Genomic DNA, 288,358 nt, shown 5'->3' with positions numbered 1-288,358 from the left:
CCATCTTGTTTCAAATTGTTAGAGGGGGTCAATTTGCATTTCATATGTATCATAGCTCTTTAGCTATCGGGGTATATGGTTGCTAAGTTGAAGATTTCCATCATTTGGTATCAGAGCTCGGCTCAAGTTTGAGGTTTGCGTATCTATTTATTTGCTATCTTTTAGATTTTTTTTCTTTTCTCTTCTTCTTCTGTTTGGCCAATATCTATAATTATTGTTCTTCTTTCATCTTCATTGTTGTGCTTCTTGCATTATTACTATTCTTATTTGTAATTCCATACTTTATGGTATAAAAAAAAAAGATGAAAAAGTCAAAAAAAAAAAAGAAGAGAGAAAATCAAAGGCTAAAAAAAAAGAGAGGGAAAATCAAAGGTAAAAAAAAAAAAAAAGAGACCAGATGAGCTTGCGACGATCCACTTGGCGAGTTCCGATGAGCTTCTTTGGCAAGCTCCTGGACTTCTCGGATTTGTTCCCGCAGAACCTCCGACGACTGTCCGAACTTTCGTAGAACTCTCGAACTCCCAACGTGATCATTGTCTTGACTCCGGCGTAACTCCTGCTGCATGTCTTTCTTCCATCGTAGTTAATCCTGCACACTCAAAACAAAAACTTCGATCGAGACAATTAATCCTAAGCAATTAACCAAGTTGTCCGGCATGTCATTGGTCCCTCGACGCTTCGTCCGATTCTTCGGCGCATCGTCCTTTCCTGCAGCCTATTGCCCAATCGAGCAGTTGACTCCGCAACTCCGATATCCTTGGCACAATACCCGCTCTTCTTGGCCCGATGCCCGAGTCCACGACCCGAAGCCTTCTATCGATACGTCGACCGATCCACCGGCCCGACGTCTAATCTTCTGACATGTTCCTCCGGCACAACATGATTTTCCTGCTTTAATTGTCTCATCCTGATCGAAGCATCTTGCGTCACTCAAAACGCAGATTAAATCATAAACATATATCAAGTAGTTTCATCATCAAAATACCAGATTCAACAAAACCCATTGTTAAGCCTAAAATTGATGAGACTAAAGGTAGAAATGAATTAGGCAGCAAGGGTAAAGGTGAGAATCTACCTAATCAAACTAGAGGTATTAAGTGTTTTAAGTTCCTTAGGCATGGACATGTGGCACGCGAATGTCCTAATAAAAGAGTTATGATCATGAGGGATGGAATTGTAGAATCTGAAAGTGAGAAAGAGGATGATGAAGACATTCTAGAGGATACTAGTGATGTAGAGTATGCTAAAGGTGAAAATCTAGTTGTTCAACGCATACTTAGTTTGCAAAATGAAAATGATGAACATGGTGAACAACGTGAAAATCTGTTTCATACTCATTGTTTGATTGCTAACAAGTTGTGTAATGTGATTGTTGATAGTGGAAGTTGCACAAATGTGGCATTACCTACTATCAAGCATTCAAAACCTTACAAGTTACAATGGTTGAATGATAGTGGTGTAGTAAAGGTAAATCGACAAGTGTTAATTTCCTTTTCAATTGGTAGATATAAGGATGAAGTTTGGTGTGATGTGGTACCTATGTATGCTAGTCATGTGTTATTGGGGAGACCATGGCAATATGATCGAAGGGTAATACATGATGGATTCAAGAACCGTTATTCTTTGATCATAGATGGACAGAAATATCAGCTTGGACCTTTGCCTCCAAAGATAATTTTTGAGGACCAAATGAGCATAAAACAACAATATGAGGAACTTGAGTCTTCATTAACCAAAACTTTGGGGAGAGAAAAAGAAAGAAAGAAAAAAGAAAATGGTGAGTTGAGTGATAAAAATGAGAGTATTGGGAAATACAAGGGGAGAGAAAACAAAGAAAGTTTGAGTGAAAGAAAAATGAGTGTTTATGCCAAAATGAGTGATGTGAAGAAAGCCTTAACCATGAGGCAGCCCTTACTTGTATTTATGGACAAGGATGTTCTGATTGCTTCTAACAAAATTGACAAGAGTTTGCCTAGTGTTATTGTTGATCTTTTGCAGGAAAATGAGGATCTCTTTCCCGAAGAAGTTCATAATGGTTTGCCACCAATTAGAGGAATTGAGCATCAAATTGATTTCATTCTAGGTGCAAGCATACCAAATAAGCCAGCATATAGATGAAACCCCGAAGAGACCAAGGAAATCTAAAAATAAGTAAGTGAGCTTACGAAAAAGGGGTATGTGCGAGAAAGCATGAGTCCATGTGCAGTTCCTGTTCTGTTGGTGCCTAAAAAGGATGGATCATGGAGAATGTGTGTTGATTACCAAGCCATCAACAAAATCAAGGTAAAGTATAGACATCCTATTCCTAGGCTAGATGATATGTTGGATAAATTGCATGGTTCTTATGTGTTTTCAAAAATTGATTTAAAATCTGGATATCATCAAATAAGAATGCATGAAGGTGATGAATGGAAAACCGCTTTCAAAACTAAACATGGTTTATATGAATGGTTGGTTATGCCTTTTGGCCTAACTAATGCACCTAGTACTTTCATGAGATTGATGAATCATATTTTACGTGCTTACATTGGAAAATTTGTAGTGGTTTATTTTGATGATATACTTGTGTATAGCAAAAGTTTAGATGAACATGTAACATATTTAAAAGCTATTTTTGACGTGCTTAGAAAAGAAAAGTTATATGCTAATATAAAGAAATACACTTTTTGCACTAATAAAATTACTTTTCTTGGATATGTTGTTAATAATAAAGGAATACATGTTGATCAAGAAAAAGTGAAAGTAATTAGGGAGTGGCCAAAATCTACTAGTGTTAGTGATGTTAGAAGTTTTCATGGTCTTGCTAGCTTTTATAGAAGATTAATTAAGGATTTTTCTACAATTGCTGCACCATTAACTGAATGCATAAAAAAGAATATGGGATTTAATGGGGTGAAAAACAAGATGATGCTTTTAACTTGCTTAAAGACAAACTCAGTTCAGCACCTTTGCTTGCTTTACCGAACTTTGCTAAAACTTTTGAGATTGAGTGTGATGCAAGTGGAATAGGAATTGGAGGAGTCTTAATGCAAGAAGGCAGACCCATTGCATTATTTAGTGAGAAGCTAAGTGGAGCAACTCTTAACTACCCAACATATGACAAGGAGTTTTATGCTTTGGTAAGAGTGTTAGAGACAACACTATCTTTGGTATAAGGAATTCATTATAAACACCGATCATGAGTCCTTGAAATATCTCAAAAGACAAGGAAAACTAAACCGTAGGCATGCAAAATGGGTGGAGTTTATTGAATCCTTTCCATACATAATTAAGTATAAACAAGGTAAGGAAAATGCGGTTGTCGACGCTCTTTCTAGAAGGTATGCTCTAATTTCTCAACTTGATGCAATATTATTGGGTTTTGAGTATATTAAAAATTTATATAATTCTGATCATGATTTTGCTAATGTTTATGGGGCATCTGAGAAAGGGGGTTTTGATAAGTTCTTCAGGCATGATGATTTTCTTTTCAAAGAAAATAAGTTATGTATTCCTCAATGTTCAATGAGAGAATTACTTGTGAGAGAGGAACATAGTGGAGGTTTAATAGGGCATTTCGGGACTAGAAAAACTTTAGATGTGTTAAGTGATGATTTCCTTTGGCCGCACATGAAAAGAGATGTTGAGAGATTATGTGAGAAATGCATTACTTGTAAACAAGCTAAATCTAAAGTAATGCCTCATGGATTGTATACTCCTCTTCCTATAACTAGTGAGCCTTGGGTTGATATATCCATGGACTTTGTCTTGGGTTTACCAAGGTCAAAAGGAGGGAGAGATTCTATTTTTGTTGTTGTTGACAGGTTTAGCAAGATAGCACATTTCATTCCTTGCCACAAAACAGATGATGCAACACATGTTGCGGGGCTGTTCTTCAAAGAAATTGTAAGATTACATGGCATTCCAAAGACAATTGTGAGTGATAGAGATGTGAAGTTTCTTAGCCACTTTTGGAAAACACTTTGGAGCAAGTTGGGTACAAGGCTATTGTATTCAACCACTTGTCACCCACAAACAGATGGACAAACGGAGGTGGTAAATCGAACTTTATCAACACTTTTGAGAGCCATAATTCAAAAGAATTTAAAAAATTGGGAGGAATGTTTGCCACATGTGGAGTTTGCTTATAACAAAAGTGTGCATGCTACAACAAACCATTCCCTATTTGAAGTTGTGTACGGGTTCAATCCATTAACTCCTATGGATTTGCTACCTTTACCTCTGGAAAAGGCCAATTTGGATGGTAAGCAAAAAGTTGATTTTGTCAAAGCATTGCATGAAAGGGTCCAGACACAAATTGAAAAGAAAACTCTACAATATGAGAAACAACACAACAAAGGCCGAAAGCAAGTAGTATTTGAACCTGGTGATTGGGTTTGGGTACACTTGAGGAAGGAAAGATTTCCTAACCAAAGGAAGTATAAACTAATGCCCAGAGGAGATTGTCCATTTCGAGTCTCTCAAAAAATCAATGACAATGCATACAAGTTGGAACTACCGGGTGAGTATGGTAATGTTAGTGCAACCTTCAATATTTCTGATTTATCTTTGTTTGATGCAGGTGATGAAGACATTGATTCGAGGATGAATCCTTTCAAGGAAAGGGGGAATGATATGAATGAGCAAATTGATTATAATTCTGCCAAAGACCCTTTAACTATTCATCGAGGACCAATTGCTAGTCATAGGTGCCCAACAAGCCAATCACGTGAGTGATGGCACGTGTGACTTGATACAGAATCTTTTTACTTATTATATTTTGGCATATATCAATTTATAACTATTGCATATGTACATATATATATTGTGATGTCCTAGGATTTGTGCAATGGGAATCAGATCATGATAAGATCATGATAATGAGATCGATTCACCTTTAAACACAGATCCGAAATAATCCCGGTCATAGGTTACTCGAGAGGGATATCGTGATAACCGGACAGATTGGTGTGCTGTATACCCATCCATATGATGGATGCAGCTAGTCTCATAGCTGCTCGTGTAGGGACACTAGGGATATAGTACAAGTTCTCATTAGAGAATGAGTTCACTGAATGATCTGCTTACGGAATGCTGGATGGTTGATGATGCCTTATTGTCAGATAGCGATTCCGTAGTCCTAGTGGTGAATTTGGTCCTTAGACTTGAGACACCAAGGATGTCCTATATGACTGGTCCACTCTTTGATACCAGACTTATAGGTTTGGTTGTCCCGGATCTAGTACAGTTGGTCATTGGGAGTGGTAGTCGACCTTACGAGGGCGATTGAGTATCGATAGAGGATCATCCACTCTCAGCATTATGAGAGGAATATCCCATGTGTTCTTGCTCAGACAAATCCCTAGCTAGGGTCATTCGGGTTGAGAGAGAAAGAGTTCTCCGGGAGAATCCGATTAGAGCGAGACTCGAGTAGAAACCGTATGGGTTTGACAGCACTATGCTCGATATACGATCTCTGGGATATTAGAGGGATGAGGCACTATAGGTACACGGTAACTGAGGATAAACAGGTCCAAAGGATTGGATTCCCCTGTATCGTCAAGGGACTACGGCGTAGTGGCCTAGTACGTCCGTAGTCGATGAGTCGAGTGAATTATTATACAGATAATAATTCACTGAGTTAGAAGGAGTTCTGACAGGTATGACTCATGGCCAGCTCGATATTGGGCCTAGAGGGTCACACCCATATGGTAGGGATTACGATGAGTAGAAGTTCGGATATGAGATATCCGACGGAGCCCTTGTCTTATTGGATGCAGATCCAATACCTACTAGGGGAGGACCCATTAGGGTTTGACAAGGGACCTCTATAAATAGGAGGGATTTAGAGCCTCATAGGCTAGAGCATTTGCTTACCTTTTCTATTCTCCTCTCCCTCTCCACCTCAGAGCAGGCTTGGAGTTTTGAGGAGTGTCGTCGCAACCCCGTGTTAGGATCAAGAGCACTAAGAGGGGGGGGTGAATTAGTGCAGCAGAAAATCTTCTACGATAAAAAAAACGTGTTCGTACAATAAAAGTGATTTCAGTAAGAAATTCGATTCGTAAATCACTTTAACTTTTGATTAAGCGAGATGCATCAAAGATATAAATGCAGTTTGCAATTATGGTTCAAATCAGATAGTAGGCGCAAACTGAAATATGATATTCGTACAAAAAAACTGATTTACGTCTAAATGCTGATTTGTAAATCACTTAATTAAGCGAGATGCAGTTAAAGCAAGGATATAAAGGCAGTTTGCAGTTATGATAGAAATCAAAATGTAAGCGTAAACTAAAATATGATGATCGTACGATAAAACCGATTTATGTCTAAATGCCGATTCGGAAAGTGCAAAGCTTGAAACCCAATCGTATATGTGCAGAAAGTAGTAAGCTTTTGAGGAAGTTTGTAGTAAAGATAATATGCTAAAAGTAAATGCAAACTGAGATTTAGAGTGGTTCGGTCAAATCTTGACCTACTCCACTTTTGGCTTCCACCACTGACGAGGTCACCGACGTCAACTAGAGGCCTTCCTTCAATAAGCGAAGGCCAACCACCCTTTTACAGTTTCACTCCTTTTGACGGGCTTAGGAGACAACCCTTACAGAATTTCCTTTCCTCTCTTAATAGATTAGAACTTAGAAGAAAAGAGGAAGAAGAACTTTCAACTCATACAACACTTTTGAGCTCTAAAAATCTCAAAGTAAAATCAGAATTTCGGTGGTTTCTGGGTGCCCTTTCAGTGTTGAAAGGGTGGGGTATATATAGGCCCCAACCCAGTTTGAATTTGGAGCTCAAAACTGTCAATTCCCAGAATTTCGGTATCTGGCGGTTGCACCGCCTGACTGGGGCGGTTGCACCGCTTGGCAGAGCTCGAAGACTAAGTCTCTAGGCGGTGCCACCTCCTGTCCGGGGCGGTTGCACCTCCTGCCAGAGCTCAAAGACCGAGCTCAGATGGTGCCACTGCCTGACTGAGGCGGTTGCATCGCTCAGCCAGAGCTCGGAGACCGAGCCCAAGCGGTGCCACCTCTGTCAGGGGCGGTTGCACCTCCTGCTAGAGCTCGAAGACTGAGCTCCGACGGTGCCACCGCCTGATTGAGGCGGTTGAATCGCCTGGCAGAAATCAGGGTCCGAATGGGTTGATCCATTCGGCTCAATTTGGGTTTTTTAGGGGCCCAATTGTCCCAAGATTAAGTTAATGGGATCACCTCCGGTCCAATTTCCTAAGATATTTACTGTAACTTGCTCCGGTGCGTCAATCGCTTCTTCCGGTGAACTTCCGTCGATCATCCGATGAACCCTCGGTGATGCTCCTGCGGACTTCCGGCAAACTCCTGGACTTGCGACGATCCACTTGGCGAGTTCCGACGAGCTTCTTTGGCAAGCTCATGGACTTCTCGGATTTGTTCCCGTAGAACCTCCGACGACTGTCCGAACTTCCGTCGAACTCTCGAACTCCCAACGTGATCATTGTCTTGACTCCGGCGTAACTACTACTGCATATCTTATTTTCATCATAGTTAATCCTGCACACTTATCTCAACATATAGATTAGATAACAAATGATAATTGACTTCATCATCAAAATCCAAGATTCAACAATCTCCCTCCCCTTTTTGATGATGACAATCAATTGATAATGGAGTTAACCTTAACTCCCCCTATCTATATGCCATACTTGAGATAAGTCATTCTTGAATTCAAAACCTTTGAATTCAAGAGACATATTGATAAGTTAAAATCATTTAAACTTATCAATACTCCCATCATGATTCCCATTATGATTTATCTCTCTGAAGATGATGTCAAGGCTTGACATTCATTTTCAAATTTTACATTACAAGTTTGAATGATGGTAATAGTAGCAATTCATCATATTGTAAGATATCAACATGTAAAACTGCGAAGTAAGATTTTGATATCATTACATGATACAAACAAGGCATAATGCAAATTATAGCAATCATAGCATCAATTCATATATCTCTTGGTGATGCAAGCATGGCATTAATACTCATATATTTCTCCCCCTTTGTCATCAACAAAAAGTGTGGTATTTGTGATACCAAGAGAACAATATAAGTGAATTTTGAGCATAAGTGTGATGCCTTTACTAGGTTCATGTCATTTTCAATAGTGAGTCAATTATGCAACCATGACATGGAGATATCAATTCTGTTTTTACCCCTCATCTCCACCATCTATTTGTGAGTTTACTTTAAATGAAGTTAAAATTGATGAGAGATTAAATCTTGCTTCATTTTCACAAGGATCAAGATATGTATTAGAAACGAATCCTTGTTAGTAAAAACACTATCATTCATATAATCAGGAATCATTTTATTAAATCCATTTCTTTAAAGAATATTCTTCATATGGGTGTATGAGAGATGTATTTCATATGTCAACAATGATGAGAATTAAACTCGTTATGACATATGCTTTATTAAGTCCAAAAGAGGATAATGTATCGAGAAACTCCGATTTTTAAGAGAATCCGAAAACGAAATTAAGACTTTCATGCATTCGGACGAGACTGTGCTATTGATTTTCAAATATGATCATGAAGACAAAACATGCTTATCATCATGAAAATTTTTATATTCATACACATAATTTCTAACATGTAATTGTGTAAAATCATCATAGCAATTAAGTGAAATTGATCAATCAATCAATAAAGTCCGAAAAATAATTTCAACAAGTTTATGTATTCGGACACATCAACATTCCTAATTCTCTTCTTATGAAATCAAATTGTTCTTCACTTAGAGGTTTTGTAAAAATATCAGCTAGTTGATGTTTAGTGTCAATGAACTCTATGATTACATCATGATTAGTAACATGATCTCGTATAAAGTGATGTCTAATATCAATATGTTTTGTTCTTGAGTGTTGTATAGGATTCTTTGTTAAACATATTGCACTTGTGTTATCACATTTAATGGGAATATTTTTAAGATGAACTTTATAATATTCTAAGGTGTTTTTCATCCATGCAACTTGTGCATGTGTTTTTGTATGGTTTTTCAATGATGCAAGCATTAGATTCGAATATGACAATATATCCTTTATCACATAATTGACTAATGCTCAAGAGGTTATGTTTTAAACCATCAACTAACAAAACATCTTCAATAAAGAAGTTGGATTTGTTACCTATGGTTCCTTTGCCAATGATTTTACCCTTGTTGTTATCTCCGAAGGTGACATAGCCTTCGTCTAATCTAGTGAGCTTAGAGAATTGAGAAGTGTTAGGATCAAGAGTACTAAGAGGGGGGGGTGAATTATTGCAGCGGAAAACTTTCTGCGATTAAAATGAAACTGCGTTCGAACGATAAAAACGATTTCTGTGTGAAAGCCGATTCTAAGCAAGATGATGTTAAAGTCAATCTATGAAGGCAGTTTGCAGCTATGATGAAAACCAGAATATAGGCGCAAACTGAAATACGACGTTCGTACGAAGAAACTGATTAACGTCTAAATGCTGATTCGTAAATCACTTGATTAGGCAAGATACAGTTTAAGCAAGAGTATAAAGGCAGTTTGCAGTTATGGTATAGCTCAAAACGTAAACGCAATCTGAAATATGATGATCGTACGAAAAAATAGATTTACGTCTAAACGTTGATTCGGAAAGTGAAAGGCTTGAAACCAGATCGTATATACACAGAAAGCAGTAAGCTTCAGAGGAGGTTTGCAGTAAAGATAATATGCTCAAAGTAAATGCAAACCGAGATTTAGAGTGGTTCGGTCAATCTTGACCTACTCCAATTTTGGCTTCCTCCATCGACGAGGTCACCAACGTCAAATAGTGGCCTTCCTTCAATAGGCGAAGGCCAACCACCCTTTTACAGTTTCACTCATTTTGACGGGCTTAGGAGACAACCCTTACAAAAATTTTGTCTCCTCTCTTTACAACTCAGAATTTGGAAGAACAGAGGGAGAACTTTTGGCCTTTACAACAATTTTGAGCTCTAAGAATCACAGAAAGGATCAAGATTTCGGTGTAAAATTTGCTGCCTATCAGTGCTGAATGGGTGGGGTATTTATAGGCCCCAACCCAGTTCAAATTTGGAGCTCAAAACTGTCAATTCCCGGAATTCCGGGATCAGGCGATTGCACCTCCTGACTAGAGCGGTTGCACCGCCTGGCAGAGCTCGAAGACTGAGCCTCTAGGCGGTGCTGCCTCCTGTCAGGGGCCGTTGCACCTCCTGACAGAGCTCGAAGACCGAGCTCAGGTGGCTGCACCTCCTAACTGAGGCGGTTGCACCGCCTGGCAAGCTCGAAGACTGAGCTCATGCGGTGCTACCTCCTGCCAGGGGAGGTTGCACCGCCCAGTCTCGCTCGGAGACTGAGCCCCAGGCGGTGCCACCGCCTGGCTGGGGCGGTTGCACCTCCCAGTCTGGCTCGGAGACTGAGCCCAGGCGGTGCAACCTCTTGCCTTGGGCGGTTCAACCACTTGGCAAAAATCAGGGTCCGAATGGGTTGATCCATTCGGCCCAATTTGGGTTTTTCAGGGGCCCAATTGCCCCAAGATTAAGTTAATGGGATCACCTCCCATTTCCAACTTAATCAATGTGCTAACTATGATTTTTCCTAAGACATTTACTGCAACTTGCTCCGGTGCGTCAATCTCTTCTTCCGACGAGCTTCCGGCGAACTTCCGTCGATCATCCAATGAACCCTCGGTGATGCTCCTGCGGACTTCTGGCAAACTCCTGGACTTGCGACGATTCACTTGGCGAGTTTCGACGAGCTTCTTTGGCAAGCTTATGGACTTCTCGGATTTGTTCCTGCAGAACCTCCGACGACTGTCCGAACTTCCGTCGAACTTTCGAACTCCCAACGTGATCATTGTCTTGACTCCGGCGTAACTCTTGCTGCATGTCTTACTTTCATCGTAGTTAATCCTACACACTTATCTCAACATATAGATTAGATAACAAATGACAATTGACTTCATCATCAAAATCCGAGATTCAACAATCTCCCCCTTTTTGATGATGACAATCAATTGATAATGGAGTTAACCTTAACTCCCCCTATCTATATGCCATACTTGAGATAAGTCATTCTTGAATTCAAGACATAAGAATTCAAGCGACATATTGATTAGTTAAATCATTTGAACTTATCAATACTCCCATCATGATTCCCATCATGATGTATCTCTCTGAAGATGATGTCAAGGCTTGACATTCATTTTCAAATTTTACATAACAATTTTGAATGATGGTAATTGTAGCAATTTATCATATTGTAAGATATCAACATGTAAGGCTATGAAGTAAGATTTTGATATCATTACATGATGTACACATTTCAAATATTTTAGCAAGTGTTGCATTTCTTCACATGGTAAGATATCAACTCAAGGCATAATGCAAATTAATGCATGGCATCTGTTCATATATCTCTTGGTGATGCAAGCATGGCAGAATCATAGCATCAGTGTTTATAGCATCAATTCATATATTTCTCCCCCTTTGTCATCAACAAAAAACATGGTAGATGTGATACCAGGAGAACAATATAAGCAAGTAATCAAGCATATAAAGGAAGGCATGATACGTAGATTGCTTTGAATACTTCTTCCTTCCTTTTTTTTGTTATAATCCTTTGTGCATGAAGGAGGAAAGCCATTTGTGATTCCAGCTATTTGTGAGTTTACTTTGAGTCAAGATATGTGTTTGAAACAGCTTTTTGCAATTAAAAATACTATCATTCATATTTCAAGATGGAATTCATAAGCAGGAATCATTTCATCAAATCCATTTAAAAAAAATATTTTTCATAAGAGTGTATGAGAAAGTTTGATTTTTAGCATTCCAACTGTTAAGCGAATCCGAAAATGAGATGAATTCTTTCATGTATTCGGACAAAACTATGCTACAGATTTTCAAATACAATCATGAAGACAAAACACATGTTATGTAATGGCAATCAAGTGATTTGATCATTCAATAGAGTCCGAAAAATAATTTTAACTAGTTTATCTATTCGGACACATCAACATTCCTAATTCTCTTCTTATGAAATCAAATTGTTCTTCACTTAGAGGTTTTGTAAAAATGTCAGCTAGTTGATGTTTAGTATCAATGGTAATGACTTATCAACTGCATTGGTATATCGCTTTTTCAAACTATATTTATCATGGAAATCAAGGCACAAGGTTTTCAAAACATTTAGTTTCAATGTAAAATCCGAGATAAACAACGATAGATGTTTACAACTCTGCATATGCTCAAAATATATCAGGTAACCATATCAAGGATCAAGGCAAAGCTCATCATGGTGAGTAACATAAGGAGTTTACAATAACAACAGATGATTGTGTTCATACAAGCTCATTCATGAGGTGGAAAATTAAAGTGCCTAAACAAAGAGTCAAATTGTCGATGAATTTGCTGCAGCTCAGATAGGATTTGATCTTGTCGATATTCAAGCCGTTCTTGTCTTTATTCGAATCGGTCCATCCGAATCCCAATATCTTCGACAGATGATGTATGAGTTTATTCAAATGGATGTGTTTCCTCAAAGGGACAGATCGGAGGATATTGGGTACCCCTAAAGACTGGTGTTTTCGGTTCTGGTTCAGGTTGAGGGGGATCGGTTCTTCTTGGCATTCTAACCCAATTACCGTTTCTATAAAAACATCTTAATCGGTGAAGTAGATTTTTATTTATTATGGTAAATCTATCTACTTTTATTACTTCTTCTTCCGGTGGTATTAGAATATCGTAGGCTTTCATTATTCTAGTGATTATACCACCATATGGGAGCATCATGTCTTTCTTAGATAGTTCTAACATGTTTTGTTGGATAAGATAACCAAGACAGATGTCATGTCCTTTCATGATCAAATACATAGTTCCTAATTCTAATTGGCTTACTTCATCATGGTGGTATTGTTTATGGAGAATGATGCTAGTTAGGATATGATGAAGTACCTTAGTGTTTAGAGGCAGTAGATGTTCATAACTTTTAGGAACAAATGCTAAGTTGGGATTGGCAAAAATTGTTCCTAAGGCTTCAACATATGTTGTTCCAACAGTTTCATCATCCCATGATCCTCTAAAGTAAAGTCCTCTACTTTTCATAGGAATGCCTATCATGTCGCAAATGAATTTGTCTATAATTGAGATGTGTTGTCCTAAAAGATAGGTAGACATTCTTTTTTCTTTATCTATTTGTATGTTGTTGTAAAACATTCTAACAAGTCTTGGATAGAAGGGTTCGTTAATTTGTAAAAATAGGAAGTAGATCTAAGTTTGCAAACCATTGGATTGTCTCTAAGTCTCTTAGTTCATTTAAATCTACATATTTTCCCTTATTGACTCTCCTAAGTTCGAAAGAGGAAAATTTTTCAACATGGTATTTTGAATCGAAAAGGGTGAGATCAAAATTTTCTACTAATCTCCTCTTTCCTTTATCCCTTGAGGATCTTCTAGATCCCATAACTACTGCTGTTTAGAAGAATAGTGATGAGCAAGAGTAAATGAATAAAAAAAAAAAAGAGTTTAAGAGCTTCTTAGAGAATACCTTAGTGAGATCTTCAAGAGAGGGAAGGATTGTTGATGAATTGCTCCGAAATGAGGGGTATTTGGGATGCTATGAGGGGAGAAATGGGGATGGAGGAGGCTTGGAAGAGTAGAGAGGGGAAGGGAGTGAGTTGGGGTCGGTTTCACCGCCGGCCCTAGCTTGGGTTAAAAAGAGCAGATTTGCGGACGGTTGCAACTCTGGCTGGAGCGGTGCAACCGCTTGCAACACGTGACAGCTGGAGGTGCTACCTCTAGCTGGGGCGGTGCCACCGCCTGCAGGCGGTGAGCACTTGTTCTGATCGCAGTGTAATCTGATTTGAGAGTTTTTGTCTTGAGAGGAATTTTCATTCAGAGCAATCAACTTTACTTACGTAATTACATAAGAGTTTTTCATTTTAAGGCAAGAACTTTTGCACGATCAAGATAGATCTTTTAACGTGCATACTCTCAATGTCGTACACATGTTTGCGACAGTTTATTCAAGTTGGTAAGCCTTGCAAGTTCATGACAGACTTAGTCAGTTCATGATACAGAGTTGGATTCGAAAGTTATGAACGGATGAAGTTGATGGGTTCGAAAATCCAGAGGATATGTGAATTGAGAATCATACGTTTCTAATTCTGAAAAGTCAAATAGGATTGTATCTAAATCGCATTTATGATTTTTAAATTTATAATCTCCATCTGTTATTTAGGCTAGAGAGCATTGCGAGTTCCTTTTTGGATCTTGGGTCATGAATATCGAGAATCCAAGGAGCAGAATATTATTTCTTGCTCCAGCTTATTATTATTATTATTATTTTATGTTTTTACAGGAAAGGATGATTTTTTAGGTACCCATTTGCTTTTGGGTGCCTCACAAATAGATCTACATTGTCTATCATGTTGCATAGCATTTATCATAGTTCCTTTAGGAACCCAAATCAATTTGTTTGGACTAATTTTCTTGAATGGACAATAATGCGTCTTGTGTCCAAATTTGCAACAAAAGTTGCATTTGTTTTGGTGTTGAATATGTTGTTAGGATCGAGAGCACTAAGAGGGGGGGGGGGGGGGGGGGGGGTGAATAAGTGCAGCGGAAATCTTACAGCGATTAAAAACGAAAGCTGCGTTCGTTCGATAAAAGATTATTATGATGCAAAAGCCGATTTATGCGTTTGTATCTAAGTGCAGTTTGCGCAGTTTGCATCTAAATGCAGTTTTGCGTCTAAATGCAGTTTGCGTCTAAATGCAGATTGCGTCTAAGCGCAGTTTGCATCTAGGCGCAGTTTGCGTCTAAGCGCAGATTGCGTCTAAGCGCAGTTTGCGTCTAAACACAGTTTGCGTATAAACACTGTTTGCGTCTAAGCGCAGTTTGCGTCTAAACACAGTTTGCGTCTAAGCGCAGTTGGCGTCTAAGCGCAGTTTGCGTCTAAGCGCAGTTTACGTCTAAACGCAGTTTGCGTCTAAACACAGTTTACGTCTAAACACAGTTTACGTCTAAACGCAGTTTGCGTCTAAACGCAGTTGGCGTCTAAGCACAGATGACAGTATGCAGTTATAAATGGAATCAAGACGTAAACGTAAACTGCACAGAGACTCGTTCGTAAAAGCGCAGAAGACAATTTGCAGTTATAAATGGAATCAAGACGTAAACGTAAACTGCACAGAAACTCGTTCGTAAAAGCGCAGAAGATAGTTCGCAGTTATAAACAGATTCAAGACGTAAATGGAAGCTGCAATGTAAAGATCGTATGAAAACACCTTTTCACGTCTGAATGCAGATTCAGAAAGATTAGAACTTAGAAACTTGTTCGTAAAAGCGCAGAGAGCAGTGGCTATGTAGGAGGTTTGCAGTAATGATAAAGTGCTCAAAATAAACGCAAACCAGAGATTTAGAGTGGTTCGGTCAGTCTTGACCTACTCCACTTTTGGCTTCCTCCACCGGCGAGGTCACCGACGTCAACTAGAAGCCTTCCTTCAATGGGCGAAGGCCAACTGCCCTTTTATAGTTTCTCTCCTTTTGACGAGCTCAGGAGACAACCCTTATAGATCTTTTCTCTCCTCTCTTTACAACTCAAGACTTGAAGAACAGAGAAGAGGAGAACTTTAGGACTTTACACAAATTTGAGCTCTTAGAATCACTGAAAAGATCAAGAATTCGGTGTGGATCTATATCTTTTTAGTGCTGAATGGGTGGGGTATTTATAGGCCCCAACCCAATTCAAATTTGGAGCTCAAAACGATCAAATCCCGGAATTCCGGGATCAGGCGGTTGCACCTCTTGACTGGAGAGGTTGCACCGCCTGGCAGAGCTCGAAGACTGAGCTCAGGCGGTGCCACCTCTTGACTGAGGTGGTTGCACCTCTCTGCCAGAGCTCGAAGACCGAGCTCAGGCGGTGCCACCTCTCTGTCAGGGAGGTTGCACCGCCCAGTCTTGCTCGAAGACTGAGCTCAGGCGATGCCACCTCCTGGTTGGGGAGGTTGCACCGCCCAGTCTCGTTGGGAGGCTTAGCCCAGGCGGTGCCACCTCCTGGCCTAGGCGGTTGCACCTCCTGGTGCAATCAGGGTCCGAATGGTTAACTCCATTCGGCCCAATTTCAGTCTTTCAAGGGCCCAATTGCCCCAAGATTAAGCTAATGGGATCACCTCCCATTTTCTAACTTAATCAACGTGCTAACTATGATTAGATCTAAGACAATTTCTGCAGTTTTGCTTCGGTGCGTCAATCGCTTCTTCCGGCGAGTTTCCGGCGAACTTCCGTCGATCATCCGATGAACCCTCGGTGATGCTCCTGCGGACTTCCGGCAAACTCCTGGACTTTGCGATGATCCACTTGGCAAGTTCCGACGAGCTTCACTTGGCAAGCTTTTGGACTTCTCGGATCTGTTCTCGCAGAACCTCCGTCGAACTCTCGAACTCCCAACGTGATCATGAACTTGACTCCGGCGCAACTCCTGCTGCTTGTCTAACTTTCATCGTAGTTAATCCTGCACACTCAAAACAAAAACTTCGATCGAGACAATTAACCCTAAGCAATTAACCAAGTTGTCCGGCATGTCATTGGTCCCTCGACGCTTCGTCCGATTCTTCGGGGCATCGTCCTTTCCTGCAGCCTATTGCCCAATCGGCCAGTTGACTCCGCAACTCCAATATCCTTGGCACAATACCCGCTCTTCTTGGCCCGATGCCCGAGTCCACGGCCCGAAGCCTTCTGTCGATACGTCGACCGATCCACCGGCCCGACGTCCAATCTTCTGACATGTTCCTCCGGCACAACATGATTTTCCTGCTTTAACTGTCTCATCCTGATCGAGGCATCCTGCGTCACTCAAAACGCAGATTAAATCATAAACATATATCAAGTAGTTTCATCATCAAAATACGAGATTCAACAATCTCCCCCTTTTTGATGATGACAACTACTTGATGACGGAGTTAAACTTAACTCCCGGAGTTTAAACAAACTCCCCCTATCAATATGCCATATTGATAGAACCTTGAATTCAAACTGAATTCAAGTCATTGCAATATTCATCATGAATACTTGCAACACGTCAACATGTCATGTCATCAACATATGCATAAACTTATGAATCACATGTCATGTCATCAACATACTTTCATCAACATACTTCTCCCCCTTTGTCATCAACAAAAAGGAGAAGTATCACAATCAAGTGTTTGTGATATTGGTTCAACTCATTGTATGAAAAACATAAGATCAAGTTTAATCATCATGCAGTTTTGAAGCCAGAAAATTTAGCAAATGTTACATCATGCTTAGAACATTCAAGCTATCAAGATTTAGATATGCAAGTTTTACAGCATACAAGATAGCACTTTTATGCAAGCTAGCAATGTTGCAACATTTTAGAACTTGCAAGCTAGCAATTTAGAGATGTTCAAGAAGGCAACTCTTGCTTCTTGAAATATGCAAGTTGTAAGCTAGCAACTTTTTACGATATGCAAGTTTTGCTTCTTGAGATAGGCAAGATAGCACTTTTGCAAATTTTTGTTTTTGCATTTTCTTGACATTTCAAGCTAGCAATTATCGGTGATGTTCAAGATAGCAATTTCTTCTCTTTTGTAATTTTTGCCTTTTTCTTGAATTGTGCTAGCAATCTATCTCCCCCTTAGTCATTGTCAAAAAGAAGGGAAAACCCTTTCTGTCAATTTCTAAATCATGACAAAGGTGAGTAATCATTCTTATCTCAAAATTTCATAATTGAGATAAACCTTGAATTCAAATCAAGGCAATTTTAATCAAGGTTCATATCATATGCAATACATTACGTAGAAAGCATAAGTATTGCATGCATCATTTTAGCAACAAATCGTAGCATTTCATCACATGGCAAGATATCATCAAGTAGAATTACGATGCAAGTTCTTGATATCTTAACATGATGAAAATTCAAATATGGCACTTATAGTATCAATTCATATATTTCTCCCCCTTTATCATCAACAAAAGGAGAAGTAGCTCTAGCTATTTTAAAATATATGCAAGTTTTTATAACATGAAGCTATATTTTCATCACAACATATAAGCACAAAAGCATAGCAAGATTCTTAGGTTTAATCATGGCAATTCAACACTTGCTTCATGTGCAAGATTACACTTGCTTTTCTTTGCATGTTCTAACTAGCAAAAGCTTTCTCCCCTTTGTTTTTGTCGAAAAGAAGGGAGTGATCAATGGCCAAAAATTTTTAATTATTATACAGGCCATATTACAAAATCTTGTCATGATATCAAGAAAGTTCAAAAAGGACATGATCCATTCAACAAATCCTTTTAATAGGGCAAAGGAATTATATAACCAAGAATCATGATTAAAATATTTCAATATCATAGATCAAGTCATGATTCGTGATTCATCATAAAGCAAATTAATTTTCAGTCATCACATAAGGCATTTAAAGAATTTTTGAAACATAGAAGAATGATTAATTTAAGCATGTAATGTTTCAATCAAAATCAAGTCATGAATACCAATACTTTCATATTGTGAGTATCAATTCATGAATACCAAAAGATATTATTTGTGATTTCAATTTTGCAAGATCATGATTATGATTTAGACATAACTTATTCAAATCAAATCGTCAACTTGAAACTCATAATCAAGTCACTAAAATTAATTTCGAAATTCACAAAATATCATGAAATCAAAAGACAAGTTGCATTTCATTTGAAGAACTCCTTTTTGATAAATGTAGGGAGCATAATGAACGATCTTGATTTATAAAGATCTTCATGTTATAATTATCAAGATCATGATTTTAATAATTATTCTCTTTAGCAAAAAATCACAAAAGCACTTTATTTTTGCATAAGAAATCTCATTGTATTATGATTTATAAATTCTTTTTCTGCACATGAATCATAGGAGATATGTATGTGAAACAAATCTTTGCAAGCAAAGACACTATCATTCATATTTCAAGATGGAATTTATAAGCAGGAATCATTTCATCAAATCCATTTTAGAAAAATATTTTTTCAAAAGTGTATGAGAAAATCTAATTGTTAGGATACCAATTGTTAAGTGAATCCGAAAATGAAATTAGTACTTTCATGCATTCGGATAAGATTTTGCTATAGATTTTCAAGTTCAATTATGAAGATAAAACATGCTCATGATCATAGAAATTTATGTATCCAAAACATATAATTTCCAACATGTTATAGTGTAAAATCATCATGGCAATTGAATCAAGAATGTCCGAAAAATAATCTTAACACGTTCATGCATTCGAGCACATTTTTGCCATAGTTTTTCAAATATACTCATGAGAATAACACATGCTTATTATCGGCTTAAAATCTCATGCATAAAATTGTTAATCAAAATATTTAATTTCATCATTATGCATTTCTTCAAATCAAACATGATCTTTAATCAAAATCGAGAAATAACAATGGAAATCAACGTAATACACATTATTACTTCTTAACCATGATTTCATATTTTCGATCAAGATCATTTTATTTGTTTATCATAAAATATGCAATATTATCATTTTCGAAATTACTTAGTATGATCATAATAATTTTTTTAACATGTAATTTTTAAGAAAATTAATTCTAAACTAAAAGAGAAAAATACATCATGAAAGCATCAAGTAATTTCAAAATAAATTAGGGGGATTTCGATTACCTCATCATTGTAGGCTGTTAAGGCGTAGTTTGCCGCCTTGCTTTTGTTGACTTTCTCTTCTTTGGAGGAGCTCGATTCATCCCAATTTTTGTTCTTCTTCTTGCGTTTAAAGCAAGTAGTTTGATTCTTTTTGCTTTTTAATTTTCGTTTCATTTGTAGTTTAAGTTTACCATCACTTGAGCTTATGCTCGAGTGGTCTTCAAATGTTCTATGTCCCAAATCCTTCCCATTCTTTGGAAGGTTGTTTTGTTCATCATTGTCCTCATCACTTGAGTCATCGCTCAAATGGCATTCATTTGTCCAGAGTTCCAAATCCTTCCTGTTCTTTGGAAGGTGGTTCTCAAGTTCTTCACGTGCATTGCACGTCATTTCATATGTGATCAATGAACCAATTAGTTCTTCAAGTGGAAATTGGTTCAAGTTTTTCGATTTTTGAATAGCAGTTACTTTTGAATCCCAAGTTTTAGAAAGTGAGCGCAAAACTTTGTTAACGAGTTCAAAATCCGAAAAGCTTTTACCAAGTGATTTTAAACCATTGACGACATCCGTAAAACGGGTGTACATGTCAACAACGGTTTCGCTTGGTTTCATATGAAAAAGCTCGAAATCATGTAGTAAAATATTAACTTTCGAGTCTTTGACTCTACTAGTTCCCTCATGCGTGATTTCAAGAGTGCGCCAAATATCGAAAGCCGTTTCGCACAAAGAAACCCGATTGAACTCATTTTTGTCCAAAGCGCAAAATAAGGCATTCATAGCCTTTGCGTTTAAAGAAAAATACTTCTTCTCTAAATCTGACCATTCGTTCATCGGTTTAGAGCGAAGTTGAAAACAGTTTTCAACGATATTCCATAAATCCAGATTCAGAGAAATCAAGAAAACTCTCATTCGAGTTTTCCAATAAGTGTAGTCCAATCCGTTAAAGAACGATGGACGAAAGATCGAAAAGCCCTCTTGAAGAGCCATTTCTCTCGGGTGTAAATCCGAAATGAGAAATACCCCGCTCTGATACCAATTGTTAGGATCGAGAGCACTAAGAGGGGGGGGGGTGAATTAGTACAGCGGAAATCTTACAGCGATTAAAAACGAAAGCTGCGTTCGTTCGATAAAAGATTATTATGATACAAAAGCCGATTTACAGTTTGTATCTAAGTGCAGTTTGCCCAGTTTGCATCTAAATGCAGTTTTGCGCCTAAATGCAGTTTGCGTCTAAATGCAGATTGCGTCTAAGCGCAGTTTGCATCTAGGCGCAGTTTGCGTCTAAGCGCAGATTGCGTCTAAGCGCAGTTTGCGTCTAAACACAGTTTGCGTCTAAACACTGTTTGCGTCTAAGCGCAATTTGCGTCTAAACACAGTTTGCGTCTAAGCGCAGTTGGCGTCTAAGCGCAGTTTGCGTCTAAGCGCAGTTTACGTCTAAACGCAGTTTGCGTCTAAACACAGTTTACGTCTAAACACAGTTTACGTCTAAACGCAGTTTGCGTCTAAACGCAGTTGGCGTCTAAGCACATATGACAGTTTGCAGTTATAAATGGAATCAAGACGTAAACGTAAACTGCATAGAGACTCGTTCGTAAAAGCGCAGAAGACAGTTTGCAGTTATAAATGGAATCAAGACGTAAACGTAAACTGCACAGAAACTCGTTCGTAAAAGCGCAGAAGATAGTTCGCAGTTATAAACAGATTCAAGACGTAAATGTAAGCTGCAATGTAAAGATCGTACGAAAACACCTTTTCACGTCTGAATGCAGATTCGGAAAGATTAGAACTTAGAAACTTGTTCATAAAAGCGCAGAGAGCAGTGGCTATGTAGGAGGTTTGCATTAATGATAAAGTGCTCAAAATAAACGCAAACCAGAGATTTAGAGTGGTTCGGTCAGTCTTGACCTACTCCACTTTTGGCTTCCTCCACCGGCGAGGTCACCAACGTCAACTAGAAGCCTTTTATAGTTTCTCTCCTTTTGACGGGCTCAGGAGACAACCCTTACAGATCCTTTCTCTCCTCTCTTTACAACTCAAGATTTGAAGAACAGAGAAGAGGAGAACTTTAGGACTTTACACAAATTTGAGCTCTTAGAATCACTGAAAAGATCAAGAATTCGGTGTGGATCTATATCTTTTCAGTGCTGAATGGGTGGGGTATTTATAGGCCCCAACCCAATTCAAATTTGGAGCTCAAAACAATCAAATCCCGGAATTCCGGGATCAAGCAGTTGCACCTCTTGACTGGAGAGGTTGCACCGCCTGGCAGAGCTCGAAGACTGAGCTCAGGCGGTGCCACCTCTTGACTGAGGCGGTTGCACCTCTCTGCCAGAGCTCGAAGACCGAGCTCAGGCGGTGCCACCTCTCTATCAGGGAGGTTGCACCGCCCAATCTTGCTCGAAGACTGAGCTCAGGCGGTGCCACCTCCTGGCTGGGGAGGTTGCACCGCCCAGTCTCGCTGGGAGGCTTAGCCCAGGCGGTGCCACCTCCTGGCCTAGGCGGTTGTACCTCCTAGTGCAATCAGGGTCCGAATGGTTAACTCCATTCGGCCCAATTTCAGTCTTTCAGGGGCCCAATTGCCCCAAGATTAAGCTAATGGGATCACCTCCCATTTTCCAACTTAATCAACGTGCTAACTACGATTAGGTCTAAGACAATTTCTGCAGCTTTGCTTCGGTGCATCAATCGCTTCTTCCGGCGAGTTTCCGGCGAACTTCCGTCGATCATCCGATGAACCCTCGGTGATGCTCCTGCGGACTTCCGGCAAACTCCTAGATTTTGCGATGATCCACTTGGCAAGTTCCGACGAGCTTCGCTTGGCAAGCTTCTGGACTTCTCGGATCTGTTCTCGCAGAACCTCCGACGACCGTCCGAACTTCCGTCGAACTCTCGAACTCCCAACGTGATCATGAACTTGACTCCGGTGCAACTCCTGCTGCTTGTCTAACTTTCATCGTAGTTAATCCTGCACACTCAAAACAAAAACTTCGATCGAGACAATTAATCCTAAGCAATTAACCAAGTTGTCCGGCATGTCATTGGTCCCTCGACGCTTCGTCCGATTCTTCGACGCATCGTCCTTTCCTGCAGCCTATTGCCCAATCGGCCAATTGACTCCGCAACTCCGATATCCTTTGCACAATACCCGCTCTTCTTGGCCCGATGCCCGAGTCCACGGCCCGAAGCCTTCTGTCGATACGTCGACCGATCCACCGGCCCGACGTCCAATCTTCTGACATGTTCCTCCGGCACAACATGATTTTCCTGCTTTAACTGTCTCATCCTGATCGAGGCATCCTGCGTCACTCAAAACGTAGATTAAATCATAAACATATATCAAGTAGTTTCATCATCAAAATACGAGATTCAACATATGTAAGATGGGGCCTTTCATGAAGGTGGTTGGATTTTGGTGAGGACTTCTCACAAATCCAATTCAACTTCTTTTGGGAACGTGACCCTTGTTTGCAAGGATCATGTTCAATGACTTGCTACCAACCTCGAATTTCTTCAAGGTATCCTTAAGTAGCAAGTTTTCCTTTTGGAGAGTTTCTAGATCATGGCATTTTATGCATGAACTTAAACTATCATGATATTCAGTTTTTAACTTATCAAAATTACAAGTAAAACTATCATGCTCCTTTTTTAGCAATTTGTATTTTCTATTAATAATCTTGCATTCATCAAATAAGTCATGGAAGGCATTTAATAATTCATCAAATGATAAATCTGCATCTATTAAATTTGTTACCTCATCTCCGATGGCCATTAAGGCGTAATGAGCAACTTGCTCGGTGTTGGACTCCTCTTCTTCGGACGCGCTCGAGTCATCCCATGTTGCTTTGAGCGCCTTCTTCTTTGATGTTCTCTTTTTGACTTGGGGACAATCATTCTTGTAGTGTCCCGGCTTTTTGCATTCATAGCAAATAACTTGGTCCTTCTTGGGTTCAAGTTTATTTTTTACGTCATTCTTAAACTTGTTTCTTTTAAAGAATTTTTTAAATTTTCTTGTTAGAAGTGCCAAGTCATCATCACAGTCCCCATCACTTGAGTTTTCTCTCAAGTGGTCTTCTGAAGTTTTAAGTGCCATATCCTTCCTGTTCTTTGGCAGGATGTCTTCTTGCTCTTCATGAGCTTTACAAGTCATCTCGTAGGTCATTAATGACCCGATTAGTTCTTCAAGAGGGAAGTTGCGTAGATCTTTTGCCTCTTGAATAGCAGTGACTTTAGGATCCCAACTCTTAGGAAGGGATCTTAGAATCTTATTTACGAGCTCAAAATCCGAAAAACTTTTTCCGAGTCCTTTTAAACCGTTGACGACATTCGTGAAACGGGTAAACATGTCGCTAATGGTTTCACTCGGTTTCATCCGGAAAAGTTTGAAAGAATATAACAAAAGATTGATTTTTGACTCTTTCACTCTACTTGTGCCTTCGTGAGTCATTTTGAGTATATGCCAAATATCAAATGCGGTTTCACAAGTTGAAACACGGTTAAACTCGTTTTTATCAAGTGCACAAAATAAGGCATTTATAGCCTTTGCATTAAGAGCGAAAGCCTTCTTCTCCAATTCATTCCAATCAATCATTGGAAGAGAAGTCTTCGAAAATCCATTTTCGACAAGATTCCAAAGTTCAAAATCCATAGAAATAAGAAATATCCTCATTCGGGTCTTCCAATAGGTGTAGTCCATCCCACTGAACATGGGTGGACGTGTAATAGAGTGGCCCTCTTGGTTTCCGGCGTATGCCATCTCTCTTGGGTTTTAATCCGTTAGAGAGTTAACCCAACTCTAATACCAATTGTTAGGATCAAGAGCACTAAGAGGGGGGGGGGGGTGAATTAGTGCAGCGGAAAACTTTCTGCGATTAAAACGAAACTGCGTTCGAACGATAAAAACAATTTCTGTGTGAAAGCTGATTCTAAGCAAGATGATGTTAAAGTCAATCTATGAAGGCAGTTTGCAACTATGATGAAAACCAGAATATAGGCGCAAACTGAAATATGACGTTCGTACGAAGAAACTGATTTACGTCTAAATGCTGATTCATAAATCACTTGATTAGGCAAGATGCAGTTTAAGCAAGAGTATAAAGGCAGTTTGCAGTTATGGTAGAGCTCAAAACGTAAACGCAATCTGAAATATGATGATCGTACGAAAAAACAGATTTACGTCTAAACGCTGATTCGGAAAGTGAAAGGCTTGAAACTCGATCGTATATGAGCAGAAAGCAGTAAGCTTCATATGAGGTTTGCAGTAAAGATAATATGCTCAAAATAAATGCAAACCGAGATTTAGAGTGGTTTGGTCAATCTTGACCTACTCCACTTTTGGCTTCCTCCACCGACGAGGTCACCGACGTCAACTAGAGGCATTCCTTCAATAGGCGAAGGCTAGCCACCCTTTATAGTTTCACTCCTTTTGACGGGCTTAGGAGACAACCCTTACAGAAATTTTCTCTCCTCTCTTTACAACTCAGAACTTGGAAGAACAGAGGGAGAAGAACTTTTGGCCTTTACAACAATTTTGAGCTCTAAGAATCACAGAAAGGATCAAGATTTCGGTGTAAAATTTGTTGCCTATCAGTGCTGAAAGGGTGGGGTATTTATAGGCCCCAACCCAGTTCAAATTTGGAGCTCAAAACTGTCAATTCCCGAAATTCCGGGATCAGGCGGTTGCACCTCCTGACTGGAGCGGTTGCACCGCCTGGCAGAGCTCGAAGACTGAGCCTCTAGGTGGTGCTACCTCCTGTCAGGGGCGGTTGCACCTCCTGATAAAGCTCAAAGACCGAGCTCAGGCGGTTGCACCTCCTGACTGAGGCGGTTGCACCGCCTAGTAGAGCTCGAAGACTGAGCTCAAGCGGTGCTACCTCCTGTCAGGGGAGGTTGCACCGCCCAGTCTCGCTCGGAGACTGAGCCCCAGGCGGTGCCACCGCCTGGCTGGGGCGGTTGCACCTCCCAGTCTCACTCGGAGACTGAGCCCAGGTGGTGCAACCTCCTGCCTTGGGCGGTTCAACCGCTTGGCAGAAATCTGGGTCCGAATGGGTTGATCCATTCGGCCCAATTTGGGTTTTTCAGGGTCCCAATTGCCCCAAGATTAAGTTAATGGGATCAACTCCCATTTCCAACTTAATCAATGTGCTAAATACGATTTTTCCTAAGACATTTACTGCAACTTGCTCTGGTGCGTCAATCGCTTCTTCCGGCGAGCTTCCGGGGAACTTTCGTCGATCATCCGATGAACCCTCGATGATGCTCCTACGGACTTCCGGCAAACTCCTGGACTTGCGACGATTTACTTGGCGAGTTCCGACGAGCTTCTTTGGCAAGCTTATGGACTTCACGGATTTGTTCCCGCAGAACCTCCGACGACTGTCCGAACTTCCGTCGAACTCTCGAACTCCCAACGTGATCATTGTCTTGACTCCGGCGTAACTCCTGCTGCAAGTCTTACTTTCATCGTAATTAATCCTGCACACTTATCTCAACATATAGATTAGATAACAAATGACAATTGACTTCATCATCAAAATCTGAGATTCAACAAGATGGATCTCCGGTCATATGCCTTGAGCATCCACTATCAAGGTACCATCTCTTGCTCCTAGCTTGCGATGGTATAGGTTTCTATAAGAAAGGATGATCTTTAGGTACCCATTTGCTTTTGGGTGCCTCAAAAATAGATCTACATCTTTTATCATGTTGCATAGAATTTATCATGGTTCCTTTAGGAACCCAAATTAATCTGTTCGGACTAATTTTCTTGAATGGACAATAATGCGTTTTGTTTCCAAGTTTGCAACAAAAGTTGCATTTGCTTTGGTGTCGAACATGTAAGATGAGACCTTTTATGAAGGTGGTTGGATTTTGGTGAGAAATTCTCACAAATCCGATTCCACTTCTTTTAGGAATGTGACCCTTGTTTGCAAGGATCATGTTCAAGGACTTGCTACCAACCTCGAATTTCTTCAAGATGTCCTTCAGTAGCTAGTTTTTCTTTTGGAGAGTTTCTAGATCATGGCATTTTATGCATGAACCTAAACTATCATGATATTCAGTTTTTAACTTATCGAAATAACAAGTAAGACTATCATGCTCCTTTTTTAGTAATTTGTATTTTCTATTAATAATCTTGCATTCATCAAATAAGTCATGGAAGGCACTTAATAATTCATCAAATGATAAATCTGCATCTATTAAATTTGTTACCTCATCTCCGATGGCCATTAAGGCGTAATGAGCAACTTGCTCGTTGTTGGACTCCTCTTCTTCGGATGCGCTCGAGTCATCCCACGTTGCTTTGAGCGCCTTCTTCTTTAATGTTCTCTTTTTGACTTGGGGACAATCACGTTTATAGTGTCTCGGCTTTTTTCATTCGTAGCAAATAACTTGGTCCTTCTTGGGTTCAAGTTTATTTTATGTGTCATTCTTAAACTTGTTTCTTTTAAAGAATTTTTTAAATTTTCTTGTTAGAAGTGCCAAGTCATCGTCACTGTCCTCATCACTTAAGTTTTCTCTCAAGTGGTCTTCTGAAGTTCTGAGTGCCATATCCTTCCTATTCTTTGGAAGGATCTCTTCTTGCTCTTCATGAGCTTTGCAAGTCATCTCGTAGGTCATTAATGACCCAATTAGTTCTTCAAGAGGGAAGTTGTTTAGATCTTTCGCCTCTTGAAGAGCAGTGACTTTAGGATCTCAACTCTTAGGAAGGGATCGTAGAATCTTATTTACGAGCTCAAAATTCGAAAAACTTTTTTCGAGTCCTTTTAGACCATTGACAACATCCGTGAAGTGGGTAAACATGTCGCCAATAGTCTCACTCGGTTTCATCCGGAAAAGTTCGAAAGAATGTAACAAAAGATTGATTTTTGACTCTTTCACTCTACTTGTGCCTTCGTGAGTCACTTCGAGTGTGTGCCAAATATCAAATGCGGTTTTACAAACCGAAACACGGTTGAACTCGTTTTTATCAAGTGTACAAAATAAGGCATTCATAGCCTTTGCATTAAGAGCGAAAGCCTTTTTCTCCAATTCATTCCAATCGATCATTGGAAGAGAAGACTTCAAAATTCCATTTTCGACAAGATTCCAAAGTTCAAAATCCATAGAAATAAGAAAGATCCTCACTCGGGTCTTCCAATAGGTGTAGTCCGTCCCATTGAACATGGGTGGACGTGTAATAGAATGGCCCTCTTGGTTTCCGGCATATGCCATCTCTCTTGGGTTTTAATCCGTTTGAAAGTTAACCCCGCTCTGATACCAATTGTTAAGATCAAGAGCACTAAGAGGGGGGGTGAATTAGTGCAGCGGAAAATCTTCTACGATAAAAAAAACGTGTTCGTACGATAAAAGTGATTTCAGTAAGAAAGTCGATTCGTAAATCACTTTAACTTTTGATTAAGCGAGTTGCAGCAAAGATATAAATGTAGTTTGCAGTTATGGTTCAAATCAGATAGTAGGCGCAAACTGAAATATGATATTCGTACGAAAAAACCGATTTACGTATAAATGCTGATTCGTAAATCACTTGATTAAGCGAGATGCAGTTAAAGCAAAGATATAAAGGCAGTTTGCAGTTATGATAGAAATCAAAACGTAAGCGCAAACTGAAATATGATGATCATACGATAAAACTGATTTACGTCTGTTAGAACCCTTGCAGATTCTAAACTTGGGGTTGATCTCTTTAGGGGATCGGCCTCCTTGGAACTCTATAGGGGTTCCTCCCACCAAGTGCTGCTCAAAGGCTGTAGAAAAGTTTCATCTATTGCTTAAGAAAAGAGAAGGAATACATGGCTATTTATAGGGCTTCTAAACCCTAACTCCTAATAGGACTCCTACTTAAGACTCTTACTTCTAACCAACTCCTAATATGACTCATACTCAAGACTCCTATTCCCTTACAACTCCTAATTCTTCTCTAAGAAAAAACCTCCTAACAGAATGTCCCTTTCAATTAGGACTCTCCTAGTTAGTCCTAACAGAGTGTCCCTCTCAATTAGGACTCTCCTAGCTAGAGTCCTAACAGAATGTCCCTCTCAATTAGGACTCTCCTAGCTAGAGTCCTAACAGAATGTCCCTCTCAATTAGGACTCTCCTAGCTAGAGTCCTAACAGACCCGCCCTCTTCAAATCAGCCTTGTCCTCAAGGCTGAGATTCCATGAACTCAGGGAAGCGGGTCTTCATCTCCTCATATGGTTCCCATGTGGCGTCTTCAAGTGGTAGATTATTCTAATGCACTAGTACTTCAGTAGAGGGATGTCGGCGACGCATCACGATCCTGCGATCGAGGATGGCCTGTGGTTGGGCTTGAATAACTCCATCCTCAGTTGTGTTGGGCAATTGGATCTGGGGTGACTCGTGTTCTCCCAACTTGGGCTTTAGGCATGATACGTGGAAGACAGGGTGGATTTTGGCATCTTCGGATAATTTAAGGCTGTATGCCACGGCTCCAATACGCTCTGTGATCTGATAGGGCCCATAAAAATGTGGGGATAGCTTCATGGAGGCTCGAGTGTTGATAGAGAGTTGCTTGTATGGTTGTAGGCGAAGATAAACCCAATCTCCCACTGAAAATTCTCTTTCACTTCGTCGTGTGTCGGCTTGCTGCTTCATTCTGGCTTGAGCGGTAGAGAGATTATCTTTTAACAGTTGTAAGAGTTTGTCCCTATCAATCAATTCTTGGTCAACCTGATCTACCTTGGCCGAGCCAATTACATACTTTGGAATCACAGGTGCTGGTCGACCATACAATGCTTCATAAGGGGCACATTTTGTAGATGAATGATATGTAGTATTATACCACCATTCGGCCCAAGAAAGCCATTTTGCCCACTCTTTTGGTCGGTCGCTAGCGAAACACCGGAGGTACGTCTCTAAGCACCTATTTACCACCTCTATTTGGCCGTCAGTTTGTGGTTGATATGCTGTGCTCATCTTGAGTTTGGTGCCTTGTAACTGAAATAACTCGGTCCAAAATTTACTAGTGAAGATCCTGTCATGATCACTTACGATGGACCTTGGCATCCCATGTAGTTTAACAATATTTTCTATGAAAATCTGGGCAATACTAGCAGCAGTGTAGGGATTTCTCATAGCATAAAAATGAGCATATTTCGTAAGTCGATCAACCACCACGAGAATCGTGCTTTTACCTTTGGAAGATGGTAGCCCTTCAATGAAGTCCATGGAGATGTCAGTCCACACTGAGTCTGGTATGGGTAGTGGTTGTAGCTTCCCTGGATTTGCCATAGTTTCACCCTTGTTCTGTTGACATATATCACATTGTGCCACATATTCAGCAATAATTTTTTTCATCCCTCTCCAATAAAAATTTTGCTTCACTCTTTTGTAGGTTCTTAGGAATCCAAAGTGCCCTGCTGAAGGTATAGAGTACATTTCATGCAAGATGATTGCGATGCAAGGCGAGTCAGGTATAAGCACAATGCGACCTTTGTAGTGTAAATCTCTCGAATCCCAAGTGTAGTGGGCTATTACACTTGGATCCTCCTCCAATTTTTTTATGATCTTGTTGATCTCTGGATCCTTTTTCCATTCTTCCCTAATGTCCTCGAGGAGACTGGTGGTAGGAAGGGAGATGGCTGAAACCTTAGCTTGTTCAAGTAGCCGTGAGAGTGCATCTGCAACAACGTTTTCTTTCCCCTTTTTGTAAATAATTTCATAATCAAATCCAAGAAGTTTGGTTACCCATTTTTGCTGCTCAGGGGATGATATCTTTTGCTCCAAAAAGTACTTGAGGCTTTTATGGTCAGTTTTAATTTGAAATCGCCGGCCGATCAGGTAGGGTCTCCACCTCGTTACTGCGTGTACAATGGCAAGCATCTCCTTATCATATACTAATATGTTTTGATGGGAGGGAGATAATGCCTTGCTAGTGTATGCAAGTGGTCGACCATTTTGCATGAGAACGGCTCCAATTCCGACTCCAGATGCGTCGGCCTCAATGATGAAGGGTCTATTGAAATCTGGTAGCGCAAGCACCGGCGTCGTTGTCATGGCTGCTTTAAGTTTGTCGAAGGCAACAGAGGCTTTGTCCGACCATTGGAAAACATCTTTTTTCAGTAAAGAAGTGAGTGGTGCACTGATCTTCCCATAGTCCTTAACAAATTTTCGGTAGTAGCCCGTTAGTCCAAGGAACCCCCGTAGTAATTTCACGTTTGTAGGTTTCGGCCAGCCTTGCATTGCCTCAATTTTTGTTGGGTCTACCGCCACTCCTTCTTCTGATATTATATGCCCAAGGTACTCTACTTTTTGCTGGAGAAAGCTGCACTTTGGTTGCTTAACAAAAAGAGTATTCTCCCGAAGGATCGTCAAAACAATCCGTAAATGCTGAAAGTGAGTCTCAAGAGAAGGGTTGTAAACGAGAATATCATCGAAAAATACCAGCACAAATTTACGAAGAAAGCTCCGAAATATATCATTCATAAGACTTTGAAAGGTTGAAAGAGCATTAGTGAGTCCAAAAGGCATTACCAAGAATTCATAATGGCCATCATGTGTGCGAAATGCAGTTTTTGGAATGTCATCGTCACATACCCGAATTTGGTGGTAACTGGATCGAAGGTCCAACTTCGTGAAGACTCGAGCTCCTTTCAATTCATCAAGAAGTTCATCCACCACTGGTATTGGGTATTTGTCCTTGACGGTGATGCCATTTAAAGCTCGGTAGTCGATGCACATTCGCCAAGTTCCGTCCTTCTTGCGTACAAGTAGCACCGGTGAGGAATAGGGGTTGCAACTTGGTTGAATCACCCCTGTTTCAAGCATCTCCTTTACGATCTTTTCAATTTCATCTTTCTAGAGGTAAGGATATCGGTATGGTCGAGTGTTCGCTGGTGGCTTGCCCGGAAGGATTGGAATTCGATGGTCATGTTGCCGAGAAGGAGGAAGACCGTGCGGTTCAGCAAATATGTCGACAAATTCAGTAAGCAATTGGGCAAGATTTTGATCTTCAAATTCTATTTTCTTCCCCTCTGGTTGCTGCTGGAGGTGTATCAAAAAAGCACCATTTACCTTGTGTAAAACTTTCTCCATTCGTTGGGTCGAAACAATGGTAACGTTGCTTCCGCGCTTCCCGCGTAGAATGATCTGTTTGCCCTTACAGTAGAATTTCATAATTAATTTAGAAAAGTTCCAAGAGACATCACCTAGTGTAGTCAGCCATTCGATACCAAGCACTGCCTCATAGTCATCGATTGGTAGGAGGAAGAAATCGGTGATAATTTCTTGGTCTTGCAGTAATAGTTTCACCTGCGGGCATCTTTGGTCGCACTTTAGGATTCTGCCGTTGGTAACCTTTACATCGAACTTGCTGCAACCTTCAATATGTAGTGCCATCCGAGCAGCAACCTTACTATTCAGGAAGTTATTAGTGCTACCCGTGTCGATGAGAACAGTGATCGGCTGTTGTTTGAGAAGGCCTCCAACTTTCATCGTTTGCGGATTTGAGTAGCCGGCTAGTGCGTGTACCATAATGTCGGTCGGCTGTGGCTCTTCTTCCATATCTTCTTCTTCATGTTCAAGGCTCTCTTCTAGATGTTCAATGACCTCTTCTTCTACTGGTTCAATCATAAGAAGTCTACCTTTTTTACAGCGATGCTCGCGGCTCCACGGCTCGTCGCAATGCCAACATAACCCCTTTGCAGATCGCTCCCGAAGTTCTTCTCTTGTTAACCTTTTCAGTGCGGGGACTCGGTTGATAGTAGGGGGGGCTGAGGGCTTTAGTATTGTAGGTCGTGGAGTGATCCTTGTCCTCCGGGCTTCATGGTTCAATCGCTCCTCTTGAAGTCGTGCAAAAGAGATGGCTGCCATAAGCGTGTATGGTTGTCGCGCCTTAACTTCTCCCCGGATCTCCGGCTTTAAGCTCTCAATAAAAGTCCCCAATAACTATTTTTCAGACCAATCACGAGTTTGATTAGATAATCTTTCAAACCTGGTTTGGTACTCCTGAATGGTGGAGGTTTGTCGGATCTTTGCTAGTTGTCCGTCAATGTTCTCGTAATAAGTTGGTCCGAAGCGGATCAGTAGTCCTTCTTTGAATTGTCGCCATGAAAGGGCTCCATAAGTGTGTTCAAACCAGTCAAACCATTGTATGGCATCCCCTTCAAGATGTATAGCTGCAATTTCCACCATGGTTGCATCCGCTGTTTTATGGTACCGAAAATATCACTCAGCGCGCGAGATCCAACAAATTGGGTCTCCTTCTTCCCATCTAGGGAAATCCACTCTCATGTGCGAATAGTTGGGGTCGGTCATAGAGCCTCCCCTCTCTTGGAAGTCATCTCTTTGGGCATGATGTGATTGGTTAGAGCTCTCTCCTTGATGTGATTTCTTCGGGCTTGGTGGTCGGCCCAAACTGAATTCGGTAAGGAGAGTCCGAATCCTATTCTCCATTCGTGCCTCAAAGGCTTCAAATTTAGCATTGATTGCCTCCTCAGATGCCATAGTATATGACTCCAAATCTGTGATGTTAAGATCTCTCTTTTGTTGACGAGTTAAAGGCATGTATAGGTTTAATAGAAATCAGTGAAAGTTTGCTGAAGAATTGTGTTGCTTGTAAGAGCAGAATTATCGTCGAAGAAACAGCGGTTTCTCGACGAAATCTTCACAAAAAATTTGAGAGATTTGAGGAGAGAGTTGACAGTAATATCTCAGTTTATATGATAGCAAGGATGTCCATCAAGAAAATTTCGACATTAACAGCAAGAAAATTGGTGTAAGTTGCGATAGCAGAATTCTCGTCGAAAAATTTCAGCAACTTACGATGAAAATTTGTAGCAATATAAGAACGAATTTTTTTTTTTTTTTGGATTTTCGGATAGGGATAAATAAATTGCAGCAGCAGTAAGGTAGGAAACCAGAACCTGTTGCAATTCACGGGGAGATCAAAGGTTGATCTGCGGTGGTGGAGATGATGGTGGAATTCGGTGACGATCTTTTAAGCAATTATGGGAATTGCTTTGGATGGTTGTAGAGGGTTGATGGATGGCAATGGAAGGGCAGCGAGATGCCAAGAACGCTGCTCTGATACCAGGTGTTAGAACCCTTGCAGATTCTAAACTTGGGGTTGATCTCTTTAGGGGATCGGCCTCCTTGGAACTCTATAGGGGTTCCTCCCTCCAAGTGCTGCTCAAAGGCTGCAGAAAAGTTTCATCTATTGCTTAAGAAAAGAGAAGGAATACATGGCTATTTATAGGGCTTCTAAACCCTAACTACTAATAGGACTCCTACTTAAGACTCTTACTTCTAACCAACTCCTAATATGACTCATACTCAAGACTCCTATTCCCTTACAACTCCTAATTCTTCTCTAAGAAAAAACCTCCTAACAGAATGTCCCTTTCAATTAGGACTCTCCTAGTTAGTCCTAACAGAGTGTCCCTCTCAATTAGGACTCTCCTAGCTAGAGTCCTAAGAGAATGTCCCTCTCAATTAGGACTCTCCTAGCTAGAGTCCTAACAACGTCTAAACGCCGATTCGGAAAGTGCAAAGCTTGAAACCCAATCGTATATGCGCAGAAAGCAGTAAGCTTTTGAGGAGGTTTGCAGTAAAGATAATATGCTCAAAGTAAATGCAAACCTAGATTTAGAGTGGTTCGGTCAATCTTGACCTACTCCACTTTTGGCTTCCTCCACCGACGAGGTTGTTAGGATCGAGAGCACTAAGAGGGGGGGGTGAATTAGTGCAGCGGAAATCTTACAGCGATTAAAACCAAAAGCTGCGTTCGTTCAATAAAAACTATTATGATGCAAAAGCTAATTCTTCATTTTGTATCTAAGTGCAGTTTGCGTCTAAGCGCAGATTGCGTCTAAGCGCAGTTTGCGTCTAAACACAGTTTGCGTCTAAGCGCAGTTTGCGTCTAAGCGCAGATTTACGTCTAAACGCAGATTTACGTCTAAACGCAGTTTTACGTCTAAACGTAGATTTATGTCTAAACTCAGATTTACGTCTAAACGTAGTTTTACGTCTAAACGCAGATTTACGTCTAAACGCAGTTTTACGTCTAAACGCAGATTTACGTCTAAACGCAGTTTTACGTCTAAACGCAGATTTACGTCTAAACTCAGTTTACGCCTAAAACGTCTTTACACAGTTTGAGCAGTTTTACGTCTAATGCAATTTTACGTCTAGACGCAGTTTCAAAGGGATCTGAACTTTAGAAACTCGTTCGTAAAAGCGCAGAAGACAGTTTTGCAGAATCAAGGCGTAAACGTAAACTGCGATGTAAATATCGTACGAAAACGCTGGTTTACGTCTGAAAGCAGATTCGGACAGATCAGCACTTAAAAACTTGTTCGTGAAGGCGTAGAAGACAGTTTTGCAGAATCAAAACGTAAACGTAAATTGTAATGTACGAAAACACCGATTTACGTCTGAATGCAGATTCGGAAAGAACAGCACTTAGAACTTGTTCGTAAAAGCGCAGAATGCAGTAGTTATGAAGGAGGTTTGCAGTAATGATAAAGTGCTCAAAATAAACGCAAACCAGAGATTTAGAGTGGTTCGGTCAGTCTTGACCTACTCCACTTTTGGCTTCCTCCACCGACGAGGTCACCGACGTCAACTAGAGGCCTTCCTTCAATTAGGCGAAGGCCAACTGCCCTTTTTACAGTTTCTCTCCTTTTGGCAGGCTCAGGAGACAACCTTTACAGACCTTTCTCTCCTCACTTTACAACTCAAAACTTGAAGAACAGAAGGAGGAAACTCAAAGGCTTTACAACACTTTTGAGCTCTTAGAATCACAGAAAAGATCAAGATTTCGATATAGGTCTGTATCTTTTCAGTGCTGAATGGGTGGGGTATTTATAGGCCCCAACCCAGTTCAAATTTGGAGCTCAAAACGATCAAATCCCGGAATTCCGGGATCAGGCGGTTGCACCTCTTGACTGGAGAGGTTGCACCGCCCAGTCTTGCTCGAAGACTGAGCTCAAGCGGTGCCACCTCTCTGTCAGGGAGGTTGCACCGCCCAGTCTTGCTCGAAGACTGAGCTCAGGCGGTGCCACCTCCCGGCTGGGGAGGTTGCACCGCCCAGTCTCGCTAGGAGGCTTAGCCCAGGCGGTGCCACCTCCTGGCCTAGGCGGTTGCACCTCCTGGTGCAATCAGGGTCCGAATGGTTAGCTCCATTCGGCTCAATTTCAGTCTTTCAGGGGCCCAATTGCCCCAAGATTAAGCTAATGGGATCACCTCCCATTTTCCAACTTAATCAACGTGCTAACTACGATTAGATCTAAGACCATTTCTGCAGCTTTGCTTCGGTGCGTCAATCGCTTCTTCCGGCGAGTTTCCGGCGAACTTCCGTCGATCATCCGATGAACCCTTGGTGATGCTCCTGCGGACTTCCGGCAAACTCCTAGACTTTGCGACGATCCACTTGGCAAGTTTCGACGAGCTTCGCTTGGCAAGCTTCTGGACTTCTCGGATCTGTTCTCGCAGAACCTCCGACGACCGTCCGAACTTCCGTCGAACTCTCGAACTCCCAACGTGATCATGAACTTGACTCCGGCGCAACTCCTGCTGCTTGTCTAACTTTCATCGTAGTTAATCCTGCACACTTATCTCAACACATAGATTAGACAACAAATGACAATTGACTTCATCATCAAAATCCGAGATTCAACAATCTCCCCCTTTTTGATGATGACAATCAATTGATAATGGAGTTATCCTTAACTCCCCCTGTCTATATGCCATAGTTGAGATAAGTCAACCTTGAATTCAAGACCTGAGAATTTAAGTGACGTATTGATAAGTTAGATCAGTTAAACTCATCAATACTCCCATCATGATACTCATCATGATGTATCTCTTCAAGGATGATGTCAAAGCTTGACATACATCATCAAGTTTGTATGATTGTGTTTGTGACTATTCATCATGTAGTTTGAACATTATCATATAAAGCTGTGAAGCACTATTACATGATGCACACATTTGAAATATTCTAACAAGTTTTGCATTTTCTTCACATGATAAGATATCAACTTAAGGCATAATGCAAACTTTAGCACATATTCATATATCTCTTGGTGATGCAAGGATGGTATAATCATAGCAGTGTGTTTATAGCATCACTCATAGTATTTCTAATCATGGCAGTGTTTATCAATTCATATATCTATTCATATATCTCCCCCTTTGTCATCAACAAAAAGCATAGTAATTATGATACCAGGAAAATAATAATAGCAAGCTTATAGAGGAATTTTACATAGATTGCTTTAAATACTTCTTCCCCTTTTTGTTATAATCCATTGTCTATGTAAAGATTTTGCAGGATGGAATACATACACATGAATCACTTCATCAAATCTATTTCAGAAACTTATTTTTCATGAAAGTGTACGAGAAAATCTGGTGTATAGCATTCAAAAAATAAGATGCATTCGGACAAGATTTTGTTGCAGATTTTCACATATAATCATAGAAACATGGCAATCAAGTGGTTTGATCATTCAATATAGTTCGAAAAATAATTTTAACAAATTTATCTATTCGGACACATCAACATTCCTAATTCTCTTCGAATGAAATCAAATTGTTCTTCACTTAGAGGTTTTGTAAAGATATCAGCTAGTTGATGTTTAGTATCAATGAACTCTATGATTATATCATGATTCGCAACATGATCTCGTATAAAGTGATGTCTGATATCAATATGTTTTGTTCTTTAGTGTTGTATAGGATTCTTGGTTAAGCATATTGCACTCGTGTTATCACATTTAATGGGAATATCTTTAAGATTAATTTTGTAATCTTCTAAAGTGTTTTTCATCCATACAACTTGTGCACAGCATGCACTTGCTGCAATATATTCAGTTTCGGTTGTTGATAGAGCAACCGAGCTTTATTTCTTAGATGACCAGGAAACAAGAGCATGTCCTAAAAATTGACATGTTCCTGATGTGCTTTTTCTATCTAATCTACAACCAGCAAAGTCCGCATCAGCATAAGCAATTAACTCAAGATTCTCTGATTTTGGGTACCATAATCCTAGATTTGTGGTACCATTAAGGTATCTGAGTATTCTTTTAACTGCTTTGAGATGAGATATCTTAGGGTTTGATTGAAATCTAGCACAAAGTCCTACACTGAACATGATGTCTGGTCTTGTTGCAGTGAGGTAAAGTAAACTTCCTATCATACCCCTATAAGTTTTTTTATCAAAGCTTTCTCCACTTTCATCAATTTCTAATTTAGTGGAGGTGCTCATAGGAGTGTTAATGGCTTTTGAGTTCTCCATATTAAACTTCTTGAGTAAATTCATGGCATATTTAGTTTGACTAATAAAGATGCCATTGCTTAGTTGTTTGATTTGTAAACCTAAGAAGAATGTTAACTATCCCATTAAACTCATTTCGAATTCAAGACTCATAGTTTTAGCAAAAGATTCACAAAGAGATTCATTCGTAGAACCAAAGATAATATCATCAACATAAATTTGAACAATGAGAAAATTATTTTCAAAATTCTTGATGAATAATGTAGTATCAACCTTGCCTTTTATGAAATTATTTTCAATGAGAAAAGAACTAAGTCTCTCATACCAAGCCCTTGGAGCTTGTTTTAAACCATAGAGAGCTTTAGTTAATCTAAACACATAATTAGGGAGACTATTATTTTCAAATCCAGGAGGTTGTTCAACATAGACTTCTTCGGAAATAAAGCCATTTAGAAAAGCGCTTTTAACATCCATTTGAAATAACTTAAAATTATTACAACTAGCATAGGCAAGGAGCATCCTTATGGCTTCCAATCGAGCCACAGGTGCGAAGGTTTCTTCGTAATCGATACCTTCTTCTTGGTTGAAACCTTTGGCCACTAATCTAGCCTTGTTTCTAACCACGATACCATTTTCATCTTGCTTGTTTCTAAAGACCCATTTAGTACCAATAACTAAATGGTCATTTGGCCTAGGAACAAGTGTCCACACCTCATTTCTCTCAAATTGATTCAATTCATCTTGCATTGCGATAATCCATGAATCATCTTTCATGGCTTCGTCAACGCATTTGGGTTCAATTTGGGAGAGAAAGGCGGCGTTTGCACAAAAAGTTTTAAGAGAAGATCGTGTTTGAACCCCCTTTGACGTGTCTCCTAAGATTAGCTCCTTAGGATGAGCATCTACATACTTCCAATCCTTGGGTAAGGAAGTGGATGCATCCAAGTTGCTAGTTGGAGACGGGGTTTCGTTTAAATTCAAAGAATCAAAGTTAACATCATCATCAAGATCATTTTTCTTAATTTCGGAAATCTCATTGAAAACAACATGGATGGATTCTTCAATAATTAAAGTTCTTTTATTGAAAATACGAAAAGCTTTAGAAACCGAAGAATAACCAAGAAAGATTCCTTCATCAGATTTAGCATCGAATTTTCCTAAGTTATCCTTTTCATTCAAGATAAAACACTTACACCCAAAGACTTTAAAATATGAGACATTGGGTTTTTTGTTATTCCATAACTCATAAGGAGTTTTGGTGAGTAAGGGTCTTACTAGAACTCTATTCAAAATATAGCATGCAGTGTTTACAGCTTCGGCCCAAAAATATTTGGGTAGGCTATGTTCATTCAACATGGTTCTTGCCATTTCTTGTAGATTTCGATTTTTTCTTTCTACTACCCCATTTTGTTGAGGATTTCTTGGAGTAGAGAAATTATGGTTGTATTCAGTGAGTTCACAGAATTCTTGGAAATCATGGTTTTGAAATTCTCCACCATGATCACTTCTAATTGACGAAATCATAGATCCCTTCTCATTTTGAACAAGTTTACAAAACTTGGTAAAATATCTAAAGCATTCATTTTTCTGTTTTAAGAAGTAGGTCCATGTATATCTGCTATAGTCATCAACAATGATAAATGCGTATTTGCTACCTCCTAGACTCGATGTAGAGATTGGTCCGAACAAGTCCCTATGGATCAATTGTAAGGGCCTAGAGGTGCTTATTTGATTCTTAGCTTTGAAACTACCCTTAATTTGTTTACCTAATTGGCAAGCATCGCATACATTATCTTTGATGAACTTGATATGAGGAATTCCTCTTACAAGTTCTCTAGATGATACTTGAGTGATTAGTTTCATACTAGCATGACCTAATCTTCTATGTCATAGCCAAGCATCCTCATTCATAACCGCAAAACACATTTCATCACATAAGTCATTGATGTCAATAGTGTATACGTTATTATGTTTTAATGCAATCATAGACATATTTTTATGTGGTTTTTCAATGATGCAAGCATTAGATTCGAATTTGACAGTATATCCTTTATCACATAATTGACTAATACTCAAGAGGTTATGTTTTAAACCATCAACTAACATAACATCTTCAATAAAGAGGTTGGATTTGTTACCTATGGTTCCTTTGCCAATGATTTTACCCTTGTTGTTGTCTCCGAAGGTGACATAGCCTTCGTCTATGCTAGCGAGCTTAGAGAATTGAGATGGATCTCCGGTCATATGCCTTGAGCATCCACTATCAAGGTACCATCTCTTGCTCCTAGCTTGCGATGGTTTAGTTTTCTACAAGAAAGGATGATGTTTAGGTACCCATTTGCTTTTGGGTGCCTCATAAATAGATCTACATTTCTTATCATGTTGCATAGAATTTGTCATGGTTCCTTTAGGAACCCAAATCAATTTGTTTGGACTTATTTTCTTGAATGGACAACAATGTGTCTTGTGTCCAGATTTGCAACAGAAGTTGCACTTGGTTTGGTGTTGAACATGTAAGATGGAGCCTTTTATGAAGGTGGTTGGATTTTGGTGAGGACTTCTCACAAATCCAATTCCACTCCTTTTGGGAACGTGACCCTTGTTTGTAAGGATCATGTTCAATGACTTGCTACCAACCTCGAATTTCTTCAAGGTGTCCTTAAGTAGCAAGTTTTCTTTTTGGAGAGTTTCTATATTATGGCATTTTATGCATGGGCTTAAACTATCATGATGTTCAGCATTTAACTTATCGAAATTACAAATAAGACTATCATGCTCCTTTTTTAGCAATTTGTATTTACTACTGATAATCTTATACTCATCAAACAATTCATGGAAAGCATTTAATAATTCATCGAAAGATAAATCTGTATCTATTGAATTTGTTACCTCATCTTCGATGGCCATTAAGGCGTAATGAGCAACTTGCTCGGTGTTGGACTCTTCTTCTTCGGATGCGCTTGAGTCATCCCATGTTGCTTGAAGCGCTTTTTTCTTTGATGTTCTCTTCTTGACTTGGGGACAATCACTCTTGTAGTGTCCCGGCTTTTTGCATTCATAGCAGATTACTTGGTCCTTCTTGGGTTCAAGTTTATTTTTTACATCATTCTTAAACTTGTTTCTTTTAAAGAACTTTTTAAACTTTCTTGTTAAAAGTGCCAAGTCATCATCACAGTCCTCATCACATGAGTTTTCTCTCAAGTGGCATTCAAAAGTTTTGAGTGCCATATCCTTCCTGTTCTTTAGAAGGATGTCTTCTTGCTCTTCATGAGCTTTACAAGTCATTTCGTAGGTCATTAATGACCCGATTAGTTCTTCAAGAGGGAAATTTCGTAAATCTTTTGCCTCTTGAATAGCAGTGACTTTAGGATCCCAACTCTTAGGAAGGGATCTTAGTATTTTGTTAACCAGCTCAAAATCCGAAAAGCTCTTTCCGAGTCCTTTTAGACCGTTGACGACATCCGTGAAACGGGTAAACATGTCGCCAATGGTTTCACTCGGTTTCATGCGGAAAAGTTCAAAAGAATGTAACAACAAATTGATTTTTGACTCTTTTACTCTACTTGTGCCCTCATGGGTCACTTCGAGTGTGTGCCAAATATCAAATGCAGTTTCACAAGTTGAAACACGATTAAACTCGTTTTTATCAAGTGCACAAAATAAGGCATTCATAGCCTTTGCATTAAGAGCGAAAGCCTTCTTCTCCAAATCATTCCAATCGATCATTGGAAGAGAAGACTTCGAAAATCCGTTTTCGACAAGATTCCACAGTTCAAAATCCATAGAAATAAGAAAGATCCTCATTCGGGTCTTCTAGTAGGTGTAGTCCGTCCCACTGAACATGGGTGGACGCGTAATAGAATGCCCCTCTTGGTTTCCGGCGTATGCCATTTCTCTTTGGGTTTTAATCCGTTAGAGAGTTAACCTCGCTCTGATACCAATTGTTAGGATCGAGAGCACTAAGAGGGGGGGGGGTGAATTAGTGCAGCGGAAATCTTACAGCGATTAAAACCAAAAGTTGCGTTCGTTCAATAAAAACTATTATGATGCAAAAGCTAATTCTTCATTTTGTATCTAAGTGCAGTTTGCGTCTAAGCGCAGATTGCGTCTAAGCGCAGTTTGCGTCTAAACACAGTTTGCGTCTAAGCGCAGTTTGCTTCTAAGCGCAGTTTACGTCTAAACGCAGATTTACGTCTAAACGCAGATTTACGTCTAAACGCAGTTTTACGTCTAAACGTAGATTTACGTCTAAACTCAGATTTACGTCTAAACGTAGATTTACGTCTAAACTCAGATTTACGTCTAAACGTAGTTTTACGTCTAAACGCAGATTTACGTCTAAACGCAATTTTACGTCTAAACGCAGATTTACGTCTAAACTCAGTTTACGCCTAAAACGTCTTTACACAGTTTGAGCAGTTTTACGTCTAAACGCAATTTTACGTCTAGACGCAGTTTCAAAGGGATCTGAACTTAAGAAACTCGTTCGTAAAAGCGTAGAAGACAGTTTTGCAGAATCAAGGCGTAAAAGTAAACTGCGATGTAAATATCATACGAAAACGCTGGTTTACGTCTGAAAGCAGATTCAGACAGATCAGCACTTAAAAACTTGTTCGTGAAGGCGTAGAAGACAGTTTTGCAGAATCAAAACGTAAACGTAAACTGTAATGTACGAAAACACCGATTTACGTCTGAATGTAGATTCGGAAAGAACAGCACTTAGAACTTGTTTGTAAAAGCGCAGAATGCAGTAGTTATGAAGTAGGTTTGCAGTAATGATAAAGTGCTCAAAATAAACGCAAACCAGAGATTTAGAGTGGTTCGGTCAGTCTTGACCTACTCCACTTTTGGCTTCCTCCACCGACGAGGTCACCGACGTCAACTAGAGGCCTTCCCTCAATTAGGCGAAGGCCAACTGCCCTTTTTACAGTTTCTCTCCTTTTGGCAGGCTCAGGAGACAACCTTTACAGACCTTTCTCTCCTCACTTTACAACTCAAAACTTGAAGAACAGAAAGATGAGACTTAAAGGCTTTACAACACTTTTGAGCTCTTAGAATCACAGAAAAGATCAAGATTTCGGTATAGGTCTGTATCTTTTCAGTGCTGAATGGGTGGAGTATTTATAGGCCCCAACCCAGTTCAAATTTGGAGCTCAAAACGATCAAATCCCGGAATTCCAGGATCAGGCGGTTGCACCTCTTGACTGGAGAGGTTGCACCGCCTGGCAGAGCTCGAAGACCGAGCTCAGGCGGTGCCACCTCTCTGTCAGGGAGGTTGCACCGCCCAGTCTTGCTCGAAGACTGAGCTCAGGCGGTGCCACCTCCCGGCTGGGGAGGTTGCACCGCCCATTCTCGCTGGGAGGCTTAGCCCAGGCGGTGCCACCTCCTGGTGCAATCAGGGTCCGAATGGTTAGCTCCATTCAGCCCAATTTCAGTCTTTCAGGGGCCCAATTGCCCCAAGATTAAGCTAATGGGATCACCTCCCATTTTCCAACTTAATCAACGTGCTAACTACGATTAGATCTAAGACAATTTCTGCAGCTTTGCTTCGGTGCGTCAATCGCTTCTTCCGGCGAGTTTCCGGCGAACTTCCGTCGATCATCCGATGAACCCTCGGTGATGCTCCTGCGGACTTCCGGCAAACTCCTGGACTTTGCGACGATCCACTTGGCAAGTTTCGACGAGTTTCGCTTGGCAAGCTTCTGGACTTCTCGGATCTGTTCTCGCAGAACCTCCGACGACCGTCCGAACTTCCGTCGAACTCTCGAACTCCCAACGTGATCATGAACTTGACTCCGGCGCAACTCCTGCTGCTTGTCTAACTTTCATCGTAGTTAATCCTGCACACTTATCTCAACACATAGATTAGACAACAAATGACAATTGACTTCATCATCAAAATCCGAGATTCAACAGAGGTCACCGACCTCAACTAGAGGCCTTCCTTCAATAAGCGAAGGCCAACCACCCTTTTACAGTTTCACTCCTTTTGACGGGCTTAGGAGACAACCCTTACAGAATTTTCTTTCCTCTCTTAACAGATTAGAACTTGGAAGAAATGAGGAAGAAGAACTTTCAACTCATACAACACTTTTGAGCTCGAAGACCGAGCTCAGGCAGTGCCACCGCTTGATTGAGGCGGTTGCACCGCTCAGCCAGAGCTCGGAGACCGAGCCTAGATGGTGCCACCTTTGTCAGGGGCAGTTGCACCTCCTGCCAGAGCTCGAAGACTGAGCTCAGGCTGTGCCACCGCCTAACTGAGGCGATTGAACCGCCTAGCAGAAATCAAGGTCCGAATGGGTTGATCCATTCGACCCAATTTGGGTTTTTCAAGGGCCCAATTGCCCCAAGATTAAGTTAATGGGATCACCTCCCATTTCCAACTTAATCATTGTGCTAACTATGATATTTCCTAAGATATTTATTGCGACTTGCTCCGGTGCGTCAATCGCTTCTTCCGGCGAGCTTCCGACGAACTTCCGTCGATCATCCGATGAACCCTCGGTGATGTTCCTACGGACTTCCGGCAAACTCCTGGACTTGCGATGATCTACTTTGCGAATTCCGATGAGCTTCTTTGGCAAGCTCATGGACTTCTCGGATTTGTTCCCGCAGAACCTCCGACGACTGTCCGAACTTCCGTCGAACTCTCGAACTCCAAACGTGATCATTGTCTTGACTCCGGCGCAACTCCTGCTGCATATCTTATTTTCATCATAGTTAATCCTGCACACTTATCGCAATATATAGATTAGATAACAAATGACAATTGACTTCATCATCAAAATCCGAGATTCAACACCCTACTGTGTGGATCACCGCTATAGAGGAGGACGCTTGACCTCCTTCACCCTCTCCTAAGGATCTGCAAGGAAACAGGGATATACGATCTCCCTAGGTAACACAATCTACTCTATACGCAGTTTTAAGTTTCACGGATTTTGCGTACCAATCTTCGCACGACGACGAACATCTCTTTGGGAATCGGGGATTTTGTTTTCTTGTTCTTCCGTTGCGCATATGATGTCGCCCCCAAGATTTTCCAACAGTGGTATCAGAGCCAGGTTGTTCGTGCGAATGATTGGTTTTGAACTGCGTGTGTTGTGTTTAGGAAAAACTTTTGACGTCAAAATCGTTGACGCAAAAACAAGGAAGGGCAGCAATAGTTGCTGCCCTCGATCTGCATGCGTGCAGCGCAGCCGAAGGCGGGCAGCACAGGGGCTGCGTTTGTAGCAGCCGACTGGCAGCCTGCTTGCAGCAGGCTTGCATCCGGCGGGGCTGGCAGCCCGTGGGCAAAGGCGCATGCGGCCGCTTCTCCCGCGGGGTAAGGCGCTGCTGCTCCCGCGGGCGAAACCCCCCCCCTATAGGGGCGGCCGCCCGGCGGGACAGCACCGCCTGCGGGTGTTTCCCCACCGACAGAACTGCCCGTGGAGGCGCCCACCAGTAGCGACAACACTGCCAGCGGGCGTGCCACATGCAGGGGAGGGCAGCGCCCTCGCCCCACCGCACAGCCCGCCGCCAATAGGGTGGCGGCGGCGGCAGCAGCAAAGGGGAGTAGGGAATTAGGGTTTTCTGGGCAAAAGATAGTTTTGCCCCTCGAAATTTGAGAAATTTAAATTTCTATCTTTTTTCTAAATTACGAAAATACCCCTATGAATTCATAAATTCCTCATATGTCTCTGATTTCATAAAATACTAATTAATTAAAAGGTTTAGTTGATTATTATTTTTTATCATTATCTAGTAGTCCTACATGATGATGATTATTTATACATGTGATGTATGATGTGTGGACGGATGATCATGGACCGTGTGATGTGTGTACTTGTGATTATTATTATTGAGGTCTGCGAGCCTCCATTATATTTCTCGTTTATTGTCGGACCTGCGTGTAACATCCCCCATTTAAAAAAAAAAATTAGTAAAAGGTTTATTTGTAAAAATAAGGATTATTTAATAATTATTTTATATTCAATGATATTATATTAAAAGTTTATGGCTAGGGACCTAAGAGTAAATATTAGAAGTTTGATATAATTTATGAAAGATTCAGATTTAAGTTAAAAATATATATATATAGTGGACATGTGTCACTAGCTAACCTAAGGTTGGTGCCACTTATCTTTGCTCTAAAGATGACACCTAGCCCCTTTCATGCATGCATGACACCTTGTAACTTTTGCATTAGCCAAAACCTAAATAATTAGATGAAAGGTTAAAGAAAACAAACCTGAAGAGTTGCAGCCAACGTGAGTTTGAGAGAAGAAGAAGAAGAAGAAGAAGAAGAAGAGCTTGAGGTTTTTCATCAATTTTCTCACATTTGGGATTCAAATAATTTTAAGGCAAGTGTTCTAACCCCATCCCACAGTAACCTTAATCTCTGTTTCTATTTTTATTCTGCAAAATTTGAAAGATTTCAACTGAGAACCAGACCTCCTTTGGTTTTGATATAAAGCTATGAATTTGTAATTTTTCGGTAATCTGACCTCTCTGCAATGTTTCGGTCATAACATTTTGTAATAAACTCTGATTTAGACAAGACCTGTTCCATTTGAAAGTAGAAAAAAAAAATCTTTATTTTGATACTAAGATCGAATGATTTGGAGTTTAAATATCTACTAAGACTTCTGTTTAAATTAACCCTACAGATTCTGTAAAACAGGGACCGAAATTTCTGACCTCTTGTTGCTTAACTACTTATAATTTTCTGCTGTGAACTCTGATTCATACAAAGTATGATTTATTCGAAGCAAGACTCAAAATTATTTCTATATATACCTGATTTGAAATTTTTGGAGTACAATTGCTAACTAAAACATCTGCTTTCATCGACCCTATGGATTCAGTAAAACAGAGCTAATATTTTCAGACCTTTCGCTACGAAATTATCTGTAACTCCCTATTATAAATTCCAATTCTTGTTAAACATGATTTGCCTAAAACTAGATTGATAAAGCTTTCTAATGACACCTATTTTGTATAAATTGGAGCATAATTGCTTATCCAAATAGTTCATACAATGTTCCTATCAAATTCTGCCAGAATCGAGCTTTGGTCGATTTCGGCAAAAAAACTCTTACTTCAGTTAAGCTTTACATTATTACATTAAATTCCTGTATACTTTTGTCCTCTATTTATTTGTACATCTGCAGCTATCATCTAAAGATCATGTTTGCATCGTAATGATTCGGCAGATGCATCCCATTGTTCCGTATTTGCTTTCGATATGTGCCTCTTCCAGTTTCATTTCTTTGGACATTGAATTTATCTAACTTTCTTATTTCAATTGAGCTATATATGATTTCTTGAAAATCCTTGTATGCTCTTGCTTTTGTTTTCTTTCAAATCTGAATACATTTATGAAAGATTATGTTTGTATCGTATTGACTCGAAAGGCATATGTACATTTCGTTGTTCCGCATGTGCTTCCGATATGTCCCAATTCATTATTCACAATACCCTTTTGTACTATGGTGTTTGTGGGATTATTTGGACCTTTGCCAGAAATGGTAAAGAGTATGTGCTTAGAGCCCGCTGTGCTCTAGATTATGTTCGGTGGTCATTCAGAAATGGATGGACCATATTATGTTTGGAATCCCACTTCACCTTCTATCTGTTTGATATGAAATTCAGAGCCGACCTAGCACTTGGGTAGGGTGAGAGGGCTCGAGTAGGAAAGGGCTACCCGTGGATGGAGTCGAGAACTTATCACGGCGTGGAGCCACCATTGAGTTAAACCTCACATGCACTATGCTAGAGTACGACGTATGAGCTTCTATTTCGTATTTGTTCTTTGATATGTTCTGAAATGCTTCTTATGCTTCCAAAATATTTTCATATGCCATTGATACGTTCTGAAGCATTTCATTCACCATTGATATGTTCCGAACTATTTCATATGCCATTGATATCCAAAATGCTCCTTACGTCTTTGTTATGCCTTGAAATTACCATATGTCATCGGTATGCTCCTTATGTCAATGATATGCTCCAATTACCTTTCCTCGATTGTATGAACAAAAAGTGATTCAAACGAAATGACATCGTAATTCTGCATTCATGACATCCAAAATGCTCCTTACGTCTTTGTTATGCCTTGAAATTACCATATGTCATCGATATACTCCTTATGCCAATGATATGCTCCAATTACCTTTTCTCGATTGTATGAACAAGACGTGCTTCGAACGATATGACATTGTAATTCTGCATTCAAACAAAACATGCTACTGTTTCATCTTGTATCTCTGCTTTGTATTTTGATACCTTATTTGTTTGAAACCTGTCTCTTTGCTATGGATATGTTAGTCACTTGCTGAGCTTTATATGCTCACCCCGTTGCTATATAAATTTTTCAGGATAGCTTATTGCTCACTAAAATGTGTAAATTGGGTTGAGGCAGTGGAAGACTAGAAGATTTTGGGGCAAATATTTTATACTTGATAGGTTGATGTTGTATAAGTTCTTTTTGGGAGTAATGAAATATCAATGACAAATCTAGATTGATGTATCTTGTAAATATTTAAAAAGTACCTCTTATGTTAGGATTTTGGAAATGTTAAGTCTAAACTGTGTACTGATATAAACATGTAGTACATGTTGGTTTTGTGATTGCATTAATTACCGCGCTTATGGATTTATGATATAGTTATGGTTTAGTTAAGTTGCTTTTGGAATTTAAGAATCTTCTAGTGACATGATGTATGATTATAAACTGCACAGGTTTTGTGAATTGTGGATTGTAGAGATGAATGACTTGAATGTTTTTCGTAGTGACCTCAAATGTGTGATTGGATCCTAGATTATTTGTTGAATTATAATATTATCAATCTTGAGTTAGGTTCATACCTACTGAATGAGAATTATATTCGGGGGGGGCGTGACACTGCGTGCCTATGATTAAGTTGTAATCACATGAGGAGGCACAGCGGGAGCGTGGATGCGATAGCGGGACCCACGAGACGGATGATCGCGATGCATGAAGATGCATCAAGATGTCGACGGAACCGACGAGGATGAGATGGACGATCACAGGGCATGGAGATGCACCGTTGCACACATAGATCTTGATGTGAATTATTAGGCCTACTGACTCGGGCCTAATCACATTAGGTTGTGGTCCATGATCATCTGGTGTGATTGCTTATACACATACTAGATATGTATATATATTTGCATGCGATGTAGATATATATTAAATATGTATATATGTGACATGTAATATTAGAAGACCAAATCATAGAAACATCTCTCGATAATATTAAGTCGGTAAACGTTAGGCAATTAGATTGACCCACGTGGCCTTCCATCGTTATGAGTAGGAATCGATTCCCGATGTAGGTTGAGTTGGTCGAGTCCCTCGAGACTCACCTATATCGTGATTCGCTATCTTGCTTATGACATAGAGATGTCACCGGTGACCTGAGGGCATATTATGCTTGGTCGAGTCCCTCGAGGGTACATCATTAAATCAGACTCATCTTGTAACGAAGGTTTTGACTTAACCGAGCATCATAGTTGGTCGAGTCCCTCGAGGCCATGGTGATTCGGAGGCCGAACAGGACGGGAATCACAAGGAGTTGTGATCGGCAAGAGTTGCCTACCTTTTAGGCTTAGTGTGATTAGTCGAGTCCCTCGAGGTTACACTAAGACGCTGATTGGATCTTGATCCCCACTAGAAGTTTGCCGGAGACTTCCGTTTCACGTGCTAAGGGTGTCGCGTGACTCGTTAGTAAAATAGTGGGAGCATATTAAGATAGAAGTCCATATCTTGATAGTTTATTTCATGCAAAATCTGCATGTTATTCATTTATGCTGTATCTTTATTTTCAGAAAATGTCGCTTTCAAATCCCTTACGTGGCATACTTGATGTCAACCGCCTTACTGGTCCAAATTATAAGGATTAGCTCCATAACTTGAGAATTATTCTCACAGTGAAGAAAATCATGTACGTCCTTGATATAGTGATGCCTACGCCCGAAGAAGGGGCAAGCGAGGTTGAGATCGCTCGCTACGTGAAGTACATTGATGACTCCACTCTTGCTCAGTGCTATATGTTGGGCTCTATGACTCCTGAGTTACAAAGACAATATGAAAAGATGGATGCCAGATCCATTCTCCTACATGTCCGTAAATTATTTGAGGAACAGGAAAGGACTCAACGATAAAAGATATCCAAGAGCCTCTTCCGTGCTAGGATGACTGAGGGGACACCGGTTCAGAACCATGTCCTAAAGATGATTGAGTGGATAGAGAAACTCACAGGACTAGGAATGGTCCTAGAGGATAACTTGTGTGTGGACATTGTGCTTCAATCCCTACCAGATTTCTTTTCGCAGTTCATAATGAATTTTAATATGAACAAGCTTGAGGTGACTCTCCCAGAGCTCCTCAATATGTTGAGGGAGGCAGAGAGTACTATTAAGAAAGAGAAGCCAGTTCTCAACACTGGTGAGACCAAAAAGAAAAGGAAAGCAGAAAGGTCCCTTAAGAAGGGAAAGGGCAAGGGCAGACCAGGTAAAGCAAAGGTTGCTAAGAAAGACCCAGCAAAGGACAAAGGCCAGTGCTTCCACTATGGTAAAGATGGGCACTGGAAGAGAAACTACAAAGAGTACCTTGCAGAAAGGGCGAAACAAAAGCTTGATGAAGCTTCAGGTACATTAATGATCAATCTCCATTTGTTAGACTCTTAGGATAACACATGGGTATTGGATACCAGTAGTGCTTGTCATATATGTAATTCGTTGCAGGTTCTAGCAAGGCCTAGGAGACTAAAGAGAGGCGAGATGGACCTCAAGATGGGTAATGGAGCAAAAGTTACCATAGTAGCTGTGTTAGGATCGGAGCGGCACTAAGAGGGGGGGGTTGAATTAGTGCAGCGGATTAAAACTTCGATTTTAATCAAAATCTTTCGTACGTTAAGAACGAAACTTGAGAAATTTAACTTGAAGGCGTATTCTTAAAGTTGCGCAGCAAGAGTAATGAGGAACTAAAGCAGTAAGAAGATTTGCAGTAATGTAAATGACAATAATAAAAAGCAAACCAGAGATTACGCCGATTTTTAGAGTGGTTCGGTCAAATGACCTACTCCACTTGCGAGGCCCCTCTTCGATGAGGCTCCCACCTTCCACTAGCAAGTCTCTTGAAATGGAAGGGTAAACACCCCTCTTACAACCTTTTACAAGCAGCTCAACCTCTTACAAATTTTCAATAAGAAAGGAGGAGGAGAACTCTCTAGCAAATTGAAAACAAGACTTGCTAAGACTTTCTAAGACTTTTCTCTCAATCAAAAATGCTTCTCAAAAGTTGTAACCTCAACTGAGATTTGAGGGGTATTTATAGGCCTCAAGAGGATTCAAATTTTGGGCTCCAAAATTTGAATTTTCTTAGGGTTTCCGGTGCTGGAGGTTCCACCGCCCAGCCAGGCGGTGCCACCGCCCAGCGCTCGGGTGCTGGACGGTGCAACCGCCCAGCCAAGGAGGTGTCACCGCCCAGCTCGCGGGTGCTGGGCGGTGCCACCGCCCAGCTAGGCGGTGCCACCGCCTACAGTGTTTTCAGCCCGACTACAGTGTTTTCAGCCACTAGTTGGGCTTCAATCTTGGCTCTCTAGTTCGCTGGTTTAGCTTAATTTTTAGCCTAAACCAACTCTGACTTTGGGCCCAGTTGGCCCCTAACCAGGATATAGGATTATCTCTTAATCCTAATCCTAATTACAGGTGAACTACATAACACAAAAAAAATATCCTAAGCAAGTTTTTTAACCGCGAACATCGAGTCTTGTTCCGGCGAGCTTTCCGACGAACTTCTTCCGACGGACTCCCTGCAAGCTCCCAATCTTTGTGATGACTTTAACGAGTAGCCGAGCCTTCTCGGTGATCTCCGCGAGCCTCCGACGATTTCTTCGGCGAACTTCCGACACGTTCCCGATTTCTTCTCGGATGGTTCCGGCAGCATCTCCGATGATTCTTCGGTCTCTTAAACGTCCATCGAGCTCGACTCCGGTATCCTTGCTTTATGTTTTCTGGTTATCGTAGTTAATCCTGCACACTTAACTCAATAATATGGATTATATCAATTAACCCACCAATTGATTATATCATCAAAATCCGAGATTCAACAATCTCCCCCTTTTTGATGATGACAATCAATTGATGACAGAGTTAAACATAACTCCCCCTATCTATATGCCATATTATGAGAAGATAAAAAAAAACACTTGAATTCCATCCCATTGGATTCAAGCATAACCCGATAAGTTCTAATCGTAGAACTCTATCGTTATCCTCATTAAACAATAGTAAGTACGAAACTTTGATGAAAATCTTTTTCAAGTCGAAAGATAAGAGACAAATTTTACTATGACAAGAGATAAAGATTTTCAACTTGAATTGCATGATTATACATTTTAGACATGCATTCAATATGATCAATCAATCTTACGATATTTTCAAGGATTTTGCAAGGCATATAAGATAATCATCGATCGATCACTTTTCTCAAGAATTTTGCAATTCATATTTTGTCATGCTATTAAGAATGATATAAGTCATCACTTTTCTCCCCCTTTGTCATCAACAAAAAGGAAAATGAGACTTGAAGCACATATTTTGTCATACAACGATTTTATCATTGAAAATTAAGTATGCAAAAATATTTACGCAGAGTTCATTTTAGAGAAAAATTCAGCATGCATTCATATTATCTAATATCTTCTTTCTATGAATAATAGAAATTGTAGATGTATAAGAGAGAGATTGGGATAAAAAATTCAAGTAGTAATTTCACGAAGTCAAGATCATAATTCGAATACAAACTCATTCAAATCGTCAAATTCATGAAAATCTCAACATTACTTTTTAATCATCACATAAGGCATTTAAAGAATTTTTGAAACATAGGAGAATGATGAATTTAAGCATACAATGTTTCAATCAAATTCAAGTCATGAATGCCAATACTTTCATATTTGTAAGTATCAATTCATGAATGCCAAAAGATATTATTTGTGATTCCAATTTTGCAAGATCAAGATTATGATTTAGATAAAACTTATTTAAATCAAATCGCTAACATGAAATTCATAATCAAGTCATCAAAGTCGATTTCGAGATTTCACAACATGTCATATGGAATTTGAAGGAGAATGAGAGATGGAAAGAAGATGAAAAACTTTACGGAAAATCCAATCAAACAAGTTTATTGTTTAGGGACAATTTAACATACCTAATTCTCTTCTAATGAATTCAAATTGGTCTTCATTCAAGGCTTTTGTGAATATATCTGCTAATTGATGCTTTGTGTCAATGAATTCTAGAACAACATTATTGTTAAGGACATGATCGCGTATGAAATGATGCCTAACGTCGATGTGCTTAGTTCTAGAATGCTGAATTGGATTTTTAGTAAGGCATATGGCACTAGTATTATCGCATTTTATGGGAATATTTTCAAGGTGAATTCCATAGTCTTCTAATGTATTTTTCATCCAAATTACTTGTGCACAACATGCACTTGCAGCAATGTATTCGGCTTCCGCCGTAGATAGTGCAACTGAATTTTGTTTCTTGGAAGTCCAAGAAACAAGTGCATGTCCTAAAAATTGGCATGTTCCGGATGTACTTTTTCTATCTATCCTGCATCCGCCAAAATCGGCATCTGCATAAGCTATTAGATCAAATTTTTCAGATTTTATATACCACAATCCTAAATTTGGAGTTCCTTTAAGATACCTAAATATTCTTTTAACACTCTTAAGATGAGATAATTTAGGATTAGATTGAAACCTAGCGCAAAGTCCTACACTAAACATAATATCCGGTCTAGTCGTAGTGAGGTAGAGTAGACTACCTATCATTCCCCTATATGTTTTTTGATCGAAACTTTCACCATTTTCATCCATATCTAACTTAGTCGCAGTACTCATAGGGGTGTTTATTGCTTTTGAATTATCAATGTTAAATCGTTTTAACAATTCTAATGTATATTTGGATTGGTTAAGAAATATACCATCACTAAGTTGTTTGATTTGTAATCCCAAAAAGAAAGTTAATTCACCCATTAAACTCATTTCAAATTCAAGACTCATACATTTGGCAAATGATTCACATAGTGATTCATCCGAAGAGCCAAACACAATATCGTCAACATAAATTTGCACAATAAGAAAATTATTTTCAAAATGTTTAATAAACAATGTAGTATCAACCTTGCCTTTGGTAAAATTATTTAAAATAAGAAAGGAACTAAGCCTTTCATACCAAGCTCTAGGAGCTTGTTTTAAGCCATAGAGAGCTTTAGTCAATTTGAATACATGATTAGGAAGAAGAGAATTTTCAAATCCGGGAGGTTGTTCGACAAATACTTCTTCGGAAATAAAACCATTCAAGAAAGCACTTTTAACATCCATTTGAAATAGTTTAAAATTATTACTACTAGCATAGGCAAGGAGCATCCTTATGGCTTCTAATCGAGCCACGGGAGCGAAGGTTTCTTCATAATCGATACATTCTTCTTGGTTGAAACCTTTGGCCACTAATCTAGCCTTGTTTCTAACCACGATACCATTTTCGTCTTGCTTGTTTCTAAAGACCCACTTAGTACCTATGACTAAGTGGTCACTTGGTCTAGGAATAAGCTTCCATACCTCATTCCTCTCAAATTGGTTCAATTCTTCTTGCATTGCAATGATCCAAAAATCATCTTTTAAGGCTTCGTCAATGCATTTAGGTTCAATTTGAGAAAGGAAAGCGGCGTTAGCACAGAAATTTTTGAAAGAAGAACGAGTTTGAACCCCTTTTGATGTATCTCCTATAATTTGCTCTTTTGGATGAGCATCTACATACTTCCATTCTTTTGGTAAAAAAATTTCGGAAGAAGATGCATTCAAAAGGCTATTTTGAGAAGAGGGTTCATTTAAATTCAAATTATCAAAACCAAGATCATTATCAAAATCATTTTTCTTTAAATCGGAAATTTCATTAAAAACTACATGAATAGACTCTTCAATTACTAAAGTTCTTTTATTAAAAACCCGAAAAGCTTTAGAAACGGAAGAGTAACCAAGAAAGATGCCTTCATCGGATTTAGCATCAAATTTTCCTAAAGCATCCCTTTCATTTAAAATAAAGCATTTACAACCAAAAACTTTAAAATAGGAGATGTTTGGTTTTTTGTTATTCCATAATTCATAGGGAGTTTTGGATAAGGATGGTCTTATTAGGACTCTATTCATGATGTAGCAAGCCGTATTTACGGCTTCGGCCCAAAAGTACTTAGGTAAACTATGTTCATTCAACATAGTTCTTGCCATTTCTTGTAGGTTTCTATTTTTCCTTTCAACTACTCCATTTTGTTGAGGATTTCTTGGAGTTGAGAAGTTGTGATTGTACCCATTACTTTCGCAAAAATTTTGAAAGTCACGGTTTTGGAATTCACCACCGTGATCACTCCGAATTGATGAAATCATGAAGTCTTTTTCGTTTTGAGTAAGTTTACAAAATTTAGAGAAACACTTGAAGCAATCACTTTTGTGAGCTAAGAAATAGGTCCAAGTGTATCTAGAGTAGTCATCCACAATCACAAAGGCATATTTGCTTCCACCTAGACTTGTTGTATCAATTGGTCCAAATAAGTCCAAATGGATCAATTGTAATGGTCTAGTAGTGCTAATTTGATTTTTTGGTTTGAAGCTTGTTTTTATTTGTTTGCCTAGTTGACATGCATCGCATACTTTGTCCTTAATAAACTTTATATTTGGAATTCCTCGTACTAATTCTTGAGATGAGATCTTAGATATTGTTTTCATGCTTGCATGGCCTAATCTCCTATGCCAAAGCCAAGCATCATCATTTACGACGGAGAAGCATATTTTATTACTTAGTTCATCAAGATTGATGGTATAGACATTATTTTGTTTTAAAGCAATCATAGTCATGTTATGATTTGGTTTTTCAAAAATGCACATATTTGATTCAAATCTAACGATGTAACCTTTATCGCATAGTTGACTAATACTCAAGAGATTATGTTTCAATCCATCAACTAGTAAGACATCATCAATGGAAAAATTAAATTTGTTACCAATAGTTCCCTTGCCAATAATTTTGCCCTTGTTGTTGTCTCCGAAGGTAACGTACCCTTCTTCTTTGCTAGTGAGCATAGAGAAATGAGATGGATCTCTAGTCATATGTCTTGAGCATCCACTATCGAGATACCATCTCTTGCTCCTAGCTTGTGGGTTTGTCTACAAAAGAGCATGATTTTTAGGTACCCATTTGATTTTGGGTGCCTCAAAAATTGACCCACTAACTTTGTTATTTATTATTGAATTCTTTATAGTTCCTTTAGGAACCCATATTAATTTTTGTGAACTAATTTTCCTAAATGGGCATTTGTAGGCAATATGTCCGGATTTGCAACAAAAGTTACATTTCATATAAGAGGAAACATGTAATGTAGGTCCTTTTATGAAAGTGGTAGGATTTTGATGTAATCCTTTTACAAATCCAATTCCATTTCTATTTGCGATGTGACCCTTGTGTGCAAGGATCATATCTAATCCTTTGCTACCAACCTTAAACTTGTTTAAGGTTTCCTTAAGAAGCAAGTTTTCATTTTTTATTACTTCTAAGTGCTCACACTTCAGGTCATATTCTTAGAGAGATGAATTGCACTTTTATTTCTTTAATTCTGAAGAATGCAGGGGCTGATTCACTAGAGAACTATCGACCCATATCATTATGCAACTTTATTTACAAGATCATCTCCAAAGTATTGGCAAATAGAATGCAAAAGGTAATACACAAGATCATTAGTCCAAATCAAGCTGCTTTCATCAAAGGGAGAAGTATACATCATAACATTTTGCTTGCTAATGACTTGGTCAAAGATTTGCATTCAAAAGCAAGAGGGACAAAAATATGTTTTAAAGCTGATTTACGGAAAGCCTTTGATTCAGTTAATAGGAAATTTATCTATAAGATGCTCCTCGATATGAACTTCCCACAGCAATGGGTTAATTGGATTCAATCTTGCCTGGAAACTCCAAAGTTTTCGATACTCTTTAATGGCTCACCTATTGGTTTTTTTGGGAGCACGAATGGCATCCGACAAGGTGATCCACTCTCTCCGTATCTCTTTACTATTGCGATGGAAGGACTTAGCTGTATGTTGGAACATGCAGTCTTAAATGGCAGCATTAAGGTACCCAATGCTGGCTCTATTCATATATCACATATAACATTTGCAGATGATTTACTTATCTTTCTCCAAAATGATCCAACTTCAGTAAAGAACCTGGCTACTATTATGAATGACTTTGGTATGGTTTCTGGACTTCAATTAAATCATGCGAAAAGTAAAGTATATATGAGCCCTTACGTTGAGGATAAGGTCTTTATTGCACAAACTTTGGGGGTTAGTGAGGGAAGCCTGCCAGTTCCTTATTTGGGTCTCCCGCTCATATCCACAGGCATTCACAAAACCCACTGTCAGCCTATCCTGCAAAAAATAAAGAATAGAATTTCTTCTTGGAAAAATAGGCTTCTATCAAAAGCAGGACGACTCGAACTCATCCGTTCTGTATTGCACTCCTACTCTATATATTGGTGTAATGCATTTCTTCTGCCTGCTGGACTTCTCCAAGATATTGAACGGTTATTAATGAACTTCTTCTGGAATGGCACAAATGATAAGGCAATGCATATGGTAAATTGGGATAGCATTTGCAAACCGAAAGATGAAGGGGGGCTAAACTTGAGAAATACTAGAGATTGGAATCAAGCATGCCTGGTACAACAATTGTGGGATCTTTTGCAAAACAAATGTTCCTTATGGTCACAATGGGTTTCTGCTAGGTATCTTTCAAAGGAATCAATCTGGGAAATTTCAACAAAAACATACCACTCTGCAGCTTGGAAAGGAATTTTAAAGGCAAGGAATTGGCTAATCAAACACATCTCTTATGCAATCTCTTCTGGAACTAGTACTAATATGTGGTACGATCCTTGGGTGAGTGGGAAGAGTATATTTCAATTATATGGCGACAGAATACGAAAAGATCTTGGGGCTCCCAAAGATTGGAAGGTTTTCGAGTTCATTGCTAACGGTACCTGGTGTCTCCCTAATCCTATTTCTCCCGAAATGTTATCACTTTGGCCGACTATCATAGCTATTCCAATCAGGAACAACTCTTCAGATATACTTATTTGGCCTCATGACAATGGCAAATTTAGTGCCACATCCGCATGGAATCAAATTAGGCAAAGAAATAACAAGTGGGTCCCAAGCAGTTGGACATGGGATCGACCGGGATCACAAAGACACTGCTTATGTACATGGCAAGCCCTTCTCAATAAACTACCTACAATAGACAATATGAAAAGAAGAGGTATCTATTATGTTAACCGATGCTCCCTTTGTTTGCAACAAGAAGAAACTGTTGACCACCTCTATTTTGCTTGTGATTATACAAAATGGATATGGAAGGAGATTCTCCAACGATTTGAACTCAATAGACTGCCGCAACCAAACTTGCACCAAAAACTAGGCGACCTTATGCAATGTTTCTCAAGAAAAGGGCCTCTAACACAACTGGCAAAGGTTACTTTCAGATGCGCTATTTGGTGGATGTGGAAGGAGAGATGTAATAGAATCTTTGAATGTCAACACACAAACAATGCTCAGCTCTTGAAAGAGATTATTAGAGACTCAAGATCCTGTTTGGAGCAAGATCTAAAAACCGAGCACTTCACCCGAAGAGAAAAAGATATTTTTATCAAATTTAATTTTGCTATTAGCAAAATATCTTGGGAATGATGCCAAATAATGTACCCACAGGTAGTTATAGTCTACAGCATGTGTAGTCATAACTATCGCATTCGCACTCTATGAGTAACTTGGCTTTGTCTATGACTTGTATAGATAAAGCTATTTGTAGAAACTTTACACATAATAAATTTACTTTTACTTACCAAAAAAAAAAAAAAAGTGCTCACATTAGAGCATGGAGGAGTTTGAAGACTATCAAACTTATCTTGTAGCAAAGCATGCTCTTTCTTTAAGATACTTAACTTCTTGCTAACAGTTCTACATTCATCAAATAATTCATGAAAAGCGATAGATAGTTCTTCAAAAGATAAATCTTCATTAAATAAATCACATACCTCTTCTCCTAACGCCATTAGCGCGTAATGAGCAACTTGCTCGGTGTTGGACTCCTCTTCTTCGGATGCGCTTGAATCATCCCACGTTGCCTTGAACGCCTTCTTCTTTGATGTCCTCTTTTTGGCTTGAGGACAATCGTTCTTGTAGTGTCCCGGTTTTTTGCATTCATAGCAAATCACTTGGTCCTTCTTTTGTTCAAATTTATTTTTTACATTATTTTTAAGTTTGTTCTTTCTTAAATATTTTTTAAATTTTTGAGTCAAAAGTACAATGTCATTGTCACTGTCGTCATCACTTGATGTTCCTTTCAAGTGGTCTTCTTGTGATTTGAGTGCAATATCCTTCCTGTTCTTTGGAAGGGGATTCTCGAGCTCGTCATGAGCTTGACATGTCATTTCGTAGGTCATTAGAGACCCAATGAGTTCTTCAAGAGGGAATGCTTTAAGGTCTTTGGCCTCTTGAATGGCCGTAACTTTTGGATCCCAACTTTTAGGGAGGGATCTTAAGATTTTAGTTACTAGTTCAAAGTTAGTAAAATCTTTACCAAGAGCTTTGAGTCCATTGATGACATCCGTAAACCGGGTGTACATGTCTCCGATGGACTCACTTGGTTTCATTCGGAAAAGTTCGTAAGAGTGCACAAGGATGTTGATTTTGGACTCTTTCACTCGGCTAGTGCCTTCATGAGTGACCTCAAGAGTTCTCCAAATATCAAAAGCCGAATCACACATTGAAACACGATTAAATTCGTTTTTGTCTAATGCACAAAACAAGGCATTCATAGCCTTTGCATTTAAAGCAAAAACCTTCTTCTCCGATTCATTCCATTCGCTCATCGGAAGACAAGATTTTTGAAATCCATTCTCGACAATAGACCAAAGCTCAAAGTCCATAGAAATGAGGAAGATTCTCATGCGAGTCTTCCAATATATGTAATCCGACCCATTAAACAAAGGTGGTCGTGCAATAGAATGGCCCTCTTGCATGCCGGAGTAAGCCATCTCTCTTGGGTATTAAACCAAATATGAGAGATAACCTTGCTCTGATACCACTTGTTAGGATCGGAGCGGCACTAAGAGGGGGGGGTGAATTAGTGCAGCGGATTAAAACTTCGATTTTAATCAAAATCTTTCGTACGTTAAGAACGAAACTTGAGAAATTTAACTTGAAGGCGTATTCTTAAAGTTGCGCAGCAAGAGTAATGAGGAACTAAAGCAGTAAGAAGATTTGCAGTAATGTAAATGACAATAATAAAAGCAAACCAGAGATTACGCCGATTTTTAGAGTGGTTCGGTCAAATGACCTACTCCACTTGCGAGTCCCCTCTTCGATGAGGCTCCCACCTTCCACTAGCAAGTCTCTTGAAATGGAAGGGTAAACACCCCTCTTACAACCTTTTACAAGCAGCTCAACCTCTTACAAATTTTCAATAAGAAAGGAGGAGGAGAACTCTCTAGCAAATTGAAAACAAGACTTGCTAAGACTTTCTAAGACTTTTCTCTCAATCAAAAATGCTTCTCAAAAGTTGTAACCTCAGCTGAGATTTGAGGGGTATTTATAGGCCTCAAGAGGATTCAAATTTTGGGCTCCAAAATTTGAATTTTCTTAGGGTTTCCGGTGCTGGAGGTTCCACCGCCCAGCCAGGCGGTGCCACCGCCCAGTGCTCGGGTGTTGGACGGTGCAACCGCCCAGCCAAGGAGGTGTCACCGCCCAGCTCTTGGGTGCTGGGCGGTGCCACCGCCTACAGTGTTTTCAGCCCGACTACAGTGTTTTCAGCCACTAGTTGGGCTTCAATCTTGGCTCTCTAGTTCGCTGGTTTAGCTTAATTTTTAGCCTAAACCAACTCTGACTTTGGGCCCAGTTGGCCCCTAACCCTGATATAGGATTATCTCTTAATCCTAATCCTAATTACAGGTGAACTACATAACACAAAAAAAACATCCTAAGCAAGTTTTTTAACCGCGAACGTCGAGTCTTGTTCCGGCGAGCTTTCCGACGAACTTCTTCCGACGGACTCCCTGCAAGCTCCCAATCTTTGTGATGACTTTAACGAGTAGCCGAGCCTTCTCGGTGATCTCCGCGAGCCTCCGACGATTTATTCGGCGAACTTCCGACACGTTCCCGATTTCTTCTCGGATGGTTCCGGCAGCATCTCCGATGATTCTTCGGTCTCTTAAACGTCCATCGAGCTCGACTCCGGTATCCTTGCTTTATGTTTTCTGGTTATCGTAGTTAATCCTGCACACTTAACTCAATAATATGGATTAGATCAATTAACCCACCAATTGATTATATCATCAAAATCCGAGATTCAACAAGCTGTTGGCGAGGTCGCCCTACATCTGCCTAGTGGAGCTTTTATTACATTAGATGCATGTTATTTTGTTCCTTCCATTATCAAATACATTATCTCCATTTCATGTTTAATAGTTAGTGGATATAAATTTGTTTTTGAGAATAATGGTTATTCGATATTATTAGATGATAAGAACATCACGAAAGGAACATTGCATAATGGTTTATTTAAGTTAGACACTACACATATCATGAATGTAAATGTGTCCAAAAGGAAACGAGATGAGATGAACAGTGCATACCTGTGGCATTGTAGGCTAGGTCACATCCATGAAAGAAGGATTCAAAAGTTGCTAAATGATGGATATCTAGATCCATTCGACTATGTGTCATATGCAACTTGTGAGCCTTACATTCGTGGAAAACTGACCAACTCTCTATTTAGTGGAATTGGAGAGAGAGCCATTGAGCTGTTGGAACTCATACATAGTGATGTATGTGGACCCATGTCAACTCATGCCATTGGAGGTTACTACTACTTCATTACATTTACTGATGATTTCTCAAGGTATGGATATGTGTACTTAATAAAGTACAAGTACGAGGCCTTTGAGAAATTCAGATAGTATAAGAATGAGGTGGAGAACCAGACTGGAAAGAGTATCAAAACTCTTCGATCAGATCGAGGAGGTGAGTACTTAAGTACAGAGTTTACTCAGTTCCTCAAGGACCATGGGATATTATCCCAATGGACACCTCCTTATACACCTCAGCTCAATGGTGTCTCTAAAAGGAGAAATCGTACGTTATTAGACATGGTACGGTCCATGATGAGTTTCGCTGACCTACCCATCTCATTCTGGGGATATGCCCTAGAAACCGCAGCTTACCTTCTGAACAGAGTTCCAACTAAGTCGGTAGTGTCTACACCATATGAGATATGGAAAGGGAAGAAGCCTGATCTTAAGGTTGTTAAGATTTGGGGCTGCCCTGCCCACGTTAAAAGACACAACCCCGATAAGTTAGAATCAAGGATAAAGCGATGGAAATTTGTCGGATACCCCAAGGAAACTTGTGGGTATTATTTCTATCATCTCGAGGACCAAAAGGTCTTTGTAGCTAAGAGAGAGCAGTGTTCCTTGAGAAGGAACACATTCTTGGCGGAGATAGTGGGAGAATGATAGAGTTGAGCAAGGTTGGAGAACCAAGCTCAAGCACCACTCTACAGCCCGAGTCTGTTCAAGTACCTAATACACAAGTTTCAACTTTCCGCAGGTCTGATAGAGTATCCCATCCTCCTGAGAGATATATGGACATATTAGAGGAGAGGATGTTGAGGATATTGATCCTCAAACCTACGAGGAGGCTATTATGAGTATAGACTCCGGGAAGTGGCAAGAAGCCATGAATTCTGAGATGGATTCTATGTACTCCAATAAGGTTTGGAACCTAGTTGATGCGCCCGAAGGTATTGTACCCATCGGTTGCAAGTGGATCTTTAAGAAAAAGATCGGAGTAGATGGAAAGGTAGAGACCTATAAAGCAAGGCTAGTGGCTAAGGGGTATCGTCAAAGGTAAGGTGTTGACTACGACGAAACCTTCTCACCCATAGCAATGCTAAAATCCATTAGAATTCTATTGGCTATTGCAGCACACTATGATTATGAGATCTGGCAAATGACTGTGAAAACCACATTCCTCAATGGGAACCTCGAGGAGGAGGTGTATGTGATGCAACTTGAGGGATTCGTGTCCAAGAACTGGCCTGATAAGGTGTGTAGGTTGCTTAGATCCATTTATGGACTAAAGCAAGCTTCCCGAAGTTGGAACATAAGATTTGATAAGGCAATCAGATCTTATGACTTCGTTAAGAACGAAGATGAGCCTTGTGTGTACAGGAAGGTAAGTGGGAGCGCTATCACCTTTTTAGTGTTATATGTGGATGACATCCTCATCGTTGGGAACGACGTAGGAATGCTATCCACAGTAAAGGCTTGGTTATCTAGACACTTCTCCATGAAGGACTTAGGGGAAGCATCCTATATCTTGGGGATTAGAATCTATAGAGATAGATCCAAGAGGATGCTTGGTTTGTCCCAGTCCAGGTACATAGAAACCATTGTCAAAAGGTTTGGCAAGGAAATTTCCAAGAGAGGTCTCATACAGATGAGACATGGGATATCGCTTTCTACGAGTATGTCCCCAAAGACTCCAAAAGAAAGGGCGAACATGGATATGATACCTTATGCCTTAGCAATAGGGTCTATCATGTATACCATGCTATGTACTAGGCCTGATATAGCGCATGCTCTTAGTGTCACGAGCAGGTATTAGGCGGATCCAGGCTTGGAGTACTGGAAAGCAGTAAAGTATATCCTTAAGTACTTGAGAAGGACTATGAATCTTTTACTAGTATATGGAGGTAATAGCCTTAAGGTTGAAGGCTACACTGACTCAAGTTTTCAGTCTGATGTCGATGATAGCAAGTCGAATTCAGGATATGTGTACACCTTGAATGGAGGAGCAGTGTGCTGGAAGAGTTCCAAGCAAGATACCACTGCTGACTCGACCACAGAGGCGGAGTACATTGCTGCATCAGATGCAGCAAAGGAGGGAGTCTGGGTGAAGAAGTTCATCACAGATTTGGGAGTTGTGCCGGGTAGCGAGGAGCTGATCTCCTTATATTGCGACAACAACGGGGTGATTACTAAAATAAGGGAACTCGGGTCTCAACAGAAGTGTTCTGAGGAGGTTCCAACTAATTAGAGAGATCGTAATCCGAGAAGATGTAGCAGTGGAAAGAGTTCCATCCAAAGATAACATTGCAGATCCACTGACAATGCCGTTGTCTCATTTTGTCTTTGAGCATCACAGGGGTCTGATGGGGATCAGACACATAAGTGATTGGCTTTAGGTCAAGTGGGAGATTGCTATTCATAGGTGCCCAGCAAGCCAATCACGTGAGTGATGGCACGTGTGACTTGATACAGAATCTTTTTGCTTATTATATTTTAGCGTATATCACTTTATAACTATTGCATATGTGCATATATATATTGTGATGTCCTTGGATTTGTGCAATGGGAATCGGATCGTGATGAGATCCCGATAATGAGATTGATTCACCTTTAAACACATATCCTAAATAATCCTGGTCATAGGTTACTCGAGAGGGACATCGTGATAACCGGATAGACTAGTGTGCTGTATACCCATCCATATGATGGATGCAGCTGGTTTCATAGCTGCTCGTGTAGGGACACTAGGGATACAGTACAGGTGCGCATTGGAGAATGAGTTCACTGATTGATCCGCTTACGGAATATTGGATGGTTGATGATGCCTTCTTGTCAGACAGCGATTCAGTAGTCCTAGTGGTGTATTTGGTCCTTAGACTTGAGACACCAAGGATGTCCTGTATGAGTGCTCCACTCTTTGATACCATACTTATAGGTTTGGCTGTCCCAGATCTAGTACAACTGGTCATTGGGAGTGGTAGTCGACCTTACGAGGGCTATTGAGTGTCGATAGAAGATCATCCACTCTCGGCGTCATGAGAAGAATATCCCGTGTGTTCTTGCTCAGACAAATCCCTGGCCAGGGTCATTCGGGTTGAGAGAGAAAGAGTTCTCCGGGAGAATCCGATTAGAGCGAGACTCGAGTAGAAACCGTATGGGTCTGACAGCACCATGCTCGATATACGGTCTCTGGGATATTAGATGGATGAGGGACTATATGTACACGGTAACTGAGGACAGATAGGTCCAATGGATTGGATTCCCCTGTATCGTCTAGGGACTACGGCGTAGTGGCCTAGTACGTCCGTAGTCGATGAGTCAAGTGAATTATTACTAAGATAATAATTCACTGAGTTAGAAGGAGTTCTGATAGGTATGACTCATGGCCAGTTCGATATTGGGCCTAGAGGGTCACACACATATGGTAGGCATTGCAATGAGTAGAGGTTCGGATATGAGATATCCGACGGAGCCCTTGTCTTATTGGATGCAGATCCAATACCCACTAGGGGAGGACCCATTAGGGTTTGACAGGGGACCTCTATAAATAGGAGGGATTCAGAACCTCATAGGCTAGAGCCTTTGCTTGCCTCTCCTATTCTCCTTCCCCTCTCCACCTCAAATCAGGCTTGGAGTTTTGAGAAGCGTCGTCGCAATCCTGCTGTGTGGATCACCGCTAGAGAGGAGGACGCTTGACCTCCTTCACCCTCTCCTAAGGATCTGCAAGGAAACAGGGATATACGATCTCCCTAGGTAACATAATATACTCTATATGCAGTTTTAAGTTTCGCGGATTTTACGCACCAATCTTCGCACGATGACGAACATCTCTTTGGGAATCGGGGATTTTATTTTCTTATTCTTCCGCTGCGCATATGATGTCGCCCCCTAGATTTCCCAACATATATGATGCAACCTGAGGGATTCTTGTCCAAGAACTGCCCAGATAAAGTGTGCAGGTTTCTTAGATCCATTTATGGACTAAAGCAAGCTTCCCGAAGTTGTAACATAAGATTTGATGAGGCACTCAGATCTTATGACTTCGTTAAGAACGAAGATGAGCCTTGTGTGTACAGGAAGGTAAGTGGGAGCACTATCACCTTTTTGGTGTTATATGTGGATAACATTCTCATAATTGGGAATGACGTAGGAATGCTATCCACAGTAAATACTTGGTTATCTAAACACTTCTCCATGAAGGACTTAGGGGAAGCATCCTATATCTTGAGGATTAGAATCTATAGAGATAGATCCAAGAGGATGCTTGGCTTGTCCTAGTCCAGGTACATAGAAACCATTGTCAAATGGTTTGGCATGAAAAATTCTAAGAGATGTCTCATACCAATGAGATATGGGATATCATTTTCTACGAGTATGTCCCCATAGACTCCAAAAGAAAGGGCGAACATGGATATGATACCTTATGCCTCAGCAATAGGGTCTATCATGTATGCCATGCTATGTACTAGGCTTGATATAGCGCATGCTCTGAGTGTCACGAGCAGGTATCAGGCGGATCCAGGCTTGGAGCACTGGAAAGCAGTAAAGTGTATCCTTAAGTACTTGAGAAGGACCAAGGATCTTTTACTAGTATATGGAGGTAATAGCCTTAAGGTTGAAGGCTACACGGACTCAAGTTTTCAATCTGATGTCGATAATAGCAAGTCAAATTCAGGGTATGTGTACACCTTGAATGAAGGAGCAGTGTGCTGGAAGAGTTCCAAGCAAGATACTACTACTGACTCGATCACAGAGGCGGAGTACATTGCTGCATCGGATGCAGCAAAGGAGGGAGTCTGGGTGAAGAAGTTCATCACAGATTTTGGAGTCGTGCCGAGTAGCGAGGAGCCGACTTCCTTATATTGCGATAATTATGGGGTGATTACTCAAATAAGGGAACCCGGGTCTCATCAGAAGTGTTTTGAGGAGGTTCCAACTTATATCAAAGAGATCGTAACCCGAGAAGATGTAGTAGTGGAAAGAGTTCCATCCGAAGATAACATTGCATATCTATTAACAAAACCGTTGTCTCAGATTGTCTTTGAGCGTCACAGGGGTCTGATAGGGATCAGACACATAGGTGATTGACTTTAGATCAAGTGGGAGATTGCTAGTCATAGGTGCCTAACAAGCCAATCACGTGAGTGATGGCACATGTGACTTGATACAGAATCTTTTTGCTTATTATATTTTGGCGAATATCACTTTATAACTGTTGCATATGTGCATATATATATTTGATGTCCTTGGATTTGTGCAATGGGAATCGGATTGTGATGAGATCACGATAATGAGATCGATTCACCTTTAAACACAGATGCTAAATAATCCCGGTCATAGGTTACTCGAGAGGGACATCGTGATTACCAGACATACTAGTGTGTTGTATACCCGTCCATATGATGGATGCAGCTAGTCTTATAGCTGCTTGTGTAGGGACACTAGGGATACAGTATAGGTGCTCATTGGAGAATGAGTTCACTAATTGATCCGCTTACGAAATGCTGGATGGTTGTTGATGCCTTATTGTCAGACAGCGATTCTGTAGTCCTAGTGGTGTATTGGTCCTTAGACTTGAGACACCAAGGATGTCCTATATAAGTGGTCCACTCTTTGATACCAGACTTAGAGGTTTGGTTGTCCTAGATCTAGTACAACTGGTCATTGGGAGTGGTAGTCGACCTTACGAGGGCTATTGAGTGTCGATAGAGGATCATCCACTCTCGACGTCATGAGAGGAATATCCCATGTGTTTTTGCTCAGACAAATACCTGGCTAGGGTCATTCGGGTTGAGAGAGAAAGAGTTCTCCGGGAGAATCCGATTAGAGCGAGACTCGAGTAGAAACCGTATGGGTCTGACAGCACCATGCTCAATATACGGTCTCTGGGATATTAGAGGGATGAGGGACTATAGGTTAAACGGTAACTGAGGATAGACAGGTCCAATGGATTGGATTCCTCTGTATCGTCTGGGGACTACGGCGTAGTGGCTTAGTACGTCCGTAGTCGATGAGTCGAGTGAATTATTACAAAGATAATAATTCACTGAGTTAGAAGGAGTTCTGATAGGTATGACTCACGGCCAGTTCGATATTGGGCCTAGAGGGTCACACACATATGGTAGGCATTGCGATGAGTAGAGGTTCGGATATGAGATATCCGACGGAGTCTTTGTCTTATTGGATGCAGATCCAATACCCACTAGGGGAGGACCCATTAGGGTTTGACAAGGGACCTCTATAAATAGGAGGGATTCAGAGCCTCATAGGCTAGAGCCTTTGCTTGCCTTTCCTATTCTCCTCTCCCTCTCCACCTCAGAGCAGGCCTGGAGTTTTGAGGAGCGTCGTCGTAACCCTGCTGTGTGGATCACTACTAGAGAAGAGGACGCTTGACCTCCTTCACCCTCTCCTAAGGATCTGCAAGGAAATAGGGATATACGATCTCCCTAGGTAACACAATCTACTCTATACGTAGTTTTAAGTTTCGTAGATTTTGCGTACCAATCTTCGCACGACGATGAACATCTCTTTGGGAATCGGGGATTTTGTTTTCTTATTCTTCCGCTGCGCATATGATGTCGCCCCCAAGATTTCCCAACACCAATGACAAGAGCGAAAACTAAAAGGATGAAAGAAGCCTTAACTTGTTTATTAGAAGGCATTTGGAAGGAGCAAGCTAGTCAAAACTTGGTCAAGGTTCTATGGATACAAGAAGAGCCTAAAATAATCAACTTGATTCAAATAAGTCAACATCATGAAGAGAAAGTCTAACCTTGAGAGAAGGATGAATTTTTAGCCATCTTTGAAGAATAAAGGTCATTCAGCCATATTGGACCATATTAGGAATTGTGGGCTTATTCATGAATAATTATTCAAAACAATTCAATGTAGATTTATGAGTAATCTACATTCATGTATTAGGAATATGAATATCATTTAATATGTTCATTCTCTTTGTACTTGGCCTTTGTACTATATAAACAAGGCTGACTCTCTTTGTAAGGGGATTGGAGAAGCATATTTAACTTACAACACCGGTGAGTGTTTTGTTTTTAAGTACTTGCATGAACTTTGGACTTATCAAGCATTTCTGTTTGTGGCGTTCAAAACCCAAGAATAATCTTTGTTTTTCCTTTCAACTTATTAAGCTTCTTAGTTTGTGGCGTTTTAAGGGAATCAAAGTACTATTCTAATTACTTTATCAAATTTTCATTGATTATGTGATTAAAATAGTTTTCCTAACTTCAATCTTGAACGATCCATCTTGTTTCAAATTGTTGGAGGGGGTCAATTTGTATTCCATGTATCATAGCTCTTTAGCTATCGGGGTACATGGTTGCTAAGTTAAAGATTTCCATCAGCAAGACTAGCTTTGATCATGAGAGGTAAATTGATTGAAGCAGGAGGAATTGAATGTTGGGCTAAAGTGAAATATGTCTGAAAATTAGACGTCAAGCCGGAGGATCGGTCAACGTGTTTGCAGAAGGCTTCGTGCCATGAGTTCGCGCATCGGGCCTAGAATAACGGACATTGCGCTAAGAAAATCGAAGTTACAGAGGTCAACATGCCAATTGGGCAAAAGGTCGCAAAAGAGGACGATGCGTCGAAGGATTGGACGAAGCATCGATAAACCAATGATATGACGAACAATTTAGTATTCTTGCTTGTAATAATTTGTCTAAATCAAGTTAGTTTAGGTCGTAATTGGGTTGGTTTAGAATGTAATTAAGCCAACATAATTAGGGGCCAATTGGGCCCAAAGTGGGGTTATTTTGGGTCAAGAAAAAGGCCTAAATAGTGACCTGAAAGTTGGGTCAAGTGGTGGCACTACCGGTCTAGGTGTTGGTACTGCTAGTGGCTCTATCTATGAGATAATCTTCAAGATTGTGTCAAGCGGTAGTACCGCCAAACTAGGCGATGGTACTGCCAGTCTAGGTAGTAATACCGACCAGACATAGTCTCCTAAACTATATCAAGCGGTGGTACCGCCCAATGTCAGTGCTACAGGCGGTGGTACCGCTAGTACCCCGAAAATCGAGGATGAGACACTTTTTGGCTCCAAGTTTCAATCCACTTATGGCCTATAAATATCCCTCTCATCCTTGCTCAGAATACATAATAATTGAGAGCAAACAAGGAAGAAAAACTCTATTATAATATTATGAGAATCCCTCTTAAACTCTAAGTGTTGGTGAAGTTTAAGAGAGGAGGTAGTGGGGGTGCAAAGGTTCTCTCTTGAACCTGCCAAAAGGAGAATTGAGTTGTAAAGGTAGTTGATCTTCACCTATTGAAAGAAGACCGTTAGTAGATGCCGGTGGCCTCGACGAAAGAGGAATCGAGAGTGGATGTAGGTCATGACAATCAAACCACTATAAAACTTAGTTTACATTTCTATTCTTATTATTTACCTTTACTGCAAACTGCCTTACTTGCTTACTGCTTTTACTACGCTTTCGTATGCTTTCAAAGTTAAGCATTTCCGATATCGATTTTTATCGAAACAAAGATTTTTTAAACCGATGTTATTTTTATCGTAAGCACTAATTCACCCCACTCTTAGTACCGACTCGATCCTAACAGTTAGTATTAGAATAAGGTCACTCTCATTTTGGTTTGAAACTCAAGAGATGGTGTTTGCCAGCAACCAAGAGGGTCACTCAATCACACGTCCACCCATATTCAATGGGACGGATTACACCTATTGAAAAACTAGAATGAGGTTTTTTCTAATTTTTATGGATTTTGAGTTATAGAACATTGTGGAAAACGACTTTCAAAAGTCTTCTCTTCCAATGAATGAATGGAATGAGTTGGAGAAGAAGATTTTCTCTTTAAATGCCAAGGCTATAAATGTCTTATTTTGCACTTTAAATAAAAATGAGTTCAATCGAGTGTCTGAAACGACTTTCAATTTTGCATACTCTTGAAATCATACACGAAGGCACTAATAGAGTTAAAGATTCAAAAATTAATCTGTTGATACATGATTTTGAATTGTTTCATATGAAGCTAAGCGAAACTATTATTGATATGTATACTTATTTTACGGATGTCGTCAATAGTTTAAAAGCTCTTGGCAAATATTTTTTAAATTTTAAACTTGTTAATAAGATATTAAAATCCCTTCCAACGAGTTGGGATCCAAAGTAACTATAATACTAGAGGCAAAGAACTTAAATAATTTTTCACTCGAAGAACTAATTGGTTCATTGATGACATGAAATGACGTGCAAGGCACATGATGAACTTAAGAATAACCTTCCAAAGAATAGGAAAGATTTGGCACTTCGAACAATAGAATACCACTCAAGTGAAAGCTCAAGTGATGATGACTTTGAACTCTTAACAATAAAGCTTAAAACTTTTATGAAACAAGAATCAAAGAATAAAAACAAACTTAAAAAGAATACAACTACTTGCTATGAACACAAGAAGCCGGGTCACTCCAAAGATTGTAACACCCCTCATTTTTAAAAAATTTATAAGGTTTTATTTGTAATATAGGGACCTAAATATAAATATTAGAAATTAGATATGATTTGTGAAAAATTCATATTAAGTTTTAACAAAACAAAATTGTAGGATATGTGTCACTAGCTAACCTAAGGAGGGTGCCACCTATGTTTGTTATAAGAATGACACATGGGCTTCTTTCATGCATGCTTGCTACGTAGGAAATTCTTATATTACCTAAACCTAAGTAATTAAAGGAGAAACTAAATGAAAACTCAAAAGCTGCAGCACAAGTTTGAGAAGAGAAAGAAGAGGAATTGAAGTAGAGGAAGAAAAAACTTTGCCTTGGCTTGACATTTTGAATCAATTCCACACTTTTGGGACTCAAATTTGTTGAAGACAAGTGTTCGAACCCTTTCCTACAAAACTCTTGATCTTTGATTTCATCTTAATCCTAAAAATTTTGAAAGATTTTGGCTTCATACCTGATATTTCTTTCATTTGAGAACAAAACTATGAATTTAAAATTTTTTAAAGATTTAACCTTTCTATATTGTTCTAGTCATAACTTACTATACCAATTTTAGATTTAGGCAGACTTAGTTTAGCTAAAAATAGACTCATAGTTCTTTCTTTTGATATATAGAAAGGTAAATTTAGAGTCTATTTGCCTATCCAAACTATTATTTCATTTGACCATATAAAATATGTAAGACAAAGACTGTCGGTTTTGACCTTTCAGGACTCTATTACTTATAACTCTCTATTGAAAACTCTGATCTATGCAAAATATAATTTATTAGAAGCTAGACTCATAGATCTTTCTATTAATATCTGATTTGAATGATTTAGATCATAAATGTATATTGAATCATTTATTCAAATCAACTCTATAAATTCTGCAAAACAGAGATAATATTCTTTGACCTTTGGTTACATAAAAAACTTGATTTATCCAAATCTAAATTGATACATCTTTTGAATGATCCCTATTTTGGATAAATTGGAGTATAATTGGTTATCCAAATAATTGATGCAATATGCCTCTCAGATTCTGTCAAAATCGAGCTTTGATCGATTCCGCCTATTCTTATTTCATCTCTTTAGAAATTGATTTCAGCCAACATCCTTACTTCAGTTGAGCTTTACATTATTTTTTTAAATCCCTATATACTCTTGTCATTTAATTATTTATATATCTGAATATGTTATGTAAACTTTATGTTTGTATCGCACTATTTCATATAGGCATATGCATTCCATTATTCCGCATGTGTTTTTGATATATCACAATTTATTGTTTACAATACCCTTTTATACTCTAGTGTTTGTAGGATAATATGAAACTTTGTCAGAAATGATAAAGGGATTTTTTGGACCTTTGCTAGAAATGGTAAAGAGTACGTGCTTAGAGCCCGTGATGCTGTAGATTATGTTTGGTGGTCATTCAGAAATAGATGGACCATATTATGTTATGATCCCACTTCACCTTCTATCTATTTGATATGGTATCTAGAGATTTGGTTATATGATACTATATATGCTTTCGATAAGAATGAAATGTGTGCAACGTCAAATGCGATGTTTGAGCTTCTATTTTGTATTCGTTCTTTGATATGCTTCGAAATGCTTCATATACCATTGATATATTCCAAAGCATTTCATCTGCCATTGATATGTTCTGAAATATTTCATCTACCATTGATATGCTCCAAAATGCTTCATATGGCATTGATATGTTCCGAAACATTTCATCCGTCATTGATATGTTCCGAAATATTTTATTTGTTATTGATATACTCCGAAACATTTCATACATCCTTGATATGCTCTAAAATGCTTCATATGCCATTAATATATTTCGAAGCATTTTATCTGCCATTGATATATTCTGAAATATTTCATCTGTCATTGATTTGCTCTATAACATTTCATATGTCATTGATATGCTCTAAAATACTTCCTATGTCATTGATATACTTCGAAATGCTTCATATGCCATTGATATGTTTCGAAGCATTTCATCCATCATTGATATATTCTGAAATGCTTCATATGCCATTGATATGTTTCAAAGCATTTCATACGTCCTTGTTATGCTCCGAAATGCTTCATATGCCATTGATATACTCCGTAACATTTCATATGCCATTGATATGCTCCGAAATGCTTCCTATGCCATTGATATACTCTGAAATGCTTCATATGCCATTGATATGTTCTGAAGCATTTCATCTATCATTGATATATTCTCAAATGTTTCATTTGTTATTGGTGTACTCTAAAACATTTCATACGTCCTTGATATGCTCCGAAATGTCTCATATGCCATTAATATGCTTCGTAAAATTTTATATGTCATTGATATGCTCCGAAATGCTTCCTATGCCATTAGTATACTCTAAAATGCTTCATATGCCATTGATATGTTCCGAAGCATTTCATTTGCCATTGATATGTTCCGAAATGTTTCATTACGTCAATGATTTACTCCAATGAGTCTTTACTCCCTTGTTATGAACAAAACATGCTTCGAATGAAATGACATTGTAATTTTGCATTCGTTTAGTGGTTATCTATGAACTCTTGTATCCCTGTCTTGTATTTGGTACCTTATTTGCTTTAAAATTATCCTTTTTCACCATTGATATGTTAGTCGTTTGCTGAGCTGTATATGCTCACCTCGTTACTATATAAATTTTTCAAGATAGTTTGTTGCTAGCTAGAATGTTTAAATTGAGCTACGATAGTGGAAAGCTAAAAGACTTTGGGCAAACCTTTAGTAGATGATATGTTTTTGTTGTTTAAGTACACTTGGTGTCTAATGGAATGTTAATGGTAAATCTAAACTTATGAGTTTTGTAAAAGTTTAATGGACCTCTCATGTTAGGATTTTGGAGTATTAAGTTAATTTGTGTATTGATATGAACATGTGGTAAATATCGATTTTTGTGATTATATAGAATCCCACACTTGTGGATTTATGAGGTGGTTCTTGTCTTGGTGAGTTAGTTTTAGATTTTATAATTCATCGAGTTATGTGGTATATGAATTTAAACTGCATAGGTTTTATGAACTGAGAAATTATAAATATGAATGACTTAAATGTTTTCTCAGTGTCCTCAAATGTGTGTTTGAATCCTAGAATATATTGTTGAATATAATATTATCGATCCGGGGAGGGGGGGGGGCACAGTGACAAAGATGAGTATATAAAACTGAAAAAGAAGTTTCCAAAGGACAAATCAAGTACATCTAAAGATAAGGAGAAAACCAACAAAGACGAGATGGCCTTTCACAATGAGGTATGTAACTCATCCGAAATGTATTTACCTTATTTTGAAATAACTTGATGCATTTCTTGAGTTATTTTTAAATTAGTTTAGAAAAATTATATATATAAAAATAAAATTGATTATAAAAATTCTATATTTTATGATAAAGGAACAAAATATTAGATTTAAATCTAATGCTTGTACATCTAATAAGATTAATCCTATATATATTTTTAAGAAGCAATAATGTGTGTCTTGATGATTTCAGTATTGCTTTTCGATTTTGATTAAAAATGCTTTGTGTTTAATGAAATCATGCTTGATGATTTAATTATGCCCAAAGTAATGATGATTTTTATGATTTATGGTATATCGATCTTGATGATTTCTATGATAAAAATTGCTCTTTCGGTTTTAAACGATGATGCATGTTTGGATTTGGCGTAAAAAGATTACAGCATGCTTTTATAAAATTAAATTACTTAAATTGAAACAAAAAGGGGAGAATGCATGTTTCTTGAAAATATGTCTAAAGCTTTTTGGTTTTTTTTCAACAAGTGATTCTTAGTAATGAATCTATTTTATGTTATCTCTTAAATTATGAAAAATAAGTTTTATGATTTGTTAATTTAAATATTTTGAAAATAAATATTTGTATCATATTTGATGATTTTATATTTTAAAACTATACATGATAAGTTGAAGTAATAATGGTTTGAATGCACAAATCGATAATCTTTTTATCACACGAATCATGATTCCTTCACTTGATACTCTAAATTTTTTATGATTCATGATGAATTGAGATATTATGCATAAATCAAGTTCTCATATGAATCTATTTGTGTTGCCTTTATTAAATTTTTTGAAAAGTGATTTTGATGATGATTTTGGATCTATTTTCATATGACTCATTTTACTAATGAGATGATATATCCAACTAAATCATTTATCTTATTTATGACTTGTGATATATTCAACATGAAACATCTTTCTTTATGCACGTATGATTCACTCTTTTAAGAGAAATTTATCAAATTGTGATAAGTTAATATTTTCTTTATATGAATCAAGATTTTTCATTATTCTCCTATGATTCTACTTGCTATAATATTAAAAAGAAGCATTAGTGAAATCATGATCTTGAATTTCGGAATCAAAACTTGATATTTTCCTTATGTGAATCAAGATCCCTCACTTTTCATTCTTGAATGATTTCTTACATTTTATTAAAGAAAATATTTATCAAAATGAATCATGTCTTTTGGTATTCAGATGATCTTATCTTTCATGATATGATTTTTTTGTATAATTTTTTATATTCATGAAGTATACCTCATTACCAAATTTTTCTTGATATCTTCCAAGTGATGACTTGAATATTTACACATTTGTGCTATTCCCCTCGGTTTACCTATGACAAAGGGGGATAAAGAATTGCTAGTGTACACATCTCAAGAAAAGCATATTGCTAGCTTGCAAAGAAAGGCAAAACTTACAATCTTGCACATCTTAAGAGAGATAGTCTTACTTGCTTGTGCATCACAAAAATTAGTAAAAAAGTGCTAGCTTGCACATTGTAAAGAGAAGCTAAAAGTTGCTATCTCAAGAGAAGCAAAAACTTTGCTAAACTTCACATCTCAAAAAACTTGCTAGCTTGTATGTTCTAAAATCATGTAAAATTTTCTAGCTTGTACACTCTAAAATGATATAAAATTTGCTAGCTTGCATGTTCTAAATGTTAGGATCGAGAGCACTAAGAGGGGGGGGGGGTGAATTAGTGCAGCGGAAATCTTACAGCGATTAAAAACGAAAGCTGCGTTCGTTCGATAAAAGATTATTATGATGCAAAAGCCGATTTACAGTTTGTATCTAAGTGCAGTTTGCGCAGTTTGCATCTAAATGCAGTTTTACGTCTAAATGCAGTTTGCGTCTAAATGCAGATTGCGTCTAAGCGCAGTTTGCATCTAGGCGCAGTTTGCGTCTAAGCGCAGATTGCGTCTAAGCGCAGTTTGCGTCTAAAACCAGTTTGCGTCTAAACACTGTTTGCGTCTAAGCGCAGTTTGCATCTAAACACAGTTTGCATCTAAGCGCAGTTGGCGTCTAAGCGCAGTTTGCGTCTAAGCGCAGTTTACGTCTAAACGCAGTTTGCGTCTAAACACAGTTTACAGTTATAAATGGAATCAAGACGTAAACGTAAACTGCACAGAAACTCGTTCGTAAAAGCACAGAAGACAGTTCGCAGTTATAAACAGATTCAAGACGTAAATGTAAGCTGCAATGTAAAGATCGTACGAAAACACCTTTTTACGTCTGAATGCAGATTCGGAAAGATTAGAACTTAGAAACTTGTTCGTAAAAGCGCAGAGAGTAGTGGCTATGTAGGAGGTTTGCAGTAATGATAAAGTGCTCAAAATAAACGCAAACCAGAGATTTAGAGTGGTTCGGTCAGTCTTGACCTACTCCACTTTTGGCTTCCTCCACCGGCGAGGTCACCGACGTCAACTAGGGGCCTTCCTTCAATAGGCGAAGGCCAACTGCCCTTTTACAGTTTCTCTCCTTTTGACAGGCTCAGGAGACAACCTTTACAGACCTTTCTCTCCTCACTTTACAACTCAAAACTTGAAGAACAGAAGGAGGAGACTTAAAGGATTTACAACACTTTTGAGCTCTTAGAATCACAGAAAAGATCAAGATTTCGGTGTAGGTCTGTATCTTTTCAGTGCTGAATGGGTGGGGTATTTATAGGCCCTAATCCAATTCAAATTTGGAGCTCAAAACGATCAAATCCCGGAATTTCGGGATCAGGCGGTTGCACCTCTTGACTGGAGAGGTTGCACCGCCTGGCAGAGCTCGAAGACCGAGCTCAGGCGGTGCCACCTCTCTGTCAGGGAGGTTGCACCGCCCAGTCTTGCTCGAAGACTGAGCTCAGGCGGTGCCACCTCTCTGTCACGGAGGTTGCACCGCCCAGTCTTGCTCGAAGAGTGAGCTCAAGCGGTGCCACCTCCCGGCTGGGGAGGTTGCACCGCCCAATCTCGCTGGGAGGCTTAGCCTAGGCGGTGCCACCTCCTGGCCTAGGCGGTTGCACCTCCTGGTGCAATCAGGGTCCGAATGGTTAGCTCCATTCGGCCCAATTTCAGTCTTTCAGGGACCCAATTGCCCCAAGATTAAGTTAATGGGATCACCTCCCATTTTCCAACTTAATCAACGTGCTAACTACGATTAGATCTAAGACAATTTCTGCAGCTTTGCTTCGGTGCGTCAATCGCTTCTTCCGGCGAGTTTCCGGCGAACTTCCATCGATCATCCGATGAACCCTCGGTGATGCTCCTGCGGACTTCCGGCAAACTCCTGGACTTTGCGACGATCCACTTGGCAAGTTCCGACGAGCTTCGCTTGGCAAGCTTCTGGACTTCTCGGATCTGTTCTCGCAGAACCTCCGACGACCGTCCGAACTTCCGTCGAACTCTCGAACTCCCAACGTGATCATGAACTTGACTCCGGCGCAACTCCTGCTGCTTGTCTATCTTCAATCGTAGTTAATCCTGCACAGTCAAAACAAAAACTTCGATCGAGACAATTAATCCTAAGCAATTAACCAAGTTGTCCGGCATGTCATTGGTCCCTCGACGCTTCGTCCGATTCTTCGGCGCATCGTCCTTTCCTGCAGCCTATTGCCCAATCGGCCAGTTGACTCCGCAACTCCGATATCCTTGGCACAATACCCGCTCTTCTTGGCCCGATGCCCGAGTCCACAACCCGAAGCCTTCTGTCGATACGTCGACCGATCCACCGGCCCGACGTCCAATCTTCTGACATGTTCCTCCAACACAACATGATGTTCCTGCTTTAATTGTCTCATCCTGATCGAAGCACCCTGCGTCACTCAAAACGCAGATTAAATCATAAACATTTATCAAGTAGTTTCATCATCAAAATACGAGATTCAACACTAAAATGATGTAAAACTTGTTAAATTTGCTAGTTTACAAATTACAAGGAGAAAAACTTTCTAGGAAGCAAAATTGCTAGCTTGCACTTCTTAAAAGAGAAGAAAGAACTTGCTATCTTGAACATCACCAAGAATTGCTAGTTTGCAATCTCAAGAGAAGCAAAAGTACTATCATGCCTATCGCAAGAAGCAAAACTTGCAAACTTATATATCTAAAAAAAGAAGCTAAATTTGCAAACTTGCATAACTTAAAATTGTTGCTAGCTTTTATGTTGTAAAATTTGCATATCTTAAAAACTTGCTAGATGCACTTCTCCATTTTATTGATGACAAAGGGGGAGAAGTAATGATGATGATTTGAATCATGTGTGATATGATATATTTTTATATTTTGAAATATTGTATGATTTTCTTAATTTAAAGGTTCTATCAATATGACATATTGATAGGGGGAGTTAAGGTTAACTCCGTCATCAATTGGTTGTCATCATAAAAAATGGAGAAATTATTGAATCTCAGATTTTGATAATAAAATCAATTAATAATGTTATGATCTAATCTACATTTTGAGTGACACAGGACTAGCTTCAATCAGGAAAGGCAAATTGATTGAAGTAGGAGGAATCGAATGTTGTGCTGGAGTGAAACATGTCAAAAGATTGGACGTCGAGCCGGAGGATCGGTCAACGTGTTGGTAAAAGGTTTCGTGCCATGAGTTCGGGCATCGGGCCTAGAAGAGCGGACATTGTGCTAAGAAGATCGAAGTTATGGAGGTCAACATGCCGATTGGGCAAAATGCTACAAAAGAGAACGTTGCACCGAAGGATTGGATGAAGCGCCACCAATAACACGCTGGACAACTTAGTATTCTTGCTTGTAATAATTTGTCTAGATCGAGTTAGTTTATGTCGTAATTGGGTTGGTTTAGAATGTAATTAAGCCAATAAAATTAGGGCCCAATTGGGCCCAAAGTGAGGCTGTTTTGGGCCAAACTAAAGTCCCATTCTATGACCCAAAAGTTGGGTCAAGCGGTGGCACCACCTGTGGCTCAGCCTACGAGACATAGTTTCCAAGACTATGTCAGGTGGTAGTACCGCCAGACTGAGCGGTAGTATTGCCTAATGTTAGTGCTGTAGGTAGTGGTACTATTGGAAAATCTGGGGGCGACATCACATGCATAGCGGAAAAACAGAAAAAATAAAATCTCTAATTTCTCAAAAGATGTGCTCGTTGTCCTGTGAAGATTGGTGTGAAAAACCTATAAAACTTAAAACTATGTATATGAAAGATTGTGTTACCTAAGGAGATCACATATCCCTGAATCTCTGTAGATCTCTAAGATAGGGTGAAGAAGGTCAAGCGTCCTCTCTCTAGTGGTGATCCACACAGCAAGTTTATGACGATGCTCCTTAAAACTCCAAGCCTGCTATGTGAGGAGGAGAATGGGAGGAGAATAGGAGAGGCAACCTAAAAAGGCTCTAGCTTATGAACCATTGGTTCCCTCCTATTTATAGAGATCCCTTATCAACTTAACCCTAATGGATCCTCCTCTAATGGGTATTAGATCTCCATCCAATTATCCAAGCCTCTTAGATTAATGGATCTATATCCAATAAGCTCTCATTGGCTCTTATTGGATCTCATCCATAGGATCCAATAATTCAGGGGCTTATTGGATATCCAATACGATAGGAGCTCTAACGGATATCTCATATTTGAACCTCTACTCATCACAATATCTACCATATGTGTGTGACCCTCTAGGCCCAATATCGAGCTGGTCGTGAGTCATACCTGTTAAAACTCCTTCTGACTTAGTGAATTATTATCTCCATAATAATTCACTCGACTCATCAACTACGAATGTACTATGCCACTACGCCGTAGTCCCTAAACGATATAGGGGAATCCAATCCATTGGACCTGTCTATTCTCAATTATCATATACCTATAGTCTCTCATCTATTTAATATCCCAGAGACCGTATACCGGGCATCGTGCTGTCAGACCTATACGGTTTCTACTCGGGTCTCGCTCTAATCGAATTCTCTCGAAGAACTCTTTCTCCCTCAATCCGAATGACCCTAGCCATGGATTTGTTTGAGCAAGAATATATGGGATATTCCTCTCATGACACCGAAAGTGGATGATCCTCTATCGACACTCAATAGTCCTCGTAAGGTTGGCTACTACTTCTGATGACCGACTATACAAGATCTGAAACCTCTAAACCTATAAGTCTGGTATTAAAGAGTAGAGTACTCATACAGGACATCCTTGGCATCTCAAGTCTAAGGGCCAGATATACCATTAGGACTACGAAATCGTTGTTTGACAATAAGGCTGTTGAATCTCAGATTTTGATGATAAAATCAATTGTAAATTGTTTGATATAATCCATATGTTGAGAAAAGTATGCAGGATTAACTACGATAGCATTAAGACATAGAGAGCAAGTGTTGTGCCATAGTCAAGATCGGGACTTCGTTGGGAGTTCGAGAGTTCTTTGGAAGTCCGGACATTCATCGGAAATTCTGCCAGAACTGACCGAGAAGTCCAAGAGCTTGCCAAAGAGGCTCATCAGAACTCGCCAAGAAGATTATCCTAAAGTCCAGAAGCTTGCCGAGAGTCCGTCGGAACTTTGCCGAAGAGATCGTCAGAAGTTCGCCGGAAGATCGTCGAAAGCTCACCACAAGAACAATTGGCGTATCGGAACAAGAGTGCCTTGCTAAATATCTTAGTTATTATAGTTAGACCGTAAGTTGAGTTATGATTAGGGGATAATCCCACTAACTCAGTTAGGGGTCAACTAGGCCCTTAATAGGGTTGATTTGGGCCGGATTAAACAACCCATTCAACACCTGAAACCATGGTCGGCAATGACACCGCCAAGGTCGGTAGTGGCACCACCTGGTGACCCAGTCTACCAGGTAGTCTCGGCGATGGTACCACAGGCAGTTAATGCTGCCAGCGGTGGTACCACCCTTGTCAAGCGGTGGTACCACTAGAGCTCGGTCTTCGAGCTTTGTCAAGCAGTCGTACTGCCTAGACTAGATGATGGTACCGCCCAATGTCAGACTATAGGCGATAGTACCACCCAGTAATGGTGGTGGTACCACTAGTATCCCGAAATTCGGGAATGTGATACTTTTTTGCTCCAATTTTGAAGCCATTGTGGTCTATGGCGATTGTTGGCTATGTGGTAGGTCTCAAAACATCTTATTTCCCACTATCCTCATTTATCAAAACTTGATGGGGAATATCGTCATTTGATCTTCATATGCTGGAGAACGGATTCTTTGTTTGCAAGCTATACTCTGAAGAAGATTTACAACGAGTCCTCGAAGGATTCTGGACTATTCGCGGCCATCCAATGATTCTACGACGCTGGTCTCCTGATGTCCGTTTGGAGTTAGATAGCCTACAGTCTATTCCATTATGGGTATCCTTTCAAGGTCTTCCTCTACATCTTTGGAGTCGACGTTTTATTGTTTCTTCTGACGAAGATCTTCCAAATGAGGTTTTCTATCGTGATCTTGACGGGAACACTCGGAAGGTACATGTCTCATATTCTTGGAAGCCACAACGATGTCAGCATTGCTTATCTTTTGGTCATGCAAATGGAGCTTGTCAGCAAACTCCAAAACAAATCACAAAGGTCTATCGACCACGTCAAGCGCCTCCGCAACAAAGCGAGTCTTCTCTAATGGCAGTAGCACCGATGGTGGCGAAGACTATTGAGCATTCCGACTCACAAGGACAGCACCGCGGACAGAAGGACAAATCCAAAATTATATCTCTTCCTACAATGTCGGAGCCTTCCATAACAGAGGTTTCCCTTGGTACTAGTGGACAGGAGAAACATAAGTCAGGAACTTCATCTCTTCCAATATCATTGGATCCGTCCACAATAACTCAACAAACTCAGGCCCAAACAAATCTCGCCAGCAAGGATATTCTTCCTCAACAAACTCAAGCCACAACAAACATCGCCAACAAGGATATTCTGTCTCAACAAACTCATGCACCAACAAACCTCTCTAGCCAAGCTACTCCAACAAGTACTATCCAGGAAATTGTGCTGCAACAATCTTATCGTGCTTCAACAAACCCTGCCAATCAAGACCACATGATTCAAGGTATTTTAAAGTTTAAAAATCTGCAAGCTGTAGATGAAGTAGATAAATATAGAAATAAAGTCATAAGAGGTAAGGATATTGTGCGGGAGGAAAATACAAAACCGAAGGATAAGAAAAAGGATGGTACAGTCCATCCAAAGTCGTAGGATGAATACCTTACCACCTTTTCATTTCTTTATTACTGATGAAGATAACATGTTGGAATGTTCGCGGACTTAATAAGCCGGAAAAATGTCGGGAGCTCAATAGAATAATCAAGTCTGCCGCATATGATATTGTTATTCTAGTAGAAACGAAAATTAAACAATCGCGCGTTCAAGCTCAAAAGAATTTAATATGGCCGGACGCAGAACTGTTTACCAATGACTCAAATGAAACTTTTGGTAGAATATGGGTCTTATGGCATCCTAACTCTATTAATGCTTGGTTTATTTCTGCTACTGATCAATTCATTCAACTTAAGGTAGAGGGCAAAAAGAATGGCTGTCAATTCAATTTCATTGGTATATATGCTTCAAATAGTATGCAAGAAAGAAATACTCTTTGGTCTGACCTGACTAATATTGCAAATGGCTGTCTCAATGTACCTTGGATTGTTCTTGGAGACTTTAATACTGTTCGGTATACAAATGAAAAAGAGGGGGGTAGACAACTTTCAGAAAGCCAGCTTCAAAGTTTTAATGATTACATTGACACTGCAGCTTTGTTTGATATGAAATCTGTGGGTAATTGGCTCTCCTGGAGTAATCAAGGTGCTGCTAACAGAAAAATAATGGCTCGACTTGATAGGTGTTTGATTAATCATGAATGGTTAACAGTTTACCCAGATTCACTTCTTGAGTATGGTGCTCCTTTGTTTTCTGACCATTCTTTAATGTATATACACGCAGACAAAGCGACACCAAGAGGCAAGAAACCGTTTAGATTCTTTAACATGTGGAGTACTCATCCTCAATTTCTTGATGTTATCAGATCTGCTTGGAATGTTAATGTGCATGGATCTCCCCCTTACATCTTATGTCAAAAGCTCAAAGCCTGTAAAGAAGCACTAAAGGAGTGGAATACAAATACCTTTGGCAATATTACCACCACAGTTCAATTTTGCAGGAAGGAACTAATGTCATTGCAACATGAGCTGCAACTTCAGCCAAATGATGAGAATATTATCTACAAAGAGACAGAAGCCAGAAATAACTTCATGCAAGCCTTAAAACAGGAGGAAAGTTTTGTAAAGCAGAAGTCTCGACAGCATTGGCTTACACTAGGAGATTCCAATACTAAATTTTTCTATGCTTCAATTGCTACTCGAAGGGCTGTTAACCGTATCAGCAAATGCAGAGACAAAGATGATAATCTTATTGAGAATTTAGAAGAGGTTAAAGCACACACAGAGCAATTTTTTTATTCCTTACTCAATCAAGCTGGGAAAACTAATAACATTCATGTGGAGCCGACTAGAAAACTTGATTCGGAAGCTATTTTAATCCTCAATGCCCCAATTACTGACGACGAAATTGTATGTGTTGTCTTTAAGTCACCAAAGCACAAAAGCCCAGGTCCAGATGGATTTCCAACTGAATTTTACCAAACTGCTTGGTCTATTATTGGAAATGATGTGATCAAGGCTTGCCAACATTTTTTCTCTTCAGGTCATATTCTTAGAGAGATGAATTGCACCTTTATTTCTTTAATTCCGAAGAATGCTGGGGCTGATTCACTAGAGAACTATCGACCCATATCATTATGCAACTTTATTTACAAGATCATCTCCAAAATATTAGCAAATAGAATGCAAAAGGTAATACACAAGATCATTAGCCCAAATCAAGCTGCTTTCATCAAAGGGAGAAGTATACATCATAACATTTTGCTTGCTAATGACTTGGTCAAAGATTTGCATTCAAAAGCAAGAGGGACAAAAATATGTTTTAAAGCTGATTTACGGAAAGCCTTTGATTCAGTTAATAGGAAATTTATCTATAAGATGCTCCTCGATATGAACTTCCCACAGCAATGGGTTAATTGGATTCAATCTTGCCTGGAAACTCCAAAGTTTTCGATACTCTTTAATGGCTCGCCTATTGGTTTTTTTGGGAGCACGAATGGCATCCGACAAGGTGATCCACTCTCTCCGTATCTCTTTACTATTGCGATGGAAGGACTTAGCTGTATGTTGGAACATGCAGTCTTAAATGGCAGCATAAAGGTACCCAATGCTGGCTCTATTCATATATCACATATAACATTTGCAGATGATTTACTTATCTTTCTCCAAAATGATCCAACTTCAGTAAAGAACCTGGCTACTATTATGAATGACTTTGGTATGGTTTCTGGACTTCAGTTAAATCATGCGAAAAGTAAAGTATATATGAACCCTCACGTTGAGAATAAGGTCTTTATTGCACAAACTTTGGGGGTTAGTGAGGGAAGCCTGCCAGTTCCTTATTTGGGTCTCCCGCTCATATCCACAGGCATTCACAAAACCCACTGTCAGCCTATCCTACAAAAAATAAAGAATAGAATTTCTTCTTGGAAAAATAGGCTTCTATCAAAAGCAGGACGACTCGAACTCATCCGTTCTGTATTGCACTCCTACTCTATATATTGGTGTAATGCATTTCTTCTGCCTGCTGGACTTCTCCAAGATATTGAACGGTTATTAATGAACTTCTTCTGGAATGGCATAAATGATAAGGCAATGCATATGGTAAATTGGGATAGCATTTGCAAACCGAAAGATAAAGGGGGGCTAAATTTGAGAAATACTAGAGATTGGAATCAAGCATGCCTGGTACAACAATTGTGGGATCTTTTGCAAAACAAATGTTCCTTATGGTCACAATGGGTTTCTGCTAGGTATCTTTCAAAGGAATCAATCTGGGAAATTTCAACAAGAACATACCACTCTTCAGCTTGGAAAGGAATTTTAAAGGCAAGGAATTGGCTAATCAAACACATTTCTTATGCAATCTCTTCTGGAACTAGTACTAATATGTGGTACGATCCTTGGGTGAATGGGAAGAGTATATTTCAATTATATGGCGACAGAATACGAAAAGATCTTGGGGCTCCCAAAGATTGGAAGGTTTCCGAGTTCATTGCTAATGGTACCTGGTGTCTCCCTAATCCTATTTCTCCCGAAATGTTATCACTTTGGCCGACTATCATAGCTATTCCAATCAGGAACAACTCTTCAGATATACTTATTTGGCCTCATGACAATGGCAAATTTAGTGCCACATCCGTATGGAATCAAATTAGACAAAGAAATAACAAGTGGGTCCCAAGCAGTTGGACATGGGATCGACCGGGATCACAAAGACACTCCTTATGTACATGGCAGACTCTTCTCAATAAACTACCTACAATAGACAATATGAAAAGAAGAGGTATCTATCATGTTAACCGATGCTCCCTTTGTTTTCAACAAGAAGAAACTGTTGACCACCTTTATTTTGCTTGTAATTATACAAAATGGATATGGAAGGAGATTCTCCAGCGATTTGAACTCAATAGACTGCCGCAACCAAACTTGCACCAAGAACTAGGTGACCTTATGCAATGTTTCTCAAGAAAAGGGCCACTTACACAATTGGCAAAGGTTACTTTCAGATGCGCTATTTGGTGGATGTGGAAGGAGAGATGTAATAGAATCTTTGAATGTCAACACACAAACAATGCTCAGCTCTTGAAAGAGATTATTAGAGACTCAAGATCCTGTATGGAGCATGATCTCAAAATCGAGCACTTCACCCGAAGAGAAAAAGATATTTTTATCAAATTTAATTTTGCTATTAGCTAAAGATCTTGGGAATGATGTCAAATAATGTACCCATAGGTAGTTATAGTCTACAGCATGTGTAGTCATAACTATCGCATTCGCACTCTATGAGTTAATTGGCTTTGTCTATGACTTGTATAGATAAAGCTATTTGTAGAATCTTTACACATAATCAATTTACTTTTACTTACCAAAAATAAAAATAAATACCCCACCCTTTTCTGCATGAAAGAGCACTAAAATGTTAACATAATCTTGAATTCTTGGGGTGTTAAAGTATTATAAAAGTGAGAAGAGTCCTCCCATCCCTCTCTTAGCTTTGTAACCATCCAAGAAAAAGGAGTGAGACTTATAAGAGTTATCTCCTAAACACAGTAAAAGGAGAAAGAGCTGTAAAAGGTGGTTGGTCTTCGTCTATTGAAGGAAGACCATTAGTGGACACCGGTGACATCGACGGAGGAGGAATCGGAAGTGGATGTAGGTCACAATGACTGAACCACTCTAAATTCTAGTTTGCGTTTTTATTTAAGCAATTTACATTATTGCAATCTTCCTTAACTTTCGCTTTACACTCTTACAAACGCCTTCAAGTTTAATATATTTCCAAAATAGATTTAATCGAAACGAATATTTTTTGAAATCATCGATTTTTTCACTGCACTAATTCACCTTGCCGCTCTTGATCCTAACAATTGGTATCAGAGCAAGGTCACTCTCATTTGGTTTGAAACCTAAGAGAGATGGCATTTACCGACAACCAAGAGGGTCACTCAATTAAACGTCTGCCTATGTTCAATGGAACAAATTACACCTATTGGAAGACTAGAAGGAGGATTTTTCTAATTTTTATGGATTTCAAATTATGAAATATTGTAGAAAATGGGTTTCAAAAGTCTTCTCTTCCAATAAATGATTGGAATGAGTTGGAGAAGAAGACTTTCACAATGCCAAGTCTTTGAATGTCTTGTTTTGTGCTTTAGATAAAAATGAGTTTAATTGAGTGTCCATTTGTGAAATTGCTTTTAATATTTGACAGACACTAGAAGTTACTCACAAATGCACTAGCAGAGTAAAAGAGTCAAAAATTAATCTTTTAGTCCATACTTATGAGTTGTTTCGGATGAAACTGAGTGAGACCATTAGAGACATGTACACCCGATCTATATATTTCGGCAATGGTCTAAAAGGACTTAGTAAAACTGTAATTTCTAAATTTTGGTAACTCGGAATTGGCTTGTAAGATTCTCAAAATTATGGAAAGATGTGACCAAAAACTCATAATATTTTGATTTACATAATATTGAATCAAATGCCCCAACAATTTCTAGCAAATTGTGGGCGCCAATGACATTCTACCTCAAAAATTATTTTTGGTTATGTTGTTTTATGATCAAATCTATTCAAAATAATAGTTTTATAAATTTTAATTTTATAATTATTTTTTATTTAGTTACAAATATTAGCATAACACAAAGATAAAACAAAACAATAGTCTCATATTCTTAGGATATCAATATTCAAAAGGGAAGATTATATATTGATAAAAATATTAAATAATGAACTCAAAAATTATTTTTGGTTATGTTGTTTTATGATCAAATCTATTCAAAATAATAGTTTTATTAATTTTAATTTTATAATTATATTTTATTTAGTTATATATATTAGCATAACACGAAGACAAAACAAAATGATAACCTCATATTCTTACAATATTACTATTCAAAACTGAAGATTATATATCGATAAAAGCATTAAATAATGAACTCGACATAAAGATCATGTTGACGAGGTTAGCCCCGACATCCTCAAGGTAAACACAAATCATCGAGTCTTAGACGGAGTGTTTTTTGTCTTCTTCCTCATCCATGAATCTCTTCCAGAACCAATGTTGCTTCCAAACCTTCTCGGTCATTTCATCGATCGGCACGTTCTTGGTCTCGGGCAATAAGAAGATGACGAACAGACCCATCACCACAATCCATGCACCAAAGAAGAAGAAGATCCCGGCACGTAGATGACACATCATAGATAGGAAAGCTTGGGCAATGACAAAGGTGAAAAGCATGTTGGAGCTGACGGCAAAGGCATAGCCGGCGGTCCTCGTCGCCAGGGGGAAAGTTTCACTAGGAATCAACCAGCCAAGTGGACCCCAAGACCAAGCAAAGCTCGAAACGAATAGGCACACGAGCACCACCACCCAAACTGCCACTCCGTGTCCCAGCTCATTGGTTGCTTTCAAATTCACAAGCAAAATGCCTCCAATAGCCACCTGCATGCAAATCACCCCCCACTTGAGTTAGAATCTCATATTTCAAACGATTCCTCGTAATCTATAATTTACATGTTTAATATGCCCATGGCTTGTGTCCCTAACCTGTGTGATCAACATCTGGCCACAAGCTTCAAGAAGCAGGAATCTCCTCCCGACTTTGTCCACTAAGACCACTGATACGACGGTAGACAGAACATTGACGATCCCCGTGATGACCGCAGAAAGAAGTGAAGCATCATTCTTAAATCCGATGGTCTGAAAGAGGACTGGTGCATAGAACATGATGGCGTTGATCCCAGTGAACTGCTGGAAGACTTGCATCACGATGGCAATAACCAATTGCGGTCGGCTACTTCTCTTCATGAGATTCTTGAAAGGTTGCTTCACCTGTCGTGCCATCTCGCAGGCGTGTAGTATTTCCTCGTACTCTGCATCGACATTGTCGGTCCCCCGGATCTTCTTCAACATGGCCAAGCCTTCCATAAGCATCTCACGCTCGATGAGGCTCGTCGGGGTCTCCGCAATCACCATGGAGCCCAAGCAAAGCATCATCGCCGGCACTCCAGCCAAGCCAAGCGCAAGTCTCCACCCCCAGGGGTGGATATTGGATACCAAGTAGTTTACAATGTTCGCCACAAAGATCCCGATGGTCACGTCAAGTTGGAAGAGGATGTTTAAGGCTCCACGGACGTGAACTGGTGCGATCTCCGACAAGAATAGAGGAACTGCCTACAGGATGAATAATAGTGGCAAACATATGACACGGAAAGTGAGTTTAACAAAAGATACATCTTCCAGGAGAAATTGGAAGTTAATAGGGAAATTGAGACGGAAACTGAAGAGAAGAGAAACTCTAGAATGAAAAATTGTATGAAAAGAAAGTAGAGCAAACCTGATTGGCAAATCCAACACCAACTCCGAGGAGAATCCTTCCGATGATCAGCATGGCAATGTTCACAGCAGCTGCGTTCAGGATGACACCAACCAAGAAGAATATTGATGCTGCTTGCATAGTGAGCTTCCGGCCATGTTTCGTGCAAATCTTCGAAGCTACGAAGCTGGCTACCAAGGCAGCAAGGTACAATGATGAAGTGAAAAGCTGAAGGTTTTGGTTATCAAACTTGCAATAGTTGTCTTCCTTGGCTTTGTGCTTCCTCTCAAAGACCGCAGGGAAGAACTCCTCCAAGAAGTCATCCATAGATGTCACTCCCCCTGCAGATTGACCGTACAGATACGATTGATTAGCTCCATGATCAGAAATAGATTGGAGCTGAATGAGGAAGGCTTTAGGCAAAAGCAACATATATGAGGCAGTTGATGACAAAGAGAAAGAACCATCACACAACCAAGTGGAAAATCCAAGCAAGATCTGCAAGCAACCATCTCTTATCTTGTATGATAGAGCATCTCTCTCACCGTATTATCAATACCATCAAATGGGCTAATGTCAACTAAAGAAAATAAACAATCATCTTCCTGTTGTACCTCAATAACAAGTTGTTCCTTTTGTTTTTTTCTTTTATAATAAGTAGGTCTAATTATCTGATTTAACCTATGACGACAACGTAAGACAAACCTGGCCATACTTTCGATGCTAGATAATAAAACAAATAAATCTAGGGAAGGATTTAGGCAAAAGCAACATATGAGGCAGTTGATGACAAAGAGAAACAACCATCACACAACCAAGTGGAAAATCCATGCATGGAATCCCAAGCAAAGTTATTACAAGATCTGCAAGCAACCAACGCCTATCTTGTATGATAGACCATCTATCTCTCTGCAATGGAGGTGGAGATTGGATTATTAATACCATCCAATGGGCTTATGTCAAGTAAAGAAAATAAACAATCATCTTCCTGTTGTAGTTAAAACCTCAATAACAAGTTGTTCCCTTTCTTTTTGTAAAAAGTGCGTCTAATTATCTTATTTAACCTATGACGACAAACCAAGACAAACCTGGCCATACTTCCGATGCTAGATAATATAACAAATAAATCTACTACTGAATTAATACAAAATGGAATTTACCTGATATCCCAATGTCATAACCAAACATGAGGCCTCCCGTGGCTGCAATTATTCCACAGATTATAACATATATTGTGATCCTTCCCTCAAATTTCTTTGCACCACCAGGCCCCGCATTTGACATCACCATCGCCGGCATCTTGTCCTTCCTCTCTCGGCTGCAATATTGCACCTGGTTTACACAAAAGACCAAGTGCAAGATTGTCCGAAGAGGTGAAGAAAAAAGGAAAACAGAAGATGGGGATGCCAACTTGAAAGGAGACAAGAAAAAGGGTGTATATATAGAGGTCTTCGAGGGACAATAATTAAGCATAATTTTGATTTTAACCAAAGAAATGCCAATAATAGTGAAAATGCTCGCAGAAGGCCAACACAGCTTTGTCAAGAATAGGGCCTTATCTAACATTAAGTTAAAAACTAAAGCTAAATGGAAGGATTAAAAACTTTGGAATTTGTTGAAGTGGAGTAGCAATTGAAAGGCATGCTGCCTATCCGTATGGTCATCTTACTTGGATTGCACAATCAAAGTGTTATCTTCCTCCTTAAATCAAACTTGGACCAACTATCCCTCTTTAACATAGACTTCTTGCACTGTTAAAGAAGATGGATAACACTTTCTGATGTCAAACCCATAAACCAATATTGTAGATATCTGACAGCACAGATCATGATCAATTAGTGTAACTATCTATCGCATTGAAACAGCACCTTGCTCTGAAAGGGTTGCAAAAACAGGATGGGCTAACTCTGAGATCCCATATGATATAAGCCCCAATATTGTAATGTAGCTGCCTTGGATCTGCAAGCATAAATGATACTAGTCATATAAGTATGGCAAGCAGGTAAAACAAATACTAATAATAAAAAGAAATATAATGATTTCTTGTATCGAGATGCTCACAACAATGCAGCATAATGGTAAAAACCGATCATATAGTAGAAAATCCAAGGGTTCCATGTTCCTATACATTTTTGAATCACTGGATACCAATTATATAGATATCAGAAAAATATTAAATTCAATAACCTTATTTGTCAAAAAAAAAGAAAAAGGATAAGGATTCAGATGGATGGATTTTAGCTGGAGGAATATATTTACATTACATGAATTGCGGTCTGTCATGGACTTAGCTAGTTTTGCCTAAGTCGTGCAGCACCATTGCGTATCCGTCCGCAAAGATCAGCCTTCCCGAAGCCTCCCATGGTCCCTTAGCACCCACAAAAGAGAAAACGGGTTAGAGAAAACGCCTCACTCGGGATCCACAAACAAACATTTCCGAAAACACTTCATAGACAATGCAAATTACAAACAAACTTTACAAGCTCTAAATAGTTGCACAATAAAGGGTCAAAATAGTCCATTACAGATCGAAAGTCTCTCACAAGTGTCCACATGACACAACCTTTATTTACAAACCTAAAGCGACCACCAACCCAATTAAAATGGGACTATTAAGCCTTCGGTTGTCCCTCTACATGCTATACAAAGCATGAACAAAACAAAAGATACGGACAAATATAAGCATTACATCAAACATCTTGTTTTGAAGTTTGTCCGTGACATTCTCCCCCACTTATTCCTTCGACGTCCTCATCAAAGCCTTTGTGAACACTGCAACTCCTGGCCTTTACTGAGTCTTCAAACTTCTGCTCTAGCTGCAATGCGTCTCTTGGCTCCCAGTTGCTCTTCGCTGCTGTTTTTGAGTAGTCGAACCTTTGATCCGCCATGCTGCTTCAACTCAACAATGACTCTGACTCTGGTGTGGGGTTGGCTGAGTTGTGTTGATCCTTGTTGATTCCTATGGATCCTCCAAATGAAGGAAAATACCATCCTTACTATGCACCAGTCTCTCAAATGCCTCATGCTGGTTGAACTGAGTGGATGCTTGTTGGAGCTTTAGCGAGCATCATCTCATAAACTTATGAAGTTTTGGGTCATTCCTCCACAAAATTTGCCCATTCACTCTTCTTTCACTTAGTTGTCACTTCCAAGTAGGTTCGCATCACTTCCACTTTCGATTGGCATTTCGTTGGGAAATGAAGCGGACAATCTACTCTCAGTAGCACTGATCACCGTTGGTGAGGATTTGACAACTATTGTCTTCCATTATCTTCAAAGGGTCTTTGAACTTGTGCAGAGTTCTTCTGCTGGATAGATAAGAGAATTGGGGTACTCGGTTTCACCCATTCTCTTAAGGGTTGAGAAGGCAAAGGTTACTTGACTTCGCCCGCCTCCTCGAGGTTGTACTCCATGCATCGAGCTGGTTACTAGCCTTCACCTGGTCTTTGATCACACTTCTGAAGCACTTGAAGTGTTTGCACTCCTTGCATTGAGTTAGCTACTATGATTCACCTTCTTAATGTCATCAAACTTCTGGAATGTAAGAAGTTTTCACCCCAACTTGGAGTAATTCTCTAATATATTTGGTCACCTCTGGAATTGTACCATCTTCTCCATCAACCCTGTCGCCTACTCCTTTGAGTAGCAAAGGTACAACATCGTGTACTGCCTATTTTGTTCCTTGGTCATGCACTCTTGCATGACCCGAAGTCCTTCACTTTCGGCTATCTTGATGAGAAGCTCGTTGACACTGGTCTTACGAAGTTCCTTGGCCTCTGCCCTTCAGCCTTGTCTTGGTACTTGGAGTTTGCCTCTGCATGCTCCGCCTCCTCGGCCCCTTTCATGACCAAGCGCTCTCCCTCCATGAGAGCAAGGGATCAATGCCTTTTGCGGAAGTCCTGCCTCTACGGTACCATGGCGTTGCCATGCCCATGGCCCTACTATCCGTCGCCTCGCATCTGCATCCCTTTTTGTCACAATCAGTAGATATATCTCTGTGGCATTCCTCCGAGTCCACCTCCATTCTAACTGATGCTTGATTTTGAGTAGCTAAGTCCCTTTGGACTCGTGGTCGCTTCCTCGCCCCTTTCGACCCCATGCTTCAACACTTCTGTGTTCTCAAAGCAGCTCCTTTTGGTCGATGGAAAGACAGACTGCAACTCCCATGCATGGCCTCTACCATCGTATTATAGGGTTTGCACCGATTCTGTTCTCCTTAGCTTCCTTGGTAACAACGTTCGCTTACTCGACCTGGTCCTTTGACTTGTTGGGCTCTCTTAAGCGAATATGGGCTCTGGAGTAGTCCAACTCTCCAGCTGCTTCGATTATACCTCTGCATGATCAAGTCCCTCCCATGGGACTCACTAGTACTTGCATTCGAACTTTTCCCTATTGAATCTCAGATTTTGATGATAAAATCAATTGATGGATTAATTGATCTAATCCATATTATTGAGTTAAGTGTGCAAGATTAACTACGGTAACTAGAAAACACAAAGCAAGAATACCGGAGTCAAGTTCGATGGACGTTTAAGAGTCCGAAGAATCGTCGGAGATGCTATCGGAACCAACCGAGAAGAAATCGGGAACCTATCGGAATTTTCAGAAATTCACCGAAGAGATCGTCGGAGGTTCACAGAGATCACTGAGAAGGCTCGGCTACTCGTTAAAGTCATCACAAGATCGGGAGCTTGTTGGGAGTCCGTCGGAAGAAGTTCGTCGGAAAGCTCGCCAAAAAAAGACTCGATGTTCGCGGTTGAAAACTTGCTTAGGATGTTTTTAGTTATGTAGTTCACTTGTAATTAGGATTAGGATTAAGAAATAATCCTATATCCTGGTTAGGGGCCAACTGGGCCCAAAATTAGATTTGGTTTGGGCTAAATTTAAAGCCCAACCAATGAACCGGAGAGCCAGGAGGTGGCACCACCCAGCACCCGAGAGCTGGGCGGTGGCACTGCTAGTCCACTATCAGTGTCAGACACTGAGAGGCGGTGGCACCGCCACTGACAGGCGGTGGCACCGCCAGCATCAGGAAACCAAAGAGAATTCAAATTTTGGAGCCCAAATTTAAATCCTCTTGAGGCCTATAAATACCCCTCAAATCTCAGCTGAGATTACAACTTTTTTGAGAAGTAATTGATTGAGAGAAAGGTCTTAGAAAAGTCTTTGCTAGTCTTGTTTTCAATTTGCTTGTGTTCACCTCCTTCTTTCTTACTGAAAATCTGTAAGAGAGTGAACCTCTTGTAAAAAGTTGTAAGAGGGGTATTTACCCTTCCCCTTCAAGAGATTTGCTAGTGGAAGGTGGGAGCCTCATCGAAGAGGGGCCTCGCAACTGGATGTAGGTCATTTGACCGAACCACTTTAAAATCGGCGTAATCTCTGGTTTACATTTCATCACTGCTATTTACATTACTGCAAACCTTCTTACTTGCCTTATTTCCTCATTACCTTTGCTGCACAACTTTGTGAATACGCTTTCAAGTTAAGCACTTCTGAGTTCGATTTTTATCGTACAAAAGATTTGTCAAAACCGACGTTTTAATTCGCTGCACTAATTCACCCCCCCCCCCCCTCTTAGTGCCGCTCCAATCCTAACAATTGGTATCAGAGCTAAGCTCACTCTCATATTTGGTTTGATACCCAAGAGAGATAGCTTACTCCGGCATACATGAGGGTCATTCTATCACATGTCCATCCTTGTTTAATGGGTCAGATTATACTTATTGGAAGACTCGTATGAGGATCTTCCTCATTTCCATGGATTCCGAGCTTTAGACTATTGTTGAAAACGGATTTCAAAAATCTTCTCTTCCGATGAGCGAATGGAACGAATCGGAGAAGAAGGTTTTTGCTTTAAACGCAAAGGCTATGAATGCCTTGTTTTGTGCACTAGACAAAAATGAATTTAATCGTGTTTCAATTTGTAATTCGGCTTTTGATATTTGGAGAACTCTTGAGGTCACTCATGAAGGCACTAGCTGAGTGAAAGAGTCTAAAATCAACATCCTTGTGCACTCTTACGAACTTTTTCGAATGAAACCAAGTGAGTCCATCGGAGACATGTACACCCAGTTCACGGATGTCATCAATGGACTCAAAGCTCTTGGTAAAGATTTTACTAACTTTGAACTAGTAACTAAAATCTTAAGATCCCTCCCTAAAAGTTGGGATCCAAAAGTTACGACCATTCAAGAGGCCAAAGACCTTAAAACGTTCCCTCTTGAAGAACTCATTGGGTCTCTAATGACTTACGAAATGACATGTCAAGCTCATGACGAACTCAAGAACCCCCTTCCAAAGAACAGGAAGGATATGACACCCACATCACAAGAAGACCACTTGAAAGGAACATCAAGTGATGAGGACAGTGACAATGACATTACACTTTTGACTCAAAAATTTAAAAAATATTTAAGAAAGAATAAATTTAAAAATAATATAAAAAATAAATTCGAACACAAGAAGGACCAAGTAATTTTCTATGAGTGTAAAAAATCGGGACACTACAAGAACGATTGTCCTCAAGCCAAACAGAGAATATCAAAGAAGAAGGCGCTCAAGGCAACGTGGGATGATTCAAGCGCGTTCGAAGAAGAGGAGTCCAACACCGAGCAAGTTGCTCATTACGCCCTAATGGCCATCGGAGAAGAGGTAACAGATTTAATTGATGCAGATTTACCTTATCATGAATTATTAAATGCTTTCCATGAGTTATTTGATGAATGTAAGATAATTAGTAGAAAATATAAATTGCTAAAAAAGGAGCATGATAGTCTCACTTGTGATATTGATAAATTAAAAACTGAATATCATGATAGTTTAGCTCCATGTATAAAATGCCATGATCTAGAATCTCTCCAAAAGGAGAACTTGCTACTTAAGGACACCTTGAAGAAATTCGAGGTTGGTAGCAAATCTTTGAACATGATCCTTACAAATAAGGGTCACGTTCCTAAAAGAAGTGGAATTGGATTTGTGAGAAGTCCTTACCAAAATCCAACCACCTTCATTAAAGGCTCAATCTTACATGTTCGGCACCAAAGCAATTGCAACTTTTGTTGCAAATATGGACATAAAACTTATAAATGTCCATTCAAGAAAATTGGTCTGAACAAACTAATTTGGGTTCCTAAAGTAACCATGATCAATTCTATGCAATATGATGAACAAGTTAAATCAGTTTTTAAGGCACCCAAAAGAAAATGGATACCTAAAAATAATCCCTTCTTGTAGAAACATACACCATCACAAGCTAGAAGCAAGATATGGTATCTAGATAGTGGATGCTCAAGACATATGACTGGAGATCCATCTCATTTCTCTATGCTCACTAGCAAAGAAGAAGGGTACGTCACCTTCGGAGACAACAACCAAGGCAAAATCATTGGCAAGGGAACCATAGGTAATAAATTAAAAATTTCTATTGATGATGTCTTACTAGTTGATGGATTGAAACATAATCTCTTGAGTGTTAGTCAATTATGCGATAAAGGTTATATCATTAGATTTCAATCAAATGTGTGTATTATTGAAAAACCAAACCACAACATAACTATGATTGCATTAAAACAAAATAATGTCTACACCATCAACCTTGATTAACTAAGTAATGAAATGTGCTTCTCCGCTTTAAATAATGATGCTTAGCTTTGGTATAGGAGACTAGGCCATGCAAGCATGAAACTAATATCTAAGATCTCATCTAGAGAATTAGTCCGAGGAATTCCAAATATAAAGTTTGTTAAGGACAAAGTATGCGATGCATGTCAACTAGGTAAATAAATAAAAATTAGTTTCAAACCAAAAACTCAAATTAGCACCACTAGACCATTACAATTGATTCATTTAGACTTATTTGGACCAATTGACATGATAAGTCTAGGAGGAAGCAAATATGCGTTTGTAATTGTAGATGACTATACTAGATACACTTGGACCTATTTCTTAGCTCACAAAAGTGATTGTTTCAAGTATTTCTCTAAATTTTGTAAACTCACTCAAAACGAAAAAGGTTTCATGATTTCATCAATTCGGAGTGATCACGGTGGCGAATTTCAAAACCGTGACTTTCAATTTTTTTGTGAAATTAATGGATACAATCACAACTTCTCCACTCCGAGGAATCCCCAACAAAATGGAGTAGTTGAAAGAAAAAATAGAAACCTACAAGAAATGGCAAGAACGATGTTAAATGAACATAGTCTACCCAAGTATTTTTGGGCCGAAGCCGTAAATACGGCTTGCTACATCATGAATAGGGTCTTAATAAGACCATCCCTATCAAAAATTCCCTATAAATTATGGAATAACAAAAAACCAAATATTTCCTATTTTAAAGTTTTCGGTTGTAAATGCTTTATTTTGAATGAAAGGGGATGCCTTAGGAAAATTTGATGCTAAATCCGATGAAGGCATCTTTCTTGGTTACTCTTCCATTTCTAAGGCTTTCATCTAATTTAAAGAAAAATGATGTTGATGATGATCTTGGTTTTGATAATTTGAATTTAAATGAACCCCCTCCTCAAAATAGCAACTTGGATGCACCTTCTTCCGAAATTTCCTTACCCAAGGAATGGAAGTATATAGATGCTCATCCAAATGAGCTAATTATAGGAGATACATCAAACGGGGTTTAAACTCGTTCATCTTTCAAGAATTTTTGTGCTAACGCCGCTTTCCTTTCTCAAATCGAACCTAAATGTATTGACGAGGCCATAAAAGATGATTTTTGGGTTTTTGCAATGCAAGAGGAATTGAATCAATTTGAGAGGAATAAGGTATCGAAGCTTGTTCCTAGACCTAGTGACCATTTAGTCATTGGTACTAAATGGGTCTTTAGAAATAAGCAAGACGAAAATGGTATCGTGGTTAGAAACAAGGCTAGATTAGTGGCCAAATGTTTCAACCAAGAAGAAGGTATCGATTACGAAGAAACCTTCGCTCCCGTGGCTCGATTAGAAGCCATAAGGATGCTCCTTGCCTATGCTAGTAGTAATAATTTTAAACTGTTTCAAATGGATGTCAAAAGTGCTTTCTTGAATGGTTTTATTTCCGAGAAAGTATATGTCAAACAACCTCCCGGATTTGAAAATTCTCTTCTTCCTAATCATGTATTCAAATTGACTAAGGCTCTCTATGGCTTGAAATAAGCTCATAGAGCTTGGTATGAAAGGCTTAGTTCCTTTCTTATTTTAAATAATTTTACCAAAGGAAGGTTGATACTACATTGTTTATTAAACATTTTGAAAATAATTTTCTTATTGTATAAATTTATGTTGACGATATTATTTTTGGCTCCTCGGATGAATTACTATGTGAATCATTTGCAAAATGTATGAGTCATAAATTTAAAATGAGTTTAATGGGTGAATTAACTTTATTTTTAGGATAAAAATCAAACAACTTAGTGATGGCATATTTCTTAACCAATCTAAATATACATTAGAATTGTTAAAATGATTTAACATGGATAATTCAAAAGCAATAAGCACCCCTATGAGTACTTCGACTAAGTTAGATATGGATGAAAATAGTGAAAATTTCGATCAAAAAACATATAGGGGAATGATAGGTAGTTTACTTTACCTCACCGCGACTAGACCGGATATTATGTTTAGTGTAGGACTTTGCGCTAGGTTTCAATCTAATCCTAAATTATCTTATCTTAAGAGTGTTAAAAGAATATTTAGGTATCTTAAAGGAACTCCAAATTTAGGATTGTGGTATCCAAAATCTGAAAATTTTGATTTAATAGCTTATGCAGACGCCGATTTTGGCGGATGCAGGATAGATAGAAAAAGTACATCCGGAACATACCAGTTTTTAGGACATGCACTTGTTTCTTGGACTTCCAAGAAACAAAATTCAGTTGCACTATCTACGGCGGAAGCCGAATACATTACTACAAGTGCATGCTGTGCACAAGTTGTTTGGATGAAAAACACATTAGAAGACTATGGAATTCACTTTAAAAACGTTCCCATAAAATGTGATAATACTGGTGTCGTATGTCTTACTAAAAATCCAATTCAGCACTCTAGAACTAAGCACATCGACATTAGGCATCATTTCATACGCGATCATGTCCTTAACAATAATGTTGTTCTAGAATTCATTGACACAAAGCATCAATTAGCAGATATATTTACAAAAGCTTTAAATGAAGACCAATTTGAATTCATTAGAAGGGAATTAGGTATGTTAAATTGTCCCTAAGAATAAACTTGTTTGAATGGATTTTCCGTAAAGTTTTTCATCCTCTCTTCGTTCCTCGGTGAATTTGATCCTTCTCTTTCGATTCTAAATGACACGTTAAATTACCTTATCTTGAGTCAAACACCGCTTCCATCTGATCAAGATTAATGATTTTATGATATTTTGTGAATCTCGAAATTGATTTTGATGGCTTGATTATGAGTTCCAAGTTGACGATTTGAATTTGATTAAGTTTGTATTCGAATTATGATCTTGACTTATTGGAGTTACTACTTGAAATTTTTTTTTTTTTTTTCACAATCTCTTCCTTGTACACCTACAATTTTTGTTATTTATAAAAAGAAGAGATTTGATAAAATGGATGAATGCTGAATTTTCCTTTAAGATGAACTCTGCATAAATATTTTAGCATACTTAATTTTGAATAATGAATTTTTGTATGAACAATGCTGAATTCCCGATGTTATAATTGTTGAATCTCGGATTTTGATGATGAAGTCAATTGGCATTTGTTGTCTAACCTATATGTTGAGATAAGTGTGCAGGATTAACTACGATGAAAGTAAGACGTGCAGTAGGAGTTGCGCCGGAGTCATGACAATGATCACGTTGGGAGTTCGAGAGCTCGACGGAAGTTCGGACAGTCGTCGGAGGTTCTGCGGGAACAAATCCGAGAAGTCCATAAGCTTGCCAAAGAAGCTCGTCGGAACTCGCCAAGTGGATCGTCGCAAGTCCAGGAGTTTGCCGGAAGTCCGCAGGAGAATCACCGAGGGTTCATCGGATGATCGACGGAAGTTCGCCGGAAACTCGCCGGAAGAAGCGATTGACGCACCGGAGCAAGCTGCAGAAATTGTCTTAGGATTTATCGTAGTTAGCACAATGATTAAGTTGGTAATGGGAGGTGATCCCATTAGCTTAATCTTGGGGCAATTGGGCCCCTGAAAAACTCAAATTGGGCCGAATGGATATACCCATTCGAACCCTGATTGCTGTGGGAGGTGCAACCGCCCAAGCCAGGAGGTAGCACCGCCTGGGCTAAGTCTCCCAGGGAGACTGGGCGGTGCAACCACCCCAGCCAGGAGGTGCAACCGCCTGGGCTCAGTCTCCAAGCGAAACTGGGCGGTGCAACCTCTCCTGACAGGAGGTAGCACCGCCTGAGCTCGGTCTTCGAGCTTTGGCAGGCGGTGCAACCGCCCCAGTCAGGAGGTGCAACCGCCTGAGCTCGATCTTCGAGCTCTAGCAGAGTGGTGCAACCGCCCCTGACAGAGGTGGCACCGCCTAGAGGCTCAGTCTTCGAGCTCTGCCAAGCGGTGCAACCGCCCCAGTCAGGAGGTGCAACCGCTTGATCCCGGAATTCCGGGAATTGACAGTTTTGAGCTCCAAATTTGAATTGGGTTGGGGCCTATAAATACCCCACCCATTCAGCACTGATAGGTAGCAACTTACACTCGAAATCTTGATATCTTTCTGTGATTCTTAGAGCTCAAAATTGTTGTAAAGGCCAAAAGTTCTCCTCCCTCTGTTCTTCAAAGTTTTGAGTTGTAAAGAGAGGAGAGAAAATTTCTGTAAGGGTTGTCTCCTAAGCCCGTCAAAAGGAGTGAAACTGTAAAAGGGTGGTTGGCCTTCGCCTATTGAAGGAAGGCCTCTAGTTGACGTCGGTGACCTCGTCGGTGGAGGAAGCCAAAAGTGGAGTAGGTCAAGATTGAACGAACCACTCTAAATCTCGGTTTGCATTTACTTTGAGCCATTTAACTTTACTGCAAACCTCCTAAATAGCTACTGCCTTCTGCGCTTTTACGAACGAATTTCTAAGTTCAGAACTTTCCGAATCTGCGTTTAGACGTAAATCGGCCTTTTCGTACGATCATTACATTTCAGTTTACGTTTACATCTTGATTTCAATCATAACTGCAAACTGCCTTCTGTGCATGTATAAAACATATCTCAAAGTTCAGTATCTTCAAAATTGTCATTTAGACGTAAACTGGTTTTATCGTACGAACGTCGCATTTCAGTTTGCGCTTGCATTCTGATTTTCATCATAAACTGCAAACTGCCTTTGTAGATTTATTTTAATGTCATCTCGCTTAATCTTAAGTAATCTTAGAATCGGCTTTTACATTGAAATCATTTTTTTGTCAAACGAACGCAGCTTTCGGTTTTAATCGCTGAAAAATTTCCGCTGCACTAATTCACCCCCCCCCCCCCCCCTCTTAGTGCTCTTGATCCTAACAATTGGTATCAGAGCGGGGTTAACTCTCAAACGGATTAAAACCCTAGAGAGATGGCTTACGCCGGAAACCAAGAGTGTCATTCTATTACATGTCCACCGATGTTCAATGGGACGGACTACACCTATTGGAAGACCCGAATGAGGATCTTTCTTATTTCTATGGATTTTGAACTTTGAAATCTTGTCGAAAACGGTTTTTTGAAGTCTTCTCTTCCAATGATCGATTGGAATGATTTGGAGAAGAAGGCTTTCGCTCTTAATGCAAAGGCTATGAATGCCTTATTTTGTGCACTTGATAAAAATGAGTTTAATCGTGTTTCGATTTGTGAAACCACATTTGATATTTGGCACACACTCGAAGTGACTCATGAAGGCACAAGTAGAGTGAAAGAGTCAAAAATCAATCTTTTGTTACACTCTTTTGAACTTTTCCGGATGAAACCGAGTGAGACTATTGGCGACATGTTTACCCGTTTCACAGATGTCGTCAACGGTCTAAAAGGACTCGGAAAAAGTTTTTTGGATTTTGAGCTCGTAAATAAGATTCTAAGATCCCTTCCTAAGAGTTGGGATCCTAAAGTCATTGTTATTCAAGAGGCGAAAGATCTAAACAACTTCCCTCTTGAAGAACTAATTGGGTTATTAATGACCTACGAGATGACTTGCAAAGCTCATGAAGAGCAAGAAGACATCCTTCCAAAGAACAGGAAGGATATGGCACTTAGAACTTTGGAAGACCACTTGAAAGAAAACTCAAGTGATGAGGACTGTGACGATGACTTGGCACTTCTAACAAGAAAATTTTAAAAATTCATTAAAAGAAACAAGTTTAAGAATGACACTAAAAATAAACTTGAACCCAAGAAGGACCAAGTTATTTGCTATGAATGCAAAAAGCCGGGACACTACAAGAGTGATTGTCCCCAAGTCAAAAAGAGAACAACAAAGAAGAAGGCGCTCAAAGCAACATGGGATGATTCGAGCGCGTCCGAAGAAGAGGAGTCCAACACCGAGCAAGTTGCTCATTACGCCTTAATGGCCATCGGAGAAGAGGTAACGAATTTAATAGATGTAGATATATCTTTCGATGAATTATTAAATGCCTTCAATGACTTATTTGATGAATGCAAAATTATTGATAGAAAATACAAATTGCTAAAAAAGGAGCATGATAGTCTTACTTATGATTTTGATAAGTTAAAAACTGAATATCATGATAGTTTAAATTCATGCATCAAATGCCATGATCTAGAAACTTTCCAAATGGAAAACTTGCTACTAAAGGACACCTTAAAGAAATTTGAGGTTGGTAGCAAGTCACTGAACATGATCCTTGCAAACAAGGGTCACGTTCCCAAAAGAAGTGGAATTGGATTTGTGAGAAGTCCTTACCAAAATCCAACCACCTTCATAAAAGGCCCCATCCTACATGTTCGACACCAAAACAAATGTAACTTTTGTTGCAAATTTGGACACAAGACGCATTATTGTCCATTCAAGAAAATTAGTCCAAACAAATTGATTTGGGTTCCTAAAGGAACCATGATAAACTCTATGTAACATGATAGACAATGTAGATCTATCTTTGAGGCACCCAAAAGCAAATGGGTACCTAAAAATTATCCCTTCCTGTAAAAACATTAAAAATATAAAAATTTTAGACTGGAGCAAGAAATAATATTCTGCTCCTTGATTCTCAATATTCATAACCCAAGATCCAAAAAGGAACTCGTAATGCTCTCTAGCCTAAATTACAGACGGAGATTATAAATTTAAAATCACAAATGCGACTTAGATACAACCTTATTTGACTTTTCAGAATTAGAAATGTATGATTCCCAAAATTCACCTATCCCCTAGATTTTCGAACCCATCAATTTCATCCGTTCATAACCTTCGAATCTAACTCTGTATCATGAAGTGACTAAGTCTGTCATGAACTTGCAAGACTTACCAACTTGAAGAAACTATCACAAACATGTGTACGATATTGAGAGTATGCACGTTAAAAATCTATCTTGGTCGTGCAAAAGTCCTTGTCTTAAAATGAAAATTCTTACGTAATTACGTAAGTAAAATTGATTGCTCAGAATGAAAATTCTCCTCAAGACAGAAAAACTCTCAGATCAGATCACACTGATCAGAACAAGTGCTCACCGCCTGCAGGCGGTGGCACCGCCCTAGCTGGAGGTAGCACCTCCAGCTGTCACGTGTTGCAAGCGGTTGCACCGCTCCAGCCAGAGGTGCAACCGCCCGCAACTCTGCCCCTTTTTAACCCAAGCTAGGGCCGACGGTGAAACCGACCCTAACTCACTCCCTTCCCTCCTCTGCTCTTCCAAGCCTCCTCCATCCCCATTTCTCCCATCTTAGCATCCCAAATACCCCTCATTTCGAAGCAAAGCATCAACAATCATTCCCTCTCTTGAAGATCTCACTAAGGTACTCTCTAAGAAGCCCTTAAACTCTTTTTTTGATTCATTTACTCTTGCTCATCACTATTGTTCTAAACAGCAGTAGTTATGGGATCTAGAAGATCCTCAAGGGACAAAGGAAAGAGGAGATTAGTAGAAGATTTTGATCTCACCCTTTTTGATTCAAAATACCATGCTGAAAAATTTTCCTCTTTCGAACTTAGGAGTGTCAATAAGGGAAAATACGTAGACTTAAATGAACTAAGAGACTTAGAGACAATCCAATGGTTTGCAAACTTAGATCTACTTCCAATTTTGCAAATTAACGAACCCATCTATCCAAGACTTGTTAGATTGTTTTACAACAACATATAAGTAGATGAAGAAGAAAGAATGTCCACCTATCTTTTAGGACAACACATCTCAATTACGGATAGATTCATTTGCGACATGATAGGCATTTCCATGAAAAGTAGAGGACTTTACTTTAGAGGATCATGGGATGATGAAACTGTTGGAACAACATACGTTGAAGCCCTAGGAACAATTTTTGCCAATCCCAACTTAGCATTTGTTCCTAAAAGTTATGAACATCTACTGCCTCTAAACACTAAGGTACTTCATCATATCCTAACTAGCATCATTCTCCCTAAACAATACCATCATGATGAAGTAAGCCAATTAGAATTAGGAACTATGTATTTGATCATGAAAGGACATGACATCTGTCTTGGTTATCTTATCCAACAAAACATGTTAGAACTATCTAAGAAAGACATGATGCTTCCATATGTTGGTATAATAACTAGAATAATGAAAGCTTACGATATTCTAATACCATCGGAAGAAGAAATAATAAAAGTAGATAGATTTAGCATAATTAATAAAAATCTACTTCATCGATTAAGATGTTTCTATAGAAACAGTAACTGGGTTAGAATGTCAAGAAGAACTGATCCCCCTCAACCTGAACCAGAACCGGAAACACCAGTATTTAGGGGTACCCAATCTCCTCCGATCTGTCCCTTTGAGGAAACACATCCATTTGAGCAAACTCATACAACATTTGTCGAAGATATTGGGATTCGGATGGACCGATTCGAACAAAGACAAGAATGGCTTGAACAACGACAAGATCAAATCCTATCTGAGCTGTAGCAAATTCATCGTCAATTTGACTCCTTGTTTAGGCACTTTAATTTTCCACCTCATGAATGAGCTTGTATGAATACAATCTTTTTTTTGGTAAGTAAAAGTAAATTGATTATGTGTAAAGATTCTACAAATAGCTTTATGAATACAATCATCTATTCTTATTGTAAACTCCTTATGATACTCACCATGATGTGCTTTGACTTGATCCTTGATATGGTTACCTGATTTATTTTGAGCATATGTAGAGTTGTAAACATCTATCGTGGTAAATATATGCCCTGTGCCTTGTGGTAAATATAAACTAAATGTTTATCTCGGATTTTATATTGAAACTAAAAGTTTTGAAAACCTTGTGCTTTGATTTCCATGATAAATATAGTTTGAAAAAGTGATATACCAATGCAGTTGATAAGTCATTGTCATTGATACTAAAATCAACAGGCCGATATTTTTACAAAACCTCTAAGTGAAGCACAATTTGATTTTATAAGAAGAGAATTAGGAATGTTGATGTGTCCGAATACTTAAACTAGTTAAAATTATTTTTTGGACTTTATTGAATAATCAAATCACTTGATTGTCATGTGTTGAAATGTTTTGATTTTTGAAAAACTATAGCATAATCTTGTCCTAATGCATGAAAGAATTCATTTCATTTTCGGACTCGCTTAATAGTTGGAATGACAAAAATCAAATACACTCTTATGAAAAATATTTTTTTTCGAAATGGATTTGATAAAATGACTTTCCTCCTTCGTGCACAAAGAATTATAACATACAAGGCGAAGAAGTATTCAAAGCATTATACGTATCATGCCTTCCTTTATATGCTTGATAACTTGCTTATATTGTTCTCCTGGTATCACATCTATCATGCTTTTTGTTGATGACAAAGGGGGAGAAATATATGAATTGATTTGATGCTATAAACACTGATGCTATGATTATGCCATGCCTGCATCATCAAGAGATATATGAACAGATGCCATATATAGAAATGCAACACTTGCTAAAATATTTGAAATGTGTACATCATGTAATGATATCAAAATCTTACTTCACAGCTTTACATGTTGATATCTTACAATATGATGAATTGCTTTAATTACCATCATTCAAAATTATTATGTAAGAATGAATGTCAAGCCTTGACATCATCTTCAGAAATGTCACTTGAATTCTTAGGTCTTGAATTCAAGAATGACTTATCTCAAGTATGGCATGTAGACAGGGGGAGTTAAGGTTAACTCCATTATCAATTGATTGTCATCATAAAAAAGGGGGAGATTGTTGAATCTCGGATTTTGATGATGAAGTCAATTGTCATTTGTTGTCTAACCTATATGTTGAGAAAAGTGTGCAGGATTAACTACGATGAAAGTAAGACATGCGGTAGGAGTTGCGCCGGAGTCATGAAAATGATCACGTTTGGAGTTCGAGAGCTCGACGGAAGTTCGGATAGACGTCGGAGGTTCTACGGGAACAAATCCGAGAAGTCCATAAGCTTGCCAAAGAAGCTCGTCGGAACTCGCCAAGTGGATCGTCGCAAGTCCAGGAGTTTGCCGGAAGTTCGCAGGAGAATCACCGAGGGTTCATCAGATGATCGACGGAAGTTCGCCGGAAACTCGCCGGAAGAAGCGATTGATGCACCGGAGCAAGCTGCAGAAATTGTCTTAGGATTTATCGTAGTTAGCACAATGATTAAGTTGGTAATGGGAGGTGATCCCATTAGCTTAATCTTGGGGTAATTGGGCCCCTGAAAAACTCAAATTGGGCCAAATAGATCTACCAATTCGGACCCTGATTGCTGTGGGAGGTGCAACCGCCCAAGCCAGGAGGTAGCACCGCTTGGGCTAAGTCTCCCAGGGAGACTGGGCGGTGCAACCACCCCAGACAGGAGGTGCAACCGCTTGGGCTCAGTCTCCAAGTGAGACTGGGCAGTGCAACCTCTCCTGACAGGAGGTAGCACCGCTTGAGCTCGGTCTTCGAGCTCTGGCAGGCGGTGCAACCGCCCTAGTCAGGAGGTGCAACCGCCTTAGCTCGGTCTTCGAGCTCTGGCAGAGAGGTGCAACCGCCCCTGACAGAGGTGGCACCGCCTAGAGGCTCAGTCTTCGAGCTCTGCCAAGCGGTGCAACCGCCCCAGTCAGGAGGTGCAACCGCCTGATCCCGGAATTCCGGGAATTGACAGTTTTGAGCTCCAAATTTGAACTGGGTTGGAGCCTATAAATACCCCACCCATTCAGCACTGAAAGGTAACAACTTACACTCGAAATCTTGATATCTTTCTGTGATTCTTAGAGCTCAAAATTGTTGTAAAGGCCAAAAGTTCTCCTCCCTCTGTTCTTCAAAGTTTTTAGTTGTAAAGAGAGGAGAGAAAATTTCTGTAAGGGTTGTCTCCTAAGCCCATCAAAAGGAGTGAAACTGTAAAAGGGTGGTTGGCCTTCGCCTATTGAAGGAAGGCTTCTAGTTGACGTCGGTGACCTCGTCGGTGGAGGAAGCCAAAAGTGGAGTAGGTCAAGATTGACCGAACCACTCTAAATCTCTGTTTGCATTTACTTTGAGCATTTTAACTTTACTGCAAACCTCCTAAATAGCTACTGCCTTCTACGCTTTTACAAACGAATTTCTAAGTTCAGAACTTTCTGAATCTACGTTTAGACGTAAATCGGCTTTTTCGTACGATCATTACATTTCAGTTTACGTTTACGTCTTGATTTCAATCATAACTGCAAACTACCTTCTGTGCATGTATAAAACATATCTCAAAGTTCAGTATCTTCAAAATTGTCATTTAGACGTAAACTGGTTTTATCGTATGAACGTCACATTTCAGTTTGCGCTTGCATTCTGATTTTCATCATAAACTACAAACTGCCTTTGTAGATTTACTTTAACGTCTTCTCGCTTAATCTTAAGTAATCTTAGAATCGGCTTTTACATTGAAATCGTTTTTTTGTCAAACGAACGCAGCTTTCGGTTTTAATCGCTGAAAAATTTTCGCTGCACTAATTCACCCCCCCCCCCCTCTTAGTGCTCTTGATCCTAACAATAATCACAAATTATATGCTTCAAGTCTCATTCCCTTTTTGTTGATGACAAAGGGGGAGAAGTGATGACTAAGTGATGACTTATACCATTTCGATAGCATGACTTAATGAAAATGTCTTATGCGCATCGATAACATGACTTATATAAATTGCAAAAGCTTGTGTGATATGAATGTCTTATATGCCTTACAAAATCTTTGAGAATATCGTAAGATTGATTGATCATATTGAAAGCATGCCTTACATTTATATCATGAAATTCATGTTGAAAATCTTTATCTCCTGTCGTAGTAAAAATTGTCTCTTATCATTCGACTTAAAAATGATTTTCATCGAAGTTTCATATTTACTTATGCTTAATGAGAATAACGATAAGTTCTACGATTAGAACTTACAGGTTTATGCTTGAATTCAATGGGATGGAATTCAAGTATTTTTATCTTCTCGTAATATGGCATATAGATAGGGGGAGTTATGTTTAACTCCGTCATCAATTGATTGTCATCATCAAAAAGGGGGAGATTGTTGAATCTCGGATTTTGATGATAAAATCAATTGATGGGTTAATTGATCTAATCCATATTATTGAGTTAAGTGTGTAGGATTAACTACGATAACCAGAAAACACAAAGCAAGAATACCGGAGTCAAGTTCGATGGACGTTTAAGAGTCCGAAGAATCGTCGGAGATGCTGCCGGAACCAACTGAGAAGAAATCGGGAACCTGTCGGAATTTTCGGAAGTTCGCCGAAGAGATCGTCGGAGGTTCACGGAGAACACCGAGAAGGCTCGGCTACTCGTTAAAGTCATCACAAGATCGGGAGCTTGCTGGGAGTCCGTCGGAAGAAGTTCGTCGGAAAGCTCGCCGAAACAAGACTCGACGTTCGCGGTTGAAAACTTGCTTAGGATGTTTTTATTTATGTAGTTCACTTGTAATTAGGATTAGGATTAAGAGATAATCCTATATCCTGGTTAGGGGCCAACTGGGCCCAAAATTAGATTTGGTTTGGGCTAAATTTAAAGCCCAACCAATGAACCGGAGAGCCAGGCGGTGGCACCGCCCAGCACCCGAGAGCTGGGCGGTGGCACCGCTAGTCCACTGTCAGTGTCATACACTGACAAGCGGTGGCACCGCCAGCATCAGGAAACCAAAGAGAATTCAAATTTTGGAGCACAAATTTGAATCCTCTTGAGGCCTATAAATACCCCTCAAATCTCAGCTGAGATTACAACTTTTTTGAGAAGCAATTGATTGAGAGAATGGTCTTAGAAAAGTCTTTGCTAGTCTTGTTTTCAATTTGCTAGTGTTCACCTCCTTCTTTCTTGTTGAAAATCTGTAAGAGAGTGAACCGCTTGTAAAAAGTTGTAAGAGGGGTATTTACCCTTCCCCTTCAAGAGATTTGCTAGTGGAAGGTGGGAGCCTCATCGAAGAGGGGCCTCGCAAGTGGATGTAGATCATTTGACCGAACCACTTTAAAATCGGCGTAATCTCTGGTTTGCATTTCATTACTACTATTTACATTACTGCAAACCTTCGTACTTGCCTTATTTCCTCATTACCTTTGCTGCACAACTTTGCGAATACGCTTTGAAGTTAAGCACTTCCGAGTTCGATTTTTATCGTACAAAAGATTTGTCAAAACCGACGTTTTAATTCGCTGCACTAATTCCCCCCCTCTTAGTGCCGCTCCGATCCTAACATTCCCTTGGTGGAACATAGCCCCCATATGCTGATGACCAAGGTTTTTATTCGATGCAAAATTCGATGCACGCACGGAAGACCCGCCTCTGCGATACCATGGCCTTCACTCCTTGAATCCATAGCCCTTTTTGCCGTCGTGTTATTCACCGAAGTGGAGCTTCCAGTAGCTCCCGATCATACCTCCGTATGATCTAGTCCCTCACAAGACTAGCTGTCGTGTGTATCGCATTACCACAAACTGTTCCACCTCGATCCGCTGCACCATGTCGCCTCCTGGTGACATCTCTATTGCATTCTGAACCTTGTGGGATGAACTCGAATTGTGATCCCTCCATGTGTGGCCTCTGCCAATTCATCGCAGGGTCTCTTCCACCTTCGATTTTGTTCGCTCCTTTGGCAATCGACCTTCATCCACCCACTCTTGGGTCACACCTAGATGAAACACCGCTCTAGGACAGTCCGTCGCCTAGTTGCTCCCGAAGTCCCCTGACTTCGCTACAATTAGTGCACCATTGTCTGGATCCTGGGCCTCTACCCCTACCAGCACAATCTCCGCTGCGCATCGCTTCCTTCATGGCAACTTGAATGGCAACACTATGGCATATTCTTCAAGAGTACCCGCCTCTCTGTCCTCTTGCCCCGTGCCAAGGCCTTCTAAACCCAACTTCACCTCCGCAAATTGAGTCGCCTTAGTTCCTCTATCAAATGCTTCTCCGAGATAAGGTGCATGTGCCCAGAAGCTCCCTTCATCTTTGGCACCATGCAAGATGAGTCCGCTCCATCAGAATGAAGGACCCATGGAACAACATGATTCTACTCTTGCCTCTACAAGAGTTTATGTCCTTGACCTCTGTCCAAGGAAAGCACTGTGCCTCCACTCCATATTCCATCTTCTATGCTGGCTCCCTTCATGCGGCTTGGGTACTTCACCAAGTTACACCCAAGTTGCTCCGCTCCTCATTTTGCATTGAGTTGATGGTGGCCCTCGTGCCCACCATTCCATGGGTCAGCCCTCCCTTGAGGCCGATCTCCATATCGACTCCAAGTGTTCATTCATTTGTGTTGCTTAGGGTCGCTCTCCCACTTGATCTCGCAATGCATCCACCAATGCATTCTATCAAGCGAGATCATGCGGCGACTCCTCGCCGCTTGCTCAGTCCATTGAGCTTCGTGGAGTTGTTTGTTGAGGTACTCCTCAACATGTGAGGTACGTCCTACATGATTCTCCCTCTGGAGAGTTGGGGCTTATCCCTCCTGGATAACTGTCCTGTTGGAGCAACATCTCTCTTCATTTCATAGACCACCATCCCCTTGGACTATTCTGATTTGCTAAACAAACTATGCATTGTTCTGCCTCCTGCAAACACACTTGCTAGATTACGACTCAATGTCAATGCCGCCCCCGCTGCACCAATTAAGGCCTAGCAACATGCTGAAAAGTTGCACACTTCAGCCTCCTACGGACGTATCCTTCACATGCCGAAGGGAAAGTTTCAATGCTCCATGGCGCCGAGTTTCGATCGCCTTGGGATGGCCGCGAACATTCCATCGTCCGCATACAAGCCGCCCATGCATGAGTACCGAATTCTTTGAGTTAGCAATTCCCCTGACCTCCGTGAGCTTTGCACAACTCTTTCGGTCGTTGAGCAACTCATTCCACCTTGGATGGTCTCATCCTTTATCAAGCGCCTTGCTTGCCTTGAGAACCATCAAGTATAGTTGTCAACGTTGAACCATAGCTCAAACTCAGTCATCCCAACCTTTGTGCGCTCTGCATTCTTCCAAGCTTGTTTGTTCTCGTGGTGCCTCTTGCGCGAAGGGTTAGCAACGTTGTAATGTAGTTGCCTTAGATCTGCAAGCATAAATGATACTAGTCATATAAGCATGGCAAGCAGGTAAAACAAATACTAATAATAAAAAGAAATATAATGATTTCTTATATCGAGATGCTCACAACAAGGTAGCATAATGGTAAAAACCGATCATATAGTAGAAAATCCAAGGGTTACATGTTCCTATACATTTTTGAATGACTGGATACCAATTCAGATATAGATATCAGAAAAATATTAAATTCAATAACCTTATTTGTCAAAAAAAAAGATGGATGGATTTTAGCTAGAGGAATATGGGAACATTACATGAATTGTGGACGGCATGAAAAAAATTGTTTAAATAACTAATTCAAATTGATCGATCATATTAATTTTATAGATAAATTTTAAAATATATTAATACAAGAAGCATAAGAAAAAAATGTGTTTACATGTAAAAACTATTAACAACTTCAAATATTCAATTTTCTTTTTGGTAAGTCATATATTCAAATTCGTTTAGAAATAAAAAGACATTTAGAGATTAGCCCATATCTATACCAATAGTATCAGGATGATATTGGATAAGCAGGCAAGAGTAAGGATATACGATGGGCACATTTCCATCTCTATCCACCGCTTGCTACGTATTTGGATGGACAATATCAAACCACTTACAGCTACAATAATAGCAACGATAAAACTTAGCAAAACTAAATATGTATATGATAAGCAATATGTACAATTTAATTTGTAGAATGTTTTTTTAAGATATTAAACCATACTCTTGCTGTAGCTTGCATATCCCATCAGGCCTGGGTTGTCTTTTGTCAGATCCAAAATTATCTCCAATCAGGAGGACCATTGCTGACTCATCAGTATGGTTGACCATCTGTTGAATGGTTCCAAATTGCAGAGGTCGAGCTACCACTGGTTCAAAATACTTATTCATTCAGGGAAGGACTCCATCTCGCTACAATGGAAGGAAAGACCAAATTTAAATCAAGATGGATGGATGTTACACCGATTATCAATATTCTTTTCAAGGCAAGTTGATCCTCCATGGAAATTGTTAATCCTTGCCAGAGATGTTGGTTCTTATCGTAACCTGTTACTTGAGTAAACATCTTTATTGTAACCTTTTACTAGGGGTTAAGTTTCAGTGATTCAACAAAACAGCACACCACATCATGAATCACTAGGTAGGAAACATGAGTAGTTGCACAGAAGATACAAAAGAACACCTCATAGTGCAAAATTTAAAGCAAGCAGGGTGCAGAGATCAGACCTGAATGACTTGTACGATGGTGCATGTGATGGCGGTCGCCGCCCTTCCGGTGTAATGCGCCACCGGTGACGATTCGATTGAAGAGCTCCCTCACGACGTGGACGTCACAGTCGTCTTGGTAGGTGTCGTGGTGGCTCACGATGTTGGGGTTGGCAGACAAGTGCCTCATAATCTCAACCTCCCTGCGCATGTCCTTGATGAGCCACAACCTGACATAGTTTCTTCTTGGAGATGGACTTGCAGGCGAGGTGCTCCCCCGTGGCCTTGTTGGTGCAAAGGTAGGTGATGCCGAACTAGCCACGGTCGAGCACCTGCCCCAACTCGTACCGACTGTCGATGTCACGGCCGGTGGGGTTCCTGAGGACGACAAGGCTAGGGACTAGCCCACAGTGGTAGTCGATGATAGCAGATAAAATTTTTTCAACTGCATAAGAAAATCTCTGAGTAGTTGAGAAAAATCATCTTTGCTAATATGTATAAATAGCCATCAAGTTCACTATATCAAACACACTCTGTAATTATATTTCATATTTTATCATAGTATCGGAGATGGAGGAGCAAGAAAACGATAAAAAACAGAATACTACGATGCAATTAAAAGGAATCCTTTTGATCAAGAAAACCAATGTAGTATTTAAAACAAGAGGATTGACATAGAACACTTTCAAGATATTCTCAAGTGTATTCTGCTTCTCTTTTGCTTCATGAAATACGATCATATTTATAGGACCTAGTGATAACTACCTCACTCCCCATATCATCCATGATTGAGATAGTTATAGGAACTACCATATAACTTCTAAATCATGGGCAACTTCTTGAAACATACCTAAAACTATCCAGAATATGATAACTACCTAGATAACTACCATGAATCAATTCTTAACACTCCCCCTTGATTCATAGTTACATACACCGATTTGCGACATGAAATAAAAATTAGTTTGATTGTCTAACTAAGATTTTTGAAAAAAAATTAGATTATCACAATAAAAGTGCATTTAATCTCTTGTTTTCTTTTTCCCAAATAACTCAAGTTAAGGCATTATTTTATTCGATACATCATAATAAATAATAATAATGATGATGATGAGGATGATAATGATGATGATGATGATGATGATGAGGATGATGATGATTATTATTATTATTACTATTATTATTATTATTATTATTATTATTATTATTATAACAAAATTCAGCGCTACTGCATTCATCAACAAAAGAACCGAGCTGCATTCAGAAAATAAAGGAACTTCTTTTAACTTGTATATCAAGAAATTTATTTTTTCTAAGGATAAATATTCTAAAATAACACCATTATGATAAAAAATATATATATAATAGAGAAAGATTCATATATTCACAATCATAAACAATTCGATGATACAAAAAGTTTTAATTATTACCTAATATTGATCCTCCTCCATGATCGAGATCCTTTATTGGTGATCCTAAAATGGTATCATCTTTTCAAATGGAGATGTTTTCTTCTCAAGAGCAACGAAAGAGGAGTCCCTTGGAAGAAAAATAGATATGATATACTAAAATATCTTAATATCTTCATTTTTTAAAGTATTTGTAATATTCATTATGCTCTAAGTCTTGAAGTAAATCTTACGAGTATTATAATATTTTCCTTCCAAAGAAAAAATCTAGTCCTCTAAATTTAATATATCTGAATAAAAAAATAATTAAGGATAATTGATCTTTATATTGACTCGACTGCAACTTAACATATGATATTATTCTTAGTATTAAAATTTGTCTTTTTCCATTAACATTGTGAATAGCTTGCTCCTCATGTATCATGTCTTTTCCAGCTGAATTGATGCATATTTGGTTACACGATATGGATCCTCAATATATTTTCTTAATATTATCGCATGAAATATATCATGGGCTTCAACATTTTTAAAATCTCACATGATCAAGTACATCTAATCACTCGATTTGTCAACTACTCTAAATCTCGTGATAATTTTGCTTGAAAAAAATTTAGTAATAATGATTTCTGTCTAAAATTTCAATCAACATAAATCCCTGTTGCTTTGAGTTGCATGCGTTATCTAATCAATTTAATCTTTCAAATGTTTCTTCAATTTATAAGTGAGATTTTCTTTCACTTATATCATCAAAATTTATAAGTGTGATTAGTGAGATTATATTAGGGATCGGGAATGAAATGCTTATGGAAATATCTAATTCAATTAATTAATAAAAAGATTATGTTATCAAGAATGAAATGCTCATCCATATAACATATCTCATGTCATTAAAGAGTAATTTTATCCTGTCCACAAAACTCAAGATTATTAAATGCATTCCTGATAATTTCAAAGAAAAATACTCATAAACCATTAACTTCACATAAATATTTATACAATACTTATAATCTAGGATAAATGCATTAAAAAAATGTTTATGTTCTTCGATTTAAAGGTTGGTTTCTCTAGATGTCTAATGACTTTGAATATATAACAAGATCATCCTTTTGCATATAAATTTTGAGTATTCACATTGGCTTAAAGTTTGTTATTCCATAATATCTCCAAAATAAACAACTTAAATTAAGTTCTTAACTTATTTAAAATAATGCTATAGCTTTGTGTTATATCAATCTTACTGATTCCTCAGTTATATTCAATCTACCTTTTTTTTTTTTCTCACATCTTTCTTCAATTATTTAAGAACTAATGCTACAGTTTTTCTTGTTTGAGAGAAGCAATAGTTCCTTAGTATTTTATTTTCAAAAAATTATATAACAAACATGTTAGGATCGAGTCGATACTAAGACTCGGGGTTGAATTAGTGCAGCAGATAAAAATATCGTTGGTATTGAATCTCGGATTTTGATGATAAAATCAATTATAAATTGTTTGAACTAATCTATATATTGAGAAAAGTGTGCAGGATTAACTATGATAGTAGTAAGACATAAAGCAGGTATTGTGCTGGAGTAAAGATCGAGATCTTGTTGGAAGTTCAAGAGATCGTCAGAAGTCCGGACGTTTGTTGGAAGTTCTGTCGGAACCAACCGAGAAATCTAGGAGCTTGCCAAAGAAGCTTGTCGGAACTCGCCAAGAAGATCATCGTAAAGTCCAAGAGCTTGCCGGGAGTCCGTCGGAACATTGCCGAGAGTTCGTCGGAAGATCGCCTGAAGAGCAATTGACATACCGGAACAAGAAGTGCTTTAATTATGTCTTAGTTATTGTAGTTAGATCAAAAATGGAGTTAGGATTGGGAGATAATCCCACTTAGTTAGGGGCCAACTGGGCCCTTAATAGGACTGAATTGGGCCGAATTGAATAGCCCATTCAACCCCTGAAAACATGGCCGGCGGTGGCACCGCCTAGAAGACCTATTATCCCAAGTGGTTTGGGCCGTAGTACCACCTAGACTGGGTGGTGGTATCGCTGGTAATCAATATTGCCAACGATGGTACCGCCCTTGTCAAGCGGTGGTACCACCAGAGCTCGGTCTCCGAGCTCTGTCAGGTGGTGGTACCGCTCATTAATAGTGGTGGTACCGCCAGCATCCTGAAATATAAGGATTTGAATTTTTTGGCTCCAACTTTTGAAGTCATTGGAGTCTATAAATACCCCACCCTTTTCTACATGAAAGGGTAACAAAGTGCTATCATATGTGTGAAAACTTATAAGTATTTGGGGTGTAAAAAGTGTTGTAAAAGTGAGAAGAGTTCTCCTCCTCCCTCTCTTAGCCTTGTAACCATCCAAGAAAGAGGAGTGAAACTTGTAAGGGTTATCTCCTAAATCGAGAAAAAGGAGAAAGCACTATAAAAGGTAGTTGGTCTTCGCCTATTGAAGGAAGGCCTTTAGTGGACGCCGGTGACCTCGACGGAGGAGGAATCCGAAGTGGACGCAGGTCTCATTGACCGAACCACTCTAAATTCTGATTTGTTTTTCATTTTATGTAATTTACTTACTGCAAATCTCATTGAGCTTCTCCATACATTCTTATGAAAGTTTTAAGTTCAACATCTTTTCGAAATGATTTGAATCTAGACGAACTTTCTATGAAATCGAAGAATTTTCCACTGCACTAATTCACCTTCCTCTCTTAGTGCTGCTCTTGATCCTAACATTTTATATCAGAGCAAGGTTCACTCTCATTTGGTTTAAAACCCAAGAGAGATGACATTTATTGGCAACCAAGAGGGTCATTCAATTACACATCCGCCTATGTTCAATGGGATGGATTACACATATTGAAAGACTAGAATGAGGATATTCCTAATTTCAATGGATTTCGAATTATGAAATATTATTGAAAATGGGTTTCAAAAGTCTTCTCTTCCAATGAATGATTGGAATGAGTTAGAGAAGAAGAATTTTGCTTTAAATGCCGAGGCTATGAATGCCTTGTTTTGTGCTTTAGATAAAAACGAGTTCAATCGTGTGTCTATTTATGAAACCACTTTTGATATTTGGCACATACTCGAAGTGACTCATGAAGGTACTAGTAAAGTAAAGGAGTCGAAAATTAATCTTTTAGTGCATACTTTTGAGTTGTTTCGGATGAAACCGAGTGAGACCATTGGAGACATATACACTCGATTTACGGATGTCGTCAATGGTCTAAAAGATTCTAAGATCCCTTCAAAAGAGTTAGAATCCTAATGTCATGGTCATTCAAGATGCCAAAGATTTAAATAACTTTCCTCTTAAAGAATTAATCGGGTCACTAATGACCTATGAGATGACTTGTAATTCTCATGAAGAGCTTAAAAACAACCTTCCAAAGAATAGGAAGGATATGACACTAAGAACTCAAGAAGACTACTTGAAAGAAAATTCAAGTGATGAGGACTTTGATGAAGACTTGGCATGCTTGACAAAAAAGTTCAAAAAATTCATAAAAAAATAAATTTAAAAATAATACAAAAAATAAATTTAAACCTAAGAAAGAACAAATGATATGCTATGAATGCAAAAAGCCGGGATACTTCAAGAGTGAATGTCCCCAAGTAAAGATGAAGCAACTGAAGAAGTAGAAGGCTCTTAAAGCAACTTGGGACGACTTAAGTGCATCCGAAGAAGAGGAGCCAACCAACACCGAGCAAGTTGCTCACTATGCGCTAATGGCTATTGAAGATGAGGTGAGGAGTTCCTTTGATGCAAATTTATCCTTTGATGAACTATTAAATGATTTTCATGATTTATTTGATGAATGTAAATTAATTAGTAAAAAGTATAAATTATTAAAAAAAGAGCATGCTTCTCTTGCTAGTGATTTCGATAGATTAAAAGTTGAGCACAATGATAGTTTAGCTCCATGTACAAAATGTGATGAAGTAGAAATACTTCAAAAGGAAAACTTGCTACTCAAAGAAACCTTAGAAAAATTTGAGGTTGGTAGTAAGTCCTTGAACTTGATCCTTGCCAACAAGGGTCACGTTCATAGAAAAGGCGAAATCGGATTTGTGAGTAGCTCTCACCAAAATCCAACCACCTTTGTTAATGGCTCTACTTTGCATGTTTCACCCTGAAATAAATGTAACTTTTATTGTAAATTTGGAAATGTAACTTATCATTATCCATTTAAGAAATATAGTCTACACAAACTGATTTGGGTTCCTAAAGGAATCGTAAAGAACTTCATGCAAAATGATGAGTTAAGCCAATCGATTTTTGAGACACCCAAGGTCAAATGAGTATATAAAAATCATCCTTTTTTGTAGAAATGGTTACCATCACAAGCTAGGAGCAAGAGATGGTACCTTGATAGTGGATGCTCAAGGCATATGACCAGAGATTCATCTCAATTCTCTAAGCTCACTAACCTAGACAAAGGATATGTCACATTCGGAGACAACAACAAGGGTAAAATCATTGGAAAAGGAACCATAGGTAATACAACCAACTTTTTTATTGAAGATGTGTTGTTAGTTGATGGCTTAAAGAATAACCTTTTGAGCATTAGTCAATTGTGTGATAAAGGATATATTGTTAGATTTGAATCGAATGCTTATATTATAGAAAAACCATAAAAAAATATATCTATGATTACCCTAAAATAAAATAATGTATATACTATCAACATTGATGATCTTTGTAATAAAATGTGTCTTTCGATTTTAAATGATGATGCTTAGCTTTGGCATATGAGATTAGGTCATGCTAGCATGAAACTAATCTCTCAAATCTCATCTAAAAAACATACAAGAGGAATTCCTCACATTAAGTTAATTAAAGACAATATATATAATGTATGTCAACTAGGAAAACAAATAAAAAGTAGCTTCAAACCAAAGAACTAAATAAGCACCTCTAAACCATTACAATTGATCCATATGGACTTGTTCGAACCAATTGCTACATCAAGCCTAGGAGGTAGCAAATACGCCTTTGTTATCATGGATGATTATAGTAGATACACGTGGACTTACTTTTTGGCACACAAAAGTGATTGCTTTAGGTATTTCTCTAAGTTTTGTAAATTTGTTCAAAACGAAAAGGGTTTTATGATTTCATCAATTCGAAGTGATCAAGGTGGTGAATTTCAAAACCGTAATTTTCAAGAATTTTGTGAATCCAATGGATACAACCATAATTTCTCTACTCTAAGAAATCCTCAACAAAATGGAGTCGTAGAAGGAAAAATAGAAACTTACAAGAAATGGCAAGAACCATGTTAAATGAACATAGTCTACCCAAATATTTTTGAGCTGAAGCCATAAATACGGCATGCTATGTCATGAATAGGGTTCTAGTAAGACCATTACTCTCCAAAACTCCTTATGAGTTGTGGAACAACAAAAAACCCAACATTTCATATTTTAAAGTTTTCGAATGTAAATGCTTTATCTTAAATGAAAAAGATGCCTTAGGAAAGTTTGATGCAAAATCCGATGAAAGAAATTTTCTTGGTTATTCTTCTATTTCTAAGGCTTTTTGTATCTTTAATAAAAGAACCTTGATTATAGAAGTCTATTCATGTGGTTTTTAAGGAAGTTCCATAACTAAGAAAATGATTTTGATGATGAACTTAACTTTGATGCTTTAAATTTAAATAAAACCCTTTCTCCATTTAGCAACTTGGATGCATCTTCTTATAAAACATTCTTACCAAAGAAATGGAAGTATGTATATGCTCATCCTAAGGAGCTAATCATAGGAGACACATCAAAAGGGGGTTCAAACTCATTCTTCTCTTAAGAAATTTTGTGCCAACATCGCTTTTCTCTCCCAAATTGGACCTAAATGCATTGACGAGGCCTTGAAAGATGATTCATGGGTTATCGTAATCCAAGAAAAGTTAAATTAATTTGAGGAAAACGAGGTGTGGAAGCTTATTCCAAGGCCAAATGACCATTTATTTATTGGTACTAAATGAGTATTTAGAAACAAGCAAGATGAATTTGGTATCGTAGTTAGAAACTAGACTAGATTAGTGGCTAACAATTTTAACCAAGAAGAAGGTATCGATTATGAAGAAACCTTCGCTCCTGTGACACGATTAGAAGTCATAAAGATGCTCCTTGCCTATACTAGTAGTAATAATTTTAAGTTGTTTCAAATGGATATTAAAAGTTCTTTTCTTAATGGCTTTATTTTCGAAGAAGTTTATGTTGAATAATCTCCCAGATTTGAGAATGATAAGTTCCCCAATCATGTATGTAAATTGACTATAAAGCTCTCTATGGTTTAAAACAAGCCCCAAGGGCTTGGTATGAGAGACATAGCTCTTTTCTTATTCAAAATAATTTCTCTAAAGGCAAGGTCGATACTATATTATTTATTAAAAATTTTAAAAATAATTTTTTTATTATTCAAATTTATGTTGATGATATTATTTTTGGCTCTATAAATGAATCCTTATGTGAATCATTTGCTAAAAGCATGAGTCTAGAGTTTGAAATGAGCCTAATTGGGGAACTAACCTTCTTTTTAGGCTTACAAATCAAACAACTTAAAGATGATATTTTTATTAGTTAAACAAAATATGTATTAGACTTGCTAAAATAATTTAATATGAAAAGTTCAAAAGCTATCAATACTCCTATGAGTACCTCCACTAAGTTAGACATTGACGAAGGTAGAGAAAGCTTTGATAAAAAAACTTACAAGGGTATGATAGGTAGTTTGCTATACCTCACCACAACTAGACCGGATATCATGTTTAGTGTAGGACTTTGTGCTTGTTAGAACCCTTGTAGATTCTAAACTTGGGGTCGATCTCTTTAGGGGATCGGCCTCCTTGGAACTCTATAGGGGTTCCTCCCTTAGAGTTGCTACTCAAAAGTTGCAGAAAAGATTCATCTATTGCTTATGAAAAGAGGAGGAATACGTAGCTATTTATAAGGCTCCTAAACCCTAACTCCTAATAGGACTCTTACTCAGGACTCCTACTTCTAACCAACTCCTAATAGGACTCCTACTCAAGACTCATATTCCTTTACAACTCCTAATTCTTCTTTAAGAAACAACCTCCTAACCCTAGCCGGGCTCTTCACCTCTTTAATAGGGGTCGGCTTAGGTAGGTTTTACATGAATGTCCCCCTCAATTAAGACTCTCCTAGTGAGAGTCCTAACAGACCCGCCTCTTCAAATTAGCCTTGTCCTCGAGACTAACGATTAATGAATTCTGAGAATTTGATCTTCAAGTCATCATAGTTCTCTTAAGTGGCATCTTCTGTTGGTAGGTTCACCCACTATATTAGCACTTCAGTAGTAGGTCGTCATTGTCGAGTCACAATCCGTCGCTCAATAACGGCACTTGGCTGGGTTTGGAGTTCTCCTTGGGTAATCATATTTGGTGGGTGGTTTTGGGCTGTCTCCAAGCACCTATTTAGAACTTTCGTCTGGTCTTTGGTTTGTGGGTGATATGTCGTACTCCTTTTCAATTTAGTACCCTACATATGGAATAACTTTGTCTAAAATCTGCTTATGAAGATGCAAGTAGAATTTGTCACAAGCACAATACATCCCTTATAGCGTAATTCTTTTGAGTCCCAATTGTAATAAGTCATGAAGCTTGGTGCTTCCTTCAATTTTTTTTTGATCTTACTGGTCTCTGGATCTTCCTGCAATTCCATCTTAATATCCTCAAGGAAGTCACTGGTCGAAAGTGAAACGGTCAAAAATTCAGTTTGCTCGGGTAGCCGCAAAAGCGCATCTGTAACAACATTGTCTTTCCCCTTTTTGTAAGTTATTTCATAATCAAATCCAAGAAGTTTGTTACCCATTTTTTATGCTCAGGGGATGATATCTTTTGCTCCAAAAAGTACTTGAGACTTCTATGGTCGGTTTTAGTTTGAAATCGTCGACCGATCAAGCAGGGTCTCCATCTCATTGCTGCATGCACAATGGTGAGCATCTCCTTATCATATGTTGATATATTTTGATGGGAGGGAGACAATGCCTTGCTAGTGTATGCAAGTGGTCAACCATCTTGCATAAGAATGACTCCAATTCCGACTCCAGATGCGTCGGCCTCAATAATGAAGGGTCAGTTGAAATCTAGTAGTGCTAGCACCGGCATCGTCGTCATGGCTGCCTTAAGTTTGTCGAAGGCAGCGAAGGCACTGTCCGACCATTGAAAGACATTTTTTTTCAATAAGGAAGTAAGTGGTGCACTGATCTTTCCATAGTTTTTCACGAACTTACGATAGTAGCCTATTAAACCTAGAAAGCCATGTAGCAATTTTATGTTCCACGGGGTCGACCAGTTTTGCATTGCTCCAATTTTAAAGGGGTCCACTGCCACATCTTCCTCTGATATGATATGCCCAAGATATTCCACCTTTTGTTAAAGAAAGCAAAAATTTGTAGTGGTTGTTGTGTGTTCAAAATGTGATTTTCGGTATGTCTTCTTCGTACACTCATATTTGATGATACCCAGATCAAAGGTCCAACTTTATGAAGATTTGTTCTCCCTTTCATCTAGCAATTCATCTACTATTGGATTAGGATATTTTTCCTTGACGGTTATGCCATTGAGAGCTCCGTAATCAATACACAATCACCATGTTCCATCCTTCTTTCGTACGAGGAGCACCGGTGTAGAATAGGGGATGCAACTTGGTTGAATAACTCTTGTTTCGAGCATATCTTTTACAATCCTTTCTATTTCATCCTTTTGGAAATGTGGATATTGACATGGCTGAGTATTTGCTGGAGATTTGCTTGGAAAATTCTTTATATAATGATCATGCCGACGAGTAAGAGGTAGGTTGCGCGATTCATTAAATATATCTGAAAATTCAGCAATCAAAGGAGGTAGATTTGGATTTTCAAATTCTATTGGCTCTCCCTTAGTTTGCTGCTCAAGTTATATCAAAAAGTCGATGCATGCTTCATGTAAAACCTTCTTCATTTGTTGTGTGCAAATCATCGTTACATCGCCCCTACGTTTCTCGTATAGTATCACCTATTTCTCCTTACTATAAAATTTTATAATTAGTTTCATTAAATTCCAAGAAACATTACCTAATGTTGTCAACCATTTAATTTTGAGCATGGCCTCATGATCATCAAGAGGGAGGAGGAAGAAATATGCAATTATCTCTTCGTCCTGTAGCAATAGTTTCGCTCGCGGGCATCTTTGGTCGCACTTTAGGGTTTTGCCATCGGCGACCTTTACATCGGACTTGCTGCAACCTTCAATGTGGAGTGCCATTCGAGCTGCAACCTTATTATTTAGGAAGTTATTAGTGCTGCCCGTGTCGATGAGAACAGTGATTGATTGTTGTTTGAGAAGGCCTCCAACTTTCATCGTTTGTGGGTTTGAGTAGCCAGCTACTGCGTGTATCGTAACGTCGGTCGATTGTGGCTATTCTTCTGCATCTTCTTCTTCATGTTCAAGGCTCTCTTCTAGATATTCAATAACCTCTTCTTCTACTAGTTCAATCATAAGAAGTCTCCCTATACTACAACAATGCTCACGGCTCCACGGCTCATCACAGTGCCAATATAACCCCTTCACATATCGCTCCCGAAGCTCTTCTCTTGTCAACCTTTTTGGTGCAAGGACTCAGCAGTAGGGGGGGCTAAGGGCTTTAGTATTGCTGGTTGAGGAGTGACTCTAGTCCTCCGAGCTTCATGGTTCAATCGCTCCTCTTGATGTTGTGCTAAAGAGATGACTGTCATAAGCATATATGGTTGTCGTGCTTTAACTTCTCCTTGGATCTCTGGCTTCAAGCCCTCAATGAAGGTCCCCAATTGCTATTTTTGAGACCAATCATGAGTTTGATTATATAACCTTTCAAACCTGGTTTGGTACTCTTGAATAGTGGAGGTTTGTTGGGTCTTTGCTAGTTGTCCGTCAATGTTCTCGTAATCGGTTGGTCCGAAGCGGATTAGCAGTCTTTCTTTGAATTATCACCATGAGAGGACTCCATAAGTGTGTTTAAATCAGTCAAACCACTGTATGGCATCCTCTTCAAGATGTATAGCTGTAGTTTTCACCATAGATGCATACGTGGTTTTGTGGTACCCAAAATATTGCTCCACGCGCGAGATCCACCCAATCGGGTCTCCTTCTTCCCATCTAGGGAAGTCCACCCTCATGCATGGATAGTTGGGATCAATCATAGAGCCTCCCCTCTCTTGGAAGTTATCTCTTTGGGCTTGGTACAATTGGTTAGAGCTCTCCTCTTGATGTGATTTCTTCGGGCTTAGTAGTCGGCCCAAACTGAGTTCTGTAAAGAGAGTCCGAATCTTATCTTCCATTCGCACCTCGAAAGCTTTGAGTTTAGTATTGATTGCCTCCTTAGATGCCATAGTATATGCCTCCAAATCTATGATGTTAAGATCTCTCTTTTGTTATCGGGTTAAAGACATGTATAGGTTGAGAGAAGTGATGGTTGAAAGGGTTGGTGGATTGTTGGATGTAGGTTGTGGTTTAGGCTTATTTTGTGGCTGTTTTGGGTACAGTTTGAGGGTATCATTTAGTAGATTTTAGGGTAGTAGCTGAAAGATTTAGATCTGTGGTAAATGATAGCAAATGTTTGATAGAAATCAATAGAAGTTGCTATAGGTATGTGTTGTCTTGTAAGAGCATAATTGTCGTCGAAGAAATAACGGTTTCTCAATGAAATTTCTACCAAACACTTCAAAAATTTGAGGAGGGAATTGACAGTAAAATCTCAGTTTATATGCTAACAAGGATGTCCAATTTAATCAAGAAAATTTCAGCAATATAACGGCAATGAAACTGGTGCAAATTGCGATAGCAGAATTCTCGTCCAAAAATTTCAACAGCTTGCGACGAAAATTTGCAGCAACACAAAATCATTTTTATAGATGAATTCCTTAATAGATCAATTTTAAATGGAAGCCAAGATGATCTATGAAGTGTATAAGAAATTTCATTAAATAAAGATTACAAATAGATCGGTTAAGGCAATAATATGTGGTTGAAATTTTCTGCAGATTTTCTAGTATAGCAGATTGGATGTAAAAGATCAGTAGTTTATATTAAAAAATTTTCGACAAAACAAAAGGAAAATCTACTGTTAGGAAGTGTCAAAGCTATTATAAAAATTTTGTAGAGATTTGGATAGAAAAAACGTAGTAGCAAAATCAAACAAACTGTGCTATGCGGCTGGAATTTTACAGTGCAGATTTTCAAGTATAGCAGTTTAGACGTAAAAGATCAATAGTTTATATTAAGAATTTTTTAACAAACCTAAAGGAAAATCTGCTGTTAGGAAGTGTCAAAGCTATCATAAAAATTTGGCAGAGGTTTAGATAGAAAAAACATAGTAGCAAGATCAAACAATCTGTGCTATGCGGCTGAAATTTTATAGTGCAGATTTTCAAGTATAGCAGTTTTGACATAAAAGATCAATAGTTTGTATTGAGAATTTTTTGACAAAACTAAAGGGAAATCTGCTGTTAGGAAGTGTCAAAGCTATCATAAAAATTTCATAGAGATTTGGATAGAAAAAATGCAGTAGCAAGATTAAACAGATTGTGCTATGCGGTTAGAATTCTACAATGTATCTTTCGTCATAGATATAAAAACTTTACGATGAAAAGTTTATGCAGCAATATAGGAATAATTTTTTTTTTAGATTTTTGAATAAGGATAACTAAATCGCAGTAGCAGTAAGGTAGAAAACCAAAACCTGTTGTAATTCACCGGGAGATCAAAGGATGATCTGCGGTGGTGAAGATGACGACGGAATTTGGCGACGATCTTTTAAGCAATTATGGGAATTGCTTTGGGCGGGTGTGGAGGGCTGTGGAAGGGCAGCGAGACGCTAAGAACGATGCTCTGATACCAAGTGTAAGAACCCTTATAGATTCTAAACTTGGGGTTGATCTCTTTAGGGGATCGGCCTCCTATTTCTAACCAACACCTAATAGGACTCCTACTCAAGACTTCTATTCCTTTACAACTCCTAATTCTTCTCTAAGAAATAACCTCCTAACCCTAGCCGGCCTTTTCGCCTCTTTAATAGGAGGGGTTGGCTTAGGTAGGTTTTATATGAATGTCCCTCTCAATTAGGACTCTCCTAACTAGAGTCCTAACATTGCTAGATTTCAATCTAACCCCAAGCAATCTCATTTAAAAGTTGTCAAAAGGATTTTTAGATATCTAAAAGAAACTCCTAAATTAGGATTATGGTATCCAAAATCTAAAAATTTTGAATTGCTTGGTTATGCCGATACTGATTTTGCTAGGTGTCGAATAGATAGAAAGAGCACATCTGGAATGTGTCAATTTTTAGGACTCGCACTTGTCTCTTGGTCCTCTAAGAAACAAAACTCAGTTGCACTATCCATAATTGAAGCTGAATACATTGCAGCTAGTGCATGTTGTGCACAAGTTATATGGATGAAAAATACATTAGAAGATTATAAAATTTATCTTAAAAATATTCATATAAAATGTGACAATACAAGTGCAATATGTTTAATAAAAAATCCTATTCAACACTCTAGAACTAAACTCATTGACATTATGCATTACTTTATACGAGACCTTATTAATAATCATGATATAATCTTAGAGTTTATTAATACGAAACATCAATTGGCCTATATCTTTACAAAATCCTTAAATAAAGAACAATTTGATTTCATTAGAAGGGAATTAGGGATGCTAAATTATCTAAATACATAAGTTTGTTGTATTTCTTTTCCGGACTTGGTGTCTTCTCTTAATGTATTTCATGAATGGAGCTTTCATGAATTTATTTTGGTATTATCTTCCTTGGTATCAACTTTACTTCATATCCTTGCTCCATCACTTAATGATGTTTAACATATAGAATTCATTGACAAATGCATCTCTTATGAATTTCACTCTTATGAATCTTTAAATGGGAAATGGATTTGATTTATGAAGGTTTATTCATGGAATTTTCTTTATCCTTCATATGATACTTTTTTACTATGAATTATTCCTTATTCTTCTCATGAAAGATGAATTTTATGAATTCCAATGGATATCTTGATTCTTGAAAGATGAATTTTTGTGTGAGATGATTACTTGCAAGAATGGTGATTTGATTCCAAATGATATTTTGATTCAAATCATTTCATAAATTAGGTTTTTATTGGATTCCCTCCTTACCTTCCTTCTTCACGCAAAGTTTCTTATGACAAAGGGGGAGAAGTTGATGGAATCTATCTCTTTAATATTGAGAACTTTTGAATGTTACCATGCAATGATGCAATATTGATTGAATAAAATAGTGTGAAATTTGCATGAATTTTTACCACACTTGCATTGTTGAATTGTTCTCCTTTTTGTTAATGATAAAGGGGGAGAAATAATACCAAAAAGTGGTAAATTGATGACAAATTGGCATTGTAAATGTATGCAATATATCTTATTGTAAATAATTATCATAAACACTTGTATACTTTATGAATGTTTGATAAATGTCTTTCATTATGATAAGATATCTTGAGCTTAGCTTGCTATTTTACAATGATGAATTGTTATCTTTGTCATTTTGCTATATTTCATATATGAAATTCGTATTATACTTACAAATGATGAATGTCTATGATTGGACTTGAAAATGGATGTCATGCCTTGACATCATTTTTATTGATAAATATACATGGCATCGTATTATGAGAATGTTAAATCATGATAGGAATCATGATATGCATGTTGATAAGTTTAAATGAACTTAACTTATCGGTTTGATACTTGAATTCAAAGGCCTTGAATTTAAGAATGTATTTTCTCAAGTATGGCATATAGATAGGGAGAGTTAAGGTTAACTCCGTCATTAATCAATTGATTGTCATCATAAAAAAAGGGGGAGATTGTTGAATCTCGGATTTTGATGATAAAATCAATTGTAAATTATTTGAATTAATCTATATATTGAGAAAAGTGTGTAGGATTAACTACGATAGCAGTAAGACATAAAGTAGGTATTGTGTTGGAATCAAGATTGAAATCTCGTTGGAAGTTCAAGAGTTCATCAGAAGTCCGAACGTTTATCAGAAGTTCTACCAGAACAAACCGAGAAGTACAAGCGTTTGTCAAAGAAGCTCATTGGAACTCATCAAGAAGATCGCCGTAAAGTCCGGGAGCTTGCCGAGAGTCCACCAGAACATTGCTGAGAGTTCGTCGGAAGCTCACCTAAAGAGCAATTGACGTACCGGAACAAGAAGTGCTTTAATTATGTCTTAGTTATTGTAGTTAAATAAAAAATAGAGTTAGGATTGGGAGGTAATCCTACTGACTTAGTTAGGGGCCAACTAGGCCCTTTATAGGGCTGAATTAAGCTAAATTGAATAGCCTATTCAACCTCTGAAAATATGGTCGACGGTGGCACCGCTTGGGAGACCCAATCTCCCCGGTGGTATGGGTGGTGGTACCATTGGCAATCAATACTGCCAATGGTGGTATGTTAGGACTCTAGCTTAGAGAGTCCTAATTGAGAGGGACATTCATGTAAAACCTACCTAAGCCGACCCCTATTAAAGAGGTGAAGAGGCTGGCTAGGGTTAGGAGGTTGTTTCTTAGAGAAGAATTAGGAGTTGTAAAGGAATAGGAGTCTCAAGTATGAGTCCTATTAGGAGTTGGTTAGAAGTAGGAGTCCTATTAGGAGTTAAGGTTTAGAAGCCCTATAAATAGTCATGTATTCCTCTTTTTTTCATAAGCAATAAATGAATCTTTTCTGCAGCCTTTGAGCAGCAACTTGGAGGGAGGAATCCCTATAGAGTTCCAAGGAGGCCGATCCCCTAAAGAGATCGACCCCAAGTTTAGAATCTGCAAGGGTCCTATCACCTGGTATTAGAACAGCATTCTTGGCATCTTTCTGCCCTTCCACAACCATCCATCAACCCTCCACAGCCGCCCAAAGTAATTCACACAATTGTTTAAAAGATCGTCGCCAAATTCCGCCGTCATCTCCACTACTATAGATCATCTTTTAATCTCCCCGTGAATTGCAACAGGTTCTAGTTTCCTACCTTACTGCTGCTGTAATTTAGTTATCCTTATTCAAAAATTCAAAAAAAAATACTTGTTTCAAAATTGCTGCATAAAGTTTTTGTCGCAAAGTTTTCATCTCTACGACGAAAGATACATTGCAAAATTTCAGCCGCATAGCACAGATTATTTGATCTTGCTACTATATTTTTTCTATCCAAATCTCTATGAAATTTTTATGACAACTTTGGCACTTCATAATAGCATATTTTTCTTTAGTTTTGTCAAAAAATTCTCAATATAAACCATTGATCTTTTACGTCTAATCTGCTATATTTGAAAATCTGTACTGTAAAATTTCAACCGCATAGCACTGCTTATTTGATCTTGATACTATATTTTTTCTATTCAAATCTCTACAAAACTTTTATGATAGCTTTGACACTTCCTACAGTGGATTTTTCTTTGGTTTCGTCAAAAAATTCTTAATATAAACCACTGATATTTTACGTCCAATCTGCTATACTTGAAAATCTTTGATGCAGAAAATTTTAGCCGCATATTGTTGCCTTAACCCATCTATTTGTAATCTTTTTTAGATGAAATTTATTATACACTTCATAGATCTTCTTGGCTTCTATTTAAGATTGATCTATTAAGGAATTCATCTATAAAAATGATTTTGTGTTACTGTAAATTTTCATTATAAACTGTTAAATTTTTCGACGAGAATTCTGCTATCGTAACTTGCACCAATTTTCTTGCTGTTACTGCCAAAATTTTCTTGATTAAATTGGATATCCTCGCTGTCATATAAATTGAGATATTGCTGTCAATTCCCTCCTTAAATCTCTTGAGTTTTTGGTAGAAATTTCATCGAGAAACTTCTGTTTCTTCGACGACAATTCTGCTCTTACAAGACAGCACATATTTGCAGCAACTTCCATTGATTTCTATCAAACCTTTGCTGCCATCTACCACAGATCTAAAACTTTTATCCTCAGCCCTAAAACTCCACCAAATGACACACTCAAACTGCACCCAAAATAGCAACAAAACAAGCCTAAACCGCAGCCTACATCCACCAATCCGCCAACCCTTTCGACCATCACTTCGATCAACCTATACATGCCTTTAACCCAACAACAAAAGAGAGATCTTAACATCATATATTTGGAGGCATATACTATGGTATCTAAGGAGGCAATCAATGCTAAATTCGAAGTCTTGGAGGTGTGAATGGAGGATAAGATTTAGACTCTCTTTACCGAACTCGGTTTGGGCCGACCACTAAGCCCGAAGAAATCACATCAAGGAGAGAGCTCTAAACAATCACACCAAGCCCAAAGAGATGACTTCCAAGCGAGGGGAGGCTCTATGACCAACCCCAACTATCCACGCATGAGAGTGGACTTCCCTAGATGGGAAGAAGAAGACCCGATTGGTTGGATCTTGTGTGCGGAGCAATATTTTTGGTACCACAAAACCGCGGACGTATCTATGGTGAAAATTGCAGCTATACATCTTGAAGGGGATGCCATACAATGGTTTGACTGGTTTGAACACACTCATGGAGTCCTCTCATGGTGACAATTCAAAGAATGACTGCTGATCCGCTTCGGACCAACCGATTACGAGAACATTGATGGGCAACTAGCAAAGATCCGACAAACCTCCACCATTCAGGAGTACCAAACCAGATTTGAAAGGTAATCTAATCAAACTTATGATTACTCTAAAAAACAGCTATTAGGGACCTTCATTGAGGGCTTGAAGCCAGAGATCCGGGGAGAAGTTAAAGCGCGACAATCGTACACACTTATGGCAGCCATCTCTTTCGCACGACATCAAGAGGAACGATTGAATCAAGAAGCTCGGAGGACTAGGGTCACTCCTCAACTAGTAATACTGAAGCCCTTAGCCCCCCCCCTACTATCGACCGAGTTCTTGCACCAAAGAGGTTGACAAGAGAAGAGCTTCGGGAGCGATATGAGAAGGGTTTATATTGGCATTGCAACGAGCAATGGAGCCGTGAGCATCACTGTAGTAAAGGGAGACTTCTTATGATTGAACCAGTAGAAGAAGAGGTCATTGAACATCTAGAAGAGGGCCTTGAACATAAAAAAGAAGATGCAAAAGAAGAGCCACAACCGATCGAAGTTACGGTACATGCACTAGCCGACTACTAAAACCCGCAAACGATGAAAGTTGGAGGCCTTCTCAAACAATAACCGATCACTGTTCTCATCGACACGGGCAGTACTAATAACTTCCTAAATAGTAAGGTTGCTATCTAGATGACCTTACCTATCAAGAATTGCAGCAGGTTTGACATTAAGGTTGCCAACGGATGGATTTTGAAGTATAATCGTAGGCGCCCACGAGTGAAACTGCTACGGTAGGACCAAGAGATAATTGCATATTTCCTCCTCCTCCCTCTTGATGATCATGAGGCCATGCTTAGAATTAAATGGTTGACGACATTACGTGATGTTTCTTGAAATTTTATGAAACTAATTATGAAATTTTACAGTAAGGAGAAATAGGTGATACTGCACGGGAAACGTAGGGGCGACGTAACGATAATTTTCAGATATATTTTGTTAGGATCCGAGCGGCACTAAGAGGGGGGGGGGCAAATTAGTGCAGCGGATTAAAACTTGTAAGTTCGAAAATGATTCCGTAAAATGAAAAGAGATTTCGCTTTGATAGTAACTTGAGTAAAGTAAAAACCGGAAACTTACTGTTGTGTAGATAACGATTGCAGAAAGGTAAGTACTCACATATTCAATGAACACGCCAATTTAAAGTAGTTCGGTCAAATGACCTACATCCACTTGCACTAGCAAATCTCTTTGAAGGGGAAGGACAAATATCCCTCTTACAACCTTTTACAAGTGGTTCACACTCTTACAATTTTTGAAGAGAAAGACGGAGGTGAACACTCAAGCAACTTAAGACAACACTTGCCAAAGACTTTTCTAAGACCTTTATCTCAATTGATTGCTTTCATCAAAATTGTAATCTCAGCTAAGAATTGAGGGGTATTTATAGGCCCAAAGAGGATTCAAATTTGGGCTCCAAATTTTGAATTCTCTTGGGTTTCCGAGGCTGGCGATGCCACCGCCTATTAGTGTCTGACACTGACAGTGTACTAGTGGTGCCACCGCCCAGTCCGGCAGTGCCATCACCCAGTCTGGCGGTGCCACCGCCGGACCCCTCGAGTGCTGGGTGGTGCCATCGCCCAGTCCGGCGGTACCACCACCCGATCCTCGGGTTCTGGGCGGTGCCACCGCCCAGTCTGGCGATGCCACCGCCTGGACTGTTCCAGCTCACTGGTTGGGCTCCAAACTTGGCCCAAACCAGTCCGATGTCGGGCCCAATTGGCCCCTAACTAGGATATAGGATTATCCCTTAATCCTAACCCTAATTACATACTACATAACCAAAAACATAATCCTAAGCAAGTTTTTAACCGACAAATGTCGAGTCTTGTTCCGACGAGCTTTTCGACGATCTTCAGGCGGACTTCCGATACGCCCTCGGATTTCTTCCGTCGGACTCCTAGCAGGCTCCTGATCTTGTGACGAATTCAACGAGTAGCCGAGCCTTCTCGGTGATCTCCGCGAACTTCCGACGTACCTTTCGGCGAGCTTCCGAAAACCCTTCGGCAAGCTCCCTACTCATTCTCGGCTAGTTCCGACAACATTCCCGACGAATCTACAGACTCTCAAATGTCCATCGAACTTGACTCCGGTATCCTTGCTTTATGTTTTCAGTCTATCGTAGTTAATCCTATACACTTAACTTTAATAATATGGATTAGATCAATTAACCGATCAATTGATTTCATCATCAAAATCCGAGATTCAATAATCTCCCCCTTTTTTATGATGATAATCAATTGATGACAGAATTAAACATAACTCCCCCTATCTATATGCCATATTATGAGAAGATAAAAACACTTGAATTCCATCCCTTTGAATTCAAGCATAAACCGATAAGTTCTAACCGTTGAACTTATTGTTATTCTCATTAAGCATGAGCAAATACGAAACTTCATATTTCTCATAATTTCCAGCTATGACAATCATTTTCAAGTCACATGATAAGGGACAATTTTCACTACGACGAGAGATAAAAATTTTCAACATTAATTTCATGATATAAATGTGAGGCATGATTTCATATGATCAACCAATCTAAGAACTTGCGATATACTCAAAGATTTTGCAAGACATATAAGACATTTGTATTACACAAGCTTTTGCAATTCATATAAGTCATGCTATCGAAATGGTATATAAGTCATGCTATCGATGCACATAAGACATTTTCATTAAGTCATGCTATCGAAATGGTACAAGTCATCACTTCTTCCCCTTTGTCATTAACAAAAAGGATATGAGACTTGAAGCACACAAACTGTGATCATAAAATCATTAGAAAAAGAATTCAGCATTAAGATTAATCATACAAAATTCATCATTTAAAATTAATCTCACTAAAAATATTTATCCAGAATTTATAAAAAAAAATTCAGCATTCATCCAGAACAAATCAGCATTTATCCAGAATTTAAAAATACATCACAAAAGAAGGTTCAGTTTTCGTTCAAAAGAAGATGATAAACTTCTAACTTGACATAAAGAGTAATCAGAACAAAATAAGAAGGTACATCAATTAATCCTCATGAGGTAATCGATAGTGCTGATATATGACATCTATTTTTTGATTCATTTGTCGTAGCTCCTTCAAAATTTCAATTTGTTGGATTTGAATTTGCTCTTGCTGTGATTTGATCTGATACAATTCTGCCATAATGAGTTCTTCGAAGGATGAAACAGGAGCTGAAGGTGCTGCGCCAAAGGGACTAGGAGGAGGAGATTCATTTCCCCTAAGAATTGGTATTTCAGGGTGTTCTACTGGTGGGGGAATTGGATCAGTCCTTCTAGGTTGCCTAACCTATATACCATTGCTAAATGTGCACCTAAGTCTTTTCAGTAGATTTCTATTGATGATGTTATATCGATCACTTTGAATTGTTTCTTCATCGGGTGGGATACAAATGTCATGGGCAATTAGGAATCGAGTGATTAACCCTCCATATGGCAACATAGTGTCTTTAGCTATAATATCCTGCATGTGTTGCCAGATTGAGTATCCAAAATAGTTATGTTGACCAGTCATAATCCAATACATGGTGCTTATCTCCATTAGACTCATTTCATCAAAATGAAATTGTTTAGGGAATAGTATGCTTGTTATGATATGATGAAGAATTTTAGAGTTAAAGGGCAGTAAGTGCTCGCGACTCTTGGGTATTATACCGAGGTCCGGATTTGCAAAAATAGTTTCGATGGCTTCGGAGTAAGTTGCTCCGATTATATTGACATCCCATTTACCTCTAAAATAACAACCCCTATCTTTTTTAGTGATTCCAATTAGTTCACAAATAGTACTATCAAAAATTCTAATTTGTGTTCCTAGTAGGTAAGTACTTAGGCTATCGTTATCCACATATAAGTTTGCATTAAATAGCCTAACTAACCTAGGATAAATTGGTTCATTTATTTGTAGGAGAGGTAGAGCATCTAGATGTGCAAACCACCTAATGAGTTCTAGGTTTCCTAGTTCATTGAGATCAACGTGTTTACCCTTATGGATACATCTTGTTTCAAAATTTGGAAACCTAAGAGCTACTTCTTTGGATCTAAAAAGATCTTGGTCATATGAATCTCCTTCAACCCTTTTCCCTTTTGATCTCTTAGGAGCCATTATCTAGACAAGATGATAGATGAAACTGTAAAGAGTTGGCAAAATAATGAGAAGAGAGGGAAGATTTCAGTTTTTACCTTATGGAGAATTTCTTGGAAGATGGAGAGCTTGGACCAACAAGAATTCCTTTCCAAGGCTTCTAAAGGTTGGAATGAGGGTTTAGAGAGGTTGTGGGAGAGCTTGAGCAAGTTTCTCACGGGTTGGGGGCGGTGTCACCACCGGCCCTAACCCTTCGGTTTATAAAGGGGCTCTCAGGCGGTGCCACCGCCAAAACGAGCGGTGCCACCGCCTGGCGCCCGAGTGCTCAGGCGGTGCTACCATCGGTTCTGGCGGTGCCACCACTGGCATGCCGTAGAAGAGAAGAAAAAAAAAATTCTTTCTTCCCCCCTTTTGTTTTTCAGAGATGTTTGACTCAAGATAGGTTAAGATATTGGGTTGTACTTCAATATATCATTTGGAATCGAAAGAGAAGGATGAAATCAAATCCACAAAATAACGGAACAAGGATGAGATATTTTTCGGAAAATACATTCAAACAAGCTTATTTTCAGGGACAATTTAACATGCCTAGTTCCCTTCTAATGAATTCAAATTGGTCTTCATTTAAGGCTTTTTTAAAAATTTCTACTAATTGATGCTTTGTGTCAATAAATTCTAGAACAACATTATTATTAAGGACATGATCGCGTATGAAATGATGCCTAATATCGATATGGTTAGTTCAAGAGTGCTGAATTGGATTTTTGGTAAGACACATGGCACTTGTATTATCACATTTTATGGGAATGTTTTTCAAGTGAATTACATAGTCTTCTAATGTATTTTTCATCCAAACAACTTGTGCACAACATGCACTTGCAGCAATGTATTCGGCTTCCGCCGTAGATAGTGCAACTGAATTTTGTTTCTTGGAAGTCCAAGAAACAAGTGCATGTCCTAAAAATTGGCATGTTCCGGATGTACTTTTTCTATCTATCCTGCATCCGCCAAAATCGGCATCTACATAAGCTATTAAATCGAATTTATCAGATTTTGGATACCACAATCCTAAATTTGGAGTTCCTTTAAGATATCTAAATTTTCGTTTAACACTCTTAAGATGAGATAATTTAGGATTAGATTGAAATCTAGCGCAAAGTCCTACACTAAACATAATATCTGGTCTAGTCGCGGTGAGGTAGAGTAGACTACCTATCATTCCCCTATATGTTTTTTGATCGAAATTTTCACTATTTTCATCCATATCTAAATTAGTCGAAGTACTCATAGGGGTGTTTATCGCTTTTGAATTATTCATGTTAAATCGTTTTAACAATTCTAATGTATATTTAGATTGGTTAAGAAATATACCATCACTAAGTTGTTTGATATGTAATCCTAAAAAGAAGGTTAATTCACCCATTAAACTCATTTCAAATTCATGACTCATACATTTGGCAAATGATTCACATAGTGATTCATCCGAAGAACCAAAAATAATATCATCAACATAAATTTGCACAATAAGAAAATTGTTTTCAACATATTTGATAAACAATGTAGTATCAACCTTGCCTTTGGTAAAATTATTTAAAATAAGAAAGGAACTAAGCCTTTCATGCCAAACTCTAGGAGCTTGTTTCAAGCCATAGAGAGCCTTAGTCAATTTGAATACATGATTAGGAAGAAGAGAGTTTTCAAATCCGGGAGGTTGTTCGACATATACTTCTTCGGAAATAAAACCATTCAAGAAAGCACTTTTGACATCCATTTGAAATAGTTTAAAATTATTACTACTAGCATAGGCAAGGAGCATCCTAATGGCTTCTAATCTTGCCACAGGAGTGAAGGTTTCTTCGTAGTCGATACCTTCTTCTTGGTTAAAACCGTTGGCCACTAATCTAGCCTTGTTTCTAACCACGATACCGCATTCGTCTTGCTTGTTTCTAAAGACCCATTTAGTACCAATGACTAAATGGTCACTAGGTCTAGGAACAAGCTTCCATACCTCATTCCTCTCAAATTGGTTCAATTCCTCTTGCATTGCAATGACCCAAAAATCATCTTTTAAGGCCTCGTCAATGCATTTAGGTTCGATTTGAGAAAGGAAGGCGGCGTTAGCACAAAGATTCTTGAAAGAAGAACGAGTTTGAACCCCTTTTGATGTATCTCCTATAATTAGCTCCTTTGGATGAGCATCTATATACTTCCATTCCTTCGGTAAGGAAATTTTGGAAGAAGATGCATCCAAGTTGCTATTTTGAGGAGGGGGTTCATTTAAATTCAAATTATCAAAACCAAGATCATCATCAAAATCATTTTTCTTTAAATCAGAAATTTCATTAAAAACTACATGAATAGACTCTTCTATAACTAAGGTTCTCTTGTTAAAAACACGAAAAGCCCTAGAAACGGAAGAGTAACCAAGAAAGATGCCTTCATCGGATTTAGCATCAAATTTTCCTAAGGCATCCTTTTCATTCAAAATAAAGCATTTGCAACCGAAAACTTTAAAATAAGAAACATTTTTTTGTTATTCCATAATTCATAGTGAGTTTTTGATAAATACGACCTTATTAGAACCCTATTCATGATGTAGCAAGCCGTATTCACGGCTTCGGCCCAAAAATACTTGGGTAAACTATGTTCATTTAACATAGTTTTTGCCATTTCTTGTAGATTTCTATTTTTTCTTTCAACTACTCCATTTTGTTGAGGATTTCTTGGAGTGGAGAAGTTGTGATTGTATCCATTAACTTTACAAAGATTTTGGAAATCACGGTTTTAAAATTCACCACCGTGATCACTCTGAATTGATGAAATCATGAAGCCTTTTTCGTTTTGAGTGAGTTTACAAAATTTAGAGAAACACTTGAAACAATCACTTTTGTAAACTAAGAAATAAGTCCAAGTGTACCTAGTATAGTCATCCACAATTACAAAAGCATATTTGCTTCCTCCTAGACTTGTCGTGTCAATTGGTCCAAATAAGTCCAAATGGATCAATTGTAATGGTCTAGTGATGCTAATTTGATTTTTTGGTTCGAAACTAGTTTTTATTTGTTTACCTAGTTGACATGCATACTTTGTCCTTAATAAACTTCATATTTGGAATCCCTCGTACTAATTCTCTAAATGAGATCTTAGATATTAGTTTCATGCTTGCATGACCTAATCTCCTATGCCAAAGCCAAGCATCATCATTTAGAGCAGAGAAGCACATTTCATTACTTAGTTCATCAAGATTAATGGTGTAGACATTATTTTGTTTTAATACAATCATAGTCATATTATTGTTTGGTTTTTCAATAATACACATATTTGATTCAAATCTAACGATATAACCTTTATCGCATAATTGATTAATACTCAAGAGATTATGTTTCAATCCATCAACTAGTAATACATCATCAATAGAAAAACTTAATTTGTTACCTATGGTTCCTTTGCCAATGATTTTGCCTTTGTTGTTGTCTCCAAAAGTGACGTATCATTCTTCTTTACTAGTGAGCATAGAGAAATGAGATAGATCTCCAGTCATATGTCTTGAGCATCCACTATCGAGATACCATCTCTTGCTCCTAGCTTGTGGGTTTGTCTACAAAAGAGGATGATTTTTAGATACCCATTTGATTTTGGGTGCCTCAAAAATTGATCCACTAATTTTTTTATTCATTATTGAATTATTTACAGTTCCTTTAGGAACCTATATTAATTTATATGGACTAATTTTCCTAAACGGACATTTATAGGCAATATGTCCGGATTTGCAACAAAAGTTGCATTTCATATAAGATGAAACATGCAATGTAGGTCCTTTTATAAAAGTGGTAGGATTTTGATGTGATCCTTTTACAAATCCAATTCCACTTCTATTTGCGACATGACCCTTGTTTGCAAGGATCATATCTAATCCTTTGCTACCGACGTTAAACTTGTTTAAGGTTTCTTTAAGTAGCAAAATTTTATTTTTTATTGCTTCTAAATGCTCACACTTAGAGCATGGAGGATTTTGAAGACTATCAAACTTATTTTGTAGTAAGACGTGCTCTTTCTTTAAGATATTTAACTTCTTACTAATAGTTCTACATTCATCAAATAATTCATGAAAAGCGATAGAGAGTTCTTCAAAAGGTAAATCTTCATTAATTAAATCACATACCTCTTCTCCTAAAGCCATTAGCGCGAAGTTTGCCTCCTCTTTGTTGCTAGCTTCTTCACTTTTGGAATCACTTGAATCGTCCCAAGTTGCTTTTAGAGCTTTCTTCTTCTTCGGTTGCTTCTTCTTGGCTTGGGGGCATTCATTTTTTAAATGCCCCGGCTTCTTGCATTCATAGCATATCACTTGATCCTTTTTAAATTTGTTTTTGGTCAAATTTAAAAAATTTGTTTTTGGTCATAGCGTCAAATTGTTTTTGGTGTTATTTTTAAATTTGTTCTTTCTTAAAATTTTTTTAAAATTTTGAGTCAAAAGTGCAATGTCATTTTCACTATCCTCATCACTTGATGTTCCTTTCAAGTGATCTTCTTGTGATGTGAGTGCCATATCCTTCCTGTTCTTTGGAAGGGGGTTCTCGAGCTCGTCATGATCTTGACACATCATTTCGTAGGTCATTAGAGACCCAATAAGTTCTTCAAGAGGGAATGTTTTAAGGTCCTTGGCCTCTTGAATGGCCGTAACTTTTGCATCCCAACTTTTAGGAAGGGATCTTAAGATTTTATTTACCAGTTCAAACTTAGAAAAATCTTTACCAAGAGCTTTGAGTCCATTGATGACATCCGTGAAACGGGTGTACATGTCTCCGATGGACTCACTTGGTTTCATTCGAAAAAGTTCATAAGAGTGCACAAGGATGTTGATTTTAGACTCTTTCACTCGGCTAGTACCTTCATGAGTAACCTCAAGAGTTCTCCAAATATCAAACGCCGAATCATAAATTGAAACACGATTAAACTCATTTTTGTCTAGTGCACAAAACAAGGCATTCATAGCCCTTACGTTTAAAGCAAAAACCTTCTTCTCCGATTCATTCCATTCGCTCATCAGAAGAGAAGATTTTTGAAATCCATTTTCGACAATAGTCCAAAGATTTTTGAAGATCCTCATACGAGTCTTTCAATAAGTGTAATCCGACCCATTAAACATAGGTGGATGTGTGATAGAATGACCCTCATGCATGCCGGAGTAAGCCATCTCTCTTGGATATTAAACCAAATATGAGAGTGAGCCTTGCTCTGATACCAATTGTTAAGATCGGACCGGCACTACGAGGGGGGGGGGGGGGGGTGAATTAGTGTAGCGGATTAAAACTTGTAAGTTCAAAAATAATTCCGTAAAATGCAAAGAGATTTCGCTTTGATAGTAACTTGAGTAAAGTAAAAACCGAAAACTTGCTGCTGTGTAGATAACGATTGCAGAAAGGTAAGTACTTACACATTCAATGAACACGCCAATTTAAAGTGGTTCGGTCAAATGACCTACATCCACTTGTGAAGCCTTCTTCGATGAGGCTCCCAACTTCTACTAGCAAATCTCTTTGAAGGGGAAGGACAAATACCCCTCTTACAACCTTTTTACAAGTTGTTCACACTCTTAAAATTTTTGAAGAGAAAGACGGAGGTGAACACTAAAGCAACTTAAGACAACACTTGCTAAAGACTTTTCTAAGACCTTTATCTCAATCTATTGCTTTCTTCAAAGTTGTAATCTTAGCTGAGAATTGAGGGGTATTTATAGGCCCAAAGAGGATTCAAATTTGGGCTCCAAATTTTGAATTCTCTTGGGTTTCCGAGGCTGGCGGTGCCACCACCTATCAGTGTCTGACACTGACAGTGTACTGGCGGTGCCACCGCCGGACCTCTCGAGTGCTGGGCGGTGCCACCGCCTGGACTGTTCCAGCTCACTGGTTGGGCTCCAAACTTGGCCCAAACTAGTCCGATGTCGGGCCCAATTGGCCCCTAACCAGGATATAGGATTATCCCTTAATCCTAACCCTAATTACATACTACGTAACCAAAAATATAATCCTAAGCATGTTTTTAACCGGCAAATGTTGAGTCTTGTTCCGGCGAGCTTTCCGGCGATCTTCAGGTGGACTTCCGATACACCCTCGGATTTCTTCCGGCGGACTCCTAGCAGGCTCCCGATCTTATGACGAATTCAACGAGTAGCCGAGCCTTCTCGGTGATCTCCGCGAACTTCCGATGTATCTTCCGACGAGCTTCCGAAAACCCTTCGGCAAGCTCCCTACTCATTCTCGGCTAGTTCCGGCAACATTCCTGACGAATCTACAGACTCTCAAACGTCCATCAAACTTGACTCCGGTATCGTTGCTTTATGTTTTTAGTTTATCGTAGTTAATCCTGCACACTTAACTTCAATAATATGGATTAGATCAATTAACCCATCAATTGATTTCATCATCAAAATCCGAGATTCAACATATTTGACGAACCGCACAACCTACCTCTTACCCGTCGGCATGATCATTATATAACGATTCTTCGAGGCAAATCTCCAGTAAATACTCAGCCATATCAGTATCCACATCTCCAGAATGATGAAATAGAAAGGATCGTAAAAGAGATGCTCGAAATAGGAGTTATTCGGCCAATTGCAGCAACTACTCTTCACTGGTGCTCCTCGTATGAAAGAAGGATGAAACATGGCGATTGTGTGTTGATTACCGAGCTCTCAGTGGCATAACCGCCAAGGGAAAATACCCTATTCTAATAATAGATGAATTGCTAGATGAAAGGGAGCACAAATCTTCACAAATCTGGACTTTTGATCCAGGTATCATCGAATACAAGTGTGCGAAGAAGACATACCGAAAACCACCTGTTGAACACACAACAACCACTACAAATTTTTGTTTTCTTCAATAGAAGGTTGAATATCTTGGGCACATCATATTAGAGGAAGGTGTGGTAGTGTACTCCTTCAAAATTGGAACAATGCAAAACTGGCCGACCCCGAGGAATATAAAATTGCTACATGGCTTTCTGGGTTTAACAGGCTATTACCGCAAGTTCATGAAAACTATAGAAAGATCAGTGCACCACTTACTTCTTTACTAAAAAAGGATGTCTTCCAATGGTCGGACAAAGCCTCCACTGCCTTCGACAAACTTAAGGCAGCCATGATGACGACGCCGATGCTAGCGCTACCAAATTTCAGTCGACCCTTCATTACTGAGGCCGACGCATTTGGAGTCAGAATTGGGGCCATTCTCATGCAAGATGGTCGACCACTTGCATACACTAGCAAGGAATTGTCTCCCTCCCATCAAAATATGTCAACATATGCTAAGGAGATGCTCGCCATTGTGCATACAACAACGAAGTGGAGACCTTACTTGATCAATCGACGATTTCATATTAAAACCGACTATAAAAGCCTCAAGTACTTTTTAGAGCAAAAGATACCATCCCCTGAGCAGCAAAAATGGGTAACAAAACTTCTTAGATTTGATTATAAAATAACTTACAGAAAGGGGAAAGAGAATGTTGTTGCAGATGCGCTTTCGCAACTACTTGAGCAAGCTGAATTTTCGGCTGTTTCACTTCCGACCAGCAACTTCCTTGAGGATATTAAGATGGAATGGTAGGAAGATTCGGAGACCAGTAAGATTATAAAAAAATTAGAGGAAGCACCAAGCTCCGTGGCTTATTACAATCGAGACTCAAAAGAATTATGCTATAAGGGATGCATTGTGCTTGTGACAAATTCTACTTGCATCTTCAAGAGCAGATTTTGGACAAAGTTATTCCATATGCAGGGTACTAAATTGAAAAGAAGTATGACATATCACTCACAAACCAATAGCCAGACAGAAGTTGTAAATAGGTGCTTGGAGACACCCCAAAGCTACCCACCAAATATGACTACCCAAAGAGAACTCCAAACCTAGCCAAGTGCCATTATTGATCGACGGATCGTGACTCGACGACGACGACCCACTAATGAAGTGCTAATACAGTGGGCGAACCTACCAATAGAAGATGTCACTTGGGAGAACTATGACGACTTGAAGATTAAATTCCCAGAATTCATGAATCATCAGCCTCGAGGACAAGGCTGGTTTGAAGAGGGCGGGTCTGTTAGGACTCTAGCTTGGAGAGTCCTAATTGAGAGGGACATTCATGTAAAACCTACCTAAGCCAACCCCTATTAAAGAGGTGAAGAGGCTGGCTAGGGTTAGGAGGTTGTTTCGTAGAGAAGAATTAGGAGTTGTAAAGGAAGAGGAGTATTGAGTAGGAGTCCTATTAGGAGTTGGTTAGAAGTAGGAGTCCTATTAGGAGTTAGGGTTTAGGAGCCCTATAAATAGTAATGTATTCCTCCTCTTTTCATAAGCAATAAATGAATATTTTCTACAGCCTTTGAGCAGTAACTTGGAGGGAGGAACTCCTATAGAGTTCCAAGGAGGCCGATCCCCTAAAGAGATCAACCCCAAGTTTAGAATCTGCAAGGGTTCTCTCATGGTACCGCCGCTGTCAAGCAGTGATACCGCCAGAGCTCGGCCTCCGAGCTTTGTCAGGTAGTGGTACCGCCCATTAATGGCGGTCGTACCGCCAGCATCTCGAAATCTAAGGATTTGAATTTTTTGGCTCCAACTTTTGAAGCCATTGGGGTCTATAAATACCCCACCCTTTTCTGCATGAAAGCATAACAAAGTGCTATTATATGTGTAAAAAATTCTAAGTGTTTGGGGTGTGAAAAGTGTTGTAAAAGTGAGAAGAGTTCTCCTCCTCCCTCTATTAGTCTTTTAACCATCCAAGAAAGAGGAGTAAAACTTATAAGGGTTGTCTCTTAAACCCGGCAAAAGGAGAAAGCGCTGTAAAAGGTGGTTGGTCTTCGCCTATTGAAGAATTTAGTGGGTGCCGGTGACCTCGACGGAGGAGGAATCTGAAGTGGACGTATGTCTCATTGACCGAACTACTCTAAATTCTAGTTTGCTTTTCATTTTATGCAATTTACTTTACTACAAATATCTTAGTTATTGTAGTTAGACCGTAAGTTGAGTTAGGATTAGGGGATAATCCCACTAACTCAGTTAGGGGTCAACTAGGCCCTTAACAGGATTGATTTGGGCCGGATTAAACAACCCATTCAACACCTGAAACCATGGTCGGCGATGACACCGCTAGGGTCGGAAGTGGCACCACTTAGTGGCCCAGTCTCCCAAGTGGTCTGGGCGATGGTACCGCAGGCAGTTAATGCTGCCAGGGGTGGTACCGCCCTTGTCAAGCGGTGGTACCACCAGAGCTCGGTCTTCGAGCTTTGTCAAGCGGTCATACCGCCCAGACTAAACGATGGTACCGCCTAGTGTCAGACTACAGGTGATAGTACCACCCAATAATGGCGGTGGTACCGCCAGTATCCCGAAATCCGGGAATGTGATACTTTTTTGCTCCAATTTTGAAGCCATTGGGGCCTATAAATACTCCACCCTTTTCTGTATGAAAGAGAACGAAAATATTAACATAATCTTGAATTCTTGGGGTGTTAAAGTGTTATAAAAGTGAGAAGAGTCATCCCCTCCCTCTCTTAGCTTTGAAACCATCCAAGAAAAAGGAGTGAGGCTTATAAGAGTTATCTCCTAAATATAGTAAAAGGAGAAAGAGCTATAAAAGGTGGTTGGTCTTCGTCTATTGAAGGAAGACCATTAGTGGACACCGGTGACCTCGACGGAGGAGGAATCGGAAGTGGATGTAGGTCACAACGATCGAACCACTCTAAATTCTGGTTTGCGTTTCTATTTAAGCAATTTATATTATTGCAATCTTCCTTAACTTTCGCTTTACACTCTTACAAACACCTTCAAGTTTAATATATTTCAATCAAAACGAATATTTTTTGAAATCATCGATTTTTTCACTGCACTAATTCACCCACCCCCCCCCCCACCCCAACCCCTCTCTTAGAGCCGCTCTTGATCCTAACAATTGGTATCAGAGCAAGGTCACTCTCATTTGGTTTGAAATCCAATAGAGATGGCATTTACCGGCAACCAAGATGGTCACTCAATTAAACGTCCGCCTATGTTCAATGGAACAGATTATAGATTACACCTATTGGAAGACTAGAAGGAGGATTTTTCTAATTTCTATGGATTTCAAATTATGAAATATTGTAGAAAATGGGTTTCAAAAGTCTTCTCTTTCAATAAATGATTGGAATGAGTTGGAGAAGAAGACTTTCACAATGCCAAGTCTATGAATGCCTTGTTTTGTGCTTTGGATAAAAATGATTTCAATTGAATGTCCATTTGTAAAATAGCTTTTGATATTTGACACACATTAGAAATTACTCACGAAGGCACTAGTAGAGTAAAAAAGTCAAAAATTAATCTTTTAGTCCATACTTATGAGTTGTTTCGGATGAAACCGAGTGAGACCATTAGAGATATGTACAACCCGATCTACGGATTTCGATAATGGTCTAAAAGGACTTGGTAAAATCGTAATTTCTAAATTTTGGTAACTCGGAATTGGCTTGTAAGATTCTCAAAATTATGGAAAGATGTGACCAAAAACTTATAATATTTTGATTTACATAATATTGAATCAAATGCCCCAATAATTTCTAGCAAATTGTGGGCGCTAACGACATTCTACCTCAAAAATTATTTTTGGTTATGTTGTTTTATGATCAAATCTATTCAAAATAATAGTTTTATTAATTTTAATTTTATAATTATATTTTATTTAGTTATATATATTAGCATAACACGAAGACAAAACAAAATGATAACCTCATATTCTTACAATATTACTATTCAAAACTGAAGATTATATATCAATAAAAGCATTAAATAATGAACTCGACATAAAGATCATGTTGACGAGGTTAGCCCCGACATCCTCAAGGTAAACACAAATCATCGAGTCTTAGACGGAGTGTTTTTTGTCTTCTTCCTCATCCATGAATCTCTTCCAGAACCAATGTTGCTTCCAAACCTTCTCGGTCATTTCATCGATCGGCACGTTCTTGGTCTCGGGCAATAAGAAGATGACGAACAGACCCATCACCACAATCCATGCACCAAAGAAGAAGAAGATCCCGGCACGTAGATGACACATCATAGATAGGAAAGCTTGGGCAATGACAAAGGTGAAAAGCATGTTGGAGCTGACGGCAAAGGCATAGCCGGCGGTCCTCGTCGCCAGGGGGAAAGTTTCACTAGGAATCAACCAGCCAAGTGGACCCCAAGACCAAGCAAAGCTCGAAACGAATAGGCACACGAGCACCACCACCCAAACTGCCACTCCGTGTCCCAGCTCATTGGTTGCTTTCAAATTCACAAGCAAAATGCCTCCAATAGCCACCTGCATGCAAATCACCCCCCACTTGAGTTAGAATCTCATATTTCAAACGATTCCTCGTAATCTATAATTTACATGTTTAATATGCCCATGGCTTGTGTCCCTAACCTGTGTGATCAACATCTGGCCACAAGCTTCAAGAAGCAGGAATCTCCTCCCGACTTTGTCCACTAAGACCACTGATACGACGGTAGACAGAACATTGACGATCCCCGTGATGACCGCAGAAAGAAGTGAAGCATCATTCTTAAATCCGATGGTCTGAAAGAGGACTGGTGCATAGAACATGATGGCGTTGATCCCAGTGAACTGCTGGAAGACTTGCATCACGATGGCAATAACCAATTGCGGTCGGCTACTTCTCTTCATGAGATTCTTGAAAGGTTGCTTCACCTGTCGTGCCATCTCGCAGGCGTGTAGTATTTCCTCGTACTCTGCATCGACATTGTCGGTCCCCCGGATCTTCTTCAACATGGCCAAGCCTTCCATAAGCATCTCACGCTCGATGAGGCTCGTCGGGGTCTCCGCAATCACCATGGAGCCCAAGCAAAGCATCATCGCCGGCACTCCAGCCAAGCCAAGCGCAAGTCTCCACCCCCAGGGGTGGATATTGGACACCAAGTAGTTTACAATGTTCGCCACAAAGATCCCGATGGTCACGTCAAGTTGGAAGAGGATGTTTAAGGCTCCACGGACGTGAACTGGTGCGATCTCCGACAAGAATAGAGGAACTGCCTACAGGATGAATAATAGTGGCAAACATATGACACGGAAAGTGAGTTTAACAAAAGATACATCTTCCAGGAGAAATTGGAAGTTAATAGGGAAATTGAGACGGAAACTGAAGAGAAGAGAAACTCTAGAATGAAAAATTGTATGAAAAAGAAAGTAGAGCAAACCTGATTGGCAAATCCAACACCAACTCCGAGGAGAATCCTTCCGATGATCAGCATGGCAATGTTCACAGCAGCTGCGTTCAGGATGACACCAACCAAGAAGAATATTGATGCTGCTTGCATAGTGAGCTTCCGGCCATGTTTCGTGCAAATCTTCGAAGCTACGAAGCTGGCTACCAAGGCAGCAAGGTACAATGATGAAGTGAAAAGCTGAAGGTTTTGGTTATCAAACTTGCAATAGTTGTCTTCCTTGGCTTTGTGCTTCCTCTCAAAGACCGCAGGGAAGAACTCCTCCAAGAAGTCATCCATAGATGTCACTCCCCCTGCAGATTGACCGTACAGATACGATTGATTAGTTCCATGATCAGAAATAGATTGGAGCTGAATGAGGAAGGCTTTAGGCAAAAGCAACATATATGAGGAAGTTGATGACAAAGAGAAAGAACCATCACACAACCAAGTGGAAAATCCAAGCAAGATCTGCAAGCAACCATCTCTTATCTTGTATGATAGAGCATCTCTCTCACCGTATTATCAATACCATCAAATGGGCTAATGTCAACTAAAGAAAATAAACAATCATCTTCCTGTTGTACCTCAATAACAAGTCGTTCCTTTTGTTTTTTTCTTTTATAATAAGTAGGTTTAATTATCTGATTTAACCTATGACGACAACGTAAGACAAACCTGGCCATACTTTCGATGCTAGATAATAAAACAAATAAATCTAGGGAAGGATTTAGACAAAAGCAACATATGAGGCAGTTGATGACAAAGAGAAACAACCATCACACAACCAAGTGGAAAATCCATGCATGGAATCCCAAGCAAAGTTATTACAAGATCTGCAAGCAACCATCACCTATCTTGTATGATAGACCATCTATCTCTCTGCAATGGAGGTGGAGATTGGATTATTAATACCATCCAATGGGCTTATGTCAAGTAAAGAAAATAAACAATCATCTTCCTGTTGCAGTTAAAACCTCAATAACAAGTTGTTCCCTTTCTTTTTGTAAAAAGTACGTCTAATTATCTTATTTAACCTATGATGACAAACCAAGACAAACCTGGCCATACTTCCGATGCTAGATAATATAACAAATAAATCTACTACTGAATTAATACAAAATAGAATTTACCTGATATCCCAATGTCATAACCAAACATGAGGCCTCCCGTGGCTGCAATTATTCCACAGATTACAACATATATTGTGATCCTTCCCTCAAATTTCTTTGCACCACCAGGCCCCGCATTTGACATCACCATCGCCGGCATCTTGTCCTTCCTCTCTCGGCTGCAATATTGCACCTGGTTTACACAAAAGACCAAGTGCAAGATTGTCCAAAGAGGTGAAGAAAAAAGGAAAACAGAAGATGGGGATGCCAACTTGAAAGGAGACAAGAAAAAGGGTGTATATATAGAGGTCTTCGAGGGATGATAATTAAGCAAAAATTTGATTTTAACCAAAGAAATGCCAATAATAGTGACAATGCTCACAGAAGGCCAACACAGCTTTGTCAAGAATAGGGCCTTATCTAACATTAAGTTAAAAACTAAAGCTAAATGGAAGGATTAAAAACTTTGGAATTTGTTGAAGTGGAGTAGGCTAATAAATTGAAAGGCATGCTGCCTATCCAGATGGTCATCTTACTTGGATTGCACAATCAAAGTGTTATCTTCCTCCTTAAATCAAACTTGGACCAACTATCTCTCTTTAACATAGACTTCTTGCACTGTTAGAGAAGATGGATAACACTTTCTGATGTCAAACCCATAAACCAATATTGTAGATATCTGACAGCACAGATCATGATCAATTAGTGTAACTATCTATCGCATTGAAACAGCACCTTGCTCAGAAAGGGTTGCAAAAACAGGATGGGCTAACTCTGAGATCCCATATGATATAAGTCCCAATATTGTAATGTAGCTGCCTTGGATATGCAAGTATAAATGATACTAGTCATATAAGCATGGCAAGCAGGTAAAACAAATACTAATAATAAAAAGAAATATAATGATTTATTATATCGAGATGCTCACAACAAGGCAGCATAATGGTAAAAACCAATCATATAGTAGAAAATCCAAGGGTTTCATGTTCCTATACATTTTTGAATCACTGGATACCAATTCAGATATATATATATCAGAAAAATATTAAATTCAATAACCTTATTTGTCAAAAAAAAGAAAAAGGATAAGGATTCAGATGGATGGATTTTAGCTGGAGGAATATGGGAACATTACATGAATTGCGGACGGCATGAAAAAAAAAGTTTAAATAACTAATTCAAATTGATCGATCATATTTATTTTATAGATAAAATTTAAAATATATTAATACAAGAAGAATTTTAAGTTATAATTTCAAAAAATCAAGAGAAACCGTGATTCATTTTAACAAATCTCCTCTTAAATAAATAACATAAAGAATTCTTAGGAGATCATGAAAAAGATAGAATTCATTCAATCTTGAAAGAGAACAAGATATTAATTCATGCATATAAAATCTTGATTTAAGCATAAGAAATCTCAATTTATAAATTTCAAAAAATCAAGATAAAGCTCATTTAAATCATCAAATCAAGATCAATAGATTTTCAAAAATGAATTGTTAGGATCAAGAAAATTCGAAAATGAAATTTAACACTTTCATGCATTCGGACATGGTTTTGCTATAGATTTTCAAACACAATCATGAAGATAAAACATGCTCATGATCATGGAAATTTTTGTATCTAAAACACATAGTTTCCAACATGTTATTAAGACATGTAATAGTGTAAAATTCTCATTATAGCAATTATATCCTATCATACATGATCAAAATTTCTCCTCATTTTATCATATTTAACATGATTGAAGCATTGAACATGATTTATATTTAAAATGTGTCTCATGTCATAAGTATGAATCAAGCATTTGTAAAATCTGAAATCGTCCTCAAAATCACATTCAATAAATTCATATATGACAAGTATAGATTTATTGAAAAGTCGATAAGATAGAGGATCGCATTTCATTTTTATAAATTTCTATTCATGTGATTTGCTTCTTATAAGCATGCCTTTACCTTTAATAAAACAAGTGTCAACATTTAATACAGAAAGGTAAATTTTATAAAATAAATCATCAAGCATGATTCCATGATAACATCATTTTAATATCTTGATATTCATCATCAAGTATGATTTCAAAAAGTATGTTCAAGAGAAATCATTAAGACCAAATGCATGATACACTCATTTATTTTCAAAATATTCATCATGTTTATTTTCATTAGATTCACAAGATTGGTAAAATAAATTCATTAATTTCCCTTTTTGAAAAATAATTAAAGTCAGAAAAATAAAATTTTCAAGAAGAAACATTTCAACTTTTTTGTTGTTTTAATTCATGTGATTTATTTCATACATGCATGTTCTTTTCTTTTATGCCAAATAAAAACATGCATCAACGTTTAGGATCGAAAAATGAATTTCGTCACAAAAACCATCAAGACCAAATCATCATGTATAACTTTTAAAATCTCATCATAAAATCGTCAATCATGGTATCAAAAACATTTAATATTTTCATTACATCATTATGCATTACTTCAAATCAAACATGATTTCATTTAATCAAAATTGAGAAATTAGTTAATCAAACATGATACCATTCAACAATGTTAATCAAACATGATACACATTATTACTTCTTAACCACATATAGCATGATTTCATAAGGCATTTTTAATCATTTTGTTTATCATAAACATGTAATTTTCATGATTATTTTCAAAATTACTAGAATAATAAGCATGATTCCTAATTTTTACATTTTCATTATAAAACATGTAATTTTCAAGAAAATTAATTCTAAACAAAAAAAAAGAAAAATGCATCATGAAAAATATCAACTAATTTCAAAATAAATTAAGGGGGTTTCGATTACCTCATCGTTGAATGTGGTTAAGGCGTAGTTTGCCACCTCGTCTTTGTTGATTTTCTCCTTGTCTTCGGATGAGCTCGATTCATCCCAGTTTGTATTCTTCTTCTTGCATTGAAAGTAAGTAGTTCCATTTTTTATTCTTAAATTTTTGTTTCTTTAATTTTTTAAATTTCATTTGTTCTTCTTGTTCACCATCACTTGAGCTTATGCTTGAGTGGTCTTCAAATATTCTATGTCCTAAATCCTTCCTGTTCTTTGGAAGGTTGTTTTGTTCATCATGTTCATCATATGTATTACGCACCATTTCATGTCATCAATGAGCCGATAAGTTCTTCAAGTGGAAAAATATTTAAATTTTTTATCTCTTGTATTGCGGTTATTTTAGGATCCCACCTTTTTGGAAGGGATCTTAGGATCTTGCTTACGAGATCAAAATTTGAAAAAGATTTACTAAGAACTCTTAGATTATTGACGACATCTGTGAAACGGGTGTACATGTCGCCTATAGTCTCGCTTGGTTGTATTCGAAAAAGCTCAAAATCATGCAATAAAATATTAACTTTTGAGTCTATGACTCTACTAGTTCCCTTGTGCATGATTTCAAGTGTTCGCCAAATATCAAAAGTCGTTTCGCACGTAGAAATCCGATTGAACTCATTTTTGTCCAAAGCGTAAAATAAGGCATTCATAGCCTTTACGTTTAAAGAAAAATACTTCTTTTCCAAATCTGACCATTCATTCATCGGTTTAGAGGGAAGTTGAAAATTGTTTTCAGCAATATTCCATAAATCCAAATTCATAGAAATCAAGAAAACTCTTATTCGAGTTTTCCAATAAGTGTAGTCCAATCCGTTAAACAACGGTGGACGAACAACCGATAAGCCCTCTTGAAAGCCATGAAGAGCCATTTCTCTCGGGTGTAAATCCGAAATGAGAAATACCAGGCTTTGATACCAATTGTTAGGATCAAGAGCACTAAGAGGGGGGGGGTGAATTAGTGCAGCGGAAAACTTTCGACGATTAAAACTGCATTCATACGATAGAAGCGATTATGGTAAGAAAGCCGATTCGTAAATCACTTTAACTTGTGATCAAGCAAGATGCAGTTAAAGCAAATATATTGAGGTAGTTTGCAGTTTAAGATAGACAACAGAATGTAATAGCAAACTGGAATACAACGTTCATACGATAAAAGCGATTTCGATATGAAAGCCGATTCGTAAATCACTTTAACTTGTGATCAAGCGAGATGCTGTTAAAGCAAAGATACAAAGGCAGTTTGTAGTTATGATGGAAATCAGAATATAAGCGCAAACTGAAATATGATGTTCGTACGATAAACCTTATTTCCGTCTTAACAAAGATTCAGAAAATACTTAACTATGAAACACGTTCGTAAATGAGCAAAAGGCAGTAAGCTACTGAGGAGGTTTGCAGTAAAGATAAGATGCTCAAAGTAAATGCAAATAGAGATTTAGAGTGGTTCGGTCAATCTTGACCTATATCCACTTTTGGCTTCCTCCACCGACGAGGTCACCGACGTCCACTAGAGGCCTACATATCATTCTCTTTCACTTCGTCGTGTGTCGGCTTGCTGCTTCATTCTGGCTTGAGCGGTAGAGAGATTATCTTTTAACAGTTATAAGAGTTTGTCCCTATCAATCAATTCTTGGTCAACCTGATCTACCTTGGCCAAGCCAATTACATACTTTGGAATCACAGGTGCTAGTCGACCATACAATACTTCAAAAGGGGCACATTTTGTAGATGAATAATATGTAGTATTATACCACTATTCGGCCCAGGGAAGCCATTTCGCCCACTCTTTTGGTCGGTCGCTAGTGAAACACCGGAGGTACGTCTCTAAGCACCTATTTACCACCTCTGTTTGGCCATCAGTTTGTGGATGATACGATGTGCTCATCTTGAGTTTGGTGCCTTGTAACTGAAATAACTCGGTCCAAAATTTACTAGTGAAGATCCTGTCATGATCACTTACGATGGACCTTGGCATCCCATGCAGTTTAACAATATTTTCTATGAAAATCTGGGCAATACTAGCAGCAGTGTAGGGATTTCTCACAGCACAAAACTGAGCATATTTCGTAAGTCGATCAACCACCACGAGAATCGTGCTTTTACCTTTGGAAGATGGCAGCCCTTCAATGAAGTCCATGGAGATGTCAATCCATACTGAGTCTGGTATGGGTAGTGGTTGTAGCTTCCCTGGATTTTCCACAGTTTCACCCTTGTGCTGTTGGCATACATCACATTGTGCCACATATTCAGCAATAATTTTTTTCATCCCTCTCCAATAAAAAATTTGCTTCACTCTTTTGTAGGTTCTTAGGAATCCAGAGTGCCCTGCTGAAGGTATGGAGTGCATTTCATGCAAGATGATTGCGATGCAAGGGGAGTCAGGTATAAACACAATGCGACCTTTGTAGCGTAGATCTCTCGAATCCCATGTGTAGTGGGCTATTGCACTTGGATCCTCCTCCAAATTTTTTATGATCTTGCTGATCTCTGGATCCTTCTTCCATTCTTCCCTAATATCCTCGAGGAGACCGGTGGTAGGAAGGGAGATGGCTGAAACCTTAACTTGTTCAGGTAGCCGTGAGAGTGCATCTGCAACAACGTTTTCTTTCCCCTTTTTGTAAATAATTTCATAATCAAATCCAAGAAGTTTGGTTACCCATTTTTGCTGCTCAGGGGATGATATCTTTTGCTCCAAAAAGTACTTGAGGCTTCTATGGTCAGTTTTAATTTGAAATCGCCGGCCGATCAGGTAGGGTCTCTACCTCGTTACTGCGTGTATAATGGCAAGCATCTCCTTATCATATACTGACATGTTTTGATGGGAGGGAGATAATTCCTTGCCAGTGTATGCGAGTGGTCGACCATTTTGCATGAGAACGGCTCCAATTCTGACTCCAGATGCATCGGCCTCAATGATGAAGGGTCTATTGAACTCTGGTAGCGCAAGCACCGGCGTCGTTGTCATGGCTGCTTTAAGTTTGTCGAAGGCAACAGAGGCTTTATCCGACCATTGGAAAGCATCTTTTTTCAATAAAGAAGTGAGTGGTGCACTGATCTTCCCATAGTCCTTAACAAATTTTTGGTAGTAGCCCGTTAGTCCAAGGAACCCCCGCAGTAATTTCACGTTTGTAGGTTTCGGCCAGCCTTGCATTGCCTCAATTTTTGTTGGGTCTACCGCCACTCCTTCTAATATTATATGCCCAAGGTACTCTACTTTTTGCTGGAGAAAGCTGCACATTGGTTGCTTAACAAAAAGAGTATTCTCCCGAAGGATCATCAAAACAATCCGTAAATGCTGAAAGTGAGTCTCAAGAGAAGGGCTGTAAATGAGAATATCATCGAAAAATACCAGCACAAATTTTCGAAGAAAGCTCCGAAAAATATCGTTAATGAGACTTTGAAAGGTTGAAGGAGCATTAGTGAGTCCAAAAGGCATTACCAAGAATTCATAATGGCCATCATGTGTGCGAAATGCAGTTTTTGGAATGTCATCGTCACATACCCGAATTTGGTGGTAACCGGATCGGAGGTCCAACTTCGTGAAGACTCGAGCTCCTTTCAATTCATCAAGAAGTTCATCCACCACTGGTATTGGATACTTGTCCTTGACGGTGATGCCATTTAAAGCTCGGTAGTCGATGCACATCCGCTAAGTTCCGTCCTTCTTGCGTACAAGTAGCACCGGTGAGGAATAAGGGCTGCAACTTGGCCGAATCACCCCTGTTTCAAGCATCTCCTTTACGATCTTTTCAATTTCATCTTTCTGGAGGTGAGGATATCGGTACGGTCGAGTGTTCACTGGTGGCTTGCCCGGAAGGATTGGAATTCGATGGTCATGTTGCCGAGAAGGAGGAAGACCGCGCGGTTCAGCAAATATGTCGGCAAATTCAGTAAGCAATTGGGCAAGATTTTGATCTTCAATTTCTATTTTCTTCCCCTCTGGTTGTTGTTGGAGGTGCATCAAAAAGCCACCATTTACTTTGTGTAAAACTTTCTCCATTTGTTGGGTCGAAACAGTGGTAACGTTGCTTCCGCGCTTCCCGCGTAGGATGATCTGTTTGCCCTTACAGTAGAATTTCATAATTAATTTAGAAAAGTTCCAAGAGACATCACCTAGTGTAGTCAGCCATTCTATACCAAGCACTGCCTCATAGTCATCGATTGGTAGGAGGAAGAAATCGGTGATAATTTCTTGGTCTTGTAGTAATAGTTTCACCTGCGGGCATCTTTGGTCGCACTTTAGGATTCTGCCGTCGGCAACCTTTACATCGAACTTACTGCAACCTTCAATATGCAGTGCCATCCGAGTAGCAACCTTACTATTCAGGAAGTTATTAGTGCTACCCGTGTCGATGAGAACAGTGATCGGCTGTTGTTTGAGAAGGCCTCCAACTTTCATCATTTACGGATTTGAGTAGCCGGCTAGTGCGTGTACCGTAATGTCGGTCGGTTGTGACTCTTCTTCCATATCTTCTTTTTCATGTTCAAGGCTCTCTTCTAGATGTTCAATGACCTCTTCTTCTATTGGTTCAATCATAAGAAGTCTACCTTTTTTACAGCGATGCTCGCGGCTCCACGGCTCGTCGCAATGCCAACATAACCCCTTCGCAGATCGCTCCCGAAGTTCTTCTCTTGTTAACCTTTTCGGTGCAGGGACTCGGTTGATAGTAGGGGGGGCTGAGGGCTTTAGTATTGTAGGTCGTGGAGTGATCTTAGTCCTCTGGGCTTCATGGTTCAATTGCTCTTCTTGAAGTCGTGCGAAAGAGATGGCTGCCATAAGCGTGTATGGTTGTCGCGCCTTAACTTCTCCCCGGATCTCCGGCTTTAAGCCCTCAATAAAGGTCCCCAATAGTTGTTTTTCAGACCAATCATGAGTTTGATTAGATAATCTTTCAAACCTGGTTTAGTATTCCTGAATGGTGGTAGTTTGTCGGATCTTTGCTAGTTGTCCGTCAATGTTCTCGTAATAAGTTGGTCCGAAGCGGATCAGTAGTCCTTCTTTGAATTGTCGCCATGAAAGGGCTCCATAAGTATGTTCAAACCAGTCAAACCATTGTATGGCATCCCCTTCAAGATGTATAGCTGTAATTTCCACCATGGATGCATCCGCAGTTTTATGGTAATGAAAATATCGCTCCGCACGCGAGATCCAACCAATTGGGTCTCCTTCTTCCCATCTAGGGAAGTCCACTCTCATGCGCGAATAGTTGGGGTCGGTCATAGAACCTCCCCTCCCTTGGAAGTCATCTCTTTGGGCATGATTTGATTGATTAGAGCTCTCTCCTTGATGTGATTTCTTCGGGCTTGGTGGTCGGCCCAAACCGAATTCGGTAAGGAGAGTCCGAATCTTATCATCCATTCGTGCCTCAAAGGCTTCAAATTTAGCATTGATTGCCTCCTCAGATGCCATAGTATATGACTCCAAATATGTGATGTTAAGATCAATCTTTTGTTGACGGGTTAAAGGCATGTATAGGTTTGATAGAAATCAGTGAAAGTTTGCTGCAGAATTGTGTTATCTTGTAAGAGCAGAATTAACGTCGAAGAAACAGTGGTTTCTCGACGAAATCTCCACAAAAAATTTGAGAGATTTGAGGAGGGAATTGACAAAAATATCTCAGTTTATATGACAGTAAGGATGTCCAATATAATCAAGAAAATTTCGGCAATAACAGCAAGAAAATTGGTGTAAGTTGCGATAGCAGAATTCTCCTCGAAAAATTTCAGCAACTTACGATGAAATTTGCAGCAATATAGGAACGAAATTTTTTTTTTTTGGATTTTCGAATAGGGATAACTAAATTGCAGCAGTAGTAAGGTAGGAAACCAAAACCTGTTGCAATTCACAGGGAGATCAAAGGATGATCTGCGGTGGTGGAGATGACGGTGGAATTTGGCGACGATCTTTTAAGAAATTATGGGAATTGCTTTGGGCGATTGTGGAGGGTTGATGGATGGTAGTGGAAGGGCAGCGAGATGCCAAGAACGCTGCTCTGATACCAGGTGTTAGAACCCTTGCAGATTCTAAACTTGGGGTTGATCTCTTTAGGGGATCGGCCTCCTTGGAACTCTATAAGGGTTCCTCCCTCCAAGTTGCTGCTCAAAGGCTGCAGAAAAGATTCATCTATTACTTAACAAAAGAGGAGGAATACATGACTATTTATAGGGCTTCTAAACCCTAACTCCTAATAGGACTCCTACTTAAAACTCTTACTTCTAACCAACTCCTAATAGGACTCCTACTCAAGACTCCTATTCCCTTACAACTCCTAATTCTTCGCTAAGAAAAAACCTCTTACATGAATGTCCCTCTCAATTAGGACTCTCCTAGCTAGAGTCCTAACAGAATGTCCCTCTCAATTAGGACTCTCCTAGCTAGAGTCCTAACACCCAAGCGGTGCCACCGCCCAGCTTTCCTGGGAGACCATCTCCTGGGCGGTGCCACCGCCGACCCTAGCGGTGCCACCGCCTGGCAGGAATTCTGGTCCGAATGGGTTGATCCATTCAGCCCAATTTTGGTCTATCAAGGGCCCAATTGCCCCTAGATTAAGTTAATGGGATTACCTCCCATTCCTAACTTAATCTACATGCTAACTACGATATTTCTTAAGACATTTACTGCAACTTGCTCCGATGCGTCAATCGCTTCTTCCGGCGAGCTTCCGGCGAATATCCGACGAACCTTCGGCAATGCTCCGGCGGACTTCCAGCAAACTCCTGGACTTGCGACGATCCACTTGGCGAGTTCCGACGAGCTTCTTTGGCAAGCTCCTAGACCTCTCAGATTTGTTCCCGCAGAACCTCCGACGACCGTCCGGACTTCCGTCGAACTCTCAAACTCCCAACGTGATCATAGTCTTGACTCCGGCGTAACTCCTGCTGCATATCCTTTTTCCATTGTAGTTAATCCTGCACATGTAAAATAAAACTTCGATCGAGACAATTAATCATAAGCAATTAACCAAGTTATCCGGCATGTCATTGGTCCCTCGACGCTTCATCCGATTATTCGGCGCATCGTCCTCTCCTGCGGCCTATTGCCCAATCGGTTAGTTGACTCCATAACTCTGATATCCTTGGCACAATACTCGCTCTTCTTGGCCCGATGCCCGAGTCCACGGCCCAAAGGCTTCTATCGACATGTCAACCGATCCACCGGCTCGACGTCCAATCTTCTGACATGTTCCTCTAGCACAACATGATTTTTCCTGCTTTAATTATCTTATCCTGATCGAGGCATCCTATGTCACTCAAAATGCAGATTAAAACATAAACACAATTATTAATTTGTTTCATCATCAAAATACGAGATTCAACTGTTAGGATCAAGAGCACTAAGAGGGGGGGGGGGGGGGGGGGTGAATTAGTGCAGCAGAAAACTTTCGACGATTAAAATCGCGTTTGTACAATAAGAACGATTTCGATAGAAAATCCGATTCATAAATCACTTTAACTTGTAACCAAGCAAGATGCAGTTAAAGCAAAGATATAAAGGCAATTTGCAGTTATGATAGAAATTAGAACGTAAACGCAAACTGAAATATGATGTTCATACGATAAAAACGATTTACGTCTAAACGCCGATTTGAAAAATGCAGAGCTTGAAACACGATCGTATATACGCAGAAGGCAGTAAGCTTTTGAGGAGGTTTGCAGTAATGATAAGATGCTCAAAGTAAATGCAAACCGAGATTTAGAGTGGTTCGGTCAATCTCGACCTACATCCACTTTTGGCTTCCTCCTCCGACGAGGTCACTGACGTCCACTAGAGGCCTTCCTTCAATAGGCGAAGGCCAACCACCCTTTTACAGTTTCACCCCTTTTGACGGGCTTAGGAGACAACCCTTACAGAATTTTCTTTCCTCTCTTATCAGATTAGAACTTGGAAGAAAAGATGAAGAAGAACTTTCAACTCATACAACACTTTTGAGCTCTAAAAATCACAAAGTAAAATCAGAATTTCGGTGGTTTCTGGGTGCCCTTTCAGTGCTGAAAGGGTGGGGTATTTATAGGCCCCAACCCAGTTTGAATTTGGAGCTCAAAACTGTCAATTCCCGGAATTCCGGGACCTGGCGGTTGCACCGCATGACTGGGGCGGTTACACCGCCTGGCAGAACTCGAAGACCGAGCCTCTGGGCGGTGCCACCTCCTGTCAAGGGCGGTTGCACCTCCTGCCAGAGCTCGAAGACCGAGCTCAGGCGGTGCCACCGCCTGACTGAGGCAGTTGCACCGCTCAGCTAGAGCTCGGAGACCGAGCCTAGGCGGTACCACCTCTGTCAGGGGCGGTTGCACCTCCTGCTAGAGCTCGAAGACTGAGCTCAGGCGGTGCCACCGCCTGACTGAGGCGGTTGAACCGCCTGGCAGAAATCAGGGTCCGAATGGGTTGATCCATTCGGCCCAATTTGGGTTTTTCAAGGGCCCAATTGCCCCAAGATTAAGTTAATGGGATCACCTCCCATTTCCAACTTAATCGTTGTGCTAACTAAGATATTTCCTAAGATATTTACTGCAACTTGCTCCGGTGCGTCAATCACTTTTTCTAGCGAGCTTCCGGCGAACTTCCGTCGATCATCCGATGAACCCTCGGTGATGCTCCTGCGGACTTCCGGCAAACTCCTGGACTTGCGACAATCCACTTGGTGAGTTCCGATGAGCTTCTTTGGCAAGCTCATGGACTTCTCGGATTTGTTCCCGTAGAACCTCCGACGACTGTCTGAACTTCCGTCGAACTCTCGAACTCCCAACGTGATCATTGTCTTGACTCCGGCGCAACTCCTGCTGCATATCTTACTTTCATCGTAGTTAATCCTGCACACTTAAAACAAAACTTCGATTGAGACAATTAATCCTAAGCAATTAACCAAGTTGTCCGGCATGTCATTGGTCCCTCGATGCTTCATCCGATTCTTCGACGCATCGTCCTCTCCTGCAGCCTATTGCCCAATCGGCCAGTTGACTCCGCAACTCCGATATCCTTGGCACAATACCCGCTCTTCTTACCCCGATGGCCGAGTCCATGGCCTGAAGCCTTCTATCGATACGTCGACCGATCCACCGGCCCGACGTCCAATCTTCTGACATGTTCCTCCGGCACAACATGATTTTCCTGCTTTAATTGTCTCATCCTGATCGAAGCATCTTGCATCACTTAAAACGCAGATTAAATCATAAACATATATCAAGTAGTTTCATCATCAAAATACCAGATTCAACAATCTCCCCCTTTTTTATGATAACAACCACTTGATGATGGAGTTAAACTTAACTCCCGGAGTTTAAACAAACTCCCCCTATCAATATGCCATATTGATAGAATCTTGAATTCAAACTGAATTCAAGTCATTGCAATATTCATCATTAATACTTGCAACACGTCATCATGAACTTATGCATAAACTTATGCATAACATCATACTTCTCCCCCTTTGTCATCAACAAAAAGGAGAAGTCCAACTATTCTTGTGTTTGGAATATTAGTTTTAACTTATTGTATGAAAAACATAATATCAAGTTTTATCATCATGCAGTTTTGAAGCCAGAAAATTTAGCAAATGTTACATCATGCTTAGAACATTCAAACTATCAAGTTTTAGATATACAAGTTTTACAGCATACAAGATAGCACTTTTAGAACATGCAAGCTAGCAATGTTACAACATTTTAGAACTTGCAAGCTAGCAATTTAGAGATGTTCAAGAAGGCAACTCTTGCTTCTTGAAATATGCAAGTTGCAAGCTAGCAAATTTTTGCTTCCTTTGCATTGTTTAAGCTCGCAATTTTGCTTCCATTGCAAGGTGTAAGTTTAGCATTTTTAATTTTCTTGAGATAGCAAATATTTGCTTCTCTTTATACTACAAGCTAGCAATTTTTACGATATGCAAGTTTTACTACATACAAGCTAGCAAAAATTTCGAAAGCAAATGCAAGATAGCTTTCTTGTGTAAGCTTATGATTCTTGCTTCCTATTGCAATGTGCAAGTTGCAAGTTTTGCTTCTTGAGATAGGCAAGATAGCACTTTTGCAATTTTTGTTTGGCAAGCTTGTGATGTTCAAGATAACAAGCTCTTTCTTCTCTTTTGAGAAGTGTAATTTTTGCTTTCTTTGCAAAGTGCAAGCTAGCAAAATGCCAAACTAGCAAGAGATAATGCTTTACACGAGGCAAGCAAACAATTTGGCAAGTGTTACATTTGCATCTTCTCTTTAGAGGAGTGTAATTTTTGCTTTCATCTTGAATTGTGTAAGCTAGCTAGTTTGCCTCTTTTCATGATGTCCACGCTAGAAATTCTTGCTCCTCCTTTGTCATTGTCAAAAAGAAGGGAAGACCCTTTTTTTAATTTTTAGATTATGACAAAGGTAAGTATCAATTTTATTTGTGCATCATTATATATTCAAATTAAAACATACATAATTTCAAAAACCTTATTTTTCATGCACGATACCAAAAAATAAATCAATCATCATTAATGGGTATATCATACATGATACTCAAACATTAAAATTTTTAAGCATTTATCAACATGTTGATCATGATACCAAACATTCATCATATAAAGCATTCATGATACATATCATATGCAATACATTATGTACATCATTGTCATAAGTATTGCATGCATCATTTTAAATTCATGAATATTTCATCATTGCATGCATCATGCCAAATCATAAAATATACAATCATCATTAATGCATGATTCCTAATCATCATTTATTTTGCAACATGATGGTACCAAATTTGTCAAATTACATTCTACCATACATGATCGAAACTTCTTATTTGTATACATCAAAATAAATTAATGAATATTTCATGTATTCTTATCATCACATAAGGAATATCAAGAAGAATTATTAGGTGATGAGATAAACATTTCATGAATACAAGGAATTGCATAAAAATCATATCATGAAAGATTAGAACATGTGAATACGAAAAGACATGATTTCTTTTTGAAAAACCTACTCCATAATTAATCAAAAGAAAATCTTAGGAAAACGATTAATGAAAAAATCTTGATTCATAATAAATCTTAATTTGTAAATATCACGGAACCAAGATCATGATTTTGGATAAAACTCATTCAAATTCAAATCACCAAAAATCATTTTTATGGTTCACAAAATTCGTAACATAAGTAGATTCATGATTTCATTGATAATATATTTTCTTCTTTTTTAAGTATTTCATTTTAAGTGATTGATTTCATGTTAGCATGCTTTTTCATTTATGTTAAACATGCATCCACGTTTAGGATCGAAAAATGAATTTCATCATAAAACCATCAAGATCAATAGATTCTCAAAAATGAACTATTATGATCAAGAAAATTCAAAAATGAAATTTAACACTTTCATACATTCGGACAAGGTTTTGCTGTAGATTTTCAAGTTCAATCATGAAGATAAAACATGCTCATGATCATAAAAATTTTTGTATCCAAAACACATAATTTCCAACATGTTATTAAGGCATGTAATAGTGTAAAATCATCATGGCAATTAAGTGATTTGAACATTGAATCAAGAAAGTTCGAAAAATAATCTTAACAAATTCATGCATTCAAGCACATTTTTTGCCATAGTTTTTCAAATACACTCATGAAAATAACACATGTTTATCATCATGTATAGCTTAAAATCTCATGCATAAAATTGTTAATCAAAATATTTAATATTACATCATTATGCATTTCTTCAAATCAAACATGATTTTTTTTATAATCAAAATGGAAATCAACGTAATACACATTATTACTTCTTAACCATGATTTCATATTTTCAATCAAAATCATTTTATTTGTTTATTATAAAATATGCAATATTATCATTTTCGAAATTACTTAGCAGGATCATAATTTTTTTTTTAAACATGTATTTTTTAAGAAAATTAATTCTAAACTAAAAAAAAATACATCATGAGAGCATCAAGTAATTTCAAAATAAATTAGGGGGATTTCGATTACCTCATCTTGAAAGCGGTTAAGGCGTAGTTTGCCACCTCGCCTTTCTTGATTTTCTCCTCATCTTCGGAGGAGCTCGATTCATCCCACTTTGTGTTCTTCTTCTTTGGCCTCTTCCTTCGTTCAAGTTTATTATTTATTTTAGATTTTTGTTTAATAAACTTATTAAGATTTAGTGTTCGAAGTTCAGGTTCATCATTGTCCTCATCACTTGAGTCATCACTCTAGTGGTATTCATTTGTTCGAAGTTCCAAATCCTTCCTGTTCTTTGGAAGGTGATTTTGTTCATCATGTGCATTGTGCACCATTTCATATGTCATCAACGAACCAATTAGTTCTTCAAGTGGTAAGTTGTTTAGGTTTTTAGCTTCTTGTATTGCAGTTACTTTTGAATCTCACTTCTTAGAAAGAGAACGCAAAATCTTGTTTACGAGTTCAAAATCCAAAAAACATTTTCCAAGAGCTCTTAAACTATTGACGACATCCATGAAACGGGTGTGCATGTCGCCTAAGGTCTCGCTTGGTTGCATTCGAAAAAGCTTAAAATCATGCAATAAAATGTTAACTTTCGAGTCTTTGACTCTACTAGTTCCCTCGTGCGTGATTTCAAGTGTTCGCCAAATGTCAAAAGCCGTTTCGCACGTAGAAATCCGATTGAACTCATTTTTGTCCAAAGCGCAAAATAAGGCATTCATAGCCTTTGCGTTTAAAGAAAAATACTTCTTCTCCAAATCCGACCATTCGTTCATCGGTTTAGAGGGAAGTTGAAAACCGTTTTCCATGATATTCCATAAATCCAAATTCATAGAAATCAAGAAAACTCTCATTCGAGTTTTCCAATAAGTGTAATCCAATCCGTTAAACAACGAAGGACGAACAACCGATAAGCCCTCTTGAAAGCCATGAAGAGCCATTTCTCTCGGGTGTAAATCCGAAATGAGAAATACCAGGCTCTGATACCAATTGTTAGGCTCAAGAGCACTAAGAGGGGGGGGGGGTGAATTAGTGCAGCAGAAAACTTTCGACGATTAAAATCGCGTTCGTACGATAAGAGCGATTTCGGTAGAAAATCTGATTCATAAATCACTTTAACTTGTAACCAAGCAAGATGCAGTTAAAGCAAAGATATAAAAGCAGTTTGAAGTTATGATAGAAATTAGAACGTAAACGCAAACTGAAATATGATGTTCGTACGATAAAAATGATTTACGTCTAAACGCCGATTCGAAAAATGCAGAGCTTAAAACATGATCGTATATGCGTAGAAGGCAGTAAGGCTTTGAGGAGGTTTGCAGTAAAGATAAGATGCTCAAAGTAAATGCAAACCGAGATTTAGAGTGGTTCGGTCAATCTTGACCTACATCCACTTTTGGCTTCCTCCTTCGACGAGGTCATCGACGTCCACTAGAGGCCTTCCTTCAATAGGCGAAGGCCAGCCACCCTTTTACAGTTTCACTCCTTTTGACGGGCTTAAGAGACAACCCTTAGAGAATTTTCTTTCCTCTCTTATCAGATTAAAAGTTGGAAGAAAAGAGGAAGAAGAACTTTCAACTCATACAACACTTTTGAGCTCTAAAAATCACAAAGTAAAATCAGAATTTCGGTGGTTTCTGGGTGCCCTTTCAGTGCTGAAAGGGTGGGGTATTTATAGGCCCCAACCTGTTAGGATCGAGAGCACTAAGAGGGGGGGGGGGGGTGAATTAGTGCAGCGGATATTTTTCAGCGATTAAAAAACGAAAGCTGCGTTCGTTCGATAAAGACTATTTTGATGCAAAAGCCGATTCTAAGATTACTTATGATTAAGTGCAGTTTACGTTTAAACACAGTTAGCGTCTAAACGCAGTTTGCGTCTAAATGCAGATTGCGTCTAAACTCAGATTGCGTCTAAGCGCAGTTTGCGTCTTAGCGCAGATTGCGTCTAAGCGCAGATTGCGTCTAAACGCAGATTGCGTCTAAGCGCAGATTGCGTCTAAACACAGTTTGCGTCTAGGAGCAGTTTAAGCAGAAGTATAAAGACAATGTGCTGCTGTTGTACAGCTCAAAAAGTAATCTGCAAAAAATAGATTTACGTCTAAACGCAGATTTACGTCTAGACGCAGATTTACGTCTAAACGCAGATTTACGTCTTAAACGCAGATTTACGTCTGAACTTTGAAACTCGTTTGTATACTCGCAGAAGGCAGTATGCAGTTGAAATCAAGACGTAAACGTGAACTGAGATCTGATGATTGTGCGAGGAAAGCCGATTTACTTCTAAATGCAGTTTTACGTCTAAATGTTGAAACTCGTTCGTAAAATTGTAGAGGACAGTTTGCAGTTATCAATAGGATCAAAATGTAAGTGTAAACTGCAAAGAAACTCGTTCGTAAAAGCACGGAAGATAGTTCTGCAGAATCAAACGTAAACGTAAACTGTAATGTACGAAAATACGAATTTACGTCTGAATGCAGATTCGGAAGAACAGCACTTAGAACTTGTTCGTGAAAGCGCAGAGAGCAATAGTAATGAAGGAGGTTTGTAGTAATGATAAAGTGCTCAAAAATAAACGCAAACCAGAGATTTAGAGTGGTTCGGTCAGCCTTGACCTACTCCACTTTTGGCTTCCTCCACCGACGAGGTCGCCGGCGTCAACTAGGGGCCTTCCTTCAATAGGCGAAGGCCAAACTGCCCTTTTACAGTTTCTCTCCTTTTGACAGGCTCAGGAGACAACCTTTACAGACCTTTCTCTCCTCACTTTACAACTGAAAACTTGAAGAACAGAAGGAGGAGACTTAAAGGCTTTACAACACTTTTGAGCTCTTAGAATCACAGAAAAGATCAAGATTTCGGTGTAGGTCTGTATCTTTTCAGTGCTGAATGGGTGGGGAATTTATAGGCCCCAACCCAATTCAAATTTGGAGCTCAAAACAATCAAATCCCAGAATTCTGGGATCAGGCGGTTGCACCTCTTGACTGGAGAGGTTGCACCGCTTGGCAGAGCTCGAAGACCGAGCTCAGGCGGTGCCACCTCTCTGCCAGGGAGGTTGCACCGCCCAGTCTTGCTCGAAGACTGAGCTCAGGCGGTGCCACCTCTCTGCTGGCGAGGTTGCACCGCCCAGTCTCGCTAGAAGGCCTAGCCCAGGCGGTGCCACCTCCTGGCCTGGGCGGTTGCACCTCCTGGTGCAATCAGGGTCCGAATGGTTCATTCCATTCGGCCCAATTTCAGTCTTTCAGGGGCCCAATTGCCCCAAGATTAAGCCAATGGGATCACCTCCCATTTTCCAACTTAATCAACGTGCTAACTACGATTAAATCTAAGACAACTTCTGCAGCTTTGCTTCGGTGCGTCAATCGCTCCTTCCGGCGAGTTTCCGGCGAACTTCCGTCGATCATCCGATGAACCCTCGGTGATGCTCCTGCGGACTTCCGGCAAACTCCTGGACTTTGCGACGATCCACTTGGCAAGTTCCGACGAGCTTCGCTTGGCAAGCTTCTGGACTTCTCGGATCTGTTCTCGCAGAACCTCCGACGACCGTCCGAACTTCCGTCGAACTCTCGAACTCCCAACGTGATCATGAACTTGACTCCGGCGCAACTCCTGCTGCTTGTCTATCTTTCATCGTAGTTAATCCTGCACACTTATCTCAACACATAGATTAGACAACAAATGACAATTGACTTCATCATCAAAATCCGAGATTCAACAATCTCCCCCTTTTTGATGATGACAATCAATTGATAATGGAGTTATCCTTAACTCCCCCTGTCTATATGCCATAGTTGAGATAAGTCAACCTTGAATTCAAGACCTAAGAATTCAAGTGATATATTGATAAGTTAGATCAGTTAAACTTATCAATACTCCCATCATGATACTCATCATGATGTATCTCTTCAAGGATGATGTCAGGGTTTGACATACATCAATAAGTTTGTATGATTGTGTTTATAACTATTCATCATGTAGTTTGAACATTATCATATAAAGCTGTGAAACTTATTACATGATGCACACATTTGAAATATTCTAGCAAGTTTTGCATTTTCTTCACATGATAAGATATCAACTCAGGGCATAATGCAAACTTTAGCACATGTTCATATATCTCTTGGTGATGCAAGGATGGCACAATCATAGCAGTGTTTATAGCATCATTCATAGTATTTCTAATCATGGTAGTGTTTATCAATTCATATATATCTCCCCCTTTGTCATCAACAAAAAGCATAGTAACTATGTTACCAGAAAATAATAATAGCAAGCTTATAGACGAATTTTACATAGATTGCTTTAAATACTTCTTCCCCTTTGTGTTATAATCCATTGTAAAGATTTTGCAGGATGGAATACATACACATGAATCACTTCATCAAATCTATTTCAGAAACTCAATTTTCATGAAGGTGTACGAGAAAATCTGTTTCATAAATAAGATGCATTCGGACAAAATTTTGTTGCAGATTTTCACATATAATCATGGAAATCAAGTGATTTGATCATACAATATAGTCCGAAAAAAAAAAAATTATTTTAACAAATTTATCTATTCGGACACATCAACATTCCTAGTTTTCTTCGAATGAAATTAAAACACAAGATTTTCAAAACTTTTAGTTTCAAAGCACAACATTCTTAATTTGGACACATCACCTACCAAACAGTAATGATACCATAAAAATCTGAGATAACTTTTACCACAATAGATGTTTACAGCCAGTACATCAGAAGTGAGTATCATAAGAAGTTTACAACAACAACAGGTGTTCAATAAGTTCATTGATGCGGTGGAAAATTAAAGTGCCTAAACAAGGAGTCAAATTGACTATGAATTTGTTGCAGCTCAGATAGGATTTGATCTTGTCTTTGTTCAATCCGTTCTTGTCTCTGTTCGAATCGATCCATACGAATCCCAATTTCTTCGATGGATGTATGAGTTTGCTCAACTGGATGTGTTTCCTCAAAGGGAAGGGTCGGAGGAGATTGAGTACCCCTAAATACTGGTGTTTCCGGTTCTGGTTCAGATTGAGGGTGATCAGTCCTTCTAGGGAGTCTAACCCAGTTACCGTTTCTATAGTAACATCTTAGTCGGTGAAGTAGATTTTTGTTTATTATGCTGAATCGATCTACTTTCATTACTTCTTCTTCTGGTGATATTAGAATGTCGTAAGCTTTTATTATTCTAGTGATTATACCACCATATGGGAGCATCATATCTTTCTTAGATAATTCTAACATATTTTGTTGAATAAGATAGCCAAGACAGATGTCATGTCCCTTCATGATTGAGTACATAGTTCCTAATTCTAGTTGACTTATTTCATCATGATGGTATTGTTTAGGAAGAATTATACTAGTCATGATATAATGAAGTATCTTAGTGTTCAAAGGCAATAGATGTTCACAACTTTTGGGAACCAATGCTATGTTAGGATTGGCAAAGATTGTTCCTAAGGCTTCAACATAGGATGTTCCAATACTTTCATCATCCCATGATCCTCTAAAGTAGAGTCCTGTGCTTTTTATGGGAATGCCTATCATATCACAAATGAACCTATCAGTGATTGAGATGTGTTGTCCCAAAAGATAGGTGGACATCCTTCCTTCATCATCTATTTGTATGTTATTGTAAAATAATCTAACAAGCCTAGGATAGATGGGTTCGTTAATCTGCAAGATTGGAAGTAGACCTAGGTTTGCAAACCATTGGATGGTCTCTAAGTCTCTTAGTTCATTTAGATCTACGTATTTTCCCTTACTGATACATCTAAGTTCGAAAGAGGGAAATTTTTCAGCATGGTATTTCGAATCGAAAAGAGTGAAATCAAACTCTTCTACTAATCTCCTCTTTCCCTTGTCCCTTGAGGATCTTCTAGATCCCATAACTACTGCTGTTTAGAGGGATGATGATGAGCTAGAGTAAATGAAGAATAAAACAGAATTTAAGAGCTTCTTAGAGAGTACCTTTGTGAGATCTTCAAGAGAAGGAAGGATTCTTGATGTTTTGCTCCGAAATGGGAGGTATTTGGAAGGCTTAGAGGAGTGAAATGGGAATGGAGGAGACTTGGAAGAGTAGAGGAGGAAATGGGAGTGAGTTGGGGTCGGTTCCATAGCCGGCCCTAGTGTGGGTTTAAAAAGGCAGAGTTGCGGGCGGTTGCACCTCTGGCTGGAGCGGTGCAACCTCTGGCAACCCGTGATAGCTGGAGGTGCCACCGCCAGCTGGAGAGGTGCCACCGCCTGCAGCCAGTGAGCACCTAATATGATTTGATCAGGGAGCCTTTGCCTTGAGGAGAGTTTCAGAGCAATTAATGTTTGTTACATGATTTCGTATGAGTTTTTATTTAAGGAAGAAGCTCTTGTACGATCAAGATAGATCTTTTAACGTGCATACGTATGTTGATAGTTTGTTTGGTATCCCTTTTAAGATCATGACATATTTAGTTTCTTCATGATACAAGAATTAATTCGTAGATGATAGTGTTAACGGGTTTTGAAGATCAAGGGGGTATTTGAATTTGGATATCATATGTTTCTAATAAGGTTGTATCCAAATCGTATTTGTGATTTCATAACTTCCACTTGTTACTTAAGCGTTGCGAGTTCCTTTTTGATTCTTGGTTTCTGACCATCGAGAGTCAAGGAGCAGAATATTATTTCTTGCTCCGGCCTAAAATTTTAATGTTTTTATAGGAAGGGATGATCTTTAGGAACCCATTTGCTTTTGGGTGCCTCATAAATAGATCTACATTTCTTATCATGTTGCATAGAATTTGTCATGGTTCCTTTAGGAACCCAGATTAGTTTGTTTGAACTTATTTTCTTGAATGGACAACAATGTGTCTTGTGTCCAGATTTGCAACAAAAGTTGCACTTGGTTTGGTGTTGAACATGTAAGATGGAGCCTTTTATGAAGGTGGTTGGATTTTGGTGAGGACTTCTCACAAATCCAATTCCGCTCCTTTTTGGAATGTGACCCTTGTTTGCAAGGATCATGTTTAATGACTTGCTACCAACCTCGAATTTCTTCAAGGTGTCCTTGAGTAGCAGGTTTTCTTTTTGCAAAGTTTCTAAATCATGACATTTGATACATGAATTTAAACTATCATGATGTTCGACTTTTAACTTATCAAACTCACACGTAAGACTATCATGCATCTTTTTCAGCAATTTATATTTTCTACTTATACTCTTGCATTCGTCAAATAAGTCATTGAAAGCATTTAATAATTCATCGAAAGATAAATCAGCATCTATTGAATGTGTTACCTCATCTTCGATGGCCATTAAGGCGTAATGAGCAACTTGCTCGGTGTTGGACTCCTCTTCCTCAGATGCGCTCGAATCATCCCATGTTGCTTGGAGCGCCTTCTTCTTTGTTGTTCTTTTCTTGACTTGGGGACAATCACTCTTGTAGTGTCCTGGCTTTTTGCATTCATAGCAGATTACTTGGTCCTTTTTGGGTTCAAGTTTATTTTTTGCATCATTCTTAAACTTGTTTCTTTTAAAGAACTTTTTAAACTTTCTTGTTAGAAGTGCCAAGTCATCATCACAGTCCTCATCACTTGAGTTTTCTCTCAAGTGGCATTTTGAAGTTTTGAGTGCCATATCCTTCCTGTTCTTTGGAAGGATGTCTTCTTGCTCTTCATGAGCTTTACAAGTCATTTCGTAGGTCATTAATGACCCGATTAGTTCTTCAAGAGGGAAATTTCGCAGATCTTTTGCCTCTTGAATAGCGGTGACTTTAGGATCCCAACTCTTAGGAAGGGATCTTAGTATCTTATTAACAAGCTCAAAATCCGAAAAGCTCTTTCCGAGTCCTTTTAGACCGTTGACGACATCCGTGAAACGGGTAAACATGTCGCCAATGGTTTCACTCGGTTTCATCCGAAAAAGTTCGAAAGAATGTAACAGCAAATTGATTTTTGACTCTTTTACTCTACTTGTGCCCTCATGGGTCACTTCGAGCGTGTGCCAAATATCAAACGCAGTTTCACAAGTTGAAACACGGTTAAACTCGTTTTTATCAAGTGCACAAAATAAGGCATTCATAGCCTTTGCATTAAGAGCGAAAGCCTTCTTCTCCAAATCATTCCAATCGATCATTGGAAGAGAAGACTTTGAAAAACCATTCTCGACAAGATTCCAAATATCAATGTCCATAGAAATAAGAAAGATTCTCATTCGGGTCTTCCAATAGGTGTAGTCCGTCCCATTAAACATGGGTGCACGTGTAATGGAATGGCCCTCTTGGTTTCCGGCGTAAGCCATCTCTCTTGGGTTTTAATCCTTTTGAGAGTTAACCGGGCTCTGATACCAATTGTTAGGATCGAGAGCACTAAGAGGGGGGGGGGGTGAATTAGTGCAGCGGATATTTTTCAGCGATTAAAAAACGAAAGCTGCGTTCGTTCGATAAAGACTATTTTGATGCAAAAGCCGATTCTAAGATTACTTATGATTAAGTGCAGTTTACGTTTAAACACAGTTAGCGTCTAAACGCAATTTGCGTCTAAATGCAGATTGCGTCTAAACTCAGATTGCGTCTAAGCGCAGTTTGCGTCTTAGCGCAGATTGCGTCTAAGCGCAGATTGCGTCTAAACGCAGATTGCGTCTAAGCGCAGATTGCGTATAAACACAGTTTGCGTCTAGGAGCAGCTTAAGCAGAAGTATAAAGACAATGTGCTGCTGTTGTACAGCTCAAAAAGTAATCTGCAAAAAACAGATTTACGTCTAAACGCAGATTACGTCTAGACGCAGATTTACGTCTAAACGCAGATTTACGTCTTAAACGCAGATTTACGTCTGAACTTTGAAACTCGTTTGTATACTCGCAGAAGGTAGTATGCAGTTGAAATCAAGACGTAAACGTGAACTGAGATCTGATGATTGTGCGAGGAAAGCCGATTTACGTCTAAATGCAGTTTTACGTCTAAATGTTGAAACTCGTTCGTAAAATTGTAGAGGACAGTTTACAGTTATCAATAGGATCAAAATGTAAGTGTAAACTGCAAAGAAACTCGTTCGTAAAAGCACGGAAGACAGTTCTGCAGAATCAAACGTAAACGTAAACTGTAATGTACGAAAATACGAATTTACGTCTGAATGCAGATTCGGAAGAACAGCACTTAGAACTTGTTCGTGAAAGCGCAGAGAGCAGTAGTAATGAAGGAGGTTTGCAGTAATGATAAAGTGCTCAAAAATAAATGCAAACCAGAGATTTAGAGTGGTTCGGTCAGCCTTGACCTACTCCACTTTTGGCTTCCTCCACCGACGAGGTCGCCGACGTCAACTAGGGGCCTTCCTTCAATAGGCGAAGGCCAAACTGCCCTTTTACAGTTTCTCTCCTTTTGACAGGCTCAGGAGATAACCTTTACAGACCTTTCTCTCCTCACTTTACAACTGAAAACTTGAAGAACAGAAGGAGGAGACTTAAAGGCTTTACAACACTTTTGAGCTCTTAGAATCACAGAAAAGATTAAGATTTCGGTGTAGGTCTGTATCTTTTCAGTGCTGAATGGGTGGGGAATTTATAGGCCCCAACCCAATTCAAATTTGGAGCTCAAAACAATCAAATCCCGGAATTCTGGGATCAGGCGGTTGCACCTCTTGACTGGAGAGTTTGCACCGCCTGGCAGAGCTCGAAGACCGAGCTCAGGCGGTGCCACCTCTCTGCCAGGGAGGTTGCACCGCCCAGTCTTGCTCGAAGACTGAGCTCAAGCGGTGCCACCTCTCTGTCAGAGAGGTTGCACCGCCCAGTCTAGCTCGAAGACTGAGCTCAGGCGGTGCCACCTCTCTGCTGGCGAGGTTGCACCACCCAGTCTCGCTGGAAGGCCTAGCCCAGGCGGTGCCACCTCCTGGCCTGGGCGGTTGCACCTCCTGGTGCAATCAGGGTCCGAATGGTTCATTCCATTCGGCCCAATTTCAGTCTTTCAGGGGCCCAATTGCCCCAAGATTAAGCCAATGTGATCACCTCCCATTTTCCAACTTAATCAACGTAATAACTACGATTAAATCTAAGACAACTTCTGCAGCTTTGCTTCGGTGCGTCAATCGCTCCTTCCGGCGAGTTTCCGGCGAACTTCCGTCGATCATCCGATGAACCCTCAGTGATGCTCCTGCGGACTTCCGGCAAACTCCTGGACTTTGCGACGATCCACTTGGCAAGTTCCGACGAGCTTCGCTTGGCAAGCTTCTGGACTTCTCGGATCTGTTCTCGCAGAACCTCCGACGACCGTCCGAACTTCCGTCGAACTCTCGAACTCCCAACGTGATCATGAACTTGACTCCGGCGCAACTCCTGCTACTTGTCTATCTTTCATCGTAGTTAATCCTGCACACTTATCTCAACACATAGATTAGACAACAAATGACAATTGACTTCATCATCAAAATCCGAGATTCAACACAACCCAGTTTGAATTTGGAGCTAAAAACTGTCAATTCCCGGAATTCTGGGATCTGGCGGTTGCACCGCCTGGCAGAGCTCGAAGACTGAGCCTCTGGGCGGTGCCACCTCCTGTCAGGGGCGGTTGCACCTCCTGCCAGAGCTCGAAGACCGAGCTCAGGCGGTGCCACCGCCTGACTGAGGCGGTTGCACCGCTCAGCCAGAGCTCGGAGACCGAGCCCAAGCGGTGCCACCTCTGTCAAGGGCGGTTGCACCTCCTGCCAGAGCTCAAAGACTAAGCTCAAGCGGTGCCACCACCTGACTAAGGCGGTTGAACCGCTTGGCAGAAATCAGGGTCCGAATGGGTTGATCCATTCAGCCCAATTTGGGTTTTTCAGGGGCCCAATTGCCCCAAGATTAAGTTTATGGGATCACCTCCCATTTCCAACTTAATCATTGTGTTAACTACGATATTTCCTAAGATATTTACTGCAACTTGCTCCGGTGCGTCAATCGCTTCTTCCGGCGAACTTCCGTCGATCATCCGATGAACCCTCGATGATGCTCCTGCGGAGTTCCGGCAAACTCCTGGACTTGCGACGATCCACTTGGCGAGTCCCGACGAGCTTCTTTGGCAAGCTCATGGACTTCTCGGATTTGTTCCCGCAGAACCTCCGACGACTGTCCGAACTTCCGTCGAACTCTCGAACTCCCAACGTGATCATTGTCTTCACTCCGGCGTAACTCTTGCTGCATATCTTACTTTCATCATAGTTAATCCTGTACACTTAAAACAAAACTTCGATTGAGACAATTAATCCTAAGCAATTAACCAAGTTGTCCGGCATGTCATTGGTCCCTCGATGCTTCGTCTGATTCTTCGACGCATCGTCCTCTCCTGCAGCATATTGCCCTATCGGCCAGTTGACTCCGCAACTCCGATATCCTTGGCACAATACCCGCTTTTCTTGGCCCGATGCCCGAGTCCACGGCCCGAAGCATTCTGTCGATACGTCGACCGATCCACCAGCCCGACGTCCAATCTTCTGACATGTTCCTCCGGCACAACATGATTTTCCTGCTTTAATTGTCTCATCCTGATCGAAGCATCCTATGTCACTCAAAACGCAGATTAAATCATAAACATATATTAAGTAGTTTCATCATCAAAATATGAGATTCAACATCAACAGTACTGCCCGTGCTCGGAGAACCCGGGATGAGATGTTTATAGGCTCCAAGTTTGAATCAACTTGAAGCCTATAAGTACCCCTCTCATCCCTAGTTAAAGCACATAAGCACAAAGAGCAAAAAAGGAAAGAAACACTGTAGATATCACTTTAGAAATTCCCTCCTCCACTCTAAGTTTAGAATTCTATAAGAGGAGTGTGAGTGCTTGTAAGGGTTGTGTCATAAACACGTGAAAAGGAGAAGAGGGGTGTAAGGAGTTGGTCTTCGCCTATTGAAGGAAGACCTCTAGTAGACATCGGTGACCTCGTCGGAGGAGGAAGCCAAAAGTGGATGTAGGTTAAGATTGACCGAACCACTCTAAATCTTGGTTTGCATTTACTTTGAGCATCTTATCTTTACTGCAAACCTCCTCAAAGCCTTACTGCCTTCTACGCATATACGATCATGTTTCAAGCTCTGTATTTTTCGAATCGGCGTTTAGACGTAAATCGTTTTTATCATACGAACATCATATTTCAGTTTGCGTTTACGTTCTAATTTCTATTATAACTGCAAACTGTCTTTATATGTTGAGATAAGTGTGCAGGATTAACTACGATGAAAATAAGATATGCAGCAGGAGTTGCGGCGGAGTCAAGACAATGATCACGTTGGGAGTTCGAGAGTTCGACGGAAGTTCGGACAGTCGTCAGAGGTTCTGCGGGAACAAATCCGAGAAGTCCATGAGCTTGCCAAAGAAGCTCGTCGGAACTCGCCAAGTGGATTGTCGCAAGTCTAGGAGTTTGCCGGAAGTCCGCAGGAGCATCACCGAGGGTTCATCGGATGATAGACGGAAGTTCGCCGGAAGCTCGCCGGAAGAAGCGATTGACGCACCGGAGCAAGTTGCAGTAAATATCTTAGGAAATGTCGTAGTTAGCACAATGATTAAGTTGGAAATGGGAGGTGATCCCATTAACTTAATCTTGGGGCAATTGGGCCCTTGAAAAACCCAAATTAGGCCGAATGGATCAACCCATTCGGACCCTGATTTCTGCCAGGCGGTTGAACTGCCTTAGTCAAGCGATGGCACCGCCTGAGATCAGTCTTCAAGCTCTGGCAGGAGGTGCAACCGCCCCTAACAAAGGTGGCACCGCCTTGGCTCGGTCTCCGAGCTCTGGCTGAGCGGTGCAACCACCTCAGTCAGGCGGTGGCACCGCTTGAGCTCGGTCTTCGAGCTCTGGCAGGAGGTGCAACCGCCCCTGACAGGAGGTGGCACCGCCTAGAGGCTCAGTCTTCAAGCTCTACTAGGCGGTGCAACCGCCCCAGTCAAGCGGTGCAACCGCTAGATCCTAGAATTCCGGGAATTGACAATTTTGAGCTCCAAATTCAAATTGGGTTGGGGCCTATAAATACCCCACCCTTTCAGCACTGAAAGGGTACCCTGAAACCACCGAAATTCTGATTTTACTTTGTGATTTTTAGAGCTCAAAAGTGTTGTATGAGTTGAAAGTTCTTCTTCCTCTTTTCTTCCGAGTTCTAATCTGTTAAGAGAGGAAAGAAAATTCTGTAAGGGTTGTCTCCTAAGCCCGTCAAAAGGAGTGAAACTGTAAAAGGGTGGTTGGCCTTCGCCTATTGAAGGAAGGCCTCTAGTTGACGTCGGTGACCTCGTCGGTGGAGGAAGCCAAAAGTGGAGTAGGTCAAGATTGACCGAACCACTCTAAATCTCGGTTTGCATTTACTTTGAGCATCTTATCTTTACTGTAAACCTCCTCAATAGCTGACTGCCTTCTATGCTTTTACGAATGCGTTTCAAAGTTCAGTGCTTTCCGGATCGACGTTTAGACGTAAATCGCTTTTATCGTACGAACGTCATATTTCAGTTTGCGCTTATATTCTGATTTCCATCATTACTGCAAACTACCTTCATAGATTTACTTTAACGTCATCTCGCTTGATCTTAAGTTAAAGTAATCTTAGAATCGGCTTTCACACCAAAATCACTTTTATCGTACGAATGCAGTTTTAATCATAGAAAGATTTTCCGCTACACTAATTCACCCCCCCCCCCCTCTTAGTGCTCTTGATCCTAACAGCGTTGAGGGACCAATGACATGCTGGACAACTTGATTAATGCTTAGTATTAATTGTCTAGATCGAAGTATATTTTACATGTCCAGGATAAACTATGATGGCAAGGCATAGAGCAAAATGAAGTCCTGGAGTCAAGGACGCAATCACGTTGGGAGTTCGAGAATTCGTCGGAAGTCCGAACATTCGACGGAAGTTCTGGAGGAACCAGCCGAGAAGTCTCGGAGCTTGCTAGAGAAGCTCGTCGGAACTCGCCAAGAAGATCGTCATGAAGTCCAGGAGCTTGCCGGGAGTCCCCGGAACATTGCCAAGAGATCATTGGAAGTTCGGTAGAAGATAGCCGGAAGCTCGTCGGAAGAATAAACTTACAGACTTTGTTTAGCTTAGAATATGTCTTAGGAATCGTAGTTAGCACGTAATTGGACTTGGATTGGGCCAACTATGATTAGACTTACAGACTTTGTTTAGCTAAGCCCATGTAAGAACTATGTTGGGCCCAATAAGAAGCCCAAACAATGCCCCAAGGAGTCTCACCATCGTGGCACAATCTTCGAGACTATGTCAAGTGATGGTACCGCTAGTCTGGGTGGTGGTACCACCTAGCATTGCCCCCCAAGCGATGGTATCGCCAGACCTGGGCGGTGTCTCACCGTCATGGCATAGTCTTCGAGACTATGTTAGGCGGTGGTACCGCCCAGCACTGCCCCCCAGGCGGTGGTACCACCCAAGGCAGTGTCAGCCAGACTGACATTGGGCGGTGGTACCGCCCGTGCTTGGGGAACCCGAGATGAGATGTTTTTAGGCTCCAAGTTTGAATCAACTTGAAGCCTATAAACACCCCTCTCATCCCTGGTTAAAGCACACAAGCACAAAGAGCAAAAAAGGAAAGAAACGCCGTAGAAATCACTTTAGAAATTCCCTCCTCCACTCTAAGTTTAGAATTCTATAAGAGGAGTGTGAGTGTTGTAAGAGTTGTCTCCTAAACCCGTGAAAAGGAGAAGAGAGGTGTAAGAAGGAGTTGGTCTTTGCCTATTGAAGGAAGACCTCTAGTGGATGTCGGTGACCTCGTCGGAGGAGGAAGCCAAAAGTGGATGTAGGTCAAGATTGACCGAACCACTCTAAATCTCGGTTTGCATTTACATTCTACTCTTTATCTTATCTGCAAACTACCTCCATTGCTTTACATCAACTATACTTTCGTTTTGATCTTAAGTTAAAGTTCTTTATGAAACGGCTTTTACGTCAGAATCGGTTTTCAACGTACTAGAGATTTGATGAAGTTGATGTTTTTATCCGCTGCACTAATTCACGCCCCCTCTTAGTGCCGACCCTGATCCTAACAATCAGCCCAATAGCGAGGTGCTCCCTCGTGGCCTTGTCGGTGCAGTGGTAGGTGACACCGAACTAGCCGCGGCCGAGCACCTGCCCCAGCTCGTACCGGCTGCCGATGTCACGGCCGGTAGGGTTCATGAGGACGACAAGGCCGGGGACCAGCCCACGATGGTAGTCGATCGAGAAGGGGTTCGTCCTAGTCAGCTTTTTATTCCTCCACGCCTTCCTTTTCCTCTCCGGATCGGCAGGCGCCGCACAGTAGTTGCCCATTGGAATTCAGGATGTTCTGCGACCAAGATTCGATCTTGCCTTTAAGAACCAACTTAAAGAACTAAGCGCTTCTGAAAACTGCTTGATCCAACAACAAGATAAGATCTTTTCGTTAATCCTTGACGATGCAAGTTTAAAAATTAGTTTAATTGTCTAACTAAGATTTTTGAAAAAAAATTAGATTATCGCAATAAAAGTGCATTTAATCTCTTTTTTTTCCCCAAATAACTCAATTTAAGGCATTATTTTATTCGATACATCATAATAAATAATAATGATGATGATGATGATGATGATGATGATTATTATTATTATTATTATTATTATTATTATTATTATAACAAAATTCAGCGCTACTGCATTCATCAACAAAAGAACCGAGCTGCATTCAGAAAATAAAGGAACTTCTTTTAACTTGTATATCAAGAAATTTATTTTTTCTAAGGATAAATATTCTAAAATAGCACCATTATGATAAAAATATATATATATATTAGAGAAAGATTCATATATTCACAATCATAAACAGTTCGATGATATAAAAAGATTTAATTATTACCTAATATTGATCCTCCTCCATGATCAAGATCCTTTATTGTTGATCCTAAAATGATATCATCTTTTCAAATGGAGATGTTTTCTTCTCAAGAGCAACGAAAGAGGAGTCCCTTGGAAAAAAATAGATATGATATACTAAAATATCTTAATATCTTCATTTTTCAAAGTATTTGTAATATTCATTATGCTCTAAGTCTTGAAGTAAATCTTACCAGTATTATAATATTTTCCTTCCAAAGAAAAAATCTAATCCTCTAAATTTAATATATCTGAATAAAAAAATAATTGAGGATAATTGATCTTTATTATGACTCGACTGCAACTTAACATATGATATTATTCTTAGTATTAAAATTTGTCTTTTTCCATTATCATTGTGAATAGCTTGCTCCTCATGTGTCATGTCTTTTCCAGCTGAATTGATGCATATTTGGTTACACGATATGGATCCTCAATATATTTTCTTAATATTATCGCATGAAATATATCATGGGCTTCAACATTTTTAAAATCTCACATGATCAAGTACATCTATCACTCGATTTGTCAACTACTCTAAATCTCATGATAATTTTGCTTGAAAAAAATTTAGTAATAATGATTTCGTTCTAAAATTTCAATCAACATAAATCCCTATTGCTTTGAGTTGCATGCGATATCTAATCAATTTAATCATTCAAATGTTTCTTCAATTTATAAGTGAGATTTTCTTTTAATTATATCATCAAAATTTATAAGTGTGATTAGTGAGATTATATTAGGGATCGGGAATGAAATGCTTATGGAAATATCTCATTCAATTAATTAATAAAAAGATTAAGTTATCAAGAATGAAATGCTCATCCATATAACATATCTTATGTCATTAAAAAGTAATTTTATCCTGACCACAAAACTCAAGATTATTAAATGCATTCCTGATAATTTCAAAGAAAAACACTCATAAACCATTAACTTCACATAAATATTTATACAATACTTATAATCTAGGATAAATACATTAAAAAAATATTTATGTTCTTCGATTTAAAGGTTGGTTTCTCTGGATGTCTCCTAAACCCGGAAAAATGAGAAAGCGCTATAAAAGATGGTTGGTCTTCGCCTATTGAAGGAAGGCCTTTAGTGGACGTCGGTGACCTCGATGGAGGAGGAATCCGAAGTAGACGTATGTCTCATTAACTGAACCGCTCTAAATTCTGGTTTTCTTTTCATTTTATGCAATTTACTCTACTGCAAATCTCATTGAGTTTTTCCTTACATTCTTACGAATGTTTTAAGTTCAACATATTTCATAAACGATTTGAATCGAGACGAACTTTCTACGAAATCGAAGAATTTTTTGCTATACTAATTCACCCCCTCTCTTAGTGCAGCTCTTGATCCTAACAATTTTTATCAGAGCAAGGTTCACTCTCATTTGGTTTAAAACCCAAGAGAGATGACATTTGCCGGGAACCAAAAGGGTCATTCAATTACACATCCGCCTTTGTTCAATGGGACGGATTACACATATTGGAAGACTAGAATGAGGATCTTCCTAATTTCAATGGATTTCAAATTATAGAATATTGTTGAAAATGAGTTTCAAAAGTCTTTTCTTCGAATGAATGATTGGAATGAGTTGGAGAAGAACGCTTTAAATGCCGAGGCTATGAATGCCAGGTTTTGTGCATTAGATAAAAACGAGTTCAATCGTGTGTCTATTTATGAAACTGCTTTTGATATTTAGCACACACTCGAAGTGACTCATGAAGGCACTAGTAGAGTAAAGGTGTCAAAGATTTATCTTTTAGTGCATACTTATGAGTTGTTTCATATGAAACCGAGTGAGACCATTGGAGACATGTACACCTGATTTATGGATGTCGTCAATGGTCTAAAAGGACTTGGAAAGGTTTTTCGGATTTTGAACTTATTAATAAAATTCAAAGATCCCTTCCAAAGAGTTGGAATCCTAAAGTCACGGCCATTCAAGATGCCAATGATTTAAATAACTTTCCTCTTAAAGAACTAATCGGGTCACTAATGACCTATGAGATGACTTATAATGCTCATGAAGAGCTTAAAAATAATCTTCCAAAGAACAGGAAGGATATGACACTAAGAACTCAAGAAGACCACTTGAAAGAAAATTAAAGTGATGAGGACTTTGATGAAGACTTGGTACTCTTGACAAAAAAGTATAAAAAATTCATAAAAAGAAACAAATTTAAAAATGATACAAAAATAAATTTGAACCTAAAAAAGAACAAGTGATATGCTATGAAAGCAAAAAGCCAAGACACTTCAAGAGTGAATCTCCCCAAGCAAAGAGGAAACAACCGAAAAAGTACAAGGCTCTTAAAGCAACTTGGGATGACTCAAGTGCATCCGAAGAAGAAGAGCCAACCAACACCGAGCAAGTTACTCACTATGCGCTGATGGTTATTGGAGATGAGGTGAGTAGTTCCTTTTATGTAAATTTATCCTTTGATGAACTATTAAATTTATTTTCATGATTTATTTGATGAATATAAATTAATTAGTAAAAAATATAAATTATTAAAAAAAGAGCATGCTTCTCTTGTTAGTGATTTCGATAGATTAAAAGTTGAGCACAATGATAGTTTAGCTCCATGTACGAAATGTGATGAACTAGAAATACTTTAAAAGGAAAAGTTGCTACTCAAAGAAACATTAGAAAAATTTGAGGTTGGTAGCAAGTCCTTGAACATGATCCTTGCCAATAAGGGTCACGTTTATAGAAAATGCTGAATCGGATTTGTGAGTAGCTCTCACCAAAATCCAACCACCTTTATTAAAGGCCCTAATTTGCATGTTTCACCCCGAAACAAATGTAACTTTTGTTGTAAATTTGGACATGTAACTTATCATTGTCCATTTAAGAAATATAGTCCACGCAAACTGATTTGGGTTCCTAAATGAACCGTAAAAACTTCATACAAAATGATGAGTTAAGCCAATCGATTTTTGAGGCACCCAAGGTCAAATGGGTACATAAAAATCATCCTTTTTTGTAGAAACGGTTACTATCACAAGCTAAGAGGAAGAGATGATACCTTGATAGTGAATGCTCAAGACATATGACCGGAGATCCATGTCAATTCTCTAAGCTCACTAGCCAAGACGAAGGATATGTCACCTTCGGAGACAATAACAATGATTAAATCATTGGCAAAGGAACCATCGGTAACACATCCAACTTTTTTATTGAAGATGTGTTATTAGTTGATGGCTTAAAGCATAACCTTTTGAGCATTAGTCAATTATGTGATAAAGGATATATTGTTAGATTTGAATCGAATGCTTATATCATAGAAAAATCATACAAAAACATATCTATAATTGCCCTAAAATAAAATAATATATACACTATCAACATTGATGATCTTTTTAATGAAATGTGTCTTTTGATTTTAAATGATAATGCTTGGCTTTGACATAGGAGATTCGGTCATGCTAGCATAAAACTAATCTCTCAAATCTTATCTAATGAACTTGTAAAAAGAATTCCTCACATTAAGTTCATTAAAGACAATATATGTGATGCATGTCAACTAGGAAAAATAAATAAAAAGTAGCTTCAAACCAAAGAACCAAATAAACACCTCTAAACCATTGCAATTGATCCATATGGACTTGTTCGGACCAATTGCTACATCAAGCCTAGGGGGTTTTATGATTTCATCAATTCGAAGTGATCACGATGGTGAATTTCAAAACCATGATTTCCAATAATTTTGTGAATCCAATAGATACAATCACAATTTATCTACTTCAAGAAATTCTCAAAAAAATGAAGTAGTAGAAAGAAAAAATAGAAACTTACAAGAAATGACAAGAACCATGTTAAATGAAGATAGCCTACCCAAATATTTTTGGGCCAAAGCCGTAAATACGACATGCTATATCATAAATAGGGTTCTAGTAAGACCATTACTATCTAAAACTCCTTATGAGTTGTGGAACAACAAAAAAACCCAACGTTTCATATTTTAAAGTTTTTAGATGTAAATGCTTTATCTTGAATGAATTAGATATCTTAGGAAAGTTTGATGCAAAATCCGATGAAAGAATTTTTCTTAGTTATTTTTCTATTTCTAAGGCTTTTTGTATCTTGAACAAAAGAACCTTGATTATAGAAGAGTCTATTCATGGGTTTTTAATGAAGTTTTCGTAACTAAGAAAAATGATTTTGATGATGATCTTAACTTTGATGCTTTAAATTTAAATAAAACCCTTTCTCCATCTAGCAACTTGGATGCATCTTCTTCTGAAACATCCTTACCCAAGGAATGGAAGTATATAGATGCTCATCCTAAGGAGCTAATCATAGGAGACACATCAAAAGTGGGTTCAAACTCATTCTTCTCTTAAAAAATTTTATGCCAACGTCGCTTTTCTCTCCCAAATTTAACCTAAATGTATTGACGAGACCTTGAAAGATGATTCATGGGTTATCACAATGCAAGAAAAGTTAAATCAATTTGAGAGAAATGAGGTGTGGAAGCTTGTTCCTGTTGAATCTCGTATTTTGATGATGAAACTCCTTGATATATGTTTATGATTTAATCTGCATTTTGAGTGACGTAGGGTGCTTCGATTAGGATGAGACAATTAAAGCAGGAACATCATGTTGTGCCAGAGGAACATGTCAGAAGATTGGACGCCGGGCCGGTGGATCGGTTGACGTATCGACAGAAGGCTTCGGGTCGTGGACTCGGGCATCGGGCCAAGAAGAGCAGGTATTGTACCAAGGATATCAGAGTTGCGGAGTCAACTGGCCGATTGGGCAATAGGCTACAGGAAAGGACGATGCGCCGAAGAATCGGACGAAGCGTCGAGGGACCAATGACATGCCGGACAACTTGGTTAATTGCTTAGGATTAATTGTCTCGATCGAAGTTTTTGTTTTGAGTGTGCAGGATTAACTACGATGGAAGAAAGACATGCAGCTGGAGTTGCGTCGGAGTCATGACAATGATCACGTTGGGAGTTCGAGAGCTCGACGGAAGTTCGGACAGTCGTCGGAGGTTCTGCAGGAACAAATCCGAGAAGTCCAGAAGCTTGCCAAAGGAGCTCGTCGGAACTTACCAAGTGGATCGTCGCAGTCCAGGAGTTTGCCGGAAGTCCGCAGGAGCATCACCGAGGGTTCATCGGATGATCAACGGAAGTTCGCCGGAAACTCGCCGGAAGAAGCGAGTGACGCACCGAAGCAAGCTGCAGAATATGTCTTAGGAAATAATCGTAGTTAGCACTTTGATTAAGTTAGAAATGAGAGGTGATCCCATTAGCTTAATCCTGGGGCAATTGGGCCCCTGAAGAACTCAAATTGGGTCGAATGGTTCAACCCATTCGGACCCAGGTTGCTGTGGGAGGTGCAACCGCCCAGGCAGGGAGGTAGCACCGCCCAGGCTATGTCTCCCAGCGAGACTGGGCGGTGCAACCGCCCCAGCCAAGAGGTGCAACTGCCCAGGGCTCAGTCTCCGAGCGAGACTGGGCGGTGCAACCTCCTCTGTCAGGAGGTAGCACCGCCAGAGCTCAAGTTTCGAGCTTTGCCAGGCGGTGCAACCTCTCCAGTCAGGCGGTGCAACCGCCTGAGCTCGATCTTCGAGCTCTGGCAGAGAGGTGCAACCGCTCCTGACAGAGGTAGCACCGCCCAGAGGCTCAGTCTTCGAGCTCTGCCAGGCGGTGCAACCTCTCCAGTCAGGAGGTGCAACCGCCTGGTCCCGGAATTCCGGGATTTGATCGTTTTGAGCTCCAAATTTGAATTGGGTAGGGGCCTATAAATACCCCACCCATTCAGCACTGAAAAGATACAGACCTACACCAAATTCTTGATCTTTTCTGTGATTCTAAGAGCTCAAATTTGTGTAAAGTCCTAAAGTTCTCCTCTTTCTGTTCTTCAACTCTTGAGTTGCAAAGAGAGGAGAGAAAGGTCCTGTAAGGGTTGTCTCCTGAGCCCATCAAAAGGAGTGAATCTGTAAAAGGGCAGTTGGCCTTCGCCTATTGAAGGAAGGCCTCTAGTTGACGTCGGTGACCTCGTCGGTGGAGCAAGCCAAAAGTGGAGTAGGTCAAGACTGACCGAACCACTCTAAATCTCTGGTTTGCGTTTATTTTGAGCACTTTATCATTACTGCAAACCTCCTACATAGCTACTGCTCTCTGCGCCTTTACGAACAAGTTTCTAAGTGCTGATCTTTCCGAATCTGCATTCAGACGTAAATCGGTGTTTTCATACATTACAGTTTACGTTTACGTTTTGATTCTGCAAAACTGTCTTCTGCGCTTTTACGAACGAAGTTTCTAAGTTCAGATTCCTTTAAAACTGCGTTGAGACGTAAACTGCGCAAACTATGTTTAGACGTAAAACTGTGTTTTAGACGTAAACTACTTTTAAACGTAAAACTACGTTTAGACGTAAAACTGCGTTTAGACGCAAACTGCGTTTAGACGTAAAACTACGTTTAGACATAAAACTGTGTTTAGACGCAAACTGCGTTTAGACGTAAAACTACATTTAGACGTAAAACTGTGTTTAGACGTAAAACTGCATTTAGACGCAAACTGCACTACGCTTAGACGCAATCTGATCTTAGACGCAAACTGCGCTTAAACGTAAACTGCGCTAAACTGCGCTTAGACGCAATCTGCATTTAGACGCAAACTGCATTTAGACGCAAATTGCGTAAACTACGCTTAGACGCAAACTGTGTTTAGACATAAACTGTACTTAATCATAAGTAATCTTAGAATCGGCTTTTGCATCAAAATAGTTTTTATCAAACGAACGCAGCTTTCGATTTTAATCGCTGAAAGATTTCCGCTGCACTAATTCACCCCCCCCCCCTCTTAGTGCTCTCGATCCTAACAATTGGTATCAGAGCGGGGTATTTCTCATTTCGGATTTACACCTGAGAGATATGGCTCTTCAAGAGGGCTTTTCGGTCTTTCGTCCACCGTTCTTTAACGGATTGGACTACACTTATTGGAAAACTCGAATGAGAGTTTTCTTGATTTCTCTAAATCTGGATTTATGGAATATCGTTGAAAACGGTTTTCAACTTCCCTCTAAACCAATGAACGAATGGTCGGATTTAGAGAAGAAGTATTTTTCTTTAAACGCAAAAGCTATGAATGCCTTATTTTGCGCTTTGGACAAAAATGAGTTCAATCGGGTTTCTTTGTGCGAAACGGCTTTCGCTATTTGGCGCACTCTTGAAATCACGCACGAGGGAACTAGTAGAGTCAAAGACTCGAAAGTTAATATTTTACTGCATGATTTCGAGCTTTTTCATATGAAACCAAGCGAAACCGTTGTTGACATGTACACCCGTTTTACGGATGTCGTCAATGGTTTAAAATCACTTGGTAAAAGCTTTTCGGACTTTGAACTCGTTAACAAAGTTTTGCGCTCACTTTCTAAAACTTGGGATTCAAAAGTTACTGCTATTCAAGAATCGAAAAACTTGAACCAATTTCCACTTGAAGAACTAATTGGTTCATTAATCACATATGAAGTGACGTGCAATGCACGTGAAGAACTTGAGAACCACCTTCCAAAGAACAGGAAGGATTTGGGACATAGAACATTTGAAGACCACTCGAGCATAAGCTCAAGTGATGGTGAACTTAAACTACAAATGAAACAAAAATTAAAAAGTAAAAAGAACGGAACTACTTGCTTTGAACGCAAGAAAAAGGACAAAAATTGGGATGAATCAAGCTCCTCCGAAGACGAGGAGAAAATCAACAAAGGCGAGGTGGCAAATTACGCCTTTACGCCTTTCGACGCTGAGGTAATCAAAATGCCTTTAAATTACTTTGAAATTACATGATGCTTTTCATAAAGCATTTTTCTTTTTTTAATTTTCTTGAAAGTTACATGTTTAATAATTTTATAATGAAAATACAAACAATTAGGAATCATGCTTGTAATTTTATTAAACATGTTTGTATTTTCATTATAAAATTAAATACAAATAATTTTACATGTTTGTATTTTCATTATAAAATTATTAAACATGTAACTTTCATTCTAGTAATTTTGAAAATAATCATGAAAATTGCATGTTTATGATAAATAAAATGATTTTGATTAAAAATACCTTATGAAATCATGCTATATGTGGTTGAGAAGTAATAATGTGTATCATGTTGATTTCCATTGTTATTTCTCGATTTTGAGTATATGAAATTATGTTCAATTTGAAGTTATGATTTTTGAAATTATGTATGATGATTCTTGATTATCGATTTTCATGATAATAACAGTGGCTTTAAAAAATTGATGCATGTTTTCATAAATGAAAAGGCATGCTAACATGAAATCGACCACTTAAAATGAAACACTTAAAAAAGGGAAAAATATATTATCAATGAAATCATGAATCTATTTATGTTATAAATTTTGTGAGCCATAAAAATGATTTTGATGATTTAAATTTGAAATGAGTTTTATCAAAATCATGATCTTGATTTATCAAATTGAATGAATTGAAAATGAATAATGATTTTTCTCTTGAATGATTGTGACTTGTATTCCTTGTATGCATGATATGATTTTTATGCAATTCTTTGTATTCATGAAATATTTATCTCATCACCCAATTATTTCTTTTCAATATTCCTCAAGTGATGATATGAATGCATGAGATATTCATGAATTTATTTTGATGTATGCAAATGAGAAGTTTCGATCATGCATGGTAGGATGCAATGTGACAAATTAATACCATGATGATTTGAAATATTTATAATTTGGAATCATGCATATAATAATGAGTTTGTATGTTTTGAAAATGTGCATGTTTTAATTTGAAAATATAATGATGCACAAATGAGATTAATACTAACCTTTGTTATGATTTAAAAATTGATGTAAAGGGTTTTTCCCTTCTTTTTGACAATGACAAAAGGGGAGATAGCTAGCTTGCACAATTCAAGAAGAAAGCAAAAATTGCACTTCTCAAAAGAGAAGAAATTGCTATCTTGAACATCACCAAGACGTGCTTGTTAGGATCGAGAGCACTAAGAGGGGGGGGGGGGGTGAATTAGTGCAGCAGAAATCTTTCAGCGATTAAAAACGAAAGCTGCGTTCGTTCGATAAAAACTATTTTAATGCAAAAGCCAATTCTAAGATTACTTATGATTAAGTGCAGTTTATGTCTAAACACAGTTTGCGTCTAAGCGCAATTTATGCAGTTTGCAGTTTGCGTCTAAATGCAGATTGCGTCTAAGCGCAGTTTGCATCTAAGCGCAGTTTGCGTCTAAGCTCAGATTGCGTTTAAGCGCAGTTTGCGTCTAAGCGCAGTTTACGTCTAAACTCAGATTGCGTCTAAGCGCAGTTTGCGTCTAAGCGCAGATTGCGTTTAAGCGCAGTTTGCGTCTAAGAGCAGTTTACGTCTAAGATCAGATTACGTCTGAGCGCAGTGCAGTTTGCGTCTAAACGCAGTTTTACGTCTAAACACAGTTTTACGTCTAAACGTAGTTTTACGTCTAAACGCAGTTTACGTCTAAACGCAGTTTTACGTCTAAACGTAGTTTTACGTCTAAACGCAGTTTGCGTCTAAACGCAGTTTTACGTCTAAACGTAGTTTTACGTTTAAAAGTAGTTTACGTCTAAAACACAGTTTTACGTCTAAGCAGAATCAAGACGTAAACGTAAACTGCAAAGAAACTTATTCGCAGAAATCAGTTTGCAGTTATAAACAGAATCAAGACGTAAACGTAAACTGCAAAGAAACTCGTTCGCAGAAATCAGTTTGCAGTTATAAACAGAATCAAGACGTAAACGTAAACTGCAAAGAAACTCGTTCGCAGAAATCAGTTTGCAGTTATAAACAGAATCAAGACGTAAACGTAAACTGCAAAGAAACTCGTTCGTAAAAGCGCAGAAGACAGTTTACAGTTATAAATAGAATCAAAACGTAAGTGTAAACCGTAATGTAGAGATCGTACGAAAACACCGATTTACGTCTGAATGCAGATTTGAAAAGAACAGAACTTAGAAACTTGTTCGTAAAAGCGCAGAGAGCAGTAGCTATGTAGGAGGTTTGCAGTAATGATAAAGTGCTCAAAATGAAAGCAAACCAGAGATTTAGAGTGGTTCGGTCAGTCTTGACCTACTCCACTTTTGGCTTCCTCCACCGACGAGGTCACCGACGTCAACTAGAAGCCTTCCTTCAATAGGCGAAGGCCAACTACCCTCTTACAGATTCACTCCTTTTGACGGGCTTAGGAGACAACCCTTACAGAAGTTTTCTCTCCTCTCTTTACAACTCAAACTTGAAGAATAGAAAGAGGAGAACTAGCAGTTTTGAGCTCTAAGAAACACAGAAAGATAGCAAGATTTCGAGTGTGTGTTCTGTGCTTTCAGTGCTGAATGGGTGGGGTATTTATAGGCCCCAACCCAGTTCAAATTTGGAGCTCAAAATGATCAAATCCCGGAATTCCGGGATTAGGCGGTTGCACCTCCTGACTGGAGAGGTTGCACCGCTTGGCAGAGCTCGAAGACTGAGCCCAGGCGGTGCCACCTCTTGACTGAGGCGGTTGCACCTCTCTGCAAGAGCTCGAAGACCGAGCTCAGGCGGTGCCACCTCTCTATCAGGGAGGTTGCACCGCCCAGTCTTGCTCGAAGACTGAGCTCAGGCGGTGCCACCTCCTGGCTGGGGAGGTTGCATCGCCTAGTCTCGCTGGGAGGCTTAGCCTAGGCGGTGCCACCTCCTGGCTGGGGCGGTGCCACCTCTTTCACTATTTCAGCTCACTTGGTTTGGCTCCAAACTTGGCCCAAACCTATCCGAACTTGGGCCTAATTGGCCCCTACTTGGGTTATAGGATTAACACCTAATCCTAACCCTAATTAATGTGCTAACTATGATTTTAAAGACATTTTCTAAGCTATTACAAAGTCCACAAGTCAAGACTTCTTCTGGCGAGCTTCCGGCAAACTTCCGGCGGTCTTCCGATGAACTCTCGGAAACCATTCTGCAGACTCCCGGCAAGCTCCTAGACTTCACGATTTGTTCTTAGCGAGTTCCAACGAGCTTCTTCGGCAAGCTCCGATCTTTCTCGGCGAGCTCCGCAAACTCCCAACGAACCTTCGGACTTCCGTCGAACTCTCGAACTCGCAACAAATCCTTCGCGCTTGACTCCGACACTTTGTTTCGCTTTATGTCTTCATCGTTATCATAGTTAATCCTGCACAATTAAAACAAAACTTCGATCGAGACAATTAATCCTAAGCAATTAACCAAGTTGTCCGGCATGTCATTGGTCCCTCGACGCTTCGTCTGATTCTTCGGCGCATCGTCCTCTCCTGCGGCCTATTGCCCAATCGGCCAGTTGACTCCGCAACTCCGATATCCTTGGCACAATAACCGCTCTTCTTGGCCCGATGCCCGAGTCCACTGCCCGAAGCCTTCTGTCGATACGTCGACCGATCTACCGGCCCGACGTCCAATCTTCTGACATGTTCCTCCGGCACAACATGATTTTCCTGCTTTAATTGTCTCATCCTGATCAAAGCATCCTGCGTCACTCAAAACGCATATTAAATCATAAACATATATTAAGTAGTTTCATCATCAAAATACGAGATTCAACAATCTCCCCCTTTTTTATGATGACAACCACTTGATGACAGAGTTAAACTTAACTCCCGGAGTTTAAACAAACTCCCCCTATCAATATGCCTTATTGATAGAAACTATTAGATTCAAAAATCTAAGCAACATGTCATCATAAACGGAGTTAACCTTAACTCCCAGAGTTTAAACAAACTCCCCCTATCAATATGCCATATTGATAGAACCTTGAATTCAAACTGAATTCAAGTCATTGCAATATTCATCATGAATACTTGCAACACATCATTATGAACTTATGCATAAACTTATGCATAACATGTCATGTCATCAACATACTTCTCCCCCTTTGTCATCAACAAAAAGGAGAAGTACCACAATCAAGTGTTTATGATATTGGTTCAACTCATTGCATGAAAAACATAATATCAAGTTTTATCATCATGCAGTTTTGAAACAAATGTTACATCATGCTTAGAACATTCAAGCTATCAAGTTTTAGATATGCAAGTTTTACAGCATACAAGATATCACTTTTATAACATGCAAGCTAGCAATGTTGCAACATTTTAGAACTTGCAAGCTAGCAATTTAGAGATGTTCAAGAAGGCAACTCTTGCTTCTTGAAATATGCAAGTTGCAAGCTAGCAAATTTTTACGATATGCAAGTTTTGCTTCTTGAGATAGTCAAGATAGCACTTTTGCAATTTTTGTTTGGCAAGCTTGTGATGTTCAAGATAACAAGCTCTTTCTTCTCTTTTGAGAAGTGTCATTTTTGCTTTCGTTGCAAAGTGCAAGCTAGCAAAATGCCAAACTGGCAAGAGATAATGTTTTACATGAGGCAAGCAAACAATTTGGCAAGTGTTATATTTGCATCTTCTCTTTAGATGTGCAAGAAAATAAACAAGTTTTTGCATTTTCTTGACATTTCAAGCTAGCAATTATCGGTGATGTTCAAGATAGCAATTTCTTCTCTTTTGTAATTTTTGCCTTTTTCTTGAATTGTGCTAGCAATCTATCTCCCCCTTTGTCATTGTTAAAAAGAAGGGAAAAAACCCTTTACATCAATTTCTAAATTATGACAAAGGTAAGTAATCATTCTTATTTGTGCATCATTATAGTTTCAATGCACAAATTCATTAACATTACATTTCATTTTTTTTTTATGCACGATACCGAAAAATCAATCATCATCATGAGCATATCAAACATGATATTCAAGCATTCATGATATATCATTTTGGCAACATAATCATAGATATTCAAACGATGGTATCTAAATGTCAGAATTCATTACATCCTATTATGCATGATCATTGACTCCTCATTTGTATTTCATGCATTATTTCATTTCATCTCATAAGCAATATCAAGAGGAGTTATTGGATGATGAGATAAATATTTTATGAATACACGGAATATCATAAGTGTTTCATGTATTCATATTATCACATGAAGCATATTATCATTTTTAAGATTCATAACATGAATAACGTTATTATTATTTCATCAAAATCAATTTCGAGATTCACACAATATCATGAAATCATTAATCTCGATAAGATGGGAAAAGCATTTTCTTTTTAAGTGATTCTTTTAACACATCATAAAAAAACTCATTCATAATTCAAGTGATTTACAAGATATCATAAATGAATTTATCACTTGTATTTCATCAAAATCGAGAACTCTAGAGATAGAAAATGATTGAAGCATTTAACATGATTGATGCATGATTCATATTTAAAGTGTATCTTATGTCGTAAATACGAATCAAGCATTTGTCAAATCTGAAATCATCCTCAAAATTACATTCAATAAATTCATGTATGACAAGCATAGATTTATTGAAAAATCAATAAGATAGAGGATTACATTTCAGGTGTTAATCAATTGTAGCATTTCATCATATGGTAAGATATCAATGCGTAAAACTGTGAAGCAAGATTTTGTTTGATATCTTGATACAGGGCATATAGCAATGATAGCAATCATATATTTCTTGGTGATGCAAGCATGGGATAATCATAGCATAGTGTTTATAGCATCAATTCATATATTTCTCCCCCCCCTTTTTTTTTTGTTTTAAGTGTTTCATCTTAAGTGATCGATTTCATGTTAGTATGCCTTTTCATTTATGTCAAATGAAAACATGCATCAACGTTTAGGATCGTGAAATGAATTTCATCATAAAACCATCAATCACAAAAATCATCAAAATATACATTCTTGCTTCTCAAGCACATAAATAAGATTTAATCTCACTAGGTGTACAATCATTAGATTTCTATCTTGCATTAACATAAGACATGCAATTTTCATTATTATTTTCAAAATTACAAGCATGATCATATTTTTGCATTTTAATTAAAAATGTAATTTTCAAGAAAATTTAAAGAAAAAGAAAAATGCATCATGAAAAAATATCATGTAATTTCGAAGTAAATTAAAGGCATTTTGATTACCTCAGCGTCGAAAGGCGTAAAGGCGTAGTTTGCCACCTCGCCTTTGTTAATGTTCTCCTCGTCTTCAGAGGAGCTTGATTCATCCCAATTTTTGTTCTTCTTCTTGCGTTCAAAGCAAGTAGTTCCGTTCTTTTTACTTTTTAATTTTTGTTTCATTTGTAGTTTAAGTTCACCATCACTTGAGCTTATGCTCGAGTGGTCTTCAAATGTTCTATGTCCCAAATCCTTCCTGTTCTTTGGAAGGTGGTTCTCAAGTTCTTCACGTGCATTGCACGTCATTTCATATGTGATCAATGAACCAATTAGTTCTTCAAGTGGAAATTGGTTCAAGTTTTTCGATTCTTGAATAGCAGCTACTTTTGAATCCCAAGTTTTAGAAAGTGAGAGCAAAACTTTATTAACGAGTTCAAAATCCGAAAAGCTTTTACCAAGTGATTTTAAACCATTGACGACATCCGTAAAACGGGTGTACATGTCAACAACGGTTTCGCTTGGTTTCATATGAAAAAGCTCGAAATCATGCAGTAAAATATTAACTTTCGAGTCTTTGACTCTACTAGTTCCTTCGTGCGTGATTTCAAGAGCGCGCCAAATATCGAAAGCCGTTTCGCACAAAGAAACCCGATTGAACTCATTTTTGTCCAAAGCGCAAAATAAGGCATTCATAGCCTTTGCGTTTAAAGAAAAATACTTCTTCTCTAAATCCGACCATTCGTTCATCGGTTTAGAGGGAAGTTGAAAACCGTTTTCAATGATATTCCATAAATCCAGATTTAGAGAAATCAAGAAAACTCTCATTCAAGTTTTCCAATAAGTGTAGTCCAATCCGTTAAAGAACGGTGGACGAAAGACCGAAAAGCCCTCTTGAAGAGCCATTTCTCTCGGGTGTAAATCCGAAATGAGAAATACCCCGCTCTGATACCAATTGTTAGGATCGAGAGCACTAAGAGGGGGGGGGGGTGAATTAGTGCAGCGGAAATCTTTCAGCGATTAAAAACGAAAGCTGCGTTCGTTCGATAAAAACTATTTTAATGCAAAAGCCAATTCTAAGATTACTTATGATTAAGTGCAGTTTATGTCTAAACACAGTTTGCATCTAAGCGCAATTTATGCAGTTTGCAGTTTGCGTCTAAATGCAGATTGCGTCTAAGCGCAGTTTGCATCTAAGCGCAGTTTGCGTCTAAGCTCAGATTGCGTTTAAGCGCAGTTTGCGTCTAAGCGCAGTTTACGTCTAAACTCAGATTGCGTCTAAGCGCAGTTTACGTCTAAGCGTAGATTGCGTTTAAGCGCAGTTTACGTCTAAGCGCAGTTTACGTCTAAGATCTGATTGCGTCAGAGCGCAGTGCAATTTGCGTCTAAACGTAGTTTTACGTCTAAATGTAGTTTTACGTCTAAACGAAGTTTACGTCTAAACGCAGTTTTACGTCTAAACGTAGTTTTACGTCTAAATGCAGTTTGCGTCTAAACGCAGTTTTACGTCTAAACGTAGTTTTACGTTTAAAAGTAGTTTACGTCTAAAACACAGTTTTATGTCTAAGCAGAATCAAGACGTAAACGTAAACTGCAAAGAAACTTGTTCGCAGAAATCAGTTTGCAGTTATAAACAGAATCAAGACGTAAACGTAAACTGCAAAGAAACTCGTTCGCAGAAATCAGTTTGCAGTTATAAACAGAATCAAGACGTAAACGTAAACTGTAAAGAAACTCGTTCGTAAAAGCGCAGAAGACAGTTTACAGTTATAAATAGAATCAAAACGTAAGTGTAAACCGTAATGTAGAGATCGTACGAAAACACCGATTTACGTCTGAATGCAGATTTGAAAAGAACAGAACTTAGAAACTTGTTCGTAAAAGCGCAGAGAGCAGTAGCTATGTAGGAGGTTTGCAGTAATGATAAAGTGCTCAAAATGAAAGCAAACCAGAGATTTAGAGTGGTTCGGTCAGTCTTGACCTACTCCACTTTTGGCTTCCTCCACCGACGAGGTCACCGACGTCAACTAGAAGCCTTCCTTCAATAGGTGAAGGCCAACTACCCTCTTACAGATTCACTCCTTTTGACGGGCTTAGGAGACAACCCTTACAGAAGTTTTCTCTCCTCTCTTTACAACTCAAACTTGAAGAATAGAAAGAGGAGAACTAGCAGTTTTGAGCTCTAAGAAACACAGAAAGATAGCAAGATTTCGAGTGTGTGTTCTGTGCTTTCAGTGCTGAATGGGTGGGGTATTTATAGGGCCCAACCCAGTTCAAATTTGGAGCTCAAAACGATCAAATCCCGGAATTCCGGGATTAGGCGGTTGAACCTCCTGACTGGAGAGGTTGCACCGCCTGGCAGAGCTCGAAGACTGAGCCCAGGCGGTGCCACCTCTTGACTGAGGCGGTTGCACCTCTCTGCTAGAGCTCGAAGACCGAGCTCAGGCGGTGCCACCTCTCTGTCAGGGAGGTTGCACCGCCCAATCTTGCTCGAAGACTGAGCTCAGGCGGTGCCACCTCCTGGCTGGGGAGTTTGCACCGCCCAGTCTCGCTGGGAGGCTTAGCCTAGGCGGTGCCACCTCCTGGCTGGGGCGGTGCCACCTCTTTCACTATTTCAGCTCACTTGGTTTGGCTCCAAACTTGGCCCAAACCTGTCCGAACTTGGGCCTAATTGGCCCCTACTTGGGTTATAGGATTAACACCTAATCCTAACCCTAATTAATGTGCTAACTATGATTTTAAAGACATTTTCTAAGCTATTACAAAGTCCGCAAGTCAAGACTTCTTCTGGCGAGCTTCCGGCAAACTTCCGGCGGTCTTCCGATGAACTCTCGGAAACCATTCTGCGGACTCCCGGCAAGCTCCTAGACTTCATGATTTGTTCTTAGCGAGTTCCAACGAGCTTCTTCGGCAAGCTCCGATCTTTCTCGGCGAGCTCCGCGAACTCCCAATGAACCTTCGGACTTCCGTCGAACTCTCGAACTCGCAACAAATCCTTCGCGCTTGACTCCGACACTTTGTTTCGCTTTATGTCTTCATCGTTATCATAGTTAATCCTGCACAATTAAAACAAAACTTCGATCGAGACAATTAATCCTAAGCAATTAACCAAGTTGTCCGGCATGTCATTGGTCCCTCGACGCTTCGTCTGATTCTTCGGCGCATCGTCCTCTCCTGCGGCCTATTGCCCAATCGGCCAGTTGACTCCGCAACTCCGATATCCTTGGCACAATAACCGCTCTTCTTGGCCCGATGCCCGAGTCCACTGCCCGAAGCCTTCTGTCGATACGTCGACCGATCTACCGGCCCGACGTCCAATCTTCTGACATGTTCCTCCGGCACAACATGATTTTCCTGCTTTAATTGTCTCATCCTGATCAAAGCATCCTGCGTCACTCAAAACGCATATTAAATCATAAACATATATCAAGTAGTTTCATCATCAAAATACGAGATTCAACAGTGCTATCTTGCAAATCTCAAGACACACAAATGCAATCATGCAAAATTTGTAATTTTGCACTTCATTAAAATTTATGATGCTTTGGTGATTATGCATGTTCTAAAATGTTATAAAATTCACTAGCTTGATGATGTAGAACTTAGCTATATTGAACATCACCAAAGAATGCTATCTTGCCTATCTCAAGAAGCAAAAAGTTCACTTGCACATCTAGCAAAACTTATATTTCAAGAAGCAAGAGTTGCTTTCTTGAACATCTCAAAATTGCTAGCTTGCGGGCCTTAAAATGTAGAAATTTTTTGCTAGCTTGAATATGGTAAACTTGCTATCATACTACCATGATGATGAGCATACCTTATCTTCATGATTATATTTGAAAAACTATGGCAAAAATATGTCCGAATGATTAAACGTGTTAAAATTATTTTTCGGACTTTTTGATTAAATGATCAAATCACTTAATTGCCATAATGATTTTACACAATTACTTGCCATGGTTACATGTTGGAAATTATGTGCTTAAATACAAAATTTTTATGATAATAAGCATGTTTTACCTTCATGATTGTAATTGAATATCTCTAGTAAAACCCTGTCCGAATGTATGAAAGTGTCAAATTTCATTTTCGGATTTTCTTGATCCTAACAATTGGATTTTCTTGATACATTATCCTCTTCCGAACTTAACAAGCATATGTCATATCTAGTTTAATTCACATCGTTGATTTTTGATATATGGAATCATCTAGCAAATGCACTTATCATGTGAAAAATATTTTTCGAAAAACATATTTGATGATTCCCTCTTATAAAAGGAAGATATTTTTACATACAAGGATTTGACTCACTTACATATCTTAATCCTTGCAAAAATGAAGTGTGCTTTAATATCTTATCGATTTGAACTTCACATATGGCTTTCCTCCTTCATGTAAAAAGATAACAAATAAAAAGGAAGAAGCAATAAAAGCTATCTCCATGTCATATTTTCCTCGAGATGTTTGCATTACTGGTATCCTATCACTCACTGTTGGAAAATGAAATGAACCAACTTATGGCATCGCACTTATATTTAAAATTTGCTTATATCGTTCTCCTTGTTGTTGATGATAAAGGGGGAGAAAATTATGAATTGATATGGTTGCTATTACTGATGTTATGATTAGGCCATACCTGCTATCACTGATAATGATATGGTTGCTATTACTGATGTTGATATGGTTGCTATCACTGATGCTATGATTAGGCCATACTTGCATCACCAAGAAATATATGATTGTCATATGCCCTGTATCAAGATATCAAACAAAAATTTACATCATACGAACTGATATCTTACCATGTGATGCAATGCTACACTTGCTAAAATATTCGAAATGTGTACATCATGAAATGATATCAAAATCTTGCTTCACAGTTTTACATGTCGATATCATGCAATATGATGAAATGCTACAATTGATAAACACTTGAAATAGTTGCGTTACGATATCAAAAGCTAACACTGCAAAGGAAGCAAAAATTTGCTAGCTTGCAACTTGCATATTTCAAGAAGCAAGAGTTGCCTTCTTGAATATCTCTAAACTGCTAGCTTGCAAGTTCTAAAATGTTGTAACATTGCTAGCTTGCATGTGCTATCTTGTATGCCATAAAACTTGCATATCTAAAACTTGATAGCTTGAATGTTCTAAGCATGATGTAACATTTGCTAAATTTTCTGGCTTCAAACTTGCATGATGATAACAAAAGATATTATGTTTTTCATGCAATGAGTTAAACTAATATCACAAACACTTGATTGTGGTACTTCTCCTTTTTGTTGATGACAAAGGGGGAGAAGTATGTTGATGACATCACATGTTATGCATAAGTTTATGATGACATGTTGCTTAGATTTTTGAATCTAAGAGTTTCTATCAATAAGGCATATTGATGGGGGGAGTTTGTTTAAACTCTGGGAGTTAAGGTTAACTCCGTTTATGATGACATGTTGCTTAGATTTTTGAATCTAAGAGTTTCTATCAATAAGGCATATTGATAGGGGGAGTTTGTTTAAACTCCGGGAGTTAGGTTTAACTCCATCATCAAGTAGTTGTCATCATCAAAAAGGGGGAGATTGTTGAATCTCGTATTTTGATGATGAAACTCCTTGATATATGTTTATGATTTAATTTGCGTTTTGAGTGACGCAGGGTGCTTCGATTAGGATGAGACAATTAAAGCAGGAACATCATGTTGTGCCGGAGGAACATGTCAGAAGATTGGACGTCGGGCCGGTGGATCGGTTGACATATCGATAGAAGGCTTCGGGTCGTGGACTCGGCATCGGGCCAAGAAGAGCGGCTATTGTACCAAGGATATCGGAGTTGCGGAGTCAACTAGCCGATTGGGCAATAGGCTGCAGGAAAGGACGATGCGTCGAAGAATCGGACGAAGCGTCGAGGGACCAATGACATGCCGGACAACTTGGTTAATTACTTAGGATTAATTGTCTTGATCGAAGTTTTTGTTTTGAGTGTGCAGGATTAACTACGATGGAAGAAAGACATGCAGCAGGAGTTGCGCCGGAGTCATGACAATGATCACGTTGGGAGTTCGAGAGCTCGACGGAAGTTCGGACAGTCGTCGGAGGTTCTGCGGGAACAAATCCGAGAAGTCCAGAAGCTTGCCAAAGGAGCTCGTCGGAACTTACCAAGTGGATCGTCGCAGTCCAGGAGTTTGCCGGAAGTCCGTAGGAGCATCACCGAGGGTTCATCAGATGATCGACGGAAGTTCGCCGGAAACTCGCCGGAAGAAGCGAGTGACGCACCGAAGCAAGTTGCAGAATATGTCTTAGGAAATAATCATAGTTAGCACTTTGATTAAGTTAGAAATGGGAAGTGATTCCATTAGCTTAATCCTGGGGCAATTGGGCCCCTGAAGAACTCAAATTGGGTCGAATGGTTCAACCCATTCGGACCCAGGTTGCTGTGGGAGGTGCAACTGCCCAGGCAGGGAGGTAGCACCGCCCAAGCTATGTCTTCCAGCGAGACTGGGCGGTGCAACCGCCCCAGCCAAGAGGTGCAACCGCCCAGGGCTCAGTCTCCGAGCGAGACTGGGCGGTGCAACCTCCTCTGTCATGAGGTAGCACCGCTAGAGCTCAAGTTTCGAGCTCTGCCAGGCGGTGCAACCTCTCCAGTCAGGCGGTGCAACCGCCTGAGCTCGGTCTTCGAGCTCTGGCAGAGAGGTGCAACCGCCCTTGACAGAGGTAGCATCGCCCAGAGGCTCAGTCTTTGAGCTCTGCCAGACGGTGCAACCTCTCCAGTCAGGAGGTGCAACCGCCTGGTCCCGGAATTCCGGGATTTGATCGTTTTGAGCTCCAAATTTGAATTGGGTAGGGGCCTATAAATACCCCACCCATTCAGCACTGAAAAGATACAGACCTACACTGAATTCTTGATCTTTTCTGTGATTCTAAGAGCTCAAATTTGTGTAAAGTCCTAAAGTTCTCCTCTTTCTGTTCTTCAACTCTTGAGTTGTAAAGAGAGGAGAGAAAGGTCCTGTAAGGGTTGTCTCCTGAGCCCATCAAAAGGAGTGAATCTGTAAAAGGGCAGTTGGCCTTCGCCTATTGAAGGAAGGCCTCTAGTTGACGTCGGTGACCTCGTCGGTGGAGCAAGCCAAAAGTGGAGTAGGTCAAGACTGACCGAACCACTCTAAATCTTTGGTTTGCGTTTATTTTGAGCACTTTATCATTACTGCAAACCTCCTACATAGCTACTACTCTCTGCGCCTTTACGAATAAATTTCTAAGTGCTGATCTTTCTGAATCTGCATTCAGACGTAAATCGGTGTTTTCATACATTACAGTTTACGTTTACGTTTTGATTCTGCAAAACTATCTTCTGCGCTTTTACGAACGAAGTTTCTAAGTTCATATTCCTTTAAAACTGCGTTTAGACGTAAATTGCACAAACTGTGTTTAGACGTAAAACTGTGTTTTAGATGTAAACTACTTTTAAACGTAAAACTACGTTTAGACGTAAAACTGCGTTTAGACGCAAACTGCATTTAGACGTAAAACTACGTTTAGACGTAAATTAGGGTGAGATTAGAGTAAGAGCGTGCAGCGTGCGGCGGCGTACAGAGAAAAGAGGAGAGAGAAATAGAGAGAGAAAATAAAGTTTCTGAGTTTTCTGCTTGACGATCGGTGGCCAAACGTTATCGGTTTCGGCCCAAATTTTATGTGGAGAATCCTTGCAGCAAACTCTACAATCCTAACGGTGTTGATCTGCAGTTTACCCTCTCTAAGGTACTTTCCTGCGATATCCACTCTGTGAGACCTAGAATTCTCTTTTGAGGAGATCCATCCTACGTGATGAAGATATGCTATCCTTGAGCCAAGATCTATGATCTTGATGTTATTCTAATCCTCTAGTTATTCTAGAGAAGACCTACTATAAACCTGTTATCATTATTATTGATAGTGGAAGTTTGAGGTGGACTACGGTCCCGTGGTTTTTCCCACATTGGGTTTTCCACGTTAAAAAGATTTGGTCTCACTGTGTGATTGATTTATTGCTCTATTGTTTATGCTGTGCTGATTGATATTAGCATTTTGATATCAAGTTGGTATTTTGATGAGGAACCTATTTTGATACACAAAGAGGGAAAAGAATTATTCCGCATTAACAGGTTTCTTCCCAACAAGTGGTATCAGAGCATCAGGTTGTTTGGTGCTAGTTTTTCTTGTGTGATTGAAATGGAGTCTGATGGTATGATTAAATTGAACTCATCAAATTATTCAACTTGGAGGCGTATGATGGAAGATTTGCTTTATTGCAAAGATTTATATAAGCCCATCAAGGTTAAAGATAAACCTTCTACTATGGACGATGAAGAATGAGAAGTTCAACATAGAAAAGCTATTGCCTATATTAGAAGATGGATGGATATAAACTTGCATGAGCATATTTCAGATGAAATCAGAGCTGATGTTGTTTGGCAAAGGTTAGAAAATCTCTTTGCGAAAAAGACAGTGGGAAATAGAATTTCTCTCCTCAAAAGGCTTGTAAATTTGAAGTATAAAGATGGTGGTAACATTGTTGAGCACATAAGCCTATTTCAGAGTCTTGCAAACAAGTTGGTTGCTATGAAAATGAATATAGATGATGAGATGCAGGGATTGTTACTTCTCAACTCTTTACCAGAAAGTTGGGAAACGTATGTGGTGACTATTTGTAACTCCACGTCAGAGGGGACTCTAACCATAGATATGGTTAAAGACAGTTTGCTAAATGAAGATGCTAGAAGGAAAGAACAGGGTGAATCTTCTTCTGGGGCATTTGTTACTGAAAAACAAGAAAGACGTGGAAGAAGTCATAGCAGAAATCCACATGGATATAGAGGAAGATCTAAGTCTAGAAGAGATATCAAATGTTTTCACTATAATAGGCCAGGTCACATGAAGAAAGAGTGTAGGTTTTGGAAGCGAGAACAGAATGAAATGAAGAAAAATGAGAAAGAGACCAATACAGTTGCTGCTGAAGGTAATATCACTATTGTTTGTGATGACAGTTGTGTCAGTCTTGTAGCTCAGGACAGTAACTGGGTAATTGACTCTGGTGCTTCATTTCATGTTACTTCTCATGGTGATTTCTTTAGATCTTACACTACTGGTGATTTTGGTAATGTCAGAATGGGAAACAGTGATACATCTAAGATTGTGGGTATTGGAGATATTTGCTTGGAGACTAGTATTGGAAGCAAATTGATACTCAAAGATGTAAGGCATGTTCCAGATATTCGTCTTAACTTGATATCTACAGGTAGACTTGATGATGAGGGCTTTGCACATTATTTTGGTGAAAGCAAATGGAAACTCACTAAAGGTTCTCTAATTGTGGCAAAAGGAAAGAAGATTAACTCTTTTTATGTCATGGAAGCTAAGCTACACAAAGGAGAGATTAATGCAATTCGAAAAGGTGAAAGTATAGATCTTTGGCATAAGAGGCTTGGACATATCAGCGAGAAGGGACTTCAAACTCTTACTAGAAAGCAGTTCTTACCAGAGTTGCAAGGTACTCGATGCTTTCAAGGAGTTTCATGTCAATGTTGAAAGAGAAACTGGCAGAAAGCTAAAGTGTGTTCGATCAGATAATGGTGGCAAGTACAAGGGTCCTTTTGAGAATTATTGCAGGTTCCATGGTATCAGGCTTGAGAAAACAGTTCCTAAAACTCCTCAGTAGAACGGTGTGGCAGAAAGGATGAACAGAACCATTGAAGAAAGGATTAGGTGTATGCTTTCTCACGCCAAGTTACCAAAGTCATTTTGGGAGGAGGCTATGAGAACTACAGTTGACCTGATAAATCTTTCTCCATTAGTTCCTCTGCAAGGCGATGTTCCAGAGAGAGTATGGAGAGGAAAAAATATATCTTATAATCATTTGAGAGTCTTTGGGTGTAAAGTATTTGTTCATATTCCCAAAGATGAGAGGTCCAAGCTTTATAATAAGGCAAAAGCATGTATCTTCTTGGGATATGGTCATGAAGAGTTTGGGTACAGATTATGGGATCCAGTGAACAAGAAGATTATTAGAAGTAGAGATGTTGTGTTTCTTGAAGACCAATTGTTTGATGATGGTGATAATGTTGAGAAGCCAGAAACCTCTGTTTATATTCCTTGGAGTTTGGGTCCAGTTCCTTCACCTGTAGTTCATGATGATCATGGGGGAGATGAACAAGAAGATTATGGTGAGAATACTAGTGATGATACACCTACAATTGATGATGCTGAACCAACTAAACAGGCACCTCGACCACCAGTTGAGATTCCATTGAGAAGATCCACTAGAGAGCGACAACCCTCTACCAGATATCCTCCACATGAGTATGTTATGCTTACTGACGGGGGAGAGCCAGAAACTTACCAAGAAGCTATTCTACATGAGAATAAGAGTGAGTGGGTTAAAGCCATGCAAGAAGAGATGAGATCCTTGCTTGAGAACCACACCTATGACTTGGTAAAGTTGCCGAAAGAGAAGAAAGCTCTCAAGAATAAGTGGGTTTATAAATTGAAGACTGAAAATAATAGCTCACAACAAAGATACAAGGCACGACTAGTTGTGAAAGGATTCAGTCAGAAGAAAGGTATTGACTTTGAAGAAATATTTTCTCCGGTTGTGAAAATGTCCTCTATCCGAGTTGTTCTTGGTTTGGCTGCCCGCTTGAATTTAGAAGTTGAGCAACTTGATGTAAAAACAGCATTTCTTCATGGTGACTTAGAAGAAGAAATTTACATGGAGCAACCAGAAGGTTTCAAAGTCAAGGGAAAAGAAAATCTTGTATGTAAGCTTAGGAAAAGCTTATATGGACTCAAACAGGCACCTAGACAGTGGTACAAGAAATTTGATTCCTTTATGATGAGCCAAGGGTATGATAGAACCACATCTGATCATTGTGTGTTTATGAAAAAAAATTTCAGATGATGATTTTATTATTTTACTACTATATGTTGATGATATGCTGATTGTTGGCCATGATGTTGGAAAAATTGGAAAGTTTAAAAGAGAGCTAAGTCTTTTGCCATGAAAGACTTGGGATTGGTGAAACAAATACTTGGCATGAAGATTCTTCGTGATAGGAAGAAAAGGAAGATTTGGCTATCTCAGGAGACTTACATTGAAAAGGTTCTTGAAAGATTCAACATGAGTAAAGCCAAAGCAGTTTGTTCTCCACTTGCAGGTCATTTCAAGCTGAGTTCAAAACAATGTCCTACAAGTGAGAAAGAAAAAGAAGAAATATCCAGAGTGCTTTACTCATCTGCAGTAGGCAGTTTGATGTATGCTATGGTTTGTACTAGGCCAGATATAGCTCATGCAGTTGGAGTTGTTAGCCGGTTTCTCTCAAATCCTGGAAAGGAACATTGGGCAGTAGTGAAATGGATATTAAGATATCTAAGAGGTACTTCCAGGTTGCGTTTATGTTTTGGTGATGATGAACCTGTGTTAGAAGGGTACACAGTTTGTTCTCCACTTGCAGGTCATTTCAAGCTGAGTTCAAAACAATGTCCTACAAGTGAGAAAGAAAAAGAAGAAATATCCAGAGTGCTTTACTCATCTGCAGTAGGCAGTTTGATGTATGCTATGGTTTGTACTAGGCCAGATATAGCTCATGCAGTTGGAGTTGTTAGCCGGTTTCTCTCAAATCCTGGAAAGGAACATTGGGCAGCAGTGAAATAGATATTAAGATATCTAAGAGGTACTTCCAGGTTGTGTTTATGTTTTGGTGATGATGAACCTGTGTTAGAAGGGTACACAGATGCAGACATGGCAGGTGATACTGATTCCAGGAAGTCCACTTCGGGATTCTTGATGACATTTGCAGGAGGAGCAGTCTCTTGGCAGTCTAAGTTACAGAAGTGTGTTGCTCTATCAACTACAGAAGCAGAATACATAGCAGTTACTGAAGCCTGCAAGGAAGCTTTATGGATGAAAAAGTTTCTACAGGAATTGGGCTTGAAACAGGAAGGATATACTGCTTACTGTGACAGTCAGAGTGCTATTCACCTCTCCAAGAATTCAACATACCATTCTAGATCCAAGCATATTGATGTGAGATATCACTGGATTCGTGACGTGCTTGAGATGAAAGAATTACAGTTGGAAAAGGTGCATACCAATGATAATGGTTCAGATATGTTGACAAAGTCTTTACCTAAGGAGAAGCTTGAAGCATGTAGGCGAAGAGCGGGCTTGGTACAGCCCATCATATGAGCTGGAGGGGGAGAATTGTTGGGTCCAGTCCATATGTGGGCTTGGACAATTTAGGCCATAAGCCCAAATCAACTAATTGGAGATTAGAGAGAACGAAATTAGGGTGAGATTAGAGTAAGAGCGTGCAGCGTGCAGCGGCGTGCAGAGAAAAGAGGAGAGAGAAATAGAGAGAGAAAATAAAGTTTCTGAGTTTTCTGCTTGACGATCGGTGGCCAAACGTTACGGTTTCGGCCCAAATTTTATGTGGAGAATCCTTGCAGCAAACTCTACAATCCTAACGGTGTTGATCTGCAGTTTACCCTCTCTAAGGTTCCTACGATATCCACTCTGTGAGACCTAGAATTCTCTTTTGAGGAGATCCATCCTACGTGATGAAGATATGCTATCCTTGAGCCAAGATCTATGATCTTGATGTTATTCTGATCCTCTAGTTATTCTAGAGAAGACCTACTGTAAACCTGTTATCATTATTATTGATAGTGGAAGTTTGAGGTGGACTACGGTCCCATGGTTTTTCCCACATTGGGTTTTCCACGTTAAAAAGATTTGGTCTCACTGTGTGATTGATTTATTGCTCTATTGTTTATGCTGTGCTGATTGATATTAGCATTTTGAAATCAAGTTGGTATTTTGATGAGGAACCTATTTTGATACACAAGAGGGAAAAGAATTATTCCGCGTTAACAGGTTTCTTCCCAACAAATCATTCCTTGACTCACGTATGCCTCCCCCCGAACTTGAAGGCTATGCCATCCCCTATGGGCACCTAAGGAAAGAATAAAAAAGAAACTAGTATATTTAGGTGCCTCTTGCAATAATATAATAGATAGGGGTCGTGGGTGCAGTAAATCATTTATGAATGTGCATCATCTTACCAAAGCCTAGATTCAATAGCTCACTCCTTATGCTACTGATTCTCTTCCCAAAGACAGACCTGACAGACCAGATGAAATATAAGACTCCTTCTCTTGCATTGGAGTTTTGCTTATGTGGAATCTGAGATCAAAATAAGCAGGAATCATGGCATTCCTTCCATAGAGATTTTCCTAGGCCTGATTGCTATTGTGGGGCTTTCCTTCCTGCGTAGTGGTCAATAGCACCTGAGCATCCGCAGACACTTTCAAGAGAGAGAGAGAAAGAGAGAGAGAATATAGGCACCGGAACCCTATTATGAAAGAATCAACAAACTATACTCTTAGGAAATAACTTAGGGAAAGGCAATGCGAAGTCAATCAATAACATAAGGTGCAGTGCAGAAATGCGATGTCAATCAATAACATAGGGAAAGGTAATGCGAAGTCAATCAATAACATAAGAAAAGGAAATGTAAATAAGAAATCCAACTACTAGAGCGCTTAAGTCACCACACATTCATAGCGGTTATGTCAGCACACATTCATTCCATAAGCATAGTCACTAAACTGCTGACTCTATTCAACAAGAGCATAGTAACCAAACAGCTTACATCTGAATGCTTACTTTTTTCCTTTAATCACTTGTATTCGTATCGGCAGCGTAACCCTATACTTACTCACAGGACAGAGTCACCGTGTCATAAAAGTGTCTACTTGTTACTGCAGCCTGTTCCTATTCTCTCCCGCAACTTGTTCCTATTCTCTCCAGTAGTATAGTTCGGTTATACTCTTAACTACCGAATATCATGATTATTGAATACTATGGGTTGGGTGCCACCATAATATAGAGTGGATTAAGGTACCGCTACAAGGATTACAATTCAATCTAATAGAAGAGAGGCACCTATGATATAATGGAATAGAAGTGTGGAAATAGATGGATTTTTAGATAAAGTAATAGAGATCTAGATTGATTTGGATATATAGTAATAGAGATCTAGATTGATTTGGATATATGGAGATGTTGTAACCTAACTGATTACTCCACCCACCAAGCTTAGTATAATGGCCAAACAACGAAAAGATTCGACTCCTGCACCAACACCCAAAACTAATAAACCCTGCTTGAACACCAGAGTGAGAATCCTTTCTTTCCGCTTCTAAGCTAACTTTCTTCTATATCTAAGCTAACTTTCTTCTTTATAAAAGGAATTGATCCGGATCCTGACTCGGAATTAGAATACCCGACAACACTGTCAACTGTCAATCGTACTCTAACTGCATTAGCTTCATCAGACAGAATGGAATCTCTTGTTTCGAGCGCAGAAGCTTAAGGATATTCTCTATGGCAAGCAAGGTCAAGAAGGGCACTTTTCCAAATAACTTGCACGATACCCTTACTCTTTTCTTTCATTGAACCCTAATTCTTTTCTTTCATTGAACCCTAATTCTTTTCTTTCGTCTAACCCTATCCTATCTTTTATTTCACCTAAGCCTTGTAGTGGCTTATTCGGCTTCTGTAACAATACTTTCATCTGTCACTTTACCTTTCCAAAATCATTCCACAACTTTTTAGGACCCCCAACTTCTCTAGCCCGGCCTTATAGTCATTCGCGTTAGCACTGAGGAGTCAAGCACTAACCTATCTATCTCTCTGGTCGACTTCACTTTCCCGTATTCTTCTCCTTTATATGAAACAGGAACTCTACTTTACAAACATCTAGTAGATGACACTAACACAGCTGAAGATCCTTCTTCTTACTTCCTCCCTTGGCAATGGAATCAGTTACTAAAATCTCTTGAGCACCTGGTCATGGTATATCAAATGGTCAAGATAAAGCATCTGCATCCCCTTTTGGAACCGCTTCACTTCTCTAACACAGAATACTGGACAACCTCTGATCTCAGCGCTAACCTTCTGATCTTAGCGAATGCCCACTACAGTTCCCTGCTTCATCTGTGGCTTTAAGAATTGAGTGCTCACTTGCACATGGATGGGTAGGTATAGAATAAACAAGTCAAGTGGAACAGGGCGAACAGAAAGGTCAAGTTAACGCCGCAACTACTTAGCAACATCCTTATTCCATGGCTAAAGTGAGTTAAAGGAGCTCAGTTCGACAGAATTGGAATTGTGGAATTGAATGATCAACTTCTTCAGCTCTCGAAAGATCTGTATCCGTATTTGCTGACTTGGCGCCAGATACAAGTACAGTTTTCCTCGTTTGAAAGGAGAGTTCGGGTGTTTGTTGAGAAGGCAATAATAAAGGTGAAAGGTCAGAAGTACTTCTATATGGAGTATCAAGTCTCAGTGCAAAGTTCGCTTTCGAGGAACAAGGCCTCAACCCGTCTTTTTCACCTTTACCAAACACCGCTTACTTGAAGTAGCTCCATTATCGCAAATACAGTTTTCGTTTCTTTTTGACTTGGTATAGAGTTATTTGAGTAAGCTAACACTCCACAAAGGATTGAATCTCTCTCGTATGATTGACACCTCGCTGCAAACCCTGTATTGACTTTCTTTCGCTTCCAAGTAAGTAAGATCTTATGACCCACCCAAAGAACTAAACTATCCTTTCGCACAGCTCGCACAGCTTATACAGCAGATTCTGGGCATTCGGCTTCTATATATCTGAGTCTTGCTCCCGAGCACATAACAAGTAATAGATATGTTATAATACGAGGAAACATGAGTACATAATAACTGGGCCAAGCAACATAGTTAGTTGCGCGGCAGCAACCAATTAAATACCTTATCCGGCTTGTCTGCGCCTTAGTATACTTACCCTATTCTTAGTCACTTAGGGAATGCGCTACATCGTACCTTATCTAATACTTGATAGGAGTTTCTAAAGTTGGAAGTGACTCGCCACTCAGTTACTTGTCAGTGAATTAGTTTCATCGACCAGAGCCTATCTATCAGTTATAGGTAGGGCAGGATCTAAAGCTACAGATGGAAAAAAGTATACTCGAGAAGCAAAAGAAGGAAAGGAAGCTATTTTGTATCTCTTTTCTCTACAGCTGAAGGGAGGTGTGGAACTAATTAATATACTCCGGTTGGTAACTCCACTTCTTGTCCCGAGGAAGAGAAGGCGGATCCTCTGAACCAGCAACTGGCCAACAAATGCATTTTGTAGCCCCGGAAACCAGACTTGCTTCTAAAGCTACCGGATTATGTTTAGAAAGGGATTCTAGCCGGTAAGTAGCTTGCCCAGTTCTTGGTTAATACCGGTGGTACTGCTCCAGTTCATAAGTTAGGAAAGGGAGTTGATTGAGGCGAAGTCCAGTCCAGGTCCAGATTAATGGCTAAAATGCACCATAAGGATCGTTTCTCTTCTCTGGTAAGCCAACTACTCTAAGTATATAGTAACAGTTACTCGTTTCATCCATTGTTTCATCCGATCCGTAAGTCCAGAGTGCACCTGTATTAAGGGTGAGTGACCTTCTTCTGGTTGGTTACCTTCTGATACTTCCATAATACCTGGCTAATTCGTCTTCTTCTTACCTTGGAGTTGAATTAATCAAAATGCATAATTCCACTGGCACTGAGGAAACTCTATTCTTATCTTAGTATGCGGAGTAATAGTAGGATTGAAGGTGAAGAACTTCGCAAAGAATTAGATCTGTATTAGATTAGCAAGAGGATGTTGAAGCGCTAAGTGGTCCAAGTGAAGTAGGTTCAGTGAGTTCGCCGGCGAAGGAAGTTTCTACCTTATCTAACAAACTGTGCCTTTGTCCCTGTCCCTTAAGTGCCTCTGTCCCTGTCCGATAATATAGCCTAAACTTAATATGTAGCATAGGATCCATCTGCTTCTGCTCTTCTGTGCGAAAGGCTTCAACTGATCCATATGTTTCTTATCTTGGAGTTCAATCAAACAAGTAAGGGCGAAAGGACACTCGATCAGGCAAGGGTTATTTCCCATAAAACTCAATAAGTGACCAAGACACTAGGGCGGACGTTCAGGAGTGACTTGGCGGTGTTGCAATAAGTAAGCTGGATATCAAGCCAAAGAATACCCCGTTTACCCTTAAACTAAAAGAATGCCCTGTTTACCCTGCCGATTCCTCAGAGAAGTTATGCACAAGTCCTTCTTTCGGGCGGCAGGAGCGGATGTATGAATTCAACAAGTAAGTTGGAAACCCGCTGACGGAATGAAACCACGTTAGGTCTACTCAATAATCAGCAGTGGCTAAAGGGAGAGTTGTTGGCATTCCTCATCAACATCAATTATATTACATGTGTGTGCTCGATAGATAAAATAAGTTATATTACATGTGTGCGCTCGATAGACTCGATAGAAAAAAGAAGTTCAATCAGCTTCTGCACTGCACTCGACTGAATCCATTCCATGCGTTGCCAGAGCTCGGGAAGTCAATAATTTGAGCCAGTTGACATAGGTATGCCTCGTTCAGTTAAAGCGGAAGTGGGGGCGAGGCATAGAAGCAGTTTGAAGTCCAGTCTCAATCAGAAAGTATTGTTTCGGGTGTTGGCTAAATTCTAGGCTAGGTAGTGGTCCTGTTCGAGTGATAGTTTAAGACCACTCCCTTAGTTACGGAAGTAGGGATGCAGGGATTGATACTAAAGAGCAGAGCCAAGTGAAGCAAGTAGGAATCTAAGAATGCTGTTGAAGAGTTGATGTTTGAAAGGCAGAAGTCACCTATAAAGTAATAATTAAGTACGAGCAGGCTTGAGTGGAAGTAGGCTAGTAGTAAGGGTATCCAGTAGTAAGGGTATCTATTCTCCGAGGTATATATAGTCTAGCCAGTGCTAAGATCAGAATTGAACTAATCGGTAGAAGGCTAGGAATGCGGGGAAGGAACCTATGACTTTCAATCTTAACTTCAACCAGTGCTTCTAGGTATTGGTACTAAGACGGATGCTGTCCCCTACTGGTATAGGCTTCTAGGTAGCTACTTCAGACTGAGTTGATAGTTACCCCAGTAGTAGGAAATGTAGTTGCTTGCCCACTAGTAGAGAGATCGGAATGGAACTAAGTAGCCAAAGAACGAAACCCATAAGTCACAGAATTCAACAAGTATAAGAATGTAACTAGTAGGTGGAAGAATGGAACTACTAAGGCATAGAATGGAGCTACTAACTAACAGGCTATCCGGTCCAAGTGTAAGAATCAAACCACTGCCCCTCGGAATGGAGCTCTAGTACTGAGAATGCAGCTAAGTAGTTACAGGCTGATGCTATGTAGTGACAGGCTTACCCCACTGCCGCTCAGGCTTCAACTCGAGAGTCAAGGAATGGACTAGTGACACAGAAAGACTGATACCAGGTAGGCTCGGAATGGACCTCAGAAGGGATAGAATCGAACCACTGCTGCTAGGTATCGGTACTAAGAATGAACCTAGGAGTGCAAGCCTGAAACGAGTAGTGCTGCTAGGTATGTAGTACAAGTTGTAGCTACTAACTCCAAGACTTAAACCAGTGTTGCTCGGACTGAAGCTAGGTATTTGTACTGTTGCTACTGATGCTAGGTATTACTGGTATTGGTATTAATTGCCTGCAGCTAGGTGAGCTAGGGTAGGAAGTAAGAATAGAACTAGGGCTAGCAAGGCATTGAACTAACTCAACCAAGACTGATGCTGGTGCTTCCAAGCCTGCAGCTGGGTAGCTAAGGTCTCTAACAAGTGGTGTTGTTGGGCAGACTGCTGCTAGTGGTAGTAAGCCTTGCTAGTGGTAGTAAGCCTGATGCTATGTAGCTAAGGTATCTGTTCCTCGCTACTGATGCTAGGGTAGTTGACTTACTTGTTTCATCCCGATCCCGAGTTTACAGAGCCATAGTTGAGGTCGAGTGCCCGTCAGGTATTCTATATGTAGATGAGAGGCAGTTCTTGTTGAAGTGGAAAGTCCGATCACCCTGCTGGCTCCGTAGTTGCTTGTTTGTTTATACTAAGCTTGGTCCTGCCGCTGTGTTTGTATACTTGCTATGTGTTTGTAAGCCAGTTGCTTGTTGAAAGAAGTATTTGTTTACTTCGGTTGGAAATGCATAAAGTATCGGCTTTGTTGCGAGGTGTGAGCTAGGTTAGTGATTCTTATTGGAATACCAGGTAGTCTTGTAAGATTGAGAGTTTCCAGTGGAATTCTTTGCCAGTAGTTGGTTGATCTTGATGCCAGTAGTTTCTCAGGATAGTACTGTGGCGTAAAGGTCTAGGTCGGGCAAGAAAGAAAATAAAGAGTCGTGGTAGATGAGATGCGCCTGAGACTTTATATGTGTTTTGTGGAAGCCTGTTAGATTAGTGGAGCAAGATCTGAGGTTAAGTAGCCAGCAGCAGGGCTTGTTGAAAGAAGTATTTGAACTCAAGCTCCTCCACCGTAGTAAACAAATGAAGTGAAGTTCGCTACCTGTGCTACTACTACCGGGTATCTCGGGCTAAAAGATAAGGATGCTACCTGTGCTACTACTACCGGGTATCTCGGGCTAAAGGATAAGGATGCTACCTGTGCTACTACTACCGATTTTGGTGACTCGAGTGAAGTCTGCCGCTATCGGTTCATCAAGGGGAGTTTCATCTGTTCTATTATAAAAGATAGAGGAATGCCCTGTGCCAGCTCCTGTTTACAGTGGAGAATTGCAAGAGTTAGATTAGATGGATAGGTATTGTTTGACCCTTGCCAAACCTGTAGAGTAGTCAAGTCAGAGCCTCATTCCGGTATCAAAGAAATTGAGTTATATGAGCCATAGGAGAGGCGGGCAAGGGAGACAGCTTTACTTGATGTTAAGGGTAGAGATAGGTTTGGTGCTTTACCAGAGGTAGATTAGAGTCAGGGTCCAGCCCTGAAGTTAGTGGTTCTTGTTGAATTACTTGCTTGTGTGGATAGTTGTTGAAGTCAGTTACTAGGCCTAGTTTGATTCTTAGCCTTGGACTTACTGGTTTCATTCTAAGTTTGAAGGGTAGTAGTTGTGCTCGTGCAGTCTAGTAGTCCAGGTAGTCCTGTAAGAGTTATAGTCTTCAGACCGGTAGTAGTAGTACTTTTCTGGTTCTAAAGTAGGGTGAGTAGAGGTAGACAAGTAGAGCCAGAGTTCAAAGAGGAAGTGGAGAGGTCGGGTACTTATGAGAGGCCCTTATAGTCAGTTTGAAGCTGACAACTACGAAGAAAGGACTTGTACTGGGTTTGATGCTAGGTGTACAAAAAGAAAGTCTCTAATATAAGCTTCTAAAAGATAGATAGAAAGTATACAAGATCATCAGCTGTTTCAAGATCAAGATCTGAAGCCGGGGATGAAGCTTCTCCTAGGCAATCGAATTCGAAAACTATACTTTTTCAAGAAGTTTCCCAGGGTTACGCCTCTACTTTCTTTCTTTTGAGAATCCGCAGATATATAAGTGGCACAGGACGTTGCCAAGAGACCTTCTTGCCTCTGAACCACTCCACTACTACTAGTTTGGGCTATAAACAATAGAACTTTCACTGGCAATTATCCACTTCTAGTTGCGTGTACTCTTTTTGTCCCTGCTATCTTTCTGTCCCTCCTTCCTTATAAGATGAAACAAGGGATACCACTTCTTCAGCTCGAGATGAAACTGGCACTTGACCTTGACCTGCGGATTCTTCTTATACAATGATATATTATCTTATTATAGGACCTGATAGAGAGGGAGAGGAAACAGCGCTACCGCCATGAACACAGGACTTGAGAAGATTGAGAGGCAGAGGCAGCAGAGGTGGAAGCGAGGTCGTGGAAGTGAGTCTTGATCCAACAAGCAACTCAACTTAATTGTATATCAAGTGCAAAAGAAACGAAAGAATCAATTAATGATTTGACAACAACTAATGATTTGACAGCAGCTATCGGGTATGGGTATCTCGGTCAAAAGGAATCAAATATCATAGGCAGAATCAAGTAAGACCTATGCCTCTGTGCTTTATTCCATTAAAGTAGGGTACCTGGTAGTAGTTTCACAGTTTGAGTTAGGGTGGAATCCCTAGTTAGATATCTGCACCCGGCTTGGATTCTTTATTCTATATGTATAATCCAGAGCAATTCCAGGTGTTGCCCTTATATTAAGTCGGGGAGTGATTGTTTCATCTTCGAAAGAAATAGCTAACCACAAAGAGATAGATAACTAAATGAAACCCGCAGGAACCAGGAGAAATAGAAGTGGTTTTCTAGTTATTTTAGTGTTTGTGATTTTATTCCACCATTGATTTAGATTGATTCGATAGGTATATAATAGGATATTGACATTACCCTCGTTGCTTTTGAAACTACCCTCATTGCTTCACACTAGTAGTTAACAGTCGCGAAGTAAGTGAAAAGGAAAGAAACAAGTTTTGTTGTGTATTGGTAGTTATGCCAGTTCCGGTTTACAGTGGAGAATGTCCTGCCCCAGTTCATTCAAGTGATAAAGTAGTCTACTTGGTCTTTCCTTCCAAAGGTCCATTATTGATTTCTGCCCTTCCAAAGGTGAATTTGTGTTCGCACGTTCTAATGAGTTATTCCGGGACAAGTGTCTTTGTAGCAGTGGAATCTTTATTAGTTTACAGAGTTAGATGAGCTATTCCTAAAGTGCCTTTCGAGCAGAGTCAGGCGAGGCAAGAGAGCCCTAGGTTGGTTCAAAGCACAGGGACATAGTTGGTTAGTAACCTATATCCTTCGGCTATACCTAGGACAGGCAGGTAAGTTAAAGAAAGAGAATCACCAGTTCCAGTTCTTTTACTTATTGGCTTGATTGACTTTTGTTGTCGTGTAGAATTACCAGCTCCTGCTCTCTCTACTTCCAGGGTTGCTACCCCAAATACCGTGTTTTGGTAAAAAGTATTTGCTTGGTCAGGTGCCAGATTGAAGTCTTGTTCCAGTCAGAAAGTACAGAAGCTAGCCCTTAAGTGAATGGTTTGAGTTGAATCCCATCCCGGGTCTTGTTCCAGTCATAAAGTAGAGTTCCTGTTAATAAGTGAGGAAAGGGGAGTTCGGGCTAGAGAGGAAGGAGAGTTCGGTGCTATAGTTGAATACTGCTAGCGTTATTCTTGTTGGTAGAATAGAAGTATAGAGGTCGGGTCGGGTAGTTGTGGAATGAAGTTACTGCAGCTGGGCGAGTGGAATACCGGTAGTAGTTGTATTAGTAGCAGTAGCAAGAGGAGTGAATGACTAGGGAGTAGTTGCAAGAGGAGTTAATTACTAGGGAGTGTTACCAGATTGGATTCTATATTACCTGGCTCAGGCTTATGTTTCTGACCTTGGAAAAACAAGAAATCACAAATCATAAAAAAAGCAGAAAACTACTCATCATTTTTTACTACCTTTTCTATACTAGTCAGGAAGGGAAAAAGAGTGATAAAAATCTCTCTTCTTATTAAGGATAAAGTGGAGAAAGATCTTCTTATTAAAGAAAAAGTTGAGAAAGAGGAAAGTCCTGTGCCCTTAATTAGAATGGGGTAGGCCAGGGAAGAGAGATCAGATCTTACTTAGTTTCAAGAGAAAGACAGGAGCCGCATTCAGTTATTAGTTTACAGAGGAGAGAGAGCCGAGCCAGAGGTATCGAAACCAGCTGCTTGTTGAGATGAGCTATAGGTAATAGGTAGCTAGGTATTAAAGATAGGTCGGGTTGGGTGTTTTACTTCTAGGTTCATCCCCAGTTGCATTCTTTGTTGGTGGTTTCAAAGATACTGGTTCGGTGCTTTAGTGGTGAGTGACTTCCTACTTTTAGTTTACTTACCTAAGACCAACCCATTCTCTTTCCTTTAAGAATGGAGTTTCCGTATTGCTAGGTCTGCCAAGTAACGACTATACAAGTAGACAACCAACAACTTTGCTATCTAAAATCCTGGGAAAACGGCCAAGCAACGACTACTGTTGCGCGGCAGTCGAATAACGAAGTTATGAGGAAATCCTGTGTCCGTCTGTCCTTTTGGATTGGAACCCTTTAGGAGGGAAAATCACTTCACAACAAAAAAAAACACGGGAAAACGGAAAAATCTAATTTCAATGAAGCCCTTCAGGAGTGAAAACATCGATGCTATCAAAAAAGCCGGGAAAACGGAAAAAGATCATAGAATTGGACCAAGCTAAGAAGGGAAATGACTCGGCTACCAAAAAACATTGGTTTTAGTAAAAAGTATCTTTCTGTTCTGGTTCTTGTTTAATACCGGTAGTTGTAGTCCAGGTAGTTGTAGTCCTGTCAGTAGCTGTCCATCAGAATAGGGTTGACTCGGTGCCAGTGGAATCCCTTTAGTACTGCTCCTGTTCTTGTTAGATTGGAATTCTGTATTTGTAGTGGTAGGCGTTAACACTAGAGGTCGGGTAGTTCGGTGCTATAGTGGAATACTGAGTTGAGTCTTTAGTTGACAAGTAGGAATTACTGAATTGAACTCGTAAGTGGGAGTTACAGAATGAAACTAAGGAGTCACAGACTTAACCTTGTAACAACAAGCCTGAACTATTCCTTGGGTAGATCAGAATTGCACTCAGTAGTTGTAGTCTAGTAGTAAGCCCACTGATTCCCTGAAGTCTGTTAACTAGACCACTGATTCCCTGGCTATTGGGTACTAGATCAGAATAGATCAGAATAGATCAGAATCAAACTAAGGAGTGACAGAATGAAAGTCACCAGTGGGGAGCTGATACTTACTTTAAGAATTCCATCACTGCTAACCAGAATGACACCAGGTAGACTCAGACTCAAAGTAGTGAGTAACAGCCTTAAAGCACTGAATAAGGGGTGAGCTAGCAGGAAAGTGAGAAAGAAAGCCAGGGCAGCAGGAGCCGGGTGCTCGATAGTCAGAATGAAAGTGCACCCTAGGAAGGAAGAATGTCCCTAAGCAGTCAAAGAATGCAACTAGTGAAACTTATTCTTCAGCCACTGCTGGTAAGAATGGAACAGTGCCTGCTAAGTCCGATGCTAGTGGTATTGATGCTAGGTATTGGTACTAAGACTGAAGCTAGTGGTACTGATTCCCTGTATTCCCCCCGACTGCCCGCATCTTATATAGGTATGTAAATAACCAGAACCAGACTAAAACAACTGCTAACCAGACTTAACCCAGTAACAACCAGCCTGATAGTAGCTAGTAAGCCTACCGATCAGCAGTCAAAGAATGGAACTAGCTCCTTAAAGACTGAAGCATGAGACCCCTATCTAAGACTGAAAGCAAGGGTATTGATTCTACGACCACTGCATCCAAGGCTTAAAGCGAGGTCAGTGAGAATGGGAGGAGTGAGTGCAAGCCCGATACTGGTGAGGAACATCCTTCACCTGGGTAGCTAAGGTCTCTACCAAGTACTGCTCGGAATGCGGCTGGTGAGTCAAAGGCTACAGCTAGGTGGTATGGGACTGAAGCTAGTGAGTCACAGCCTTAACCCAGTGCTGGGCAGACTGCTGCTAGGTATACTCGGACTACAACAGTCAACAATCAGACTGAAACAAGGGAGTCCAAGCCTGAAAGCACTGCCAACCAATCTTCACATTGAACGTCGAGTTTGAGCGGCTAGGAAGTCAGTTACTAGGCCTGCACCTAGGGCAACTAAGTAGTGAATTACAGAATTGACCTAAGGAGTCAAAGAATCAAACTAAGGAGTCAAAGAATAAACCTAGTTGTCGACTTGGCCCGATGTCTAGTAGATGATATCTAGTATTGGCGAATACAGGACTTGGTCGTTAGTTGTTGCTTGGCGGCTTGTCTACCTATCCGCTTGTTAGGGATCTTTCTTATAAGAATTCCACTGGAGCCGAGCCAGGAGTACTAGTCTAGTCAAGAAGAATTCCACTCAGTAGTTTCATCTGTATTTGATACTTGAGTTAGATGAGATGGAGGCAAGAACATAACTGAATTGATATTATAATAAATAAAGAAAGAAAGAAGTATGCTATGGCTCCTACACCTCTTGCTTCCGTTAGTGCTTCCTTGCCAGGCGCAAGTCAAGTTAGCTAGCTTCACTTCCAGTTTAGGTCGGGTCGGGTGCAACTACTATTCTGGTTCTTGTTGAATACCGGTAGTAGTAGCCAGAGTAGAGAGAGGCAAGGTCTCATCTTAAATAAAGAGTATAGGTCGGGCAAGAAAGGAAAGTTCATTACTTGTTCTGTTGAAGCTAAGTCCTCTGTTTGAGGGTAAAGATCAAAGAGACAGTTCTTGTTAGAGTGGAATACCGAGTTTAGAAAGAAACTACAAGCTTGCCCCCAAAGCCTACCTCTAATCTAACTACGTTGCTAGCGAACCAGTACTTGATTCTTTTATTCCAGGAACTTACTTCTACTTGCAGGACAGAGCCATAGGTTTAGGGGATAACAAGAAGAGAACTGATGGAGGTATCGTTGCCCTAGGTAAGAGGTCGGTTCGGGGTTAACACTTATAAGAGGTCGGTCGGGCCCTTATTGTAAGTTTCGGGGTAGTGTGAACTCAAAGGTAAGAGATTGGACTCAGTAGTAACAGAGCCCTAACTGTATTAGTAGCCTGAGGATAAGTAGGCAATAAAGTCATACTGATAGGTCGGTTCGGGTGCTTGTGTTAAGCAAGTAGTCAATCGATAACCTCAGTCCACATGTCCCCTACTAAATGCTATCTTCTCCTAATATAGGAAAACAGATGATAGGATCATTGATTCCACTTCCGCATCTAGTAGTCGCTTGGCCGTTACTTGCTTATTAGTGGTATCTTGGCCGGTAGTTGTAGTTACTTCTAGTAGTTGTAGTCCTGTTTCACCAGTGGAGTAGTCGCGTCCAGAATCCATACCAGAATCCATATTTGTAGTAGAGTAGTAAAGAGTCCAGAGTAATAACTATAGTAGTTAACAGAGGTGGATGAGCAATAGGGGTCAATCTTATAGGAAGAAATTAACTAGAACAGCCGATAGTTATCTGAATTAGGAATTTCCCATAAAACAGGCACAGATGAGCGGCCCTGTCGCGACACCGAACACAGAACTTGTTCTTAACTGGAAAAGAAAGGAATTGTTATAATAAGTCATAACATACTATTGGTTGCCGCCGCGCATCGGACTTGCGCCGTTGTGTTAGAACCCTTGCAGATTCTAAACTTAGGGTTGATCTCTTTAGGGGATCGGCCTCCTTGGAACTCTATAGGGGTTCCTCCCTCCAAGTTGCTGCTCAAAGGCTGTAGAAAAGATTCATCTATTGCTTATCAAAAGAGAAGGAATACATGGCTATTTATAGGGCTTCTAAACCCTAACTCCTAATAGGACTCCTACTTAAGACTCTTACTTCTAACCAACTCCTAGTAGGACTCCTAGTCAAGACTCCTATTCCCTTACAACTCCAAATTCTTCTCTAAAAAAACACCTCCTACATGAATACCCCTTTCAATTAGGACTCTCCTAGCTAGAGTCCTAATAGAATGTCCCTCTCAATTAGGACTCTCCTAGCTAGAGTCCTAACAGTTTTACATGAATGTCCCTCTCAATTAGGACTCTCCAAGCTAGAGTCCTAACAGACCCGCCCTCTTCAAATCAGCCTTATCCTCGAGGCTGATGATTCGTGAATTCTGGGAATTTGATCTTCAAGTCGTCATAGTTCTCCCAAGTGGCATCTTCTATTAGTAGGTTCGCCCACTGTATTAGCACTTCATTAGTGGGTCATCGTCGTCGAGTCACGATCCGTCGATCAATAATGGCACTTGGTTGGGTCTGGAGTTCTCTTTGGGTAGTCATATTTGGTGGGTGGCTTTGGGCTGTCTCCAAGAACCTATTTAAAACTTTCGTCTGGCCGTCGGTTTGTGGTGATATGCCATACTCCTTTTCAATTTAGTACCCTGCATATGGAATAACTTTGTCCAAAATCTGCTCGTGAAGATGCAAGTAGAATTTATCGTAAGCACAATGCGTCCCTTATAGTGTAATTCTTTTGAGTCCCAATTGTAATGAGCCATGGGGCTTGGTGCTTCCTCCAATTTTTTTATAATCTTACTAGTCTCTGAATCTTCCTGCCATTCTATCTTAATATCCTTAAGAAAGTCGCTGGTCGGAAGTGAAACGGCCAAAACTTTAACTTGCTCGGGTAGCTACGAAAGCGCATATGCAAGAACATTCTCTTTCCCCTTTTTGTAAGTTATTTCATAATCAAATCCAAGAAGTTTTATTACCCTTTTTTGCTGCTCAGGGGATGATATTTTTCGCTCCAAAAAGTACTTGAGGCTTTTATGGTCAGTTTTAATTTGAAATCGTCGGCCAATCAAGTAGGGTCTCCACCTCGTTGCTGCGCGCACAATGGCGAGCATCTCCTTATCATATGTTGACTTATTTTGATGGGAGGGAGATAATGCCTTGCTAGTGTATATGAGTGGTCGACCATCATGCATGAGAATGGCTACAATTCCGACTCCAGATGCATCGGCCTCAATAATGAAGGGTCGGTTGAAATCTGGTAGTGTTAGCACTGGCGTCGTCGTCATGGCTGCCTTAAGTTTGTCGAAGGCAGCGGAGGCTCTGTCCGACCATTGGAAGACATCTTTTTTCAGTAAGAAAGTAAGTGGTGCACTGATCTCTCCATAGTTTTTCATGAACTTGTAGTAGTAGCCTGTTAAACCCAGAAAGTCATGTAGCAATTTTATGTTCCACGGGGTCAGCCAGTTTTGCATTGCTCCAATTTTGAAGGGGTCTACTGCCACACCTTCCTCTGATATGATATGCCCAAGATATTCCACCTTCTTATGAAGAAAGCAAAAATTTATAGTGGTTGTTGTGTGTTCAAAAGGTGGTTTTCGATATGTCTTCTTCGCATACTCGTATTTGATGATACCCGGATCGAAGGTCCAACTTTGTAAAGATTTGTGCTCCCTTAGCAACTCATCTACTACTGGAATAGGGTACTTATCCTTGATGGTTATGCCATTGAGAGCTCGGTAATCAACACATAATCGCCATATTCCATCCTTCTTTCGTATGAGGAGCACCGGTGAAGAGTAGGGGCTGTAACTTGGCCGAATAACTCCTGTTTTGAGCATCTCTTTTACAATCCTTTCTATTTCATCCTTCTGGAGATGTGGATATTGATATGGCTAAGCATTTGCTGGAGATTTGCCTGGAAGAATCATTATACAATGATCATGCCGACGGGTAAGAGGTAGGTTGCGCGGTTCGTCAAATATATCTGAAAATTCAACAAGCAAAGGAAGTAGATTTGGATCTTCAAATTTTGTTGGCTCTCCCTTAGTTTGTTGCTCAAGTTGTACCAAAAAGCCACTGCATGCTTTATGCAAAACCTTCTCCATTTGTTGTGTGCAAATCGTCGTTACGTCGCCCTCACGTTTCCCGTGCAGTATCACCTGTTTCTCCTTACTGTAAAATTTTATAATTAGTTGCATAAAATTCCAAGAAATATCACCTAATGTCATCAACCATTTAATTCTGAGTATGGCCTCATGATCATCAAGAGGGAGGAGGAAGAAATCTGCAATTATCTCTTGGTCCTGCAACAACAGTTTCACCTGCGGGCACCTATGATCACACTTCAAAATCCGTCCGTTGGCGACCTTAACGACAAACCTGCTGCAATTCTCAATAGGTAAGTTTATATAGACAGCAATCTTACTGTTTAGGAAGTTATTAGTGCTGCCCGTGTCGATGAGAACAGTGATCGGTTGTTGTTTGAGAAGGCCTCCAACTTTCATCGTTTGTGGGATTGAGTAGCCAACTAGTGTATGTATCGTAACTTTGGTCGGTTGTAGCTCTTCTTCTGCATCTTCTTCTTCATGTTCAAGACTCTCTTTTGGATGTTCAATGACCTCTTCTTCTATCGGTTCAATCATAAGAAGTCCCTCTTTACTACAGCGATGCTCACGGCTCCACGGCTCATCACAATGCCAACATAACCCCTTCGCATATCGCTCCCGAAGCTCTTCTCTTGTTAACCTCTTTGGTGTAGGGACTTGGTCGAAAGTAGGGGGGGCTAAGGGCTTCAATATTACTGGTTGAGGAGTGACTCTAGTCCTCCGAGCTTCATGGTTCAATTGCTCCTCTTGATGTCGTGCGAAAGAGACGGCTGCCATAAGCGTATATGGTTGTCGCGCTTTAACTTCTCCTCGGATCTCCGGCTTCAAGCCCTCAATGAAGGTCCTCAATAGCTGTTTTTGAGACCAATCATGAGTTTGATTAGATAACTTTTCAAACCTGGTTTGGTACTCATGAATGGTGGAGGTTTGTCGGATCTTTGCTAGTTGTTCGTCAATATTCTCGTAATCCATTGGTCTGAAGCGGATCAACAGTTCTTCTTTGAATTGTCGCCATGAAAGGACTCCATAAGTGTGTTCAAACCAGTCAAACCATTGTATGGCATCCCCTTCAAGATGTATAGCTGTAATTTTCACCATAGATGCGTTCGCGGTTTTGTGGTACCGAAAATATCGCTCCGCGCCCGAGATCCAACCAATCGGGTCTCCTTCTTCCCATCTAGGGAAGTTCAATCTCATGCATGGATAGTTGGGGTTGGTTATAGAGCTTCCCCTCTCTTGGAAGTCATATCTTTGGGCTTGGTGTGATTGGGCAAAGCTCTCTCCTTGATATGATTTCTTCGGGCTTAGTGGTCGGCCCAATCTGAGTTTGGTAAAGAGCATCCGAATCTTATCCTCCATTCGCGCCTCCAAGGCTTCAAATTTAGCATTGATTGCCTCCTTAGATGCCATAGTATATACCTCCAAATCTAGGATGTTAAGATCTCTCTTTTGTTGTTAGGTTAAAGGCATGTATAGGTTGAGAGAAGTGATGGTCGAAAGGGTTGGTGGATCCGTGGATGTAGGCTACGATTTAGGCTTGTTTTGTGGCTGTTTTGGGTGCAGTTTGAGGATGTGGTTCGGTGGAGTTTTAGGGCTGTGGATAAAAGTTTTGGATCTGTGGTAGATGGCAGCAAAGGTTTGAGAGAAATCAGTGGAAGTTGCAGCAAGTATGTGCTGTCTTGTAAGAGCAGAATTGTCGTTGAAGAAACAGCGGTTTCTCGACGTAATTTTCACCAAAAACTTAAGAGAATTGAGGAGGGAATTGATAGCAAAATCATAGTTTATATGACAGCAAGGATGACTAATTTAATCAAGAAAATTTCGGCAGTATAACAGCAAGAAAATTGGTGCAAGTTGCGATAGCAGAATTCTCGTCGAAAAATTTCAGCAGTTTACGATGAAAATTTATAGCAACACAAAAATCGGTTTTAGAGATGAATTCCTCAATAGATCAATCTTAGATGGAAGCCAAGATGATCTATAAAGTGTATAAGAAATTTCATTCAAAAAAGATTGCAAATAGATGGGTTAAGGCAACAATATGCGGCTGAAATTTTCTGCAGCATAGATTTTTAAGTATAGTAGATTGGACGTAAAAGATCAGAAGTTTATATTGAGAATTTTTTGATGAAACCAAAGGAAAATCCACTATTAGGAAGTGTCAAAGCTATCATAAAAATTTCGTAGAGATTTGGATAGAAACAACATAGTATCAAGATCAAACAATCAGTGCTATGCGGCTGAAATTTTACGGTGCAGATTTTCAAGTATAGCAGATTAGATGTAAAATATCAATGGTTTATATTGAGAATTTTTTGACAAAACCAAAGGGAAATCTGCTGTTAGGAAGTGTCAAAGATGTCATAAAATTTCGTAGAGATTTGGATAGAAAAAACATAGTAGCAAGATCAAACAGACAGTGCTATACGGTTGAAATTCTGCAATGTATCTTTCGTCGTAGAGATGAAAACTTTATGACGAAAAGTTTATGCAGCAATATAGGAATAATTTTTTTGGGATTTTCAAATAAAGATAACTAAATTGCAGCAGCAGTAAGGTAGAAAACCAGAACCTGTTACAATTCACGGGGAGATCAAAGGATGATCCGTGGTGGTGGAGATGATGGCGGAATTCGGCGATGATCTTTTAAGCAATTGTGGGAATTGCTTTGGACGGTTGTGGAGGGTTGATGGATGGCTGTGGAAGGGCAGCGAGACGCCAAGAATACTGCTCTGATACCAAGTGTTAGAACCCTTGCAGATTCTAAACTTGGGGTTGATCTCTTTAGGGGATCGGCCTCCTTGGAACTCTATAGGGGTTCCTCCCTCCAAGTTGCTGCTCAAAGGCTGCAGAAAAGATTCATCTATTGCTTATCAAAAGAGAAGGAATACATGGCTATTTATAGGGCTTCTAAACCCTAACTCCTAATATGACTCCTACTTAAGACTCTTACTTCTAACCAACTCCTAGTAGGACTCCTAGTCAAGACTCCTATTCCCTTACAACTCCTAATTCTTCTCTAAGAAAACACCTCCTACATGAATGCCCCTCTCAATTAGGACTCTCCTAGCTAGAGTCTTAACAAAATGTCCCTCTCAATTAGGACTCTCCTAGCTAGAGTCCTAACAGTTTTACATGAATGTCCCTCTCAATTAGGACTCTCCAAGCTAGAGTCCTAGCTTGGCCCTATTATTGTTACTGCCGCACAACGTCTTGCGCCGTTGCTTGTCGTCTTGGCGATGCGAAATAAAGCTATTTATTAGTATAGAAATGATGGTCTAAAGTCTAACCCTTAAAGAAGTATTTGTTGCTAGAGAAGATAGATTGGCAGTTTCATCCCTTGTTTCATGCAGTACAGCTCAAGTTCTTGTTTAATACCGAGAGGGAGAGTTGAGGCAATCAGATCTTTGCCATGAAGAAACCCGGGGTTGGTGAGCCAAGTAACGACTATACAAGCAAGTCAGCAAGACACACAACTACAAAGGCAACTAAAGCAAGGAACTCCATTAATAGAGGAACAAGATCAGCAGCTACTAGAGGATAGGAACAAGATCTGAAGCCGGGTGCTCAATTGTAAGAATGGAAACCAGTCAATCTGAGAATGAAACTAAGCGCATCTAGTCTAGTATACGACTAAGAATGGAACAAAGTTGGCAAGTAAGGAGAAGAGGATTTAGCTAGGTCTGATAGAATAAGGTAACTCACAAAGGGTAAGTGGGAAAGCAAGTAAGGTTAGTTAGACTTCAACTCAGTAGTTACAGGCTTAACTGAACCCCTACTTCAGACTGAAACAAGTGAGTCACGGAATGGAACTAAGGAGTCACAGAATGGAACCTCTTTGGCAAGTGGAGGATTTCAGAATTGAGGAAGCTCGTCAAAGAATTCAACTCAAAGCAAAGAGCCAGAGCCAGCAGTATTCTTTATTTCTTGTGGAATTACTTGTTTACTGACTTGTTTTGGTCGGGTAGGTAAAAGATAGTAATTAAGAAGAGAGGTGGGCAAGCTAGTCCAGAGTCGAGGTAGGTTCGGGAGGGCAGCTAGTGTCAAGAGGAGAGTTAGGTTCGGGTGCTTGTGTTAAGCTTAGAAGTTTTCTATCTCCTTTTTCTACTTTTCCCCTCTAATCTTATAGATCATCTTTATATAGGATGACTGATAGGATTCAACTCGGTAGTCTTAGAATTCAACCACTACCTAGTAACACCTATACATAGCTAATGTCACTGCTAATGTCACTGAATTGACACTTTGAAACTGCCTTTCTACTTGTTCGGGTAAGACTTCTGAAAGGCTTCTTTCTGTAAGTTGAAGCACCAGACTCAGTAGCTAAAGTAAGGTAAGCTGCCCGGGGTTAATAAAGAAGTGAAGTGGTCTACTTCCGCATCTGGTATAAGGCAAGTAAGTCTTCATCCCGGTAGTAGTTGCACCGGTAGCATCCTTACCTAGACCTGGACTTTAGCCAACACCTAAAGATTCAAATGGACCACTACTTGCTGGGGATTCCATTCGTACTAGGCGAACAGAAAGAGATGCTCTTGCTCGTGTTTCATCCCGAGTTCAATCTATTGTTTCATCTATTTGTTTCAATAAGAATAGTTATAGGGATAGATCTAGCACATATCATATAGAGATTGCATCAGTTCCCGTATCTGCTCTTTCAACTTATGATTATGCTGATCTACCAGTGGCTAACTCCGGTGCTCAAGAGACTATTTTATGCTTCCTTGCAGACCCAGCAAACACAGAGGAAACCCGGTCTTCTTATAGCCCACTAGTTTACTTCAATTCAATACCAATTGTATACCTTGCCTCAACTTACAATAAGGGCCTCAACTCTGTCTCTTTGAACTCAGGCTAATCTATTGGAGTTCTGGATCTGGCAATTCCATAAGTTTGTCTTGTAGCCTTGGCGGTCATTATACTAAGCTTGGTGGACTCGGTATTGACTTGTATTAACTCGAACTAGCAGCCCTGACGCTTGGAACTCGCTACCTAGCAACATTATACCAAGCTTGCAATTACTTAAGGGCACAGGACTTCCTCATAACAGAAGCTGGGCCAAGCGTATACTGGACTGGAGCAAGACAAGATCAGAGGCTAGATCCAGAGTAGGAATCAGAGGTGAGGAAGCTGAATCCAGTGCTTCTGAATAGGAATATTGCAAGTAAGCTGCAAGCGGGGCCTAATACATATACATAATTCGGGAAGTTTACTGTTCTCTAACAAGACATTGGTTATCCTCAGGGTCGACAAGGGAAGAAGTTGTCTCCAAGGTCAGCTGTTAGAGCAGAGCCAGTAGTAAGTGGGTCTGCCCCTGTTCTTGTTAGAGTGGAATTCTTAGTTTCACTACTTATTTGTTGAATTCTTAAATGACTTATTCCTAGCAATACCAGAGGATGGGGTCGGCATACAATCAGTCCACCAGGCAAGCGTATACTAAGTGCTTTGTTGGAGGCTTTCTAGTAGTTTGTTGCCCCCTGGCCTCTCTCTCCTCTGGCTATAAAGAAAGGATTCAAAAGGACCGGACCACTACGCCTACAGATGAAACTACTCTACAACACCGGAGGCTCATCTAACTGTGAAGACTGTGCAGGCAATCCGAAGTCAACTAATTCTTATTTAGTATGTGCCAAGTCCAAGTAAGGGGGGGAATCCTTTCAGTCAGGGATAGTGTTTTAAGTAGGGGAAGCACCCTTTTGCCAGGTAGGAATCAATTGCTGGGGAGATAGCATGAAATCTCCTGTAGTTGTTGCCATAGTATAGGTCGGGGCAGAGGAAAGTACAGAAGAGGGCGGGTCAGATGAAGACACGGGTCAGATCGTATAGGTAACAAATACCCAGTGGTTTAGAGTTGATAGTAGCATTCTTTTCTAGGGGGCTGGCAAGGGAGACGACAACACCGAAAGAGGATAGAGTCAAAGGCTAAGGCTACTTAGTTTCATACGGAATACTCTTATTTATTCTGGATAGGCCCCAGAAGCAAGGTAAGAAAGATCTGATGCTTGAGCAGGGTATTGGTTCGTTCATGGGGTGTCATCCTTGTTGAATCTGTTTTTCTTTATAGTGAGAATATTCTTGATAATGATAATATAGAAGAAGCAGGTACCTTAGCCAACACCTTTTATAGCTTCTGTAGTGAGTGACATAGTAGGGAATTCTAATGATAATATAGAATATAGCATGGAATGTTCCTATAGCGGAGTTAGGAATGTTCTTATAGCTACGTTGCTTTGTCCCTATCACTATTCTATATCCTTATCACCTGAGTTGGCGAGAGGGAGGAGAGAGATTTGCTGTAGTTCGTGTTACGCGGCAGTGCTCAGGCTCCCTTGTATCTAATTCGAATCCAGAGTAGCCCCTGTTCCTGGTTGGTCAAGGAAGCAATAAGTAAGGAAGGAATCAATCTCGTCTCTATCTTTGGGAGCTCGCTTGAGTCTTGTCTCTTTATGAAGGTGAAGGAAATCCTAGGCAAAGAAAGTCAGGGTTAGGGGTTGTGTTTCACTCGCGGTAGTGGTCTCGATGATACGTAAATTAGGCTCATCTACTTCTACTCTGGAAACAAGGGATGGCGCCTAGACCAGAGATCTACTTTCCGGGGTAGTAAATATAGAACCTGTACGGTAAGGTAAGAACGAGTGCTGTCCCGTATCACACTAGGATGAAACAAGAACTTGAGTAAGAGCACCCCCAACCCATGAGCTTAGCGCAACAAAGCCTATTCACAGGGCTCCATAAATACCTTAGGACTTCCTCATAACTCATTTACACCTTAGGACCAGCAATAGATTATGTTTATTGTCAGTTCAACAAGTATAGGTCGGAGCAGAGGCTGTTCAATTAGCTAAGCAGACAATCCAGATAAGGTATTTAATGAGTTTAAAGAACAAGAGGGATCGGTATCTTTTGCCAGCAGGGTTCAATGGCTGTAGCAAGATTGAGTACCTATGAGTAGTTGCTTGGTTGCTCTTAACAAACCCAGTATAAAAGAAGGAATCCAGTATGAATGAGACTCCAACAACTGGATCGCAAGAAAGAAATTAACTAGTTAGTTCATCCAGAGATTAAACAGCCAATATATCTCCTGAAGAAGGGCCCTTACTATTAATTGGGAGACTCTAAGCCAACAAACAAAGATGAAATTAGGGGCGTTGACTACCACGGACACTTGCTGCTGGCTCTGCTCTCGCTCTAGGTATGACAGAAAGCTTGTTCCCCAGCTCGAGCTATTGGATCAAATGTCAGAATTAAACCATTACTTGGGGTAAAAGAATTCAAGTGAGCCTCTACTCTTTAGGGACTGCCGCTCGAAATTAGATATGATTTAAACATATAGAGAATCATCAGTTTCAATAGAATCATAAGTTACAGGTTAGGAAGCTGGGTGTTGGGCTGTTCCTATGGAAGTAAAGAAATCAATCCAGTTCCGAGTAGTTCAGTTATAGGGTATCAATTACATTCTTTTGTCAATTCTTGGAGTTTCAATTACTGCTTGTTTAGGATCAGACTTAGTTGACAGAGGCGAGGCAGGGTAGGCGCGGGAAACAATAAGGCTTAACCGAGTTTCATCTAAAAAGGGAGTGAATTAGTGAAGAGAGATGTATCGGATAAGCTTGCCCTCGAAGGATTCCTGCCCGGTCTCTGGTTTACAGTTAAGTAGATTCAGAAAGGGAAGTTGAGTTGAAAGGTTTACTGCTCGGTTGGCAAGAGGGCTGGGCATGGATTCTTTCTTTATATGATATTCTTTCTTCATTCAGTAGAGGACCAGTAAGTAAACTCACTACTGTAGAAATCCACTACTAGCTTCCACCCGAGTTTGGGCAGGGCATTTAACAGTACTGAGGAGTTCAAGAGTTATGTATTTAAAGAGGAAAGAAATCATTAATAGTAAGGGAGTTCTTTAATAATTTGTTAGAGCTGGATCAATATAAGAAATAAGAAGGATTTGAAGCACCAAGCAACGTATAGACTCGCAAACCGCTTCCATTTCCTCTCCAGGTAGTACTGCCCATAAGTTCAATCGGTGATCGTCTTCATCCCGGTAGTACTGTTCTTGATATAGGGAATTTTCTTCAATCAATAGTAGTTATGAATTCAGCTAAAGTAAACCAACCACTGAGAGTTTCATCTGTTCTCTGGAATCCTATCTACCTTCAAGAATCAGTTCTTTCATCAGTTCTATTATTATTATATAAGATTCAAGAATGCCCAGTTACAGTTCAAATTGAGAGGGGAATACCAGATTGAGAGGTTAATCCCGAGTCGCAAAAAGAGTATTGATATGGCAAAAAATGGTAAACCCCACTCCCGGCGACGCCCCCCGCACGTGGACAGGCGCGGCGTCCCAGGGAGAGCAACGAGGGCAACGGTCTGCGTCCGGACGTCAGCCTCACTGAGCCCACAGTCCCTCAGTTGACCCAGCACAGTAGGACGAGACAGGAGTAGGTAGCGGTTGAAGCCTGCCCCAGTCCGAGGAATTTTCCCGAGGTGACGATGGACTAGGGCAGGCCGAAACGAGTTATGATGTCACCGACAATGGACCTCAGTTCGTCCGCAGGAAATTCCAGGAGTTTTGCGCCAAGCACAAAATTCAGCTGAGGTTCTGCTCGGTGGCTTACCCCTAAGCGAACGGGCTAGCTGAAGTAACCAAACGGTCCATCGTCGACGGACTCAAGAGAAGGGTATCCGCTACCCGATCGGCTTGGATCGACGAGCTCCCGAGCGTCCTGTGGGCGCTTCGCACTACCCCCAAGACCCCGACCGGGGAGTCTCCCTATAGCCTCGCGTTCGGGACCGAGGCCGTGTTGCCACCCGAGGTAGCCGTCCCGACTCCGCGGACGGCAGACTACAACGAAGAAGCCTCGGGCGAAGGGCTCCGATCAAACCTGGACCTGCTCGAGGAAAGATGGGCCGACGCACACCAGAAAGCCCTTTCTTACAAAAGAGCCGTAGCGAGGGTCTACAACCGGAGCGTGCGACCCCGATCGATAAGGTTAGAGGACTTGGTCCTGCGCAAAATCGAGGTCAGCCACCCCACCCAAGTAAGGGGGAAACTGGCCCCGAAGTGGGAGGGACCCTATCGGGTCATCGGAGTATCCCGACCGGGGACGTTCCGACTCGCAACAATGGATGGCGACCCCGTGCCCCGGACTTGGAACATACAAAACCTTAGGAAATATTTTGTCTGAAGACATAGACACTGCGCAAACACAGAAATCGGAAGAAAAGATCATCTTATTAAGAAGGAGGGGATACAGAAGCCAAAACCCATACAGAAACCCCTCACACCCTCGACCCCGACATACAAAAACGACCCTCACAACTCTCCCGGAGTCTTCGGGCGGTCGTCGAACGGCACGTCCTCCGGCATGTCCACCTCCAGATCCACGGGGTGAGAGGCGAACGGATCCCTTTCCACCTCGGAGCCGGGAGGGCACGAGCCGAAGCGACCCAGGGCGATTCTGTATCCGTATTCGTAGGATACTCGTCCCATTCGGATCAGTCCGAGCTCAAAGTTCTCGGACTTCTTGTAGGCTTCGATCGCCTCCTTGTCCTTTGACGGGCGAAGGCGAACCTCCTCAGCCAGCGCCTCGGAAGCAGCGCGGGCTTCAGCCTCGGCCTCCTCCGCCCTCTTGGAGAGACCAAGCGCCTCTGACTTCGACAGGCGGACCTCGGCCCAAGCCAAACGGAGGAACTCCTGGAGCTCCTTGACTGAATCGCCCGACCGCTCGAGCTCTGCTCGTAGGCGCGCCACCTCTTCCTCGGAATCGGTCGCGCGTTTTTCCGCAGCCGCTACCGCCTCGGGGCCCGACCCAGCCCGAACCTCCTCTAGCTGGCGGCACAACTCAGAGTTGCGCTCGCTGAAGTCCCAGATTATCTGGCCAGCATCGCGCACTCGGTCCATCAGCGCCGTCGAATAATGGAGGCCCTGCCACAGGAAAATAAGGGTCAGCACACGGTCACGAGGACGCCCGGAGTTGACAAAACACTTACCAGTGTCAGAAACCGCCCCGCCTTGCTAAGCATGGCCTCCGAGGGCAGGGTGTACAGGTCCCGAGCCAGGTCGGGGTGGAGCATTCCTCGGAGAAAGGCGGCCGAGGGATCTCCCCCGGCCCACACTTTGTCCCCTCGGGACAGCCCCTTCCAGCGGGCGACTAGCGGGTCGGAAGCCTCCCCCGGTGGAAGCTCGCCCATCACCAGCGACCATAGGGGCTCGTCGGCCCCCGTGCGTAGCCCGCACAGGTCATCCGCCGTAGGCAAGCTCGACCTCTTCCCGGCCGCCCCTTGGCGAGGCACATCCTCTCGGGAAGGCCCTTCGTCCCGAGCGGTCCGCTTCGCGCCAACGGTTGTCGAAGGGGTGGCCCCCGCCTTGGCTTTCCCGGTACCAGCTGTTTTCGCCCTTTTTGACGGGCGCCCCTCCGGAACCTCTAATGGAGCATCCGCCGAGCCGGGCAGCGGGTCGGCTGACGGGCACGAAGGGAAGGCAGCGGGCGAACGTGGGGAAGAGGCCGACGATGAGCGACCGCCGCGGAGTGACAGAAGCTTCATTCCTACAAAGGAAACGAACAAACCGTCACAAACTGTGTAAACATACAAGACGCGAAGAACACCCGCTATAAACATACCCCCGAAAGCCGGACTGAGACCCGCCTCGACCAGCCACTCCTCGGTCATAGCTCGGAGGGCCTGAGAACCAGGAAGGACTGCCCGAAGCTTCTTCAGGTCCCGACGCTCCTCGCCATTCAAGTCCGGGACAGTGTTATCTATCGCCCTCACCGCCCACCGAACTCCGAAGCCCCAATCCTTCGACCAGCTAACGTAGAAAAATCGCCCCTTCCACCCTTTGTTGTTCGAAGGGGCTCCCCCGACGCGAAAGCCGGCCCGGGCTGACACGAAGTAGCCCCCCGGCCCCTTGAGAAGGCGAAAACAAGAGAGGAAGAGGTTTCGCGTAGGGGTGATGTTAGCATGGTAACATTCCCCTAAGAACGCTACTAGGTAACGCCATGAGTTAGGCGCCACCTGGGAAGGCGAAATCCTCCACAAAGAAAGACAGGAAACAATAATAGGGTGAAGGGGAAGACGCAGCCCGGCCTCTAGGGCATCTTGGGTCAGCGCGAAACCGCGAGGGATCGGGTCGTATGACCGCTGCCCCGGATCAGGGGCAACCAGGACAAACTCCTCCGGGATGTAATAACGCTCCCGGAGCTTTTCCAGCGACGACCCGCTCACCACCGAGTCGAGGTCATGCGGCCACATTAGAGCCTCAAGGGCTCGCGCCGCCTCCTCGTCAGGGGAAGACGGAGGCATGCTCTCCCGGACTCTGTCGAGGGACGAAGGTGAAGGGACATGTGAGAAGGACATCCTTACCGGCTTTTGGAACGAACAAGAGAAACGACGAGGTCCAAGACTCAGCAGCAAGAATCGTAAAACGGGCAGAGTACGCCACTTATGTAAGAAAAATCCCGTCGAAAGAGACGTCCCTTCGTCTCCCCCTAGCGGCCGACAGCTCATCCGCACACCCACTCGCATCAGGGAAGACCAACGAACACCCCATCATAAATGCGGACCCAAAGCCGCTGCAGGAGACGACGTGGAGAACGGCCACTGCGACTTCTCAACGCCTAAAAAGAACGACGATCTTTCCGCATGTTTCCCAAGACCACCTCCTCGGCGCGGCCAGCTCGCCCGAGACGTGCTCCTCGGCCGCATGTCCCCGAGACCACCTCCTCGGCGTGGCCAGCCCGCCCGAGACGTGCTCCTCGGCCGCATGTCCCCGAGACCACCTCCTCGGCGCGGCCAGCCCGCCCGAGACGTGCTCCTCGGCCGCATGTCCCCGAGACCACCTCCTCGGCGTGGCCAGCTCGCCCGAGACGCGCACCTCGGCCACATGTTCCCGAGACCACTTCCTCGGCGCGGTCAGCCCGCCCGAGACGTGCTCCTCGGCCGCATGTCCCTGATGCCACCTCCTCGGCGTGGCCAGCTCGCCCGAGACGTGCTCCTCGGCCGCATGTCCCCGAGACCACCTCCTCGGCGCGGCCAGCCCGCCCGAGACGTGCTCCTCGGCCGCATGTCCCCGAGACCACCTCCTCGGCGCGGCTAGCCCGCTCGAGACGTGCTCCTCGGCCGCATGTCCCCGAGACCACCTCCTCGGCGCGGCCAGCCCGCCCGAGACGTGCTCCTCGGCCGCATGTCCCGGAGACCACCTCCTCGGCGCGGCCAGCCCGCCCGAGACGTGCTCCTCGGCCGCATGTCCCCGAGACCACCTCCTCGGCGGGGCCAGCTCGCTTGAGACGTGCACCTCGGCCACATGTTCCCGAGACCACTTCCTCGGCGCGGCCAGCCCGCCCGAGACGTGCTCCTCGGCCGCATGTCCCTGATGCCACCTCCTCGGCGCGGCCAGCTCGCCCGAGACGTGCTCCTCGGCCGCATGTCCCCGAGACCACCTCCTCGGCGCGGCCAGCCCGCCCGAGACGTGCTCCTCGGCCGCATGTCCCCGAGACCACCTCCTCGGCGCGGCCAGCCCGCTCGAGACGTGCTCCTCGGCCGCATGTCCCTGATACCACCTCCTCGGCGCGGCCAGCTCGCCCGAGATGTGCTCCTCGGCCGCATGTCCCCGAGACCACATCCTCGGCGCGGCCCGCACACCCGAAACGTATTCCCCGGCCTCATGCCGCGCTAAAACGCCTATGCAGCGCGGCCTACTTACCCCGGACCTGTACCTCAATTGTGAACCTTGAAGAACACCGCTGCTTACCGATCAAAGCCACGCCTCGAATCCCCACCGCCCGATGCCGAGCCATGGCTTCCTTTGGGGGGGGGGATATGATATGGCAAAAAATGGTAAACCCCACTCCCGGCGACGCCCCCCGCACGTGGACAGGCGCGGCGCCCCAGGGAGAGCAACGAGGGCAACGGTCTGCGTCCGGACGTCAGCCTCACTGAGCCCATAGTCCCTCAGTTGACCCAGCACAGTAGGACGAAACAGGAGTAGGTAGCGGTTGAAGCTCGCCCATACCCTGCGATTCCCCGTTCCCATACGCAAGGTCCTCGGCGATGTCGGACGCCATCAGAGATACGGCCCCGACCGACGGGAGAGGGCGCCCGATAGTGCCGAGTTCCCCCTATAAACGTCCTCGAGCCAGAGGGAAGAGATCAAGCTGAACCCCCCGAACAACCGCGACCGCATCTCTCTAACTTGATCGTCGGAGGGGTCGGGTCAAGCCGACCCGGCCTTTGTGCAGGTATCAAGCCGAGGCCTCCCATTCGGGGCGCGCAGGCGAGGAGTCCCCACCCGGAGGAAGTCGCTGTATCGCCCCGAGTCCGAGGCCGCACCCGACCGCCCCGGTGGAGACGAGCATCGCCCCAGGGAGATCCCCGCCATTCGGATCCCCGAACGAGCCGAGACGACCTCTCGGGTCACGGCTAAGAAAAAAAGTTACTTACCGTAACAAGTATAAAGATGGGTTAGCACTTTACTTGGCCCGAAGAGCTCTTGTGGAATCATAAAGTAAAGGATTTGATGCGGGAAGTGGAAGTATAGAATTGTAGCCAGCAGCAGGGCTTGTTGAATTCTAAGTTAGTGTTTCCTTTCCATCTGACCCTAACTCTTATAAGTGTGAACCCCGACCCGACCTCTGTTTCTCGCCCTCTTGCTAATACGGAGCCTCTTTATAATGCAGATCTTGTAGTTTAGGCTTTCACACCAGATTCAAATAGAAAGGAAGTAGCTGAGTAAGCAATAAGATTTCCAACTGAAAGAGAAGCTTTGTAAAGGGTGTATTGAATGGAATGGGAGAATTCGATCAGACGGCAGGATCAGTGCTCAAGTATGTCGCAATTGAAGGTGGATTTTTGGGTGCTCTGCCGGGTTTCGATTCTAAAGGTTGAGTTACAGTAGAAGAATGCCCTGTTACGATGGAAAGTACAGCTATTAAAGCAAAGGTGGAAAGTCCTACCTGAGAGAGCTAGGGTGGTTAGCTCAATTCCCTGTTTGATCTATTAGCACCCAGTTTCATTGTCATCAGCGGTAGTTGAGTTCTATAAGATGAGAGCCATAGCGCGCCCAGCCTAATAGTTGCTTCGTGTAGCTCAATTCAGTGAGTACGGGTTCAATCTTTTAGTGCACTAGCCAATTCCCAGTGGATGGAGTCGTTACTAAGAGTTCTTAGCTCGGTGCGCAGTTTCGTACGCCCTATACAGTTGACTCTTTAGGCTATTAGTCTGCTTGTCGCCAGTTTGATTCAATAGGTAGGTGATTGGATTCCCAGTTGCTAGCTAGGGTCTTGTTAGTCGTTATTTCATTTTCGTATTCCCATTCTCGTATTCCCCAGTTCCATTCCTGTCAGCAGTTGATTTCCTATTTGTTAGGGGAAGTTTCCAGTTTAGAACTTACCTGTGAGTTACTTGTCTGCTTGGTTACTAAGATAAAGGAGTGTCGGGCTTATTTCTTTGGTTAGGTCAACAGTTTTAGGTACTCTACTTAGGAGTTTCAATTCGGACTTAGTGCGCTACACGAGAAATTCCTCCTTTAACAAGAAATAGATTAGTGAGAGATGTGCACTCTACCATAACTTCTGTGGTGTTTGATGGGAAAAGTCTTTCTTTTGCTAGGCTTTCAGCACCTTATTAGAGGACAAAGTATTAAGTGTCAGTAGCTTGGGAATGAGATAAAGCAATGTTCGTTTTAGAGCTATAGTAGCTTAAGAGCGAGAGACAAGAGTGAAAGTCCGTAGCTTTTGTGGAAGTATAGAGATTTTCAATTATCAATCAGAATTCCAGGTATACAGTTTGGTGCTAAGTGTAGGCGCTAAGTGTAAGTTCGGTGCTATAGTTTCATCCCGGTAGTAGTTCAGTTAATAGTTCCGAATTCAGTTTATTGTTGCCAGAGTTATCGGATAAGAATGAAGGTATAGTAGCCGAATGAAGGAGACGAAAGCAAGTGGAATTCTTTGTTTCTAGTTGCATTCTTACTTTAGAGTGGAGAGCAAGCACTAGAGTGAGTTTGATTCTTCTACTTCTTTGTTTCATCCTATTTTGAGAGTGTAATATGAAGCTGTATCCATATGTAGGGTAAGAGAGCGGTGTTGTCGGTTCTGAGTCTTAAGCGGTTGGTACGACTTAAATCATTCGGTTCCTTTCCTTAAGTTGAGTTAGAGTTAAGCGAGTGAGAGGGGCGATCTTATTGCAACACCGCCAAGTCACTGCCAACATAGCCCTGTTTTATAGGCTTGAAATGAACGAAAACATCACAGTAGTCGTTTGATGGCAAATGACCTATGAAATAGACTTATCGGCTGTAGAAATGAATTTAAGCCTAACATCTTGACCCTATTGCTCTGCTCGGCTCTTAACATCTTTGGTCATAGTCAATTCCATTCTTATGTACCAAGTCCTGTGTTTGGCCTCAGGGAAAGTGGTTGAATTCTGTGTTTTCATAGATAGCCCGCCGGTTGGCCAGAAAGAAGTAACCTCGGATAGCTTAATTCAGTACTGGGTCGAGTGCTTGTGTTAAGCTATGAGTCAAACCTATAATTGGATCTTTCCTTTCTGCTTTTACTGCTTAACCTTATCAGAGAATTGGTCATATGTTTATTACTCCTTAGCAACTAGGCCTATAAAGAAAGAAAGACAGAAACGGTTCTGCCCTTGACTATTCATTTTCAAGTAAACTAGACTCTTGGGGTGTGAGGAAAGCCTATAACTCTCTATCCGGTGCTAAAGCCTTAAACGAGTCGCGAAAAGAAAAGATGTTGTTCTCGAGTTGTATCCTACTAAGTTGGTGTCACTATTAATAATAAGATCTAATTTAGATGGGTTTCTTCAACTGCTTCTAGTTACAGTGGAATCCCCAGTAGAGTCTGTGTTTGTTGGTGACTCTAAAGAAGGTGTTAAAGCCTATAACTATATTAGTGAAATACCGGTAAACTATATTCAATTGCTGAGTGGAAGACCGCTTCTTATAAGTATTGGCTCCTCTCTTTATATGGGACACGTAAGACCTTGTGCTAACAGGGGTGGGGGCAAGAACTACACTTGAATAGCTTCCCTTGCCGACCCGGCCTCTCTACTTCTATAAACCCGACCTCTATACTTCTATAAAAGAATGGAATGGAATTGGAAGATAGAAATCAGAATAGAATGGAATTATTTGATAGAGCAGAGCCTGTAGTTGTAGAGTGAACTCCCCAGTTAAAGTGAGAAAGTTAGAATGCAACTCAGTAGTATAAGAATGCAACTAAGCGCATCTAGTAGTAGCCAGAGGATAGGCAAGAGATGGTTGGTATTCATTCAGATATTATATGTTATTTGGAGTACCAAGTCAAAGAGTCAAACAACCAAGAGTTCACAGAACCAGAGCAAGAGAGCGATGAGATCGAGGTAAGTTATGAAAATGTAGTTCAATTGTCTAGGTTCGTAGCTAGGGAAAGAAAGAAATCAAGTAGAGCAACCTGTTTTATAGGCTTCAAGTTCACTATTTCAACACTTCAGTGGTTTTATGGGAAATGACCTATTAAATAGACTTCTCGGTTGTATAAATGCATTTATTCCTCTAAGATTGATGGTTCCGCTCCTATAACTTCATTCTGATTGGCTGTTGACAGAGGAGAGTTAGATGCAAAAGAGTTAGCCGACAGAAACCAATAGCTGATGCTTATTGTTGTTCGGAGTACGTTAGGTGCTTAATGAGCTTTCCGGGGTGCAGTCCTGGGTGCAGATCTCATATTCTTCAGGAGAGTGAGTTGTAGTTCTTCGGAGTTCGGAGTTACAGAGTCTGTTTCGCAGTCAAGAGTCAGGTGTAGTTCTTCGGAGTCAGGTTAGGTTCTTCACAGTCAGTTTACTTTATTCTGCAGTCAGGAGTTAAAGAGTCTGTTTCACAGTCCTGAGGGAGGTTACGCAATTAAGTTCTCGTTCATCTAAACAAACTTGTGGTAGAGAATAAGCAAGGTCAATCAAGAAATCCAATAAATACGAAAGTGTTTGGTTAGGCCCAACTTAACTAAAGAATACGGCGCTAAGAGAGTTTGCCGTTGTGCACTTGAGTGGGCTTGGTGCAGTTAGGTTAGGGATAGCATAGAGAACAAGAAAAAGTCATAATTCTTTACGCAGAGCTAGTGAGCAAGCAAAGCGGGAGGGAAAAGTATAGTTATTCTAAATAATGAAGTACAGGTGCACGAACGGGAGCAGCTATCGGGTCCGTTTCCGTTTCATCAGTTGGTGTTATCGATGAGTCTGTTCGTCCAGGTTCTACTTTGATCCTATTGAAGAGTAGAAAATATGCTCTTTTCTCCGGCAAATAGAAGATATACTCTTTTCTTTCTCTTGCCCATCTAAACTGCCCACGTAGCGATTAAGGCGCCAGAGTATGTTTCATCGTATAAAGAAGTTGTGCTAAAGTAAAGTTCAGAGAAATCATGTATGGGACTATCCGGTCTATGTTTAGGGAGTGAGGGCAATCTTCATGACTAAATGCCCAAGATAGATGGAATTATTAGTTGACTTCAGACTCAACAGGCCCAACTCAAACTAGTGCACTAACAGGAGAGGAGCTAGAGTTGGTGATTGGAACTCAATTAAGTACTTAGCGCACCCAAAGAGGCAAACTAGACTCTCCTAAAGAAAAGATACCGAAGAAGCAACATACACTAATTATGCGTATGCGCCAACTGGAGCATCATAAGGCAATACAAGTCCAAGGCAACCTGAAAGAAGCACATAATCAAACTTAAGGTGTTGGGCAAAGAGTCACGCAGGGCACAAAGGACAAACCCGATCTGGAGTCTTACTTATTTCTTACCTGGGCGTGGAACAAGACAGCTGGTAAAGAGAAGATGGAGTAGCTAAAGTCAGCCTTACGTTGCTATGAGCAAGTCCTGTTGTATTCCCCGGGTTTTATCAACAAAATGAGGATTTCTGGGCCCTAAACACTTCCTTTCGAATTGAATGTTAAGAGCAACCAAGCTTATACTAGTTATGGGTACGCTCTAGCGGATTTCAGTAAATAAGTAGACTCCACTCTCACTGTGGACTGCTTTCCTGACACCTGGATACTTCTCTTGGAAACTTGAATGGATTCTGCTCTTCTTTAGGGTTCTTTTGCCGACCTATCCCTTTTGTTATCTTAAAGCTACCTATCCCTTTGACATGAGAGTGAAAGACGAGAAAGATGGATATTAGCCCCAACTAATATACGAGTAGTTTCATCAATTAGATCTTTTATAATAGAACTGATTCCATAACTTATTCAACAAGGGGCCAAGCGTATACTAGATAAGAAAGAAGAGAATAAAGTACTGTTGGGAGTAGCCTTCCCGTTTCAAGTACTTACTGAACTCCGCCAAGACCTCTTAAGTTTATACCTTATCTAACAAACCGTGCCTCTGCCCCCACTGCCTCTGCTCCTACCGAAGAATTGAGTGGAACTTTTACTGAGTCAACCACTCCACAATGGACTTCTTTTTAACCCTCCGACCCCACCCGACCAGTCTCCTTTTTCACTCACTCCTTTGCTTTTCTCCTTGGGCCCTACTTATACTACCAACCCAGATTCTCTTTCTTACCTTGCATACTTAGCGAGAACTGATTCAACAAGGGGTGCCCACCTCGACTCTGGTATGGAATTGTCTCCCGAACCCACCTCTCCTATGGCTACAAATCATTTCACCCAGTTCTGCTAGTAACTATTCATTTCACCCTGCTGGCAACTAGAATACCTGGCTAATTCTTATGTTTCTAACCTGGGATCAATAGTACTTCTAGCTTCCTCTCCTCTTGCTACTTCAATAAGAACAGGAACTGGGGAGTGAACTCTACAACTACTGGCAGTTGACAACTAGACCTTAATTCTCCTCTGGCTACTACTAGATACGGGGGATCGGGGGGCTTCCTACTGACTAGTTGACTTAGGGCTTACTCATAAGTTGACTACTTACTCTCTTCTTCTCTAGTAACTAACTTCAGGCAATCGGTAGGCTTACTCATAACTAGAGTCTCTCTCCTACTAACTTCCACTCCAGATAAGGTATTTCATGAAACAACTAACTCAGTCATTCATCAAAACCCGAGCAATACTTAGTGCTTCAGTAAACTCAGAATGAAACTACTTTCCCTGTGTTTGGACACCCTAAACCAGATTTTCACACTAAACTTCCCTTGAACACCCGAAACTTACAAGAAGGGGCTCTCCTTTCACTTTGCTGGCACAGCTTCTAAATGGGATGACACTCGAACAAGAACATAGGTAAACTTACTATAAGGGCCTAAACTCTAAAGTCACTTATTGTCTCCCTTGCATACCTCTACATTCCTTGGTGACAGATGATACCTTGCTTGCTGACCCAGCTGGCTACTATGAAAAGAATGAGGCTCTATTGCTTGGCTCTGTTACTCGTGTCTGCTTGTCTACTTGCCTAGTTGCTTCATATACTTACTTGTTCAATTCTTAGTGGTACCCTACTATTCTTATACTCTTCCCCTGGCTCTGTCAACTAACTACTACTGAGAAAACAGGACTGGACGACTATCTTCTTCTTACCCCAACTCGACTCTGGCTTTGGCCTTCTATTACTTTACTTTGAAACCCATTATTTATTAGATCAATTACTATTATGATATTACTATTACGGAGCTTTAGATCATACCCATATTATCCATTCCAAGTTAAACTCTTATTGCTGCTAGTACGAATCTGATACTCGCCACTCCAAGCCGAGAAATGCGCCCCAGAGAGACTTATTCATGTGTAATCCCGAGTTTGATTAGCTAGAGGAGAATTAGCCAGGTATAATAGATCTTTTTAACACTTCGTGCGTGCTCTTAATTGGAAAGTCCGAATGGAAACTCTAAAGTAGGGATTTGGCATCTGAAGCAACAATAGGACTAGCTCTAAGAAATGTCTAGGAGAGTTTGACTAAAGAACAAGAGGTATAGTAGCCGAACACTAGCTAAGGAGCCCGTGAACTAGACTAGCACGTAGGTTCTCTTTCTTCCCTTGACTCTCCATCCTCTGGCTACTAACCCGAACTAACTCTAACTCTTTACTGGCTCACTGGCATTGGACCTGGGGCAGCAGACTTCAATCCTCTTTATTAACTCTTGAAACTCCATAGTGATTCACTCCCTTCCCGCTCGTACCAACTCCTTAGAATAGGTTATGACCGATATATGACCGAAATAAGTCATAAAATGAGTAACATTAGTAACAAGTGATTCTATACCTCTGGCTACAAATACAGATGAAACAAAGAATGCAACTAGCAACTCTAAACTACACTACTTGCTTTAAGAAAAGAGTAAGGTAATCAATTCCACTTTAACTCGACCTGTACTACTATCTTCTTACCCTAAACTTCTTATATAGGCCTCGACCTAGAGCTAGAGCACCAACCTATACAGCGGATTCTCTTTCTTCTGCATTCGACTCATCCACCTCAAGCCCATCAATACTCCATCTCATCTAACTCTGGCAACAATTGACTTGATAACTGTTGATGATCTTAATACGGATTTCTTAGCTTACTTCCGAACTCGACTTGAAGATTAACCATTTGCTGGTGCAAGCGTGAAAGCAAAGGATAGTTCTTTCTGTTCTAGCTCAACCCTTCTTATTCGGTTTATGCCCTTCAAAGCGAGATTATGACTTGACTACTAACGAGTAGAATTCCTACTTTCATCTTATAGCCCTAAGGTTGGTTAAGAGAAGAGCACTAGTTGGGTTAGTTACTTCTTTCTATAATGCAGAGAAAGCTAATGATTTTGTTACTTCTGGTTCTATAGGAATTACACTAAAACTACTAATAAACGAAGTGTTACCTGCTCCTATCTGACCTAGCTAAATCCTCTGTTTCTTACCTTCACACTCAAACTCCACTTGCTACAAATCATTCTTAAACGGAAACGGACCCTGAACTAGACTTGACTCACACAAGAACAAGACTTGAAGAATCGATTGCTGCTTTTGGCACTCTACTCTTTTCTTTGGACCACACCTCGCCTCAAAACAAGTACTCACCTCTGGCTATTTGAACTAAGTCACTAACCACATCTGCAGTAATAGGTCTGAATGCGCTAGATCGTACAAAACACTTACTCGCCCCCCAAGAGATTCCTACTAATAGATCTAAGTAAAGATACAACATCTACTAGATCTAAGTAAAGATACAACATACCCTTCTTTTGAACCGGAACAGAAACATTATTTCCTCGCACCTACCGAAGAATGGGATTGACTACTTGATGAACACTAGTGGTGACTTGGCCCCGGCAAAAAGGCTGTTTTTGTTGAACTCTGGCTCATATACTTCTTATACTTACTTGCCAACTTAGTTCCATTCTTTAATTCTAGGAATGAATATAGTTACCGCTATTCTGCGACTCCTTACTTCTACTACTAGTTGGTGCAAGAACAAAACTTTCAACAAATAATTCTTGACTTCATGAAACTCCCCTCTCAGACCTAGAAACAACAAGACTGGAAGAACCAACAACACCCGAAACAAGACTTGGAGCTAGAGCACCAACACTCCGAACCCATTGACTTAAGGGCTAGGCATCCTTATTTATTATAGAATATGAGTTCAAAAGAAGCCGGAGAACAATAAGAACTTCCTATACCTAGACTCTGGAAACTTAGACTGTTATTGCTCCAAAACACATAGTCGGATAACGCCCCTGATTCTTTCCCACTCCAATCCTTACCTTTCCTGACTTTAGAACGGGAACTTCCACTAGTCATCAATTAGAACCAGACCAATACTTGTCACTGACAAGCGTATACTTCAGAAGGAAAGAAGCACTAGTCTCATATATGGGTTTCAAATGCACTAGAACATCACTTATATTGTTTGATGGGAAATCCTTCTAAAACCAGGAAAGATTAGCGGCCCTTTAGTTCCTATAGCTCGCTACCGCGCCTAACGAGGCTTGGCGGAATCTTGACCTGTTATAACTCTCATTACATAACATATTTCTTTTGAGTCTGTTATTATCTATGTTTTTGTAGTCGTGTCTTGGTGATGCGATAGAATGCATTCTTAACCCTATTCTTAGAATTCCCCCACTCGGTATTCAACAATAACAGAAAGATACTTGTCACGGGACTCCTGCCACTACACATTATACGTGACTCGGCCCCTATCAAATCATATATAAATTGGATCTATCTTTAGAAGGGATCAAAGATGAAACAGCTTCCCGACCCGAACTAACTTTAACTTTTGCATACCTAGCGCTGATGGCAAATAGTACAGGCACAGAAGCTAGGCTCCTATTAACGAGTTGAATGAAGACCTTTCCTACCGCTGAGTGGAATTAAGAGTTGCTAGTGCTTCTAAGCCAACAAAGATCTCGGACCTAGCTTCAAAGCCACCAAAAAAGGACTTGCTTATAAAGAGTTATACCATGCACATAGCTAGTCTCTCGCCCCTACCTCCGCAAAGAGCAGAGCATGTATACCTCCGCAAAGAGCAGAGCACGTATGCATCTCTAACACCCAGCTACCCAGCCACCCTAAAAACACCCAGCTACCCAGCTACCCTAAACTTTCCTTTCCAATCTAACAAGAACAGGAAGAGGAGTGGGCTCTCAACTCAACTAAGAGCCAAGTAACGTAGCTTCCCTTGCCTCTCTATTCTCTGGCTACTAATACATATTCAACAGGACTATTCCACTACTGGGATGCAATAAGAACAGAAAGATACTTTATACCGGCAAGCAACTACTAATGACCAAGCAATAACGAAAGACGTTGGGCGGTAGCAACAATAAGAGATATTATAAATCATAACCAAGTCCTATTTTTGGGAGCCTAGTTCCCGGCAAAAAAGGCAGTGAAGGAATTTTCCCTCCTAAAGGGCCAATTGGGAATGATCTTTTCACGTTTTCCCGAGAAAAAAGGTAGCAACCAGATTTCCCTTAATAGATCATAAAAAAAGATAGAAAAGTTGATGAAACACGGGAAAAAACAATGCATGGGCATTTTCCCTCCTGGACCGATCCAAAAGATAGATAATTTTACTAAAACCCCTGTTTTTGGGTAGCCAAGTCATTTCCCCTAATAGAGAACCCGAAATGACTTCTTTTTTTTATCAAACCCCGGCTTTTTTTATAGCAAAGATCTGTCGGTGGCACTGTGAAATCTCTCTTGGCTCGGTGGACTATGATTCTATTAAAGAAAGGGTGGTGAGGCAGTTGGGTCTCTAATTCTGTAATTCAATACTGGTCTTAGTACTAAATGCAGAATATGGTTCATATAACTACTCCTCTAAAGTGGGAAAGTGAGAATGAAACACATTAGTAAGAACTCAACCACTGCTACCGTTTACAGCCCCGTAAAGTGGATAATTGCCTGTTCTTGTTGTTGGCGACAATAGAGAGAGAATAGAATCTTGCTTTGAACTCAGATACTAGCTTTGAACTAAGATAGAAAACGTGCAGGGGCTTTTCGAAAGGGCTACTACTCCGTGTCAGCAAGTAATAAATATGTTCTAACCAGTTAACACCAGACAAGCGGACAAGTAAGTAGAAGATACTGAAGAAGATAAGTGTTTCTTGTACACCGCCTAGCCTAGGTAAGATGTGGCAGCCTCACCTTTGCCAACAACGGAATGCTACTCTAAAGTCAGAGGGAATGCTACTCTGCAGATGAAACTCGGGAAAGCCTTTCACTCCTATGTAAACTCATCAAGTGGTTGCTCATCTACCTCTCCTCGAAAGTTCACTTAATTAATTGTCTTGCCCGACCCTACCTCAGTTAGAGATTATTTTACTAGCTGCCTCGCCTCAGGCTACAAATACATGTGAAACTTTACCACGACCACTAGACTACCGGTACCTACCATATCTTATATTGGGAGTACCTCCAGTTGGGGATTCAAACCCATCTTTTGAGTCCTATGTTCAGCTAGTGCATTCCTTTAATTACTAGTTGCATTCTTCTCCTCTGTTTTCTCCCATCATTCTTATCCTCTGTTTTCTAGCTTAGAGTATGCAAACATACGGATGCGCATAAGGAACTACACCCAACCACTAAAAACCAACGAAAAGAACAAAGAAATTGTACTCGGGGAGATGTATAGAGACTACTCCAGCCGGGAGATAGGGCAATACTCACTACCAAGAGCAAACAAAGCTTTAAAGCAGTAATAGCTTGCAAGGTAGACAGGAGCTGCATCGCAGTACACGAGTACATACACATTAACGCTCAAGGGGGTGTAGAACAAATGTGTACTAAGAGGCGAGGAGAAGAATATGGGGATAAAAGGAAAGAGGGGGTGCTATCACTCATGGAATTAGCATTCATACCAATAAGAAAACCAAGGGGAATAGAAGCTGAGTAGCCAACTAGGGATAAGATTCTATGGCAGCAGATAAACACCTATGATAAGCTTGTGGAGACCCTTTACCATAGGGTCGTGGAAAAAGAAATGAGCCACACACACAGATGGCGGCAGATAATAGAAGAAGATATTACCGAAGTAGAAGAGGAAGAGCGGGACACTGGGGCATATTATGCTGCGTGGCCGATGCAAGCCTACATAGAAGGGGTAGCCATATCAAGCACTATTGCCTTAACATACACCCATGAAGACACGTGGGGGCTAGAAGAGTGGATAGCAAAGGAGGGAGAGATAAGCCAGCTAGGTAATGTGGCTAAGGTAGAAAAAAAGGTCACCTTGAAAATCCATGGAGGTACTCGAAAAGCAGAGGTGGTAGAGATAAACCAAGCAAGGAAGAGTATAGCTTACAAGGAAGCATGGGAAAAGGAAGAGGAATAACATGACAGAAAACACGATGGCGTAAGTAGGAAATGACGGAAAGCTAGGTCGGAATATCTGTAATGCCCGCAGCAGGGAAAACCAGCGGCCCTTTTAGTTCTTTAGGAGTCAAAGAGACCGATGACGGAAAAACAGCTAAAGGACCACTTTAAGTTAAACACTACCAGACCCCCTACCCGGAGACAAAGTAAGTGAGCGTTGACTACGGAGCTATCGCTATAAAGAAAGAAAGAATCAATGATTGGTTGCCTAGGGCTAGTGCATCTAGTATAAGTAGAAGAATAGTGCTAGGTAGTATAAGTCTTAAATCGAATAGGGGCCCCAACTTAATAATGCACGCACTAAACAAAAAACGAGTCTCTTTATATTCGAGGTCAAAGCGAACTTCATACTCATCTCTTTCTGTTCTTGTTTTGTCGACTCAAGAATCAGCAAAAGCAGAAGTAGATTCAAAGTAAGTAAAGTAGGCAGGGGAGGCTGTTAGGTTAGGTAGAGCAAGAGCCAAATCAGATACTTAATCAAGATACAAGTCCTGTTTTCAGCTATCCAGCAAGAAAGATACAAGTCCTGTTTTCGACTATCTCGCCAACCCGTGTATAAGAATTCCACCAAGTAAAGAATTCAACTATAAAGTAGGAAAGTCAGAAGTAACCTCGAAATAAAGAATTGAGGAATATTATGATAAACTACAGGAGATGGAGAAACAGAAGAATTTGCCAGTATTTGAGAATCGGGTAACCAACCCAGGGCTCTTAACCAACCGTGGGCTCTTCCACCGAAGTCTGAAACTACATTCTTCAATCTCCTAATCCATTTCGCAAAGTTCTGTGTTTGAGAGCTGAAGTCTCCTTTCCTTCTCCTAATCCATCTAAAGATGCTAGGAAAAAATTAACTATAACAGCACTTTTAGAGTGTTATGGGAAATCACATTAAAAACATAAGAAGTTGTGAAATAGTTCATTTGTTATTAATCAAATTGACCCTTTCCTTCTCGAGCACACAAGGAGACTATAGTTAGTCAAGTTATGGCTCTGGACCACTACTTAAAGGGGAATTTCTACTAGTTGGGGCATTATTTACTACCTTACTTTAGCACAACATCTGATCCTAGTCGATGAAACTAATTCACTGACAAGTAACTGAGTGGCGAGGCCAAGCAATATACCGCCAGAACCGGAAAGAACTCAATACAAGTCTCAAGTCAGTGGGCAAATGATTCTGTTTCCGGGGTATTAGTTTGATTCAAGAAGCTTAGGCCTACTTTGGAGCACTTAGGTTGGTGAGATATAGTTCAATTATTCTGTAGAGTCTCATTCTTAGATACAGAGAGTCTCATGAGTTTGATAACTTCTTTCTTTCTGTAGTTTGATAACTTCTTTCTTATATAATACCTAGACTACTACTAGTTGGGGCAAGAACGAAACTTTCAACAAATACTTCTTGAAACAAGCCAAAGGGACAAGCTACTCCTCCGGAATCCACCTGTACCTGCTACTGCTCTCTATACTGTAAGGGCTAGCCGAACAAAACTCTTAATTGATTGCTTACCTTGATGGTTCCTTTGCCAACCTCTGATCGAGTAGACTCACTACTTCCCGCTTCTAAACTGACTTGAGCCTATGATTCAATTAATGCTTAGCTCCCGAAAACAAGTAAAGTATTTGTTCCTGAGTGAACCTGTGGCCTTAATTAATGGGCTTAAAGTGAAAGATTCAATGAATTCTTTAGTCCAGTTGGATCAGTGTTGGTTGTCGGGTCTGCCTTTCATTCCAAGAGACTAAGTTAGTGAGCCGCTCAATTCCTAAGAGCTCAAGGGTTGCAAGAAAGAGAGCACTCGGTGGGTTACCCATCTCTATCTTACATGGCTACAAAGGCAAGACTCGCGCATAAATACATTAGAATTTCGTTATTCCATAGATAATCTCCCCCTCGCCTCAAACCCTGTACAAGTCCTTTCTTCGTCGAGTGGCGCGGCAGCAACAAATAGAGTGTCATCATTGAGATTGAGAGAATAAACAGTTGCTTGTATGCTTGGTCGTTACATTACAGGCCAGGTTCTCTCAACTTACTATAAGAGCAGCTAAGGAATGCGCCTACCTCGGCTCAGTGCTAATAGTTATCGGAGTGTTGGCTCAGTGCTAATAGTTATCGGAGTGTTGGACCTATCCCTTATTCTGAAACTCTGTTGCTTAGAATAGTAGCATAGATATCGGTAATGAACCACCCCAATAGCCTCGCCTAGGTATGATTTGTATAGATTTGTTTGTAACAGGACAGGGAACTCCTAAGCCACGAGACTTAACTGGCATTGCATCTTAAGTTGCTGGATCAGATTCAAAAGAGACGGACTTGTTCTTCATTCGCTACTCTAGTGGGAGCTTGGCCCCTTGTTGAATCAACCCCGTGTTTTTGGCTATGACTTTCTTTCTTTCTTGCCTCGTTGCTTCGGACTGATAGCTACTAGTTGACTTCTTTCTTGTAGTCCAGAGAAGAATAGGGATGGATTGGATCCTGGAGGCCATAATACATAGGCGCGCATTCTATTACTCACTAGTTCCATTCTGTTACTTAAGCAATTGGGCCATAATATATAGGCTAGTGCATTCCACTGCTTCCCTGCGAGTTAGTTGCCAGAGAAAGAGAAGTAGTATATTTATTACTAGATGTATTAATTCTAGTGCTCCTCTCCCTAAGGAAGTTCAAGGACTTGAGTTCATCTTGACTACCGGTGTGAAGGTACCAAACTCAAGATACGGAAGAAAACCGGCTATACGATGTGCAAGTCCGAGCGTCCGTCCCGTCTCTTTTTCCTAGATTTAGTTCCTATTTCGCTCTCCTACTGATCTTTATAGCAGAATTGGAATTGTCAGTCATGTCGTTGAATCTATCTCTTTTGTAGAATCTCTCTCTTTTACATATGGTATATAACTCAGTAAAGACACAGCTTAGTCTCCCTTTGAACCGCTTGCAGTTTACTTACTTTCTACTGCAGAAGGAATAGAATGGAATCCAGCTGAACAATATAAAACAAAAACACTTCCCTTCCAAAGCTCACACGTTAGCCCTAGGAAGTACTCTCACTGGTTTATGTTCTTAAGAAGAAATGCATTTAAAGGACTGTTTACGAGTATCAATAGGAATTTGTCCATAAGAGGAGTTTCCCATAGCTTCAACAACCGCTCCTGACGCCGAACACAGGAATTGACCATTAACTTCAGGACTGGATCGGTATTCCACTCGCCCAGCTACTACAAGTACAGGAGTCCGGAGTCACTGAGCAAGAGGGGAAGGATGCCTCTATTCAATACTACTTGTTGGGGTAGTAAAGGGATAGGTCTGACTTTAGGGTTTCTTTCTTATAGTTAGTAGTCCTTTTGAGCTCCAATTCTTGTTTAATACCGAGTGGAATCCCTAGTTGAGTCTTCTGTTTACAAGTGAGAATAAGAATAACTAATAGGGATAGATAAGAGGATAGCAACTAAGAAGAGGGTTTACTCGGTGCCAGTTCCTGCTCTGGCTTATTTAAGTATTCCATTTCTCGGCAAGGGCAGTAGAGTATATTTCATTGGGGAACCCTAAAGAAGGGAACCAGAAAGCTAAGTTCTCAAGGTAAGGTTAAGGAAGGTGACTAAGAAAGCACTTGTTCTTTGTATTTACTAAATGCTACACTACTCGCGATAAGAGAGATATTCCAATTCAGAACGGAAAGTCTCGTAGGTGAAAGGCAGAATCAAATCGAAAGGAAGCTACCCGCTCACTATAGCCTGTTAGGACTCTAGCTTGGAGAGTCCTAATTGAGAGGGACATTCATGTAAAACTGTTAGGACTCTAGCTATGAGAGTCCTAATTGAGAGGGACATTCTGTTAGGACTCTAGCTAGGAGAGTCCTAATTGAGAGGGGCATTCATGTAGGAGGTGTTTTCTTAGAGAAGAATTAGGAGTTGTAAGGGAATAGGAGTCTTGACTAGGAGTCCTACTAGGAGTTGGTTAGAAGTAAGAGTCTTAAGTAGGAGTCCTATTAGGAGTTAGGGTTTAGAAGCCCTATAAATAGCCATGTATTCCTTCTCTTTTCAAAGGCAATAGATGAATTTTTTCTGCAGCCTTTGAGCAGCAACTTGGAGGGAGGAACCCCTATAGAGTTCCAAGGAGGCCGATCCCCTAAAGAGATCAACCCCAAGTTTAGAATATGCAAGGGTTCTAACATAGCCCTCTGCTCCAACTCAAATAAGTGTTATCGGTGCTTGTCTAGGTTCGGGTGCTTGTGTGTTGCTTTGTAATCTACTTTTTAGTGTCTTCCCGGAACTACGATAGAAGAAAACGAGTAGTATCACCCATATGTGTTAAGCAATGATCAAATGTAGCAAATAGGGAAGTAGTCGCTTGGCCGTCTTTCGCCTGCAGCCTTTGCTCTAATCGCTCCCGCTGGTGGTAAAGTCCATCTTCTATGCTTAGCTTTGTTATCAGATCGAAGCAGGAGTAATAAATTATGTATGAATGCTTGGACCGTAGTACCATGTAAGATCAACCTCAATATCCGGGTCTTAATAAGTTCCATATAAGGTTATTAATAAGGTGGACACCGTCGGCAGGAAACAGCTGTATTGCATAAGGTGGGTTTAGATAATCTTCGGTGCACTCCCGGTCAATAAAGTGGACCAGCAATTCTGTATTCTTTTGCTAGTGGAGTAGGGCCAATCGTATGAGGATACAGCTAAGCTCAAAAGTCGGGGTCCTATGCTATGCTATTTATTATGTGTAGATCTGACTTGCAAAAGTATCTCACGATGCGTTATAGGAGTGGCCAGGTGGTATAAGAATCCTTGCAATCATTATACCTTACGTGCAGCATAACATAAGTAGAGGTCACAAGATGATCTAAAGTCCATCTAAACCGGAAGCGTAGACAATGGAGTTCAATCGATGGAGCATATTCCTCGAGCTACGGCCTTACTTGGTGGGTGGAAGGCAAGGGCTTTATACTACTAAATTCATGAGTGGAACAAATCTAGCTCTAATAGTCCGAATACTGGTGCCCGTCACTAGGAATCCTTTGGAACAGATAGCCTGGAGGTGGCCTTGGTTAAGCACCATAATTGTATGATATAAAAGGTCGGGACTCCCCAAAACACTGCTCCACTAACATACCTTAATTAAGTCCGGGTAGTGGTCAAGTTGAATCAGTAGTAGTCAATCAGAAGAGGGTTTCCTCGGTGCCCTAATAAGAAGGGAAGGGGAACTACTATATCTACAGAAGGGAAGGTATAAAACAGTGGATAAGAATTCCGCAAGTCAGTCTCCGGGTCTTCATCGGTGCCCTTAAGCAATTGGTCTCCGGGGTTTTCAATAATGAAACATATACTTATTAATAGGAATGCAACTGGAAAGCAGGAAAGGAGGAGACGAAGATCGGTCGGGGTTCTTTCCATCTATATCCAAATAGTCAATAAAGGGAGTGAGTGCACCAAATAGACCGTTCGTATAGACATTGACTCGGCTTGGATCGATAACAAAAACATAGAAAGCCTTAGGATAGGAAGGAACTGCTATTGTGTTTTAAAAAGGACTCAACCTAGATCATTTTGGATGTGCTTTCTAGGCTTTCTTCGGATCCCTGAATTGATGCTTATTAGATCCAGAACCCTCCGTAAGAAGTTCCATGTGTATGTGCCACGAGCCAGCCAATTCCAACTTGCCCCTTTGAAAGGTGTTGGAGGAATATAAGTATTCTGTATCCTTTCTTTGGAGATCATACGTCTGAGCTCAACGATAACCACCTATTCTTCTTTAGAAACCCATCCATCTTATGCTAATAATATAACTCAAGCTTTGGAAGCAGTCCTATTAGCTATTCTAGCCACCTATTGTATATTTACTACTTGGAAAAGCTGTCCAATCTAGGTCTTGAGTTCTGTAGTGAAGCCCTTTGAAAGCCCCAGAGCGTAGAAAACTACATACTTATCAGAGTCCTTTGCTGAGATGAATCTTTCATCCGGGTACGATAAGTGGGTGCATTGGCTATCTAGTGGACAGTTCTTCCCATCGTAGCGTTGGATGGTAGGAACTTACTTATGGAATGGATTTGATACTATACTCGAATGGATTTGCAATAATATCAATACTATCGTTTTGGTCCATAGCTTATGAGTTTGAATGTCCCGCTAACCGAACATATGGACATCGTTCTGATGAAAGAAGCTAGTCGAGCTGAAGGAAGTGATGCTAAGAATGGCGACTTTTCGACTTACCCTATCCACTCGATTAGATATATAAATTCCAAGTGCTTAAGGGCCACTAACTCCCTAATACCTTGGTTAAAACAAGAGCTCTCCACCGGATAGAGAGCGGATAGCTTCGATTCAATAGGACAAATTCCACCTCATTTTCGGATGGCACTCTCTTGCCCATCTTTCTTTCTTTCTCCTCTCGAAATGAAGGAGGGTTTGCTGATAGTTTCTCTTCCGTTTCTTGATTGGAACTCAATGATATGATTTTCTCAAACAAAGGAAGCGGATGGGCCGGGGTCGCATCCACCATGGGCTTTGCTTTGATATACAAATCCCTTATGTTTCCTCCTATGAGGATAATGTTATGGAATAACAGAGGAGCAGCGAGAATTCCAGAGCTAGGATCTAACAAAGCGCAGGAAGACTATTTAGTTACTGTACTTCATCCCCAAGCATTTAGAATTCAATCTACACATTCTTTTCTTAGATCAGTGACCAGAGGGAGATTCATATTCATTACCAATTAAGCGCTTAGCGAATAGAGTTCTCCTTGAAACAAACAAGTATACGGAAAAGGAAACGGAAGAGTACCTACTTACAGACCCTCATCGATCCATACCAGAGTTATAGCTCTTTAGCTTTACAACTGACTCGGTAAGTAAAGTCTCTCTAGTTCATATCAGTCACAGGGTAGCTAAAGCAGAATAGGAATAGACTGCAAAAAGCATCCCTTATACTTGGAGCTGTGATAGCTTAATCCGAACTAACAAACTCTCCCATTCCAACTTTCCCTCAAATCAAAGAAGAAAAATAAGGGTGCTCATAGGACGCCTCGTGAAAGAATATTTACCCAAATGAGAATCTTATTCGAAGAGAGAAAAACTTCCCTTCTTGCTTGTATAAATTATAGAATTAAAGAGGATCTATCCCATAATCATTCTTGTTTACCTAACACGCAAGGGCATTTCTTTCTTACTCTAACGAGTCCGCCTCTACGCTCGCCCCAGTGGTCTGGGTTCATCCTTCAATCAAGACGTAGATTTGGTTTTCCTTGAGAAACTTCAAGACGTGGATTTGGTTTTCCTTGAGAAACTTGGAAATACTGACCTTATTATTAGAGAAAGGTGGAAAGGTAATATTAGAGAAAGGTAGAAAGGTAATATAGACGACTGAAAGGTTGATATGGAAGGTGTAAAATGGCTGGGAAGGTGTAAAATGGCTGTATAGGCGACTGAAAGGGTATATGGAAGGTGTAAAATGGCTGATGCTTATTACTGGAAGATAGATAGATAGAATAGGCGAACGGATGTGCTACCCGGGTTTGACTCTATCTGGCTATTCTATACTGTGCTAGTGAGCAAATTACCTCCCGACCTATTGAGCAGTTCTTATGTAGGCTATAACAATGAAATGAAAGCTCTATTGTGGATCATGAAATTGAGATTGATCCAGCCAAGGTAAAAGCAAGAATCGAATAGCCACCCGACTACTCACTCTTGATTCTTTGGCTTTGATTTACTGAATAAGATAGGATGAAGTTGCTCGACCTATAGAGTATATAAAGCATGGTAAGATTAGTAGGGCAGGAAAAAGGAGTTCGAAAAAACCCTTAAGAGGTTGAGAAGGTGCGAAGTCTTAACTAGCACAACAATGACTTACTTTACTACTAGCACTCGTAGACTCTCTTTGTTGAGTGACTAGACTCAGACTCTCCTTTGATCAATCACTATCGCCATAAGAATCAAAGAAAAAAGGTCAAGTCAAAAGAAGGTAGGGAAGGAGGGAGTGAACTAGGTTCTAGGCTGATGGCGCCCATAGGCATTTTGAAAAAGTAGTGTATAGTGTAAACCCACTAAAACCATTAAGTTAAGGTGCTGAAGCCATCTAATTTGAAAAAGAAGCCAAGACCCGACTCTAGCTTTTGTCTTGCTGAGCCTCGCCAAGAGAAAGTCGGAATTAAAGCATACTTTATGCAAGTCATTCCCTATCGACCTCTTGATTGAATACGGAGGGGGGACTAGGAATGATGGGCTAGAACGTAGATGGGATGAAGGGAGGGAAAGTATAGCATAGGGAAAACTCCCTCTTCGACGTTGTATCCATACGGGCCTGGAAGCCTTCCTTCTTATAGTATTAGATTGCTGCTTACTCACCTAACCTACGGATTAATGCTTTCAAGGCTATGACATCAGTACAAGAAGACAAGAGGAGATGAGGTAAAGAGTCGTCTAAGAATTAGCCTTGGGGGGTCTGGTCTACCTTAGTCCTGTGCTCTAAGCAATTATTTAGCCTTTTCAAAAGAGTAGGTGCAGCATATTCCTTGAGGTAAGAAGTAACTCCATCATAAGGTTACTACAGGAAGTAGATGCTCGTCCGACCCTCTCTCCATAAGACCTCTCTATCCCTAATTGTATAGTAAGTATGCAACCCCGCACATCTACAACACAGTAACTACCATCGTTCAGGGAAGAAAAGGCAGTGATCAAGCTTGTAGAGCGTCGAGAGTGAAAGCGTTGAATGTAGAAAAGTGAAGTGCCAACTGAGGAAGGGGCGAAGCGAGGTGAAAAAGGCGAGGATCTCACAACAGAATCAAGTTCCTTTATTGATAAGTAGAATCTCATAGTAACGGACTTTATGGAATGGATCAAGGATTACCTGTTATTAAAGTAAGGTGAATCTATAGTAGAGTAGCAAACAAACCCATCTTATTATTCTCTCTTTAACAAACCCATCTTATTATTCTCTCTTTATATATTAACTGATCGGTTGACTTTATCGTGACTTGAAAAAGCGCTTTCTTTAGACTGACGTTTTGTGTTTTGGGTAACGAGGTGCTGTTGGAGTAGCGTTAGATACACTAGGTAATTGAGCTCGACCAAGGGGAACAGAACGAGCGTAAGACTTCTAGCTCTGAGTATCTACTTTCTTAGAGCCAAGGAGAGAGATAGGGATTCCATTGTCTGCTTCTTTCTTTGCAAGGGTTTCGGTTTAGCGCTTCTTTCTTCATAGGGGTAGTGCGAGCCCAGCACGAACGAACAAAGAAGGCTTTCCCCTAGGTCGTTATGTCTATTCTATGGAACGGAGCTACTCGTAGGAAAGAAATACGTAGAGAGCCTATAAGTATATGAATGGATTAGGAGGATTGGGATATCTAAGAAATGCGGAAATCAATCCTGAAGAGTCAATATCTGTTTCACGCAAACACCGAACTCCGACTCTTTAGAAGAATTGTTGAGGCATGCCATATACCAGCTGCATTGCATTATGGACCGGCATCCAGTCCAATACCTGACCTTAATCATCTACATAAGAGCATATCGGCGCCTAAACCCTAAACTATACCAATCGAACCCAACATCCACCATATTCGATCCCTGCACCAAACAAACCATATCTTATTGACTTTGCAATCGTCCCCAACACATTTCCACTTATATCTACCACCTATCTATCTATATATCTAATAGAGAAACAGGTACTACCTACCTATATATCTAATAGAGAAACAGGTCTCAACCTTCTTGTTTACTCGATCGACTAACTGGTCTCATCTCAACCTTCTTGTTTACTCGATCGACCTATAGCCATAGGCACCTTAAATGGAAAATGGCATTATGGGACCTTAACATAGAAAATAGCATTATTTACCCAAACCCTATACTATCAAAAGGAGGAGGCACCCCAAGAAACTAAATACAAAATAGTATTATTCCCTATATTATCAAAAGGGGGAGGCACCCCAAGAGACTTGCTTATTCCATTCCATTCCCTTACCTGCCAAGTCTGATTGTCAAGAGTCGTACGAGTGTCTGAGGGCAAGGAATAGTATTCAAAAAGGAAAAGAATGTACCCATTAGCATGATAACCAATCGCATACCCAGAAGTCTGATGATGCCCGGACCCGTGCAAGAGAGATTGATGCGAATGAGATTGAAAACCTGATTGGGCGATATCCTCTAAGAAAGAATCATTGCGACTCATTTATAGTGTTGTTTACAAAGAAGATTGAAACTATAAGAGATACAACGGGAAGCAGCTAAAACCTTAAGGATCTTGATAGTTGTAATATTAAAGCAGTATAGTTGTGTTTACATTGAGCCAAGCCAACAGCTACCAGAGAAGAAGGGAAGAGATCTCAAAGTCAAGATTCTATTTCAAACAAGTAAAGGAGGGCCAAATATCAACCAATTATCTTCAAGAAAGTATGCATAATGACCTTGTAGGAAAGGGACACGAAGAACGCTCGCAAAAAGGAGTCCAGTCCGTCCTTCCAATTCCAATTGAAACTAAACATGGGATATAAATGGAATATTAGGAATGGGAGACCAGAAGAAAGAAAAGAGGAAAAAAGGATGTATTCTCCATGATAGAATTAGCCTTTATACCTATGTTAGTAGAGAAGACATAGACATATATGCAAGGCCATAGAATCCAGTCGGAGAACATGTTGAAAAAACATTTGGAGACACCTCGAATGGAAATAAGATCTTTTATGTGAGAAAGAGATATCCATAATGGAAGCCCCAGATAACATATGTGAAGACCCAGAGTGCATCAAACAAAGAAAGGAATAGGCAAACTTGGTTTACGGCTTGCTTGGCAAAAAATCTATATAGTAGAGGGGTGAAGGAGCTCGTCTGGAATAAGCTTAGTGCCGGTAGTGCAATACTACTTTCAATTACAGAATCTGATGATGAAGAATAAAAGACTCTAAAAGAAATTGACTCATATAGAATGCATGTAAGCAAACTGCTTCCTAAAAGCGACTTACTTATATAGAAATGAGGTAACCAAAGAGCTTATTAAAAGCAATGTTGTGTTGGCGCAATATTGCATATGTTATTTAGAAAAGCATAGAGAACTATGAGTTACTGTAGTGAGGTTACAGTTACTATTGCGCAAGTATAGTGCTTTTGGTGCCTCGTGCCTCAATTCGTTCTTCTTGTTCTTTCGCTCTCTTATGAATTATATACTAGTGGTTCTTAATACTTCTATCAACAAGCAAGGTAAGCGCATGAGCTTATTGTTGTTTAGAGTTAGGTTTACTCAGTTCCATAAGAAGTAGCACTCAATTAGATTCTTATTCCAGTGTTGGGTTGGTGACTTCTTTCTCTACTGTTACAGTGCTAGCTAAATTCAAAGCAATAGAACAAGCAAACAAGCATCGTTCCTAAGTGCTAACGCTTATCTCTTGGGGTGCTAACGGGATAGCTTCACACTGGCCCAACTGTCCCTATAGCTAGGTTAATGCTTGACTTTGTAGCCTGTTTTTCGACCCCTAGAAACCCCTAACGATAGAAGACTGGAATTCACATTACTTGTTCAACCCACTAACGGCACTGTGGGCGAGATCCACTAGACAAGACAGCGCAACCAACCCAACCTGACTTGATACTTAAGCAAGCAGAGCTTCTGGATACGAGATTATTACTACAGCAAACTTTCCACTCCACTACTTTGAGCTACACCCTCACAGAATAAGTAATAAGTGACACCTCATAAGTAATAAGTGCAAGATTCCATTAGTATATTGAAACTACTTCTCTTATTTGACTTGAATCACTCACTTTCCCCTCATCTCCTTGCTTTCTCTCAAGAATAGAATCCGAACCCCCGATTCGATTGCTTGTTTGAGTTCTACCACAATAGCTGCTTTTAAGGAATGCAATCCTTAGATGGTATGGCATAGCGAAAAGTTTACACCTTCGTTATTCTAGGTAAGAAAATCCCCTTTAGCCTACTCTACTTTTACATAGCAAACTAGTTGGTGTACTCCCCCTCGACGCGCTGACCCGATGTAAGTCAATCCTTTTGTCTCACAGATCCATCTTCTTTCTTTCTTAGAGCATTATTGAAACCATTTGAACCTAGTCGCGTGGAAGGAGCCAGATTACAGATACTTTCTATTCTCTCGACGTCTTGACCCATACATAGTCTGCTAATCTATCAACATCTTTGATCCTTACAAGCTTGGATAGGACAATATCTCTCTGTTGTTTGTTACATAACACTGAATTTGTTCGTTCTTATTACTATGATTCTTTCTATTCTTATTTCTTACTCATGTTGCTTTATTAGCTGGTTTAACCTCTTCTTATTAATTTGTATATGAATACGAGATGAATACTAGATAAATACACTGTGCCCCCGACTCTAAAATAAGCCCTCGAGGCAAGGCGAAAAGGAAGAGATGCTCTTCTTTGGTCTTGAACTAGCTCTCCCCGCTCGAGAGTTCATGTTGGCGATTCACTTAATGAATAGGTCCTTTGACGATTCCCTAGCAGTGCCTGTTTGGTACCGAGCTCTTTTACGTCTTTATTCCTTCACGCACTAAAATCCAATGGGCACGATCTGCTAAAAAGCCTTGTTTAGTTGGGTCTACAGTTTCAGTGGGTACTCACCTGCAACATAAGTTGGGCAAAACAAACCTAGGTTCATTCCACTTTCCACTAGACGAAGGAAAGAAAGAGATAGAATACAACGGGTTTTCAGGTGTATAGAGAATTACACGAGAATCTAGCCTTGGTCCTCTCTTTCTTTGATAGGGCACATCAACCAATATCTAATGTGAAAAGGTTATTGCTTATCCCGGAATAAATGACATTGAGACAGATCCAAGTTACTGCTCAAAAGAAAAAGCGGTAGTAGCCGGGCACCGGTAGCCCCAGCCCGTATATAACAGTATAATCAAGCTAGCACTCTTTGATTGCGGGGAATTTCCTCGAGTCGGGTTCGATGCCACAATTATCAGATGTGTTCAATAGTGGTTTTTCAATTCTTATAATTCACTTAGATAGTGCTTTTGACATTATTCTAATTCACTCTTTCAAAGGTAATAAAAAGGTGTGTTTAGAAATTCTTATAATTCCATCTTTCAAAGGTAAGGTAAGAAAATCCAATGGTTTTGATTCAGTATATTGAAATGTTACCCACGCCCGGTTATCCACTTTCATTAAAACCAACATGCCAAGCTTCCTTCTTCGCTCAAGTCTCAGTGCCAAAGTAAGGAAAAGCAAAGACGCCAAGGCTCAAGACCAAATAAGCCCTACTTTTTCCCAACCTTCGGAGAGAAAGAGAAAGTATTCGTTATCACGCCTTTTCGTAGTAAGCCAAGAGTGAGTAAGTGCTTCAGTAGACTTGTCTTGGAAAGTACCAGGAACAAGTGCTTTATAGAGTCAATAAGGATGTTCTATAATTCTTTCGCAATGAAGCAGCGCCTCTTCATTGTCTCTCGTTACAGGGTTGGATGCATATTTGACTCTATGGTTAGGTTCCTTGGTCTAGCCCGCAGATCGCTTGTCGGGCGCTTTCGGGGGCTACATCTTAACTTGCAATCTTCCTTTTTCTCTTTTCCAAGTTCAAAAGAACAAGTATCTTGTGTTATAGCCAACGATTTACCCCCTATAGAGAGGTTATACTTCCTATTTCTCTATTAGGCTGCTACTCTTAAATGTATGTCAAGGAATGAAACTGTATGATATACGATCGCAGAGCTCCTTGAGTCAACTATAAGACTGTAGCAGAGCCTCCTTGAGTCAACTATAAGACTGTAGCAGAGCCTCCTTGAGTCAACTGTCCGTTTGATATACGATCGCGGAGCTCCTTTAGTCTTAGCTGCCTCTTTTACTGCGATTTGAATACTTACTAATTAGAACATAGCTTTTGCATGAAGTAGCTCTCACTCGATGAAACATAAAGGGCAGCGGAATAGTGAAAGAACTATAGGGTTCTATGGCTTTCTATCCTGGATCCGGGGAGCGACTCCCATATGTATGTTCCTTTCGACCTTAAAGCCGATTGGGACATGGCTCCTTGCTCGCATTTCTTTTCTAGTCGGGGTCTTTGTTCGACCTGCACGCCCGCTTTCCTAAATAGCATGAAAGGTTCTTCAATGGTTTGGTCAAGAGGGGAAATTTCCCAAGGAGAAAGGGTCCTTATCTCACGAGACTGATCGGCGGAGTAATTTGATCATCTCTGTACCGACTTCTACATCACAATGACTTTCTAAAGCTTATGCCCTCTATTTTCTTGATTCTTTTCTTTCTTAAACAGCCTTATATTCTTTTTCTAGAAGTAAAGCGGACTAGCCAAAGCTTCTAGAATCACCAACTCTAGCTCGTCCTTTTGGTCCTTTTCTGATCCTAAACAAGAACGGGCCTACTTTGAGCTCAGCTCCAGGCTTCACTTGCTCATAACCGACTACCCAATAGCTGCCCTGCTTGTTGAATTCTTTACTTAAGTACTTATGGTCATAGGTTTCTGTTATTAGTTTGCATTCTCACTGCCATGGCTTTAAGGCTTATACTGACTTGTTTGATTCTGATCTTAGTACTAGATGCTTGGCTCGGTTGACCTCACTTTATATCTTAGTTTAGCTCCCGAAAATGAGTGGAATCAGTTATCCTTTTGAAAGAGAAGATATCATTTAGTACAAGGCAAGCAGCCGACAAGCAGGAAAGATCCCGAAATAGAACTTTATAGGAGCGGCGAGTGGGACAATAAGTGACGTTACCTACTTCCGGCGTTTCACCCAGGACTTGTGCATGTCAACTCAACTACTTGGAATTGATTGAGTATAGATTTGAGTCAACAAGCCTACTTCCCTTTCTTTTGCTTCAAAACAAAGACTAGACTTTCCATTTCAATAATGAATATCGGCTTTGTAACTCCCGAAACCAAGACTCGCACAAGGTACTTTTGAGCATCAGCTTCAGCAGTTTCTAATTCTGTCTGATCTTCTTTCTTTAGACGATGAAAGTCAAGCACTATAAGAGAAGAGTCAAAGTCAATAGCTCTCGTAGACTTAACGGGCACCGGCACTCGAACCTCTTTCGCAGACAAATAAACAAGACTTTAAGAAGTACCGACATAAGCACCGGTATCGGCGTAAAGACATCTGACAATTGAACTGCCTCTGATCGCCACCCCTGATATGAATGATTATCCTTCTTTCTATACCAGTTGGATCTTCCGTTGGGCATTAAAAAAGAGATTCTTCCTGAACAAGACTTGGACCACACCTCGCATCAAAGCATGTAAGATAGTCTGCCGTAAACAAAACTTCCTTTCCCGTCTCGTAAGCACACTGAGTCTTCTGTTTTTGGGCCTATACTTGAATTAGTGGAAGGAAAGAAAGGAGGCTTATGGCCCTAGCTACTTGAGAGGATAGTGGTTTTGACTATGGGGGAGGCATCGAAAGCATTAGTGGGGTAGTAGCTGCCGTAAAAAGGAGGTTACCTAGGACTGGAAGTGAAGCAATTGGCCAAGTATTGACGGTTGGGTATAGGTTGAAGGAAAGCTGATGCTTATTCACCTACATTCCTGGGTGCTGGCTGCCTATTCTCTACGTCATAGCAAGTGAGTCTCCCAGCTAGAAGTAATAACAAGTTAGTCTCCCAGCTAAAGTAATAACAAGTTAGTCTCCCAGCTAAAAGGATAGCTTTGGAAGGAATAGAATAGAAGTGTGCTTATCAAAGAAGAGAATCGAATTGCTTACTTATAAAAGATCTAATCTTTCTTACGCAAGAGATATAGAAGTGTGCTTATCAAAGTCTTGGATCTAATCTTTCTTTCTTACGCAAGGAGATATAGAAGTTGCTTATCTTGGATCTAATCTTTCTTACGCAGGAGGAAATAGGAATAGATATAGAAGTCAAGGGAGTAAGTAAGTCCCCGTCCCTCGATTAGGTTTGAATGACTGAGTCACACTTCTTTTGATGATATTAAGTTGGAGTCCTTCGTCCCCACACTCTCTGTTTCATTACTTTATTATTCTGAGTTTCATTACTGTATTCTTTAGAACCTCCTCTATTAATGAATTCATATTTATTTATTTAGAACCACCTCCTCTTAATTAATGATTACTGTATTTGGATAACGCGCTTAACTTACTAAGGTTGCTTCTCTTTCACTCCTCTGCTTGCTACTATACTCTAATACATACTCCTTTTTCACTCAATACTCCAGTTGCTCACATTCCTAAGAACTCGCCGCTAGAACTCGGCTCCCAAAAACAGGACTTGTAATAATTTCATTATATCTATTCTGGTTCTCTTTCAACTCGACAGACACTGTATAAGAACATTCCGTCAAATCCTTATGATTCTCTTAGATACTTGACTTGTTCTTAACCTATACTCTGGCAACTATTACTATCCTCTGGCTCTGGACTACTCGTATACTTGTATTTCTTCTGGGCACGGCTGTAAACTATACCTCTCCTCTGTCAACAAATACTTTTCTTGCTCCTCTCATCTACCTTATCTTCCACCTCACCTCTTTACAATCAATACTCCTTTATCTTCGACCTCTTACCTATGGCAACTATTAACTTCATTCTTATCCTATCCCTCCAAGTCCTTTGTCCGTCATGGCTAAAGGGCCGCTAGTGTTCCTGGCAACAATTCTAAATTGCAACTCCAGACCTTCCCTTTAAGAGTGAGAATTGATTCCTCGACTTGAAGTTCCTTCCCCAGATCTTGCTGCTGACTCTGCTGCTCTATCCATTACTGTTGGATCTGCTCTAACAACTCACTTTCTTGACTTTGAATCTACTGCTGGAACAAGAACAACAAACAAGGCAAGGTGGGGTGGATCGAAAGCCTTAGTAACAGCTGACTTTGCGGGCGAAGGAGTGTCGTCAACAAAAACCATAATTTCTGCTTTCGATCGCTCTTCTCACTTTAGCAGGGCATATGAACTCTGGAATTGACACTCTGTTAGCCGAAAATAGGACAGGAATGGAATCTTTCGTTGATTTTGAACTTGGTAAAGACTCCTGCTTGAACAACATCTTCGATTTTCTATCCTTTTGAACGTAAAGTAAGCTATCCATAAGGTCGACAACTGAACTGTCTGCTACTACCACTACAAGGGAAAGCCAATCACCGAACCTAGACTCACTCGAAGGAACTCCACTTTAAGAACGTCTGGCAGCTTACTTGAGAACTGCTTCCTCACCTGCTCTTCAAACTAAAACTACACTTGATGAACAAAACCGCTCGTCGTCAACACTACCGCTTGCTTATGGTCCTAGAACGGAGGAACTCGTCATTCTCCACGACACCTAGCTTCAACACGCCCTGCCCTGTTGCTAATATACCTTATATTCTTTATTTCCCGCCTTACCCTTAAGTAATGGCGTTTGGTTACTCATTTTTCTATACGTGTTTCAATTTACAAACGAGAACCTCCCGCGTCGCCTTCACTTTCAACTCCACTTTCCGTTCCCGCAACACCATCTTTAGAGTTGTTGGCTTTCAAGCCATCCTTCGAGCGCCGGGTCCCACTTTTATGGAATCTTTCGAGCACAGAGGAAAACATGAATATTGCAAAACTTTCCCTTAAGAACCTAACCTATGATTCTCTAACTTTTATATTATACTCAACTCATTCACACCTTGATTCAATTAGACGACTTTGGACCACTACTCATAAAGATCAAGCAAGGCCTGCATCTCTGTTATTCCTCAATCGACGAGTTCGACTCCGGTACAAAGATTCTAGGGTATAGAATGAGGTCTTTGATTCGGGAGGCTAGAAACAATTAACAAACTTGGTCACTGGGCGCCTATTAGTAATAATATCTCTATCCACACTTCTTATCATGCTTTGCCCATTAAGAATTCTCTCTCTATCTATCCACACTTCTTATCGTGCTTTGAAGTTGATATTAGGCACCAGCCCCACGCTCCTCATCTATCTGGAGTCCCTGTCCTTCCCAGAGAAAAGTAGAACCATGCATTGATACGAAACAGGATATGAAGAGTCGAGTGTATAAAATCAGGGAATTTCTGAACAGAGTGACTAGTGGGCATTGGTCAAAAGCCTTCAATTCCTTCTCTCAGCTTTCTCTCATCTAAAACACTTTTCTTTCGCTTTTTTTGTATTTTTGATAAATTTATTCACTGTGTTTTTTGGTTGCACTGGCATTTTCCTTCTTAGCTGGGTTCACTTATCTGATCTTTTTTAAGAAACCCGTGTTTTTGGGCAGGTTGGACCTTCGGATTGCCAAGAGTAGCTAGCTGGGCCCTGTTCCATTCCCACTTTATTCCAGCGATCATTCTCTGGTCACGTAAAGGAAGCCGCGTCTAGCTTAGATGATAAAGCAAGTGATCCAATGAAGTAAGGGTGTGTTCGAATCCTTTCCATCATGAAGAAAGAAGTGGCTCGACTCCCAATGTTGGCTAAGCTCCCCCGGAACCAGTAGCGGGCTTCAATTTGAACGATGAAAGCTCTGACAAAGAAAGCAATGAAGAGGAAATAGGGCAAGCAAGCTACCGCACTACGGCCGGAAACAAATAGGCAGCAAAGAAGGCCCCTTACTCTTATAAACTACATTCCATTAGGGCGGTCTAAAAAGCTGCTTACAACCGGATATTTAGAAGTGTTATTGAGCTCACTTTACGTTTTGAAGCCCGATTCGTTTCCTTTCAGGGGTGTTAAAGTACGGGCGAAGCTTCCACTGAGTCTTTTACATCTCTCCTTTAACTACTGAAGGCAGAAGCGTAAAAGAGAATCAGTCTTAAAAGGATGAATGCTGCGCAAAAGAAAAGAAGAGAACAAAAAGTTAGTGCAGAAGGACCTGAAAAACGGAGAGTGTTGTTGGTCCTGCAAGAAGAAGGGTTACTTTCGTTTTGAGTGCTCATAAAAGAATGGCAAAGGAAAGAAATAAAGTGAAGTTTGAGATACAGGATCCGCCGCTGCTGTAATAGTTTAGTCTAGTCGCCAACTAGTAGTTTCGTAGTTTCATCAGTAGCTGTCCATCAGAAGAGGGTTTCCTCGGTGCCAGTTTCATGCCTAGTTTCATCCGTTTTCCTTACTTAATAAGGAGTTTCATCTGTTCTCCTATATGAAGTGATCCTATGTTTCCTATATTTAGTCGGTATATGAGAAAGAGAAGTCGTTTATCACCTGTTTTTCGGTGAGCTATGGTAATTATGATAGTGTTAAGTAAACTCTCCACTCCTGCTGACCACTCCTTTGACTTGTGTCTGCTTGTCGGCTTGTCTCGCGGTCTTCGTAAGGTAAGAGATGGATTCCATTCCAGTAGTAAAAGCAAGAATTCCCTAAGTAGTAACAGGCCAAGCAACGGGATGAGCAACGTAGCTATAAGAACATTCACGAACACAGGACTTTCAGAAGCACCGGCACTTGACCACTTAGGTCTATCAAACCTCACTTGCAGACTTAGAGCGTAAGCACCAACACCCGAAACAAGACTTGAAACAGCTGATTCTGTAAGTCATACCCAGTAGTTTAGAGTAGCTAGTTTAATTCTTTGACTGTGGGTAGGGTCGGCTGGTTTACTTACTTGGGTAGCTGACTCAATCTATTCTTTTGTTTCATCCGTTCTCCTATATGAAGTGATCTTGGGTTTCCTATACTTAGTCAGTACACGGGAAAGATGAGTCGAAAACATCTACAAATACAGTTATTGCTCATCTACCGGAGTAAACTAATCTTATGTAATACCTAGGGCTACGGGAAACTATTCTCTACTTCCTCTTCTCTTTGAACTCAGGCTCATCTACCGGAGTCAACTAATACAGAATTTAACTCAAAGCAAAGATACAAGCAACTATCTGAGAACGGGCCAAGTCCACCAATGTTGGGGGAATGAGTTTCATCCCTATGATTTGAGTACCGCTGAGCTTGATGGTTCCCCGCCTGAACACGTTAATGTTCAAAAGTAAGCAGCAATCAGAGATGTTGCAGTCAAGTCTTAAGTTTCAGTTTAGTTCGATGAAATAGAAGAAAAGAATGAGCTATAGGTAATGATAGAATTGGGGAACCAACTATAGCATGCATAGTATTAATCACTCTTATCGGTACCCATTGTTTTCTCAGAGTTTCTATACTTGTTCTTATGGTCTAAGTTTCTACTTCACTTATTTCTTATGGTCAAACTAACGTACCCAAACACAATAAGCTGTTAGCGCCGCGTACAGAATTGTTCCCTTGTTTCTTAACTTATAACGTGAGTAACTTAAAGTAAACTAACAGAGTTCTTTTGCACTGTATAACTCCACGAAACTATTCGGTATTGGTTGTAAACCCGGATTTCATGCCTTTACTTGGACTATTGCCTTCTTCAGCGCGGTTAAAGTTCAGTAAATGAGTTGAATCGACGAGATCAGCATCTTCAGAAAGATTAGAAGCAAGAGAGTAAGGAGTCAGTTTTGAAACAAAAGGTGTTCCGCTCGCTTTAGCACTTAGTTCCGTTGATTGCCCAGCGTATTCAATAATAAAGGAAAGGACCCTAACCGCTGACCACTATCTATTGCTTGTGCCGTTGCTTATTAAGTTGTCAGCTTCATTCTTTCTTTCTAGTTTCAGGAATGCTGATGCTTTGTTGAGATTATAAGACCTTCCTCTTGCTCCAAATCCTAAGTATACTAAGAAATCGACAACAAAATCCGTATAAGTATCATCAGCCGGGGGTAAAGGATATGAATTATCTGAATTTCCACTCCGTAGTTTCATCAGTAGTAGTAGCCTGAGGTAGCTGTGCAAGGACCGGGTAGCCAGAGGTGGATGAGCAATAGGGTAAAGATGTTAGGAAGAAAGGAGCTATTTCCTCACTTTAGTGGTTTTTATGGGAAATGACCTATGAGGAGATGAAACCGGCTTGAAATTGCATTAGAATAGGGTTTATGACGGTTCCCGAAACTTACAATAAGGGCCTCTCATAACCTTACTTATGAACTGGAACTAGCCTACTTGGAGCTCCTGGCCTACTTTCTTTTCCATTCTATTCTTCAGTAGTAGCTTTGCCAGGTGCCTGTATTTCATTCAAGTGAGTTCTTTCTTATAGAATATGAGTTCAAAAGAAGCCGGAGAACAATTAGCCAGAGTTAGCAGACACGCTGCTTTGCTTGTTGACTGACTTGCTTGTTAGGATGGATGGGTATGATAGTTGCCTGCTGCTTAGCTTGTTGAAATAAGAATAGTTATTCAATAATAATAGTTATAGGAATAGATCTCGTTGGTAGGAGGTAGGTAGGAAATACTTGTTATGGTAAGATAAGGGCGGAAAGAGTATCTACGGAAGTCGACCTAGACCTAGCCTCAAAGCCGCCAAGCAACTACTAATGACCAAGCTTAGGTGCAAGACTAAGTGCGGTAGCAACAATAATAGGCCAAGCAACGGCGAAAGTCCGATGCGCGGCAGCAACCAATAGTATGTTATGACTTATTATAACAATTCCTTTCTTCGCATTACAATTCCTGTTTTTGGGGCCGCTAGAGTTCCCATTATTACAATCTATGCTTTCGGTGGTAGCCACAATAATAGATATTACGAGTCATTACCAAGTCCTGTCTTTTGGAGCTATAAACCTCTTTATTCTTCCCCGACCTCTACACTTAAAGACTTCACTTCAATTAGACAACTTGGACCATAACTCTTGTGGAAACCCTTTCTTAATCCTATCTACCAAGTTTCATTACTTATATAAGAAAGAATTCTAGTAGGAATGTGAAAGTTCTCAAGGAAGCAAGTAATCAATTCAGTCTTGTTGACCAGAGACCAGAAGTAGGGGTTTCATCGATACCAAGAAATAGAAGCCTCGAAGCCTCATCTCCATCTAAGAAATAGAAGCCTCGAAGCCTCATCTCCATCTAAGTCTGCCCCAACAAATAGTAGAGTAGTCTAGCTGAATCTATATTTGTTATATGAGTTTACAGAGGTATAGCTCTTGAAAGAAGTAGGCGTAGCCAAGCCTGAGTCGATGTCGGCAAGGGAACCCAGTTTTGAATCTTTATTTGTTGACAGTGGAATCTGTATTAGTAGCCTAAGTGGGGTATATCTCGAATCAATCCATTACATGGTGGGTTGTGGTTTACATACTAGTTAGGTGTCTATTAGGGGTGGTTTTGTTTACCGACTTTGGGTGTTGCGCAAGTTGAAACATCAGCATCGGGGTGCTCGCTAGCTTCATAAAGGGGCTTCTCAGAAAGACTTCACCTCAATCGATTCTTCACCCCCGGATGAGGATCTTAGAATTAGTGACTTCTTCTATTACACGAACACCAAAATGAGGAACAGCCCGGTTTACAACAACAAAGCAAGTGGAATGATTTGGTCAGTGAGCCCAGCCCAGTGGAAGAAGTATTTGTAGCCAGAGGTAGAGGATAAGAAAGAGACAAACTAATAAGTAGGAGTTAAAGAAAGGAACTCAGTAGTAGTTAGTTGAATACCGATTCCTTACCTGGTGTAGTATAGTAGTCCAGAGCCATAAAAGTGTTAGTTAACAGAGGGTAAGAAAGGGGAGTTTCATCAGTAGTAGTTAGCTCAATTACATCGACCCTAGTTTAGTCTTCTCTGAAGTGGACAAGTAGTAGTGCTTTTTCATCAGTATGAGTTTCCCTTCTATTAAGTCGGTATAGCTCTTTCAATTAGTAGTTCTTCGAAGTCTTAGTTAACAGAGGTGGAGTTCGGTGCTATAGTTTCATCCAGAGTTAAAGACCGGGTAGTATCATATTCAGAATTGAAACTAACAACTAGGAAAGTCAGAATGGAACGTGAGTCGAGGTAGGCTAGTTAGTTCGTTTCGGGTGCCAGGTAGTATAGATGAGAGGCAGCCCTGAAGTTAATGGTTCTTGTCGAATCAGTTCTCCTATATAAAGTGAGGTAGCTTTTCTTATACTGGGTGTCTACAGTGGCAGTATAGTATCCATTGAAGTGGCGAACACATCTTTTGTAATAACTTCGTTATAATTGTCACTTGCTGCCGCGGAACATTAGCAGTTCCTTGCCTATTTGTACTTTTTTGAATATTTGTGACTTTCCCCCCGAACAAGTCATTCAACAAGCAGAGAATTAATACCTTTGTAATGAAAATAGTGAGTAAAGGAAAGAATGGGGTAATCGGGGCATGATTTCGCAGCTTATTGAGTTTGATAGCAAATATGACATCGAGTACCCCCTGAGGCACCTAGAAATGCATTATAAACCCTTTATTGATAGCTCCCTTGGGCCTGTTAACACCCCCCACCAGCTCCAGTTATCAAGTTACGTATGCCTATTCGCTAGTGAGAAAGAGATAAATAAACAAATGAACCGGGTGCAAATGAAAGGATAGTTTGATCGTACTAACCCTAATAGAAGATATAGAAGATGTAACTAGCCTCTCCATTGGTTCTAAAGTAGGAAAGTCGGAATGAAACTAAGAAGTCGGAATTACAGAATTTCACTCTAAATAGGAATTACAGAATTGAACTCAGTCCTTGGAATCTCCACATCTAAGTAGCATCCAACAAGAATGAAACCAAAGTACGACTCGCCAAGCAACGGCACAAGCCGTTGCGCGGCAGCAACAACAATAGGCCAAGCAACAGCGAAAGTCCGATGCGCGGCAGCAACAACATAGATATGTTATAACTAGTCATAACAATTCCTTTCTTTGTGTTATAAACAAGTCCTGTGTTCGGGAACTAAGTAGCCAGAGTAGAGGTATGATAGTTGCCAGCTGCAATCTGGTCTTCAAGAGAAGTTGCGTGTTCAAGTCTGGTTTAGGGTGCTTTTATTTGATTCCCGAGTTGCCCGAGGAGAGAGAGGCGAATGAGAATTGTTGACAGAGCCGAGTGAGGATCTAGATTGAAGTAACAGGCTCGGTGTTAACTACTTATTCAATTCTAGAACTTGGTGTTAACTACTTATGTATTAGTTTACATAGGGTAGTTAGTTAGACTTTTTGACTTGTGTGCCAACCTTGGATCAATTCCTTATTCTGCCAGTAGCATTCCGCCAGTAGCCAGAGGTTATGACTGATTTCTGATTTCCTTAGCTATGACTGAAGGGTTGGATTTACTTATTACTTCGGCAACTGATCCTGCCACTTACTTAGACTACTACTTTCAGAAGGGCGAATACTTGACTCGCTTATAGCTATTACTATATACATATACACTTAGTTGAGCTCTACTCTAGTTGAGCTCCCGAAAACAATGAGTCTTCAGCAACTGGTACTTACTTTCATGTTTAATTCTTTTACTTACTTGTTTCATTTAGTATAGGTCAGAGTTGGAGGGTCAGTTTCCGTCGGACAGGCCAGGTTCTATATTTACTATTTTCAATTACATCGGGGGTATATCGCATAAATGGCTTTCCTTATTATGTCACTACAGATCGTGTTTGAATCATCCCCTCGTTTACTTCAATCAAACCCGCGCGCATCGAGATACTTTACTCGCACAGATCCTTCTAGCGTTAGCCCGGAGTCTTGCACCGAGGGGAAACCCTGAAGAAGATAACTCTACTCTAAGCAAAGATCTGATTTCCCTAACTCGCCCCTTATAGTAATGGCTAGGCATACCCAATAGATTTACCAGACTCAACTCGGGATTCCACTGGCGATATTCAACTCTGGATTAGAATTATCTACAAGGTCTCGGTGCTCTTCTCTTCAAATTATAAGAAAGTAACGTGCAAGCTTGAGTGAAGGGGGCTTTATTCTTAACAGAGTATATGAACTTTGCCACGCAAATGCAAGTTGAATCAGTTAAGCTCTCCTATAGAAGATAGAATGAAAATGGTTCAGGACACCTTCAAGAGTAGTGCCAGAGGTCGGTAACTAAACCCATAAGCGCAGACATACGACAAGTTAGAAAAGAAAGATTCAATTGAGATCGGGGTAGTTTAATTCCAATACGAGAGCAGGGCTTTTACCAGTACTATGGTTGCTTGTCGGCTTTGCTGTTGACCTGGCCCAATAAAGTAATCTAGTTTTCGGGGGCAATCCGATCTTCTGCTTTAGCTTATGCGCTTAAACCCATTCTTACAATCTTCTTTGATCTTCGGCCCAAGAAACAAATGCTATAACGGTAGCTCTTCCTCGCCCGGTATTTTAGGCGAAAATACATTTCTATAGTGGCAAGGGATCTTTAATTAGTTGTGGATAGAATTGCCATTAGCAGAGAAAAGAGCAACCCTACATACATTCAATAAGGGCAAAGCACTTGTGGAGACTCTCCTTGAACTGTATGAACTATAGTATAACCTGTGTGTGTAGTTAGGGGGTCGGGCTTTACATACTTGGTCGATTTCACTGCCCTTGCTTCTCTAAAGTTATAGTATTAGACACTTGTCCCTCACCCTTCTATGATAGAGATTTGTAACTAAGGAGATAGGTATTTTAAGCTGCAAAGGCTTTCGATCCACCCTAACCTACCCGAGTAAAAGAATGAAACCAGCCTACGGATCACTACTCTTGTTTGCTTTAGACCCAACTAGTCACTGCTAGAGCGAGAAACAGCTTCAATAGAAGTAAGGGCAAGCCGACAAGCTACTACTAGACAAGCTAACCGCTTCTATAAGTAAAGTGCTCAACGTGCTCAACCCTACTTATTATAGGAATAAATGCATTCTTGAGAATCTTGAGATGCTTTTTAGGAGATTGGTAATAAAACTAAAGAAGGGATGGGATAGTGCATTTCTTATTAATAACATTAGACCTAGCCTTCTCAAGCAAACAAAGAGAGAGACGAGATTGATTCACTTACCACAGCACAAGCACCTAACCCTATCTCTGCAGAGGCAAACAAAGGGCCCTTACGTAACTACTTCCTTCGAGGCTTCTATATAAGATGAAAGTCACCCTGGGATAGGATCCAACAAGAGAGTTGACGGAGTTAGATTAGCCCCATTCAGTTAATAGTTTTAAGCTGAGTTGGAGCAGAGGTCGACCACTACCCTAAACTACAAACAAGCTAAGCAAGCAAAGGGAAGGCAACTACTCGGTTAAGCCAATAACTGGTAACCCATAGATATTTCCTAAGGTTTGTATCCTTCCGACTCCTACTGCTATCTTCAAAACTAGTAGAAACGTAGTTGTAGTTGTTAAGGGAAGAACTATGTAAGTTAGGAGAATCGCAGGCTGCATACCTGGCATCATCAACCTTGGATTGAGCCCCAGCATCATCAACCTTGGATTGAGCCCCGGCTTCAGATCTTGAAACAGCATAGTCCCTTTCTTATTCCCCGTAGAGTAGAGAATTGCCTGTGACTCGGGTAGGTAGGTTGACTTGTATGGATGGTTCTTTCGCTCCTGACGCGCTACATTATAAGTTACTTGGCGGGTAGTTCAATAATTGGAAATAAATTCAAATAACTGAAAAAACATGAACAAATTTGTAGTTGTTTGGCGGTTATAACTCCCTATAACTTGCACAAAAGAAGAAAACCGGGAAGGGAAGGTCTTCATTCCACTCAAGCAGAGGTAGTGAGTGAATTACCCGGGAAACAGTTCCTACCGCCATGAACAAAGCACTTGTAGATACTTTCCTTATGGAGAAGTAACGCCTTGGACTACAACTTTGACGGGGGGCGAGTTGCAACATCAGTATCCTCAGTGGTCAGTGCTTAAGTGGATTAATTGATAGTTCTTGTTTCATCCGTTCTCGTATATAAGGATCAATACATAATTTAGTAGTTAATTAGTAGGAAAGCCCTTATTGGAAAAGATCTCCACTTTTCGGGAACTAGCGGCCCCAAAAACTGGAATTGTAATGACACAAACCTATCCCTCGTATTGTAATTCTACTCAAAAGCAAAGAATAGGGCAATCAGAGCCTTCTTTAGCATCCTGAGATGGGTTTATGGCAAATATTACATTGACCACCCCTAGAGGGGCAAAATAATGCATTTCTTACTAACAGAATCGGGTTCCCTTTGCCCTGTTTCAGCCCTAGTGGAGTCTGGTTTCTTTCCCTAGTGAAATATAGTTTCTTTAATAAGATAATAATTCATTTCTGGTTTCTTTAATAAGATAATAATTCATTTAGTATGCTTTCTTATACTGTGTCAGTACTGAGTGGGTACATTAGAAATATGAGTAGTCTTTCGGTGAGACAAGCTATTCCTAAGGTGTTAAGTCCAGTCCATTCTTATTGTCTTCCCCGACTAGACCTATAATAAGTGCCCGCCCCTACTTCTTTCTTGAGTTTGAGCACCCGAAACCACTTTCTTTTGTTTGAGCACCCGAACCAACATCTTAGCACCCGACCCTACCTCTAATAAGTGACCGACTAGACCTATAATAAGTGTCCGATCCGACCCTAGTAATAGCATTCCAAAAAGAACCTAACAAGCAAGCTATGTAAACGACACTACCCGAGTAAGTCAACCTTTAACTAGGCAAAGCGGGACCTCTATCCGACACAAGACAAGAAGAACAGAAATGCATGAAATAGCCAGTCTCTATCCTAAGCCCTCTTGATTGATAAAATGAGGCTTGAAGCACCTCTTCTGGATTGTCGGGATTCCGTTACCAGAGAGCTCCCAAAAACAGGACTTGGTAATAACTTGCTATATCTATTATTGTTGCTACCACACTTAGTCTTGCGCCTAAGCTTGGCCGTTAGAAGTTGCTTGCCTGGGATTCCGTTACCTTTTTGGGGGGAAATATGAAAAAAGGGGTGTCGCGAACAAACAACTAGCTCCTGCCGCGTCACGCGAACACATGAATTGTTATAACTTCGTCATAACATACTTCTTATTGCTGACGCGTAACATTAGTAGTTACTTGTCCAGTGACTTGGCCCTTTTTGTCGTGATTCCGTTACTTTTTGAGTGGTGATTCAGCTACCTTTTTAGTGATGACTTGGCCCTTTTTAGTGGTCAATTCCATTCTTAAGTAGTAGTCCAGGTTTACAGCCAGAAATAGCTTACCTTGCAAGACTCGACAAAGACAGTTATTGCTCATCTACTTCTCAGTAGTCAACTAATACTTATTGAAACACTTCGTGGTAGTTTTATTCTGTGACTTGGGTAGGATAGTCAAAAGAGAGTACTGGCTTGTTTTATTCCAATACAAGGGGGTAGTTTACAGTGAAAGAAGTGAAGTTCAGAATATCATGATCATGACATATTTCTAGCGTCAGTGAACTCGTTGCGCGGTAGGGCTGCTCGTTCTCCTCTTATGGGAAATCCTTCTACAAACTTATAAAGATGGGTAATAATGAATTGATTCATCAGGCAAGGAAGCACTAACGTGAGGCAAGAGAAGATCAGATTTTATGAAACACGGTCAAACGGGGAGCAACCCAGTTTTCCCAACCAGCGGGGTCAAGTCAAAAAGATAGTAAATAATTAGCAGTGCGAGGAAAGTATTCGAGATCACCTAGAACTAAAACTCTCGGCTTGCCAACTAAAACTAAGGGCCTTTTAGTCATTTTCTTCCACTCTCAGTCGAACAGCGGATTCTTGAGCCTTTGATTCTTACCTTTGAGTTCACCCCAGTTTGTTACTTCAATCGGTCAAGCCTTACTAAGTAGGGGCAAAGAATCAACCCAGCTTCAAAGCCTCCAACTAAGTCCAGTGTTTGGCCTCAGGGAAAGTAGTTTCTGACTTGACTACTAACCTACCTCAGTTCCTTGGTGACAAATGATACCTTTACTACTAAATCCTCTGGCTACTAATACAACTAATACTGATGAAACAGGACAAGACCACTATTAGTTTGGGATTCCACTAACTATTACTGATGAAACTCCCCTTTCTGACCCGATTGCTGCTAATACTGATTTCACTACTCCACTACAAGTTTGGGCAAGAACTCCACTTTCCACTCTCACTCGAACAGGACTACCAGGCTACTCAATTAGTAGGCTCAAATGCAATATAACATAACTTTTCTGGTTTTATTACCAATCAGCTTCAGAAGGAGAGCCGACCACTTTATCTATATCAGCCAATAGTATAGGAGTCATAAATTACCAAGTCCAGTGCCCAATAGTACAAACGCATAACAAGGCACACTTATTTCAACAAGCTGCTGGCATTAACGGAATTAGGCTCATCTAGCAACTTAATATAAGGGCAACAATTCTTCATTCTGAGCTTAGTACTAGATGCGGGCAAGAAATACCTTTTTTATAGATCTACAGAAGCTCCACAGTGGAAAGGTTAAGTTCCTTTTCTAGTTCCAGTTTTCTCCCTAGTTTCATCCGTTCTCCTTAGAACTTATAGAATTTCTATGGTCCAAGTAGTAAAAGAAATTAGGGTTTACAGCCCCAACAAGTATATGAGTAATCTAGAGCCAACACTATATTTGTTTACAGAGCCAGAGAAGAATGGAACTAAGGAGTTCAAGAATGCAACTAACAAGTGGTCAAGTAAGAGCCAAGCAGGCGAGCAACTACTAGGAGCCAAACCTGGGTTCAAAGAGCATAAGTTTCAGTCGAGTTCGAAGAGAGTACTGACCGGTTCAGGGCAGAAGAAACTACTCATTAATAGACTTACTGCAAATCCCCTTTCGTCAACAAAGACAGATTCAAGTCAAACACCCGAACCTAACAAGTCAGTAAACTACCCGAGCCCTTAACTAGGCAATAGGAACCCCGAACCTACCTCTCATAAGTGTTAACCCTGACCCGCACTCATTCACTTGAAACGTCACTTCCCGAATTATGTATTATGGCCTTCTCCAACCCTGGAACGACACTATAATTGCTTAAAACAAGCACCTGACCTAAACTCGTATACAAGGGGAAAGCCCGACCCGACCTCTAATCTTTTGTTTGAGCACCCGACCTCCACTCAAGCTTGCTTCTGCGCCTCTGTAAACTACTCCTGCTCCTGTTCCTATTCGAGTGCTTGTTGAATCCATTCTCCTACTGGTGGTACTACCCCTGTGACTGTTGGAGTTAGAGAAGAAGACCGGTCCCTTAGTTACAGGTAGTGAGTTGAAGAGTTGAAGACTTGTCCCTTGTATCTAAGAGTGGAAGACTGCTCCCTTTATGCCAATTATGAACTGTCTAATCTCACTTTATGCAATTATGAAAGGAACTAGACTTACCTATAATGAGCGATTCCAATACAATGAATGTTATCGGTCAACTTGAGCACTGATCCCTCTGAACTTCCTAAATCTCAGGCATCTTCGGGTTCCCAAACCTCTGAAGTCCTGGATTCTTCGCCCTCTGCTGCTCGTTCCCGAACCGTTCCGCCCGTGATCTTTAAAGTGACTTCTACCGTTTCTCTTATGAATCTATGGTTATCTATAGGTGAATTGGAATTGTGGACAACCTCAGCCTCGGAGCTCCCAGCTCCTATATCGACGCTTACCGACTCCACCTCTTAGCTGCTAGCTACCGCCTCTGGGCTAACTGCTCCTGTCTCAAGAGTTATTTCCCCTGACCCCAGTGTGCCTTTTCCTATCCAACCATCTAGTTGCCATTCTTCATCGCGTATAAAAGTTAACCTGAAGGCATTAGAAGTTCTGAAACCTTTACAGTAAATCTGCAGAGGCTAGGCTGCATAGTAGGCGATGTTTCCTCCTTGTAACCCATCCCGACCCTGAAACAACACGTCGGACTTGATCCATTCTTCCTCCCCCATAAGCTTATCCTGATGTAGCACACCGATGGAGAAAGGACGCCATTGTCTTTTATATGGAATTTGGATCTGCCATTCTATGTTTTGATGACTCACTTTTATCTTCTCTTGTACTAAGAGTGGTATGAAGGCGAAGTCCAAGAGGGATAATGTGTTATTTCCTCTGATTTGCATAGGCTCGGACTCCTCTGAGAATCGATCGATATTAAGTGGAAAATTGGGATAGAGTTGCTCTACCGACATTTGTGCAGCTAAAGCCATGTTTTCTCTACGCTTCATCGCATCAAAAGGCCCCTTATACTCTACGGCTACTTTCGCTATTTGATATTTGCTTCTGACACGTAAAATACCTCTATCCCCGACATCTAGTAGTCTTTCGAGGCCATATGGTCGCCCTGGGATGAAATCGAAGCTTGTATCCACAGGTCTATCCACGGGAACTTCAAAGTCAATGTGGGCTGCTTCCTCGTTGTATTCAATAGAGATTTGATCCACTTCTGCCCATGTTATGCCTTTCTGACGGAGCCTGCGAAGCATACAACCATAGAGCGTGGTAATGAATCTATCCCTTTGCAGATTCGGTATGCGTAAATCAAACATTAGACGCATGAAACGTTTCTGAAAAGGTCCATTTACACGAATGCTTTGCGGAGGCAAATTAGTGATTGTAACAACTGTAACATTTCGCTTTTTCATAAAGAGCTTACCATACTTTAAATCTAATCGGCATTTCTATCCCGGACTTCCAACAATTCCAATATCCTGACTCTCATTCCCAAGCTGGAAACAAGGGATTAGGTAGACTCATTGTAGTATAGGGTTTGGCTTACTTGATCTCTGGTCTGGGCACGAGGGTATACTTCCTTCCTCTATATCATATCTCCCGGTATACTTCCTTCCTCTATATCATATCTCCTTGGAATTAGTTATTCGAGGAGGGTTAGCTGGTAGAATGAGTCAATACAGGCTGTCCTATTTGCGTGGAATTACTTACTTGCGGGCAGGGTTTTTGTTTTAGGGTCTATCACGCTTCCCCACTCGAGTTCTTGCAAAAGGTCATTTCTATAGAACGATGGTTACTCTAGCGAAAGGATAACTCCCAAGGTGGCTAGTAGAATTCAGAAAGGAACTCAGGTGCCCTCTCTTCGGTCGAGCCTATTGCGCTCCTCCTCACCTATAAGCCAGAACAGAACTCTTTTTGGAGCGAAGGCGACCAACGGTATAGGTTTCGAAGAACGACCAACGTTATAGGAACGAAAGGGCTTTTTATCGGGCGTTAAGGAAGAAGGCTAGTCAAAAAAGAGTCTTTATGAGGCAACCCGAGAGTGAGAAGTGAGAGTCGATTTTCTCACAAACAGATATTTAAATATATACACAAACTTATATGGAATTATATAGAATATGGAAATAGGAGCAGCTATAGCTATGTCATCCTCTTCTACTAGTGATGAATGTGCTCAAAAGGCCTCTTCTCTTCGGGAACTCAAACATCTTATTATTGATGAATGTGCTATATGCCAAATCATAGCGTAAAGATAGTAAGCAAGGGCTTGTCTTGTCCCTTCACCGCCCTGCCTTCCCTCCGAGTTTACTTTACTGGAGTAGCTCCTGGACTTTATCTTAGTTGACTGGACTCGCCATTGGAGGGACTGGCCATTTTTCGGCGCAGACTCTTTCCTTATTTTCTTTTGCGGTTATTCCGAGAATCGCTTCTTCTTTCAAAGAGCCGATTCGTGAGCACAGACGATTGGATAACATAGGATTTCCTTGACTCATTCTAAGGGTATAGAATAGGATCCTCGGTGTCAAAGAGAGGAAGAGTGAGAACCAGGGTATAAAAAGAGTTACCGCCGGCGAATGGAACTCAAGACCAGCGGCATCTGCTAGAGCCCAGCCCCCAATTGGTGGTGGGTGGTATTCAGAGTTTCAAACAGAGTCTGTCTATTGCCTCAGGGGCGGCGGAAAAAGACGAAGCGCTACTAGGGAGTTTCAGTATAAGAGTGAAAACCATCATAGAAACGATGGCACTGGTCTTTCTCCTTTATGCTTTATTAAATGAAAAGGCAGAGTAGTGGAATGGCTGCTTCCACGCTTCGAAGCTTAAAGACAGAAAGTGACCCGCAACTCAACAAGTGGAGTGAACGGAACTTATAGAATAACCGGGAAATTTCCTAGTCTAACTAGAATTGTGGGTGGCACCGGCCCTGATTGCTTTCATTTCGTAGCTGGCACATTCGTTACTTTTGAAGTGGTAAGCAGAAGAGTCAGAGTGCTCCCATACAGGAGTGAGTTTTCCCTTACCCATAATTGTCAGGGAACTAGGAGTACGCCCAGAACTCTAATGATAAGGCCGAATCCCCCGAAGGGTTAGAATAGGGATCCAGTAGCGTCGTCGTCGGAGGAAGATGTCGCCGATATGGATTTCCTTCCCCTCAAAGGCTGTCACTGAATCAATCTGCTAACTGCCAGAGGTAACCCGCATCGCATCATTCTAGGGAGTTGGTTACAATCTTCCATTATTTATGTAGTCATGCCTTCTAAGGAGTATTTATTGGTGTTATATGGGATTCTCCCTAATGTTATTCCGTATTTATCATGGTAGCTTGCCAAAAGATGGTTACCGATTATGAAATAAGGTTGTTTTTTGACAGTCTTAAACAAATGGGAAAGGTGGATAGACAGTTCAGGCTTCACTTCCTGGGGCTTCATTAAGGATTATTCCAACTTTACTTAAGTTATTACAATTTATGCTTTCGTCGAGCGGTAGGAGTTGGCCAAGTCCCTCCTACTAGTCCTTGGGGTTTTAATGGCGGCAGGGCCGCTAGTTCTTCTTACCTTTCATCCTAGTTGTCAATTCTAGAATCGGCAGTAGTCTCAAAGCGGTCAGCCCCAAGTGGTTTTGTTGAAAGTGTCCTTCTTGTTTCGGTAAGTGATGATTCAGTGTCCAAGTCTCAATGAAAATGAACCAAAGAATCAGCTAATTCCATTCCGTAAGCTGTAGTAACACCCTAATTTCTTGTTTCGGGTGCAACTTTCTATTTCGATTCCGTTCTTAAAGTAGCTTTCAGCACCTTGTGCTTCTTCGGCGCTAAGATCCTTTCCCGGTTTACTTTGAGATGGATATGGAGCTGGATAAGAATCTGGATATGGAGTGTATTTACTTACTTATATGCTAGGTGATAAAGATTCCATTCTTTTTAGGAGATTCAAGGGTCGGGTGGCTTGTTCCCTTGCGCATAGAATTCACTAAATTAGTAAACCTGGACTGGAATTCTGGAATCTCTCTCACACAACTGATATAGATATAGGAAAGCAACAACATTGGAAGTGCATTCTATAAGTAAGTAACCTAACGGATAAGTGCGCTGATCCTATAGGAGATTCCGCAGCTGCCACTGTTTGAACTAATGAAGCAAATGATTTGCCTCGACGTGCTACCTACAACCTATTTGAACTAATGAAGCAAATGATTTACCTCGACGTGCTACTTCAAACCTATAGGTCTCGAATAAGGGTTGTTTCTTAGCAGCGTTCCCTCCTTCTTTCTCTCGTTGAGGATGCTCTCTAGTACACAGAGAAAAGCAAAAGTGCATAACGTGGCCAGGATGAGTCCAAAGTCAAAGGCACCGTTCCCTATAGCTATTGGTCCAGTGGGCTCATAATGATCGTTTCAATTCCGGAACTTATTTGTCTAGGTTGATAATTAGTACAATAGGTTTCCAATTCATCTATCTTTTGGTTGGTATTTGATGGCTAGTAGGTTCTACTTTAGAGGCTAAAGATGGATTGCTTGGCCGGGCTTTTCATTCATGTTATTCATTGTTTTACTCGAGCATTTAGTATAGATTCTAGTTACAGGAAAAAGATCATAAAAGCTAAAGACGGGGGCAGAAGCACAATATGCCAATTATCTAAGTGGAAGCTCTGTGTGACGTTGCTTATGGCAAATCTCCCTCTATCGAAGGTATCTATCGGATGTTCCACGACATTGACGCTTATCATATGTTCCTAATACGGATTTGATTCTTAGCGCTTAAAAAGCCACGAAAACGGGACTGTATGAAGTAAACAAATAATGCATTTTATCCATCGAGCGCAGAAGCCCGCCATAAAAGCAGATTTGATTGCCGGAATGGATCTTAGCGCGGAAGCTTACTTCTAACTTGCTGCTAGCTTTCAAACCACTTCTTTCTTCTCCAACTGTTGATTATGTTGCCTGTTTGAATTGTGCTTCTTTCGAGTCCTTGAACATAGCTGAAAGGTCATAGGCAAAAGAGGATCACTATCGGCTGTTTGTAGACTCTTGTTCAAAGCAAGCGACTCTCCTCTCCAGTCCATTCTCGTCGCTTGTCAATCGTTCTCGTACCGTGTATATAATGGAATTGGGTAATTAGAAATAGAAGATTTGTTTACACTAGAATTCCATGATTATATGCTTGACGCAACAAGCGACTCACCAACACTGGCACCCCAATAAATAGATTCTCTTCATGATTCAACAAGAGCAGAAAGATACGTGTATTCATCCGCTTTTTTTGCCTTTATTTACGGGTAGTTCTATGATATTATTTATAGTCTAAAGTCAGGGCAGCAAAGCAGCCAACTTACAATTTCCTCTTTTCTTTCTTTCGCAAGCCCATTGCATTAGGGCGGAGATGGAATAAACGGACAGTAACCGAGCCCGAACTTCCTGAATGGACAGGGAGAATAGTATAAACAAATGGCATATATGCAAGTGTAACGATTTCTATGTTTCTACGAAAAGGAATGCAATGCTCGAAAGGGATAGGGAGAGTGAGAGATTCTATCTTTATAGTCTCTATTCTCGATAGCTTATCTAGATTGATCGGTAAACTGTTTTTTCATACTAAGGACCAAGACAATGGTTGTCACAGATCAACTAAACGTGATTTCACTGTATCTAGAAGTTATGCTAAGAAAGCCGCTTTGAATCAAGGTCAGCTTAGGATTCTTTTGATCTCTAGCTTCTCTATAGCTAGAATTAGCTAAACTGCTTATAAGCTAGACAGCCATTCCAGTTCTATAGCTTAGAATAGCTAGATAGTTGCCAATTTCCTTGCGAGACACAATGTCTATACGAGGTTTTTGACATGCCTATCCATTCATTCCTTACGCTTTCTTTTAAGCCTTTGGAAAGTATTAGTACCCTATAGTTTCCGGGTGTAAGGGAGAGAAGAAGTTAAGTACTCTATGGAATATGGGTTAGAGCGAGTGACCAGGTTCCTTTGCAGTCGGTCCAGCCATTTAGGGTGCAAGTCCTATTCATCTAGAGCCAATTTCTGTTCTCAAGGAAGGAATCGAGCGAGTGTAAGTGCAGTGCTTCGCTTGTTACGTGTAAAGAATATCTCCTTTGATTCTAAATCCTCTTTCCTCTTCATGTACATCAAAGCAATGAAAGCCAGCAGTGGTAGGGTCATTTCTATAGTGGAGTCCTGTATAAGATATTGGCTTTATTCGATAGCTTAAGAGAAGATATTAGAGTCCGGGAAGACATTTCCATTCTAGTCATATTAATATAAAATGAGCTTAGTATCCACAAAGGGGATTTCGAGCCTGCTAAAATCTATGTGAACGGGGGCCCTTATTTAGTTTAGCGATTACTAAGGATCGATTGCGTTGAGCACTTTGAGATCAGCTAGCTCATTCCACTTCTTATTACTTGGTAGCGAGTGCTTTTTTCTAATGTTTTATAGGGGTAGGAGTTTGTGTGTGATGAAGTCTCTTCTTATCCCTTTTAGAAACACATAGCCAACTATTATCATAGGCTTAGTTATTGGTAGGACATGATCTTATCGACCCTTTCTTAGTCCAGAAGGTAATCTTTAGGGACCATCGTTTACAGAGGAATTTCTCGGTCGGGGATAAGGTTGTTCCAATCTTTTTCGAAGGCTAGAGAAGTGAAAATGGGTCCGGTTGAATGATCCTTTGTTTGTGTCGAGAGGTTTTTCTTCTTTGTGTGAAACGCCCTTTGTCTTACGGGCGGAGTTGCCTTTTCCCCAATGGGGTCTAGCTTGAAGGCAAGCCAAGCAAGTAGGTTATTGAGACGAAAATAACAACCTTTTTCTGCTTACACGTCTTCAAAAGGCTATAACATAGGTATACTTCAAGTAATACAAATAATGAATTGCCAACCAGATGGATGGGGTTAAGGTCCTTCCCCGCTTACTGATAAAAATAATAGAAGATAAGAACAATAATTGAAGAAGCTTTATTGTAGAAATGAAATAGCTTTAGCTTGAATCTATTAACATGTTCCCTCTCCTATTTATACAATTAGGAGGAAGGATTTCCCTCAACAGAATAAACAAAATAGAGAGATTTCCTCATATAATTGGGGAAATCTTATCCTCTATCAAGTTGGGAAAATATTATCTTCTATCACTTACAACCGTAGCTACTCCTCACCCGCTTACTTCGTCTCCTCTTTTTTTAGGACTCCGTTTCCTACCAGAAGCCCTGCGTTCTACTTCGGTTATAAACTGGTGTTAGATATACAAGTTCTCAGTTATAAGAACTCGGAGTCTAAGATAGTAACAAGAGAGAACTAAGTGCAATACTACCAACCGACTAGTGACCGGGGGTAATTAGTCATTTCTTACGGGAGCAGCTCATCGGTCATGCTAAGGGGAAGACGAGGGTGAGTTATACATACCACTTGAAGATCCTAGCTCGACTAGTATGAACCTACATCCAAAATAATAAATGAGGCTCCGTCTTAGAAGCGAGCGACTGGTAGCTTGACAAGGACTAAAACAACCTAACACTCTCAATTTGTATTCCCTCCCCAGAATAAAAATCTTCATCGGAAGGAAGGCTAGTAATCCCAGAAAACCACTTCCCTTTTACTAGACCACTGATGTAGATGTAGACATCCCCGTTCCCTAATCCAATTTCATCAAGCGGATCTTGGACTTATTAAGGGTATCATCAAGCTTTGCCGGTCTAGGGTAGGGTTTAGTTCCTTCATCTGGATCACTTCTGAAGAGGAAGATTGAATACTCTATCAAGCTGCCTTTTGTATGGCAATGTGTTTTTCCAGAGCAGAAATTCAGAGCTTCCGCCACGCCATGATTCTCTCACTTTGGAAGGTAAAGATCTATCTGGCTCTTTCTTGTCAGCTGGTGCTCATTTGGATAAGCAGCGGGATCAACGACTGGATCAGCTGGAACTACAAAAGTATATGGCTATGCAACAATCAAAGAGACTTCGCTTAGCAAGGAATCAACGTTAACTTCTTGCTTGTTTGTCTGCGAGATAGGTTATTTACCTTAGTTGTCGTGGATAGAGATTCAATGAATTCTTTGTTTTCCTCGGCATAAGAAAGAGTGCAAAGAGAGAAAATCTTAGATGCACTATAATCTGGGACTGTATGACTTAACTCAAAACAACAAACTGGTAGATCACCACCAGCAACAGCAATCAAGCATTTTAGGTATAGACCGTCTGAAGTAAGAGTAGGAACAGATACAGTTCTCAAGTCAGATGTCTTTCTTTGTTAGCGACGAAGCTGGAAGTACTGAATGCTTAAGGGGAGTTTAAGTTGAAACAGAAGCAACTGTGAGTAATATAAAGCTTGCTCCCTGCCTAGGTATTATAGAAGAAGGTGACAAACAAACCGACGTGCTATTGCTCTTTCTCTGGGCTCTATAAACTAAGAAGAACACTCCAATAAGTAGAACAATGAAACTTTCACTAAAACAATTCCACTAGTACTACTCAGAATGAAACTATCAAGGCAGAATTCAAGCAAGTTAGCCAGAGGAGTGTTAGGACTCTAGCTTGGAGAGTCCTAATTGAGAGGGACATTCATGTAAAACTGTTAGGACTCTAGCTAGGAGAGTCCTAATTGAGAGGGACATTCTGTTAGGACTCTAGCTAGGAGAGTCCTAATTGAGAGGGGCATTCATGTAGGAGGTTTTTTCTTATAGAAGAATTAGGAGTTGTAAGGGAATAGGAGTCTTGAGTAGGAGTCCTATTAGGAGTTGGTTAGAAGTAAGAGTCTTAAGTAGGAGTCCTATTAGGAGTTAGGGTTTAGAAGCCCTATAAATAGCCATGTATTCCTCCTCTTTTCTCAAGCAATAGATGAATCTTTTCTGCAGCCTTTGAGCAGCAACTTGGAGGGAGGAACCCCTATAGAGTTCCAAGGAGGCCGATCCCCTAAAGAGATCAACCCCAAGTTTAGAATCTGCAAGGGTTCTAACACCTGGTATCAGAGCAGCGTTCTTGGCGTCTCGCTGCCCTTTCACAGCCATCCATCAACACTCCACAACCATCCAAAGCAATTCCCATAATTGCTTAAAAGATCGTCACCGAATTCCGCCATCATCTCCACCACCACGGATCATCCTTTGATCACCCCGTGAATTGCAACAGGTTCTGGTTTCCTACCTTACTGCTGCTGCAATTTAGTTATCCATATTCGAAAATCCAAAAAAAAAAAAAAAATCGTTCCTATATTGCTGCATAAACTTTTCGTCACAAAGTTTTCATCTCTACGACGAAAGATACATTGCAGAATTCCAGCCGCATAGCACCATCTGTTTGATCTTAATACTATGCTTTTTCTATCCAAATTTCTACGAAATTTTTATGACATCTTTGACACTTCTTAACAGTGGATTTCCCTTTGGTTTCATCGAAAAATTCTCAATATAAACTACTGATCTTTTATGTCCAATCTGCTGCACTTGAATTGCAGAATTCAAGCCGCATAGCACCATCTGTTTGATTTTGCTACTGTGCTTTTTCTATCCAAATTTCTACGAAATTTTTATGACATATTTGACACTTCCTAACAGTAGATTTCCCTTTGGTTTCATCGAAAAATTCTCAATATAAACTACTGATCTTTTATGTCCAATCTGCTGCACTTGAAAATCTATGCTGCAGAAAATTTCAGCTGCATATCGTTGCCTTAACCCATCTATTTGCAATCTTTTTTGAATGAAATTTCTTATACACTTCATAGATCATCTTGGCTTCCATCTAAGATTGATCTATTAAGAAATTCATCTCTAAAAACGATTTTATGTTGCTGCAAATTTTCATCGTAACCCGCTGAAATTTTTCGACGATAATTCTGCAATTGCAACTTGCACCAATTTCCTTGCTGTTATACTGCTAAAATTTTCTTGATTAAATTTGATATCCTTGCTGTCATATAAACTGTGATTTTGCTATCAATTCCCTCCTCAATTCTCTCAAGTTTTTGGTGGAAATTACGTCGAGAAACCGTTATTTCTTCGACGACAATTCTACTCTTACAAGACAGCACATACTTGCTGCAACTTCCACGGATTTCTGTCAAACCTTTGCTATCATCTATCATAGATCCAAAACTTTCATCCACAGCCCTAAAACTCTACCAAATCACACCCTCAAACTGTACCCAAAACAGCCACAAAATAAGCCTAAACCGCAGCCTACATCCACCAATCCACCAACACTTTTGACCATCACTTCTCTCAACCTATACATGCCTTTAACCCAACAGCAAAAGAGAGATCTTAACATCATTGATTTGGGGCCATATACTATGGTATCTAAGGAGGCAATCAATGCTAAATTCGAAGCCTTGGAGGCGCGAATGGAGGATAAGATTCGGACGCTCTTTGCCGAACTCAGATTGGGCCGACCACAAAGCCCGAAGAAATCATATCAAGGAGAGAGCTTTGCCCAATCACACCAAGCCCGAAGAGATGACTTCCAAGGGAGGGTAGGCTCTATGACCAACCCCAACTATCCATGCATGAGAGTGGACTTTCCTAGATGGGAAGAAGGAGACCCGATTGGTTGGATCTCGCGCGCGGAGCGATATTTTCGGTACCACAAAACCGCGGATGTATCTATGGTGAAAATTGCAGCTATACATCTTGAAGGGGATGCTATACAGTGGTTTGACTGGTTTGAACATACTTATGGAGTCCTTTCATGGCGACAATTCAAAGAAGGACTGCTGATTCGCTTCAGACCAACCGATTACGAGAATATTGACGAACAACTAGCAAAGATCCAACAAACCTCCACCATTCAGGAGTACCAAACCAGGTTTGAAAGGTTATCTGATCAAACTCATGATTGGTCTCAAAAACAGCTATTGAGGACCTTCATTGAGGGCTTGAAGCCGGAGATCCGAGGAGAAGTTAAAGCGCGACAACCGTATACGCTTATGGCAGCCATCTCTTTCGCACGACATCAAGAGGAGCAATTGAACCATGAAGCTCGGAGGACTAGGGTCTCTCCTCAACCAGTAATATTGAAGCCCTTAGCCCCCCCTACTGTCGACCAAGTCCCTACACCAAATAGGTTAACAAGAGAAGAGCTTCGGGAGCGATATGCGAAGGGGTTATGTTGGCATTGTGACGAGCCGTGGAGCCGTGAGCATCGCTGTCGTAAAAGGGGACTTCTTATGATTGAACCGATAGAAGAAGAGGTCATTGAACATCCAAAAGAGAGCCTTGAACATGAAGAAGAAGATGCAGAAGAAGAGCCACAACCGACCGAAGTTACGGTACATACACTAGCTGACTACTCAAACCCGCAAACGATGAAAATTGGAGGCCTTCTCAAACAACAACCAATCACTGTTCTCATCGACACGGGCAGTACTACTAACTTCCTAAATAGTAAGCTTGTTGTTCGGATATCATTACCTATCGAGAATCGCTGCAGGTTTGATGTTAAGGTCATCGACGGACGGATTTTGAATTGTGATCATAGGCGCTTGCAGGAGAAACTATTGCTGCAGGACCAAGAGATAATTGCAGATTTCTTTCTTCTCCCTCTTAACAATCATGAGGCCATACTCAGAATTAAATGGTTGACGACATTAGATGATATTTCTTGGAATTTTATGAAACTAATTATGAAATTTTACAGTAAGGAGAAACAGGTGACATTGCACGGGAAACGTGGGGGCGACATAACAACGATTTGCACACAACAAATGGAGAATGTTTTGCATAAAGCATGCAGCGGCTTTTTGGTACAACTTGAGCAGCAAACTAAGGGAGAGCCAACAGAATTTGAAGATCCAAATCTACTTCCTTTGCTTGCTGAATTTTCAAATATATTTGACGAACCGCGCAACCTACCTCTTACCTGTCGGCATGATCATTGTATAATGATTCTTCCAGGCAAATCTTCAGAAAATGCTCAGCCATATCAGTATCCACATCTCCAGAAGGATGAAATAGAAAGGATTATAAAAGAGATGC

General features: G+C 40.3%; 2 protein-coding genes across 2 annotated transcripts; both read right to left on the bottom strand.

Moving 5' to 3' along the window:
* Positions 1-88,232: 88,232 nt before the first annotated feature.
* LOC135652404 (sugar transport protein MST4-like) lies at positions 88,233-90,051 on the bottom strand. The gene is made up of 3 exons (XM_065173293.1): positions 89,626-90,051; positions 88,836-89,462; positions 88,233-88,730 (listed from the first exon to the last, which is right to left on the bottom strand). The coding sequence occupies exons 1-3, from the start codon at positions 90,034-90,036 to the stop codon at positions 88,293-88,295; spliced, it is 1,476 nt and encodes a 491-aa protein (XP_065029365.1). The 5' UTR covers positions 90,037-90,051; the 3' UTR covers positions 88,233-88,292.
* Positions 90,052-146,431: 56,380 nt separating this feature from the next.
* Positions 146,432-149,119, bottom strand: LOC135652349 (sugar transport protein MST4-like). The gene is made up of 4 exons (XM_065173192.1): positions 148,966-149,119; positions 147,827-148,146; positions 147,036-147,662; positions 146,432-146,930 (listed from the first exon to the last, which is right to left on the bottom strand). Exons 1-4 carry the CDS (start codon positions 149,102-149,104, stop codon positions 146,493-146,495), a joined length of 1,524 nt encoding a protein of 507 aa, XP_065029264.1. The 5' UTR covers positions 149,105-149,119; the 3' UTR covers positions 146,432-146,492.
* Positions 149,120-288,358: the final 139,239 nt, after the last annotated feature.

Source organism: Musa acuminata, chromosome BXJ3-11 (genome assembly GCF_036884655.1).
Source record: "Musa acuminata AAA Group cultivar baxijiao chromosome BXJ3-11, Cavendish_Baxijiao_AAA, whole genome shotgun sequence".
Taxonomy (NCBI): Eukaryota; Viridiplantae; Streptophyta; class Magnoliopsida; order Zingiberales; family Musaceae; genus Musa; species Musa acuminata.
The sequence above is the reverse complement of the archived record's forward strand: the minus strand, read 5'-3'. Positions and strand labels throughout refer to the sequence as shown.

Excerpts from the sequence above, each read along its gene's own strand:
- LOC135652404 (XM_065173293.1), bottom strand. The coding sequence starts at position 90,036 with ATGTTGCTTTTGCCTAAAGCCTTCCTCATTCAGCTCCAATCTATTTCT. Across the intron at positions 89,463-89,625 it reads GTGTTGGATTTGCCAATCAG|GCAGTTCCTCTATTCTTGTC; the intron begins GTTTGCTCTACT and ends TTCATCCTGTAG. Across the intron at positions 88,731-88,835 it reads GCCAGATGTTGATCACACAG|GTGGCTATTGGAGGCATTTT; the intron begins GTTAGGGACACA and ends ATTTGCATGCAG.
- LOC135652349 (XM_065173192.1), bottom strand. The coding sequence starts at position 149,104 with ATGCCGGCGATGGTGATGTCAAATGCGGGGCCTGGTGGTGCAAAGAAA. Across the intron at positions 148,147-148,965 it reads TTATGACATTGGGATATCAG|GGGGAGTGACATCTATGGAT; the intron begins GTAAATTCTATT and ends GTCAATCTGCAG. Across the intron at positions 146,931-147,035 it reads GCCAGATGTTGATCACACAG|GTGGCTATTGGAGGCATTTT; the intron begins GTTAGGGACACA and ends ATTTGCATGCAG.